Source organism: Tiliqua scincoides, chromosome 2 (genome assembly GCF_035046505.1).
Source record: "Tiliqua scincoides isolate rTilSci1 chromosome 2, rTilSci1.hap2, whole genome shotgun sequence".
NCBI lineage: Eukaryota > Metazoa > Chordata > Lepidosauria > Squamata > Scincidae > Tiliqua > Tiliqua scincoides.
Window position 1 is genome coordinate 129,791,373 of NC_089822.1, and position 279,782 is coordinate 130,071,154.

A 279,782-nucleotide genomic window follows, 5' to 3' on the forward strand; every position below is an offset into this window, starting at 1 on the left:
CCAGGAATCTACTGTAGAAAAATGGTTAGCAGCTCAGAGGTTTCATTTGCCATAACAAAGCTAAACAATGAACACTATCAGCTGTGGAAGTGTAAAGTGGAAATGCTACTTTCCAAAAATTATCTCTGGGAATAGAGATAACAGAGAATAGAGATAAATTGGCTGATAACCCTGCAGAATGGGATAGAAAAAAAAATAGGCAGGCAAAAGCACCTACAGTATAGCTTTGCTACTGGAAGATCAACAGCTAATTCAAGTGAGAAAGTGAGAAAGTGAAAAACAGCTAATTCAAGTTCATAATTTTGAAATTATGGAACAGCTGCATGGGCTTAGAAAAAAAAAAAGAAATATAACCATGTAGGAGCACAACTACTGTGTCGTCTCCCAGAGTCCTGCAAAGACTATAAAAGAGCTTGTAAAGCAGAATCTGACTGAGGACCTGAAGATTTCATCATGTCTCACAACCATGAAATGCACATATTGCATATGAGCAAAAGCTGCACGTGCACCATTTTCACAGAACAGTCAGAACAAGACCACTCAACTCTTGGAGATCATCTACGGTGACCAATGAATATGGGCCAATGAATACACTTACCCCAAGTGAGAAGAAATCCCTGCATTTCCTCAAAGATTCCTTGAGAAACACCATCACCCAGTCTTCTGAAACAGAAAAATGAAACACTTGGCAAACTGCTAGAGTACATGGTAGCAGCTGGCAACAAGTTCCAGAGAAAACTGCAGACACTCTGCACAGAAAATGGCAGTGAATATATGGGGAAGGAAGTTATGTCATGAACTAATTGTGAACCTGTTTGAAGGAACAAGGCATTGAGCAGCAGACAACTGTGTCATACACACCCAAACAAAACTGAGTATTAGAGAGGAAGAACCATACTTCAGTCTAGATCAGTGCTTCTCAATTTTTGTCCTCCACTGTACCACTTCACATGGTTCACCAATCTGAAGTACCACCAGAAGTAACTGGTGATGACATCAGGTTGGGATGTCAGATGCGACACAACAAAGACCAGTAAGAGGCTCAGGGTGGCTATTTTGAGTGTGTAAAAGCATGTTTTGGAGCTCTGCCTGCCGAGCTAAGCCTCCTACCACTGTTTGTTGTGTTGCATTCCTGGTCTTCTCACTGTAGGTGTGAAGGGGTCCCATGAGTACCACTGGACACCATCTCAAGTACCACTGGTAGTACCCGTACCACTGGTTGAAAACACACTGGTCTAGATGACCAGGTGTTACTAGACACTGGGCTATCTCATACTGGGGTGAAGGCATAATGACAACAACCCACATGCAGAACAGATTGCCATTGAAAGCAATTGACAGTAGTTCTTTCAAACTGTGGCATGGATCCAGACCAAGCATGAGGCACCTTTGAATGTTCAGATGTGGAGCTTATACCTACGTTCTAAATGAGAAACAGTTCAAGTTGGAGAACAGAGCCACCAATGGCATATTTGTGGGACCAGTGTAAGTGTAAGGGATCTTTTTTCCCAAACAGACAAGGTTCCAATAAGCAGGACTGTATACTTTGACAAAACCCCAACACCAAACGCCATGCAACCTCACACCACTCAAGGGAATCCTCCCACAAATGAAACCACAGATGAAACTAGGGTGGAGCTCAGTGCTCACCTACCTGAGATAGGCCAGGCAGAGCAAAGTGCTAAAAATCAGATGCTCAACTCATGTAAACTGCCTCAATGGCTACCCTACATCATCAGGGGACAGAGTATTCCTGAACTTTCATCCGGGAAGGACATCTCAAAACTGCCTGACAGGAAAGCCAAAAAATGGAAAGAGGCAACAGGGGAACTGATCCAGTGACTTCACAAGACCAAGACTTGGACACTCACCAAATTGCCACGTGGGCAGAAAACAGTAGGAAGCAAACCAATTTGGTGGACAAGCATCCAGGGCAGGCCATCAAGAAGGGGTGTTGGAAGAGTGACAAACATGTGAGCTAGCTCTGTACAGTAGCAGTTGTGGATATGTATGTGTTCATCCCCACCAGTAGTGGAGCTTTTACAGATTCAGTTCCTAGTTTAAAACCTTGTGGGTTGCTCTTTCCAACATTTTAAGACTGTGTTTGTTTCTCAATTAGAAAATACTAGGAAGTGACCTCACTAGCATGCCTCTAGCATGCTTCTAGCTCGATTAAAAAACAAAACAACAAAAATGGCCGCAAATTCAAAAGTATATGGGGATTTTACCATAGAGATCCAGTGGCTAAAGCAGCACCATCCTGTCCCCCATACAGAATCATTACAATGGAGGTGGCCATTTATTCTAGCCTTGAGCTCACAGGACAGATCGCTAGCATGACAAGCGTGCTAGAAGGTGACAAATGAATGTGACCCTAGTGTGCTGTAAGATGAAATAAAACAGCTCTCTAACCCTGGAAGCTGAAAAATGAATGCAGCCTAGATTTCTCAGTTTCTTTTCCTCTGCTGATGTCATAAGATTCATTTCCCAAACAGTCAATGACCGGCTACTTCTCTTGTCTTACTTTGCACTATAAAATGCTTTGTGCAACTCAATTACCCTGTGGAAATTCATTCCCCACAACACATTCCCCGTTTTCCCCCCCACAACTCTGCTAACACTTGTATCTTGCTCTACCTCACAGGGTTGGGAGGGGGGGGAACTGTGTGCACTGCTCCTGAGCTACTTAGATGAAGAGCAGAAATATAACAAATATGTGAAAAGTGCATTAATATTAATGTACAGTATACAGATTTTTCTACATGGTATACATGCAACGGAAGGCCACTGTTCATTGCAACTGGCCCCTCCCTGCTAATGAATGGATTAATCATGCATAATGATCTACACTCAGATTTCACATTAATTCCTACCAATGTCTTCAATGTAGAAATTGTGTAACTAGTGAAATGGACCTTAGTGTCCTACTTATCACAACACTTGCAAATATTCAGCAATTTTCCTTCACATCCGCATGGCTGATAATGAAGTTATTACTAGCCTGAGTTACTGGGGAGAGGGAGTTGATTGATGGTGTGCCTGATGCCTTCTGCAGTTAGCTTCTTGCTTTTTGCTTGAGTGACCAGAAAGTATTTCCTGGCCTTGTCTTCCTGAGAGGCATTTGCTCTCTGCTTGAGCAGGCTGCAGTCTTGATTGTGTAGGTAGAAGGCTATGTTTGGAGCTTTATGGGTTCTGTATGTTGGGTAGAAGCTATACCTAGAAAGCCATGATTTGGTCCTTTCATCTGTTATGATTGTGTAATTCGGGTCGTCCAAGTTTGCAGTCCTAAGCTTTTCTTCAAGGAAGCAAGCCCCATTCAGCCTAGTGAGTCTTCCTTCTAACTGAACATGGTTTCTTGTGCTGAGACTAACCAGGTATTCAGGGTTTCATCAAACTTTTCTTTGATGATGGAGACAGTGTTCAAACATGCAACCCTCACCTGGGAGGGCTGTACTATATGTTATTTCTGAATGTGTACTTTGGCGCTTATTTCTTGACATTTACATATGCATAGCCCCTGCTAGGCAAAGACACATCTTTTAAGCAGTGATTCTCATATATTTAGCAGGAAGAGATGAACTATTCCTATTCATCCCAGCCCAGTGCCTTCTCCAGTGGCTGTGTACTGGTGTCTCTTCTGCATTTCTTTAAAGGCCTTTTGAGACAGGGCATCCTCTTTTCATTTGACTTGCCAAGTAAACTGCTTTTGACGTTTTTCATTGCAAAGCGGTAAATTCTAAATAATTCATCATAATATGAGCCAATTGTATGCAATCGATGTGGGGCCAGAGGTCAGTGACAGAGCACATGCTTTGCATGCAGGTCCCTAGTTCAAACTATCATCTCCAGAGAAAGTCGCCAGAGCCTGAAAAACCCAGAGTATCACTTCCAGTCAGAGCAGGCATTATTGAGCTGAATGGACCAATAGTCTGATTCAGTATAAGGCAGTTTCCTATGTCCATATAATTAAGGCACTGATTCTTGCCTGGCTCTTGATGGTCCTAAGGAGTGCTATACACTTTGTAATAATTTCTCCATATCTGAATATCAGCACTGTGGTCCCATTCTGTCTTTGCTTCCCTGGGCATGTGCAGTTCCTGCCGTCTTTTATCATGCACCTTATTTGCCGTGCCTCTTTGATCGTCCACATTATTACATAAAAGTACAGTTTCCATCGATCCAGCCAAATAATTTTTCTTCTGGGGATTCAGCAGCTGGTAGTGACTACTGCAGCATGTTGGGCTAACTGTTTCAAAGGGATCTGCACCAGAGTTCTGTTGTTAACCTGGTTTCTCTCTGATGGAGATGAACTCACCCCTACGGGTTTTAACAAAATTAGTTACAAATGTTTTGAGACGTTTCCTGATTCTATATGGGAAAACACAAGAAAAGGCCCGACATTTACCATTTTCGCTTAATGCAATCAACTAAGTGGGGGAAGAGAAAGGGCTTAAAACCAGTAGTTCCCAAACTTTTTCGACTGGTGGCTCCTTGACCTACTGGGCTACAATCCTATATATTGTATAAGGTGGTGGATTTTTTGCAAGGATTCTATGGCTCCCCAAGCTGGTTTCCATGGCTCCTTGAGGAGCCCTGGCTCACAGTTTGGGAACCACTGGTTTAAAACAAAGCAAAGAAGTAATTTTCTAGTGGAACACACTCCAACCGCATGTGTGTTCAATAACAGAAATGAGGGGCTTTCCAAGGGGGCCCACAAACATATGAAAGACAAGAAGACAAGCAGCTAGTGACTACAGTGTCAGGTGGCTGCAATCTATTTTTGGAGATCCAATTTCCATAAATGGAAATGAGTAACAAGATTGGGAGATCTCGAACAGTTGGCAGTCCATCCTGTTGGGTGGATTATTCAGTCCATGCCTCCAATTGAGCCATCCTGTTGTTCATCCTAAGTGAATTGAAATGATGGATTGCTACATAATTATCTCAGCTAGGATCCCAAGAAGTCTTATTTTTCCTCAAACAGTAGCCCCTCTCATGCCACTGGGGGATGTTTCAGAAGTAATTTGTGATATGACAGGAGGGCCAGCTGTTCAGAGAAAAGAAGTCAAAAATCCCACCGAGCCAACACAAGCCCCTACACACTGACCAAAGTAGCTCTTTGGAACCCAGCCGGGTTCATCCTTCATTTGATGAGACATTTCTGTGTACTTGATGGACTGACTCTACTGGAAAGCTGTTTGTTGAGCAAAGCAATATGCAAGTACTGTTTCTGATGTGATACCTGCAATGCTGCATTTTCACATGCAATACATCACTTAAGTGCAGGCATCAAGTGTGGAACAAATATGTGTGAAGCTGCCTTTGGTCTTCCTCTGGTCCAGATCAGTAGCTACTGTTTTTGAATGCCTAACAAGCGTAGACTGGCAGTTCCCCCCTTTCTCTCAGTGCATCTTCTCATTCACCTTCCTTTTGATTTCTTTGAGGTGGAAAGCTTGAGGCTGTTTAGGAGGTCAGAGGTCAAAACGCAGGTGTGAGTCTATTCTTCTCACCCTATACCCTATCGTATACACATCTCCCTTTGATCTTTCTAGTTAATTTCCCAGTACAAAGATTCCAAGGAATTCCCCAAAGAGCAGTGATACTACCCATTCATGCCAAGATTTTACAAGCTGTATACTAGGAGGTTTCTTAACTCACAGGTCACAAAAATGAGTCAACAGGATGTGAAAAGGATGACAGCAGTTGGATTTTGTTTCCTCTACTGTGATAATTCAGTGTGTTTTCTTTATGGTCCCTGAACATTTTAAAGCAAAGATCAGCTAGAATTGGTATCGTTTCTAGAGCAATTTAATGATGGTACAGTTAGGGTAACTCTCTAGTATGTCAGACAAACCAATCCAAACCAGCGCTGGTATAGTGGGGCCACTTGGCCCATGCTATAGCCTGGGAAAAGCTCTCTTTGGGGTGAGGGGACAGGCTGCACAATGGGGCTACTCAGATCCATGCCTGCCAAGTGGGAGCAAATCCAAGAAACCCTGTGTCAAGCATTCAGGCATGGGAGGAGGGATAGGATTCAGCATGCACCAGTGCCGCTGATCCTGCCCCACTCTGGGCCCAAACTGTTTCTGTCTCTGCCATCTTCTGGCCCATTACATCCCTCTCTGCCCTTTATGGCATATTTGCAACAGTCTACGCTCGTCCAGTGGTCACTGCACTGGCATACACGTAACTGTGCATAGGATTGTAGTCTAGGTCTCAAAGTCAACATCGTAGGGCACTAACATCATAGGGCATTAAAGTCTAGCAGATTGTTTGGCCTTTTCTGTGTTTGGCTGAATTCTGTGCTGAGAAGCTATTGAGGCTGGGTGATGCCAACATTACTGATAAGGCTGGGAGGGATCCTCTGGCTTTTGATCAGCTTGATGGGGAAGAATCTTGCTTAGAAGTTAGTCATTCCTGAGCCGCTTCACATTGGACATTTTTCCTATAAAGAAACCATTCTCGTGTTAGAAAAAATGTGTGCACAATCATATGTGACATTTGCCAAAAACATATTGTATAGGATGGGAAGCCAATGCACTTGGAATCTAAAGGATTTAAAATACAACCCATTAAAAATTATATACTATATATATAGATTGCAGGACTTGGGGTGGAGTTGTGGTGCCATTATTTGTGTCACAGGTTTGTGTTGTGTCACAGATTTCTGTTGGCTATTACTTGTGATAGCTGCAGAGGCAATGTAGAGAGTTTACACCTCAGACTGGATAGAGTTTTAATTCAACACTTAGATTTTATCTCTGTTTAAAGACAGGAAATAAGATGTCGACAGGCAGTATCCATGGTCCCTGTAGTGCCCTGTCTGCCGAAACAAAACAAAACAAAAACAAAAACCTTCTGAATGGAATAGAATAATAAATCAAATGATTAGTTGAAATTGTCCTTGCACATCCCAGAGCAACTATTGTCTTAGGCTTGACCTTTGACCTTGGTAGGCCTGACATTGCACAAAGTAGTTTAGCTTTCATCAAAGATGTCAGCATTAATATTTGGAACAACCTGTATCAAATTCCACCACAGCCAGGTACACAGTACAGTGTATCCTATGCTGAAACTGGGAAATGCAATGTTCCCGTAACAGCAGCGGAGAGGAAGGGCATCTGGATATAAATAACAACACTGCTGCCCTAAAGTCCCAAGGAATGTTAATGTAAGTCCTGGTAAAGTCCCAAGAAATTTTCATGTAAGAGTTTCCTGTACCGAAAGCTGATTCAGGAGTTTTGCTCTACCGGAATACAGCGATACCTTGCACTTTCAACTGGTTAGGGACCAGAGCATGGATGAAAGTAAAAAATGGATGATTGGATGTCAAAGCATAACCTTATTTAGCTTGCAAATTTATTTTGGCCAGCAAAAAACATAAATAACTATATAACACATGCAAATGCAACATACATAAATGGAAATAAAATAAAATTAAACATAAGAACATTGACGAATCTCATGGAAGGTTGGATGAAACTGGAGACAAGAGGAAGGCACATGGACATAATTTGAAATGCAGTTAGAACTGAAAGCGGTTGCAAGAGCAAAGTGATGAAAGTCAAGTGGATGAAAGTCAAAGTATGCCTGTAGTAAGGAACAGAGACCGTGGCTCAGAGACTAGACTTACATGCTCTGCATGTAAAGGCCCTGAGCAACTTCCTTGTCACCTCTAGTGGAACGCAATGGGAAAGACTTCGGCAGAAGACTCACTGCAAGTCAGGGTAAATGGCTTTTGGTTAGCTGGAGCAATGGTTGATCTCAGACAGAATCTTATCTGTAGGACCTGAAAAGGCAGGTACCATAATGCTGAACATTCCTTCAAGTTTGCTATTTCACTGGTCTGCTACTAGACTTAGGATGGGGGTGAGATCAGTATGGTTCCTGGTGGCTTGGATATTATGAATCACAACTGAACCTCCATTAAAATCTCTGTGAGGGAATGTCCACTCCAATGCAAGTTACCTGCCTTCATTCTACTATAATGTTAGCTTCCATTGCTTAACAGAATATCTGCCTTTGGTTGCCTGATGCCTCACCTGCTGCATGCTTTTCTTCCTTGTGTTTACAAAGCACACTGCAGGAACTTTTCCATCCCTAAGGGCATATGACCTTTCTTTCCTTTAGATAAGCTTTCAGATGATACCACTGTTGCACTGAAACAGTGCATCTGTGACAAATTCCTACTGCACTTAGATGCAGTGTACACAAAAAGTGTGACCAAATGTCTTCCCCCACCCCCAAACAGAGTGGAAAATAGGCTTACTTTACTCCCTCATTTGTGCTGAGGGAGCTGAGAAACAGTGGGGAGAAAGTAAGAAGAGCTTGAAATTGATGGATGCCAGGCAGGTTCTTATTTGGAGGGGAGGGTACTTTCCAAACTGGATTTTTCATCTCACACTTATCTGATGGATTGCATGCATGACAGAGAAACTATGCATTACTGCTTCTCATTTTCTTTTGCCCACTGGCTCCTCCCTTTAGGTAGCAGTGCAGGTTTTGTTTTAAACCCCTAACGGCCTTTACAGATTATCTTTTCACAACACTGTGACAAAACGCTTTCTGAGTTTCATTATAGCCTGATATTTGTTGTGTTATACTAAATAGAATGTTAGATTTCCTCTGTAACTCAGATATGAAAAGTTCCTGACCACACAGAGAGGTCCCTACATGCGCATAGGCTTCCTTCAAGCACTTAAATGAATGCCTGTGGATCACATGTGCCACTTCCCCCTTGCCCATTCATTTTGCCCACCTTAAATGCTTATAAGGGGCTGCGGTCTTGGCCCCAAAGACATGTCCCACTCCTCTTTGCAATGCTAGGAGATTTTTTTGATCATCTGAGTAAACATCCTTTTAGATAATATCTGAGCTAGGCAATATGACTCCAAGGCAGCGATGGCTCAGATTGCTCCAGCAGTGGTGCGCTCTGCTCACCATCACAGGGACTATTATGACAGTGGGATGCTGTCCCACTGTCATAAAGAAGAGCATAGGCTTGGGCTATAAGTCTCCTTTCTGAAAGTTCCCCATTGAGCCAGGCAACAGGGCATCTCTTAATTGGATGCTGGGAATTCTTCATATGCAGTGTAGATACACGGGCAGCCCAATCCTTCCTAAATCCCTGCACAGCAATTCAGTGGTATTGACACAGCTTCCACTGCATCCTGCAGAGAATTTTCAGCAGCTGGAGATCTCCTCAGAGTAAGGGGACATTGTGCAACTTTGTTCCCTTACCCCAGAATAAGCCTCAGCAGCCACTATGGAACAACTCAGACCTGCATCAGTAAAATTGCAGGTGCAAATCCGTGTTGCTGCATGCAGGTAGATCAGGCCTGGGAAGGAGCTTTAAATTTGGCATGCACTGCTACTGCCAAACCAGCTCCATTCTGGGCCCGATGCATCCATCCCCTGCCCTCCCCCCACTCTGTTCCACCCCCTGCACTGGACTTACCTGCTTTGGTGGGCCTCCCAATGTCCACCAGTATGCGTGGGAAGGCTCTGGCCTTCCAGCCAGCATACCAGCTGCTGGTGCTGCCACAAAGCACTTTGTGACTGCTTTGCAGCAGAATGCGCGTTCCACCAGTGCTAGCGCTAGTTAGGATTGGACTTTTGTTCATGTTTCCACAATTTTAGGCCCAAGTTGGACTTGAATCTTGCTATTCTAACAAACCTGAGCACTGCTTTGTATGAACAGCCAAGTCTCTTGTTATGTCTTTCTTGATTTCTGCCTCTCCTCATACTGAAAAGGATACAGTGACTCCCTTTGCCTGTCACCTTGCCCAGCCCAACAGGCAGTAAGGTGGTGGCCAACCACCATCCCAAAAGCCAGATTCACCCTCTCTCCAGCTCCACTGGCTTGTCTGTGATCCGAAACGGCCTGTGTTTGTGCTGCAAAGCCAGCAAGAATCTCCCGTCTGTTTCAGCAGGCCACATTTGGCTCAAAAAATTAGATTCTGGGAGCGTAGGGGAAGAATGTTTGTACAGAATCCCAAGACAACAACAACAAAGCCATCAAACTGCCCTGCCAAACTTGTGGCACCAGGCTTGTGCAAAGAAGCCTGGCACTAAACTGACAAGAAGGTCATGTCCCAGGAGAGTCTGTAGCCAACCCAACTTTATTGATCTTGTCTGTGGTTGAAGCAAATGGACACTAATTTCCCCCCAAAGTCCTGTCTCTGCTTGCTGGTGATCTTGAGTCTGGGATGGGCTTGCTGTCTCCTCTGTTAGCTGTCTCAGAGTCCAGGAATGTCTTCGGGACACAGCAAAAACCCACAAACTGAAACCGACTAACAAAAGTGAAAGTGACCCTGTAAGTCCTGTAGCTAGTTCTGTCTACTGCTTTGGTTTTCAAAGGAGGGCCTAAGGCCTCCCTAAAGAAGCAGAGACTGTCATCAGGTATGTCATTACCCCACCCCCAGTGCCTCTGTAACTCAACTTGATTGGTCCAGGAGACAATCAGTCTTTATTTAATGCATATCAATTTTATATAACGCTATCATTACAATGGCACCAGAAGCCTTATGCAATAGAAGCAACAAAACCAACGTAATAAAATCACTTCAAAACTTATGTCAAAACAAATCACAGCCTAATTCAAACAAGAGACCCAAATATATCAGCACAAGTCCCAACAGAAAACCCAGCTCCAGCAGCTATTAGCCAGACAAACAACACCTTCTGAAAAGCCATGTTGTGACTAAGTGTCAAAAAGCCGGGCAGACATGCTTCCATTGGCAGCTCATTCCTCAGTTTGGGCACTGCTGTGGAGAAGGCATGGCTCTGTGCCTTCACAGTTCTCACTTCCATTAGAGACAGGAGAGAAAGCAGCACCTTTCCCTGTAGATCTGAACAAGGAGGGAAGTGCATATGGGGAAAGACATTCCCTAAAAGACCCAGGATCTAAAGGTCAACCTCAGTATTGAGAATTGGGCTTGGAAGCTAATAGGAAGCCAAGGTAGCTGGAACAGAAGAAATTCTGCAGTCGCTGATACCTCTGAACCATCTTCAAAGGCAGCCTTATGCAGAATGTGTTACATTACCAAAGCCTGAATGAAGGACAACTTAATTCAGGGTAGGTAAATCTGACATCCCTGCAGGCCTAGACAGACTGCGCTTGCTCCCAGTGTGGAAGGGATTGTCACTCCTGAATTGGCCTTTTCAGCCACACTAGACGCTGTTCCAGAACCACCTTTCAGTCTTTCGAGACTGAAGGTTGCCAACACACAGCAGGCCTAGGCTGTGCTCTCTGATTTCATTGCTTTATTGTATTCATTTTTCACATTTTTATACTGCCCTTTCTCCAAGGAGCCCAGGGCGGTATATATGGTTCTTTCCTTCCTTTTGTCCTCACAACAACCCTGTGAGGTAGGTTAGGCTGAGAGACAGTGACTGGCCCAAAGTCCCCCAGGAAATTTCATGGCTGAGTGGGGATTTGAACCTGGATCTTCCAGGTTGAAGCCCAACACCGGAACTACTACAATGTCCTAGCTCTCTGATCCTTGTCTGAGAGAAGAGATTGAAAATTACACCATCTCTCAGCCTCACCCACCTCACTGGGCTGTTGTGAGGATAAAATTGTAAGAGGGAGGAGAACTTTGTACATCATCCAAAGTTCTTTGGAAGAAGGGTGGGATAGAAATGTATCCCAGTTCTCTCCAACTTTCCAGCACTGATGCAGCTGCAATGCAGTCCTGAGGTAAAGGAGCAAATGTTCCGTTACCTTGAGGGGGCCTCTGTGACTGCTCCCATCACCACAGAATGCAGCACATGCCCTGTTGGCTTTGGAAAATTTAATAGGATTGGGCCATAATAATAAAGGTCAGCATTTCAACAAAATCTAAGCCTGGATGTTAATTTGAACCAAGATTCCCCCAGGTGCATTTAATGACCATGCTCACTCTGGAATATGTGAAATAATAATTAAGATGGGAGTATTCTCTGAATAGGTGCAAAATGCATATCTTTCAAAGAGTAAGCACATCCAGTCACCCTCTTACAGTCTGAACTGAAGAAGGCTTCCAGGTCATAGGATGAGGCATGATTTTTCCAGTCTTGGCATCCAAGACACACCACTAGTTGTTCAGAGAAGTGGATAAAGGAGAGCACATGACTGCTTTCAGCACATATTCAGCTCTCCACTCACCCCATATTTATGTGTTTCTAGCAAAGCCTCACTGAAGATGATAAACCTGTGGCTGGGTTGCCACACTTTTCAAGTTTAAGGTGGGAAACTTACACAAGCACCTCTTTATCCTCCTCAGAAATCCCTTCTAAAAAATTAGATAGCAAAGAGAAGGGTTCAAGTGTTATTTTCTCTTGTCATGTGCTCATTTTTTTTTCATTTAGACAACCTTTCATACAGAGAAGCATTGGAACATCTGAGCTTGTCCCCACCCACAAGTTGTGTCAACCAACCCAGTCACAGGTTTCTCACCTCAGTGGGGACTAGTGCTCAGCCGCTGAAAGCTATACATATAGAATCTGTTGTATCATTGCTTAACCACTTGCCAAAACCTGCATTCACATTGCACTTGAATGTTAATGAATGCTCTTTGCGGACTTCAGCACAGAGTCCGTATACAAAGACATAACACGGTGTTCAGAAAAAGGATCAGATACTTTCTGAATGTGTGGGCCTTTACGCCTCGCTGGACTGTTAGTTTCTTGTAACATGTTCTCACCCACATCCGTCCCCAAATACAGTAACACTAGCATGTAGAGATGTTTTTAAAAAATCATACCTGCGATCTTAGTTACAATAAGTAGAGATCCTCATGCGGTCCCTGAATGGGAAACATTGCTTATTCACATCTCTTAAGTACTAATAGTGAACTCAGATGGTTGAGTTCCTATCAGAAAGAATGCAAAATCGGCCCACCCAAAATTAAAGTAGTGCTGTCTATGTACTCTGGGAACTTCCCTAGGTATGCAGAAGCAAATAAGTTTGTAAGCTTGGAAACAAAAACAAAGGGAACTCCCCAACCCCATAAAGCAGCCTGATGATGTGGACTGCCACCAAAGCCACCAAATATTAAAAATGTCCAGTTGAGAAAACAACAACAACAACACAACAGCAGAACACGGATGGGAGGAATTATAGCTGCCTGCTCTTGTTTATAGCATCCTGGAGGTGGGCAAGATGCAAAGGCTGGAGAGGTACATGATTTTGTTGGAGGACCCACTTACATGAAATAAAAGATCACCAATCTTCCTGAAGGTAGTTCTTTTTTGGGGTCACTTTCTATTAGGTTATATTCACTTAGTTGACTCATAATTGCAAAGATAATACTGTATATGATTTTTTCCTATTGGCATGTCCCTGTGTTGCGAGAGGGAAGCTTAAGTGATAAGGTCTCATCTTATTAGAGTTGTCTCATCCATAAACTGCTCGCATCCACCAAATGTTTCAAGACACAGTTTAGACACACACACAAAAAGAGCACATGTACTACTAGTTTACCGCGGGCCTTGTTGACTTGTTATGCTTGGAAAATACATCACATACTGTCAGCATGACCGGAATCCTCATAAAAACAGCCCCAATGCAGAGAAATAAAAAGAGAGAAAGAGTGATGGTAGAAACCGCAAACAGTGAAATATGAAACATATTTTTTTTAAAAAAGCTAAGATAACAATCTTTTTTTCAGTAGCAAACAAATTCAGAGCCAACTACACAATAAGCAGGAACAGAAATCACAGACCACTGCTCCAACTGGGTAGAAATCTACAACTTGACCTCAGGGGGACTTGCTGGCTAGCTGACTTTTGCAATATAAGACTTATGACTCAATGCTGGGGTTGCCAGAATGTGAGCCAGAGAACCCAGTTGTCTCTTTAAAAGTCCTGAGGCAGTGGGAGAGTTTGCCTTCTGCCTGCTTGCCGTCCTGAGTCCTGTTGCTCACCAGGCTCCCTCATCTGCCATAGACGTTCAGGCCCGTGGATGGGCAGAGACAGCATTTCATAGGACACCCATCACTCAGTTCCCTCTAGTTTTTGAGGCTTTCATGTACCAACCCTCGTTTCCATCCAATTGTGCAGTGGAAAAAAATTGAAAATTTTGCTCCTCAAATGCTGAATGTGAAACATTTACCTCAGAATTCAAAATCGGAATGCTGTTGACTCGTCAGCATCTCTTGGCTCTTCTGCTTTTGGCAGACCTCAGATATTAAGTGATATAAGCTGCTAGTTGACTACATAAGTAACCTCAGGTCAACATGAGTGGATTGAAAGCCTGTCAACAGCCTTCTAAAGATTGTGGGTTCTTGTCTTCCACTAGCATTCTGGAATTAGTGACATGCAGCACAGTCCTAACTTGCGCTGGAACTGGCAGACTGGCAGGCCTGCGCTGTATCCAGCGCAAGTTATGGGTTGGCTGAGGCTCAGCCCGAGGGAAGGGGAAACGTTTCCCTTACCCCAGGGAGAGCTGCAGCAGCCCCAATGGGGCTATTCGGATCTGCACCACCTAAATCAGTGGCACAAATCCGAGCGGCTCTGAGCTGCCCCAGGCTGCCTGAGAATGGGGTTAGGATCCAGCATAAGTGCCAGATCCTGGCCCCACCTCCCGCTCCCCATCCGCCTGCCCCCAGGAACACCTGCTGCCCACCCTCCCCTGCCCCAAAACGCCTCCCTCCCATCTCCTCCCTGCCCTCCCCACCCACCCCCCAGACCCCTGCACCGGCCAAGCTCAGCTGCCACAACCATACCAGGCTCTGGGGCTCGCATCAGCACCGGCACACTCTATCCTGAGAGTGGTATGAAAGTGCTTTACGGCACTTTTGTGACACTCTTTGGCTGGTGTAAGGGACTTATGCCGGCTGAAGGGGCACTCTGGACTGCAACCTCAAATTCCTGGTGCAGACTGCACATGACACACACATATCCCACTATGCAGGGCCTCTTATGGCGTAGCCACCGGAGAGTGTGGCCTGTGGACATGCAGCTCGTGGGTATGTTGGCATTGGGACTCATGGCCAATTCCAATCTCACAGGTCCCACTGACCATTGCAGGCGGGTCACATGCATACCCACATATAAGGGCATAGAACACTTGGTATAAGAAACATGTGATAACTGTACAAGGATATTTATTTGTACTGTACAAGGAGCCCTTTACGGCTCGGGCCCGGGGTATTTGAGGGACCGCCTCCTTCCTTACAATCCTGCCCGTGCTCTTAGATCATCTGGGGGGGCCCTTTTGACTGTGCCGCCACCAAGAGATGTGAGAGGGGCGGCGGCCAGGAAGAGGGCCTTCTCGGTGGTGGCCCCCGAACTTTGGAATACCCTCCTCTTAGAATTGAGAACTGCTCCCTCTTTGCTAATATTTCGGCGTGGACTGAAGACATTTGTATTTCAAAAAGCTTTTAACTGTTGACAGGCTGGCTGGCTTTCTTTCTCCTTTTATATTAGAATCCACGGGGATTGTTTTAGATTTTTAATTATTTGAAAACTGTTTTAATTATTGTTTTTAATTGTTAATTTTGTATTTTTCAATTGTTGTAGGCTGCCTTGTGTGCCCATGGGGCAAAAAGGTGGGATATAAATCAATAAATAATAATAATATTAATAATAATTTATTGCAATTTATTTCATGCTTATGTTTCCCATTCTCTTCACAGTAGTATTAATATATTCAGGAAAGGTGGAGGTGAGGAAACAAAATTCTGAGGGATAGCAATAACAGTTCAGAAAAGCACAGCGACCGACACATTTAGTGGATATATCCTCTTTCTCTGTATAATGAGCATTTTGCCTACACTCTGATTTCGTGCGCTTATTGTCTCTGACAAACATTCAATATCATTTTAGCTGTAAAAAAAAAAAAAGAAACACTACCTCCCTCTGTAGTGTGTAGCACAACTGACTCCATGTCCTGATGGGTTTCCACTGAACATTTCTCTAACCTGCCAGTCCAAGTGGGACACTTATGGCCCAATCTCTCAGGCTGCCAATGAGTCTCCTTGGACACAGGCCACCCATTGTGATTATATATGTCTGAAGGGAGAAAAGGGATAAGAAAGTTTTAAAAGGATGGAATAAGATCTGGTGTGTGTGGCTGCCACTGGATACACCCCTTCCCTCCCCAAGTTCCTCCCCTGAAATGCCCTGTTCCTCTCTCTCCCTGCCCACAGTCTGCCCCTGCTGCTGACTTACCAGCACCAGGGGATCTGGAAGGCTGCTGCAGTGTGGCTGGTGTCACTCACAGTTTCTGGCAGCAGTCGAATGGCTTGTGACAGTGCAGCGTGTTCTGCAATGCTGCAAGTCGAGCTGCACTGCTGGAATGTGAGTTCTGGCAGTGCAGCCTAATGAGAGGATCTGGCCATGCTCCTCTTAACTTATAGGTAGTAAATATACAAGAGGGTAAATAATTCTTGATGGTCTGGGAAGGAATGTAAATTGAATCTGATGCCCTCTTTGGAATCCGATGCAAATTGAATCCAATGCTCTTCCATCAGTGGAATGTTTTAAATCTAAGAAAAAAGGGACTTATTGTATTCATAGCAGTCTTCAACACAAGCTATGGTGACAAGATAGGTGAACCACAAGCAGGCACACTCTAGGCCCTGTAGTGATTAGCTGGGAACAGAATGCGTTTGTCTTTTTTTTGTTTTGTTTTGTTTAAATCCAGCACTGCATGTCAGAATTGGTGAACCCAATGCTCCTAGAGTGCCAGATTAAAAGCATAAAGGGAGAAAATGAAGAGGAAATTGTTCAGGGAAGGGAAGGAGTGGGATTTAAAATGCCACAATGTAATTCAATTAAAAAGTCCATTTAAAAAAAAAATATATGCACCAAAAAGAGATTGGAAACAGGAGTTGCTCCAAAGCCACAAAGAGCTTCTGCTTACAGTGTTCCAGCCATTAAGAGATGCAAAATAATGAGATGCTCAAAAGCAAGCTTTGGATGGGGGTAAAGGGTTAAGTGATCAAGCTACATTCCCCTTGTCGTGCCAGCACAGAAGAGTTTGTATGTGTGTCTATGAGACAAACTGAGGGAAAATTCCTCAGTAGGAAATAAGTTGTACTGTACCTTTCAACTTCTGCTGTAGGAGTTAGTCCAGCTTTATATTGCACAGAGCTATTCATCAGAATTACTAGCGCGATAACCAAGTTGAGATGCAATCCTATATACACACTTACCTGGCAGTAGGTTCCTTTAAATTTTGAATAAATATGTCACAGCAAAAACAGTAAATGTGCCTTTAAGGCTATTCATTCATGACAGCACAATCCTGTGCATGGTTACTCAGAGGTGAGTTCCAATATGTCCAACTGGATTTACTCCCAGGTAAATGTGCAGCTTTGGACCACTATTTGGAGTAATTGAGGTCCATAAGAAGAGTCCTACTGGAACAGACCATGTAGTGTAGCTTTCTGGAGCTCACAGTGGCCATCAGATGCCTCTGGGAGCTCCCAAGACAACACAATATCTGTATCCTGTTGCCACTCCATTGTATCTAGCATTCAGACAGAGATGAAACCTGGTGGTTGCATACAGTCATAATGACTTGTCATAATAACCTATGATGGTCCTCCATAGATCTGTCCAATCCCCTTCTAAAGGCATCTAGGCCAGATGCCATCATGCCCAGATGAGAAAGTACTTACCAGAGTGCAACCCAGGGATTTGCACTGTTGCATTTAAATCAGCAATCAGGCAGGTGCTACCACAGCTGCAACCAAGGCTGGGGTCTGGGGTTGCTGGGAAGCTGCCAAGGCTCACTGCTGATTTCTGAGACCACCTTATAGCCTTCATATGGAGCAACTCTCCTGGGGCTCATCCAGGTCAGAGTGGATCCATGGAGGACAGTTTGCTGAGGGTCCCTTGAAACTGGATGCTAGACCTAGTTGTCTGCTTTTGTCTGAATAGCAAAATAGCTTTTGCTATTCCTGTTTATTTTATCCATCCCCCTTCTTCACCTGCTGCGCTAAGAGCTGACTTAACAAGAACCATTGTGTTGCTTATTTTATGTCCTTTGTACTCTCAATTATCAATACGATGATTGTACACTACCAAGCTACCATGTAAACAGTGGTTGTCCTGATTAGTTCTCCAACATTATCTAGGTTTTGTTTTGCATCTACCACTTTGCACTGAACTTCTTTAATTGAGAATTTTCTTAACATTAAATAGATGCATATGTTGCCCTCCATAAATCAAGGCCCGGATTTCAAAAGGTTAATATGAACCAGTTGGTGGGGATTATTACAGGAATCTTGTGGGAGGGTCACAAAGCTGCCAGTCACAGGTGAAAAGATGTCAGGGTCAACCGAGTATGAGTGAGTATCTGGATATGGGGGTTGGACAAACCAGGTGGGTTGTGAAAAAGTTAGCATCATGTTGCCTGGTTCCATATGTAAAATAGTGATCTAAAAAAGATTGTCCCTTCTTGAACCAGCGATATCACCATGGTTTTGAGGGTTCTGATGTGGATGAACGTCCCACAAAACATGCAAAGCATGTCTTAGTACTGCTTTTTACAAAACATGACATTATTGCACATGTCCAGTTTATGAAAATGCATCCGATTCATAGAATTATTAGAAACTGACGCAAAATCAAAAAGGAGATAAATACAATTTGGCCACATTTGGACAAAGACATTTGGAGACATGGAGAAGTTTGGTAAGCAAAAGGAAAACTGGGGGGGGGGGGTAAGGACATTAGTCTCCATTTTCACTTTCTGCCCAGCCCACAGGCGTGTACGCATTTGATCCCTGTTGCGAATATGCAACGTTTCGCAGAAATGTCTTTTTGAAAAAACACAGATTAAATAAAATATATTTTGCAGACTAAAACTAAAAGTTGTGTCAAAACCCCATGGAGAATAGAAAAATAAATCAAATCAGGTGTAGAGGACAAGGTACAAAAAAAAGGTAAGAATAGATAATTGGTTAATCTAAATGCATTGAATATCAATGCATGGGAAAAACCAAAATAATTAGTGAAGAAATCACAAAGAAGAAAAAAAGCATCCAGGAAAAAAAATCTGTGCTCCAAGGACCATGAAATGTATTATTTTACACCTAGAGAAGTGTATAGAAACCGTAAGAACTACAAAAAATAAAATAAATTTCTGTTTTCAGTAATCAGGAAAGAAAGGGTTGCTGTGCAAGCAACATTTTTAGAGAGAGTGAATGAAGGCAAAAAATAAGCAACAAGAGCACTATTATAAAAAAAGTCACGATCCTCTTGAATCCAAGAGTATTCCACTTATAATGCAAAAAAAGGAAGCAGAAGCAGTAGAATAATGTAACAGTGGTTTGAAAAGTTATGAATGAAGGGTTAAAGGAAGAAATTAAAAAATAAAATTCAGCACAGGAGAATTAGGGCTTTTGAAAATGTAAGGAAAAGTATCAATTAAAAAATAAGGAAAAAAGAGGTAATACATCCAAGGAAAAAGGAAAATAACTATTTGGCAAGTGCAATCAAGTAATATGTTTTAAATTATATATAGTAATAAATTCCTTTTTATTTGGATATACAAAATAAGAAGCAATACATCCATTTATTTATGCTGCTTACTTTAGAAGAAAAAAGTTCTGGCAAGTTCTATATACCAAAAATTAACTTTCCAGGATTTTTTTTTTCTCCAGAGAAACCAACATAAATAAAAGTTGAAAAGAAATTTCAAACATTAAAAGAACATTGTATTTAATTTATAGTTTAGGGTGAGGGGGAAATGGTACAAGCAGAAAGCTAAGACTGTATAAACTGCCACTCATATTTGTGGCTCCTTCTACACTTGTTTCTTCTATAAGGTCCTACCTGGATGTGATGCAGGAGATCAGGAGACCTGTAACTAGGATCAAAGAACATGAGCCCTGCTGGATCAGGCCAAAGGTCCATCTAGTGCAGCTTTCTATGCCTCATAGTGGTCTATTAGATGCCTCAGGGAGCACTCAAAACAAAAAGATACCCGTACCATGTTGCCACTTTGCTTCTGGTAATAAGTGATAGCCTGCTTCCAAAACCCAGAGGTTGCATATAATCATCATGGCTTGAAACCTGTGATGGGACTTTTCCTCCATAAATCTGTCCAATCAATCCCCTTTTAAAGGCATCTAGGTGCCAGCACACTGTCAGCTTGAGTTCTGAGTGATGCAGAACCACAGCTTACATGTTGGTTCAGGGAGCAGGTGCAGAACAATGATTCAGCAGAATCAGCAAGCACCTGGGACAGGCACACCCTGGGTGTGACCAAGCCAAATACTGATTGGCTGAGCTGACTATATGAGGGTAGTCAGAAGGAGCCTCAAGTGCAGCAGTAGGGGAGTTAATGAAGTAACTGAAGAGGCTGGATACTGTATGTATGTGATATTACTGACTTATGGACTGAACCTTTGACTGTGTATTATTGGAACTGATTTGGATTTGTTATACTGGAACTGACTGCTCTCCGTGCTGACTCTTGGACTGTTAAATGACTACTCTATATGTGATATCCCTTGACCAGTACAACTGCTGAAAGTACTCTGCTGTAGTTGAAGTGTTGTTCTTGCAACCTGCTCATATTGGGACAAGACTGGGAACCTACACCAATCCTCTTATAATTTTATACAAGCCCCCCTTAAACCCCAACACACACATCCTGTTGCAAGGAGTTCCACAGATTAATTATATGCTGGGTAAAGAGAAATTTTCCTTCTTTTCAGGAACTCCCATGTGGATCTCCCACATTTTTGTTCTACTTATAGTAATTCAGTGACAGAAGTGACTGCTCTGACGTTTGGGAAAATGATGCTCTAGGAGAGGGTTTTAATACCTTCCTCCCTTGCTTTTTCCCTAATGTAAGTTCTTGACCCTGCCAGAAGCTGCTACAACATCCGTGCGGGGAAAAGATCACTGGGATTCTGACTGTAGATCTCCCATTTCTAGTACTGTAGTTAGTGTACAATGCAAACAGCCTACAGTTTTTTATTTATGTCCAGTGGTTGCATGAACTTCCTAGGGCCCTTGGGGAAAAGGCTTGCATTGCATCATCATGGGGTTCCTACTCACTCCCTAGTGGCATGGTGCTGCTGCTGCTGCTGCAGCCACCAATACTGAGGGATCAGAGTCAGCCTTTTCAGATGGGCCCTTTACTGGACACAAGCCTTTAATCTGTTCCTACGCGATTCATCTCCTGTCACTTTCTCTCCCCCAGACATTTACATCAATGAGGGAGGTGTCCTTGGAAATTTGGAACCCCAGTTGATTGCTTGTTTGCCTCTGTACTTGGGCTGGCTCAGACAGGAAGTCCATTTCAGCTCCCAGCTTGATTCTACTGAGTGCAAACCACACATGTTCATGAGACATAGCAACTTGGGTTAGTTTGAAACTAGATGCAGAAAGTTCTAAAACTAGTGGAGTGTCAAGCTTTAATGGTTTTAATTGGTAAACTAACTAAAGCTTTAGATCAGGGGTGCCCAAACCCCAGCCCTGGGGCCGCATGCGGCCCTCGAGGCCTCTCAATGTGGCCCTCAGGGAGCCCCCAGTCTCCAATGAGCCTCTGGCCCTCTGGAGATTTGTTGGAGCCCTCACTGGTCTGATGCAACTGCTCTCAGCGTGAGGGCGACTGACCTCTCATGTGAGCTGTGGGATGAGGGCTTCCTCCACTGCTTGCTGTTTCAGGTCTGTGATGCAGTAGTGGCAGCAAAGGAAAGGCCAGCTTTGCATTGTGCAAGGCCTTTATAGGCCTTGAGCTATTTTCAAGACCTTCGTTCATTCATATAAGTTCATCTTTAATATATTCATTTATGTAAACTTATGTAAATTTATTCAAATTTTAAATTTAATTCTTTTTTTCCTGGGCCCCCAACACAGTGTCAGAGAGATGATGTGGCCCTCCTGCCAAAAAGTTTGGACACCCCTGCTTTAGATGATCAATTGTGGTCAGGGCATTAATGTAAGAGCAAATTTTAACTGGCGAGCCAATCCAAGACACACTTGCCTGTATTTTGAGGTTGTTTGTGTTCTGGTGTATTACTGCAGTAGGAAAAAATTAAAGGTAGCCATTCCTTCTAACAAAAAAAAAGAAGGAAAAAAAAGCTTTGTTTATTAAAACCTTAGTACCTTAAAAATACACCTATATGGGTGTTCTGATTTTTTAAAAATCCTAGGCTGGTCTACTCAAAAGTAAGCCCCATTGCATTTTGTTGGGTTTACATGCAAGAAAGTGTGCATAGGATTGGAGCCTCAATCAATCAATTGTATAAAAGGCAGATGATTAATCTGCTACAGCTTCCTTAATCAGCTGTGCCCAAGAAAGTAGAATAAAACATGGTCATACAATCTCTCCTTTCTACCATACAGTGGGAGTCTCCTTGGCTCCTAAGGGCCTGATCCAATTGACCCAGTGTTGGCCCTCCACTGGCTCTGAGTCTCACAAACCGTGCCATAAGGCATGCCTGTGACACTCACTGCTGAGCTGGTGCTGCCAGTCAGGTAACTGTTGACCACCAAAACATCAGCAAACTGAGTATTAGCAGAGTCACAGCTCCCCTGTGCGCTAGCTGCCATTCTCCCTTGCTCCTGCCTCTATCGGCTGTGGTTTCACCTGCCACATTCCCAGGCTTTGTCGATTTGCCTGCCTCTTGGGCAGTTTGTGAAAGGAGCTGGCAGATATACTGCAGTCATAACAAAGAATCTCTCTTTCTTTCTCTGTGGTTTCTCCAACCTCTGCACCAAAGGCGGGGTGGGGTTCAGCACACATGAAATAGGACGAGCAAGCCATTGGCTAGGCTGACTGGCAGCTATCCTACGCTTTGTCCGTTCCATCAAACCGCTCTATACAACAGGTAGATTCTCTGACATTCTTGACATAAAATCAAAGAGGTCCATGGAATAATGGATTAAGCACACCATGCCAAACTCCACACTTACAAAGCACAACCATGAGTCCCCCGAAGACCCAGCACTCTGTAATTCTCCAAGCACGTTTCAATGCACACAGCTATGTGCAATACTTCCTCCTTTTAGAAAACAAATGTTGAAATACCTTCAGGGCCCAATCCTATGCAGCTTTGCAGTACTGATACAGCTGCAGTGCAGTCCCGGGACCCATTATTTCTAGCATGTTTGGAAGCATGGAATAATTTTCCTTTGTTCACTTTCTTCATGCTATCCATTATTTACAGGTGTCTGCCACTCATTTGACAGGTTAGGGACCAGAGCAGTGGTGAAAAGCAGAAATGGCTGAAAAGTGGAACTGTCAATAAAGGTTTACTGAACTGAACTGAACAATGGAACTCAGTGTTTTTTCAGTTTACAAATGGCGCTTCCAATGCTTTTTGAGTTAGCAAATGCCTTTTTTATCTTGCAAATTCCTGCTGTCACACAAAGATTTCTGCAAATGGACTCTCATTAATGCCTTCTGGAATGGGAACAGACCCAGAGCTAAAGTTGACACACACACTCTCTCTCTCATTCAGAGACACACAGATACCAAAACAGTTTGAATCACCATGTCATATGAAAATCAACTTGGGGGAGGGCAATTTAGTCTTTAGAGCAGCAGAGAGAGTTGGAAGAGCAGAGTATGATTTAAATGAATGACTTCAGGGTATAATTGAAATGTGTTGAAAGAGCAGATCATAGCCATCAGAAAGCGGGCAATACCTGTATTTAGTTTGCCCCACTGCTCAGCTTCCATTCGTTCTCCTAAGCTGTAAAGCCACAGTTGCTTTACATCATACACCAGTGAAGGCAACAGCAGTTCAGCTGGTTGAAACTAATTTTAGCTTAAAGATGGGACAATGTTTTAATGGTGATGAATATGAGGTAGATTCTGTCTTAGTGGGGTCAGACTGAAAACTCTGAGGTATATTCCAGATCTACAACTCAACATATTTTAAAGAACTTGAGTCATGCCATTGGCCACAGACTCCTCTTCAGCATACAGAAGTCAAAGAGGTCATGTCTATATATTGCTATAAGTCTCTATAATGGTAATTTTCCTTGATTTTAGAGAAAGAGTGTAGATTTCACCTCTGGCTGTGATGCCACTAGGTGTGATTTGTGAAACAGTCAGAATAAAATGCAAAGCTACTTGAATTTCAAGTATTTTCACATTTTGTTCTGTGCTGAGAAAATTCCATAGTGTAGTACATGAATTTTTCCAGTCAACCAAAAGGGCACATCTTTCCCTACCACATTAATAATACCTAGGCACCATTCATAGATCAGGGGTGTCAAACCCATACAGAGGGCCAAAGTTAGCATTCATGCTGAGAGTGACGTGACATCATTAAGCAGATGATGGCCAGAAATAAGGACTTTGTTCTCACATAGAAACCTATTAGCTGCAAATGGCAGAAGAGAAAATGTGCAAATCTTGTTCATACTTTCTAGATATGAGAGAGCCCAATTTTCACACTGGGAGAGCCCATTTATAACAGGGGGCAAATAAATTGGGGCTGCATTTGTCCCATGGGCCTGATGTTTAACACCCCTGATAAAGATGCTTCCAACCAGATGATTTGTCTCTAACAGCACAATCCTATACACGTCTCTGGGACTCACTCCCACGTAGGTATGAGTAGGATTGCAGCCTAAGTGAAACTGGATGGCTGGATGGGCGTGAAGGGTGGTAAGCGATAACATGGGAGGATCAGCTTCTCAAAGAGTGCCTCTTCTTGTATACCCTCCTCATATTTAAGATCAAGGTATCTTCTGGATAGATGTTCCCATAATTTTTTATAGGAAGATTCTTATTATTCCTAGTATCTTTACATGGGAGCAGTGAGCAGAAGGGTTCTTTGGCTTCCAATGACAAGGTGGTCCATTGTTTTCCCCAAGGAATAGCCCTACTGTGACTTCCCTGTAATCCCCCACTCCAACCCCCATTTATCATAAATCCATACTATCCATTCAATGTCACTTTATCAATTTTTGCTTTTTCCCTCTCTGTTCTTTTTCTGCACATCTAGAAAGAAGCTCATGATGGCTCCAGTCCAATGGCTGTGCTGATTGGCACCTGCAATAAAGCTGAAAGATTTAGCCCAGCCCAGGATTCATCCCCCTTCCACAAAAGCTGAGAACACACCTTATCTTTTGAAAGTGGAGTCCTTTGCTCCCAAACTCTGGAGCACTGAAGGCATGGGAGATTCCTACACAGCCACTTTTCCCAATGGGAACGGACTGATGTCTCCCTCAGCCAGTCCTCAAGCTTCCACCACTTACAGCAATGACTATAGCCCGTTCTCACACTCCTTTCCAGCCTCCCCCACATCTCAAGATCCATCGTCTCTACTGGTGTCCAAGGGGCACCCATCCCCTGACTGTCTCCCCAGTGTCTACACCTCCTTGGACATGGCACATCCTTATGGTTCTTGGTACAAAGCTGGAATTCATCCAGGCATCTCTACGAGCTCCAGCAGTCCCACTGCTTCCTGGTGGGACATGCATTCCAATAGTAACTGGCTGAGCAGTCAGCCCCAGTCCGATGGACTCCAAAACTCCTTGCAATCCATGCCCAGCCAGGCTCCCATCAGTCCTCAGCTGCCCAGTTACACCTCCGAGTTCACCACTTTGAATCCCGCTCCATACCCTACTGTGGGCATCACTTCCTCCTCACACCTCCTCCCTTCAGGCCAGCACGTGCTTTCTCAGGAGATGTACAAGCCCAAGCCAGTGACCAACAACTCCCTGATGGAAGGTGGGATTGGACTGAAGTCCGGAAGAGGTGGCTCCTTTGGGAGCACAGCAGGCAGGTCAACCTGTGACTGCCCCAACTGCCAAGAGCTCGAGCGACTTGGGGCCTCAGCAGCCAGTCTGAGGAAGAAGCCCATCCACAGCTGCCATATTCCAGGCTGCGGGAAGGTCTATGGGAAGGCCTCCCACCTCAAGGCCCACCTGAGGTGGCACACCGGGGAGCGCCCCTTTGTCTGCAACTGGCTGTTCTGTGGCAAGCGCTTCACTCGCTCGGACGAGCTGGAACGCCACGTCCGCACCCACACCCGGGAGAAGAAGTTCACCTGCTTGCTGTGCAATAAGCGCTTCACTCGCAGTGACCACCTCAGCAAGCACCAGAAGACCCACAGTGAGATGGGGGTGGGCAAACCCCCTGAAGGCGAAGCTGAGCGGGAGGAGGCTGCTCCGGTGACCGGCTCTCCTAATGCCACTATGCAGGATGGCCTACCTGGAGAGGAGAAGGACACCACCAGCCCAGAGCAGAGCAATCTGCTGGAGATTTAGGCTGGGCCTTGAGTCTTTGCTCCACTTTCCTTACTTCACACCAGCATCATTACCACCTTTGTGTAATGCCTCTCAACAAAATAATTTATTTCCTGGGGAAAGCACAGGCACAGTGGCTGTTTGTTTTTCCTTCAGACAAGATCCGAGGCCTTGCGTCAAACGTCCCTTCTTATCCAATCGTTTGCAGAAAACTTAGCCGAGACACTAGAAAGTTCATGGCCAAAGTCACCAGTATCAAAGTCTGAATCCAAGCTAAGTCTCTGATCACTCTCTGTATTGTAAGAACCAAAGTCTTGGTATCCGTTGGCTGTAATCTCTTAGGAGGATGGACAAGAAATACAGTACAAAGAGATACTGCATGCGCATTTGGGGTGAACCAGCTAGCAGGCAGGTGCAGGACTGAAGTGGGTTTTTCTCAGGGTTATGTATAGAAATCACTATCCATGCAGTGTAACCCACTGAGCACAGTTCTGAGCACCTCTCCTAACCCCTTGCAGAGAGGAGAAGGTCAGCTCCGCTCAGCGGTGAATGCAAAGAGGCTGAGAGGCTTGGGCTGCTTCAAGACTAAGCAGGGCATACCTGCATCCACAAGCCATGCCCTTGCTACAGAAGTCATAAAAGAGCATATGTGTTCTCTAGCTCAGGGCATGACAAACAGGTTTTCTGGTCCAGATTCTGAAGGGGCTTCTGGGTCTTTAAGAGTTGCAAGAAAGAGCGAATTCCATCAGGAGTGGCTTTTGGTGAACATCACAGCACTGATAAGGAAAGCTACAACTGGCCAAACCTTGCTGGCTGTGAGGCTCTTAAAGGTACAGAAGCCCTTTCAGAGTTGGTGCATGGCGATCCCAAGGTGAGGATAACAGGAAGTGAGTGAAAGACAGACAGATGGATGAAAAAATGAAGTTGTTTGTTTGTTTTTTAAAAAAAACAACCTCCATTGACAAGTCTTTATAGAAGCCTGGGGATCGGTGTTCTGGAATTAATGCATCTGTGCAAGTAGTGGAAGCTTTGCAAAGAGAACACCACTTCATTTAATATAAAACATGTTAGTTAGTATGGGACACTAGCAGATGTAGAGGCTAGATCAGAGGACAGCTTTGAAGGGAATATTCAATTGCAGAACCACCCCAAGCTCCACACGCAACAGGGACTCCATGCTGCACCAGTCCCTCTTGGTCCTTGTCTGTCAATGCACGACCGGTAAGGGTCTCACATTCTGGGTGGTGGAGCCGTGGTAGAACATCACCCCAAAGAAGGTATCAGTCACGGGCAGGTGCCAGCTATGCCCCTGTTCCCAATTTAGTATGCATGCACCAAGCCAAGAGCATAGGAATGAAGCTGCCACATAGATACGACATAATCAGAGTAATGGGGGACATGGCCCCATAGGGTTAAATAGGACTGTTATTCCACTGAAATCGTGAACACACAGACATTCTTCTAATGTATTTGGCTACCCAGAGGTAAAGAGGACTGAGGGAAACCAAGGCCAACTACTCCGCAGGAGTCAAGAAGGGGCTGCAAGCTGCCCCCTTAAGGTGCTACAGGACTCTTGGATCTTCCTCTCCCCATGTATGTAATCTAGAACTATATTTATGCCTTAAGTTATGATGACAAATTAACAGAGGGAAGGAGGCAATTTGGTTCTCCAAGAGGCCTCTTTGAAGTGAGGCATCTATTAACTAATCAGGGTTGTCTCTCTGTTAATTGGGGGACTTTCTCCATGCACATCAGCATGATCTACAATGTGCTCTGTGCCCTCTTTTTTTTTTTTTTTGCTTCATATGGTGAAAAAAAATGGAATATTTATAATCTTGAAATGCTTTTTGTTTAAGTTTTTTTAATTATCCATTAGGATCTGAAAACCCTTGTTAATATCAGGAGAACAGAGTCAGGTTGGCAATTGCTGAGCGCTTCAACTTCTGGATGAGATTCACTTTGGTTTGGGAAATATTTGACCATAGGCTTAATGATCAATAATGGGAGCCATTGGCAGAGTCCACTATTGCTTGGGGGCATATTATGCTTCCCAGAGGTAAATTATCTACAGTATAGGCCTCTGCAATTTAAACTCCTTCCATTTTTCATTGATCCACTTGTTCTAATATCCAGCCTGGTCAAGTCTAGTAGATTTAGGGAAGAACTACACATTATGATTGACAAGAGAATGCCGCTGAAAATGGCATCTCTGTACTGAGCCCCAGCCCCATAACCTTTAGGCACATTTCTCCCGTTGTGACATCATGTTTGTCCCCGTCATTCATTGGCTGTCACTGGTGGAAGCAAGTTAACATGCAATGTAATGATGTCACAGTTTCGAGAAGCAGGGCCGGCTCATCCATGAGGCCAACTGAAGCAGTCACCTCAGGCAGCTTATTAGTGAGGAGCACCCATCTCTGTCTTCCTACTTGCCTCTACTGCCCCTCCTTCCCTTTCCACTCCTGGTGTAGAAAAGGAAGTTGGGACACAGAAGAAATGTGGAGGGGAGGGGAGTGCTGAACTAGAACATTGGAGAGTGGGAGGAGCAGAGGCTGGCATAGCATTGGGTAAGGGAGGTGGCATTTGGCATGCCTCCTCAGACATCAGGAGGTCTTAGGGCCCAATCCTATTCAATTTTCCAGTGCTGGTGCTGCTGTGCCAATGGGCTATGCACTGCTTCCTGGGATGGAGACGCACTCACAGAGGCCTACTCAAGGTATGCAAACATTTATTCCTTTACCTGCCTTGAGGTTGCACAAGTGCTGGAAAGTGGGATAGGATTAGGCCCTTAGGCCCCTACAGAGAAGTGTGCCTGGATGTTGTCAGAACATGGGATAAATGCTGTTATTAAGCAGTAAAGCCCAGTATAGTTTAATCCTAAACGTTGCCTTCTGAGTGCCACAACTCAAATGGAAATCCTTTTTTCTTTTTTTAACAGTTTGAATTTTGCTTGTTTTTAATTTAACTAAGAATAAAATATAAGCTACGTTGGGGGGAAAAGTGCTCAAAGCAACTCTGTTTTTATGTTTGGAGGAAAGCACAGTCTGGTGCTACTGTACCACAATTCAAATAAAATTGCACTCATACTGCCTGAACTGTAGCGGTTTCTACTCACTGGCTTCACCAGTACTAAGGGCTATATTTATTCATTAAAAATAACTTCTGAGCATCCGAATGGCACTCTACAGTTTAACACGCCATTCAAAATCACTGAATGAATCAAATGGAAAACAGGATCAAACAGGAGGAAAGGAAATCAATACAAAGGATGTTGACTGCTACTGATCTGTATCAACAATGCGCAGCTACAAAAGACTGAGGAAGGGTGAGTTTCTAGGACAGGGGAGGGCAGAAAGTGGTCCATTGGTTGATGAATGAAGCTGCTGCCTTCTGCTGAATCACACCGTTGGTCCCTCTAAGTCAGGGGTGCCCAAACCCCAGCCCTGGGGCCACTTGTGGCCCTCAAGGACTCTCAATGTGGCCCTCAGAGAGCCCACAGACTCCAATGAGCCTTTGGCCCTCCAAGTTTTGTTGGAGCCCACACTGGCAACTGCTGTCAATGTGAGGGCAACTGTTTGACCTCTCCTGTGAGCTGTGGGATGAGGGCTCCCTCCACTGCTTGCTGTTTCACGTCTGTGATGCAGTAGTAGCAGCAAAGGAAAGGCCAGCCTTGCTTTGTGCAAGGCTTTACAAGACCTTCATTCATTCATATAAGTTCATCTTTAATATATTCATTTATGTAAACTTATGTAAATTTATTCAAATTTTAAATGTAAATTAATTCTTTTTTTCTCCTGGGCCCCGAGACAGAGAAATGATGTGGCCCTCCTGCCAAAACCTTTGGACAACCCTGATCTAAGTCAATAATGTCTGCACAGGTCCCAGACAGGGGTCTTTCCCAGGCCTAAAGAAAGATGCCACAGATTGAACTGAGAGCCCTCTGCATAAAAAGACCCTGCACATACACTCTTACTTTGTACATTTAACACACATTGGTGGACAACAGGGACTGAGGTGTGTATAGGTGTGTGTAAAGCACATGTGAAGTAATGTGGGTAAGCACATTACAGTAAACCAATGAGGAAGTTATTGGGGCATGAAATAACTGTGACTGTTGCTCGATGCCTGTGGTGGGAAGCTGTTGTGGCTCCAAGTCAGTATCACAGCATCACATCCTGATCCACAAAGATGGAACAGGAGGATCCCAGGGGAAGTCCCTCATAGTCACTCACCATCAGTGAGTGGCTATGAGCCATCTAACTTCTGTGCTTCCCCTTTCTCCGAGAAGCTCAGAGCAGCATACAGGGGGGCTAGCCCACCTAGATCCCATGGAAAAGAGGACAGGGCACCTGTACCTTCAACAACGATGAGGGCATTTGAATAGATGCAGCTGTGCTGGCTGGAATTGCCCCTTACCGATTGCCCAAGATTCAAGACTCACTGTCCTTTGCGTCTGGGAGTCCTGTGTGGGGATTTCCTAAGGTCCTCTCCAATGATGCAGTTACTGGGGTACACATGAAGCTATCTTATACAGAGGTCCACCAGGCCCAGGATCATCTGACTGAGTGGCTCTCCAGCAGAGGCCTTTCTCCTCGCCTGCTACTAGATCCACTGAAACTAGAACCTTTGGCAGATAGAGCAGGTGCTCTACCATTGCAGTGGGACCCCTCCCCAAATGTTGCTGCTGGTATGTTGAACTTTACCTTGCTGGGGCAGGTGTTTTTTCCCCTATGGAGGTAGATGTGCTGCAGAATTGGCCCCAATCAATCAGCTGCAGGTGATTCTAGTGAGCAAGAGGCAGGCATAATTTCTAGAAGTCAAGGAGGGGGCATGTGGGATTCCCTTGCATTTGGTTCCCATGGCAGGAAAGGAATTGCACTCCCGCAGGGCAATCATCACAAGCCCCTGAGCTGTTGTTCGGGAAATGGTGACAACCAGAGCTCCCAGCCCCCCACAAGCCCCCTTGGAACAAAAGGCTTCTGTCAGCAAGGCTTTCGCAAGGGCACAATGGACCTTTGTGAAGAGACAAGCTCCCATCAGAAGGAGTGGCAATTACAGCTGACACCAGCCGGCCTGCACTTTAACTCCTTGGGATGCACAATATTGCCCTGGCCCAGCCTCCAGGGAATGAGATCCCCAGGAGGTACTCCTCCCCCATCTTAACTGCAGGCACATGGCTTCAAGATGCCTGGCAATGACCTCTGGAGCGCCTGATGGGGAGCAGGAGAGGCTCTCCTACGGAAAGAAAAGAAGATACCTTCTCTCTTGGAATATCACTGCACTGAGTGCAAGAAAACCACCACCTTCAGGTGCAACATACCTCTGTGTATCAGGTGTAGTGGGGAGGCCAGGGACAGACAACACAGGGGAAGGCTGTTTCCTTCATTCTCTGTGAGCTCCCTTGAGACATTCACGAGGCTGCTGTTGGCAAAAGGCTTTTGGGCTAGTGGCCCTTCTTACACAAGCAGGTACATCTTAACTTACTCATGCAGGGTATGGGCAGAGACGGCTACTTATTTTAATGGATATTTGCCATGAAATCCTACACGTCAGAGGTAAGCCGTATTGAGTTCAGTGGGACTTACTTCCAGGTAAGTGTGTATAGAACTATGCCTTAAGTATGTACAGGACTACTATATACCACACCAGGTCTGGGTAAGAATATAGCATTTTGTTCATTACCTCAGTAATTCTTTTGTAGCAACCAAGTAGGTCACATCTACACTACAAGCTAACCTCGGTTTACAGCCAGTGTCACTATCACGGCTTCCACCAAAGAATTGTGGGAATTGTACTTTAGTGAGGTTAGAGAGAATTTTCTGTTAGTTTTCCCTCACAGAATTATAGTTCCCACACTTCCTATACTGGTGATGCAGAGGGGGCAAGGCTAGTAGCTTTCCTGTTGCCACCTGGCAGTTTTGTGGTTGAGCTGAGATTTGAACTCAGGACTTTCCAGCTCACCGTCTACAGTCTTGGACATTACATTACCAGCTCTAGAACAGAAATACCTTCCATAAAGAGTACAGTGCTGGCTCACTTTCAGCTCCACCTACTCCACAGTTCTCCTGATGAGAACCAATTCATTGAGAGGGTTGCAAACTGACTAGATAACCTGGCAGGCTCTGCTCCTGTGCTTTTAACAGCAGCTTGATGTGCAAGAATCTGTTTGTGAAATATTTTGACAGCACAGGCATAAGCATGATCTCCTGTTAAAATCTACGCTTCATACTGCTGCTAAAGGCATGGGAGCTGGGGGTGAATGAAACAGCTGGCAAACCTAGGCATGGAAAGGTGTAAAGTACTGTACAGGGCATTGAAACACCACCCCCTAGAGTACAAGCTTTCTCAAATGTATTTTTTTTCTGTGATGTGAAGATTGCATCAGGCATTGCCCACACATTTTCATACTATTAACCAATTAAGCCCAGTGGCTCCTCACTGGCTGAAGACAGCGAGAATCCTCTTCCTCCCTTGACTGCTTGCCTATGCAACAAACCACATGGCCCTTGCTTAGACTCCCAGAGATCATGTCCACATGGACAATTACTTTGGTTTAAGAGATCAATGGAATTCTCATTTCTTCTTCAGGTTTTCAGTGGAGAGGACTAATATTATACACACCCATCAGTAAAGCGTGAACAGATAAATGCCAAGCAAGCAATATGAGCAGGAGCAAGTCCTTTCAAACAGGGGCCTTGCAATGTCTGCAAGAAGACCTTGGGATTTTTTTTTATGTACCTCTTTCTGCCTTCCTTCAAAACTGACTTGACCCAAGAGCTGCAGGTGAACATGGCCCTCATGCTGCTTTCCAGACGATGGTGGAAAACAAGAGCATGATGGCTGGCTCTGGGTGTTATGCTGAACCATTCAACCGGGATCCTGAAGGATGGGAAAAATGGGTTCAGAGGATGCTGGCATATCCTCAGGTGTGCATCACCTGATGTTGCCTGCATAGGATCCTTTAAACTCCGAGAGAGAATTGTCACTAATGGAAGCTTTTTTCCATGGCAGAGTTCTTCTGTTCATCTCCTGTTCTCTGCCACAGTCCCAATTTGGCTGCTGTTGACTGGGAGAGGCCATGCTGCACAGCCTGCCTCCAAGCAGGATGCTGTCACCTTGTAACAACACTTATTAAGTGACATATAAAGGGTGGTCACTTAATAAGCATTATAACTGTAAATCTTATATAATCAGATATATAATCTGATTACTCACTAATACGAATTAGTGGCAGATTTGATTCCTGACAAATAACAGAGGTGGAAGTCTACTGAAGAATTCAATGAAAACTAAACTGGATGATCAGTAGCCAGTCACAGAATCTTCATCAGGAGTCAAATTAGAAGTGAGCAGATATCAACTCTCCATATCTTGACTATATTGGAAGCACAAATAGGCAGTTTCCCAGGAACCAGAAAACCAGTTAGTTCTGAAAAACTGTTCTACAGAATGCTTATGCACCCAGCCCTTGGGTGGGTCAAGGACTATGCTGATATTTTAGCTCATATATAAATGCTCTTACAACTCTAGATTTTGGATAGTGGCTACCTAAAAGAGCTTTATTTCATTACCAGCACTGAGAAATTGCATTATTTCACTTTAATTACATGCCTCATCTTGACTGCTGAAGGTAACTTATAACTTGGATCCTGATGAAGATTTTGTGGAACAGGTTCAGAGATTGGCTACCTATCAGCCTTCATTGGGTTTAGTCTTCATTGGAGCCTTCTTGGACCAAGCCAAGGATCCAGCATCATGTTTCAAACAACAACCAATCAGATGCTTCTGGATAGCACACAAACAGGATGAACAGAGCAGACATTCCATGTTGTTTACTTCCCATCAACTGGTATTGAGAGGCACACTGCTTCTGAACATGGAGGCTTTGCTTAGCAGTCAGGGCTAATGAGCATTGATAGATCTCTCTATTACTGATCCATGTTACTGGGTGACCCCTAGTTTACTGTATTCCATGGCCTTCCAACTCCATTTGCTTTTTAGTAGAAATTGATAAGCAGGGTTTTTCATATAGATCGTTGGTGACTGGGTGCTACAATTCACATATAGGAATAAAAGCAGAAAACACAGGTCATGGTTCAGGATGTGGACTCACCTCCCTGCATTACAATCTCTGCACATGAACTGGAGGTTGTCCATGACTTTGTGTACCTTGACTCAACGATCTCTGACACTCTTTCTCTCGATACCGAACTAAACAAACGCATCGGTAAAGCAGCTACCACGTTTTCCAGACTCACAAAGAGAGTCTGGTCCAACAAGAAGCTGACGGAACATACCAAGATCCAGGTCTACAGAGCTTGCATCCTGAGTACACTTCTGTACTGCAGCGAGTCATGGACTCTTCGCTCACAACAGGAGAGGAAACTGAACGCTTTCCACATGCGCTGCCTCCGACGCATTCTCGGCATCACCTGGCAGGACAAAGTTCCTAACAACACAGTCCTGGAACGTGCTGGAATCCCTAGCATGTATGCACTGCTGAAACAGGGATGCCTGCATTGGCTCGGTCATGTCGTGAGAATGGATGATGGCCGGATCCCAAAGGATCTCCTCTATGGAGAACTCATGCAAGGAAAGCGCCCTACAGGTAGACCACAGCTGCGATACAAGGACATCTGCAAGAGGGATCTGAAGGCCTTAGGAGTGGACCTCAACAAGTAGGAAACCCTGGCCTCTGAGTGGCCCGCTTGGAGGCAGGCTGTGCAGCATGGCCTTTCCCAGTTTGAAGAGACACTTGGCCAACAGTCTGAGGCAAAGAAGGAAGGCCCATAGCCAGGGAGACAGACCAGGGACAGACTGCACTTGCTCCCGTTGTGGAAGGGATTGTCACTCCCGAATTGGCCTTTTCAGCCACACTAGACGATGTTCCAAAACCACCTTTCAGAGCGCGATACCATAGTCTCTCGAGACTGAAGGTTGCCAACATATATGCTTTTTAGTAGAAATTGATAAGCAGGGTTTTTCATATAGATCGTTGGTGACTGGGTGCTACAATTCACATATAGGAATAAAAGCAGAAGCATTTTTCCTGGTACAGAAGGGGGGGGGTAAGTAAACTGCTTACTGCCAAGTTGCTGTTAGAGGCACAGGAGCAGGGCCAGAAAAAGGTGGCAACCCTGCTACTTTTCTAACCACAATATTAAAAACATCTGCAATCGCTTCCTCAAGATTGTATAAATGTTCCCCCAGGTGGTGAAACCAAGAATTGCAAGTACTGTTCAGACATTATCAGGGGTTAGGAAAAAAAAGTGTGTGTATGTTAAATTCTTCCTTTCTTTAAAGGTTCCCTCAATCCACTGGAAGGATGCAACCTTACCTAAGATGGTTGCATCAATAGAACCATCTTTTGAAGAGGCAAGGTGAAAAAGAAAGAAAAGGGAAGTGATGGGGATGGGCCATTGCTCAGTAGGTTTTGCACCTGCTTTGCATGCAGAAGATCCAAGTTCAAGCCTAGCATCTCCTGGATTTCCAGTCAGAGCAGACAATACTGAGCTAGATCAGGGGTGTCCAAACTTTTTGGCAGGAGGGCCACATCATCTCTCTGACCCTGTGTTGGGGCCAGGGAAAAATAATTAATTTACATATAAAATTTGAATAAATTTACATAAATGAATATATTAGAGGTGGAACTTATATGAATGAATGAAAGGCACACAATAGCTCAAGGCCTACAAGAGGCCTTGCACAAAGCAAGGCCGGCCTTTCCTTCACTGCCACTGCTGCTTCACAGGTGTGAAACAACAAGCAGTGGAGGGAGCTCTCCGCCTGCAGATCACACAAGAGGGTAAGCATCGGGCCAGCACGGGCTCCAGAAAGTCTCTGGAGGGCCAGAGGCTCATTGGAGAGAGGGGGCTCCCCACAGGCCAGATTGGGAGTCCCTGAAGGCTGCAAATGGCTCCTGGGCCGCGGTTTGGGCACCCCGGTCTAGAGAAAAGCCCTGCGTTGGGCACCCTCCACTTGCTTCCCTATAATGCATGGAGTGCTAACACTTCTGATTAGGAGTCAGGCTGGCAAGTGGGTGATGGGCACAGGCCCATGGCCACTGTCCAACCTAGCTAATCTTTGATGCCACTACAGCCCATGGAAATCATAAGACACTATCTGTGCTTTTGAAAAAGCAGGCTTCAAATCCAAAGTAGAGAATACATATTCCATTCAAAGTGTCTCCAATACCTTTTTTTTTTTAGACAAAATGTGACAAATTGCTCACGTCAACAATAGAACAATCCTGCTCCTCTACCTTTATATTAAGTTAAAGGCTCAAATTCCACAGCCTGAAGTACAGACATTTAGCAGTGAAGCATTTGCAACATTTTATCACCATGCCGGGAAAACTTTTGCCTGCTAAATTTCTGCTGCAGCAGTTGTGAGCCCTTTAAGGTTAGAAATGTTAGTATTCAGACAAACTGTTGTTGGCTGCTCTGAGACCAGGGGATAGAGTGGGATTTAAATTTAAACAACCAATAATGAATAACTATAGCTTTTAACAACTTAAAGGATAGGAACTGAGAAAGTAAAAAAGCTGGCAACCTTTATAAGATTGCTACACATTGCAACAAAGAAATCGCAGGGAAGTTATGGACTTAGATATAGGAGCAATAGGACCAGACTGACAACCTTATAAAGCAACAGTGGAAAAGACTACATCTGCCAGACTATCAGGCAGCAAAGAGCTGGAGGGTAGAGTGGAAAGGAATAAAAAACAATCCACCCTACCTCTCCTAAAATCCAGGGATGATAAATCCTTCCCCAGGAACCTCTGAAAATAAGTTTAAGGCACCACTGCTTCCAAGCACTAGGGGGCCACAGACTTACCTTCTGGGTGAAGCCTCCCATGGCAACTTGGGTTCCGGCAGCGTTCAAAGCGTTCACCAGAACGACCTCTGTGGACCACACACCGTCAATGTACAGTAGCCAGGCCCAGCTGGGAGCACATCTGTTCCCTCTTTGCCTTATGCAAACACATCTGGCCACGTGCAGCCCTTGTCTCTAACCCCGTAGAAGCCTTGGGCTGGAAGGAAATCAGTGCATCGTGTAGTTCAATCCATTGCCTTAAGACAGGATATCCTAGATCTAAAGTGTTCCTGACAGATGCCTGTCTGATTCCTCTCGCCACCCCACCCCCCAAAAGACTCCTCCAATAAAGGAACTCCATGACCTTCCTAAGCAGATTCCATTGCTGAGATGTATACACTTGAGCTGTTTTTGCTAATGCTCACCCAAAACTAATACTAAAGCTGCATTGAAATGTTTTGCAAAACTCCCCCCCCCCCCCCCAAAAAAAGAGGGCATATTTTGGTGATCGTTCAGGGGCACACTTGAACAGGGTGAAAACATTTATCTCCTTTAAGCCATTTCTGCTCAACATTGCATATACACAACAGGGATCAAATGTGTACACCTGTGGACTAGGCAGAAATGGGTTTAAATGGTTGTGTCACTGTTATCCTGCACATGCCCGATTTCATCTGATCTTGGAAACTAAGCAGGGTCAGGCCTGGTTAGTACTTGGATGGGAGACCGCCTGGGAATACCGGGTGCTGTAGGCTTATACCATAGTCTTTCGAGACTGAAGGTTGCCAACCAACCAACCATTCACTATCAAAGAGGTAATCCACAGTACAGCCCAAGGCATTATCTCTCCCCTTCTCTTTGCCACTCCATCTTGCTGTGTATTTTACTGCTTTGGATCACCCCTTCCAAAGTGACAGCAGCCCCCTTCAGGAAGACGAGCCATCCTATGATGTCCAGTACAGTCCTTCTCACTCTCTTGGTCAGCGCTTTGCCAAAAGGACAGTGATTTTGCAGCAAAAGGCAATTCTTGTCCTAGGAGACTGCTGGTCTTTTGGAGAAAATGTTGCATCCTTCTAAAATGGCAACTTGCACTGGGAAACAAAGGATCCCATGAACATTTGAGATCCCTAAATTCTACCTTCCTATATTTTATTCCTTCTTATCTGATCCAAAATACATAAGAACAGCCCCTCTGGATCAGGCCATAGGCCTATCTAGTAAACTATTATGACTCTTCATTCCAGTATCTTTTTAAAAATTCAGAGTCTGTAATATTCCCCTCATTTTCCCCAAATCCACTCCTACTCTTTGTACCTCCAGAAGCCCTACTCCATGTGTTATGACAACAAAAGCTTAGGTTTGCAGCTATGAGGAAATTTCCCAATGTTTCTTCTTAATTTTACAGTATTTTACTCCCTCTTTATCTGATTCTTGGTGGACATAAGGTGGACTATATTTTTCCGCCTTTGTTCTGCCATCTTTTAAAAACCTATGAACTCTGTGTCAGCATATTCAACTCCAAGTCATCTTCTTGGAGAGTCCTGCTCTGCCTGCCACAACTGTCAAAGGTTTTGTCAATGACTAGACGGAGCAGGGCCTTTTTGGAATAACACCTCCTTTATGGAAGTTCCCCATGATGTGGAACTTTGTGAAGCTTCCTCTTCCTTTTAACAAAAAAACCCTGGAAGCAATATAATATGGTTTTTAGCTGGTGCCATTTATGCATTCAAAGACTGTTTAAATGCATTTAATGGGTATTTTATTAGTTTATGCTTGAATTTTTAAGTGAAGTTATAACCCGCATTGGGCCTATTTTATGGGAAAAGGTGTGCTATAAGGAGAGTAAATAATAAACAGTTTTCTTGAGGACAAATTTATCCAGTTTGTGGCTTTTCCTCACAATATTTGATTGCAAAGTCACATAATCCACTAAATCCACAAAACATTTTGAGGCTACAGGAAGGCACAGACTTCTTCTGAAATAAATGCATTCAGAATATGGACCCATAAAGCATAGTCAGGATCAGAGTAACTATCTGTACAGAAGCATTTGTGGATTTATTTTGCTTTTGAAGAAAGTTACTACGTTCCTTTTAGAAGTACAGCCATGTCCCATTCCTATCGACCTGTACCCCACCCAAATGAACTCTGGCCTTTCCACCTCTCACAAATGTTGAAATAAATTACAGGATTCATTGCCACATAGTGTCATCGCTGAAGACTTTAACCAAGTATTTGACAAATTCATGAAAGATAGGTCTACTAACAGCTATTCACCCTAACTGCAAAAAAAATAAAATTACCACATTCAGAGGCAGTAGTGTGCATGCCAGTTTCTAAGAAAACAACCACAAGAGAAGCCCCCCACCTTTATGCCCTGCTTGTGGGTTTCCCAGCATTATCTGCTTAGCCACTGTTTGGGTCAGCTGGACAAGACTGGTCTTCAATTGGTATTGAGGCAGGCAGTAGAGGTTACTAGAATGTCTGCCCCTTTTGCCCTACTAAAGTCAGGATAACATCAGCGTTTGGCCAGACAAGGAATGGACTGTGGGCCTGCACACCTCACAGGGCACATCAGGCATGGTTGACCTCTGAACTCTTAGTACTGGTGGCAGTGGTGGGGCACAATGTGCTATCACCATGGGAGAGCCAGTGCAAGGCTTTGTTCAGTGCCCCCAGTGGCCTGGTATCAACAGTGACTAAGGGCTTTGCTTCATAGTTCATTCAGTCACGTTATAAAGTGTGAAGGGATGCCACCATGGCACACAAGGTGGATCCCCAACATTGTGATAAGGACCTTATGTTTATCAGTTTTGGGCTAAGAGATTGATCGGTGAATCTGGAAATTCCACTAATTTACACTGAACCTACTCTCCTGGACTCATTTGGTGACCTGTAGTAAACCACTGTCTCTCAGATTTAACCTCTCACCTCTAAGGTTGCCAAGTTGCTATTCCTGGAGACACCCCCCACACACACACACACACACACACGATGTAATGTCACTGAGCAAGAGAGATCCTATTACAGTCTCCAGAAGTCACTTGGAGATGGATGCCAATTCCTGGAAAAGTCAAGCCAAACCTGGTGGGTTGGCAACCCTCCCTACCTGCAATTCAAGAAGATCATTGACCTCCGTTGCAGGGTAGTTGTAAGGATCCAAAGGAAGGTTCTAAAGTGCTATATAAAGGGTAAGCATTGTCAGCAGATGCTGAGGCACGATGGAGCAGACCATGCACTGGGGTGCAACTATGCAACGTCTCCAGCAAGTCGCCACGGTGACTTGTTCTCCCCTTCCCCATGCCTGGCTGAGGCTTCAGAGGCCTCCTCCAAAGTCAAGCTTGTGGTGCTGGGTGGCTCCACAGGGCTGAGCTGTGCCAAGCGTAGCTTGCCGCAGGCCAGCTCTTCAGAGCGCCTTGGGCTCCAGCCAGCCCTTTGATCTCTGGGAGTTTCAGTTGGGGCTTTTTTGGTTTTTGAAAGATTAAAAAAAGAGGCCTTCAATTCATCAGCATCTCTTTCTTCCAGAACAAACACAGGAGGGGGAGGCGGCAGGGGCTGGGAGGGGGCTGGGAGCAGCAGCAGTGTTTGCAGCCCTGGCGAAGCTGCAGAAGGACACGTGCAAATGGTTACAGGGCTCTAGAGGAAGAGAATCTTAGCAACTGGGCTATCCCTCTTAGGAAATGCCCTCTGCTGAAGGCACCATCCCCACATCGAGTTATTCCCCCCTTTGCTTGCCGTGTCAAGTCATCATGATGTTCTGTTTTGCCCCTGCCCCCCACCCATGGGAGATGTGTGGTAGGGCAAAGCAACGTGCATTGTGATGGTGCCAAGATACACCAGGCTCTGTTCTTGTGGCATTTACCCACAGTGAGTAAATGCACGTACACCCCCCCCCCCGCTGACACACATTTTGTGGAATATCTGTATGGTATATATGTGCATAGATCTGTATGTGCATAGGGTTGTGCATTAGATCCCAGGAAAAGCAGGGTTCCCAGACACAGGAGCCCTATGTGCAGTTGTGCACATGTACAACCATTGCCCCTATGTTCCTTCACTCATCATAGGCATGTTGTGAAAACAGGCCTAAGGTATCATCATCACCATCAAATAGTTATACCATTTTCCAACAAAAAACGTTCGCAAAGCAGTTCACAGAGAAAATCAAATAACCATAAGAATCAGGCCATAGGCCCATCTAGTCCAGCTTCCTGTATCTCACAGCAGCCCACCAAATGCCCCAGGGAGCACACCAGATAACAAGAGACCTCATCCTGGTGCCCTCCCTTGCATCTGGCATTCTGACATAGCCCATTTGTAAAATCAGGAGGTTGCACATACGCATCATGGCTTGTAACCCGTAATGGATTTTTCCTCCAGAAACTTGTCCAATCCCCTTTTAAAGGCATCCAGGCCAGATGACATCACCACATCCTGTGGCAAGGAGTTCCAAAGACCAATCACACTGAGTAAAGAAATATTTTCTTTACTCCGTCCTAACTCTCCCAACACTCAATTTTAGTGGCTGTCCCCTGGCCCTGGTGTTATGTGAGAGTGTAAAGAGCATCTCTCTATCCACTTTATCCTTCCCATGCATAGTTTTGTATGTCTCAATCATGCCCCCCCCTCAAGCGGCCAAGCATAGAATTGGCCTTCTTCACTGCCGCAGCACATTGGGTCGACACTTTCATCGACCTGTCCATCACCACCCCAAGATCTCTCTCCTGATCTGTCACAGACAGCTCAGAACCCATCAGCCTATATGTGAAGTTTCGATTTTTTGCCCCAATGTGCATGACTTTACACTTACTGACACTGAAGCACATCTGCCATTTTGCTGCCCATTCTGCCAGTCTGGAGAGATCCTTCTGGAGCTCCTCACAATCACTTCTGGTATTCACCACTCGGGAAAGTTTGGTGTCGTCTGCAAACTTAGCCACCTCCAAATGGCTCCCTGTCCCAAAAAGGCTTACAATTTTAAAAAATGCAGACGAGACACCAACAAACAGCCACTGGAAAATACACTGTGCTGGGATGAACAGGGACATTACTCTCCCAGTGATAGATTTAAGAAGAGCACTGCCTGAGGGGAAAAAAAGTCTCTTTGCCCAATTAGCAGATTAAACAGATATATGCAGGAGGACCCAGCATGGGATGCCATTTTTGGCAGGCAGCACATGCCAGGCATAATATTCCAACCATACTGTCAGGGTGCTTACTCAAGGATCTCTGAGCACTGGTTAACTCTTCAAACTCCATAACAGGTGGTTAAAGAATGCTGAAAGAGTGTTCTCTCCTTCCTTTTCAGTGCATGCTTAAGGATGAGCAGGGGATTCTAATCCATACCATGATTGTGAGCACTGCAGCAGGAGCAGTAGTTATTCTGAACTCCTGAACATGGAATATAAGGGTCAAATCTGATGTATGCGGCATCAGAGACAGTCTACGAGCTCAGGGGTGGCATCAGGCGTTGGCCAGGCGGAGACCTGGCCAGCGGCCCACACTCATTGAAGGGCTCATCTGGCCAACACCAACCCCCAAGACCTCAGGATTAGTAGTAGCATGGCGCCATGGGTGAGTAAAGTTTGCACATTGCCCTAGTGCTCTCAGTAACCTGGCACCAGCACTGTTAGAGCTGACAGGCCACAAGTGTTCTGATATCTTTTGTAGTCAGTTCTCTCAATATCTAACTAAAAAACATACCCAAACTGTGTCAGATATATAGGCATTTATAAGTTGCCACTTTAACAGAGCGTGGTTACAGGGGGTTATTTCACCACACAATTAATCACACTTTTGAGTCTGACATGTAGTAAAGTTTTTCCTGCCACTTGGCAGGATAATATTGATGTACTTCTAACATACATGTCTGTTTTCCCTACCAGGGACAATAGCAGCTGGGGGCATGTGATGGGGAGGCAATTGAGACCAGGAAAATACCGTGGGGGAAAAAGCTTTTCCAAAAATTTTCCACCAGCTCATAGTTCAAATGTGAACTAACAATGCTGCTTTTAAAAGACATGAAAAAAGATGGGAGCTGCACTCATGGATCTCCCAGTCCCACATCTTTTTTGGTTCGACCCTTGGCTACGCCAAGGTGAGAAATCTCAACCCAGGGTAGTTGGCTCATCAACACAGGCTAGTATAACATCTGCAAAGGCTCTCTTGCTTTGGGGTCAGAGAACATTTTGTATTGATGATTTCTTTTGGCTCTCCTGCTTACAAAAGCTATGAATAAGCTGCAGCTGGTGAGTTGAGGTGAACCAGAACCCAGAGAAAATCTGTAAAGCTCAGCTTCTCTCTCTCTGTTACAAATTCACCCTTCAGTTTTCTCTTATCATAAGGGACTTTGCCACTTCGAATGAGCAGCTTGTGCGGTGGGGGAAAGGCTGCCTGCCCAATTTATGTGGATGTTCTTCATGATTACTTTCTGGGAGGTCGTCCCTTAATCGGACCATTTGGTGTGTTTGATGGCATATAGACTCTGCTAGTAACCACACTCGCCTGAGTGGCTGTTGTGGGTGGCAGTCGGAGGAGAAGGGAGGCCTCTGCCCAAGGTCCAAGAGGGGCTGCCTATGAAGGGGTTCGCCTTCTCGCTTCATTCCTTGGGTTTTTGTGGTAGCCTGGCGGGGGAGGCCAGGAGAGGAGGGAGGAGTATGACCACCTATCTCAGAAGTGGGGATGTGTGTGGAATCTATGCCATTGCCTGTATTCGTTTACTTATACCTATTAGGACTGCAAATTACTCCTTAGATAAATCAAGTAAACCTTTGGCTGATCAGCGGTACATCAGTTTATTTTTTTGAGACTATTTTCATTCTAGTGTGACAGCAGAATGAGAAGCAATTGACGATGGACTGGTAGCTTTTGTTGGTGACACTAAGTTCTTCCCATACTCTTTTAGTATCTCAACAATCAAGAAATCCTATATTAAGGTCTGGAAAATATGCCAAATTATTTAAACGTAGTTTACTGATTGATGAGTTAAAAGGCACATTTATAGGCTGAACCCTAACAAATCGGTGATAACAAAATCAAAACACAACACTGTTTTCTGCACTTCTCCTTTTTGTAAAATAAATTTAAAAACTCTGAAAATCTATGACAAAATAAACAGGGAAATCTAAATAAATAAATAGCTGGAGGGGGTGCATGGGTAATTACTGTGACTATATCTGCTGACACCATGCCACTTATGTCACCTACCTTGTACTCCTTTAAAGTGATCATAATTATATTTTTCAAAAATGCATCCTTGGAATAAAAACACATAACACCACTGTTTGTACTTTGGGATAAAACAAAATCTGCAGGAAAAAATTAAAAACATTTAAGAACACCTCTTCTAATCCAGAATAAAGACATTTACTGGCATTTGTCAAAAATTTTGAGACTGTCATAGATGCTTTAATCCTTTGTGCACTTTTCATTTGCAGCACTATCTTTGTTGGGTTCGCCTATAAGACTCCTATCAGTTCTGGAGTTTTTGGTGGCTGAGAGAACGACTTGCCTGAGGCCACACAATAAGCAGAACTGAAATGGGAGCTTGAGGCCTCCTCAATCCAGCTTTCCATCTACTGCACTACCCTGTAGGCTGCTACATATGTAACTCTTGTGAGACAATACGATAATGTCTGTTTGTCCCACTAGGCTTATGTATCCTAATGGAGCTGGTATAGCATGGGACCTGCTCATGCAGAAATGGCAATCACACCCTAACGGTAACGTTATGAATTCATCATAAAGTTTCCTTAAACAGATGTTGGCTTCAAAGCGGGGAGAAAGATACTGAGAAGCCAGATGCTTTGCAAACTGAGGCAAGGGGTGAGTGGAAGCAAGTTGGCCTCAATTAGATAAAGTCATGGAAGGGGTCTTCAAGGTTTTCTAGTCCTTGCTAAGAGCAGGAAAATCCTCTCCAGAGCATCTCCAAAAGGTGCTTGTCAAGTCTCTGCTTGAAGGTCTCCAGTAAAGAACCCACTCACTGGTAATCAGTTTCATTGTCAAACTGTTCTTACCATTATTAACAGTATTATTATTAACAGTATTTATATACCGCTTTTCAACTAAAAGTTCACAAAGCGGTTTATGGAGAAAATCAAATATCTAATGGCTCCCTGTCCCAAAAGGGCTCACAATCTAAAAAATTTCTTATAAATTTCATTTATAAAATTTCAATTTTATTTCTTATAAATTTCTTCCTGATATCCAGGAACATCCAAAAATATGTTCCTGATGTCCAACCAAAATCTCCCATCCTAAGCTATTAAGAAGCCCAATTCTATCCTTCCCCCGCTGGTGCAAACGCACCAAAAACAGACATGCTGTATTCAGCAGGCGTGTGTGTGTGTGGATTTGGGAGGCTCTAGAAGCGAAAGGGGATTTAAATCTGCTTACACCTCTGTAACCCTCCAGATGTGTAACGGGTCTCCTTGGACCAGCGATAGTGATTTCACGGGTGCAAGTCTGAGGAAAGGGGGTGGGAAGCCAGTGAAAATGGGTTCGTTTCTCCCCCCCCCCCCGTCACTTCCCTCTCCCGGTTCCGGTTTCTCCTCTCCCTGCACTTGCTCTACCCTTCCCGCCCCCTCGCAGCTTTCCCACTGACTTACCTGCTCTGGCTGGCAGTGGGAAAGCCAACGATGCTGGCGGGAATGTGGTACCTTCCCACCAGTGTCCTGGCAGCACGCTACTCTGAGCACTTCTGGAAAGCGCTTTCCGGTGCTTTATCAGTAATGCCTGGCAGCGGAACAGGTGTTCTGCTATCAGCCAAAGCCCATAGGACCAGGACGTAGCTCTATAATGCCAATTCCTCCTCAGTTCTTTCCTCTCTGCTGCAGTGTTTTGATGACAAAAGAATTAAAAACAGTATCCAGTTATAAACTTATTAGAGAAGTTGACTTTGGTATGACTGAGTCATTGGTTCTGACATGTTACAATCCAGTAATTCTATATTGAGTTGTTAGGTGATTAGGGTTTTTAGTGCTTATTTATATTTTGATGAAATTGTTGCATTGGATTGTTTAAAATTTCTGTATCATTGCTTTTTTATGAATTGTTACTGCACTGTTCAGTATACTGTGTGATTAGTTAATTCATTTAGATGTTGGATTGTGGTTTAATTGATCTATTACTGTTTTGATGCGAACTGCTTTGAGCATTCTGTATGAAAAAGGGACCATATAGATTACATTTTGTTGAAACATATATATTGCTATTATAGCAATATTTATAAAAGGTATCTAAATATTGCCAATACATTGACATTGATATTTATATTTTCCAGAATGGCAGAGGGATGACAGCCAGACCTCAATGCTGTAGGCTCCCCACTGCGGGGAAATGAGATTTTAAAAACCTGACAAAAAAATTCCATACCTGTTTTTCATTACCTGGACAAGCAGTCATTCCAGGGTTGAAAAACCAGACAGCCCATTTAAGGAAAAAACCCCAACATACACAGACAGCTGCCATTCGGCATGGGCAGAGTTGGCAATTCTTTAAGGACCCAATCCTAGCCAACTTTCCAGCACTGATGCAACTGTGCCAGTAAGGCGTGTGCTGCATCCTGCGGTGGGAGGGCAATCATGGAGACCTTCCTCAAGATAAGGGAATGTTTGTTCCCTAACCACAGGCTGCATCAGTGCTGGAAAGATGGTTAGGACTGGGCCCTAAGTTAGGGGGAAGGTGAGTACAGAAGTGGAGCCTTAAAGGTTTGGATGGGTCTAGGGGTGAAGCGTAGTTGTTTACTCAACTGCACGGCTAAAGGAAAATGGCAGAGGGCATCAAAAATGACTTTGACCTTTACTTTTCTGGCAATCGGTCCAGAGTAAAAAACAAAGCCAGCCAGGTTGCTTGCTTGGGGGGGGGCAGGAGCAGTAGATAACACTAGCATGACACCATCACAGCATAATGAAGAGCATTGTGTAGATTGTGGGAGTCAATTCAGGTGCTCAGTGAAGTGTATCTTGTCAGCCTATAATGGCCAGGCTCTAGTGAACCTCTAGTGAACAGCAGCCAGTTTCTTAAGATCCAACTACATGTTACATACAAAAATAGGTGTCAGAGTCCTGACAGCTTTTTTAAGGAAACCAACATGAGATTGGAGTAATTTTTCATTCTGTACTACTTGTGAGTGCATTTTGTTGCTCTGATTCTAATTTGCAGGAAGGAGCCAATTTACAATGAAGTCCTACGCATGTCTGTTCAGGAGCAAGCCCCACTGAGTTTGGCAGCCTGGTAAGTGTATACAGAAGTCACACACACACACACACACACACACACACACACACACACACACACACACACACAGCGCGCACATATTTTACAACCTACATTAAGGACAACACTGCTTGTATGCTACATATAACCAATATGAATTTTTTTTTCCAAATGTCCTCTCAGATGGGGAATTCCATCTGCACATGCTCAGAAGTACTCTTTTCTTACGTCCCATTTAAAAGAACAACAAAATTGGTTCCCCTCAGTGAGGAAAACATTTAATATGCCATTGAAGAAACAATTTTGAGGATAAAAACTGGTCATATGAATCCTCAAACACTTCCAAATTAGCCCAGAAATGAGAGGGAGAGAGTGAAGGGTAGAGGCAGAATGGCTGGGTCTTGTTTGAGGAGAAAATGGAGGAGATATAAACCCTTTCCAGACCACCCACTTATTTAGGGATGGCCTTGTCACGTCTAGCCTAGTCTGTTGGCTCTTCGCATTTGAAGAAATTCTAAGGACCAAACTAGACATTACCATAAACATGTGGCTGATGATTAAAATGAGAACCATGCATCTAACTCCCTTTTCCCTTTCCATAGCTTCTACAGTAGTAGATGTGATGTCACAACAATATTCCGCTCTACATAATTGGCTGCTACTAGCTGGGAAGTATGGTACGTCCTGATTTCAGGACATGGGTAAGTTCTACTAGCTGCTACAGGGGAGGAGAAGCTAGACAAGGCTGCTGTTTTTGGCCCCTGCAATGCTGTTTAAGGTAACGTCTAGTAGTTTCATCCTAAATAGATGTGGCTTCTATCTGTCTGGTAGCTTTCTTCTAGCACTACTAAAGCTTTCCCTTGAATTGGAAAAGAGCCTGTCGTTTGCCAGGGCCAACACGTCTTCTGCTCCCTGTTGCACTAATGATTCTTTAACCTCTTCTGAAGTGTTTCCTGACAGAGATGATAAGCCCTCTGGAGTGAGATGCTGTCATTTCTATGTCCTGTACATAGACAGGATACACTGTTAGAGTGACATAACAGTTCGGTCCTAGTCTCCTGGCAGTACCCTCCGATTAGAAAATTGTGTAAAACCTACAGGCGGTTCCTTGTCTCTCTTCCCACCCATAATCAGGTCTCAGGAAGGCGCACACTGTGTGTTCTCATTGACTCTCCCCCTCCTTTTGCCTATGTTTGTGTCCAGACACCAGATTGCTCACGCCAGGCCTGTGGTGCCTCTGATGAGGCAAAGGCACCGTGAAAATCGCCGGCTCCTATCAGACCCTTCTCTCTCCCTCTTTCTCTGATGGGTCAGGAATGCAGGCCTTGAGGGCCCCCTCCCCCTGGCCACAGCGTTTATTTAATATCCTGAAAAAATTTAAAATAACTTCTGTGGCCGCTAGGAAAAACAAAGATAAATATAATAAAAGTGAGACGAAAATATAACCCCAGAGAGGGACTGGAAAGTTTCCTAACCAATGGCTGGGCTCTAGAAGGGGCGTGAATTTATAAGAGAACACACACACACACACACACACACACACACACACACACCCCCTATGCACATGGGTGGATGCACAAATGTGGTCTTGCACAAAGACACAAATATAAGAACATAAGAAGAGCCCCAATGGATCAGGCCAAAGGCCCATCTAATCCAGCTTCCTGTATCTCACAGTGGCCCACCAAATGCCCAGGGAGCACACAAGACAACAGGCACAACCTGCGTCCTGGTGCCCTCCCCTGCACCTGGCAATCAGAGGCAGCCTGCCTCTAAAACCAAGAGCTTGCACATACCTACTATGACTTGTAAACCGTAATGAACTTCTCCTCCAGAAATTTGTGCAACCCCCTCTTAAAGGCATCCAGGCAAGATGCCATAACTACTTCTTGTGGCAAAGAGTTCCACAAACCAACCACACGCTGGGTAAGAAATATTTTCTTCTGTCTGTCCTAACTCTCTCAACACTCAGCTTTTGTGGACGTCCCCTGGTTCTGGTGTTATGTGACAGGGAAAAGAGCATCTGTCCATCCCCTGCATGATTTTGTATGTCTCAATCATGTCCCCCCCTCAGACGCCTCTTTTCTAGACTGAAGAACCCCAAACATCTGCCCCAGGATGTGACACATCCCCTCTCAGGAAACCAGCACTTTCCCCAATGCTCTGGGGAAAGGGAACTTGACCCTGTATACACTAAAGCAGAGACTTCAGGCATATTGTTGCATCCCTGGAAGCCATGAGGGAACCCATAACTCACAAAAGAAGAGTCCTTAAGGCACTCCTCAGCAAATGCTGTGGAGAAAATGCAAAGCTTGGGCGCCAGGTTTCTTTTAAGTCTGCCTGACCCTCAGCATGCCAAGGCACAGACAGAGCATGTCAACAGGAGGTCTGCAAGCTCCTGAACCCTACACCTCGCTGCTTGAGATGTGAAGAGATAACAGTCCCAGCAGGATGTGGTGCCTCATCAGGGATGACTCAGTGGGCAGCCTCATGATGCAGATACAAATATCAAAGCATGGGCACACAAAAATCCTTTCATCAGTCCATGTTACCTGAAGTACACAGAATGGATGTGCTTACACAAGGACAAATACTGTATAGACATGTGGACCCAGATATGTAAGCATACACAGATATGAAGAACCCAAAACAGCAGACACCCCTCTGGAATCCCACAGCTAGATACATTCCAAGGCAAATTGAGCTGTGGAAGTTAAAAGGCACCGTGCCTAACAACTGACATGGCTTCCAGCCTGTCTTGTCCTGAACTGGGTTTAGCTGGGATGGTAAATTACGGCCACTACCAAGGAAAGGTCAAGGGAAACCAGAGAGAAAGAATCCCTTGAGCAAACCTCTCCTGCACAATCGTGGAGAGATCCCAAATCCCTTCAAGGATCCTCAGAATAGCTGGAAAGTAGCACAGTCCGGCAGATCCACAAGATGGGGGCAACCAGCTCCCACTCAAGTGAAGTGAGACCAGACCAGATAAAAAAGTAAGAATAATGTTTTATTGTATTGTATTAGAAGGATGGAAAACAGCAAAACAAAAGAAGCAGAAGGCAAAACAAAGGGTGCAATCCTAACCAACTTTCCAGCATTGAGGTAAGGGCAATGCAGCTCCAAGGTAAGGGAACAAACATTCCTTTACCTTGAGGAGGCGTCTGTGACTGCCACCCAACTGCAGAATGCAGCCCATGCCCCATTTGCACAGCTATGTCAGTGTGGGAGAGTTGGTTAGGATTTGGGACTAAGGCACTTAAAGAAACATGGAAAGACAAAGGAGGATTCAGGCAGTGGTTCCCAAACTCTGCACCATGGTACTCAAGGGCACCACAGTGAACTCAGTGGGGGGGGGGGTGCCACAGGATGTCCCCAATGGCCTCATCTTCCCAGGTCTCCCAAGTGCCACCATCTTGTCCAGGCTGAAATTACATGGGAGCTTGTGCAATTTTCACAAGATCTCACGTGATTCTGTGGTGTGGTGCCGCTGTAACAGGGCGCTGTGACTTTGGTAAGTTTAGGAACTGCTGGGTTAGGGTAAGCTTGTCACCTTAAAATGTTCACTGTTCGAAATAAAATAAAAATTTGAGTGTACAAACATAGATGTTCAAGCTATGGGATATGACACTTTTGTCATTGAGTTGTGCATGAGAAGGGAGACCAAAAGATGGGCACTAGAAATTGGCTCCTTTTATTAGTTACTGGAACACATTTTGTAGACCACATTTAATTCAAAGGAATTATTTTGCTTTAAGATATACTCCTGTTTTCCTCGTAAAGGACATAGCATGATCCATGCTTTCCTGCATGTGCAGTTTTACCCATGGGATTCTACTGAGGCCTCCTCCCTGCACCTTTTGACCGACATGCTGTCACTGGGCCATGTGGCACTCTGTAATGCACCAGGCCATTGCTCACCAAGGGAGGCACTTTCATAGCTTCCACTTGCTGAAGTGCCAGCCTAATTTCAGAGAGATGCTCCCCTGGTATCCCGCCTTTCTAAAGAAAACCCTGGCTCTCTCTTTCACTCTGGTTCAGCCTGTAATTTGCCTGTAATTGAGGCAGAAAGCCTAATGTTAGATGCTTCCTTTTACACATTGCTTCCATTCTTGGAATCATACACTCGCGCCATTAAAACTCACAAGGGCCAAACCAACTGATTTGACAGTGTTTCACCAGCTATGGCTATGTGGAGAGAGGGCTTCTCACCACAACTGCCGTGGGACGTGGCAAATGCTAATGGACTCGAAGGCTGGAACTACATATTCTGAGGCCAACACATGAACCCATTTTTACCTTGTGACGCTAATATGGGGATGGAGCATTTTAAATGGAGAACTGAAGTGTGTGTGTAAATCTCTTCCCCTTATCTGCCAATTTCCCCATGGGACCTTTCCCTCCAGTTGTTTTTTTCCAACTGAGCTCCATAACTAGAAATAAGCTTGGCTGGGGGGGAAAAAATTGCATTATAGAATTCATGTCTTTCTGACTGAAGCCAGGCCATATATAGTAAAGTAAAACATTATCCATAATGTTTAAATTAACAAATATAAACATCCAAAACAAATACTATGTTCACATTTTATTTCAATGTAAAACAGTCTGTAGTGGCAGACACTACTCAATGCTAAAACAGAATATTTTTGTATTTCTATTTTTTTTACTACCCATAACTGAACATGGAGAAGTGTACAATAACTTAACTTTACATCTTGTTATTCAGATTTTTGCCCCTATTCACCTATAGGGTTCTGTGCATGTTAGAAGGCTTTTGCCTGCTTGTCACCAGCTGGAAGAAAGCATACTTCCTAGGGAGTAAACTACATTTAAATCAGTGCCACTTCTGCATAAGCATCCTTTGATGCTATTGTACAAATGCAGGAGAAGCCTTGCCTCCATTGCACCTTATTTTCCTAATCCTGGCTCCAAATTTAAAATTAAGACTGCAATCCTACTTAGACGTAAGCCCCAATAAATTTAGAAGAACTTCTGCCTAAGTGTGCATACAATCATGGTATAACTCTGCAATCTTACATGCATGACTTGGGGGTAAGCACTATTGAATTCTTATACTGTATATCTTTGGTTCCCAACCTGGGGTACATGTACTCAACAGGGGTACTTGATGTGTACCCCCAGGGTAATTGGAAAAAAAAAATTGGACAATGGCAGAAAAAGACAGGTAGTGCCCCAGAATGCCTTGCAGGGCCAGTAAGGCAGGTAGCTGGCTGGCTAAGAAACCCCCACCAATAGCTAGTTTTGGGTCATCAATTCATGTATTAATCAGTGATTGAAAACCAGCACACAAAAAAGCTGAAACATTATGGAAAGTGATCAGTCATCAAGAATTTCTCAGGTCATGTCTTGTGCAAAACAGTGAAAAGGCACATTCTTCACATCTTCAAACAGGTAAAAAGAAAATACTGTGATGAATACACAAAGTGGGTTTTCATATATAGGAGATGAGTGCTTCTATTAATATTAATTACAAACGTTTTGCTAATACAAGGGGTACAGTTTATGGAAATGGGCTGCCAATGGGTACGCAAGTGAAAAAAGGCTGGGAACCACTGCTGTCTGTGAAATTCTCCAGCAGTGGTTCTCAAACCTTTTACCACCAGGACCCACTTATTATGACGACAATCTGTTGGGACCCACCAGCAGTGATGTCATTAACCTAGAAGTGATGTCATTGCTGGAAGAGGCATTATCAGGCAGGAAAACTTTTCGCAATCCTAGGCTGCAATCCTTCCCACACTTCCCCAGGAGTAAGTCCCATTTAGTATCATTGTTCAAAGCATATACATAGTAGCCTGTTATATACATACCCCAATCCTAGCCACACTTTCCTAGGAGTAAGCCCTATTGACTCCAATGGGACTTACTTCTGAGTAGACCTGTATAGGATTGGGCTGTAAAAGTGCAGGTCTGTCACATTTCCCCAAATGCAGTCACATCCCATGGCAGCATCAAGTCCAATACATATTAAAAATAAAATATTGAAATGAATGGGGACCCACCTGAAATGGGGTCACGACCCACAGTTTGAGAAACACTTGATCTACGGTAGAATCTACAGCACTGTGTATGAACCTCTTCAATTGAAATGGGGTCTCTTCCCCTTTAAGAAATCACCTCACTCCAAAGCAGAGGAACGTTCGCATTATGCCCGAGCACCGCTAGGAGGCGCTCCATGGCCGACAGGACGCTCTCGCGTTCTTGGAGTGCGAGTTGAGGCTGCGCGTCGTGGTCAGTCAAGGCGTTCGCGTATTGGAGCGTTTTGGTCCCCGTCGGCGTCCGTCGTCGCTCTGTGAACGGTGCCCGGGAAAAGCCAAAGTTGAACGAAACGAGTTGTGCTTCTCCACCGCTGGAGCAGAGGCTGCTGAGCCACTGGCGGGAGGGGCGCGACGGGGGGTGAGTGAGGAGGAAGAGGGGGGAGATGTTGGCCTGAGTCATGGCAGTGGGCCGGCTGGGCTGTGGAGGCGAGCTGCCTTTGGCTGCAGTCCTCTCCGCACTTACCTAGGAGTAAGCCCCATTGACTCTAATGGGACTTACTTCTGAGTAGACAGGCAATAGGGTTGGGCTCTCAGGCTGCAACCCTGTCCACACTTATCTGGGAGTAAGCCCCATTGACTGTAAAGGGACTTACTTCTGAGTAGACTTGGGCTCTGAGGCTGCAGTCCTGTCCACACTTACCTGGAAGTAAGGCCCATTGACTCTAATGGGACTGACTTCTGAGTAGACATGCATAGAGTGGGCTCTGACTCTTCCCTGCCACCCAGCTTTTCTCAGCTCCCTTTAGGGGAGCTACCAAGAGGGTTTTGTTTTATTCTGACATTTTGGCCCCCCCTTCCCTTCCCAGAGGGGGAGGCCCGATGCTGCCTGAAAATGCTTACTCACAAGTAACCCTGAAGAGTTCTGTGAGAACTTACAACCCAATCCTATGCATGCCTACTCAGAAGCAAGTCTCATTCTAGTCAATGGAGCTTCCTCCCAGGAAAGGGTGCATAGGTTGGCAACCTCAGTCCTAAGTCACTTACAGCGCAATCCTTTGCATCACTCTTGAAAGCAAGCCCCACAGAGTTGAATGGGCTTTCTCCTGGGCAAGCATGTATAGGATTGCAGCCTCACTTCTCAAAGGCCTACAAGAACTTTCTTTTTAAGTTGCCAAGGATGTCTGAACTAATTTAGGATACATGGGGGGTGCTGAATCCCAAAATGGCATTGGTTTTGCCATATTCTAGTTCTGGGGGTAGGGCATAGCCACCTTATATGCTGATTCAAGCAGCTTCCTCATGAGGAAGCCAACACCATGGATTCTTCACAAGGAAGCTGCTTGAATCAGCATATATTGCAACTGTGCCTTATCCCCAGAACTAGAGCCAGTCGGGCACAACCAATGCCATTTTTTGATCCAGCACCCCAAATATACCCAGCAATAGGCCTAACTTTTAAGACAACAAAATGGCTTGTATAATCAGTGAGGTGCCTTACTCCTGAGGAAGTGCACAGAACATAATATGCTGCCAGCAATCTGGATTTATGTAACAAAAGGATTTGTTGGCTGCTCAGCTTTTCTTTGTTGGAACCTATTTTTAATGAATGAATTTTCTCTTGGGGATTAAACTTTTGTTTTTCAATTTTAAATAGAGAAGTTTATCAGCCCTCTCTTGTTTCTGAAATGTCAAAAGCTGGTCTTGCTCTGGTCAGCCCATTGGCAATGGCATCAGGCACAAGTCTGAATTAATCCCATACCCCTGAGGAGATCAGTACTGTTATGTTTTAGTAAAAAGGCACTTGAATCTCACTGACTGTTGCAAGGGGATACTCAGGGATGCTGATGCTGAAATTGTTAGGGTATCTCCTGACAAACAAGAGTCTTGTAATATATGTGCATACAGTAGTCTGCAGCACCTCCTGCTAGAAAAACCTGAAAACAAGATATTTGCATCTCACACACATGCTCACACTCACACAAAAGAGAGGGTTCAAAATGGACCACGAAATGACTAAGAGCCCAATCCTTTACATATGTACCCCGAAGTAAGTTCCATTATTGTCAATGGTGCTTATTCCCAGTAAAGTGTGGATAGGATTGTTACCTAAGGCATGTGCTGACTGCTCTGAAAACTGACATTTGGTAGGCACCTCATCCAGAACATATAGATTACTTTAAAAGAAAAATATAACTGCATAATGTGCAAAAAGTGTCCCAAACAGTCAGAATGTGGGACATAGAAGTGTACTTAACAAAGGTCAGCATTCATTGTAGTGTGATCCAAAAATCACTCATGGGATGGAATTTTGGGGAATCCTGGTATGTCTCCTGTATCCCCATTGCTTCTATTATGATGACTAGCAGTGATGGTAGAGCTTTGCATGCAGCTTCCATGTTCTGCTGAATACAAACTCTTCCTTCCTCCCCCTTCTGAATCCCTCAGGAGAATGTGTTCCTTAGCCCTCTTCCCACCTCCACCTCCTCCCGGAGACATCACTCTCTACGAATTTAACAATGCACTGGTTTCTGGGCACAGCTATGACAAGGTCCCACTTCCTTTCAAAGGACAGGTAAGTGACAGCTTTCATCCACAGGAAGCCTTCAAGGGCCCCACTCCTGCTGCCAGCAGCTAGCCTTTTGACATTCCACTTTTTACTTGGCAGTATTTTCAGGGCAACTGTAAGGAAATCAGAGAATGAACTTGGTGGGCAGCAGGCCGGAGGGGGCAGTTGGCATAGGAAAACTCCCCCCACCTTAATGCTCAAAGTGAGCTTTTCAGTTGGTGTCATGCGTAGGCCAGCTCTGTGCTAATCTATACATATTGTGCCTTAAAAATATGTGTCAAAGTTCCACACCAAGAAAGCCTGAGCGCTGCCATTTTTATATAACATGTAAATTTTATCCTATGCTTCCTTTTCATAATTTCTTCTATTTCTGCCAGGCATGGGAAATGATAAAGAGCTATGCAGAGCATAAAATTCCATGCCTTTAATAAGAGAAATCCTGCTCAGCCCCATCTCTAGCTTTTAACATTTCATCACATGTTACCCATGGACTCTCAACCCCATATTTGCAGCCTGAAGAGCTAAAGATTTGCTCCTTTAAAATAAAAGGGAGGGGGAGTGATATCTTCCATATTCTGAATTTACCACCTCTATACCCAGTACTTCTTGCGAAATATTACATGGACCCTTATTCGTGTGCTATCTCAGAACCAAAACATTGAGATGCCCTTTGCTTCCGGTGATTGTATGCCTCCCAGTTGGTTTGCTTTCCCAGTTTTAGTTGAAGCTTTTCACAAATTGGATTTCTGGATGTTTTCTACAGCTGGAGGATCTGCCTGTCTTGACCATCCCAAAAGAAACTCTGAAAGCGCACAGCCGGCTGGAGCACTGCACCAAGCCTGCTTTCATTCATCACCGTGAGTCACTCTGGAAGAGGTGTATTAATGCCTGGTGAGTCTGGACTAAACTGAACATGACAGTGGCAAGTCTGTATTTAAACATAAGTTTGCCTCAGTTACATAGGCAAAGGAAGGTGGGTCTGTGGGACTCTCTTCCTTTCTGCTTATTTTCCAAGATCCCTTCTGCAAACATTTTCTCTGCACTAAAGTCACTTCCAGTATCAGAGGTTAGCTAAGGACAAAGGCACTTATTGGATGGCAGTCTGCAGGGAGCAAATGTATAGTCACTAGGACTCAGCTACTCTACTTCAGCATATTCCTGCATGTGCTTATTTAGAAATAAGCCTTTTTTTACATTCAGTGAGGCTTAAGAGCAAGTATATAGCCTTAGTCCCTGCCCTTGTGTTGCATCTTCACATGAGGTCAGAGGCAATTCCTTCAATGGGAAGGGGGGCACTTAAACCCAGTGCAATTATGGTGATAATCCCTCCTCCTCTCCTGAGATGACAAGCTGCACCTGCTGAAATTCCTTCTTTTATACAATTAGTTAAAGTTCCAGGATCCATAAAGTTGAAAGTTCGCCCATCCCTGGCCTAGACTCTAGGTCAGGGGTGTCCACAGTTTTTGTCAGGAGGGCCACATTGTCTCTCAGACACTGTGTCGGGGCCAGGGAAAAAAAGAATTAATTTACATTTAAAATTTGAATAAATTTACATAAGTTTACATAAATGAATATATTAAAGAGGAACTTATATGAATGAATGAAGGTCTTGCAATAGCTCAAGGCCTATAAAAGGCCTTGCACAAAGCAAGGCTGGCCTGTCCTTTGCTGCCACTACTGCATCACAGACATGAAACAACAAGCAGTGGAGGGAGCCCTCATCCCACAGCTCACGTGAGAGGTCAAACAGTCTCCCTCAAGCTGAGAGCAACTGCATTGGGCCAGTGTGGGCTCCAACAAATCTCCAGAGGGCCAAAGGCTCATTGGAGTCTGGGGGCTCCCTGAGGGCCGCATTGAGAGACCTTGAGGGCCACAAGTGGCCCCATGGCCAGGGTTTGGGCACCCCTGCTCTAGGTTCATAAGAGAACCTATGCCCACTTTAAGCTAATTAGCTCCCCTTTGTTTCCCAACATGGCCTTAGTTCTGCACCGCTGGACCCCACCACCAAGGTAGCTCACCTGTTCAACCTGCAAAGGTTCTCCTTGCTCCCCTCTCCTGCCAGCAGCTTCTCCAGCCACCACAGCAACACCTTGGTCCTCAGTAGGTCTTGGGCATGGCAGCCATACACCAGTCTCCAGCAGTCTGTTCCAGTAGCCTCCAGCAGTCCTCATAAGAACATAAGAACATAAGAACAGCCCCACTGGATCAGGCCATAGGCCCATCTAGTCCAGCTTCCTGTATCTCACAGCGGCCCACCAAATGCCCCAGGGAGCACACCAGATAACAAGAGACCTCATCCTGGTGCTCTCCCCTACATCTGGCATTCTGACTTAACCCATTCCTAAAATCAGGAGGTTGCGCATACACATCATGGCTTGTACCCCATAATGGATTTTTCCTCCAGAAACTCGTCCAATCCCCTTTTAAAGGCGTCTAGGCTAGACGCCAGCACCACATCCTGTGGCAAGGAGTTCCACAGACCGACCACGCGCTGAGTAAAGAAATATTTTCTTTTGTCTGTCCTAACCCGCCCAACACTCAATTTTAGTGGATGTCCCCTGGTTCTGGTATTATGTGAGAGTGTAAAGAGCATCTCCCTATCCACTCTGTCCATCCCCTGCATAATTTTGTATGTCTCAATCATGTCCCCCCTCAAGCGTCTCTTTTCTAGGCTGAAGAGGCCCAAACGCCGTAGCCTTTCCTCATAAGGAAGGTGCCCCAGCCCCGTAATCATCTTAGTCGCTCTCTTTTGCACCTTTTCCATTTCCACTATGTCTTTTTTGAGATGCGGCGACCAGAACTGGACACAATACTCCAGGTGTGGCCTTACCATAGATTTGTACAACGGCATTATAATACTAGCTGTTTTGTTCTCAATACCCTTCCTAATGATCCCAAGCATAGAATTGGCCTTCTTCACTGCCGCCGCACATTGGGTCGACACTTTCATCGACCTGTCCACCACCACCCCAAGATCTCTCTCCTGATCTGTCACAGACAGCTCAGAACCCATCAGCCTATATCTAAAGTTTTGATTTTTTGCCCCAATGTGCATGACTTTACACTTACTGACATTGAAGCGCATCTGCCATTTTGCTGCCCATTCTGCCAGTCTGGAGAGATCCTTCTGGAGCTCCTCACAATCACTTCTGGTCTTTACCACTCGGAAAAGTTTGGTGTCGTCTGCAAACTTAGCCACTTCACTGCTCAACCCTGTCTCCAGGTCATTTATGAAGAGGTTGAAAAGCACCGGTCCCAGGACAGATCCTTGGGGCACACCGCTTTTCACCTCTCTCCATTGTGAAAATTGCCCATTGACACCCACTCTCTGCTTCCTGGCCTCCAACCAGTTCTCAATCCACGAGAGGACCTGTCCTCTAATTCCCTGACTGTGGAGTTTTTTCAGTAGCCTTTGGTGAGGGACCGTGTCAAACGCCTTCTGAAAGTCCAGATATATAATGTCCACGGGTTCTCCCGCATCCACATGCCTGTTGACCTTTTCAAAGAATTCTATAAGGTTTGTGAGGCAAGACTTACCCTTACAGAAGCCATGCTGACTCTCCCTCAGCAAGGCCTGTTCGTCTATGTGTTTTAAGATCCTATCTTTGATGAGGCATTCCACCATCTTACCCGGTATAGATCCATTCACCCATCTGTCAGTCAGTCCATTGGTCAGTCAGCAGGTCCAGTATCAGCTAGTCCGTCAAGTCAGTCCTCTCTCTCCTCTAAGCTCCTTCCTTCTACACTCAAACCCTTTTCCTTCCTCCAGGTGCTTCTTTTACCCCTGAGGATCTTGTTGCCTCCAAATGACTGCAGCTGTGCAGCACACCTACTGCAATCTAAGGCCCTGGTGTTTAAGCCCATGCTTCCCAGACCTGTCACAGAAGGGGGGCACTGTATAACTTGTGCATTTCTATTACAGAGTAGCAAATGGAACTGTGAACCCCTGTCAGGGGAGAAAGCTGTGGTTGGGAGGAAGGTTCTGTGATCCTCATCTGCATCCCACTTAAAACAAGCCTCACCTCACTCATTCTGTGTGATTGGGGCAGAGCTGTGTTTGGTCTAGTAGTCCAACTTTATAGAAAGGAAATGGGTGATTGGTGGTTGCCCCTTCTATTTGATATATTTTAACTGATGGCTTTGTACCCATCTGAAACATCTCTGACAGCAGGCAGTGCAATTCCCAGAAGAGTTGTCTGTGATGCTAGATATGGACTCTATTCTACACTTCAGTCTGGGTGCAGGGTAGGGAGTAATGTAAACCAAATCCATAGATATTGTGCATATGTCCCACTCCATTCCTTTAGCTGATGCAGCTTAGGTTAGCCTTGCACCTCTATTTAAGTAATGGTCACCCACACTGTTCCCCCCCCCAACTCTTTGCTGCTGTAATATGGCACTAGCTGGATATGTCATAACATTAACCGTCTTTCCCCTCCCCCATGTTTCTGGCATTAATCTCAGGGGAAGGAAGAGAAAGAAAGGGATAGGTGGCAACTGTGTCTGAGGTTCTCTCTGTTGGCATGAAAGATGAACTGGGATACTGAAGCATGGTGCTATCTTCTTCCAGCCCAGGAAACAGCACAGCTTGGGATGGTGGGTGGTGGGGGTTAGGCTGGTACAGTTTTCCAGTGCTGCTTCCTGCGAGTAGGCAACTGTATGCTGTTTGTCCAAATGATTTTGCTTGTAAGACTTACCTGTAAGTAGTTCCAAGAGCATCCTTTTGGTGAAACAAAGGGGAATTGTGGTTAAGTGCCTTGTGGTGGGGCTTATCCTAACTACTGGTGAATATGGATGCATAAAATATGTGTAGCCCTTCCTTTTTGTCATGTGAGAGATTTCATAGGTTGTTCTGCCCCTAGGCGTGACATTGGAGTAGCTGGAGTGCTGGAAGAGCTTGCAAATGCAGAGGAGGATGGTGACTCAAATCAGGGGATGAATGATCAGTCTTGGATGGAATCTGCCAAGGAACTAGGTACCATAGCTTTGGTCATAGTGAGACATCTTGGATCTTAGCTTCTCAAACTTTTCATTGCACAAAGGCCTCCTATTTATGTTGCAGAGCTGTTGCGCTTGCTGTTTTCGGAGGACATTTCAGCCCTGTTCTGGGGCATTGCACTTCTTCAGCCCATGATTCAAATTTCCTGCTGTGCCTGCCCCAACACAGGCAAAGTGAAGCAGCTATACTGCTTACCTTGGTACTATTTGTAACCTGTTTTCCCCAGCAATCCCATGCTACTGTTCAGCAAGGTAGCTCTGCTGGCAAGGCTCCCAGTATTTGAGAATCCACACAGTTGTAAACAGAATTGCTGCACTCTTGTTGTGTGCGGAGACTCTTGTAAGAGTAGCCAAGCATAAAGAAGTGCTCCTGTCACTAAGAGGTGCCCAAGCTGATCTTACAAACACTTACTTATAAGTAAATCCCTGTGAGTTCATTGGTTTGTAGCCATTATGAGATACATATGTTAGAGCCTCGCTATAGATACTCAATCTCTGCTCGCTACAACTACTATAAAGCTTCACATACAGAATTGAGCCAAAAAATTTGTGAAATAAGACTTGACTGGGTAAATTTGTGGCCTGCCTTGCATCTACCCTGATGCCTTTTCAATGCCAAAACCTCTTTATTTGCCCAGACTTTTAAAAACCACATCAACTGAATTTGACTTTGATTTTATTATGCTCCATTGCTGCATATTGTTATATGATTTCTGCATTTTTAATTACATTGGTGTATTTAGCTTTGCACTTTTTATCTTTAATTGCCTTGGAAGCATGTTGCTGAAACGCAGGATATGCACTTTTAAATAAATAAAGTATGGTACCATGTACCAGTCCCTGAGGATGGAACTAGATGTTATAAAAGACATGGGCTGTCACTGAGAATGGCATCCCTATGTTGAGTTCTCTCCCACAGCTTCTGTAACACATAGCAGAGTTTTATCTCCTGGAGTTGCCATCTGTTTGGGCAGGGAAATTTGCAGTGTGATGACTCCAATCATTGCTGTTAATCAGTGTTCACATATGTTACAGAGGTTGGAGCGGAAGAACTGAGCACATGGATGCTATTTTTGGTGGCAGCCCAGCATCTTTCATAATGTCCAGTTCTGTCTTTATCTGCGTCCTAGTCTGTGGCCTGAGTTTCAACAGATACATACATTGGCGTTATGCTAGGAGATTATGAGGTGCTCATTTGATTTTTCTTGAAAAGCATGGGTGATGTGTGTGGGTAAATGGATAGCACATACTGCAGAATCTATCAGTCTGGTGCAGAACTTCGTTTGGAAAACTTTTTTTTCTTTCAAGTAAAGTGGTATGTTCAGCCTGTTCTCTCCTCTGTTGCAGCTCTCCGATGGATGAAAACAGGATCCTGCTGTACAATAGCCTTCTGTCGTTGGGTCTCTTCTCTCCACAGCTCCCTTTTTCCTCATTTGTCGGTGAGATTTGTGCAAAGAGAAGGACAAGAGTGGTTGGTAGCAGGAGGGTGTCACAAGTGGGAGTGGGACTCTGGCAGCTAAGCACTAATTCCAATTATTTGTTTTTTAACAGAGGAAATCTTTTCCTCCTCAGTCAAACATTGCGCTCACAACATATCCCTTGGGCTGAATTCACTACATAGCTTAGTTCAGCTCCAGTTTTAAGCCTAGGTCAGACCATGAGTGACTACCACTGAAGCACTGTTTCTTTTTCTGTCTACCTTTTGTCCAAAGCTGGAAAGTGAAGACATGATAGCAAAATTCTCCCAGGCTGTAGATTGGTAAGTCCCGTATGTGTGCATCTTGGAATGTGTGTAGCATTCTGTTTAGTTGCCCTATTGCTGTAGGATCTCAACCCTCAGTTTGGGCAGTACAGACATAAACTGCTCACTCTTGAGTAGCCCCTACAGGAATTCTTAATTTTTAATTATAGACTTAATTTGATTACTTGGGGCTATTAACTTTGAATAACTATCACTCATTTGTTCTGTGTTCAGTTAGGTGTTTCACTTACAGACATGCATTGAAATATTGGGGGGTTGGGAATCACCCTTTTACCATTGTTCAGTCATCTGGAATAGGAATACCAGCTGGTTACAGTGTGTTCAGGAGTGGCTAATTTTGTATTGAGTTTTCTCAAATGTGTCGCCTTGGCCCCACCCACTCCTCTTTGCCTAGCTTTTGTCTTTTAGCTGCCATTTAACTTTTTTGCAAAATATGATGAGCTAAGAATCTCTGGTTCTTCCAGGACTGGCTGCTCTATCCGAGCGTTTGCTTGGCATCCCCATACCAGCAAATTTGCAGTGGCCTTGCTAGATGACTCCATCCGTGTTTACAATGCTAACAGGTAAGGGGCGTGGTTTCCTGGTGTCGCCCTGAGCTGAGAAGCTTCTGTTAGAGATATGGAAAGGCTAGGCTTAGCTCTGTGTTCACAGTTAACTTTGAACAAGCAGGGATTTTGGTAGCTTCAGTTCTCTGGCAGATGTGTAAAATTCTGTTGTCTAAGGGCCCAATCCTATCCAATTTTCCAGTGCCGTTGCAACCATGCCAATGAGGCATGTGCTGCATCCTGTGGTGGGAAGACAGTCACAGGGGTCTCCTCAAGTTATGGGAACATTTGTTCCTTTACATTGGGGTTGCATTGTGGCTGCACCAGTGCTGGAAAGTTAGATCGGATTGGGCCCTTAATAAGTCTTGTTAAGTCAAGAAAAATAAATGGATTATTAAAAAAAAAATTAATTGGTTAGGAAAGTACAGTCCTTGTGTGGAATGATAGGACCAGGTAGGTGGGGAGGGACGGTCAACCGGAGGGAGAAGCAGCCATGTTTTAAGTTCTCAGGGAAGGTACTCTCTAACAGGTGAGTTGTTAGAGCTCTTGCATAACTCATATGTAGTTTTGCTTTTTATTTTCCTAGAAAATAAAAAATTCCCCTGTGGCCCACCATTATGTTTTAAATTAACAAAAAAACCCTGCACATGCCCGATCTCGTCTGATCTTATTGGGAAGATTTCTGCCTGTGTGTCTTCAGTGACAGCCTCTATCCTGCTTCTCTTCTCTAGTGCCACAGTCCCAATCCTGAAACATCGCTTGCAGAGGAGTGTGGCATCAATGGCATGGAAGCCACTGTGCGCATCAATCCTCGCCGTCGCTTGTCGCAGCTGTGTGCTGGTTTGGCATCTGGACCCCACTTCCCTGTCCACCAGGTAACCAGCCAGTTGTTACAGGACCACGTGCAATTTATTCAGTGGCAGTGGCCCACAATGGGCAGCAGATGCAGTTGTTTATTGTCGCAACTTGATGTTTAAGGAAACCGATCAGATTTTGAATGCTTGAGCTTGTGAGAGACTTTCTTTAAAGGATATCCTTTGGTTCTTGTCTGTTCCCAGTTCTCCCAATCCTACCTCTCCAATCTCAATCTCTTTCCTCCTCAAAGGCCTACCGTATCCCCATGCTCTTGAATGTACATTTTGTATAACTTTTTCAGCTTTCATCCAGCCGGCAGGGGAGAGAAGCAGTCCTGCAGTCAATTCCAACCCCTAGGAGTGCTGTTCAATCAACTCTAGGTCCTGATATTTCACCAGACACTGAATTTTTTGTCTATTTCTGTAGACACAAGTTCTAGAAACCTGTTTGTATTGGATGAAAGTTGGCATTCTCAGAGTGGTGAATTCTGCACAGAGGAATAGCTGCAGTTTTGGGTGTGTGGAACAATGGTATCTTGTTTCAGAGTTTACATTCCTCCTGTTCTTAGAGACAGTATTTTTCTTCCGTCTTTTGTCCCTGCAGGCCTTCATCAGGCTGTGCCCAGGTGCTCAGCCACCCTGGTCATAGCCCTGTCACCAGTCTGGCTTGGGCACCCAGTGGAGGGTTGCTCCTGTCAGCATCACCTGTTGATACTACCATGCTTGTGAGTATTGATTGCAGAGCTGTTCTGACCTATTTCAAGTTACAAACAGGTTTCAAGTTATGAACAGGTTTCCTAACCTCTCTATAAGTAGAGGATTTAGGGCGCAATCCTAACCAACTTTTGCTCTACTGAGGTAAGGGCAATGCAACTCTGAGGTAAGGGGCAAAAAGTGTTGAGGAGGCCTCTGTGACTGTCCCCCACCTGCAGGATGCAGCATATGCCCCACTGGCACAGTTATGCCAGTGCTGGAAAGTTGGTTAGGACTGTGCCCTTATCCCTCACCTCCCTCCCACAGCCTTGTGAAGTAGGTTAGGCTGAAAAATGTTCTAGTTCCAGTGAGCATCATGGTTGAATGAGGAGTGAAATCCAGTTTTCTTTCCACTGTACAACACTGGGCACAATCCTAACCCACTTTCCAGCACCAACATAAGTGCAATGCAACTCCAAGGGAAGGGAACAAACTTTGCCTTACCTTGAGGAGGCCTCCATGACTCTCCCCTAACTGCAGGATGCAGCACATGTTCCACTGCCACAGCTATGCCAGTGCTGGAAAGTGGGTTAGGATTGCGCTCACTGTCTCTTAAAGGGAGCTGTGCGCAGAGGGGGTGACATTAAGCTGTGGGCAGAGGGGGTGACATTAAGGCCTCTGATCTCCTGGTGTCTTTGTTGGCATATCCCCTTTGCTAAAGGATCAGGTAAGTCGGAATGAAGTGGTAGCTTTAACAACTGCAGACCTTTAGAGTGCATTTGGAGACATGTTTTGATATGTGGCAATGTTTTGATACAGGGGCCTCAGGCAGGTCTTGCACCAGTCTGAAAGCAGTGGATGTGCAGTTTCCTCTTTGGTTGTTGAAGAAGATACTGGAAAGGCACCCGTGGTTTCCTTCTGAACCCAATTTCTCTTTTTGGCCTTGTGGTTATTAGGTGTGGGATGTATCCACGGAGAACTGTATTGAGTTGCAGTGGTTTGGAGGAGGTGGGGTCACCTACCTAGCTTGGTCCCCTGATGGCAGCAAAGTACTGGCAGCCACACCTTCAGCAGTCTTTAGGTGAGTAGAGAGGGCCTAGTTGCCTGCAGTGCTGGATTGACCCTCACTGACTCCTTTAGCACAAGGCCATCATGGAAGAGTTATAGTGGAAAATCCTTAACAGCCAACACTGCTACCCCAGATGTTGTTCCACAAAATTATCTTATTTCTTTCTACCATTTGTGCTTTTTTTTGGCAGGGTCTGGGAGGTGCAAATGTGGACTTGTGAGAAGTGGCCAACCATCAAAGGGCCCTGTCAGGTATGCTGGGAAGCAGCATGGAATAGGCTTTTTGGAGCAATGGGAAGTGGGCTGGAACCATGTGTCGGCTGAAGCAAAAACAGCTGGAAAATCAGACTGTCTCATATTTCCACTGCCTTCTGATTAGGTGTGTCTGCAGCCTACTATAACCTAGTCGCACACACCACAGGGCGGGTTAAATTGATTGATCTTGGTCATCCTTGGAAGAATTGATGGTGATTACTTGCATATTCGGGGAGGGGGGAAGAATTGAGGCTGAGAAGGCTTGTGATTTCCTCAGGCTTGCTCAGTGAGTCTGTGACTTAGCTTGTATTTGAACAGAAGTCCTTCAGGCATAAGACCATCCATTTTTATACTGCTGAACCACATTGTTTTCTCCCTACATCTAGCACCTCATTCATCCTGGTCTCATTGTACCAGACTCCTGCCCTGTCTTCCATACATACATGTCAGTCTCATCCCCACCCCCATCCCAGGCTCATGTCTGAATCTCAGTCTTGGCAGGACACATTTGCAGAATGTGGTTTTTTTGTACCTTGGAAGGGATTGTGTTTAACATTAGACTTAAAAATGCCCCTGTAATCTTTTGTTTTTCCACTCCCAGACTGGTTGCTGGAGTCCTGATGGCAGTCGTTTGCTTTTCACAGTTCAGGGGGAGTCTGTGATATATTCCTTGTCTTTCTTGGAGTACAGTGGTGAGTGTAAGAGGCGTGACTCCCTGAGCATGTGAGAAGAGAGCGAAACCTCTCCTCCTCTATATTTCACTTTGCTCCATTATGTAAAGCAGGAGATCAAAGTGGCAGATGAGTTCTGCTCTCCTCCCCTATGCACTCCTTTTCATATACAGCTCACGACACAAACCTGCTTTATGCGTGAACAGGCTCCTGGATCACATAACTGTGCCCCATTATGTCTACTTTTCAGAGAGCCTTGCCCAAGGGCCCTCCAAAACCTTGAAGCCAGCATTGCTCTCCCATATTTTATTATTAGGTAAGGGGCCAGAGAACCTGAACATGGGGAGTAGACTTGGTGACTTTCTGGTCTCTTGAAGCCTTCTTTAAAATTCTTTGTTTTACTTTCTGACCATGTTTGTATCTCACCATTCCTCCAAGGAGCTTAGGCCAGCATGTGCGTCATGTTTTATCCTTGTAACAACCACGTAAGATGTGTGAGGCTGAGGGAAAATTGGTTCTTGGTCGGTTATCCAGTGAGCTTTGTGGCTGAGCTGGGACTTGAGGCATTATCTCCTCAGATTCTTTCTTGCAGTTGTCAAGTTCTCCCTACCAAGCACTTAACACAAATAGGTTCCTCTTCCCTTTTGGTCAAAGGTCTCCTTGGTTTTTGTATCCTGGCCTCGTTCCATTGCTAATCATCGGTTTGTACTGTCACTTTCTGTGATTAAAAGCTTTCTTCTGTCTATATTCACATTCCCCTCCTTTTGCCCTCCCAGTTCCTTCTACTATTGGCTTGTTTCCCTTATTAACTTCGTAATGGTCCTTCCACTATCATGTATTTCAGGTGAGCAGCAGGGACAAGTTGGTGGATCAAAAACAGCTTCCATCGTAGCAGATCTGTCAGAGACCACCTTTGAGACTCTGTATGGAGAAGAGAGGTAAGAGAAAGCAGTCGGCAAAGCTGTTGGGATGTCATTTCAGTGAAGCACAAGTGGGGTATTGAGTGTTAGGCACCTGAAAGCCCAATCTTGAGCTCGGCGCTCCGGCTTTCAACCGGAGCGCGCTATCACAAACTATCATAAGGCACTATCGTAAGGCATGTCTGCAAGGCTTACTGCCAGGCAAGCACCTGTGCTAGCCCAGCGCTGGCCTGGCTGGCACTGGGCTAGTGCTGGGCTGGCGCCCGTCCTCCGCTGCTTGGTGGTCTCATGGACCACCGAGCTGCAGCACGGTAATTGGGGGTGGGGAGGAGGTGTGGCGGGGAGGCGGGAGGAGGAGAAAGGTGAGAGGCATGCCAGGGGGAGGGAGGGAGGCGGGTCCCGTGGAGCAGAGCTCCACCGGATGCAACGCGTTTGTGTGCAGCTCAGTGCTCTACACAAATGCCTTTACCTTACCGCCGACCTTTTGGTCGGTGGTAAAGTGAGTAGCCACATTGCCCTTACCTAGGCGCTTAGGTGCTGCCTGCGGCAGGCTGAGGCACACAGGATGCAGCGATGGTCGGTGGTAAAGTGAGTAGCCACATTGCCCTTACTTAGGCGCTGAGACGCTGCCTGCGGCAGGCTGAGGCACACAGGATGCAGCAAAAGCCGTTCTTGGCGTCAGGCAGCTCAGGACTGGGCTGTAAATCATGATTGTGAAGGCGTCAACATTTGTTTATTTTTTTGTTAAGAAAGTCAGAATTCTACCCCTTAAGACTGCAAGCATAGTTGTGATAACATGGGTTGTGGTTGGTAGGGCTGAATTCTATCCAACTTTCTACTGCCAATGCAGCCATGCCAATGGGGCAGTCAAGGTGACAAAGCATTTGTTCTTTTACCCTGGGGTTGCATCAGCGCTAGAAAGTTGGATTGGATTAGGCCCTTAGTGAATGTGAAGCTTGGGTGGGTTGTCAGTCTTCCTGACCAGGATTTCCAGTGTTCAGAAAGCTATTGTCTCTTCACATTATAAGCAGAAACTGATGAGATACTCTTTTCTTTTTTTAGAGAGAGAACACTTTTTGGAGCAAGTGATTACTTGTTAGAGGCTCTTCATGTGAATATTTATTACTTTAAAATGTCCACACAGGTGGTTGTTTTGCATCACTGTGTTTCTGCCTATCACACGAAGGAGCAAAACGTTATGTGCAGTGTCAAAACCTCAGACCCTGATTACTAGTATCATACTTAGTTTTTCTGTGATATGTAAGATTTTTGCCAGGCATTGCCCTTATGCTTTCCTGCCTCTCTGTGCAGTCTTAAGGGCTAGAAACTTGTTAATGAGAAGTTTACAGGATGTTAAATTCTGTACCTATTACTGAAATATGAATAAGGGTTTGTTTTAAGCATTTTTTAGATGTCTCGCTTTTTAGATATATAATCCTTAATCTAAGCAGTGTTTTTATATTATGATATTCCTGCCATGGTATATGTTTCCAGAGGGGTCATCTGTTTCCCATTCCAGGTGCCCCTTCTGCTCTTCTCTTGTGGCTGCATTTTGAGCAGAGGTCTTTCTGGTTCACCTTAAATGATTCTCTAATGCCCTGCATTAGCTCTCACACAGAGTGTCCTTGTGTTCCAGGATTGGCGGGGAAGTGCATTCCATGGTTTGGGACCCAAGCGGTGAACGGCTTGCAGTTGTTATCAAAGGTACAGTCTTGCATCTTTAAAACTATGACAGGACTGGTGGCGATGGATGGGTCTGTATGAGTATAGCTCATAATTTAGCATTCTGAGAACCCCACCCTTAAATTAGAAAAGAAAAAGTTGTCTTCTAATGTCTAGAAGACCTGATGACTGGAGTGCTAAGTTGAGTGAGCAGCTCTTGGTGAAATCTTGGAAGCCAGAGAGGAGATCAAGAACAGAGACTTTGGTTCTGTCCCATTTCCAGCAAGATGAATTATGCAAAATGAGACGAATTTTGCTCAGCTTTTAATTTTATGCTCTGGCTGCAAAGTTCACTCTTTCTTGATGCAACATGCAATTATTTTCAGTGCAGAATGCGGATATTTTAAGCACAGCTGTGTAAGTGGGGTTAAACAAAGCATCGTGGTGAGCGTTTTTCTTATGGTTCCTTCTCTCTGCACAGCCCCCAATTTTAGGGCCTATCTCATTTCATTTCTTGTATTCATACTATTCAAACCCCACATCATATCAGTGTGCATTTTTCTGTGCTTTTCCTTTGAAATGCCCACAAGCAGCAACTGGCAGAGCATCAAGCCATCGCTAGTGTGCATTTGAAAAGAGGGTAAACCTGAAAAAAAATACACACCTCACTTGACAAGGGTCATGGATGCATTGTGTGGAAGAGTATGTATCCCTACTTCAAAAAGTGAAATGAGAACTGGCCCTTTGTTTCACCCTATTCTATTAGGAGATGGCAAGCACACCATGCATGAGCTTCCGAGCATTGTGGTGCTTAAAATAACTCTTCTCTAATCTGCATTTCAAAGCCTTCTGTGGCACTCTTTATAGCGGGGACTTCAGACTGAGAGGTTGAGCCTGCAGTGTTGTTGGTTAAAATTTCTAAAACGGGACTCCCAATCGGGCAGTTCTTCTCTAAACACTGAGCCTTTGAGAGAGCATGAGAGTGACTGATGGGCTAAGGCTGTGAGGCTGGGAAAAAATGCTGTGTAATACTGGGAGGTGGGGGTTGAGAGAATTCAGATAGTGCTGCATTTGCCTTCCTCTCTCCAAATAATTACATCTGATGGTGCTTTCTGTGGCTGTGCTGTGCTGTCGCCCCCCCCCCACTCCGCACACACTGTAGTTCCTTTCCATTTATTTCAAATTGGAAGGAATTAAGAGGTTGAGTTCATCCCTGTCAACATATGGCAGGACTGTCTGTCCAGCTGAGCGCTTTCCCTGCTCCCAGCTCAGACCGAGTCATGCTATAATCAAAGAGCAAATGTTGCTGTACTGTATCCTGTCCTATCCCAAAAGCTCACGATAAATATGAAACCCAAAAACATAGAAGGGAAATCTATTGCTATAAAAATGAGCACTATATTACTGTATTTGATCATATGAGCCATCAATTAATCTAGTAAATTTTTAATCACAGATTGAAATGTCTTCTCTCTCTTCCCACAATTAATGGGGTGTGTGTGTACACAGACAAGACGCAAGGACTCCAATATTCTTAGGACTTTACCACTTTGCAAGTACACCAGCTTCTTCCCCTTTGATAAGGGTCTCCTATTTGATAAGAATATTTTTCTTCTAACTACTCGTAGTTTGCCCTTTGAGGTGAAACCACTATGGTTATTGTTCTGGTGTGCGAGCCTCTGTTTTTAGCAACGTGCATTTCTGGGGATGCCAAAAATAGTCTCTGTGGGATCAGGATGAAGTTGGATAAATGCATTAAGAATGCCTTGCCATTTATATTCAGATGCCTGTGCCCCATCTGGGCAGGAAGAATTGACCCCTCTTTTTCTTTGGGCTTCTTTCTTTTCTGCCCTCAGTCTCTCTCAATGTGCATCATTCCACTTCCTCATTTTTAGTTCTTGCTTTGGCAGGAAACTGTGATACCCCCATCTGCAGGACCATCATTGCTGTGTTTCGGACCCGCAACAGCCCTGTGTTTGAGCTCCTCCCGTGGTATGTATTGATGCATTTGGGTTGATGGGTTGCCCTTAAACTGGAAATGGATGTCTTTCTCATCCTGGTACTCTAGGTGATGTGTTGCACTTAGCAGTGTGTTGAATTTGAATGGGGAAACCTTTTGTTCAGTTTCATCCAGCTACAGAGTCAGCAATGACTTGCTTAGGATTGTTTTGCCTGAGACACACTTACTAGGCAGAGGTATTATTTCTGACCCTTATTGGCCATCATATGTGAATAATGGCCTTTTGTGTTGATGTGTGTGGTTTTTTGGCTCTGCTTTTCTCATTCCTGTCTTCAGCTGCTGCATTAATATGTATGTTTATGTCCACCTCTAATATACTGTTTTTAATATGTATCTCTAAATGCTGCTGCTTTTTATTGATGAATCTCTTTCGTTACTGTTGCTATATTTGTTGCTATTTGTTTTTATTATTTTGGTTTTAGAAATGTTTGATTTTCTCCTATAGTAGCTGTCTTGGATATTCACTTTGTGAAAGAAATTTGGGATATAAATAAATGCAAATTTATTTTCCTCTTGCCTATACGTGATATGGGAAGCTCTAGTTGGCTACAGGTGTGCAGATATATGTACATGTATGTATATATATGGGACGTGAATGTAGCTTACTATTATTTATTTATTCGATTTGCATTCCACCTTTCTCCCCAAAGGGCACCCAAGGCAGCTATGTGAAAAGCGATATGTGTGCTGGTGATATAAGTCATGTGCCCAGTTGCCTTTAGTTGATCACATGAGGGTTTTGTGAAGGTAAATCCAGTAAGAATTGCAAAGCACTTCTTTGCTCTGATAATGCAATAGATGGGGCAGTCTGTATGTGGCACTTAAAAAGAAAAAAAACAACATTTTATGCCATGCATCTCAGATTCTGTACCAAAGACCCCTGTATTTTTTGGGCAGTATAAATTATGTAAATTATAACCACTTGAATGTATTTTGCATAATTGGAAGGAGAAGCAAAGCAGCTCTGACCACTAACAATCTGGTTCAACCCTTTTCCCCCACCCCTCCTGAGATTTTACCAGGCTTTTAAGCTTATCTGCTAGTCAGAATGCTCTATATACAGGTCCAGCCTATTTATACACGGATTTCTTATACACGGATTTGACTCAACACGAATGGCCCTTGCAAATGAGAAAGAATGTGCTGATCCCTGGAGAAGGGGAAAATGCATCCCTTTAAAATCAGTTTTAAAAACTGAACAGTCCATTAACAACAGTCCTCTGAGTGGCCCACTTGGAAGCAGGCTGTGCAGCATGGCCTCTTCCAGTTTGAAGAGACACTTGGCCAACAGTCTGAGGCAAAGAGGCAAAGAAGGAAGGCCCATAGCCAGGGAGACAGACCAGGGACAGACTGCACTTGCTCCTGGTGTGGAAGGGATTGTCACTCCCGAATTGGCCTTTTCAGCCACACTAGACGCTGTTCCAGAACCACCTTTCAGAGCGCGATACCATAGTCTTTCGAGACTGAAGGTTGCCAACAACCAACATAATGAGATAGAGAGAGAGGGCAGCAGGCTAACAATCCATCAGTCCTTCTCTCTCCTTCCGACCCCTCCTTTCCCCCAGCAGGTGAAAGAAAAGTGATCATTTTGCATTGGTGAAGGGAGGGGCTGAGTGAAGTGCTGATGGATTGTCTTATCTTACAGTCAGAAGGTCAGCAAGGCTGTTTTTCAATCACTGGAGCAAAGAAACTTTGTTTTTTAAATTGATTTGCTATAGTGTGTTTTTTTTTTTAATCCACATGAGTGCTTGGAACCCATGCGAATAATTAGTCTCAGCCTGAATAATTTTTGAGATTTCATGCTTATAAACCTTCAGCTAGTGTCACAAATCAGTGGTAGAGAACAAGCCTTAAATACAGAGTGTTCCACATGCAGTCCTAAGCATTGTCAGTTAAAGGGCCTTGCTAGCAAAGCTAGGAAAGAGTTTGAGAAATCATCTACTAGCCAAAAGAGACAATTCTGTCGCCCAGTGGCCTGAATTGTTAAGGGAAGCAAAGGGCTAGCTAATTGAGGCACAGTGCCTTGTGGTTGGCGACTCCCTACTTTACACTTGCTGGGCAAACTGGGGCAAAGGGATAGTTGAGTAGCTGCCATCATCTAAAGTCTGGGAGTCCAGACAAGTTTTTCCATGGCAACCACTTGTCTTTCTCCCAGGTGAACAAGAAGTCCCCACATCCGGGGGATTTCCCTTAAAAAGGCAACAGTAAACAGCAAGTGTGGACAGTTGGAGAGCCATAGTGGTCTCCTGTCTTTCCTGAATACATGTGGACCAAGCTGAAGAATCGGTAAAAATATAAGAAGTTTATTAACTATAGTTTCATTTAGGGAACAATCCTAACCATCTTTCCAACACTGACAAAGATGTGCCAATATGTGCATTTCATTGTGCAGCAGGGAGGCAGTCAAGGGGGCCTCCTCAAGGTAATGTCATGTTTGTTACCTTACCTTGGGGCTGCATTGCGGCTAGGTCAGTGCTGGAAAGTTGGTTAGGACTGCACCCATAATCATTTAAAACAGATACAGTAAACTGATGGAGATCGCTTCAATTATATGCTTGAGATTTGCTTGCAACATCTCAAAATCACTTCATATAGCATCTAAAACACTTGTAAAACCATATCAAAATCAATACCTGCCACAATAAAAATAGCAGCAGTAAATTAACCCCAGATCAAGTTCCTTTTCAAAAAACCGGGTCTAAAAAGAAGACTGAAGAGGAGGTCCTGATTTGGGAATGTCCCCATCTTCCACCCTGAAATAGGTTTGGAACCCTTATGCAAATTGACAATTTGGGGGGGAAAGGGTGATGCACATATAAATAGTCTTTGTCATTTTGATTCTTGGGAGTTATTGATTATTGGTTTAAATTTTAGATTTTCATTCTGCCCCATCCCACTTGAGGTGGTGATGCAGCTGAATTGATAATCTTAGTTTAAGTGTAGCAATCTTAACAGTCCCTACATTATTATTTTACTTACTTGCCTCCTAGTGTTTCTCCTAGTGTTACAATTCCCACAGCTAATTGTAAACTGTATTACACCATCAGCATACAGGGCATTGTTCTCTATAGAGTAAGCAGAAAGGCCCTAGGATCCTCCCTGAAAGGTTAGAATCCTTGGAAAAGTGGGATCAGAATGTTTTAATTAAATCAACAAAATCTACATAGGATATTAAGGAGGGAGAGAGGAGAGTAATGAGGAAAGATTGTGAACCTATATCAGGGGTGTCCAAACTTTTTGGCAAGAGGGCCACATTATCTCTCTCACACTGTGCAGGGGGTGGGGGGGAATTAATTTACATTTCAAATTTGAATAAATTTACATAAATGAATATATTAGAGATGGAACTTACATGAAAGAATAAAGATCTTGCAATAGCTCAAGGCCTATAAAAGGCCTAGCACAAAGCAAGGCCAGCCTTTCTTTTGTGGCCGCTGCTGCATCACAAATGTGAAACAGCAAGCAGTGGAGGGAACCCTTGTCCCACAGCTCATGCAAGAGGTCAAACAGTTGGCCATCATGCTGAGAGCAGTTGCATCAGGCCAGTGAGGGCTCCAGCAAGTCTCTGGAGGGCCAGAGGCTCATTGGAGACCGGGGGTTCCCTGAGAGCTGGATTGGATGTCCTTGAGGGCTGCAAGTGGCCCCAGAGCCAGGGTTTGGGCACCCCTGCCCTATACGATTGCATTTGGTTTTGGTGGGGATACAAACGAGGGGTATTACAAATGAAGGGGTAAAGTCAAAGGCTTCGTGAGCTGTGAAGGAAGTGGGAGAGGTAGCATCATTTTTTTTTAGGACCAACTAAACTGAACATATTGCAGTGTTCTGAAAGGGTGTTCCAGGCATAAAGAAGGCAGCATGGGGGAAGCTGTTTAAGAAACCTCTTCCTGTGAGTGATGAAATGGGAACCCAGCCCAGATTAATTACTAGCACCATTACAGCAGCCCCACCACTTGCAATAATGATCTGTGTCTTTATTCTCTTCTACCTTCGTTCAGTGGTTTTTTACAGGGTGAAGACGATGCACAACCACAGTTGCTTGCTTTCCACCCTTGCTTCAAGAAGGGAGCTCTTCTTACGGTGGTGAGTCCAGGCTCCAACTGCTGAAGATTTGGTGGCAGAAGCAATCTGGGCGGGTCTGCTTGGCAGGTCCTTTTCTCAGGCCACACTATGGTCTGTATTACACAGTGTGTGTATATACCAGTGATTATCAACCTTTTTCATCTCACAGCACACTGACAAGGCATTAAAATTGTCAAGGCACACCATCAGGTTTTTGACAATTGACAAGGCACACTATGCTGCCAGTGGAGGCTCACATCCTCCATTGGCCCTACGAATAAATGACCTTCCCCCAAATTCCTGTGGCACACCTGTGGACCACTCATGGCACACCAGTGTGCCACGGCACAGTGGTTGAAAATGGCTGGTATATACACTATGCCCCGAGTCTGCCCCAGACTGGGCACAGAATTCAGCAGCCAGAGAATCTCAAGTGCTGGTATTGTTGATGTTGTGCTTTAAATGAAGCTTCTAGCTCTCAAGGCACAGTTTGCCAAACTTCTGATAGCCAAGTTGTGACTTTTCTCAGAATTAAAAATAGAAGAAGCATTATGTTGCTGATCTGGGCATACAGACATTAGGTGGCCACTGACATTTCCGAAGAGAGGTCAGGAGTGTGGGGCTCCTTGCAGCTATCAGGAGCAGTTTACATTGTGAAAAGGGCACAGCAGGGAATCTTCATAATTTTTCAGCTGGCAAAATTTAGCTTTTCTTTGCACAGAATTCTTAATGTGGGATATACATTGTCCCTCCCTTGCAGTAGGAGCTGGACAGAATGGTGTATGATGATCAACCCCACTCTGTGGTCTCATCCTGTGAGTTCCCAGTGGCATGCCGGAATCTGCCTATTGAGGAGGCTGGCTGTTGGCTAGTGGTGACTCTCTGTTTATAAGAACATAAGAACAGCCCCACTGGATCAGGCCATAGGCCCATCTAGTCCAGCTTCCTGTATCTCACAGCAGCCCACCAAATGCCCCAAGGAGCACACCAGATAAAAAGAGACCTGCATCCTGGTGTCCTCCCTTGCATCTGGCATTCTGACATAACCCATTTCTAAAATCAGGAGGTTGCGCATACACATCATGGCTTGTACCCCGTAATGGATTTTTCCTCCAGAAACTTGTCCAATCCCCTTTTAAAGGCGGTCCAGGCCAGTCGCCATCACCACCTCCTGTGCCAAAGAGTTCCACAGACCAACCACACGCTGAGTAAAGAAATATTTTCCTTTGTCTCTTCTACCTCTCCCAACACTCAATTTTAGTGGATGTCCCCTGGTTCTGGTGTTATGTGAGAGTGTAAAGAGCATCTCCCTATCCACTCTGTCCATCCCCTGCATAATTTTGTATGTCTCAATCATGTCCCCCCTCAGGCGTCTCTTTTCTAGGCTAAAGAGGCCCAAACACCGTAGCCTTTCCTCATATGGAAGGTGCCCCAGCCCCGTAATCATCTTAGTCATAATGCATTTATACTGCATTTTTTTTCTCTTTTTCAGTGCTGGTCAACTGGAAGGGTCAGCCACATCCCCTTCTTCTTTGTGAGTGCCCAGTTTCCTTCTTTCAGCTCTGGCCAAAGTCCCCTGGCACCTATGAGCAGTAGAAGCAGCACCCGGGAGCAGCCATTATTCTCGGAGCTCTGAGACTCACCCTGTAGGTCTTGCCTCAAGCCTGCTTGAGGCTCCTGTCCATCTGCAGCTGCTTTGAGTCACTTGAGTCAACCCTGCTTTGAGTCACTGGGGATGTTGGACTTACTGGAAAGGTGGCTTCTGTTCAAGTCTGACTTTGGAAGTGCATCTTCTTTCTGGCAGGTGCCAGTGGGCATGGATATTCTTACTCTGTAGAATATCCACAGGTAGTCTCTGGAGCCTGAAAAATTACCACCTTCTTACTTGACGTGGACAATTTTGTATTTGAGGCAGAAAATAAAAATGTCCTGTGCTCTTAAAAAGTGTTCCCTGCAAGCTCCTTGCTTCTTATTACTTCTAAAGCAAACCAGTCTCAAACTTCACGTGATCAGGATTCAGAGGTTATCATTTTTGGGAAGTTATTCAGAGTATACAACTGAACTGCACAAATACTTGACTGACTTGTGGATTTTCCTTCCCAGAGCCACCTTTGTTTACATTATTTTGTATGCTGGGGTGAAAAAGGGAATTTAAGTAGGATTTCTGACCTTTCTGTTAATTTGAAAGTAATAATTGAGGCTAAATAAAGATCACATTTTCTTGTCGCTCCAGAAAAGAGGAGCGGGTGGGAAGATTGTATGCAGCCTTTCCTCTCCCAATAGGGTTGGTGCTCAGGGTAGCTGGCAATTCATATAAAATCAATAATCTTAATTAGACAAAAGTAATTAAACAATCAAAACAATGGCAAGCAGCTAAGAAATCATAAGGCAGCAGAGAGAACATAGCAGTAATCAATAAACACCCAAAGCTAAGTGAATCTTCAGGGGCTGGCAGTGAAGAGGACAATCTGATCTCTTAATGACAGGAGTCTTGCCTAACTAACCAAACTCCCAACCGAATCTGACAGTAAGACGCTTTGCTGATGCCTAGTCTGGCCTTGAAAAACAACTTCATGGAGGACAGGTGTTTCAACAGTGACTTGCCATGGTAATGAAATGGAACCTCTCTGAATTCAAGATACTGGGAACAACCAATAGGAGAGGACCCTGTTACCCTTCCTATTTGCAGGATTCCTGGGGACACTAGATGGCTACTGTTGGAACAGAATACTGGACTAGACAAGAGGTACCTTTGATCCACTCTAGTAGGTTTCATATGGTCACTGTTGCAGCCTGAAGATACAGGAGTTGGCTGATAAGTCCCAGAGGACCTTGGCCTTTTGCTGCAATTCTTGTTATCTGAATATCACAGGTGGCTGTATTTGGTCTATTAGAAAATGTTTCAAAAGTCACAGAAGGGCAATATCTTTGTTAGGACCAACAGATATTCTTCAGACTGGATGTCTGGACAAGGGGCAAGAGAATAGACTAGGCAGACACAATGTCAAAGCCCTAAAGCCTGTAACAGTCTTAAGATGGTGTGCAGCATGTGTTTAGGTATAAGACCTCCTGTGTCCACTTACAGCAAGTGTGCATAGGAGCGCGGCCCTAGTCAGGTGGCCCTGTCCTATCCTGCAGTTCCAAAACAGATTTTGCTGAAGGCCCACGCAAGGACTGTAGCACCCAATTACTAAGATGCTCTAAGTGGAGCAGCCACAGTGCTGCCATAGTGGGGCAGCTTTAAGATTAAAAAGACAGCACCCAGTCTTCCAACTTGCAGCAGGAGGGAAACAAAGCCTGCACATTTTGCAATGACAATAGATTGAGTTAAATGCCCTGAAAGGCTAAGCCAATTAGCCGGACAAACTGAAGCAAGGGAATGAAATGAAATGATGTAATCAGAGGCCCTAAATTGGACACTGTCTTTGTCTTTTGTCAAAGATCCTAAAAGCTTATCTGGAAGAAAAGACCAAGTGGCATGTTATTGGGTTTCATGCATTTGCTTTATTTTAGGCTTTTAGGTTCCTGGCTCTCCAAAGACTCATGAAGGGCAGTTCCATTTTAGAACCAATTTTATAAAAAACAGTGAACATATTCCACATTAAAAGTAAATCTGCTTTAAAAAGATTGAATCTTGTGTAGCTATTTGGGGACTGTCTGTCTTGGATGTGCCTGAGCCCGGATGCTCCTTAGCCATTAGCTTTGCACAGTAATGACACAGTGCTCTCAGCCAAGCATTATTCCTTATTGCCACTTCTTTTGTTGCATCTGTACATGGGAGGTTGCTCCCAAAGGCCCTTGCATCATCACAGAGGGCACCTTGAGGATGGGTGGGTGGGGGTGTCTGGAAGAGGTGGTGATTACCTGAGATAATGGTTCTGTTGCTGCTCTATGCAAAAATGGGACATTGTCTGCTGTGGTTCTTCAGAAGGTGCTGCGGCCTCTTGGAAGAAAGTTACCATTTTCAGATGGAGTAGATAGCAGCAGAGAAGGTGCTAATGCAGCATGACTCTTCTGTGTGTTGAGGTGATGAACCTACTGAGGTGGTCAGAGTGAGGAGAAGGGGGTGTCATGGGGGAAAACATTGTTGCTGTCATCTATGGTGTCAGTGGGGGGAAAAATACATGTAATATCACCATGAATCTCAGGGGGACCCATCCAAACTGAACTCCCCTTCCCCAGCTCTGGCACCAGCCCTGCATACAATAATCTGAGGGGCACTGTTGCTTATAATTCTCTGGATTGCAAACTTGAGTTTTGTGGTCATGTAACGTGTGGGGATTCTGCACAGGAGTCAGGACCCAAAGCAGGCAGTAAAAACAGCTGAAAAGAAATTGGCTGTAGCTGAGCAGATGGGGCCTGAAACACTCTTGTAAAAAGAAGGGATTAAGTGATGGGGGTTTATGATTGTTTCATTGTTAATCCTCCAGCACTAAGCTGTAATAGCTCTGGCTAAATCCCTGACAAACAACAAGAGCGACTGATGCTGCAGAAGGACTCTCTTGCGAGGAGGGACCCAGTTTGATTGAGAGATGCTTTAGGTTTTAAACATAAGTATCCTCAAAAGGGGGAATTTATAATGGCCCTGAAGAGGTTGTTTAAGGAGACAGGGCTGGGAAAGACTCACTACTTGAGTTGTGAGAGAGCCTGTCTTTCTTGTGGTATTGTCACCTTTAAGGTTGATCATGCTCCACAACAATCATCATAAGCTCTCTCATTCCTTCTTCTACAGGTACAAGAGTCTGCTTAGCTCATTCCTTCTTCTACAGGTGGCTTGTACAAGGGTCTGCTTTCAAATTATGCCACATTTTGCCTCCTGTGGTTGATAACATTCTCACAAACGCCACTCGAGCAATGTGTTTGTATAAGTAGTCAGATGGGTGAAAGAGGACCATACTTCCCATTATTGTAGGATAATAATCCCAGGCAGTAATCCCAAGAAGTCATCCTAAACATACTCACCTTGGAGCAATTCCCACTGAATGCAGGAGAGTTTACTTCTGTGCATACATGCATAGGCTGGCTCCCCTCTGCTCTGACTGGTCAGATTTTGTAACAGTTCGCTTCCTGCTATCACATAAATGTATCAGCTACAGACCGATATTAGTACTCTTGCGGCAAATTTGTCCAATCACCCTTTCCTATATCAGTGATGCAAATAAAAGATAAAACTTGTTTGAAGTTCCCTGGTTTATTCTATAAAATGCCTGGTAGCAAATCCAAAGCAAAAATACTGACTAGGCAGGTAAAATACCTGATGATTGGCAACTCCAGATATGGCTTAGGCCAATGTTCATTCCAGGCAACATCAGACCTTTGCTTGTTGCAGGGAGACCCAGTGATATAGTCATTCTGGGTGGTTGGCTAGAAGGGGAAATCATGTAGTCATCATGGAGAATTGATGTGTGTTGGCTTAGAAGTCTCACAGCCCAATCCTATCCACACTTTCCTGGGAGTATCCCCATTGACTTTAATGAGACTTACTTCTGAGTAGGCATGCATAGGATCGGGCTGCCAACCAATAACATTCTAAATGGTAGCACCCCCAAGATGGCAGGTTGGGCAGCATAAGCTGCATTTTTGAATGTTTCCCAGTATCCATACAATCCATGCAAATAAAAAGCTAATCCATCAGGGAGAATGGTTCTAGCCTAGCTGACTTCCAACTGTGCTAGGAGTTTGGCCTGTCAGGAATTAAGATTTTTTTGTTTTTAAACACAAGGAAGTATTAAAAACATACCTTCCCACCTACAGTCAATTTGACTACCTTAGCACTACCTCATTTTGTTATATGGACCAGGTCCTAGGTACACAAGATTAGATAGTGCCGCAAGAGCTTGGTTAGGATTTAGCTGCATCGTAGGCTTGGGTTAAGAGAGCAGTGGCTGATTTTAAGAGGAACTCCATCCCAAGAAATTATGGAAGTTGTAGTCCTGTGCAAAGTACTCCAAAGTCCATGCAGGGAGTCACAGAGTTTTCACACAATTATACGTAGTCTGGTTTTCTTGAAATGGGGCAATGATGGCTTAAATGAGCTTCATTTTGCAGTGTCAACATTGACCTTGAGATGGTTGCCTGAATCAGCCCTCAGAGGATAGTGCTGAGCGTATCTTCCTCAACCTCCTCCTCCTCGGGGCTGAGCTGCTTGCTTGGCAGTGGTAAGGATTTGAGATACTCCAGGTGGCGTCGGGATTCGGCTTGATTTCGCCTCACATAATAAACAACATATGTGATTATGACCGTGAACCAACAGAACATGGTGAGTAGCATGGCCAGGTCAGTGTTCCTCTGCTGGCTAACACAGAAGTTGACCCCAGCACTGAGCAGATGGGCCAGGCTCTTGCCAGCATATTCCTCCCACATGGCTGTGGCACACACAAGATCTTCCACCGTCTCTGTATCCAAGGGAAGAGTTGTCATCAGCTCCTGCAGGGAGCAATCACAGTGCCAGGGATTGTCATAGAGCTCCAGCCTGACCCATGCCAGTGCCACGAAGGGAGCAGCCTCTATTCTCTGGAGCTGGTTGCCTGAGAGGTCCAGCAGCCTCAGCCCCCCACCCAGTCCGCGGAAGGCCCCAGGAGCAATGCTCTGAATGAGGTTGTCTGCCAGGTGGAGCTCACGGAGCTGCTTCAGTCCACGGAAGGCACCGTTGGGCACGTGAGTGATCCAGTTAGAGTCTAGATAAAGGACACGGGTGTCATGAGGAATGTCCAAAGGGATCACTACCAGGTCTCTCCGGTTGCACCACACCACCCCACTCCCGGGTGGGCAGTCACAGTCTTGTGGGCACGGGAGGCTACCATGCAGGCAGAGGATCAGGACCAAGAGGGAGGGCAATGCTGGCATCTCTGCATAGCTCTTTTCTTTCTCAGTGGGTTGGGAAGGTCCCAAGAGGAGGTAGAATCCTGGTCTGCAGGTCAAGAACTTTAACTGGAAAGGAAGCGGGAGAACAGATGAGTTGTGGAAGTGTCCCCTTAACGTGCTCCACCGGCTTGTTTCCACAGTATTGCCACACTGTCAAATGTTTGCATCAACTTTTTCTTGTAGGAAGTGGAGTGTTGAAGTTTGTGCAATAAACCTGCACAAGCATCCTGCACCCGAAGGGCGCAATATAGCTAGTGAGTGAAACAGAGGGAAATACAAGGGCTTCCCCTCAGAGTTTTCCAGTAAAGTTCTCTGTGGTATGCCTCCCTTTCTAGCTAGATACCAAGCAAATAAGACCTATTTCTTTTCTCTCCCCCAACCAAATATGGTGTTCTCATAAATCACGTATTCCCTTTTTTTTTAACAATCACATGCTTTGACATGATCCTCTTAGCAGAGGATCTTGCTTTACCTCTTAGCCCAGTTCACAGCTTTGGCAATCACATCTGTGCATCACCACATTCTCTTAAAAGATGTGTCCACCCCCATTTGTTTTACCCGATCTTACTTGTATAGATTGGGCCATTTCATCATCTGTTTTCAAGGCAACTTTTAAATACCCATTTCCAGATTTTTCATACCACTCTGGACTGAGTCATGTCCAAAAGCATGCTGAAATCCAGCTGTGGAAAAAATGGGCACCACTCAGAAAAGCACCATGAATCTTTGCCCACCAATGGAAAGAGCAGAAGGAAGCCTTATGCTGGATACAGTTCACAGACTCCCAAACATGCGGTATGGAATCAACAAGGAACAAATGAAGTGAAGCCTGAAGGAGTGCCATGGAGAGATACATAAGATGCTCTGTTTCTAGCATAGTACTGGACATGAATATTCTTTTTTTAATCTGAAAATCACAATGCATGCATTTCCCAGTTAGTTATCTTACAGGTGAAAGAGATGCTATAGATTTACAAAAGGAGGAAAATATTAAAGAAAATATTTCTTTACTCAGCGTGTAGTTAGTCTGTGGAACTCCTTGCCGCAGGATGTGGTCATGGCATCTGACTTAGATGCTTTTAAAAGGGAATCAGACAAATTTCTGGTGGAAAAGTCCATCACAGGTTACAAGCTGTGATGGGGGTATGTGCAACCTCCTGGTGCAGTGAAGACAAGGAGGCAGAGTCTGTGGGTACTCAATGGGTAAGTGCACTGTCTGGAGCAGCCATTTTCAACCACTGTGCCGTGGCACACTGGTGTGCCGTGAATGGTCCCCAGGTGTGCCGTGGGAATTTGGGAGAGGGGCATTTATTATTAGGGCCATTGGGAGATGTGAGCCCCCCATTGACAGCACAGTGTGCCGTGTCAATTGTGAAAAACTGATGGTGTGCCTTGACCATTTTAGTGCCTTACCAGTGTGCCATGAGATGAAAAAGGTTGAAAATCACTGGTCTGGAGTGTCAGGGAGACAGTCAGGGAGCACAGGTTCAAATCCCCTCTGGTGTTAGCAAATATATTTAGAAAAATAAAAAGAGGGATGGGTTGCACCAGGTAGGACCATGATGCAACGCAAAACTAATTTGAATGCAAAAACCTTACTGGGGAACCCCAGAAATCCCTTAAATAAACAAAAGAGGCAAGGACAGCCCTTCAGGGAAATCTCCTAAATTAAAGGCATGGGGAACTCTGAAGAAATCTGGGGAAGGGGAGAACCAGCCCATGCGGAGCTGGGGAGCAAGGAAAGGGTGAAGTGCTTCTCCTGAGAAAAAGGTTCCTGTTTAAAGGCTCCTGAGCCAGTGTGGAGCCTCCCTGCAAAGTGGAACCTGGGACAATTGACCCTTCTTAGCAACACCATTGAGGCAGATAGAGATTCCCCCCCCCCCATTACTGCCTGAGGTGATTGCTTCAATTGGCCTCATGGATGGGCTGGCTGCTCATACAGTCTTTCATGTACAAAGATCATAAGTATCTGGATAATCAGCAGCATACAAGAAAGCGTGGAGTTGGACCGTTCCTGCTTCCATACGTCTTCCATGGAACAGCTTGCTCCAAAAACATATGTTGGAAACCAAGAGGTCTTAGTAAGATCCAATGAGGGTTTCTTAAGTAATGGTCTTGCCTCAGCATTTTCCAGCGCAGATGGGACTTTGCCCTCCCTCAGCAAAGACCTACCACCTCAACCACCCATTTCAACCCTGGTCTCAGTAAGCAGCCAGGAAGGGCAATATTTGGCCACAACTCTTCAACCAATCTCTCCACATTCTCAAGCAAAATAAGTTGGAAGCTTAGCTCCATGGGAGACAATGAAGCACACAGGGCTGCAACAGGCACACTCTGCTGGGGTTCACAGAAGACTTTCATGTTTTAAACAGTACATTAACTATTATCTCAAGGCAAATCAATGTCCCACTTTGGAAAGATGTCTTATAGTTACCCCCCTTCACCCAACTCCCCAATATCCTGCTATCTGAACCAAAACACCAACTTCTAGTAAAAGCAAATACACAAGTGCACACCCCAAAATATTTCAGTGCTGGTATCACCTTTCTGACTTCTATGCATAGAGGTGTTTGAAAACAGTGTTATTTTACTCAGAAGTGTTTACTCAGAAGCTCATTGTGTTCAGTAAGACTTGCAGTCCAATCCTGTCTTGTGTTGAAACAGGCAGGCCAACTGGCCTGTGCTGTATGCAGAGCAGGACAGGAGGTAGATCCCACACAATTCAGACTAAGGGAATTTATTTCCCCTTACTTCGTGTCACATGGCAACCACCTCAATGAGGCTACTCAGATCTGCACCAGCTGAATTGCTGGCACAGATCTGAGCAGCCTGGTGTAATGCTGGACTACTAAGGAGAGGGGTTAGGATCTGGCCTAAGTGCTGAAGGCCATCCCACCCCCCTCCTGGACCTGGTCCACCTACGTCCACCCTCCCCCCACCCAAAAATGCTCTGTTCCGCCCTGTCGCCACCCTTGCTACCCTCCCCCCACGACAGCTTTTCTAGGGCAGCGCATACTCACCCATCACCAGCTGGGATCTGGCATGGAGAGGCCAGCACACATCCTCACTCTGGCCTCCCTGACTCCCGAGTCATCACAGATGTGCCTTATGGCATGTTTGTGACACAACCAGACAGGCGCAAGGGACTTGCGCCGGCCCATAGAGTGCTTTGGATTGCGCTCTTAGGTTGTGAACCTATCCTACTCACAGGAAACAAACACCTTTATTTGTTAGATCATTGAATAAGGATGACCTTTCCCCCAGAAGACATTTATCTATGAAAAGCTATTTTCTCTAGACATGACAGAGTAGCAAAATTAATCCACTGGTCGTTATGTAAAAAGTATAATTTGCCAGCATTAAAAAATGTTTTGGAACATCAGGTTGAGAAGGTGTTGGAGAATGAACAAGCCAAGATCCTGTGGGACTTTATAATTGAAATGGACTGATACCTTGAACATAATACACCTGATATAATGATAACAGAAAATCAAAACGTCTGGCTAGTTGATATTGCAATTCCTGGAGATGCCAGCATTGATGAAAAAGAACTAGAAAAAAATAATAAAATAAAGACCTGGCCATTGAAATCACACCATTATGGACAAAACATACCAAAATGTTCCCACTGTTATCAGGGCACTTGAAACAATCTCAAAGGGTTTTGTGAATCACTTTAGCTGACTGAAATAACACCATCAGATCTGCAGAAAGCACACTATTAGGAACTTTGTAGATACTTAGGTCTCATGTTGAGACTTGTATCAATTGCTTAACACCAGTTAACAACTGTGTTTCATGTAACAATAATAATAAACTAAATTGATATACTAACTTCTGCCCCCTGCAAAGGGTTGCAAAGTGGTTTACAGGAAAATACAGGAAAATAAAGCCTGCCCTAAAGAGTCACAAAACACTGACTGCAAGATAAAACCAAGAAAAACAATGAACCAAACTGAGCATGTTCTCCCATCAGTTCTCTAGTTTAGCCTTTCATTGTTGTGGAAAGGTACTCTTGCTTCCGAAACTACTCTAGCAAGTATCTTATGAAGTACCTGACAAATACCGTAGTAGATTTTGTGACAAACAGGGAATGACATATTAGAACCCCATTCATCTCTTCCCAGAAAGGAGTCACTTAGAGACACTGCCAAAACGAAAGGAAGGGGTCAGCATGTGGTCAGTCTGAAGTCCAACTGCTAATTGGGATTGTGCCAAAGAACTTAAGACTCTATCAGGATTGCCAACTTTTCCACTGATCTGTGTTAACTGCACCTTTAACCGCAACTCGACATGCTTACCTTAGCAGGTGATATTGTTTAGCTTCAGGCTGTGAAAAGCTTCAGGTGTTCTGATTTTACATCAGGCTGTTGGAAAAGGCAGAAGAGCAAACCAGGCTGTATGTTTTTCTGACCAGATGGGAATCCTAAAGTCAATGAACCTTCAGCAGAATTTTTCTGGCTACATGATCTACTTCTAGGCAAAATAAGACATTGTTCACAGTAACCACTTGTTCTTTTCAGTCCATTTTTACCTTGGGTTGCTCTACATCAGAACCCAGACAAATGATACTGCCCTTACCAGACCGCTCACATCTAAGGCTGCATTAGCTTTCCTAAGTCTAGTCGCTTTCCGGGTCACTGGTATCATACCTGGAGTAGCCATTTGTGGTTGTACCTTTTCTGGCCCCTTCTCCTGGGGCTGCAGGAGTATCTAGCCAGGCCCTGATTAGGGCAAAAGATGGGTACAGCTGCTCTAGTGGCTGCTGCTTTACTAGCACAGAATACCAGGTGTCAGACCTGGGCATTGATGGGCTTTAAATTGATACACTAAATTGATATTTAGTGATGTACTGGAGGTTTCCCTGCCAGGGTCCCAGCTCTACAGGGATCTTCTCTTCTGTCACATCTTGTTACTGGTGAGGCTCCTGCACTTTTAAGAACAGCGGTCCACGGGCATGCAGTCACTTACCAGCTGTTGCTGTTACAGACACAAGGCTAAGTGCTGAGAAAAAGATCATCATCACCACCAAATGTGTACAAGTCAAGTCGCTGTATAAGACACCAGAATATGGCTAGGCAAATGAAGCAAAAACTGGTGACAGTCAATCTTTGTCCACCCAGCATTCCCCTGCTGCTCCAAGGCAAACACACCTGTGCAAACTGTGCTCTTTGCACTGATGTGCCTTCTTCTCAGAAGTGGATCAGGCTGAGCAGCTCCAGGGACCATCTCCACTGGATCTGGGTCTCCACTGGGTCCAGGGACAATCTCCACTGGGGCTTCTCTGCCCAGCTTCCTCTGGGTAGCTGCAAGAGCCACAAGCTTCAGTTGCTAAACTGTCACAGTGCAGCTGCTTCTCATTTGGTTTCCCTGCCTGCTGCCCAACAGTGAAAGAGCTCGAGGCACACAGGGAGCTTTTGCCTGCACAGGACCAGTAACTGGGAGAGAGCCTGCCCCTGCTGGGCTGTAAGATGCATCACAGAGATGGAAAAAATATACATATATATATATATCCATCTCTTTTTTTCCATCTCTGCGATATATATATTTGACAAGGACATTGAGCAAAATAGTGCAGGGAAACCCCAACTTGGACCCAAGAAACTGCACCTCAGGAGCCATTACTAGTAATCTGACCTAAGGGTCAACTGACAGATATGGGCACAGATATGAAGCTACTCTTTAAAGATCCAGAGCCATCCATCTAGCAATCTTGTCATCTCTGAGGGGAACTCCAGTTTCTGGCAGTCTTTCTCCAGGCTCTGCTGCCCGAAAACCTTTAATCTGGATATGTTAGGGTTGAAACTGGTACCTTCTGCACACAGTGTCCGAGATCTGTCCCGGGCAACTACAGCAGCCTGCAACAGGTTGCTTCAAATTGCTTCACTGTCAGAGTCCAGAGCATCCAGAACTTCATTACACAATTGCATATATCCAAAAACAAAAAAAAATCCTCCCCAAATTTTTCCCAAGATCTGCAGTGGCATGGAGGAAAAGGTGTGATTCAAGTGATCAACAGCAACAAATAGTTTGCTCCATGGTCTCTGGCACCAAATTTAGTGATTTAAGCCAGTCTTTGTGAAGCCACTTCAACCATTAAATGGGACCTGCCCAATCTAAGGTGCTGGAGGAATGACAACTCAGCCTCAAATTTCACAAATAAGAGTTTATATGTGAAGCAAAACTCACCGACAGAGAAGTTACCCAAAATGATATTTTACAGGGTTTCACCCATCCCCCTATCCAATCTCTAATTATGGCAATCCCCAACAGCTGGGAGAACAGTCAATGCGAAAGAAAGGCTTTCAAAATTACAGATGGTTTAAAAGAACCATGCCAGTCCCAACCAGCAGGAAATGAATCAGACTCTGTACATATGGCATTCTTCCACAGGAGAAGCACAAAGATCTGCAATCCCCACTTAGGCAGTATCTGACCGGATCACATTGTCTTCATTTTGAAAGTGGCAAGGTTAGCCATAACTATCATTGGGTGATCTTTGTCAATACCTGATTTTAAACACACATTTGCTGTGACAAATCCAGATTTGCCCAGCCCCACATCCTGAACAATTCCTTTTGTCAATTGCACAGCTAAGGGCCAAGAAAGACTTTAACTTAGGACTCAGTGCTTCTGCCTTTTACTATGGAACTTCTGCAGCCATGCAAAAATATAACCTTCTTACCTATATTTGCAAGAGGAGGTACATGAAAACTATAATCCTTCTGCTGTTTTTATTTACTTGACCTCAAATCTATGTTATTTGGGCTTGTTACTAAGCCTAACTTCTTAGTCAAAGGATCTGAGGGGATTCTAACTGATCCTATCTCACCAGACCTTAATGTATTTGCCATCTTAGCCAAGTTACTAAAAAAAATTATCCTAACCTGGGAAAGCTGAGTAGTTAATGACTGGAAACTGGCAGTGTTTCAGTCATTACCCGTTAGATCTCTCCTGCACAACTTATTGCTCTTTAAACTATTAGGTGCTGGCAGCTCTTGCTATCAGTGTCTTAGGTTGGATTTAATCCGTGTAGTAAAGCTGGGGCAACTAGAACATTTAATTTAGGGCGCAATCCTAACCCCTTATGTCAGTGCTTTCCAGCAATGGCATAGCAGTGCCAATGGGACAGGTGCTGCATCCTGCAGTTGGGTGTCACTCAGGGAGGCCTCCTTACAGTAAGGGAATGTTTGTTCCCTTACCTCAGAGCTGCATTACCCTTATGGCAGTGCCGGAAAGCACTGACATAAGGTGTTAGGATTGTGCCCTTAGTTTATCAAATGACCTCCCTGGTCTGCCATGGTAAGGAGAGGCTAACGTATCTCCAAAGGGGTCCAGGAATGTCACTGTGGCACTGGGGGCATAACTCAGTTTTCATTTTATAAGAAAAGCAACAGACTTTAAGGTTATCCAGACAAGCTTGAAACAAGTAGGCAGTGTTGATGAAACACGAGGCTGGAGCTAAATAAAAACTGCTTGTGATTTTGTACCCAGCAGAGTTCCTTACTGTTCTCCATCACTAGCAAATCCAGAATGCACAAAGTTGTAATAATTACAAATTGTTTTTAAAAAACCAAAGTAATTACAGGTGGAGCCTTTTTATGCGCATGAGTTCCTTTCCCTGACCCGCCATAATTAGGAAAAAAAACACTTTGTGCTAAATCAGTTTTACACAAATTGCTAGAGTTATGCAAATACGCTGCAGCCTGACACTTGGGAATGGAAGGAAACTAAGGCAGCTGTTCTCAATCACCTCCCCCTCCCCACTCTGTACTCAGCCCTCCCTCCCTTGCCAACTGTCCCACTTCTTTCACAGGTGGGATGCTGAGCTTTTAAGAGTCCAGTCCTATGCATTTCTACTCAGAAGTAAGCCCCATTGTATTCAATGGGGCTTACTCCCAGGAAAGTGTGGAGAGGATTGCAACCTGAAAGCTCAGTCCTATGTCTGTCTACTCAAAAGTAAATCCCATTCTAGTCAATGGGGCTTTGTCCCAGGAAAGTGTGGAGAAGATTATAGCCTAAATCTCATGCTTTGGTTTGCTGGGAAGACTTGCTTGCTGGGCTGTTTTGTTGTGCAAGCTGGAGCATGGAGAGCCTGCACCACTCAGCTTGAAGGGGGGATTGGGCAAACACTCCCGGGGCTTTTTAAAGCAATCCCCTCTGTTACTACTGCACCTGTCCCTGTCCGTGAGAGAGAGAGCCCTCCACCTTGCTGCATGTGTTCTGGCTACAGAGGTTCTCCCCCCCCCTTCCCCTCTTCAGCTTCTTTGCTGGCTCAGGGGCTCCAGGAGTCTTACTATTCCTTCACAAGGGGAACTTCTTCCATGGCTCCAGGGCTATTTCCCTGCCTGTGCAAGGCAGAGCCTTTTTGCAGTGTTTTGGGCTGCCTTGAAACGGAGGGAGACACCATAGCAAAGGAGGTGAAGGTGTGTGTGACTCTGAATTCCCCCACCAGATTTTTGTTGAGATAAATCAGCAGATAAAAAATCTGTGGATAAATACGTTGCACCTGTACTGTACATAAGAAAAATTCTGCTGGAACAGGTCAAATGCCCATCTAGTCCAGCATCTTTTTTTTCACCATGGCCCACCGGGCTGCCTCTAGGAAGCTTAGAAGCACAAGAGAAAGGCACACCTCTCTCATCATTGCTTCCCAGCACAGAGTCATCACAACCAGTAGCAATTGATAGACCTGTCCAATCCCCTTTTAAAGCTATCCAACCTACTGGACCTTGTGGCATCACCACACCTTGTGGCAATGAACTCCACACACTATGTGAGGTGTGCAGATGAGTCTCCTTTTGTTCACCCTACATCTCCCACAATTTTATTTCATTGGATGACCTGGTTCTAGTACAGGGAAAGAGAAACCGCTCTCTATCCCACCCTCTACAACACACACAAGTTTATAAGCCTGCATCACACCACCCTCGGTCAGCTTTTTTCAAGCTCAAAAAGCTCCAAGTGTTGTAACCTTTCCTCAAAAGAAGGTGCTCCAGCCCTTTGATTATTTTGGTTGCTTTTTTGGCACCTTTTCTAGCTCTACAATAGCCTATTTAAGGTAGGCTTGTGGGTAGCAACCAGAATTGTACAGAGTTTTCCATACATTTATATAGGAGTATTATGACACTAGCAGTTTGATTCTCAAGCTCTTTCTTAATGACTCCTAGCACCAACATTGCCTTCCTTGCCACTTCTCATAGACTGAGTCAATTTTTTTTTTTAAACTGAGGTATCCAGCATGAGTCTGCATCATTCATTTGGATTACTTGGGTAAAAATTTTTAATTTTGTTAGCATGAAGTATACATCTCCTTCATTGTTATCTTTCACAAATTTACTCCAAATGGACCTCAGGCATAGTGGCTTCCACGAAGATATCATGTCAGTCTTCTCTGTGTGCGTATTTGCTTCCAATCTGCTCATGTCTAAGGCACGTGATCAGCTCCTAAGCCCTTTGCAAAGGATTCTGGGAAAAGCAGTCAAAGTTTTTAAACCCACTCCTATTGTTCTTTGTTTGTTGCCATGGCCAACTTTGAAGGTTTTCCTCCACCTTAATGTCTAATAGTCTGTCTCACAAATACACACACATAGAGGTTGAGAAACTAAAGAAACTCCCTCTCTCCCCCACAGGTCCAGCTGAGTTTCTCAGGAGCTGCATGTGCTGCTTTCAGTATGCTGAGCCAATGTCTTGCGTGCCATTTCCAGGGCACCTTCCTTAGTGTGGTTTCCCCCAATGAAGCCGCTGGAGTGTACAAAGATGCAGCCAGGGATGCCGCTGACTCGGGAGAGCTCCTCATCACGCAGACCCCGCCATTCCTCCAGAAGTGACAATCTACAGGGGAGGGGGGCAGAAGGATTGAGAGAAGAGAAGAGAGTGACAGGTCCTTAGCCTTGCTTGGGAGGAAAATGCCAGGAATAATGTCCCACCAGAAAATTTAAGGAGATTATGGCTCTATTGCGACACACCAGTACATCCTCCCTCAGAACCCTGGAGATTTCTTTTTTATATTATCTAGGCCTTAACGTGGAAGAGCATTCTTGGCAGATAACAGAACATTCTTTAAGATGCTACAGGATCCTTTGCTGCTTTTAAATAAATATGAGAACAACAGGAGAAATGGCATTCAGGATGCAGGACGACTAATTCACAGTGATTGGACACAAGAAGAAAGATGTCTGGGATCCTAGGCTCACCGGTTCTGAAAGGTGCGTAGCCCAGCAGGGACACACTGCACTCGCCACTGGCCACCCAGATCAGTGTACAAGATAAATTTGAGAGGCTTCTTCACATCCAGCACTTGCTCAAGGCTGAAGAGATGCTCCTTCCATGGGCAGCCACCCTGCGCCAGCACTAGGATCTCACCACTGGGATCAACCTGCTCAAGAAAGAGATGCATAGAGTTCATGGCCATCAACTGCACTGTGAGAACATCATGGATTAGGGAGAGCTATTATAAGCGGGTCTAGAGAGCTTTAAGTCTATAGTGCAGATTTCCAAGTCTTTTAAGGTAGAATGCAAGAGCTCTGCTGGACTAGACCAGCATTCTGTTTCTCACAGTGGCAGAACATATGCTTCTGAAAAGTCCACAAACATGACATGTAAGCAAACAGCCTGCTGTTGCTTCCCTACAACTGGTATTCAGTAACATGCAGTCTCTAAGCCTGAAGGTTCTGTATAGCCATGTGCTGCTTCCATGTTCAGAGGCAGAATATCATGAAATACCAGTTCCTAGACTCCCTCAAATCTCTACAGCAGTGGTGGCCAAACCTGCCACTGCCGTGCAACAGAAAAGTGGTCCCTGTTCAGACTGCATCTTTCGGTTCTGCCCGGGTGCTGGGTTTTGTCCTCCACAATCAGGGGACAGGGATGCTCTGGGCAGTCGCATCTGTTTCCTGGCGTCCCAGAAGGCTGCACTACAGGGCGTCTGGGCAGACGCAACTGCCCAGAGCTTCCCTGTCCCCTGAATGTGGAAGACTACACACGGCGCCTGGACAGCATGGTAAGGTCTGCTCACCAAGTGGACGGACTCATCCAAACCCCGGATCTGGTCCCTGGGCCAGGGTTCAAGCAGCCCTGCTCTTGGGCTGTTCAAGCTAATTGAATCATCTGATTCCTGGAAGTCTGCCTTTCCTTTCTTTTTTTAATGTTTAAGTTTCTAGCATTCATGGTTACATGGAGGAAAGGATGAAGACGTGCTGTCTGCTAAGAGTTCTAGAACTGAAGGGGATGCCAATAGAACATTCACCAATGTGAATTGGAGGAGCATGTTCCTTCTGCACAGCAATTTGTCATTTTCATCCTTCTCCTCCCAACTGTTCCACCACCATGACATGGCAGGACATTTACATGTACACTCATCACATATGACCAATCACCTTTCTTTTACAAAGGAATCTCTGTACATAAGAGATTCCAGCTTGTGTGAAGGAGATACATACTGAAAGCAGGCATCTGAAGCACCTTAGAAAGGTTTTGCATATTCACATGCAAAGCCTTTCTAAGGTGCTTCAGACTCCGGCTTTCAGTATGTATCTCCTTCACACAAGCTGGAATCTCTTATGTACAGACCCACACTGCCCTTTATGAAGTCAGCTGGGGGAAGGGCACATCATCAGTGGTACCTGGAAGCGCTGCTGGATGGCCTCCTCCACAAGAGTGCGTGCAGGCATCCATGCACGGTAGTAGTAATCTAGTCGGTCCAAGAATTCAGTGCCCACCAGTTCCATGGCCTTCTGGAAGCCAGCCTGGGAAGAAAGCATTGAACAGGCCACTGAATTCAGAAACCAAGGCTCAAAAGTAGAGCACAGCCTTTGCATGCCCTTGCCTCTGAGAGTCTCAGGTTCCAATCTTGCAGCTAAGTGCAATTGCTCCCCTGGGGCATACAGCCTGTCCTGCCTAGGTGGGTCTTTGCCACTAGTCTATTTGGAGCACAGGAGGTGGAGATGCCAGCTGACTCCTTTTTGAACTGCTCAACAGGCCAATTTTAAACAAAGGGGGGATTTTTATTTTTAAATAAAAATAACCTTGCAGCCTCTTTGCTCTTTATCAGCTGAGATTTGTTCCAGGCAGCCAGGAAAGCAACACAGAAATTGCTTCCTAGCCAACGATCCTTAGGCAAACAGACACCTGGGTATGGACGACACAAGCAGTCCTGATTTCTACAAAACAGATTAGGGTACCAAGGCATGGCGCCAGGCTCTTAATACAGCAACTTCAGCCAGACCAGAGCTGGAGTAATGCTGGCAATGACTGGATGTGAGAGGCCCTTGTGGAAACTTGAAGATCAGGACTGAAGTTCTAGTACAAATTGCTGGCCACTTTCAGCCTTCATGAATGCTTGATCAATGTCAGAGACACCCTCACGGAACACCCGGAGGCCCTGCAATTCCAACTGCCTCATGCAGGTCAGAAGAGCCACTACTGCAGCTGATATGAACTGCCCAACAGATCTCCAGAATTAACTGCCTAGGTCCCACAAAGGAGAAAGAGTTAGTGCAAGTCAACTGTGCCTAAGACAAGCAGTGACTGTGTTCCACTATTAGGAATAGTGGAATAGTGTACGTATCATTTTTCCTTAAAAAGTTCTCAAACCCATTTACATTGCAAAGGCCTTAAGAAGATGACTGCTTTTTCCAAAGAGGCTCACAACCAAAACAAAGATGAAAGACAAGTCACCAGCACCAGAGGGCAAAGATACTCTGCAGGGGTGAACAGGGATAGCTGATCTTCCCACTTGCTAACTCTAAAGAGGCCCACCACTGAAAAAGTGTCACTGTAAGTTTCAGGCTAGCAGAGGCAAACCATCATTCTTGAGAATGCAGCCTGTTCACTCAGATGTCACACAACCAACCCAGAATAGCAACTCCTTCAGCAATGTAAGAAATAGGACTATTCTTTTTATGCCAGAGCCTAAGTTCATGTCTGTTCTATAAACCTTTATTTCCCAACTGGGACACAGAGAGCTGGAGAGTCACAAAAGTGTTTGACAATAGCCACTGGTATGAGAAGAGTATCTGATAGAATGGTGTTAGGGAGGACAAAAACACTGTGGAAGCCAACAAGCTGTCCAAAGGTTGTTGATCCAAACCCTCAATGGAGAAAAAATGAGATGAGGATTCTTCCCAAGAGAAAGGGTAAGATCCTTTCTCTTTAAACAACACACCCACACCATCAGCCCACCTATTCACCCACCACTGTTCAAGCTTTCATATTCCTACCTCAGTGTCTTGATCCTTGTCATTCCAGCGGGGGTTCAGATACCCCACCCTGGCGCTCACATTAGTGGTCATGGCGTAATGGGGCTCCCCATCCCACTGGGAGATGCCATTGTCTATTGCGTCAATCTCCTCCACAAAGTTCTCGTACAGCTACAGGGGCAAGAAAGCATCCATTCAGTGTGAGACCCTTGAGACTTGGCTTTTGTTGTATGTAGACACCTTAGTGCTCCTGACATACTGATCCTCCCCACTTACTGCCAGCTTACAGCAGTTTCAGGTTTGCCCCAGAAGGATCCTTTAAGGCATAAACCCCATTCATGCATACTCTGAATGGCTTCAGAATTGCTTCCCCATGGTATAATCCATTGTCATCAGAACACAAACAAGTAGTTAAAAAGAGGCACACACAACTGGCCCCATTAATGTGGTTCTGCTGTTCACATGCACATTGCAACAGGGTAGGATCACGAGTAACCCTTCTGTCATTATAGGCATGTGTGAATGAAGTCACAATCAGAGCCATAGCAACAAAACCCACAACTAGCCCCAAACTCATTTAGTGGCAATGACAGGTGTGCCTGACTCCTGGTCTAATCAGATATCCTGGACTGAACATATTTAATGCGAGGGTTGCCACTCTGACACGTGCAGGCTCAGGGAAAAAGTACAGCATGAGCAGACTCAACGTAAAGAAGTAAAAGATCAAGGAGCCTGACAATTTTGGAGGTAGGAACTTAGGATTTGGGAGATTGGGAGACCTCAGTCTTCTCTCTAAGGTGGGTATAATGGCAGCCTGTTTCACATGATTGCTCTGAAGTCAAGAAAAATGCTGTAAAACACTCTGAATGTTAAAACCATCACATCCACTGTATAGTCTAACAATATAAATCTAGTATTGACTTACGAATGCTAACAATTCTCAGAGTGAGAAAAAGATAAACATTTACAGTCAGCTAATAAAAACGCATGATAATAGAACAGTGGCTTTAAATGTGCATTGCAAGGAATATGGGCAGGGCAATCCTCAACTTGCACTGGAACAGGCAGGCCAGGAGGCCTGTGCTGTATCCAGTGCATTTGGGGCTGGCTGAGACACAGTCCAAGGCAAGGGGAAAAAATTCCCTTACCCGGTTAGAGCCACAATGGCCCCAATGGGTGTACTTGGACCTGCGCCACCTAAAGAGGTGGTGCAGATCTAAGCAGAAGGAGCAGCCTGGAGTTGTTCCGCACTGCCCAGGAACAGGGCAAGGATTTGTCATAACCGCTGGGTCCTGGCCTCATCTCCCGCCTGTCTGCCCACAGGCCTGCCTGCCACCCGCCCCGAAACTTACTAATGGGAGTTACTTCTGAGTAGGCATGCATAAGATTGGGCTCTAAGTTACTCAAGCTTCTGCCACTGGCTCCCATAATGGCAACTACAAAATTATTCCTTTCACAGTGAATACATACAATAATCATAAAAGGTCAACTGAATCAGCATTCTGTGAAAAGCTCATTCATTCTGCACAGCTCCTAGCAGGGTCAAGATGTGGGTTTATTCATATCTCCCGTTATTATGGGTCCTCTTGAGGTTAGGAGGGGAATCTCACACACAGACTGTTACCTTGTCATAAAGCATGTGCACAACAGGATCCTCCTCCTTGAGGCCCAGCCGGGTGGCTAGAATCTGGGTGCCAAAGTGAAAGTACACCAGCCCTGCGCTGCTCAGCTTGGTCAGCCAAGGCTTCTCAGGCTTGAGGCTGTGCATGGATTCCCCAAATGACCTGTAGCGACAAGAATGTTTCCAATCACAAAACCTCTCCAATTAAACCATTTCTGCCCAAGTTGCATATATGCAAAAGGGACCAAATGTGTATACCAGTGAGCAAAACAGAAATGGGTTAAGACCATCTCTCAAAGAGGTGGGAGAAGAGTGGACCCAGGAGCCACAACTGCCTTTTCTCCTTCTACTTTGAGACATTTAAAGGAGCGACCCTAACGCCAAAGCAGGCAGGAGTGGGAGGAAATGCTAAAGGATTTATCAGTACCTCTGGTGATGGTCATAGCGATGCTTCTGAGGGTCATACTCGCCTCCAACGTCCACCACTACATCACACCCTGACAGCAGCTGGGGATCCCGTGTCCTGATGATCTCTGCATCCTGGGGGAGCACAACAAGCAAGTAACAACTATAAGCAGGTTCTATAGCAGAAACAAATGTGTCTTGATGCAATTCTTGCCAGCTCTGATCTAATAATTAGTCATTGCCATGGCAGTCCTCAAAGAGGACAAAATGCAATCTTTATTGAACCTATTTTGTGTTGGGGCTTCTATATGCACATTTTGGAGTTACAGAGAACTCCTCCTTAGGCAGTATGTGCACTGATAATAAAATATTCTGTTACCTGAATGTTTGCATTGTCAGTTGCTTACAGAAAGTGTTCTAATAACATAGGCCTACAAAATTGAGGGTCAAAGTTTTCCCAAACTTTATGGTGGTTTGATACGAATTTGGGGTGCCAATTCTAAAAATGGCATCTGTTTTGCCTTATCACGTCTAGTTTTGGAGACACAGCATAGCCTCTTTAGTGAATGGTTCAAGCAGCTTCCTCATGAGGAAGCCATGTAGGCTGGTTTTGTACTCTGAAACCCCACAGGGATCAGGCTGAAAAACTGTTAGGGTTTGTCAGGGGGCAGGTAGGATGTCATCACCACCATCATCCCTGTTGCACTCAGGGGATACAAGAACCCTTATGGGTCACACAGGGAATTAATCCTATTCCTCATGAGATCACTCCAGACGCAGGGTGACAAACCATAGGTCCATTGGCTAAAGGCTTTCCACAGCTCCTCTCCCTCAACTGAAAAAGAAGCACTTGTGGAAAACACAACAGCATACAGCTGTTTGTACTGTCCATGGCATTTGACAGTACTTTATTCTTGAAGAATTCTTGTGTGTGTGTGTGTGTGTGAGAGAGAGAAGTGCAATTTTGTATGTATGTGAATGAGTGAAATACAATTCTCTGTGCAAGGTGTAATTTTGTGAGTGTGTGTGTGTGTGTGTGAAGTGCAATTCTGTGGGTGTGAGGTGCAATTCTGTGGGTGTGAGGTGCAATTGAGTGTGTGTGAGAGTGAGGTGCAGTTTTGTGTGTATGTGTGTGAGTGAAGTGCAGTTGTGGGTGAGTGTGAAATGCAATTCTGTGTGTGAGTGTGAAGTGCAACTGAGTGTGTGTGAGAGTGAGGTGCGGTTTTGTGTGTGAGTGTGAAGTGCAATTGAGTGTGTGTGTGAGGTGCAATTCTGTATGTATGTGTGTGTGTGAGTGAAGTGCACTTGTGTGGGTGAGTGTGAAGTGCACTTGTGTGTGTGCGTGAGAGTGAGGTGCAGTTTTGCATATATGTGCGTGAGTGAAGTGCAGCTGTGTGTGAAGTGCAACTGAGTGTGTGTGAAAGCGTGAAGCACAATTGTGTGTGTGTGTCTGTGGTGCAATTTTGTGCGTGTGAGGCGAAGGCACCCTGCGACAGGAATGGAGGGCTGCAGTGCTGCAGCCGCTCCCCGCTCTGAGAAGAGCAGGGCCAGTGCCAGCACGCGGAGCCTGCATTCCCCCTTCACGAAGCGTGCTACAGCAACAGATCCGGGGCAGGCGGGGCTGCAGACTGCACCCTGCGCGGAGCCTGGCGGGCGCGTGAGGCGAGGGCGACACGTGCGCCCGCCCCCCTCCGCCACGTGCTTCCTGGAGGGAGCAGTCGCGCCGGGGCCGGGCCCGCGGACCTCTCGTACCTGGTAAGCAGGAAGCAGCCTCAGGAGGAAGCAGGCGAGCGCCTCGTCGCAGTGGAAGGTGCCGCTGTGCGTGCCGACGCGGGCCGGCCGGGGGCGCTTGGGGTCGGGCATGAGGCCGCCGCTCAGGCTCCGAACGCGCAGCAAGGTTCGCAGCATACGTCGAGCGAGGAGTGGCTGCGTTCCCGCGGCGGCCGTACTTCCTCGACGTGGCGCGCACACGCTTCTTACCGTATACCCGGGACGTCGAGCGCAGGCGGAACGAGCCTGTATCGCAGACCCCTTCCGTGGTCGCCCAGTGTTGCCTCCAAGGTCAGTGAGGGTGAGCGGGTGGCAGAACCGCAAAAAGAGGACCAGGCGCCCCAAAGTGTAGGGCATCCAAGAAAAATGTAGGACAGGAGGACATCAAAGTGTCTAATTTAAAAGTATGTTGCTTATTATTAAATTTAAAACTGTATTGCATATAGTTTATTAATTGCAATTAATTAATTAACTGTGTTGCCCTCTCACAGGGAAAAGGAGGACATTTAAGTTCTTTTCCAGGACATGAGGCTAAGAAAGAGGACATGCCCTGGACAAAGAGGACATCTGTCACCCTGTCCAAAGTGCACATGTAAGAGTTTAATTTTCTGGAAGGAAAAAAAATCCTGACCACATTGTAGATCCTGTTTTTAAAAAAATGGGGGGGGGGGGGGAGGATCAGCAAAACCTTCAACCCACCTGTTCACAGGTAAGGGACAACTTACCTGTTCAAACACCCTTTCCAGTGCAAATAAGGTGAGTAGCGAAGACATGACTGGCGTGAGAAAGATGCTGAGTCAGAACAACAACAATGCCCTCTGCAGGTGAGCCTGCAAAATTGTATGCAGCCAGCTGTTGTGCACACAAACATCAGGGCAGTGTAACAGCTGGAACACGCTCTTAATAAATGACATGGATGCAAAAGGGGGGGGGATGTATTGAAGGCACACAGGGCCAGCTCAAGACCGCAAGCTGCTCAGGCAGCCTACCAAATGCTGGCTGTGTTCTTTTTTTACCTAGGAAAAATGTAGAAGTGATGTTTTCAGCATGCTGCTACCATGTTTCTAGCACGATTGTTTAAAAAAATGGCAGAATGGTATCTCCACAATGAAATCACTTGTATGGAGGTCGCTGTGTTGTTCCGATACAGGGGCTGCCATGTTTTTAACAGGTGTCTCTGTTTTTTAGATAGGAAAATAGGCAGAAGTGACATTATGCATGGTGATGGCCATCTTTTCTAGCTCCGAGTTCGCTCAGAGAAAATCTAGCGTGGCTAGCACTCTGGAACCTAAAAAAATAATGCAACCCAAGCGTGCTGGAACCTAAAAAAAGGAACCCAGCTCTCTAGTGCTTCTTAGTGCTAGAAGTTAAAATAAGAACACAGCTGCTGTCTTCCCTTAAGAACATAAGAACATAAGAACAGCCCCACTGGATCAGGCCATAGGCCCATCTAGTCCAGCTTCCTGTATCTCACAGCGGCCCACCAAATGCCCAGGGAGCACACCAGATAACAAGAGACCTCATCCTGGTGCCCTCCCCTACATCTGGCATTCTGACTTAACCCATTCCTAAAATCAGGAGGTTGCGCATATTCATCATGGCTTGTACCCCATAATGGATTTTTCCTCCAGAAACTCGTCCAATCCCCTTTTAAAGGCGTCTAGGCTAGACGCCAGCACCACATCCTGTGGCAAGGAGTTCCACAGACCGATCACACGCTGAGTAAAGAAATATTTTCTTTTGTCTGTCCTAACCCGCCCAACACTCAATTTTAGTGGATGTCCCCTGGTTCTGGTATTATGTGAGAGTGTAAAGAGCATCCCCCTATCCACTCTGTCCATCCCCTGCATAATTTTGTATGTCTCAATCATGTCCCCCCTCAAGCGTCTCTTTTCTAGGCTGAAGAGGCCCAAACGCTGTAGCCTTTCCTCATAAGGAAGGTGCCCCAGCCCCGTAATCATCTTAGTCGCTCTCTTTTGCACCTTTTCCATTTCCACTATGTCTTTTTTGAGATGCGGCGACCAGAACTGGACACAATACTCCAGGTGTGGCCTTACCATCGATTTGTAAAACGGCATTATAATACTAACCGTTTTGTTCTCAATACCCTTCCTAATGATCCCAAGCATAGAATTGGCCTTCTTCACTGCCACCGCACATTGGGTCGACACTTTCATCGACCTGTCCACCACCACCCGAAGATCTCTCTCCTGATCTGTCACAGACAGCTCAGAACCCATCAGCCTATATCTAAAGTTTTGATTTTTTGCCCCAATGTGCATGACTTTACACTTACTGACATTGAAGCGCATCTGCCATTTTGCTGCCCATTCTGCCAGTCTGGAGAGATCCTTCTGGAGCTCCTCACAATCACTTCTGGTCTTTACCACTCGGAAAAGTTTGGTGTCGTCTGCAAACTTAGCCACTTCACTGCTCAACCCTGTCTCCAGGTCATTTATGAAGAGGTTGAAAAGCACCGGTCCCAGGACAGATCCTTGGGGCACACCGCTTTTCACCTCTCTCCATTGTGAAAATTGCCGATTGACACCCACTCTCTGCTTCCTGGCCTCCAACCAGTTCTCAATCCACGAGAGGACCTGTCCTCTAATTCCCTGACTGTGGAGTTTTTTCAGTAGCCTTTGGTGAGGGACCGTGTCAAACGCCTTCTGAAAGTCCAGATATATAATGTCCACGGGTTCTCCCGCATCCACATGCCTGTTGACCTTTTCAAAGAATTCTATAAGGTTCGTGAGGCAAGACTTACCCTTACAGAAGCCATGCTGACTCTCCCTCAGCAAGGCCTGTTCGTCTATGTGTTTTAAGATCCTATCTTTGATGAGGCATTCCACCATCTTACCCGGTATGGATGTTAGGCTGACCGGCCTATAGTTTCCCGGGTCCCCCCTATAGTTTCCCGGGTCCCCCCTATAGTTTCCCGGGTCCCCCCTTTATCTGGGATGTGGCAGCCTCTACTCCTCCCATGCCCTACTGGAAAAGGAAGAGCAGGATGGAAGGGAAGAGAGGGTCTCCAACAATAAATGGTCAGTATCTTTCCTTCCACACTTCCTGTTACCTGCACATGCCCAATCTTGTCTGACCTTGGAAGCTAAGCAGGCGCCTGGTTAGTACTTGTATGGGAGACCGAGTGGGAATACCAGGTGCTGTAGGCTTATACCAGGGTTGCCCAAACCCCGGCCCTGAGGCCACCTGTGGCCCTCGAGGCCTCTCAATGCGGCCCTTAGGGAGTCCCCAATCTCCAATGAGCCTCTGGTCCTCTGGAGATTTGTTGGAGCCCACACTGGCCCAACACAATTGCTATCAGCGTGAGGGCAACTGTTTGACCTATTTCATGAGCTGTGGGATGAGGGCTCGCTCCACTGCTTGTTGTTTCACATCTGTGATGCAGTAGCAGCAGTAAAGGAAAGGCCAGCCTTGCTTTGTGCAAGACCTTTTATAGGCCTTGAGCTATTGCAAGACCGTCATTCATTCATATAAGTTCATCTTTAATATATTCATTTATGTAAACTTATGTAAATGTATTCAAATTTTAAATGTAAATTAATTCTTTTTTCAGAGAGACTATGTGGCCCTCCTGCCAAAAACTTTGGACACCCGTGGCTTATACCATAGTCTTTCAAGACTGAAGGTTGCCAACCACACTTCCTCTTCAGCTCTCTGCCCCAGTGGCACAGTTAAGGCATCTGCTACCTGGGGTCAAAGAAGGTTATGTAGCCCCACTCCATGACAAAATAAAATTTAATTAAATAAGTAAATAAATAAAAAGTATGCCCCTTATTGGTTAGAGATAACTATGCTGGGGTGAAGAGGGACAGTTATTCTCTCCCTGCTAAATATAAGAGAAGCACCACTAGAAAAAGCACCTCTTTACCCAGTTAGCAGAGGTTAACTGTATTATGATACATGGAAACGAGAGCTGACTCATATTAACACCTTATTGGTTCCCTGCTGTATTATAATTGGTTCTCAGAAAAATCAGTCCCATTGGTCAGTTTTGAGTTAAGGAAATCCAGTTTTCGTTACATAAAGCAATTGTGTTTTTAATTTTATGGTTATTTGGCTATAACTTTTGATAAAATAGAGACATTTTGACACAGTTTGATTTACTGCATTCTGCATTAAATTCCACTTCAAATGGTATATAACATGATGGTGTTATTCAAAAATACCAAGGTTTTCACAATTTTGGCCACTAGTGTAAAGTTCAGGTGGTTGTCCCCTAAAGCTTGTTGCCTGGTGTTACCCCCTGCACCCTCTTAGCTTTGCCACTGCCATGCCACTCTTCTGTTTTCAGTCCAGAGAGTAGAAGGAAGGAGAAGCAGTAAAGTGATCGGGCAGAAATGGTAGGCCCCCCCCCCCCACTTGCCAGTTAGTTGCTTTGCAGCCTCATGGATATGCCAGTCCTGGAGATACACAAGAACAATGACCTGAAATCATTCCACTATTATGCTTTCATTAACCCTTCCCAGTGAGAACCCATCCAAGGGTGGTGATTTGAAAGCTTGTCATTGTGCAAAAAACAGTGGGATATATTAGATACACAACATTTTTGAATTGACGTGCACGCAGTATTACAATTTTATTAATCCTTTCCCAGCCAAAATACATTTTAAACAAATATTAGATTGGAATGACTGGTCCTAAGACATTAAAAAAAACAAAAACAACTTACACATAAGAGCAGACTAAGGGCCCAGTCCTATGCTTCTCTAGCACCCAGGGCTACTATGGTGCTAAAATGGCTACCACCGTATCCTATAGAGCCAGGGAAGAAGCCATAGATCTTCTCTGAGTAAGGGAACACATTACCCCATGTCAAGCAATGGCGGCCCCAGGGGGTCTCCTTGGATCTGTTCAAAAACTGCAAATAGTGCAGAACTTAGTGGCATATGTAGTTGTGGGGGCTAGGCAGTTTGACTCTGCAAGGCTGCTAGTGTGTTTCCAGGCATGATTCATGGTGCTGGTTTTTAGCTTTAAAACTCTTCACAGCTTGGGACCAGGGTGTCAGAAGTACTGCTTTCTCCCATATGAGACAACCCACCCCTGGACAAAGTCAAACTGCCTAGCCTGGGCAAGGAGGATTTCAGAACCTCAACATATCTAGGCTGAATTGGACCATATAACACAAACTCTTTGGAAAAACTGATATTCTGATCAGAAGATCAACGCAACCCAGGTGGCAGAATGTTTCACAGGCAATTGAACAATTTGATTCAAGGATAAAAGTTTTCATCCCAAAGAATGTAACTAACGGCATAGGTAGGATTCTGCAGAAGACAAATTTGAGACCAATCTTTAAGACCACTCAGAAAATACAGTAGAAATTCCATTCAGCAAAAGACGCAAAGGACCCCCACTCCTTGTCAGGGATTTCTAGAACCCCATGTAGTTGTGGTCAAGTGTACATAGGTGTGATGCAAAGGAGCATGAATATCAGGGTAAAAATATGAGAGGCACTGTTGGTTGCTACAGGTTGACAAACCAGCAATGGCTGAACACGTGGCAAAGATAGGCCATAGGATGGATTTCCAACGTGCACAAGTATTGTCTCCAACTATCCAATACCACATTTGAAATTACAGGGAAGTGATAGAGATACAAAAGCACCATAACAATTTGAACAGGAAAGAGGAGACTGGGCATCAGCAATGCTTGGTTACCAGCTCTTAGAAATCCTAGGATCCAGGAATTTGGAACAGGAAAGGAACTGGGTTGCAGAAAGAAAGTGCATAGTTCTTTAAGGAACATACAGTGAACAAAATCTGTGGAGTTATTGTCAGTTGCTCTGGGGTGAGATGAACAGTCTGTGGTTAGTCCTTTGAAAATGCCCACCATAGTCATGGGTGAAATGTTAGGAAATGAAAATCTTCATAGACCATGACCAAAAAGCCTGAATAGTTCTTACTGCAACACTAATATTGTTGTTAGCTACTTTGGGTGTTTTATTGCAAAAGAGAAAGGCAGGATACCAGTGAGTTAAAATAAACTTCCAGGAAACCGGACCAATCAACTTCATGTTCTATTGGACTAACTGGGAGTGAAATAGCAGGCTAAAAAGTCCCCAGATCTCTTGTTCCTAACTCCCCTTGGAGGACGAAGAGTGGTTTACTGGGGGAAAAAATGGGGACAGAACACCAGCTCCTGAGTTCGACAGAACAACCAAAACCAAATTTGACTACTTGGGGATTATACAGGAGCCCAAAAATATCCCAAAATTCCTTATTTTGCCAGTATCCATACTGAATTATAAATAGCAATCTCATAACAAGCTGCCAAACCTCCCTTATTTTGGTATTCTCATACCTGTTCCTGGCTCTACATGGTTTTTGGGGGGGAGGGGATGGAATACTAACTTCTCAAAGAGGAATCTGGAGAAGCTTCCTGGCACATTTCATCACTCCCACTGAATCGGACTTTGAGTGATGCCTGAGGACCACACATTCCTATCTACTGTTTGCTAAAAATGCATTTTTGACTGGGAAGGGGATAATAACATTCTAATATTGCATGTATGTCATTTTCAAAATACTGTTCTTGTGTCTCTAATACAGCCTGCTGCTTTTTTGCATGTTATCAAATGTCCATTCCAAATGGGTTCTGATGGGAAAGGGGCTAATAAAAACACAATATTGGACTGGTTTCAGGTCATCCATCTCCAACACATTCCCCTGTTCTTTGCATCTATTTCATTTATTAAGGGCCCATTCTGTTTGTTTTTACACTTCCCCAAAGATCTGTATAGGAGGGCACTAATCCAAAAATGGCATTAGAAAGAGGATTAGAACTAATCAAACAAGTTAATGTGTTTAAGCGTTGATCTGGTTAGAATGTCTGATCACTGGATGATGTTGGACAGTCATTCTCTTGAGCCTAACCTATCTGACAAGGTAGTTGTGAGGATAAAATGAGGAATTACATATGCTACCCCAAGCCCTTTCAAGGAAGGATTATTATTAACAGTATTTATATACCGATTTTCAATGGTGGGATGGGATATTTAAAAAACTCTTTCTGGTCCCAACATTTTTGCCTGGCCCACAGGTGTACACATTTGATCCCTGTTGCATATATGAAAACCTAAAGAGTTGGCACAGACCCAAACAGCCCAAAGCTGCCTCAGGGTGCCCAAGAATGGGGTCAGGATCTGCTATAACTGCCAGGTCCTGGCCCCATGCCCTGTTCTCCCACCACCTGATTTCTCTCAGGCTGCAATCCTTTCCACACTTTCCTGGGAATAAGCCCCATTGACTACAATGGGGCTTACTTCTGAGTAGAAATGCATAGGACTGGACTCTTAAAAGCTCAGCATCCCACCTGTGACAGAAGTGGGGACAGTTGGCAAGGGGGAGGGCTGAGTATGGGGGGAGGGGAAGAGGGAGGCAATTGAGAACAGCTGCCTTTGTTTCCTTCCATCCCCAAGTGTCAGGCTGCAGAGTATTTGCATAACTCTATGCAATTTAGCATAACGCATTTTTTCTTAATGGAACTCATGCACATAAATAGGCTGCACCTGTACTGTACAAATTGTGTAACACTGCGGGGAGTCTCACCCAGATATCAGGAGAACTGTTCAGAGACAACTCTTCAGATATCCATAATTTGTTACAATGCCCTGTATTATGTACAAATAACCTGCTGGAATCTTGAAAAGACACAAATTCAGTTATATAAGATTTGGACAGCTGTTGAAATAGAAAGTAAATTTTTAGACAAATCCAAATAGGATATAATTTATTGTAATTCTGGTTTTTAGATAAGGTATGTTAGAAATCTACCAAATTAAAAATCAGCATGTAACCAATAAGACAGCTCTGGGATTTAATCCCTAAATTCAGATTTTCTTTGGGATAAATGAACCTAGAATTAATAATATGCAACATATTCCTTGAAGTAGAGGCTTTGATCTCCTAAATGTAATATAGTATAGAATCGTTTGAGTTGATTCTCCATTTTTGATCATTTTTAATCCAATAAACCAGTGCAAGGAGGAGGACCAACAGTGAATTGTCCATAGCTTACTAGAAAGCATCATGACAGAAGATGGATCTTGCCAACCCTCCCTGGTTATGAACAGTTAGACTTAATCCCAGAGACACTAAACAAGTCATTCAAAAGAAAGGAGTTTTTTCACAAAGCGTACATTTTTAATAAGGTAACAGCATATTTTACTTACAACTATTAAAACAGTATTCAATCATTCTTTATCATATCAATAAGGCTCTGGAATAATTTTTTTTATTAGATCTCTTTAGAAAAAAGCCCAAATGTGTACAGAGGAATAAAAAGATAGCACTCGCCTCTAAGTCTTCGTCATTATCACCATCACTATAATTAAAATATAGATTTGTCTCTTTAAATCATTCTATTGATTTGTATAAAGTGCATTGCATGACAATTTAAATTACACAAGGCAACAAATGAGAGATGATCTGTGTTTCACATTTGGAAAGAAATTAGTCCTCTCTTACTGTACAGGTTTGGCTTTCACATGCAAAATTGGAAAAGAAAAAAAATAAATCCCAGCATCTCTCAAGAAGAGCAGCTTTGATTCAAATATAATTGTTCTTAAAATATCTAAATCCATTTTACTTTTTACAACAGACCATTACCAACCTATATTAAATAGCTATTTACACATTCAATTATGCCATAAAATTGGATGCAAATTGTTCAGCCTAGACATCACTAATGGATTCAGCAGAGGTTTGAGGGTCCAAACCTCTCACCCAAACTGATCTGGACAATATAGTGGCCAGGGTTACTCTCTTCAATAACTCACTTATTCAGATTTATAGTCAGCTCTGTATGCATGACTCAGGGCAGATCACCAAAGATGAAACAAAATTATTATTCCCAATAAAGGGAAAAAAGGGTTGTGGTAGGAAAAGGGCAGTGGAAAAACAGAGAAAGCTCTTTGACTTTGAGAGATGAATGGTAGGGTTTTTTCCCCACATGGAAACCAGTTTTTAAAAAATAACTCATGTACAGCTAACCCAGGTAGCAGTTTGATCCAGCTGCATACAGCATTATTTAAAAATATTACTCTGCAAAAGCAAGCATTAGAGTATTGGGAGCATGGCTGATTCTACTCCACTTCTCCTTGAGAAAACAGTATGTGTAGCAAATCATTTAGAATCCACAGCCATGCACCCCTTTAACCTTTGAGATTATTCCCTGAGATGGGAGTCACTGGATCTGAATTTTACTTTCATTTTACTGTGTTTCTGATATCTGTCATACTTTTAAGTAAGGTTTCTGTTTCTTTCCCAGAAAAAAAAGAATGACAAAGGACTGATAATTTCTCATTACAAATAATCTAACAGTAAAGTTAAGAAACAAACTGAAGGTTAGCCTGGCATGGTCTACAATGCCTTCAACTTTTATGTGGCAGGGAGATTTACAGTGCGGCCACTGTGTGCCCAGCATTGAACACTACTGTTGGAAAAGGAGTCAGATGCCTTTAAAAGACTTGGGGGGGGGGGGACTTATACTGGGGAGCTATCACTGGTTATGACTCTGGTATGTATGTCCACTGTGTTTGCAGACAAGCATCTTCCTTTCACATTTTATGAGATGCATGATATAAACATGAGGTGGACACCCTGTAAGCCTATCTGCCATACAAAACGATGGCCTGATACGCAGACATTTTGCAAGTACACTATAGCATCCTAAATAAAGCTATTTAAGTTGCTTATACATTTGGTATGTCTTACTGTAGTAGTTGAAGAAGTTAATATTTGCTCCTGCAACTCAAGTGGCAGAGCTGTGAAAAGGAGAGATCTGCAAGTTGCAGGTACAAACATGTATAAGGAGACTTGTGGCAAATAGGAGCTCTCTTTTCCTCACTGCATGGATTTGGTATGGTTGTACTGTTTGGGGAGAGGGAGAAATCTGCACTTAGCACAGTGATTTATTCCAAGTGGGTGGTCTGCCCTTGTGCCAACTCCCAAGTTAAGTACATAAGGAAGTTAAGACTTTGATGAATGCTTCCAATCCTAGTAATTTAGACTAATTTAAGAGTAAAATAATCCACTCATAACTCTGGGGAAGATTCATGGCTCTAACTTAGAGCTGAAGGCCCTTTTCTCCATATAAGAACTGCTTTCTATCATACTGTCCTACTGACACCTAGTGACCAAAAGGGAGATCTTAATCCAAAGAGGATACTCTTACCTCCACCTTGTTATACAGTCATATATGCAAGTTCTACCCATTTTCCGGATTTGCTAAGCTAACTAGCAAAATGCATGCTTCTTGTATTCATGGAACTTACAGCCCAATCTTTACTGACTTTCTAGTGCCAATGCAGCTGTGCCAACTGGGTGCACACTCCATTCTGTGGTGATAGGGGCAGTCATGGAGGCCACCTCAAGGTAATGGAACAAATGTTAGGTGACTGCATTGCGACTGCATCACTGCTGGAAAGTTGGTTAGGATTGAGCTATTAATTTATTAGGCGATAGTCTGTGGCTGAAAACAGCTCGAGAGCTGCAGCTGTCACAGTGAACCAACAATAAATATAGTAGTGTGCTGGTAAATGTGTTTGCAATGAATACAAGTTTTACAAGTAGGTCACCAACTATCTGAAATGATTAGGGGAGAACTTTCATTTATAATCAGCTTTGCTCTCTCTTCAGCAATTAGCTTTCTTTTCTGTATGATTAACAGTGCTCTCTCACCCAAAAGCTTGCATATTCCTACAAAAAGAAGTTGGACTAATAAAAAACATCATTTTGAATTCCCTGGGACCAGTGTGGCAACAGCTATTTATATGAATTGATTCCCCACATAGACAATAACTAATGTTGATGAAATATTACTTTGCTTGTTAGCAGACACTAACACTGGTGTCAAATCACCATTTGCTTGATTTTTCCAGAGGTTTGCAAACTCACAGTGAGCATCTTATAAATGGCAAAAATAAGTTAGTTTCAGTATCCCTGAGTGTGACTAAGGATTGAATCAAAAGGTTATGGCCCCTCAACATGGAGGAACCTGGAAATTGCTTTTGCATGCTAGTGCTTCAATGTGGGGGCTCTCACCTTTGGAAGCTGTTTTGCATGCGTTTTGACTTAATGGCAATCAGTCTCTCCACATGAGTTTACTAAATCATTACCCTGAACAAACACCAACCTCTCAGACAGATTAGAAGTTAGCTTAATACCACTGGTTCATTTGAAATCTCATCTTGGCAGCTGGTAGTGTTTGAAACTGTACAAGGACAGAAGTTGCAACAAGGGCATAGATTTTACTGGGATCATTTTTCCACATTGCTTCACAAGAGGACAATACTGAGATCTTGACAAGGGCTTGAATATTCTCTCAAGACCTCTAACAACATTTCTACTGTGTGGAGCTGGCTCAAATCTCCTCCTCCAATAATGTATTTATTTAGTGTCAAGTGCATGCCAGACATACCCAGGCACACTAGACAAATTGGTGTTTTCTCTTTTTCCTTTCTGAAAACAGAAAGTTGACCCCCATAATTTATTCCAGTAAACAATAACTTTCCTATTCATTCTTAAGCTAATAAATATTTTCATAGTTCTGAACAGCTTTTCCATTTGACAGAAAAAGATGGGGGGGGGGGTTGGAGTGCACATGTTACACTAATCAGCCATTTCTGCATGCTATAGCAATTCTAGACCTAAAGCGCTTAGCATGGTAAGGCAAGAATATCTATGTCCAGTCTCTCTCCCAGTTAGGCCTTTGATTCCATCACTAATGTGGAAGCTCTTACTCAACCATGACCTTCCTTCACACACAATACAGAAGTTTCTGCTGCTGGTTTTAAAAGCTCAACATTGATGAAAACAACAAGCAGTTTCATCATGGCGAAGCAGCAAATGAAAAAAGCTATTCAGTTTCAATTGGCAAGGGCAGGGCCAAGCTGGTGGGTTGCTGCTCAGCAGCAATGCAAAGTCTGAGACTGAAGATGTACAAACTATGCAGTCCCTCTGGTAGTGTGGGGGAAAAATTATAACTCTTGCTGATAGAATATACAAAACTTCACTTGGGTCAAAGCTCTTGGCTTGCCACCCGTGGGAAACCAGGCTGACTCCTTCCTTTACTTCAATGATGTTTCATCCCTAATCATGCCATCAGGAGATTTCATTGCCAAAGACCTCAAGAACAAGTGGAGTGAGTTGCATGCTGTGCTCAGGCTGGAAGGAGAGGCAGCGATATTGCTTGGAATGCTCCTCATTCAGGCTCCTGAGGTCTGCAAGTTTCTGGATCATCTTGGGGTACAGCAATCGGTTGCCTGGAGGTGGGTGCCGGCAGAGAATATACGTCTGCAGGATTTCTGAGAGCTGATCTTGGATGGACTCCACAAGAGCATTGTCTTGCACACCAGGGCGGTCTAGGAAACAGAGCACACACAATTCTAGAGACTGAGGTGTACACAAGGGCAAAAGACAGGATCCAGGTATTGCTTCAGCATGCTCCACTGTCTAACAAGATGTGCAGAGGGAACACACCAGTGAAAAATTTGCAGTATAGGTTGAGCCTACTTACCCGCGGATGTGGCTTAAAGTGGGTCCTCTGGACCCTTACTGAGCCATTTCAGCGCAACCTGAAGCCTCTGGAGGTGACCGGAGCTCTGCTCTGCACAGCCTCCAAGGGCCTCGGAATGGCCTCCGGAGGTCCTAGAAGGGCACTTCTGGTTTTTGGTGAAACTTGAAGTGGCCTTCTGACACTTTCTGAGGCCTTTCTGTGGCCTATGGAGGCCGTGCACATTCTCCACAGACCTCAGAAAGACCTCTGGAGGTCCTAGAAGGGTACTTCCAGTTTTTGGCCAAAAAAAAAACTGTGCAGCTTCCATGGGCCTCAGAACGGCTCCGGTCATGTTTGGAGCTTGGTGGTGTCTGAAATTTGTGTGACTTGGTTTCATGCGGAATTTGGTATCCATGAGGGGGGCAGAAACAGAACCTTGCGGATAACGGGTCCATGCGGATAACGACAGGAAGGGTTAACCTGTAGTTAACTGCAGTGTAACTACCTGAATGCTGTATGTTAGGATTCTGAATCATTAACAGATACAAACATATAGACACTCCTCTATGACCAAGAAAGTGCTCCTACATCACAGATTCCACTTATTGACCAAGAGAAAAGAGTAGCTTTGTCATGAAGTGACCCCAATAATTCCATGTTTTTCTTATGCATGTTAACCTCAGTGTGTATGCAGCACTTGTACAACATTTGTACATATGGGGTACACACCTGTGTGTGTGATTTCCTTTTTTATTTTTTGTTTTATTAAATACAAATACAGAACATTAAAAAATAAAGATATTACAAATTGTGTGCCAAGTGCGGAGATCTCAAACTACATTTCTTTGCTCTACTACAAAATCATAAAAAATTAGTTATCTTAAACAATGTACACTTATTAAAAAGTACATTTTCAACACAAAAAGAAAAATGAGAAAAACATAAAAGTTAAATCCCTTATCTACTCATCGAATCCATAGCTTATTTGGCACTTTTTCCCTTCAATGCACAGGAAGACCATGAATGGTTTCCAATTGCCCATAAAAGTTTTTACTGACTTATCTTTAAGAAGAATTGTAGGTTTATCAATTTCTGCCAAATCCAATACCTTTAGACACCATTCTTCCAGTACAGGTATCTCTGAAACTTATGTTCCTTCTTGTTTTTTACACTTCCAACATCTATATGGTGTATTTTCATACATTTTTGCCTATTTACCTGGAGTCAAATACCCATGTACAAATACAAATGTGTGTGTTATTTCCTATGCAGAGATTATTACCACATAGGAAACCTATCATGAAAAAATGGCTAACAAATGCCACCAGTCTCTGAGGGCCAGTCATTGAAAAATGAGATGATAAGAGTGTCTCTTACCCGGAGAAAGGATGCAGATGGCCATCAAGAGAACATGCTCTTCTTCATGCAAATTCAGTTTCTTCAGGTTAATTTGAAATTTAACAAGGGGCTCAAGCAATTCCAGGTTGTGGCCAGCTGAAATAGAAAAACAGTCCTTTTGAGATGCAAGTAATACATTTTTCCTAAGCTAGCCAGAAGCAGAGCAAGGAACAAATTTAATAAACGTTCAGGTCAATCAACTTTACACAAAGGGGTTGGTCAAAGAACGTAAAAACAAAGAGTCTTATGGCACTTGAAAACCAACAGATCCATTGTAACTTTTAGGTGCCACAAAATTATTTGTTAATGCTGTTGCAACAGATTATCATGACTATCCTCTCTAGATGCTGTCAACCAACATACAAAATCCTGCCTATCACAAAAGAAATGAACTAATCAATGCTGTGTTTGTGTTGCCAGAACACGCCTAGCTGTTTGTTGCCATTTTCAGGCAAGCGAGACTGTCACACAAGATTGGGGCTAGTGCCAAGATTGGGGCTAGTGTAAGCCTGGGAAGAGAGAAAGTCACACATGGCACTTTTTTACATTTTGCTGTAAGAAGACTTAACCAGTCAGGTGGCTAGTGGTCCTGGGACAAGAACCATCTGAATGGGCCATCCTACCTCACTCTCAAGCAAGCATATCAACTTCCAAATCCCCGATTAACTGGCATCCATGAAGACTTGTCTTTTTGCATTCATTCCAAAACTTGTGAATTCAAGTGTCACTTGCTCCTTCTGTCCCATCCCCCCATCTTAAAGTTCCCATAGCATCACACAGAAGCATAGCCATCATTTTTCTAGGACTTCGGAGTCACGTCCATTCTAGTTTCTACTTAGATAAGTTTAGGGATGCCTTATTGGTTACATTAGTTTACATACTGCTTAGACATTTATCTTTCTAGTAACTTCAAGCCAGGAGCCCCAGTTGGCAGTTCCTAATTAGATTATTAGGCAGACAACTCCTAGGCGCACCCTTTTAACTATCACCTGAGATAAAAGCATCACTAAAGTCTTGCCTTTTGTCCACCACTAGCCTCTATACCAAGCATATCCTGATTTTAATTTTGTTTGAATTCATTTACCTGCATTTGCAATGTCAGAGTTAGTATCTCTTCTGAGAGAAACATATCCTGTCCAGTTTCCCAATCGAGATGCCTGGAATCAGATGGGAAAATCTAGCTTGGTGTGACTCAAGTCAAGAGTCTCCACCCCCCACAACTCGAAAATGAGTCAAAACGGGGGCACTTGCCAAATTGCCCTTTCGCAACTCGATAGAACTCGTGTTGAGTCGCCCCCTTTAAAAACCCAGCCGCGGGGAAAAAATGGGGCTGCTGCCAAGGGGTGTGTGTGAGTATGGGAGTTCTCCTTTAATATTACCCTGTTGTCCTGTTCCACTGTAAACAGGGCAGGAGGGGGTGGGGCGGACTGCGTGACAGTGGGGACAGAAATTGCAAGAAGGAGGAGGATCACATGCAGCAGCTATAAGGCTTACCAGGATGACCCTATCTTTGGCAGTTCTATTCAGAAGTAGACCCACTGCATTTGGTTATTCAATGAAGGTTCCTCTGCCCAAGTAACAAAGGAGCCAAAAAGAGCCATTTGCTCAGAAAGCATGATAGCTCTAAACCGCCTTCTGCCCGACAAGTGACTCCTCCTCCTGCCTCCCTCACCCAAAGAAAATATCAGAACACCCATCCTGTGTCCAGTGATCATTGGTTCCTTCCTTCCTATCAGAGATGGGCAAAAGAGCTCATTCCCGTCTCCTGCCCTATGCAAAAAGAAAACATTAACCCTTCACTGCCTTCTGGCTGGAACTTCCATGCTGCTCTCCCGGTGTGAACGATGACCCCACAAGGTTTTTCATGCTACGAGAACGGTAAGCAAGTACACCCAGATATAGATAGACTTGAGTCTGCATTTGTGAGGACGAGTGCCGAATCAAGGGGCCCTTGACTCAAGTGTTTTTCCGAGTCTTCCATGTGTCCAACTCACGAGTCCGCAAATCAGCAAAAATGCACATTTTCACGACTCAAGTTCAAGTCACCTGACTCGAGTTCCCATTCCTGCCTGGAACCAAGTGTGCCGTCAGCTACACATACTGAAGAGAAGCCCAGCTCCACTGAAATTGCCACGTGGAAAAGGTTTGGAAAGCCCTTGCTTGGAAGCCTGAACCCTGAGCACTTTCTAGATTCTTCTGGGACCTCAGAGAACCTGTCTGGCATCACAACTGCATGGAAGCTTGCTCCAGTTCCAGAGCTCCCCTCTGAGGTTATGTTTCAGCAGAGGTATAATTTCCCTCTTCTGTCTCCCTTTTGGCTCCACTGGAAGTCATTCTCTGCTTTCATGCTCCTAATACAGGCTTCACAACACATTCCCCTATGCCTGGGCCATTTATTCTCTCTCTTTCATATCAAGTCTGGCCTTTTTATAGTGACATGCAGCTAGTCCAGAACAATAGTTTGTTATGCATACTTGTATATTTGGCTTAGACAAATTCCCCAATATTTGTGTTGGTGTCCCTCTCCTGGACATGCAATTTCAATGCTCGTGTATGGGCAAGTGTTTGAGCAAATGTAGTAACATCAGCATGGTGCTGAAACTAGTAATCACTGAGCACCATACACAGAAAGGAGATGTTCCAATCTTGAAGACCACATGTGGTCATCGCAAAGTCATTCACATCTGAAACGACTATACCTTGAGTGACATCACTGATTTTGTATTTGTAGTCATTGCTACCGCAGGTCCAAGACATATCCTCCAGTGAAAACGACTGATTTGAACGGAGCATGATTACTTCAATGGCACTAGACTTCAAGAGAGCAATCTGGTCCTCTGCTGTTAGATCTCTGCATTTTGGAAAGGAAGAAAATATATTTGAGATGTCAAATTATCCATCATCGCAGTACAGTACTCCACACTGTACTAATATAACCCCTGGATTAAAATCTCCATCATCTCTGAACAACCAAAGGCAACAACCTGCTACCTGGATTTTGATTTTGTTTGTAAATAAAACAATCACAAAAATGCCATAATAGGGAAAGTATGAGTGGAGGCAAACAGCACACATTCCTGCCAGGCAGCTGATCCACTAGCCATATCAAATCCCCAGAGAGAGGTACCCTGCACCACAAGTTGCAATCATCCAATTCTCAGCATGTGCTCTCTCTGCTTCTAATACATCTGTTCCAAAATTGGCTTCTCTTCTCTCCTTCATCATACTCTTCATACATCAGCCCCCTTAGCTGAAGTGTGATAGGAGAGTATGTCACCTTCCATGCTCTAATCACCCAGTGTCATTTCAAATGCAATCCTTTTCAGCTGAGACAATCCACGCATATGACTGAGAATCCAATGCTGAGTCATCTCTGTCCAATTCAAAAGCTTCAAACGTCTTTCTCAAATTAACAGTGTTTATATTTCAGTGAAAAGTCCCAAGGAATGAATGTAGTGTAAACTATCTGCATAATCTGGATTCATGTCCAAGCTCAACAATAAGTCATGACTTGCCCACACATATCCCTCAGCATGTCACCAGGTGAGAACTGAGTGAATCCTTATTCAACTCAGCCACGTGACAGAGAGATCATGTGATGGCTCCAGGAATACTCAGTTCGTGATCTAATCTGTAAAAAGCTCACTTCATTGCAAGCTAAATGGGTGAATCTGGTGAGTAGTACTTGACTCACTTTGGCTCACAGCCAAATTGAATAATTTGCTCCAGCTGCATCTGACTATTAGAGGAGGGATGTGAGAATTTGCCCTCATTTTCCAGTCCATAACAGGCCTACTTCACAGGACTGCTGTAGGGATAAATGCAACAAGGCAACAGATAATTTCTTAGGCTAAATACTTTTGTTTGGAAATTATCATAATCAGTTAAAAATGTATATTCTCTTCAGTGTTTACCATGTGCTTAGATTAACAGTCCTGGTGGAAACTTATGCGCTAATGGAGTTGTAGTTCGCATATTGATAGAAAACTGTTCTCGAACTGGCAGAGTGTATACTAAAATTGGAACAACAGAAAAAGTTCATGACTGAGTATAATCTAGTGCTGTGGTTTTCAGATGGTGGGATAAGTCCCTGGGGGAAGGCCAAATACACCTGGAAAGAGACATGAAAACAGCAGGCAGGGCCTGAGACACTTTGCTCCTAGAAGGAAAGGAGCAGCTCTGTAGCAACCAGACAATTAAAACAATGAAAAACTGCAGAGAGGCAGGGGATGTGAAAAAACTTCTGGTTGTCACAGCTCCTTTTCTGGCTGGTGGGTTTTGGAAGAAGTCCAAGATACCATGATGTAGCTCTTTTCCCATGCCAAAGTCGAATGAGTGCTATAGTCCACAGACTCTTATGCACACTGCAGTGGTCTGCATTCATGCAGCTGTGTGTAAAGATGCTGTGCAGAAAAGAGATGGCTGCTGATGGGCTACAGGACTAAAAAAAACCAGTGTGGGTACTGAGGAAATGCTTTAATGGATTTTTTTGTCTCAGATATGAATGTTAATATGCTTTATTAATAACTGTTTTTATTATGTTGTGGTCTACCCCAAGGTCCTTGGAGGTAAGTGGTGGGATATACATTCTCAAATAAATGCACGCAAGCCCTCCCACCCACCCAAGCAAACAAGCAAAGAAAAGGCACACAAACATTTTGAAGTCAAGTTCATCCTTACTTGAATCCTGGAATCATTTTTGCAAATCCAATCACTTTCTGGATACTGTAGCTAACAAGGTCAGCTACGTGAGGCAGCATGGAGAGGTGTGAGAAGTCAAGGGCCGTGGATGCACTTTCATCACTATCCTCGTTCAGTTCCAGATTTGAGAACATCCTGGAATCTTCAGGGTGGAAGGGGTAGAGGGGGAAGAGGGAGAAAAAACCAATATAGATTTCTATTTATTTGATGATGATGGCTGCTGAGGTTTTTCTGTGTGCATTTTTAAACAAAAGGTAAATTTAAAAATCACACTATTTTTCAAATCTGTGTGTTAGCACAGATTGAAATAGCTCTGTGAGGTGCTTTAGGATTATTCATCCTTATTGATTTATTTGTTTTTAATGTTTTCACTTTTTAGTTTCTATTGTGCACTGCTTTACTTATTTTTCAGTGGTGACTTGAAGGAGACAGGAGACTTTGAGAACATGCAGGGTGCAAGTCTTTGAAGGTTAATATAGCAGTTCCAGTCTTGTGAATGACTTAACACACAAGTTGGTCATGGATGAGCACATCAGTCTTGATGGTTGAGTTGTGTTCAAAACCTAATGGCTGATGATGAAAGAAAATATATATTTGTTCATATGGCTAATTCAGAACTCCTTACAGAAAGGGAACCGGTTGTGAGAACCTATGCAAGGGCAACACAGTTCCTGCAGTGAGTTACCCAGGAACTCAAAGAGTGCCTGAATACCTGATAGACTAATGTGAGCTGAATGGGGTGGGGACTCTGAATGCCTCTTAAGGCACAATAACAGACTGTAAAGGCATGGCATGCTAAGTTATTGTGTATTACATCTCTCAATCAATATCACTGACTACTGTGGGAAAGTGCATAACACTGTGAAGTCAGAACATTGTTCATGATACTACATCTTGCAGAGGGGGATTACTCAACACAGGGTAAGTGTTTTCAGCAGCTGCTATACATTTCCTGAAGCATGCACTTCCACAATCCTTCACTGACTGAAATCAGACAAATAAAGCCAGTCTGGGGAGGGAGCATTGGTTTTACAACTGAGCTACAGGTTAAGAAGAGGGTTACAAATCCTCTGAAGGCCAAACATCTAAGAGGACAGGAATCTGAACTGGCAAAATGACAAAATATATCCATTGCTGGATATTAACTTTCCTGTTTAATGTGGATGAAGATGTTATTCTGCAACCTGCATAGGGCCAGCCCTGCTGAGACCACTGGTCCATGATAGCACATGGTGGGTGGGGGAGTGGCAGGCTTGTTTTATGAGCCACCATTGTTCGCAGCTAGGAAAAAAGAGCAAGAAGGTCCCCAGTCTGCAAGGTGTCTTGAAAAAACAGCATCAGAATGGTAGAAGCGGCCAGCTAGGGATGGAGAGTGTGCAAATGTGGAGATTTCAAACTACATTTCTTATTCTGCTACAAAATCATACAAAATTATCAAACTTTAACAATCTACACCTATTATAAAATATCTTTTCCACCCAAATTTAAAAATAAAAACATACAAGTTAACTCCTATTTACTCATCAAATCCATAGATCACTTGGCCCACTTTCTAGAGCAATGTTTCTCAACCACTGGTACTCAAGGTAGTGTCCAGTGGTACATGCAAGACCCCCAGGCCGCTACAGCCTGGCAGCAAGACCAGTAATGAAACGCGACAATCAGTAGTAGGAGGCTTGGCGGGCATAGCTCCAGCATGTGCTTTTTACACATTCGAAAAAGCCCTCCTGGCTGCCCTGAGCCTCTTATAGGTATTTCTCACATCATGTCTGGCCTCCCAATCCAGAAGTAACTGGTGATGACATCATCACCAGTTACTTCTGGTGGTACTTCCAATAGATAGACCATGTGAAATGGTACAGTAGGGGACAAATGTTGAGAAACACTGGGCTATAGCCATCAGTGTCAGCCCCTAGAGTGGCCACAGCAGCTTGAGCCAGTCACTAGTAGAAAAGTAGTGGAGGGGGGAAAGCTGCAGTCATTCTCAGGGCTGTGGATTGGGGGGGGGGAGAAGCCTAGGAGAACTTTGGAAGCAACAAGCATTGCGCACCAAGGCGAAGGGAAGAAATTGGGAGTGTAAGCATAAAACACTCAGAGCGCTGGAGGATAGCACTGGTCTCAAGCACCAGTCAAGCAGGCCACACCTGACTCTGCACATTACCTGGAGAGGAGTTGAAAGTATCTAAGGAGTCTTCTGAGGAGCTGAAACCCTGTGTTATAATGGAGTTTGATCTACTTGTACTTCTTCTGTCTGATTCATCTCTTACAGGAGGCTGAAATAGAAAGGATAACATTACAACTGGTAATAGTTCATTTTTTCTCCCTTTATCTTATGTCTCTGATCACCATCTTCCCTCTGCCCTAAGCTAGGCGGCTGTTTGTGCAACAAGAGTGACACCTTGTGAAAAGAATCGCTTCAGGTTTTCCATGCATGCTTGATGTTGGCTCTTCCACCAATGAACTCATAATTGGGAATACAGCCAGCCTGATACTAAGCACTGTTGCAAATCTTCACCACAACCTTTTCCCTTCTATTATGTTTTGCCCAATTAAATTTATTCTATTAACATATTTACCATAATAAGTGCTCTTAAAATTTAAAAAAGAATTCTTCCCTACCATGATTTGCCTTAACATGATTAATTTCTACAGATTTAGAAAAAATTCAAAGAGAGCATGCTACAAACCAAAGCTTATTACCAGTAGGATCACATCATTTACATACAAACTTTGCAATATACCTGCAAATGCCTATCCATATCAGGGAGACATGTTCACTTGGTTGTCACATTTGGTCAATATTTAGGGTGAAGTTTAGAGTGGCAAAATGCAATGGAGGCTACCACCTCAAAATTGAGATACTGATTTCATTCAGAACAAATGAATTTGTGACGGAGGGAGGAGGGGTGTTGGAAAGTATTCCAAGAGCAAAAACAAGTGGTATAAAACCCAAGTTTTCAAAACTATGAGTCCATTCTCTCTCCTCCACTTCGACCCTGCCTCAGTTCTCCCTAGCCTTGTGTGCGTCAACCTCACAGCTGGGCTCCAGTTTCTGACTGCGCTGCCTGTTACGACAACAGGAAGCACTTGTGGTTGCCTCAATCACAAAAGTGCTTCTGCCTCCTGATTGTTCTTTCCCCAGAAAAATGAAAAAGTTGTTCAGCAACTTAAGCGCTATTGAGGCAGGGTCCTGCTGAACCAAGAGGCTAAGCTGCACCTCTGGGAGTCTGGCATTCTTATTATCTAGACCATCCAATGTGATAGCCAACTCTGCAATCACGTATTTTTAAAAAAAGGGGGAGGGAGAGAATGTACTCAGAAATCATGAGATTTCAAAAAAAGAAAAGAAAAATGTTCCTGTAATTTTGTTCTGTGTTTGAGACTGCAGCATAGATTGCTATCAAATCACATTGATTCAACACGCATGTGGAATTTGATTTGGTATGTAGTTATTTTCCTAGTACCTTTTAAGCCATATCACTTTAAAATGGTTTTTTTATCTTGGCTCAATTTCACATCCAGTTAAATAGGCAATGAGTTTCTATTAGAGGCACACATCTAATGTAAAGAAATATAAACCAGTTTCCACACAGCCAGCATCATGCAGGTATACCTAATGCTTCTGTTTGCAGCTGGCAGGCTGCAACCACTTTTTCAAGACAGAAAATCTTGTTTCTGAAGAGTCATGGTGCTGAAAAAACATTCACTACCTACTCCTTTAGTTCACTTGCTGGAACTTGTTACACCAGCAGGTGTCATCCTAGACACAGTTGAAGTGAGCCCAAAGCAAAAGCAAGGCCTGGAACTTACCCTGAACTGGCCAAAGTCAGAGTAAGTGTGATCGTAAGTTTTGCGGTGGGCCTCAAGGAGGATCTCAATGACTCGTTGTTGTTCCTCCAACAACTTGGGCTTTAAGCTCTCTTTAAGAGCTTCTTCTTCTTTTCTCTTCATTATCATCTCTCTTTTCCTCTGAACCTCTTCATCTGTCAGAATAACTGTTCATAGAGGGAGAGATATTATGTTAACACCTATTATGTGTTATGTTAAGATATGTTATGTTAAGAGATATTATGTTAAGATCAAATTTTTGGAACTGTAATACAACACAGGTCAGAAATACTACATACATTTTCTGGAGGCTGTTTCTTCTGGAAACATGGAACGATTAGTATAAATTACAACAGTGTCTGAAAAGAAATGCAATTGTCTTTCCTGAATGGACAAGGCACTTGGCTAGATCTCATCATATGCATGAGCTCAAACTGCAGGAAAAGACTCACAGTTCATAAGTCTGGCTGACAGCTATGTTTCTGGATTACACATTGGATGAGAGGTTGCATAATTCCTTGAATGTTTGTATCTTTCAATTGAAGCTGTTCCAGTCAAATATCACACTTATGACTGCAGCTCATGGAGGTTAAAAGAACAGAAAACAAATGGTATTTTTTTCCTAGTATGATTATGTACAATCCAACATTGCAGTCATTTATTTGGAAGTATACACAATGGAAGTGGTAGCGCAATTAATTAACAAACTGAACGGCTGTGGATATGTGCAGTCATTCGTATTCTGGCATCAGGCCCTGAATGCCAACAGGTTTAGTGTCGCAAGAGGAGCTTCAGAGAACAATATGCCAAATTGCCTTGTAAAAGTTCAAGGGGTGCAGACTACAAAGGTACTATACTGTAGGCCTTCCTTACCCATGGACTGCATCCGCTGATTTGAGCCCTTGGTTGGAGGGCCTCAGAGGACTGTCCAGATGTGATTAGAAGGCTCTTCCGGTTCATACTGGCAAACTGGAAGCGCCTTCCAGTCATGTCTGGAGGTACTCTGACGCACGGCCTCCCCACACCTCAGAAAACTTTCCAGACGCAACAGGAAGGCACTTACAGTTTGCCAACGCGAATCAGAAGTGCCTTCCTGACGCATCCAGGAGGCTTCTTAGGAGGCCAGGCATAGCCCCCAGGTAATTAAGCCATTTCTGCCCAACACTGCATATACGCAACAGGGACAAAATGTTTACACTCGTGGGCTGGGCAGAAATGGGTTAATTATGGTGCCGCACAGCCCCACCATTTCATTATCCAAGGAATTCAGTATTCATGGTGGGTCTTGAAATGGATACTCCATGAATACCAAGGACCTACAGTAGTTATTGCCATGTGAGTCACCTACAGACCATCATAGTTTATTTGATTTAATGTTAATCATCACGGTAGATAGCCACTGCTATGGACACACTACTGAACGTCATTGCCATTGTTGAATCAAGAGGGGCTGCTGCAGACATCTACACAGGTGCATCACAGTGAAAGGCTACTAGCCATACTTTTCATCTAAAGCGTACTGAGGCTGCAAATAGAAAACTAAAGGCAGAAACAAAACTAACTCCAAACAAGCTGGAGAAATATGCAACTAGCATGGAAAGAACTGGTCATTGCATAAAAGTGAGTGGGAAAAACTATGCCTTTCCTTAGGCTACATAGTCTGGATCTATATGCATAACACAGCACATGAGCCCTGTATACACAGAGCCATAACTTAGTGGTGAGCACCTACTTTACACATAGAAGGTTCCAGGTAGGCTTGAAAAAGACCCCTCAGCCTGAGACCTTTTAGAGCTGCTGCCAGTCAATGTGAACCACTGGGCTAAGTTATATGACCACTGGGCTAAGTTCCATTCTGCAGAAGGCAAATTACTATGTTCATATACATGGAACATGTCTGTTTTTCCAGCACACTTTATCCCTAAGTTTTTTTAATACAAACTGCATGCAAGTGTTAAGAATCAACACCGGATCACTGCACCCTTGTACATAATAATACACAATTGTGGGTATCTTATTTAGGGAAAAACAATATGTTTAACAAAATAAAATACCATGTGGGAGTGCACATGCAAGATAGCAAAATGTGTCAGAACTGTGTCAGAACTCTCAGTGGTTCCAATTCTGATCATGCACACCCCTGTGAGCTATTTTAATTAGAAAAGAAGATTGCATTGAAAGTAATGGAAGCTTAAAAAATATTTTAAAAGTTCAGGGGATGCAACAGGGTTCAGAACCATCAGAACCATGGCTGGTGAAAAGTACTAACTCTGCCATTGCAGTGTTGAACTGTTTTTGCATCTCCCCAAGTGCTGTTAACAAAATAAAATTCTAAAAACTACAGAAAAGCTACTGAAGTAATGTGCCACTTGGCCTTTAGCTGCAGTTAGGAATAAATAGGAAAAGAATGCACAGGAGATCAAAAGTTTTGGGCTTTAGTCACACTCAAAACATAGTCTAGGACAAAATAAAAGCAGTCCACACTGGAAAGAATGTTGGACTTTAAACCTGGGAAATGGAAATTCATATCTCAACTCAGCTACTGGTGGCCTTGAACACCCTGCCTGGAAATTGAAAAACAGAATGACCTGTAACTCAGATGGGAGTGTTAATGAGATAAAAGATTATAAAGCACTTTGCACGCTAAAACTGTTATAAGGGTTGCCTTGCAATGTGCTATGTATAGGAAGGATAAATCATTAAGTAAGGTTCTATCATGCAAGTTAGTCTGTATGCGTGTTACAACTGCAGGGCTCTTGCCTTCTTATCTTAGGAAGCAGGTATGGGGTAGTCAAAAAAGAATGTCAGAATGGGATGAATACGGTTGGTTGTACCTGAAGCAAGCGATCAGATCCAATAACTACTATCTTAATGCTGGTAGGATTCCTGCAACAAGGATGCTTTTTTTTCTTTTAAAAGAAGAAAGTATAGTACACAAAGACCTGACAGTGTGACCTGAGTGGCATGATTCTTTGTAAGAGTTGGATATATACACCCCGATCCACTTCACATTGACAGCCTTTACATTTTGAACACAGTTGTGTTTCCTATGTTATAATAAACAGAGCCAGATCCGAAATTGGGAACTGGAGCTGAGTGGGTCGGTGAGGTAAAAACACTTTAAGCAATTGGCTTCAAGGGCAGATTCCACAAGGACAATGGCTTTTCCTCTCCACTTCACCACCCAAAATTAGCAAATGTCCACAGAATATAACATAGGAGTACTACTCAGATTCTTCAATTACACTGCAAAATATCTAAAGCAAGCACTAGTGGCTAAAGTATATTCCTCTCTTCAAGACTCTTTCCTTCAACCCCATCATTATAGCAGCTAATTTGATTTTCCCCTGCTGGTTTAGGGATAAGCTATAGCTGAGTGGAAAAGCATCTACTTAGCATACAGAAGGTTTCAGGTTTAATCCTCAGCACTTCCAGGCTAGGCAGGGAAAAAGTTTTGGTTTAAAACCTTGGAGAGCTGCTGCCCGTCCCTGTCAACAACACTGAACTAGATGGACCAACAGCCTGAATCAGTAAAAGGCAGCTTGTACAAGTATGAGTTTATTGCACCATCAACAAATCCAGTAAAACCCCAGATTTGTGATTAACGTAACCTCATGCATTACTTTACATAGTATGTATTCAAGAGAAAGGGCAGTGTGTGAAAGGGCACAGTCTCTGCAACTTGTTTTAAGGACTTTGAATCACAAAGGAAACCAAAGAACCTAAGGAGGTCTTGTCAGGAGGTTGTTTACCATAGAGCTCTGAATCAGATATTAGTTATGGAAAACTTTCACAATACTTTCATGATGCAGACAGCAGTATGTCCACAGCAAAGAGAACAGAAGCTGAAACAGGCTGCAAATCAATGCCACACCCTGGATCGGTTATACCAGGGGTGTCAAAGATCTGGACCGTGGGCCAGATCTGGCCCGCAGAGCCATTTGGGGCAGCCCCTGTGATCTGCGGGAGTTTTGGGGTTGCCCCACCCCTGCTCACCGGTCATGGCCGGAGGAAGGTTCTGAGGGCTGGGAACACCGCATGCAGCATCGCCAACCCTCAGAATGACGTAAGCGCTGTGTGCGGCGCCCCCAGCCCTGCAACTCCCCCTGGTCGTGGCCGGAGCTTGCCTGGGCTCCGGTTGTGGCCAGAGGGGGTCTGAGGGCAGGAGGCACTGTGGGGTGGTGGGGGAAGCAGGGGGTGCTTCATGGTAGAATGGGGTGTGGGGTGGGGGGGGAGACAGGGGGTGCTTTGTGATAGAATGGGGTGGGGGAGGTAGCAGAGAAAGGGGGAAGCCTCAGCTTTTTAAAGAAACAGGAAGTATTGTCACAAGTGGCATCACTTCCTGTGTTCAGGTCACTTCTGGGTGCCACATTTGGAGTTTGGCCCTCAGCAGGTGCCATAAATCCAATGTGGCCACCAGGATGAAATGAGTTTGACACCCCTGGGTTATACTGTATTTACAATGCAAGTCTTTCCACAGACTCTTCCCCTACCCCTTGTCATTTACACACATTGTACATCTAATGAAGCTGTACAGTCGATCAGTTCAGTAGAGAACCCACAAAAGGTAAACATTCTTCAGTCTGTTTAAAGAACACACTGCCAGCTTGCTAAAATGGCAGCTTTAATAATCAGTACCAAGATTTTAAGGAGCCTGTGCATCTGTCTCCAGTGCCAGAGACAGAATATCCAGCAGGGAGTCTCAACTATTATTTTGCAAGATGGTTGTAGTGCTCATATGGAATTCACCTTTAGGAAGTTGTTAGACCATAGCACTTTGTGAAAGTCGCTCCCCACAGGAATTGAGACCTGGGTTCTGCGTGCTCCATAAAGTACAGCATGGATTATTTCAAAATACGTAACTATGAATGGGTTCCAAAGACAGAGGGTAATTTTTGAGGAGAAGAAGCACCATTTCAACCTCGTGGAAAGACTAGGGGGGAAAAAGATTCTTATTCATCCATGTAAATCTCAGTGAGTCTCAGTTGAGTTTAATTAGGAGTTGTCTTTGGGTTTAATTGCAAGATTGGGTTTAATTGTATTATAGGATTGTTATAAATTGCGCTGGCCTCTGGCAGGGTGTAGGAGGCTAGCAGCCCCTTCTGTAGACATCCTCGCTGCTGAAAACAGCTCTTCTCAGAAATTGTAACCCAATTCTGGTTTTGCAAAACACTTTTGGCAATCTGGAAGTGGGTCACAATCACCGAGAAGAGCCATTTTCAGCAATTAGGAAGGCCCACAGAGATGCCTCCGAGTCTCCAGCATCCGGTTGGAGGCCAGTACACACACACCCGAAAGGTGTAAAGGCCCCTTGGTCCTGATGGTGGCACAACAGCTGCAGTGCCATTGCTACCCCGGCCAAAACTTATCATGGTCCCAAAGTCCAATTAGAACCTTGGAAACTGCTGGGCTAATACATTGTGGTGCCAAACCAAGTTGTTTTCCACTAGCACATGCGTAAGAATTCACAGAAAAGCACTATTACACTTTTTCCTTTTGCTTATAAAAATGAATTCATAAGAGTTCCCTAATGAACACCGGGCCCTGATGGCATCCACCCAAGAGTTATTAAGGAATTGAAGAATGAAGTTGCAGACCTCTTGACTAAGGTATGCAACTTGTCCCTCAAAACGGCCACGGTGCCAGAAGATTGGAGGATAGCAAATGTCACGCCTATTTTTAAAAAGGGAAAGAGGGGGGACCCGGGAAACTATAGGCCGGTCAGCCTAACATCCATACTGGGTAAGATGGTGGAATGCCTCATCAATGATAGGATCTCAAAACACATAGACGAATGGGCCTTGCTGGGGGAGAGTCAGCATGGCTTCTGTAGGGGTAAGTCTTGCCTCACAAAACTTATAGAATTCTTTGAAAAGGTCAACAGGCATGCGGATGTGGGAGAACCCGTGGACATTATATATCTGGACTTTCAGAAGGCGTTTGACACGGTCCCTCACCAAAGACTACTGAAAAAACTCCACAGTCAGGGAATTAGAGGACAGGTCCTCTCGTGGATTGAGAACTGGTTGGAGGCCAGGAAGCAGAGAGTGGGTGTCAATGGGCCATTTTCACAATGGAGAGAGGTGAAAAGCGGTGTGCCCCAAGGATCTGTCCTGGGACCGGTGCTTTTCAACCTCTTCATAAATGACCTGGAGACAGGGTTGAGCAGTGAAGTGGCTAAGTTTGCAGACGACACCAAACTTTTCTGAGTGGTGAAGACCAGAAGTGATTGCGAGGAGCTCCAGAAGGATCTCTCCAGACTGGCAGAATGGGCAGCAAAGTGGCAGATGCGCTTCAATGTCAGTAAGTGTAAAGTCATGCACATTGGGGCAAAAAATCAAAACTTTAGATATAGGCTGATGGGTTCTGAGCTGTCTGTGACAGATCAGGAGAGAGATCTTGGGGTGGTGGTGGACAGGTCGATGAAAGTGTCGACCCAATGTGCGGCGGCTGTGAAGAAGGCCAATTCTATGTTTGGGATCATTAGGAAGGGTATTGAGAACAAAACGGCTAGTATTATAATGCCGTTGTACAATCAAAAAGCCACACCTGGAGTATTGTGTCCAGTTCTGGTTGCCACATCTCAAAAAAGACATAGTGGAAATGGAAAAGGTGCAAAAGAGAGCGGCTAAGATTATTAGAGGCTGGGGCACCTTCCTTATGAGGAAAGGCTGCGGTGTTTGGGCCTCTTCAGCCTAGAAAAGAGATGCCTGAGGGGGGACATGATTGAGACATACAAAATTATGCAGGGGATGGACAGAGTGGATAGGGAGATGCTCTTTACACTCTCACATAATACCAGAACCAGGGGACATCCACTAAAATTGAGTGTTGGGCGGGTTAGGACAGACAAAAGAAAATATTTCTTTACTCAGCGTGTGGTCGGTCTGTGGAACTCCTTGCCACAGTATGTGGTGATGGCGTCTAGCCTAGATGCCTTTAAAAGGGGATTGGACGAGTTTCTGGAGGAAAAATCCATTATGGGGTACAAGCCATGATGTGTATGCGCAACCTCCTGATTTTAGAAATGGGTTATGTCAGAATGCCAGATGCAAGGGAGGGCACCAGGATGAGGTCTCTTGTTATCTGGTGTGCTCCCTGGGGCATTTGGTGGGCCGCTGTGAGATACAGGAAGCTGGACTAGATGGGCCTATGGCCTGATCCAGTGGGGCTGTTCTTATGTTCTTATGTTCATTGCAAGTCACTTAGCTTCAGAAACAAGAGGTTCCCAGAAGATAAACATTTAATGTAGAATTTTTCTTCCAGGACTACACTGAAGGTTATAGCCAAACATTGGTTCTGAAAGGCCTTTGAAATGCAACTATAAAAATCAGCAACATCTCAGAAAAAAAATATTACAGCCAGCAGTTTTTCTTTTGTCAGGACACTGGCAAATTCTGAAAAAAACAGGTAATTAACAAATCACAAGGGAACATTCATCGTATGACTGGGGGCTTTTGCAGACACCAGGCAGAAGGAACATTTTATGGTTAAGGTGGAGTTTGGAATGAGAAGTCTGGCAAGAAAAATAGAAGCTAAGTCATTTGTTCTAGCAGCATACACAGGCGATGCAAAGCAAGTAGCTGTGCTATGCAGCCTGCAGCTACTTAAGCTGGGGGTTAGTTAGCCGTTAATATTTTTCCAATACAAAAGTTGCACAACCCTGTGCATGCCTGAAAGTGATCTAAAGATCAAGGTGGTATCCAACTGTGAGTTTCCATGCTACGAGGTGGCTAGAATACTACATTCATTTAGGGATGTAATTAGTTTGCTTTTAATTGTGTTAGCATTTTTTAAGGCTTACCTACAAAATTTACTTGGGTAAGTCATTCACATAACAAGTGAATCCCTTAAACATTATGAAGGAAAATATAAGGGCTCAACTATACATTATGCTAAATATGTAATTAACATGAATGTACTTAGTTTTTCTTTACTAAATAGCAGTTGGGGGGTGAAGAGAGGGAATCTGGATCTGGACTGGAGTTTAAGGGAGAAGAAATGAACACTTTGTCCCTTCTGTAGTCTCAATGCAGATTGGGTCCCTGAATCTGCTATTTGAGCCAAGTGGGAAGCTTCCATTCATGCCAATGGGAGTTTCCCACCTAGGGCAAACAGTAGGTGCTGGGCAGGGGGAAATGGGACTCTTCATTAGGATCATAGTGTGGGGGAGGGGCTTTAATCCTTCATCCCTGTTGCACTCCTGATTCCCCCTCAAAGGTGTTGGGGCCAATGATGGGACTAACAATGGGTAGTTTGGGCCTGAGAGGGGAAAAAAATTAAACATGGTCTCTACAGAAAATATTGCAAAGACTGGTATTTTACATATGCCAGTTAACTGGTATAGTCTGCTTTTTGATTGAAAGCAATGCATTGACCAATATGCATTTGACTGAAAGAACTTTCCCTGTCAATTACTTAAGGCTACAAGAAAGCCAACCTGCAAAGCTGAGCAGATTTGAGACTGATATTGCTACAGTATCTTAACCTGGTCTTAAAGGAATCCCTATATTGCAGGTTCTCTTAATTGATTTGGGTGCTGCTTTAACCGCAATATAAATACTAAGGCTTTCATGGCCAGCATTTGTGTCACGGAAATTAACAATGTTGGGGTTGATAGGCCGCAGTAAAGCTGTTCTCACCACATCGCCTAGTCAGCACATTCAAAAACCACTGCTTTGACTTTAAAATCATAAACCTTTTAAAAACACCACTCAAATTATGCTATAAACTGTGTTTTAAATTTTTATCATTTTAAAGTCAAAGCAGTGATTTTTTAACATACTGTACTGAGCTGGCAATGTTTGCAAATTCTTTCCTGGAAGGTATAGGAATGAGACTGTATAGGTTGCCATTACATCACATGCTCATCAGGAGGTGCTCAGGCAGCTTGTTAACAGAAACGCTAGATTTGTTTTGGAGACTCTTGTGACTTCTCAGAAGTGATCAGCTGCCTGTTTACTACTAGACTTGGCACTGAGGAGCTTTGTTTAAACGTTTCAAATTGAAAAAGTTGCCCTTTTAAACATACAGGTCATAAAGAATTAATTTTAATTGTAGCCAAGGGACAAACAACTTTTTTTCAGTATTCCCATCTGCACAAGGCTGAACAGCAAGAGAGTTTCAGTGTTTTGCTTCAGCTGAAGGAGACATGCTGACAAATTCACACTCCATATTTAACCTCCTTTTACAACCCCACCCCTTCACTATTCAAAACAATGAAGAAACAAGCTTCTTAATAGGTCCACCACTGAATTACTTGTCTTAAATATTTGGCAGGATCAAATTAGTTGATCTAGTGAAAATCCACAACAAATCTCTCAGTGACAAACATTTATTCTTATTTATTTGCTAGTGGCCTATTTAATTCTATGGGCTCAAAGGAACTGGGATTTCCATAATTTCCTTCCTCCACAATGTCATGTTTGGGAACCAGAATCAAAAGTGATGCTGCTTCTAAATTTCTGGATACAGTTTCAAGATATGATAAAACATTAAGCACATATATCAACATAACCAGGTGGCAGACAGGTAAGGACAATCATTTATGCCATGAAATCAGTCTTAAAAGCTGAGGGAAGGGCCAAGCCTAAATTTACATTACAACTCCATGATTCAGCTAATCTCTGAAGGGGGGCTTCTTCTCCAGTACCTCTAAGTACTATATATGGTTACATCCAAGGTTCATGTTGCATTGGCAACAATAATTTCTGTAACTGGGCAAAGAGGCAACCTTTAATGACACATATATAGCAGAGGAAGAGCAGCTAGGCCTAATCCAGCCAGCATAGATCTTGCTCAGTGGCTGTCGAAGTCTCCCTTATGTTTTTTTTTTTTAAAGATTGTGAGTCCCTTCAATACAACACACCATCTTCTTATTCCTCAGCACGCGGGTTCATCTTCTCATTCCAAAAGCCATGAACTTTTGCTTCTTCAAAAGAGGTTTAAAAAAAAAAAGTATGCTTTTGCTACAAATTCAAGCTTTTGCTACAAATTCAACTTTTAATGTTCTTCGTCTCATGGTCCAACTGCCAATTATTCTCACTTACTGTGGCTTAAATGACCACTTTAGAGAATGTTAAACAAAAAGCGTTTTTCATCCTAAGCAGTAAGATGCTCCAGCTTCAAGAGATGCTTCAAGATGCTTATTCCATAACCCCAAATGTGCAAAGATTCACAAGAAAACATTCCCACAAGAGTTTATTTGGACTATTTGCAAAGAAAAAGGAAGTCCTGGGACACTTAAAAAACTTTAATAAAGATAAACATTTTGAACAGTGCTGGAAAGCCTGTCGCAACAGCTTGCGTGTAGACACAATGTAGGAAATGAATCATGCAGCTTCCCATGCAGGGGTATATTGAGAAAGATGAAATATTGCTGTGAAACACTTTCAGATCTGTGGAAGCAGTAAAACGGAATCACAGCAGTATTTCATCTTTTAACAGCCCTCAGTGCTTACAACATTGGCACTAGACCACGCCACACTGCTACCCTGTAGCTAGCATAACAGCACCCTACATTAGCATACTGTGTGTAACTGCCTCCCAACATGGCATAAACAGCTGTTAAGACCAAATCAAACACTGGTACTCTTGTCAAGGCCAGGTCTGCTTGTGCCACTCCAGCCACTGTAACAGGATAGGACCAAGGTTCATGAGAACATTCCAAAAGAGCATGCTGCATGCATCAGGTCATTCTCGTAGCAGGCAGGGATATTGAAAACTCTTTCATGCAATGATATTGCACCATTCCCAAGAGAGGGAGCTCCTTGGCACACTTTTTAATACACTTGATTAGTGATCAAATCAATCTTAGGGATGCAAATATTCCACAGTACTACATAAGCAAAAGTTAACTCAGTGAACTTTTCAGAAGCCTTAGGAGCCAGATTGCTGGATCTGATTAGTAAAATATCAGGCAAAGGAGAAACCATAAGCACATTGTGATAGTTTGTGCATCATATCTCATCTAAGGTACTTTATGAGAAATGATTCTCAGCGCCATTTCCTCCCCACCCTCATTATCTGAGATTATATGATAACTGTGAGCAGCTAGTTTGCTTTGTAAAATCTGCCAGTGGCCTTCACTTTTCCAACTCTACCAGTCTTAAACATCCTATTGTCTCCTGCTCCCCCAAACAACTTTGTCCTTTCTTTCTTGCTGCCTGCAGGATGCTCCCTCCCTCACTACCTTCAAAGTACATGGTGCTTATTAAATAAAAACAGTAGTGAGTTCCACTAAAGGGATAAGCACTAATCCAGTAAATGCGATTAACATGGATGTATGCAAAAGCAACTAATGCCAGAAGTATTACCACTTTAATATTAACGTGTTAATATGTTGTAGCTGAAATAAAGGCCACAATCCTACATCATATGAAAGGGGAGTGGTGTAGTCCCATCATTTCAGCATTACACCCTTCTTTCCAACAACGTCATTGTTGTTTCAGGCATGGTGGAATTAGCCAAACCATTGATATAGGTATTCCCATAGCTCACATTTGAGGATCTGGGGAAGAATGAGCACCAGAAGCTCAAAGGTGGGTCACAAGAAGGCTCTGCCTCGAAGTCAGAGACCTGACCAATTTGCTGTGTTCCTGGAGTAACAGCAGTGTGATAGGAGAGGGGAGGGTTATACCAGATGTGAACTGATCCACACCTTATTCTTTTTCTATGCAGAGTATGGACTATAACCAAATCAAGTCCCATGACACCTTCATGATTATTTAGGTTACCACAATATGGGTTTCAAAGGTAAGTGTGTACTTCACTAAGACTACAATCCTGTACACACTTTCTTGAGCTGAAGGCCCACTAAACTCAGTTTTCCAAGTAGACAAGCTGAGGTTGTACTGTAAATACAGGAGTTAAACTGAAAGATGATGTATTGTCTTTTTGTAAGCAGTAGGTCATAAAACTGCCATTAAGATTTACAGCATTTTTGTGAAACACAGATTGACAGATTCCTAGAAGTGTAAGGTTACAGACTGCAGGTTAAAGACCATATTCCACATTTCACAACACACAGGTCCTGGATTTTGGGAAGGTAATAACAACAACCACTAGTCCTTCACTCAAAGATAAGAGCCAGAAGACTTTTCTATAGAATACAATAGATGTAACTGCACAGCACAGTACACAACAGAACTTGCAAAGATCCATAGCAGGCTCAATATTCCTCAAAATCATGGGGCAACTGAAAAAGAAAAAGTGGGTATAATTTAAGTGTCTTTATTTGAACTGAACACCAATGACGACATACTATGTTGCAAGTTCCAGAAGGAATACAATTGGTTTTTCCCTGTTGTTCCAAGTTAATCAATCCAGAACATGGAATAAATTGTTTCAAAGATAATGAAAAGAATAGTTATTCAGTGATACACCATTAAGCAAGTATCCACTAGGACGCTATTGAGAAATTGTCAGCATGCTGACCCAGTATGGATTACAAACAGCTGCGTCACACTGTCTCAGATGCTGGTTCTCCAACAAGGCCATTTACAACATCACCATAGGACAATATGTACTTCGTGCTTACTGGGGTTTTCTTTTCCATAGTAGTACATGAATAGGAACTAAAACCATCCCTTAAGACAGGGTTTTTCAAACTGGGGCATCACGACGCCCCAGCCTGTGGGCCCTGGCCACTTTCACCTTAGGGGAGGGGGAAGCTTGGAGGCAGGGAGGAGACAGCGACAAGATCCCCAAGATCGCACCACTCAGTGGGGCTGCAGGGTCTTGGGTCCACTTACCTGAGCCTCCTGCAGTCTACGGGGGTGTGGGGAGCCCTGCGTGACCTTCTGCAGGGCTCCCTGTAGCTTTCAAAGCAAAAGTGGAGCGATCACGCCCTGCCTCTGCTAAAGTGGAGCGCAATAACTCCACTTTCGCTTCTGAAGCTGCAGGGAGCCCTGCAGAAGGTCACACAGGGCTTCCCGCACCCCCAGGAGGCCTGGGTAAGTGGACCCAACCCCTGCAGCCCCCGAGTTATGAGATCCTGGGGATTGTGCCACTGCCTTCCCCCTGCCCCCGCTGTCTCCCCCCACCCCTGCAAGAACTTAGAGCGGCTCAAACTCTCCCCGAGAGTTTGAAAACCGCTGCCTTAAAAGATTACCTAGTCCTAATCTGACCCCAGCGCACAATCTCGCAGGGTAGTTCAGACTGCAATAGTTTGGTCCAGTTCTTCATGTATTTTGATGCAACAACTCCTTAAATGTAGGACAGCACTCTCAGCCTTCAGAACCATAAATTTAGATACCTGTTGATCCACCAGGGGAGTGCTATCAAATGGTACTTTTCCTGGGAAAGTTGTACAGCGATATCATCAGATAACGTTGCAGTTGCATTCAGCAGTCTGATGCAAAGCTCAACTGACTGAGCAGTTGCTGCCTGTACTGACAGCACCAGGTTATTCATCAAAACTTCTTAGCATGTGTAGTGTAACACTTAGTGTAACAGACAGTTTTATCCCAGTCCATTTTCTATTGCTGCTATGCATTATTTTACTATTTATAATAATGCTTTTTTATTTTTGGTCTAAGCCACATCAGGGTTTTAAAAAAAAATCTAAAAAGCATTGTATACATGCTTATAAATTAATGTTGCAATAAATAGATATTTTCAGCAGAACTTACCAACCCTACCCTCTACATGAGCTTGCGGATAGCTCGGTTTTAGGCCTACTTCAGTGGGAAAGGATGTGGAGGAGACAGAACTGCAGCCAGTGTCCTGATGTGGCCCATACAATAGGGTGAGGGTTCTGGCTTGCCTAGCCTTATAAGGCAGTCCACCCTTGAGGCAGTTTCCAACAGCACAGCAATCCTCTCTGGAGGTGCAGTCTGGAACTAGCTGATCACCATGGGATGAATCAGGAATCTTTTGTGCTCCTTCTCAAGTTGGCCAAGAAGATAATTTTGCCACTCCAAGCCACCTGAATTAATAGTGCCAATATGAATATTTTCAACTTAACTGCTGCAGATCAGCAACTTGGCGGGTTCAGTTCAGCTCTGATTAATGGTATTCACAAACAAGAAATTTTATTACTAGCAATTATGTCTTGTATTTTAAAAGATGGAAATGCTGGCATACACAGTTTTTCAATTGCTTGATGCCCAAATTTACTGCTCCAAAACCATACTTTTTACTTCACTGACATGCTACCATATAACCCAGTGGTTTTTAAACCCTCTGAGAGAGTCTGAGCTACTCGAAGTCCTAGCAGGGGCGGGGGGAAGGGGGCTGCAGGGGCTTGGCTGTACTTACTTACCAGAGCCTGCTGCAGCCTCCCAAAGGTGTGGGGAGCCCTGAGCGAGCATCTGTAGGGCTCCCTAAAACTTAAGAAAGTGGAGCGATTGAGCTCCAGTTTTGGTTTTGCAGAGGCGTGGCTCGATTTCTCAAAATCAAATTCAAGATAACATTTTGATGCCCATCCTCAGATTAACTGGCATTAATTGATACTGAGGTGGAAAAGTAAGGTGATGAGGTTCTAATACTGTGTACAATGCAATGGTTAATAACTTTATTCAATTATGACTAAGGGCACAATCCTAACCCATTTTCCAGCACCAACATAATGGTAATGCAACTTTGAGGTAAGGGAACAAACATTTGCTATACCTTGAGAAGGCCTCTGTGCCTGCCTATGCCAGTGCTGGAAAGTGGGTTAGGATTGCACCCTAAGAAGCCACAGAAAGTACTCTTGCATGACATGAAAGTACTCCTTGCATGGGCAGGAGGTCTGGTCTAGAGGATTGAGCCTCCATTTGCCTGAAGATAACATCTGAAGGTTGCCAGTTCGAGGCCATCGGCACCGTGGGACCTTGAAGCAGCTGACAAGCTGAGCTGAGCTATTCCATCTGCTCTGAGCGTGGGAGGATGGAGGCCAGAATGTGCAACCAGATCAAGAAAGAAACATCTGAATGTTGTGGTTTCTTGAAAGATAGAAACCTTCTTTCAAATTGTAAAAATCCCTACGGGGATTTAAATTGAAAGCCTATGTAAACAGCCTTGAATAAAGTCTAAGGAGAAATCTGAGGACCAAGAAAGGCGGAATAAAAACACCTGTATTATTATTATTATTATTATTATTATTATTATGACATGATTAGCCGTGTGGACAGAATTGCATATAGGGCAGGAGGTGTGGTCTGGAGCTGTCTGGAGGTGTGAGCTGTTGCCTTGCCTGAAAAGCTAATCAGGATCGGTTGCTTGGATGTGAGACAGAGAGAAGCCGCTGGCGTGTCGGCAGAGAAGTCAGTTGGTCAAAAAAAATGGGTGATATCCATGAGAAGCCCGTCTGAAGCTTGGTTGCAGCTGCCTGCAAGGACTTGGAAAGTACAAGAGCCAACAGCCAAGCTGATGACTACACTATGAAGGGTAACACCTGCAGAAATGGAGTTTCTCTGTGAGATTATCTCATGGAATAATACTTGTAAAAATCTCATTTGAAAAAAAAATTGATGTATGTTCAGTTTGCCTATCTTAAGCTCCTTCAGTGTTTGAGAAAGGCATTAAATAAGCATCATAATAACAAACAAAACCAGCCTAAAAGGTCAATTTTCAAGAATATTCGTGGCAAAGTTTTGAGCCAGATTCTGTTTCTGGATCAACTGCTATTTCCCCAGAGAAGAAGCTCCCATTCTCACTGGCAAAAGCGAGTAGGAAATAATATACAGGTTGAGCCTCATTATTCGCGTGGGTTCAGTTCCAAGCACTCATGTGGATGGCAAAAAACGCACTATAGCAAATCCATTTAAAAAACAGTTTCTTTGCTCTGATTTAAAAACAGCCTTGCTGACCTTTGTGATGTAAGATAAGAGTCATTAAGAAGACAATCCATCAATCAGTCGTCCTCTAAGAGCTTAGAAAGGAGCTTCACTCAGCCCCTCCCTTCACCAATGCAAAGTGATCACCCTTCTTTCAAGTGCTAGGGGGGAAGGGAGGGATCATCTGGAGAGAGAAGGATTGATGGATTGTCAACCAGCTGCCCCCCCCCTCTCTAATTAAGGAGGCTATTAAAGGACTGTTCAGTTTTTTAAACTGATTTTAAAGGGATGCATTTTTCCCTTTCTCCAGGGATCAGCACATTCCTTCTCATTTGCAGGAGCCATTCCTGTTGAGTCAAATCTGTGTATAAAAAATATGTGTATAAATAGGCTAGACCTGTATACTCTTTACAGAATCACAGGTGTCCCTGTTATTATATTGCCTCTCAGTGGCGTCACTAGGGTTCGTGTCACCCGGTGCAGGATGCCAGCGCATCACCCCCCATGCAGTGGGAGGGGCAACACCCCAGGTGGTAGGCATGGTGATGTACCATCACTCCGTCCCCACTGGTTTTTTGGCTGTACCTTTTGATAGAACAAAGATAGAACACATTCTGCATGAAATGACGCATTGATTGATATATAACATGATGGTGTTATTCTTCCAAATTATGATTTTAGTGATTTTGGTCACTAGTGGTGTCACACCGCCCCCCCCCGGGTGTCAACTTACTAACACCTTATTGCAGCAGTTCTCAAACTTTTAGCACCAGGACCCACTTCTTAGAATGACAATCTGTCCAAGACCCACCAGAAGTGATGTCATGGTGGAAGTGACACCATAAGGCAAATTAAAATAAATAAGTAAAAATAATTAAAGTAAAACAAATAATTAAATAAGCAGAAGCCAGCCCTGTTCCACCAAGTGAATTTCCTCTGTAGCCTGCCTGCAATAACACCCCCCTCCAAAATCAGTAAGGTTTTCAGCCCTACCCAGTGCCCAGTTTAGTTTAAGAACTTCTGTTTAAACCAGATCACTGTCAGGATCCACCTGGCTTAGCAAGTCTCAAAAAGGTTCCCCTTATCAGCTGAATAATAATAATATAATATACAGTATTTATATACCGCCTTTCTTGGTCTTTATTCAAGACTTTATTCAATGCGGTTTACATAGGCAGGCTTATTAAATCCACGCAGGGATTTTTACAAATTGAAAGAAGGTTCTTTCTTTCAAGAACCACTACATTCAAGGTGTTACACTCCGATCTGGTTTAACATTCTGGCCTCCATCCTCCCACGCTCCAAGCAGATGGAACAGCTCAGCTGCAGCTTGCCAGCTGCTTCAAGGTCGCACGGTGCCAGTGGCCTCGAACTGGCGACCTTGTGGATGTTAATCTTCAGGCAAATGGAGGCTCTACCCTCTAGACCAGACCTCCTGCCCTCTGAAGCCTCTGTTTTGATCCTTTTTAGTGGGGGGGGGGGGGAGGCTGCCTTCTGGAGCACTTGTTTAGCTGCAGGTGCATAGGATCAGGACCATTCTGGTAGCCTTGCACTCTCCTTCATCTGATCTTCCACACCTGGCAAGGTATGTTTGCTTACTCATGAGTAAACGTGACTGTGAGGCTTGGTTTTGCTTTCCATAGGGCTCAATACATTCATCTGCTTGGAGGGAAGGACTTCCTTCTCAGGTGTTTTTGGGGGCTGCATTCATTGGATCAGGACCATTCTGGTGTCGTTGGATTCCTCTCAGCCTGCTCTTTCCGATGGACTAAAATATGTTTGCTTACTCACGAGTAAACACACGATACAGCTCACTTTCACTTTCCATAGGGATCTATGCATTTTTTGTTCTCTAGTTCTTTGGCCACAACTTTTGATAGAAAGGAGATATTTCACTCTGGTTTTTTGCATTGCATTCCGCTCGAATTTCCACACCCAACGGTATATAATATGATGGGGTTACACCTAACCACCGCAATTTTAGTGTGTCATCCCCCCGTGCGCATTACCCAGTGCAGCCCGCACCCCACGCACCCCCCTAGCGACGCCACTGTTGCTTCTCATGATACTTTCATGAATGAAGTCTTTCACCATTCCCTAGGGTACTTCTGTGTTGCAAACAGGGTTCAGTATTTCCTCCCTACGAAACAATTTTTTGCAAGGTTTGGATAAATTCTGTAATTAAAAGTTAAAGACTACACACAGAGAGAACACGTTCTGATATGGTCTCATATGGCTTCACTGATTTTATTGCAGAGAAAAAGTGGGATAAGTTTGCAGTCCCATAACCAAGCATGTAAACCATTGTTTCTCAAACTGTGGGTCAGGACCCACTAGCTGGGTTGTGAGCCAATTTCAGGTGGGTCCCCACTCATTTCAATATCTTATTTTTTAATATATTAGACTTGATGCTACCATGGTATGTGCCAGCATTTGGGGAAATGTTCCAGACCTGTACTTTTAACAGGCTATTATGTATATTCTTTTAACAATGGTAGTAAATGGAACTTACTCCTGGGTAAATGTGGGTAGGATTGCAGCCTAGGATTGTAAAAAATCTTCCTGCTTGATGATGTCACTTCCAGTCGTGACATCACTTCCAATGGGTCCTGACAGATTCTCATTCTAAAAAGTGGTCCCAGTGCTAAATGTGTGAGAACCATTGATGTAAACCATGAAGGAATGCACTCAACTCTTTATTCCTAAACGCTACATGAAGAACTAACTAACAGTGTCTGCCTTTGATCCCATTCATACAGTGGTGTCCAGCACCCCAAGACATTCCTCACCTTTTTCTTCCATGGCAGCTTCATTTAAGAATCAGACAAACAGTAGTCAGTACCAAACTAGAGTACAGGAACACTGGTCATATCCCAGTTGGAGAGTCAGCAAAAGTGTAGAGTTTTATCTGACACAGGAAATCTTACATACTCAACTGCTGGCTACTAATAAGTTTGGATATATCCTGTAACCCAGAAACTGCCAAGAACCATAGATTTATCTGACAGAGTTGCTTTGGTTAACTCATATCAGATATTTTGAGAAGCAAGTGCATAGCAGTCATGGGAAACTAGTTTTGACCATATTTGTATCATCTCCACACACAGCACTCTGCAATTGCTGTTTACACATGCTACCACCAGAACAGTACCCTCTCCAGTCATGCAGAACTATGCAGGTGTAAGTGACAGATATTGATATCGCTAACAATTATTCCTATACAATAATAGGGTTGGGACCCAAAATTCCCCATGTACTAATGGAAAGTTCTTCTACATATACAGGGTGTTGGCTTTTTTCCAGTTTTCCATTCTACCTGCATCCCTTCATAACACATGGTTTCCTAAATATTGTTAACAAACACAATACAACATTTAGGCAGAGTTAAAACAAAAATACACTTATTACACAGGTTCTTCTTCACTACCATTTAAAATTAGTTATTAACTTTTGCACATTTGCAAACAAAACAAAACAAAACAATTGCACATTTCATTGTGACAATATTCTGTATTTTATGCTTCAGATAATTAAAAACCACTATAGATCTATGCAAAACAGGGCAGATGACATTAGGGAAGCATTTCCTTATAGGACTGTTTTCACTCAATACTTCTCTGTCTGCTATTCCCACCCCCCAGAAGATTATGATGTTCCTCAATCTTTCTCGAAGTAATCATACAAAGCCTACAGTTTTCTTTTCTGCAAGCTCAGTGCACATTAAGATGGGTCTGCCATGCATTTGTGTGAGTGGCATAGCCAAATCTGCTCAAGCCATTTACAAGACTAACAGTCCAACCCAGGGGTGCCCAAACCCTAGCCCTGGAGCCACTTGCGGCCCTTGAGGCCTCTCAATGCGGCCCTCAGGGAGCCACCAGTCTCCAATGAGCCTCTGACCCTCCAGAGATTTGTTGGAGCCTGCACTGGCCCCATGCATCTGCTCTCAGCGTGAGGACGACTGTTTGACCTCTCATGTGAGCTGTGGGATGAGGGCTAACCCCACTGCTTGCTGTTTCACTCTGTGATGCAGTAGCAGCAGCAAAGGAAAGGCCAGCCTTGCTTTGTGCAAGGCCTTTTATAGGCCTTGAGCTATTGCAAGACCTTCATTCAGTAATATAAGTTCCACCTCTAGTATATTAATTTATGTAAACTTATGTAAATTTATTCAAATTTCAAATGTAAATTTCCACGGCCCCTGACACAGTGTCAGAGAGATGATGTGGCCCTCCTGCCGAAAACTTTGGACACCCCTGGTCCAACCCAAACCAATTTTCTAACACCGATGCAGCCACAATGCAGCCCAAAGGGAACAAACTTGCCCTTACCCTGGGCAGGCCTCCGTTACTGCCTCCCCACAGGATGCAGTGCACACCAAGTTGGCATGACTGCATTAGTGCTGAATAGTTAGGATTGGGCTGTAAAGCTCAATATGGAACTTTTCTGTGAACACTTGCTTAACCACAGGAAAAAGAGGACATGTAAAGCCAGTCACGCATGCTGCCTCCTGCTGTTTTATAAGGCATACATTCCTATAAGTAAATAGACCTCCTGCACCTATGTTTGATCACCTTTGCACTCTTTTTCCACTAACATGCTTATTCATCTTATCTCAAGCTGTTCTTGGAACTGCATTCACTCAGTTCTATCACTAGCTGTAGGATTCATTCCCCTTCATACTCATCTGTGATTTTGTGGCCCACTGCATCATCTGCATTCAGGCCGTTTCCCCCACACACATATGGCTTAAATTCATCTTTGAGACTTTTTACTAAATAGAAAAAAATATAAAATACATTCTAAGAACTAAAAAAGGCTTTATAAATAAAATGCAGCCCAGTACTGATTGTATATCACATGTTAACAAAAAAATTATCAAAGACATGCATTATATAGTTCTGTTTTATTAGTGAACAAAAAGTGGAGGCATACAGACTGTGAATGAAATGATAATGCAAGATGGACTGCAGAAGACAAATCAAAGCTAATGTTGTACCCAACGTAAGTTTTAGATTGGTGCCACAAACTTCATATCCCAACTTCCCCCACCACAACCTATTAGAAGCCTCTATAAGCTTCCAATCTATGCCCTACCATTATATGCAACTGTTCCCGAAGGTCTTGGCAAGAAGGAACCTTCCCTATAACTCTTCCAACAGTGCTTACCACCTTCTTGCATGATCTTTCTCCCATGTTCCTCCTCCATATGCTCTGTTTGAAATAAATTATTCCATCATTGACTCAAAATATTCTCTGAGAGGTCTTTTTCCTCTGCTCAGTTTTGAATATTTCAACTCAAACATGGTAGATTTTGAATCCTTCCATTACTTCCAACAAGACATTGTTGATGCATGGCAACCTGGTGGTCAAGGTGCAACACTGCAATGGGAAAGTAGTTAGGTGAACTTCAGTTAAGTATCATGCTTGAACAAACTAGTCTAAGCAGAGGCAAACCCTTGTGAATCTTAAGCTGAGAGTGATGCTGGCACAAGCCCACAGGAGGCCAGCTGTGATCAAAACAAGCAGAACTGATTATTATGCTAGCTTGCAAGGGCCTATCTTGTTTTCTACTTTAAAATAGGATGCTTTGAGAACTATTAGTTTTGAACTGAATAGGCTGTTCATCAGAAATAGCAAACTGATTAGGACCACTTGCAGCTAGATATCAATGGATGTAATTAGTTGATTGAGTATTGCATGACTAATGGGATTAGTAGATCAGACCAGGGCATACATGTATATTTTATTGTAATGGAAATGATTTGTGGAATCTGAGAGGAGTCCGTCCCTATCAACAGTACTGTATTTTTCTTGTATAAGACAAGGTTTTGCTAACTGTTTTGTAAATGCACCACAAGCAAAGGATTTGTTCTTGTGGCATCAGGTTTGGCATGGTGCCTGAACAAAGTCTGTCAGTGCAGGTTTCATGGAACCAGTCACAGAAACTATTAGTTTCAGAGAGCAAGTCTGCAATTATCAATGTTCTTCAGGACTTACTGTAACAACAAAACCATGAAGTAAAGTCCTAATCAGTGACTCCACCCAGGATGTAGTATGGATTGCAATATCCATTTCCAGGGGGAAAAAAACAGTTGGTACTGTAGACCCATCCTTAGAGAGCATGACCCCTTTTAGTAATTTGGCCTACAGTTCATTGAAGCACATTCTGTTCCCATTCATTTAACTAGCAGTCAGCTTGGAAAGGCTATTTTTAGCTATAGCCCGTTAAGGTTCCCTTTATCAAGTAACTATTTCACTAAAAGGATCATTTACAAGTCAACTGCTACACTGTACACATCCACCGGAACAAGCTTTGCTGTGGCTAAAAAATATCCCACCCCCCACTGCAGCTCCAGGAATTTGGTGCCTGCTCTCCTGAACTGGGTACAGTTCCACTGAAGCTGCCCTTTGCTCTTGCAAAAGGCCACAGAAACCAAAGTCCTCAGCTTTCTTAAAGGCTTGTTGTGTAAAGGTATTCCAAAGAAGCACAAAAGGCATTAACTCTATTTAAATGCTACCTGTCTAATGATTACAACAAGATGGGGGGGGGGGGCAGACAATCTGTGTTGCCACTAACAGATTCAAGCACAATATTCTGATTCTAATCTCCACTGATAACTTAACAATATTAATACTTTTCAACCATACAAGTGCTAAATCTGCATCATTTGATAAGCATTACTAACACTTATATTTGTTACCTTATTCTATTAAGATCAAGAGTCAAGCACCATCTACACATCACCTCACACTGTGCTTCCTTCAACCGAGTACAAATAGACATTTCTTTAACAGCCAGATGCATCTGAACCCAGACTTTTTCCAGTATCTCTAGCTGGCATCTTGGAAACCACACAGAGATGCAGATTTGTATACAGGCCCCCCCACCCCATATCCATGGATCGTGTATCCACAGATTCAGTTATCCATGGATCAGTTCTGGCCCCCCAATGTGCACACCCCCATATGAACACTCTGGAGGAGAGGGGGGCTGCATTCTCCTTACCTCCAGAGGGGCTTCTGAGCTCAGTAGAGGCGGGCAGCAGGAGATGCGTATTCTGGTGTGTTCAGGTAAACTCCAGATTGTTTTTATTTTTAAAAGGACTACAGACAAAACTGTTCATTTTACAACAGCCAAATGGTCAATGATTTGTCCTTTGGTCAATTGCTTAAAAAAATAGTGTTTATGTTTTCTTAATTGGTTCCAAACATTTAAATTTATATTACCTATGACTTCACTAGGACGTGTCTGCGCAACAGCCAGCTTAATCAAAGGACTGTCAGCTGAGCTTTACTCTTCCCTAGAGTAGAGGTGGGCATTATGATCACTACCATCAATCACTGTAACATGAGTCACAGTAGTAATTAATCTGTACATTTCATAAAAGCACAATTAACACAGTTTGCTAAAAAAAATACACATGCCCATACATATATATGGTCAATGCTAATCCACAAGTGGAAGCCATGTTGCAATTCTATAAAGTCCCATCACCATGTGCACTTTTGTATGGCATTCCATTTTCTAGAAACAATTCCTGGCACTATGAGAAGTTTGGCAAGGCCTACTCTTACCAACTAGGTATTCTGTCAGCCAGAGTAACTCCAAATGTTCAGATATGAAAGGGTAGAATGTGTTTTACATTTGCGTGTACTGTGCACCTAAGCTTTAGTTTATTCTCCTTTCAATTTGCGTCTCAGACATAACACCAGGCTAGAAACCCTTTAAAAAGAGGGAAAACAAAAAAGAGTTCACAGGCTGCACAAGTGCCACATTGTTGACAGACTGACCAAGAAGACTACTAAAATCTTCTGACTACTGCCAACTGACTAAAGTAGTCTTATGAAACAAGTAATAATAATAATAACAGGTATTTATAAACCACCTTTCTTGGTCTTTATTCAAGACTTTATTCAAGGCGGTTTACATAGGCAGGCTTTATTTAAATCCCTTATTAAATAGGGATTTTTACAATTGAAAGAAGGTTCTTTCTTTCAAGAACCACTACATTCAGGTGTTTCATTCCGATCTGGCTTCCACGCTCAGAGCAGATGGAATAGCTCGGCTTCAGCTTGTCAGCTGCTTCAAGGTCGCACGGTGCTGGTGGCCTCAAACCGGCGACCTTCAGATGTTATCTTCAGGCAGACGGAGGCCCTACCCTCTAGACCACCCTCTCCTGCATTCAGAAGTCACCCTCTTCTGAATGCCAAACCAAGCCAAAATAGCAAAAAAAGAAACAACACCTACATTCTATTACCTTATTTATATAATGTTATCTATGTACATGGCACTTTCCAGAGAATAAAAGGATAGCTCCCTGATTTAAGGAGCTTGGAATCTTACAAATTAGGTCAGTGGAATAAAATGGAACCTACAGCCTAACCTTAATTAACTTTCCAGTGCTAATGCAGCTGTGATAATGGGGTGCATGCTGCATCCTGTGGTGGTGATTGGGGGCAGTCATGGAGAAATCTTCAGGGTAGGGTCACAAATGTTCCCTTACCTCAGGGCTGCATCAGCATGGGGTAGCTGGTTAGAATTGGGCTGCTGGTTAAACTTGCACACATACACTTAAGTACAAAGGAAGTATAGCTCACATAATGATCAAAGACAGTACCACATACAGCTATGAAATATGTACTTCTTAGATAATTCATTATATTATTCTCACTTGGGGCAAAACCAATGTCCTAAACCTTCCTGCAAAAAGAAATATTCTGTATATTGGTGAGGAAACTACTGAGGCTGGCTAGCTTAGCTGCTCTACCCGTGGGCAACTGTTATACAACAACTGATGTTTAGCATATGACTTTGGTTTTATCCATATATGCAACCACCAGAGAAGCAAGATTGCAATAGCTTGGCAAGAATAGGTTTCCAACAGTAGTAACCATTTACACAAATCACTTGCATAGGAACATAAAAAGAATCCTGCTAATCAGACCAAAGTCTCATCTAGTTCAGCATCCTGTTTTCCTCAGTTCCCTCTTCCCCACCCCCAAGTTGGTAGCCCTTCATCTGCTTTTTCAGAGACAGCAAACTTCTGAATATCCAGTGGTATACTGTCTCTGAAAAAGGAAACCTAAATATAAGGAACTGCCTTATACTGTTCCATATAGGTTGGTATTATCTCTATATGATCGGCAGCAGCTCTCCAAAGTTACAAAGAGGATTGTTCTCAATTCCTGCCTGGAGATGTCAGGGCAGGGATTCCCAAATTTTTAACTCAATTCCTCAAACTTGCAAGTTAATAATCTACATCTCCTAGAAACAATTTTAAAAAACTAAAACTGCACTGCTTTGATGAACTCATTGTTTCTCATAAACTACGAAGACAAGAGAGGCCCAGTCCCAAATGAATTATGCTTCCTAAGAAGTGGAGCAATTCCAGCAAGCAACAGTATGAGACACAGAGAACACAAACACTTCTACTATCACACAACTATTCTAACTGCTAGTACAGCGAGTGGGAAGGGCATTTTCTCCAGAATAGGTGGTGAGAAAGAAATGTTGTTTTGATCTTGCCAAAGTGAGTGTAAGATTAGCACAATTACATGGACTCCTGTAATCTCCAGTTCCCAGGCAGTTTAGTAGATAGAATGTTAATTTTTTAAAGTACATTTTAGGGTTATGACTTCAAAAGTACAGTTGAGCACATGAAATTTCATAGTTTTATAAAGTTGAAAGCATAATTGGATAATTGCCTATCATAAATCAAACCAAAGTTGTTGCCTTCATGCTGCCACCCAAATCTGAACCAAAATAGTGCCAGAAGAACCAAGCATCTATGTAGTAGAGTGCCTGGAATGGTACAACCACTTGCAAGTTTATTTTATACAGACAAGATTATGAGGTGTTTCTGTCAGAATTCTAACCATACTTGATCTGAGAGAGAAAAGGCAGAGATTCAGCGTAAGCACCACTAGCATCCAAGTTTACACAACAGAAGAGAACTACAGCACCCCTGACACAATGCATTTTAACAGTAGTATGCCAAAGCTATTCATGCAATGATCCCTAAAAAAATAAGTAGGCCTAGTATGAGCAAAAAGTAACTCTACTATTATGTACTAAGTCAGTGGTATGCAAACCGGTGGGTTGTGACCCACCAGCTCTTGTAGAGCTTCCCCTGTCCCTCCCCAGGATCGCATCGCTAATGCATTCTTTCACATGCTCAGGGGGAAAGTAGGGGTCGCTTGCCTGGGAGTGAAGCTGTTTTAAGTGCCTGGAGAGAGAATGATTGATGGATTGTCTACTGGCTGCCCTCTCCCCCATAAACGAGGCTATTGTTAAACGACTTTTTTTCTTTGATTTAAAGGGCCCTTCTCATTGCATTGAGATAAAACTGCAAGTAAAAAAATATGTGGATGATTAGGTTATATCTGTGTTATAATTTCTCATCCCCTAGCCCAGGGCTTCTCAAACTAGGGCGTCGCAATGCCCCAGCTTGAGGGCCCTGGCTTCTGCTAACTTCAGGGGCAGGGGGGAGGCAATGACATGATCCCCCAGAATGGCGTTACTAAGGGGGGGCGCAGGGACTGGCTTTTACTTACCAGTCCCTGCTGCAGCCTCCCGGGGGTGCAGAAAGCTCTGCGCAACCCTCTGCAGGACTCCCTGAAGTTTAAAAAGTGAAAGCAGAGCGACCACGCTCCACTTCCGGTTTTGCAGAGACGGAGCACGATTGCTCCACTTTCACTTTCTAAGCTTCGGGGAGCCCTGCGGAGGGTCGCACAGAGCCCCTCACACCCCCAGGAGTCTGCGGCAGGGAATGGTATGTGCATGCCAGTCCTTGTGCCTCCCTTAGCAATGCAATCCTGGGGATTGCATCGCTGCCTCCCCCCCACCTCCGCAAGAACTCCCTGAGAGTTTGAGAACTTCTGCCTTAGCCTAAACTATTCTTAAATGTGTCATCGAAAGTGTTAAAGGGAGCATGCCCCTCTGTGGTCACTGCAAACACACATATGCACCTTTCCTCTGAGGCAGATATGTGCTTTTAATTTCTATATTAATTGAATTTTAAGCAAAGTTGTGAAACAAAGTTGTTTGACTCTGCCAAAATGGAACATGGTAAAAGCAGGGGAAAAGATGAGCTAACAAAAACCAACCTGGAAGCTGGAATTTTCACAATGGAGCTAAAGAAAAATGCATCAGCCTTTGACTATTGCAAAACTGCCAGTAACAGAAACAGGGCCATACGCTTACTCACACTCTTTCATCATGCCTATGTCAACGCACCGCTTCAGTCGGCACGCTTGGCAATGTCGCCGGTTATCTTTAGTGATTTTACAGTCGCTGTTGAATGGACATGTAAACATTGCTTTCCTTTTCATGCTCCTCCTGAAAGAGAACAAAACCCCAAATATTGTTACATTGGCTTACTCACCATTAGGAAAAAGCATACTTTGTGTTCTTTTGCATGGATACCGTTTTGAAAACAAACACAGTGTGGGAGATCTGCATACAAAACCAGCTGCCAACCAAGGCAGGTACTTACCAGACATAGGATAAATATCCCCTATGAGCTACTGTTCTGTCTCTAAAAAATCTATTTTTTTTCAAGTGTCTCGTTATTACACTATGACAATTGGCATGTCTTCATGGTTTTCTTTCTAAATACACTTAATAATTTAGGGACTGCCTGCAGAAAAACAGTTTCTTGTCAAACAGATACAGCTTGTACTATAAACAGGAAAACATTAACCACAGCTCAGATGGCTCAAATAGCCCTGTCTACACCTTGGAAACTATTTTGGAATTGGAGAGAGGAGGACAGAAAAACCAGAAATCAAGTACAGGCAACCAAGAAAATCAAGGTGTAGAACTGCATGATTTATACATATTTCTAATTTATACAAATCCCAGAAACATAGCTCATGGCTACAAGATAACAGACAGCTTTAATATTGGTTGAGACAGGCAAACAGATCAACATGGGTTGAATTGTGTCTAGCAATATATTCCAAAGCCTCCGATAGATCTTGTTTCAGCAGTGATAATAAGTGCAAAATGTTTTTTTGGCTACCTTGTATTTTCTAATGAAACAGTAGGGGCAGAACATCAAGTGGCCCAGGCTTGAGGAAGAAAAGGAACCATACAGCCTAGCTTGCTCACACCCAGGCAAAGACATCAATACTCCTAGTAATGGTTATCAAACATTGATGCGTTTGGTAGCATGATCACACACAATCAAATAGAAGTAAGGTGAGGAGATTTTGAGTTGGTGGCAGACTGCCTGCTCCTCCCTTAACTATCCATAGTTAGTGCGCATACGCTACCTTCAACTACCAGTACAGTCCTGGAAGTCTGAGGCTACCACTCATATACTAGTTGCAAACTGCTTAAGAGGGACGCTGGGGGCGGGGGATGAAGTGTCCCAAAGTGAACAGCCACTTTGATCTCCCTGGTCTGTTGATAGGTCAAAAAAAAAAAAAATCTCTGACATTGGTACCCAGCCTAAGAGCCAATTCACACTTTACACAGCAAGAACAGTTGCCACAAATATCTCTGCATTTGGAGCAGTACATATTGAAATGTATGACATCTAAATGCATGTTAGAAACAATGCAGAGAACACAGACTAGGGAGCTTTAATTGGTCACTGCTATTTAGCCCATATCAACTACATATTTACAAATGTGCATTTTTGTTTCATGCTTTGCTGCTCTGTCATATATGCAGCAAACACTTTTGCTGCATAAAGTGTGAATCAGACCTCATGTGACAAATTGCCTTGGTACTGCCAGCAAGCGTTGTCCAAAAGAAACACTGAACACACAATCACATCTGTGAATGCCAACTTAAAAAAAAAATTACTTTCAAAAACAAGATTGCCTTGAAAATGTGCTCTTAAGGATTAGGAAGTTAAAGATAATCTCTTTAATCCTGAGGACTACAGAGACTTTTTATGAAGCAAAACTATAATTGTCACCTGACATGTAAAGCTAACAAGAGTGATTTATTTTTTGACTAGGCAGCAAAGGACTGAAAACAAGGGGGCCACATGGACAGTGATTGAAAAGGCCGTGTCACATGTTCAGCAAAGTGAGTGGGCAGACTGAGTGATTCTCCATGTGCCCTACAAGATCCACTCACAAGTGGAACATTCTCTGGTACACTTCAATTGGTTCCATCCTTAACCAGGAAATTATTTTCCAGGGACATGATTCATTTCCATCCAGCCACTTGGTTGCACATGCTGCACAAGCTTGAGTATCTTTGCCTAAAGTCTTTTAAGACTTTCATATACAGTATTTACATCACCTTCTCCCCACCCATCCAACAGACTGCATGTTTTCCCCTTTGCAGAACAGGAATTTAATTAAGGTGATTTAACAGCCAACTTCATTTCATTTTAATAAAACTTTGACCAATATATAAATGCAAAAGGAAACCACCCCTACATAAATGGAGAACTCTGAGCCCATAGGGTGGGAAGGATAAGTTAAAGAGGCCACCAGGAAATCATGGACTCTGCTGATGTAAGGTACAGCAGAAAGTAGGGTTGCACTTTCCAGCTCCACAGTTGTGGCATTAAACCATTTCTGCCCAACACTGCATATACGTAACAGAGATCAAATGGGTACACCTGTGGGCTGGGTAGAAATGGGTTAAAAAGAAACCTTTTAATCTAGTTTGTAATTCCTAAAAATTAGAAATGGGTTCCTCTGCAGTCTAAACCAATCAGGGACAAGTTTCTCTGAAGTCTAAGCCTCACTGGAAGTTACATGCTCAAAATACTTTATCTCCACCTTCCTCAATTTCTATCATTTGCAAGGACTGAAACTCTATGGAGTTTATGAAGGAGAACTCTGAAATACTTAAACGCTGCATGCGGGGCTCCATACTTTTTGGCCAGCTATGGCAGACTGTCCAAGTTTGTGCTTGCCATTACAATGCTGCCCTAACTAGAGGGAGAGACAGGGAGAGGCTTTTTTGTTTTTATATCAAGCTGCTGCAGGACTGAGACTCTGCAAGCCTGCTTGATATGAGCTCCTGCACTCCTTCCTAGATCTGAGCTGAAGAGGATGGAGCTCATCTTTGTCATGTACAGCCTTCCCAGAAATTGGGAAAAAAAAAAGAAGTTTCACTATAGCTAGAAGTTTGCACAATTGAGGAAGAATCTCTGATCTTTAGGCTTACAAGGACAAAGGACTCTCCTTGATGCTGTACTCTCATACATTTTCATGCTAAAACATGCACTCACCAGAGCTGAGTGGGTGAATGCACTTGTGAACTCTTATCTACATGCAGACTACATATAAACTGAAAAATATTTAACATGCAGTCAAAATTTATACAAGACATATGTTAACTTAGCAGTAAAAACTAGTGTCAAAGGATGGTGGGTGGACACCTTCAACTATTTGTAGATTAAATACTGTATATTTCCCTATGGAAAAGCAGTAACTGCAAGGGTGGTATGAATGGTTTCTCTGATATAAATTCTAGAAAATGTTTGTGGAACTTTATTGAGGACCTAAGGGCCCAACCCTATCTAGCAGAGGAGCAGTGGTGTTAAACACCCACTGCTGTATCCTGTGCTGGAAACAAGCAGGCTGGAGGTCTCCTTGGAGGAAGGGAACTTTCGTTCCCTTAATCCAGGTAAGCCCCAGCCTGCACAATGGGCTTCTCAAGTCTGCGCCAGCTCAATCTCTTGAACAGATTCTAGAAGTCCCATGTTAGGCTTCCGTGCCCAACATGGGGATAAGATTTGGCAGAGGAGGCCTCCGCCGGCCCCATCCCCCTTCCCAGTCCTGTCCCTCCCCCTGTTCTGCCCTGTTTCCACTCTCCCCCACTCAGGAACACCTCCCACATGCCCTCCCTCCACCCTTGCAGTCCTTCACCAAAGCTTTCTTGAAAATGAAAGGAAGGGCAGGTGATTTGGTAGACTATCTGAATCACGATCAAGAGAGGAAAATGTCCAGAGGTGTAGATAGTTACATGACACACAGCTTTGATCCGGACATCTTGAATGTCCTACTTTGATATGAAGGTATCATTATTGCTGCTTTGCAACTAATAGTCTATTGTGGGATTCTCCTAGATACACTCTGAGTGACATTTAATCTTTTTTCAAGGCCAGATAATGTCACTGGATTTTCAGGTTTGACTCTGTGCATCATTCAGGCCACTGATGCTCCTGTAGCTACCAGTATGTCAAGTATACCAATTTGCATTTGCCTTTGACACACTTTTTTTTAAAAAGGATTTAGTGTTCGTCTGCAGTAAAGGAAACTTCAGCTACCTTGATAACTTATTCCTATAGTTAATCATCCTTACCTTTGGACCACAACCATATATAACAAGAAAAACAGAGCAGTCTCACCGTCTCTTTCACCTCTGTTCCTGGTTAACTCTAGTATCACACAACATAGCATGACATCATGCTTTACATTACATCATGAGTTTTCCTCTCCCTGCCCCATATCATTGGTGGATGTAACACACAGCATTGTGATGTCATGTCATACATTGCATTATACTGGTTAGCAAAAAAGAGGAAAAAGAATACTCCCAGATGACAACAAAGAAGCAATTAAAAAAGGCCAAAAGTTAAAGTTACAACAATGCTACCTATGTTCAGTGGTAGTTGTGCATTATCTAGTGTCTGTGTAAAAGTTCTAGATGTCTCCTACTGCCACCACTATATAACAAACAAACAAATAAAGAGAATAGTGAAATTATCAAAGTTTTCCCTCACCTTATTAGGGAGTCTGGGCAAGTCCTATGAAAAATCTATAAAGCTGCTGGGGATAGCAGGTTTATACGTACATAGTCACAAAAAATATCAAAGAGCACTTCTCCAACCCTGGTGAGACAACAGTACTGCCATCGGCTCACACCTGAAATGACTGGGTTGCAATGATGGTGGATGTTGTTTTGTTTACAAAAAGACAAATCAGCAGTTGAAAGAAACCAGAACAAGAAAGACACAGAAGTGCAGATGTCTTGAGTGAACATCACCTGCATTCTAAAAAATAAATGGGCAAATAGCATCAATACTGTAGAAAATGACTACCATGGAATGACCCAAGGAGACACATCCTGGCAGCAGTTCCATGTCTGGCAAAATCTAGCTTTGCTCTAGTTTGAGTCTGTTAAAGTTTACAGTGCTTTTTGATATGCTTCCTCTTTTGTTCATAAAACAAAATATGTACAGTGTATTCAGGCCCACTCCCAAATGTATTTCTGTACACAGAGTTGCTCTCAACCTTTTTTCCTGGGATAGTAGATTTAGATTTCTAACTCATCCCATTCCTGAAGCTTGGGGCAAGTAACAACAATTTTAAAATGCAGTAAAGTTAGCACTCTAACTTACTCAATTAAAAACTAAAACATAGGATTTCCTTCCATGCTTTTTCTAACTTAATTGTTCTTATCTTCTCTTCCCAACCTATTGCTCAGTTTGTCATGATCTATTTTCCAATTTCCCTCATCTTCCCCCATCTCATCCATCATTATGCTAGACCATAAGCCTTTGAGTAGGGGCTGCATTTACTTGACTACTTCTTCTATAGTGTCTAGCTGCCATATGTAATATTTATTTAATGAATTTATACACTGCCTTTCTCCTGGTAAGGGCACTTAATTATTCAAAAAATATAAATAATTGCCATAACTAATAAAATAGTATTTATTCACAACTGCCTAAGGGCCCAATCCTATCCAACTTTCCAGCACTGGTGCAGCTGCAATGCAGCCCGGAGTTTGTTCCCTTACCTTGAGGAGGCCTCTGTGACTGCCACCCCACCAAAAGATGCAGAGCATGCCCCACTGGCAACGCTGTACCAGCCCTGGAAAATTGGATAGGACTGGGCCCCAAGCCAGTTACAAAGAACTAAAATGTTTGCATGTGTGCCAAATATTTTGAAAATTAGTATGTTCAAGGTTAAGGGGAATATGAGAGAGAGAGAGAGAGAGAGAGAGAGAGAGAGAGAGTGTGTGTCCTGGAGCTATTTAAAGGAAAAGAATTAAGGAACTAGTTCTGTGGGTGGAAATTTATTCTTACAGGCAGGGGATCTGTCCCAGGCCCCTCTTGCGGATACAGAAACAGTGGATAAGAGGAGACTTTAAGTACAATGTTCCACACTCCCGGCACCCTCCCCATGCCAATTACCTTCCATTTTTCATTAGTAAGCAGGCATGATTCTTGCTTTTACAGAAGTTTGAACAGGAACATGACATGCAGGCAGGCAGCCTGCACATTAGAGGGACTCAGTAAGAACATTAACAGGAAGCTTCCCTCTAGCATGCAGGCTGCCTTCCTGTTCAAACCTCTGTAAAAGCATAAAACATGCCTGCAGGCTAGTGAAAAAAAATTGGAAGATAATGGGTGTGGGGGGGGCACATGGAGAACTGTGGATAACTGAAGAGACTGGATCTGCAGATATGGAGGGACTCCTGTAGTTGAATGGATTGATACTGCGAAATCTGAATAACACACAACCAAAAAGTTATAGGTAACATTCCAAAGAATCCTAAATAGCAAAATTTGAAAGTAAAGAAGTGTAATGTCCATAGCGGGCAAAGACCCCGCCCCTGGTGTGGGACTGAATCTGAGAGGCTTACCCTGTTGGATGACGGGCGGTTGTCAGCAGAGAGGAGGACGGGAGACAGATACGGTCGCTGTGCACAGGCGGTTTACTTGAGTCAGACGTTTAACATTCATGGGGCCTGTTACGTCACAGGCCCTTTTGGCTTACATAGACTTGTGCCTTCAGTGCACGTTAGGATCATTCCCTGACCCCTCCTAACCCCTCGAGGTTCCAGACGGAGCTCCCCGGCTGGTGCCTGGTGCCCCCGGATATGGGTTCCCCAGAGGTTGGTCGCCTGCAGCACTGGTGTTTGGGGTCAGCCCAGATGTCCTCAGGAGGGCCCCAGGTACCTCAGTGTTTGGACCTCGATCAGCTGGCCAGCGTTGGGGAGAGTTGGCTGAGAGTCTTCAGGACTGCGGGCCTTGCTTTTCCTGAGGTCACCCCAGGGATCCAGGAAGCCCAGGTGGGTCCTGGTTCTGGGGGCTCCCAGTCCTGGCCCACTCTTTCCTGGACCGGGGCAGTCAAGTTCCCTTTCAGGTCACGGACCGGCAGAATAAGGCCGGGGTTGCTACCCCCTCTGGCCTTCCCTCCAGCACTGCTGCTGCCTGGGGAGGAGCGACCTCCCCCTAGGCTGCCCAGGTTGCTTATGAAGCCTGTATCTGGCTTAGCCGGCCCCACCCTTTCCAGCCACATGGCTGTTGGATGCTTCCAGGAGGCTCTGGGCCTTACTCCTGGGGAGATGCCCTGCCTGGGGGCCCAGTCCTGGCAGTACTTGTGACTTACCCCCGAGGAGGCCTCTACCCGTGAGGAGACCCTGGCCACCGGGGCTGGGCCCAGGTGACAAGAAGGCAATTGAAAAGTTGTAGCATGATAATAAGCTTCTGAAGGGAAGCACAACTACCCTGGAAACTGTCTTTTGCCCATCCATTTCTTCAGTCTGCTGTAGGACAGAGTCCTGCCTGCTACTGCACACGTGAGATAAATGTGGACAAAGGGCTATGTGAGCAATGAAGGGTACCACAGTTCATACTCACTACTCTTAGAATTCTGAGTCAGGCAAAGTCCTTGGGTTAAGATCTCACTACCCTGAAAGGGTGACAGTGGGAGACAGTGACAGAATAAAAACATTGGGTTAAGATATAATCCTAATGTGAGGAGAAGAAAGTTCTAGCACAGGAATTTCCCTATCCTCTCCTCACCACAGCAGCTTCCCAAGCCTCCTGAAAACCCACTCCTGTTGGGCAGGGGACCCTGTGGATAAACACAGGATGTGGGAAAGGGGAAGGATGAGAAGATGTGAAAACAGCCCCCCTTGTGTGGGCAGAAATGCCTTTCATTTCATGAGGTTAGGACACAACTCAGAGTTGGCAATAAATAATAATAATAAGACAAATGCAACAGTCATTATGATTAATACTCTTGTGGGCCCCTCTGACACGCCCTTCTTTGAGAGCAAATAGTTTTGCTGGGTGCTAACACTGAGGGAGAATGAATTTGTAATCATACCCAAAGCATACATATGACGGAATGGTCTACCTCAGCAGAATCTCCTGCACAAATCATTGTTCTGGAAACATCTTCCAATATTTTTAGGCGTGAGTGTGCCTCCAGTTTTATTTCAGAGATATTATGCATGTCAGTTATCAGAATTTTGAGAAGAATGGTCTGTAGACTTGTATTCTGGGAAAGAAGACCTTCCTTGCTCAAATCTTTCAGCTTAATTTTCAGAATGCTCAGAATTACCCAAGAGATACTGAAAGTTAGACACTCAACCCTGCAAGTCTTTTCATCTTTCTTTTTATTACTTTCACAAGCTTCTTAACGGGTATTTCAGTCAATGCCCTACAAAGATGATGAATGGCCTTTGCTGACGTGCATCATGTCCAGGACATACTGTGTATGACTGATTAATCAAGAGCACACTAACGTTGTGTGTGGAAATACACATCTGAAAGATGAGTTACTCATTTAGGCAATAGTAATTGAGGAAATTGTTGCTGTTCTGGTTAGCCAGGTTGCACTGTAGCCCAAATGAAAATCAGGCTGCAAGGTCTATGGTATGTAAAACATCTCTGCCAACAAAATGGACATTTCTGCTACAAAGATACTAAGGCATTTGTATCAAGACAAAATCGTATTTTTGAAGCTCAACTTTACTCAGCGTTCATGCTAATCCTTTATCTTTGTTGTTTCTACCTTTGCATTACAGTATCAGATAGGTATTCCCTAATTAGTCACACAACATTAATCAATCTTTATGATAAACAGTTCCCAGGAAAACCTCCTATGTCATAATTAAAGATGTATATTTTAATATGGATCAATAGGTACCTCATTTATGAGAAATGTTGCTACTTCTTGGAACCTTTTAAAATAGCACAGATGTAACACTTGCTCTCTCCTATCTGCAGTTAAGAATTTGGAAGCTAGCAGCCTCTCTCCTCCCACTCACCATTCTCATTCACCACATCCAATTCCCACTAGCTACTCCCTTTTCAAAGGTATCTTGTTTATTTCACAAATCAGAGGTAGGGAATCACAAGGCAGGAGAAGAATAGAAGGGGCAAAAAAACTGATAATGTACATCCTCCAAGGGGTACAAGAGTGTCAAACTCATTTCATACAGTGGAACAAATAGCCTGTGGGGGGCTTAAAGTGACATTATTAAGAAGGAGGTGATGTCATTAAGCAAATGATGACCAGCACTTTGCTCAAGTAGGAACTACAGTTGCAAACTACAGAAGAGAAAACATGTCAATCTTGATCATATTTTCAAGATATGAGAGAGTCCAATTATCAATTTCAGCAGTTCCACTATAGTTCCACTACTTCACAGTTCAGCTGCTGAGAGGCGCTCTGTGAAATGATGCCTCAGCAGAAGTAGCACTGCTGAAAGGGCAGCCCGCATGATAATTAAGCTCTTCTAGGGTTTCAGCAGTCTCTCTCTCTCTCCCCCTCCCCTCTTGGTCTGCCACTTCCCCTGCAGCATTTCTTGCCTTCTGAGGCCTCCTTTCTTCTCTTCCTCCCAAAGCCTCAGCAGAAGTGGCACTGCTGAAGGGCAGAGCAGGGGAAACCCAATTATCACATGGGCCAGATAAAGAGCTTCCAAGGGGCATATTTGGCCTGTGAGCCTTATGATTGACACCCCTGGTCTATCAGCTGTGCAGTATGAAGTACAGGTGTGTTCCACTTAACAGTGGGGATATGGTCTCTGATACCTGTTGCTATGTGATTAGGTCATTAAGTGAACATTCAGCCTTTCTTTTGCCTTTCTATTGCCTTTCTTGTGTACACAGACACTCCCTGCCAGATATCTGGCTGCACAGGCTATTGGAGAAAGATTGCCTCTTCTTTGCATTAAGAGCCTCATATGTTCTTAAACACATTCTGCTGCAGGATATGGGAGACCTGACTGCCTCATTAAGAGTTTCTTTGTTGTGCTTTGATCGCCGTCGTATATGTGGTCCATTGTTAAGTGAACTGTTGTAATGTGGCGCACATCTGTATTTAAACCAACAGGAGTGTCACTCAGTTATCCTTTCCTTGGATATCCTTTCCTTGGATACGTGAACTCCATATCTAATGAATTCAAGAAAGAGTCCAAGCATCATTCCCACTATGTCATATTTAATATTGCTTTCTTGATTATGTAAACAACTGTTTGAGGGCAAGTCAAAATCTCCACAGAGTTTAACATCCATACATATGTGAAAGCTCAGATCACTTTCTCCAAACACCTAGTATCATCTTTAAAGACAACTTTTTGTGTTCTCTTCCTTGTATGTACTTTCCCTTTCTTAAGATTGCAAAACAAAGGCAGGGTTTGTTATTTTGAACTTTATTTTTGGACAGCGCTCTTGCTTTTAAGATATTTCTTCTTTACAATTACTACACTGCACAAATTTTAATGAGTAGTAAGACATTTTTCACTGGATCAGCTTTAGGTGGCAAGTGTAAGTTGCCAGACTAACAAAAGATTGCAAGATGCATGACAAAACTCTTAGTATACAACGATGAGTTAAAAGTAAGAAGTCACGTACCGAAAAAATCCTTTGCAGCCCTCACATGTCATAGCATTAAAGTGAAAGCCAGTAGCTTTGTCTCCGCAAACACCACAAATACGGGGAACATTCCTATCAAAGTCGTTGGCTGGATCAGGAAAGGATGGACAAGGTGGTGCCATGTTCTCCATTTCTATGACAGAAAAAGTAGACACGTTATTAACTTCCTACAACACTTTTCTGAGAAAATTCACAACTAGGTAGTGGAGACAGCAAAAGTCAGCACATTCTCTCCTACTGCTTTTCTCCTCAAGAATGTGTAGCAAAATTCCTTTCCCAAGACATAACAGGTGCTGACAAACATATTCCCAGTTTGTTGTGTCACACACAAAATTTATTCTGCTTAGTTTTTTCAACTTCATATGAACGGAGGAGTTACAGGTATCACAAAATATCTAATGGCTACATTGGATGTGCGTGCAAACACGCACTATTAAAGCATATATCTCACTAGAGAAAACTGCTGCTTCAATGGCACACTGCCACTTTAGGGGACCAATCGTCATTTTTGAAGCACTAAGGAGGGGAAGAGTGAACCTCACCTTCCCCATACCTCCTGGTTCTGACCAGGACCAATGCCTCTCCTCCCATTTGGTAGTTTTAACCATAGAAAGATAGCTTCTGGAGGAAGGCACACTTTAACAATGCTCATTGTGTACACACCTAGTCTGAACATAAGCTAAAGCCAAGATATTCCCATACTGTACTTTCTTGTCCTTTTTTTAATAGCTTGATAACGGGAAAAGCTGAACAAAATTACATTCTATCATTATATCAAACTCGGGTTGGGGGTATGTAACTCATCAAAATAAAGAAGAATTAAAATTTCCCCTATTTGTAACAAGAATGACTCAAGGATGCCCATTTCAAAAGATGAAGTAGAAAGCAATGCAAGATTTAGAACTATTTTCTAATTAGAGATTTAAGGAGGCTTAGTGGCTACAAGTCCAGCATTCTTGCTGTCTGCTTCCACTTCCAAAAAGCTTCCTCTGCTATCCACTTCCTGTTAGCAACATTTTGCGAACGAAGCATTTGCAAACAAAGAGAGGTGAGTCATGAGCGCGAATGAGGGAATTTGAGAACCGCTGATAACTGAAATTGTGGAAACAGAGTCAGCGGATATGGTGGGAGCTACCGTACATGTGATGGGAGCAGACCCAATTGTTTAAACCTGAATCATCTGCTATCACTGATAAAGTTCTTATTTTTAAAGCAGGTGAGGAAAGGTAAATTTTTCCCTCAACCCAACACTTATGTTCTCATAACCTCTCCCTCCCAGTGCTATTCGCCCAGCTCAGCTCAGTTCGGTACTGAAGTTTCACTGTGGAAAAAAGTGCCTAGGAGGCAAACTATGGAGTAGTAAGCTATGTGTGAGGGCAGGGCTATTGACAGCCTCCCTTGATAGGAGGAGCCACAACTGGCTTGCAGTGGTACTCAAACTTTTCCAGCCAGTGGCTCCCTTGACCCCTGTGGCTGTTGGCCATGACTCCCCATCATGTTCCGGAGGGCTGGACCATCATTAAACAGGAAGTGGTCGGAAATATTAACTGTATTAAATATATTAAATATAATATATTTATTATAATATAATATTAAATATATATTAACTATATTAATATTAATTATATTAATCATATCATTAATTAAATGCAGATCTTAAAAATATATTATTAATACACAGCAATATACATGCTTTATAAATGATCAGCTGCTGATCACTGTTAGAGACAGGATGCTAGAGTAGGTAGATTTTGTCTGGTCCAGGAAGACTAATTTTTTTTAACTTTGTAAGCATACCAATATAATTGTTTTATCAAATGAACTTTGTGAACAACCAGTCTGACCAACATTACACACACACACACCCCTGTGGACCCCAATCCAACTAGTCATTTCTCCCATTCTCCTTGGATAGGATTGAACCCTTCATTAATTTAATGAAATTCAATTTTTCCAGCAGCTGGTGGGGAAAACAAAAATAGATCATGAAAATATATCAGAGCCGATAAGGGTTTGGTTAGGAAGCTGATTTGTCTCCTATACTAGGAGATGCACAGCTCAAGCCTATGCATATCTACTCAGAAGTAAGTTCCATGAGAGTCAATGGGGCTTACTCCCAGGAAAGTGTGAATAGGATTGGGCTGGCAATCACTTCCTCAATGGCTGATAAGTATTCCCTTCAAATAGCAAGATTCATCACTTTAAAAATACAGCCTTTTCGCTTCAGTCAAACAACAAGATTAATAAATAACTTTCAAAACAGTACCCTTTTTCTGCTCCTGGCCAAGTAAAGTGTGTGCTTGTCCCGTCCCCCCCCCCCCCATTTGCCAACTGCCTGGAAGCGACTTTAAGAGTCCTGATGACTGGTAAAATAGGAAGCGTTTTATTTGGGGAGGGGGAAGAAAGCGGGAAGGTTTGGAGATTGAAAGGGGGGAGTGGAAGAGGGAGGGGGTTGAAAAGAGAGATTTCACTTTGATGAGAAGTGATCCCAGGCTAGGGACCAACCAGACAAGGCTCAGCAAGGGTTAAGGACTGCAAGCCGAGCATGCTCAGAAGAGGGCAGGGTGGCAGCAGCCACTCTTGCAGCTGAGCAACTCCTGTTTCTTCTGCTTTTAAAACAAAGCGCAGATGATGGGCAGAAGACCAGCTTGTATTCTGCCCAGGGGTGTGACTGTATCGCTGTGAGAGGACATCCCGCACCTCCCCTTTGAGTTCCTGGCGCCACCCTAAAGAACCGCGCCTCACAGTTTGAATAACACTGTGTTAGGGGATAGTTTGGTGCACCTCCTCTGCTCCAAAAATCAAGCTTCATCCCCTTACTTTATACAGCTGCTGGCTGCTTTATACAGCCAGTCCTCAATATCCGGTAGGGAAAGGTTCCTGGAAAACCTAGTGGATACTGAATTAGTGGATACTAAATCATTGAGCCTTTGGGAAAAATGTCGGTTCCAGAGGACCCTCTTTCTTCACCATATGCTCTATGAACTTTATGAACCTGAATCTTGAAGTCTATGTGGCTGAGTGATAGTGAGGGTTCATCAACATCTCCAACATCTAATACCTCCTCCTCTGTGCTGGGTATCCCTCAATGGTTGTGGTGATGGCAATTTCTCTGTGCTGGCTATCCCTCGACTCACTGAAGGTTGCTGGCCCAACAATGAGGGCTCTGCTGAACAATGAGTTCAGCAGTGGGAAGGGGGTTGCTTCACCCATCCTCCTCCTCCTCCACTTGTCTCTTGGCTCCTTCTCTGGGCTTGCCCCAGTGCCAGAGCAGCTCTCAGGCAGCCTTCCAAAGACCTCTCATTATCACCAGGGTTGGGAAGGTTCAGCTGGAGTCCCTGAGATAGTGCCTAAGATGGCAGGGCAAGTCTGGAAGAGGATACAAATGTGTCTGATGATTCTTCAGTACCAATGCCAGTTTGATGCAGAAAACTGACCTAATTCATACAGTATTAGTGGATAATGAGAACAGAGTCACAGATAACGAGAGGTAGGTTGCAATTCTGCCTCTTGTAGATAAGTGAATTCGCAGATAGCAAATGAGCTTTTAAAAAGAACTGACTGTACCTGATGGCAGCAAACCTTGATTTAGACAAGTTGGTCTGCTACAATCATATGCAGTTTGAGTCTAAGATGAGCAAAATCTAGTCTCAACTACTCCCTGCCCCCAGTATTGTACAACAGGGGAAGAAAAAGGTTCGATATCCCTGTTCTCAAGCCTTTTCTCCTCTCTCTCTCTTTTCATTGCATACAAAATTCCACTGAGAGAGAGAGAGAGAGAGAGAGAGAGAGTTTGCATGTGTGTGTGGTTCTTCTGCATTAACTGGGAATTTAGACTCATCCTTGACTATGGACTTAACCTGGATCTTCTGCAAGTAAGGTAAACATTGACAGTCTGCCTAAATGGGAAGTGCAATTATTCGTTACTATGTTAACTGCATGCCTACGTTTATACTATTAAATGATGGGCTATTAACTTTTGAATGCACAATTTCCATTTAAAACCTGTACCTGGTACCTGAAACAATATGTGGACAAGCTATAATACTCTCTTCATTCTTCATGAATGGAAATTCAGCAACATCCAAACAGTGCAGGTTAGCTGTCAGGCTTGTGGCTGAGAGGGGACTTTCCATAATGTGATGCTTATCACTTTATGCTTTCACTTATTAACCATGAATTCATTACCTTTGGCAATTAAACCAGAACTGCCAGACAGTATTTTTTAAGCTAGGCAAAAGTAATAATTTATTTAAAATCTTTTGCTTAATAAATGGAGGATGAACTACTAGAGATTTAAGGGGCTTGCCTCTGTGCATTGGCTGTATTCTCTATTCAGACAGCTGCCACTATCCCAATGAATGTTATAAAACTAGACAATACTTTTGAAAGACTCTCCTCAAGTACTGGAATGGCTCCCCCCAAAGGTACTTCTCATGGAAGCCATTCTTAACAATTGTTGGGACAAATTACATAACCCAGAAAAGAAGTTAAGGATTCCAAGTTGTGCTAGTTTTTGTTAATACATCAAAAAATGTGGCTCAACACTGATTAAGTTCTTTAAAACAGGCAGCAAAATACACAGGCAACCAACAGAACCTACAAAATGTATATTTGCAAATACTAAAAGAAAGATAAGGTGGCACCTTAGTATACCAGCACCTTGCAGGGTGCCAAATTATCACAGCTAATCTACACATGGCTACATAGAACATTAGGCAGACTAGAGAAAAGCTTACTCTCTGCCAAAGAGAGCTAAGTTGGTTACCAATATAGATGTTTACAGAGCAATCCTTAGTACTTATTCAGAAGTAAGTCTCGCTGTGTTTAATAGAGCACAGAATTGCACTTTTAGTCACTTCAGATTGGGTAGAAGCCAAAATGTCAAGTTTTTGAATACACTGATCAGCAGCAAGCTGTTGATTTGTCGTAATACTTAAAGTTCTTGGGGTCCTTAAAATACATCGGAACACTCTCCTGATCTTATGTATCTATTTAGGGGATAGTAAAATACCTCTATTGGTAACCAACATTGCAGTACACATCCAGAATTAGTCTGTGCTATCCCAACAGCTCAGAAGATACACAGTCGTTATGTAACAAACAAGATGGACCCTAACTCTGAAAGGTACACAATCTCAACTGTACATGAAGCAACAAAGAAAACACATGCTACACTCATAATTAAGCACTTGGTAATCGGCAGGTAGCAACTTTAAGAAATTGGGCCAACATCCAACCACCACTACAACTCACCACTACAACTTCCTCATCCTATTTCCTCAGAAGCAGGTTGCCCCCATCTAGCACTAGCACAATATGAAGCTCAAACTTTAGGTCCTCCCACCCCAAAAGTTCCATAGTCTAGTAAGAAAAAAACCTTAGAGATACCGCTTCACTAACAGTTATGAATCATATGCAACAATGTTCAGAATTTATTCAGTGCTTTAGAAAGTGTTCAAGCAGTTCAGCTACATCACGTATTTTGTATAAACCCTGCAGCAACACTGTAAGACAGGCTAGTATCATTTCCCCCATAATGAAGATGGGGGCTGAAGCTTCTGGCTTGTCTAAGGCGACTTGGTGAATTCATAGCAGAGATGATATTTGAACCAGGGGCATTCCAAATTGTTATACTTATATAAACAGAAGCCTCAAAAACACATAACTTTGGCAGTTTTTTTAAAAGAAAAGTTCAAAAACACAAGACTCCCTTTTCCCAGACTAGTGTAAGAGACAGCATAGAATATCACAGTATTATTTTATGATAAAATGAGATACTTTACCAATATCCAGGTCATGTGGTGCACTCTGCGGATACAATTCCCACGGACTCTGAAGCTGTGACATGGAGCCACCTGTGATCCTAGAATATCGAAAACAATGTAAGTTGCTAAACATACAGCTGTGTGAAGAGAGTTTGGTAATCTCAAGTTCTGCTTTCTGTTTGGGAATTTACCCTGGCTTTTAACTCTGTCTACTGACGTAAGCAACACATATTAAAGAGGCGTGGCACTCTGCAAATAATCCACCACACCCGGCAGGGACTCACAAAACACTAGGTATCAACTCAGTGCTGCTTCCCAAGATCTTATTAACATCACTTATTAGATGTCAGCGATAATGCTACCTCCACAGTACTATACTCTCAATGTCTCACGAAGCAAAGTTAGATAATTCTTAGACAAAATCCCTAAGAAGGAAATTACATTTGCTATCTACATGGGGGCTTTTGATGTGGCAAAAGATTTTTCCTTCCAAAAAATCAAACAAAACACTGCTGACTCAAGGCCCAGATAAATGGGAGGATCTTGTGCCAGTGAACCAAAGAATCTCTGTAGCTTAATTTATCTGACAAGTGTTTCTAACAGTAAAGTGCAGTGTTTTTCAACTATGGAACAGCAATAAAAGAAACCCATTAAACATAATCCAATGTAGCCCTACACAACCAATCAAATTTGTAAGAAATACTTATATTTCTTATATTAAACTTATATATTATATAAATATAAGAAATACTTATATTTCTTACAAATTTGATTGGTTGTATAGGGCTACACTGGATTATGTTTAATGGGTTTCTCTTATTGTGCAGCAAATTACTCAAGTTTACATCCTAGCCTGCTTTACATTTGCTGTATGCATCCCACAATGCCCATGGTTACATAGTTGTAGCAAGGGTGATGGTAGAAATTGACAATAATGATAAGGAATAGTCTGGCTGTACTGCCATACCCCATATGTAAAAGCCAACTCATTACCAAGGTTATTCCAAACACTTTAAACAAATTTAGATGAAATCTAAATCTTAGCCTCTATCCCATAATAAGACAATCAAAAATAAGAAAAATAGTACAAATACACAGGCTTGAACAATTCTTTCAATTCCTACATGCCTTTTTTTTAAACAGGTCTCACAAATTCTTTTCCCATTTTTGTTTTCTAGACATATCATTACAGAGACTCAAAGGAATGTCTACTCATTCTTTATCATCGGTTTAGGTCTACTCTTAAATCAGGTGGCCTGATGTAGGTTTGTCAGGAAGATGAGACTGCCACAACTAACTAATATAAGCATGCTTCAGTAATATACCTCAGTACTAGGACCAATTTGTAACATGCAAACATTGCTTTCTAAGAGTAACGGTTTTAATATGTTTTTAATATGTTTTTATTTGTTTTTAAATTGTTTTTAATATGTTATAAGCCGCCTTGAGTCCCTTCGGGGAGAAAGGCGGGGTAAAAATAAAGTTATTATTATTATTATTATTATTATTATTATTATTTTCAAAATGAGAAAATATATGGAAAATTTCTCTTTTCTTATGCATACCTACAAAAAGTGTATTACAGTGCGAACTGCTTCCAATACACTCTTGGAATCACTTCAGAGCTCAAGTTCTTGCTCACAGAGCAGCTTTGAGTCCACAAAGCCACAACCTTATTCCCCATACACTCCTACCTCTGTTTAAGTACTTTCACCACACAGATTTTCACTTCATACTACACATACCAAGATTTTCAAAGTAAGGCCTGAGAAAGGGGAGGAGGACCAAATCTCTCATAGACACAAGGTCTACCTCCCATTTTACCCAATGGGTACACCTCCCCTCTGCTTTGAGCTCCGGTGACAGAGACAGGGGCAAAGTTGTCTCATGTGCCCAAGAAGGAGTTCCAGGAGGTTGAATTGAATTTTGGATTTCTCCTCCTTGTAGAATAGAGGTCCAGATGGGCCCCCTTTCTCAGATGTGCTTCTGAGGGAGGCACTCTTCAGGACCACCAGAAGACCACGCGCTTTCTGTGCGGGATGCACTGCCTGTTAGGTAGCATGTCCCTATGATTTCATGACATGTGCATTACATGCTCCCTTTTACATTGTTTCTGTTTTTGTGCTATGTTTCTACAAATTACTGGGAATATGGGTCCTAAAGATGAAGAAAATAATGGTAAAAGTTGAAAAACCGATGAAATATAGGAGAGTGACTCAAAGTTTGCAGCTAAAGCTTGAGGTGGCAAAGCTCATAACGTGATGCTAGAACTTCTGAAACATTGCCATTGTCAGTTTTAACACTTTAATGATACTTTGTAAAGTTATTAAATATTATTTATGCCATTTTACTGTGTCAAGCAACCTCTTCCTTATAGTATTAGGCATTTAGACTGATTCCAAGTTGAACATAGAATGGCTTTGGAACGAGTTAGATCCCCCCCCCCCCCGAAACTATTTGATGCTACCATGGTATATGACTGCATTTGGGGACATGTTACAAACCTGTACTTTTAAGAAGCCACTATGTATATTCTTTTAACAATGATAGTAAATGGAACTTACTCCTTGGTAAATGTGGGTAGGATTGCAGCCTAGGATTGTTAAAAATTTTTCCTGCTTGATGATGTCACTTCCGTTCATGACATCATTTCCAGTGTGTCCTGACAGATTCTCATTCTAAAAAGTAGGTTCCGGTGAGAAATGTGTGAGGAACACTGGTATATTATATTACAGTTCCTGATGCAATTGGAAATGCACATCTACTCCTCTCCATGACTAGTACACTTTTATTACTAGAACATTTTTAAATATAGGGTGTAATATTCAAGTATCCCAAAGCACAATAATCCCTTACAACACTATCATGTATATTTAAAGTCACTTCTGAATTCAACATTTATAATGCTTCGTGCTCACTGAATCCTGGCAGGTACATTGCGTTCATGAAAACATTGACAGAGGAAATTTCAAGAAAATTTCTGAAAAATTATTGATAGAGGGAGTTCTCAAAATTTATTTGTCATCCCAGGACTAACATAAAACCCAGCATCTGAGTTAGTTAAAAGTGTCACAGAAACTCTCTAACATTTAAGTGATTGTATGCTTTTATGAACTGCACTACTAAGGGTCCAAACCTATCCAACTTTTCAGTGCCGATGCAGCTGCAATGCAGCCCCAAGATAAGGGAACAAACGTTCCCTTACCTTGAGGAGGCCTCTGTAACTACCCTCCATTGTAGGATGCAGCATATTCCCCACTGGCATGGCTGCATCAGTGCTGGAAAGTTAGATAGGATTGGGCCCTCAGTAAAAGCCGGCCAGGCCATTATAACACCATCTTTAATCATTTTAGTTATCAGAGCTTCCTCAGTGGCAGAGTCTTTACTTTGAGAGATTCAAACATTACTGTCTGAATGCACAAATGACTTCCATTTTTGATTAGCAACACTTCTTGATAATATATGAAGGGGAATAAGCAGTGGCAATGCATTTTAGGTCTACTCTTTGCAAACTCTCCCACATAGGATGCTTTGACTCTGAGATTTTGAAAGCCCACAACTTTCAAGACAGAATCCTAAGTTTATGGAAGACATTCTCTTCCATTTCACCAACAGCATTAATACAGTATCCCTTTTGATGCTGGCAACTGGGGGGGGGGTGCACATAGATTTTGCCTCTGTCGCAGACAAAATAACAACAATAACCAGTTTTGACCCTAATTAAATAAACTTCCCACCATTTTTTAAGCAATCTTATAAAACCTCCAACTGCCTCCACTAAAGGTTTCATTGCTTCTTTCCTTGCTATAGCTGAAATCTCTCCTTTCATTAACTAAAGTTTAATATCTTATGAACATAGCGATAATAAACCCTACATTAGACTGGGGAGTGAGAGAGAGTGCTGGAAGTCATGGATGGCTTCCAAAACACAAATTTCCACAGCACAGGTCTCTGCTTTGGAGGAGTATGTGTGTGAAGCTGCTGATTCCCCCATGAAACCTCTAAGTTCATATATATCCAGCTTCTGCAGTCTTTCTGCCTTCCCATCTAATAGCAGGCCAAGCCAGCAACTTTCCTGTCCTAAAGATTCAGGACAAAGATTCTGTTTCATCCCATCTCAGCCAACAACCTTAACCTTTATCTGTTCCCACAATAAAGTTACCTTGATAGTTCCCATGAGACATATATAAATGCTGAAGATGGAGAGGGCATATGGATTTTCCCTACACTACAATTATGACTAAGCAATGACTAATATAGCTTTCAGATGAAGTGTCTCAAAACTGAAGCAGCTACTTTGGCTGCATGTGACTTTATTGTCCCTTGGGAAATAGGCCACACAGTTTAATTATCACATCTCCCTTTTGCTGACTAAATATATAAATACATTTGATGTACCAATCCTTCAAATTTTACTCTTCAGGAAGATATACAAAAGAGTCTATCTGGAATGAAAATTCAGCATTTTCAAAGTTCTTGTTAAAAATGGGAAATCCAATTCCTTTTTAATACTTTATTCTTGAAATGTCATATTATGTGCAATTTAAACAACTTAATAGCATTCATACTTCCAAAATGGAGATAGAGTGAATGATTTTGCAAAGAAAGGAGTCATGTCCAATAAATTCTTGTTTTATATTTGGAAGGAGGCTGATGTTGGTGCATATCACTTAACAACCATTTCTCATTTAATCTTTATTAAGTAGCAGAAGAAGGGCAGCTATCATCCCCAAACCTCACCAGAACTATATATTCTTGCATGAGTAGACTATAAAATTGTAATAATGTCAGCTGATAATTAACAAGATCCTGACTGGATATACTCATGAAAATCAGGCAATCTTTGTTCCAGGTAGACAACTAAGGGATAATATTCAAACAGTTATTGCAACTGATAGAGAAAGCTTATAATGGCATGTAAGCAATACTCTCATTTGTTGCAGACAAGTGTGTCAACCTTTCATTACAATGGATATTCTTAAAGAAGCTTTGAAAGCATTTTGGAACTGTCAAAATCCTTTTTGTGTGCTGGAGCAACATGTAAACATCTAAAAGTAAAAACAGTTATAGATGGGGGATTGTATTTAGACAGTTATAGTGAGGAAAATAGCAAGGAAAAGTTGCTCTCCGTTAATCCTGTTATTTAATACTGTAAATTGTGGGTGGATAAGTGGTTATGTGTCCATCCATCCCCACTTAGGCAGTGTCTGCTTCCCATCAAGAGCAGCACCTGCTCTGAAGCACTCTCTCAGTATTTTCTAAGAGAAGGATCAGCAAAGACTGAGCAGGGCTAGGAAGAGCAGCAGGAAGACGTGCATACGAATTCAGCACTCATCTGAGGGTTTCTCAGAGGCTTGTCTGATAAGCTGAGTGGGCTACCATCAATCAACAGAGTTCTTGCTTTTTATCTATCTATGACTATAAGGCAGGAAGGAGTGAAGTCATGAACAAAAATTCATTGCAGGGAGACGAAATGATTTGTTAACTATTGCTCAGCTGCCTGGATTATTCATGCAGATCGTGAAGTTATGGCTTGCGAGAAAGCTACCTGAAATAAGAAATAGCACTTTTAATTAAGTCTTCTCAATTCTCAGGGTAAGCATCCAAAAAGGAAGAAGAGAGTGGGAGCAACTACGTCAGGCACAATTTCTCTCTCCTTCTAGCTGAGGATCACTCAGTGATAAGAGCACCTGCATTGCATGCATAAGGTCCCAGGTTCAATCTCTGGCCTCACCAGGCCAGAATGAAGGAATGAAAAAGAGTAAGTCCCTAGGTCAGAACCTCTAAAGAGCCACTGCCGGTCAGTGTCAATAATACTGAGCTACATGGAAGAATGGTTTGACTCAGTATAATACGACTTCCTGCATTCCTACGGTTTCTGACCTGAGGCACAGACAAAAGGGAAAGTCTCATGGTCAGCTCTCACTCTGTAGGACACAGAGTTAATATTAACAGTATTTATATACCGCTTTTCCACGAAAGTTCACAAGGTGGTTTACTGAGCAAATCAAATAACTAATGAGTAGAGACTAGGAAAAGGTAGGATGAAATGCAGAAATTAGTAATTTAGCCACAGCTGCTTTGCTGGACTCTTACAAAAAAACGTTTACTCAGAAGTATGTCCCACAGTGTTTGAAAGAAAAAAACTGTACTGAAAGGAAATTATAGAACTCTGCACTATGTCATGATGAAGTTTACAATCCTAGTTTTAAGGGCAAACTATGGTTTGTGGAAACCATTGTTCCCTAGGATTACACACAACAGCAAATTATCGCTTGTTGCTAGCAGCAACTGGAAGTTTATAGCACATGGAGAAAGGATGGAGTATTCAACACTGAACCTTATGGTTGCTCATGCACAAAAGGCTCAATGATGGTTTACTGGAATACCTGAAGGTCACTACCATCTCATAGCCCAATCCTGAGCTGCCTGGAACACGGGGCTGCCACGGTGGCAAAAACTGCTGCCATGGCATCCAGCACGCCCTGGGCAGCTGCCACCACTTCATCAGAAGAAGGGGGCATTTGTCCCCTTCCCCTAAGTAAAGGAAGTAGCACCACAATGGTGTTACTTGATTCTACCCCAGCACGCCTCCTCCCTGCCCTCTCCCCACTTACCTCTCCGCCGCCCGGCCATTCAGGCAACTGCCAAGCAGCAGAACACCGGCTTTCCACTGGCACTAGCCAGGTGCCGCAAATGTGCTTTACAGCACGTTTGTACCAGTGTGTGCTGGCGGTAAGCCAGTACACGCTGCTTAGGATTGGGCTCTCAGTATCTTCAGACAGACCTCCACAATCATTAGAGCCTTTAGCCTGCTTACTATGTAGATCACCATGTGAAGTCACAGGAAAGGAAATGTCCAGCTCTCAATTAGGATGGTTAATGATTTGTTTCATAGACAAAGTAATCTCACTACATCTATCAGTTTCCTGACAACATTCCTTGTTGATGTCTGCACTTGACGCTCTGACCTTGTTCCTTGAAAATCTGTGTCAGGCTCCTGACAAAAGCACATAGCAGGCCTTCCAGAGTTTGCACAATTTGGTCAAACAGAATCAGACAAAATCATTTCAGAGCTAGTCTTGTCCAGATGGCATTTTGTCAAGCTGGAAACAAATTCTGGTAAGACACAGCAATTATTCTTAGTACAAATGTCTCATTTCTATGAGAGGCTGTCATGTTTATATTTAGGCAGTAAATGCTTTGTAACAAGCAGGTCATAAATATGGTAAATCCAAATAATGCTTCTGTACTTCTGCTTGCTGAAACTGTATATTATTTTATTTTCTCTGTAAACCACTTTGCGAACTTTTTTGTTGAAAAGCAGCATATTAATATTCTTAATAATAGTGCCACACATTAAAAATTCAGCAAACTCTAAAGGTTACCTCAAAAGCCAACACACATTTTGCTTCCTTAAACGTTATACCAATTCCTGGGTATATTTGGGGTGCTGATTCAAAAAATGGCACCCGTTTTGTCCTATCCCGTCTAGTTTTGGAGACACAGCATAGCCTCTTTAGTGAATGGTTCAAGCAGCTTCCTCATGAGGAAGCCCACACCATGGCTTCCTCATGAGGAAGCTGCTTGAACCATTCACTAATGAGGTTATACTATATCTCCAAAACTAGACGTGATAGGACAAAACGGATGCCATTTTTGGAATCGGCACTCCAAATTCATATCAAACCACCATAAAGTTTGGGAAAAAACTTTTCTGACCCTCAATTTTGTAGGCCTGTGTTGTTATTGCAGTCCACAGTATGCTGGGGAGATAAGACTGGGAGATTGCAGAGACATTAACTGAGTTCTATGCATCTGTCTTTGTCGTAGAAGAGCTCGGGCAGATACTACTACTTGAACAATCCCTCCTGGGAAGCATGATCAAAAAATTATGTCAAATAGAGGTCCGAAGAGAGGATGTTTTAGAACTTATGGACGAATTAAAGATTAACCAGTCACTAGGCCCAGATGACATCCATGGAAGAGTTCTTAAAGAACTCGTGTAAAATTACTTACCTTCTTACTAAAATATGCAGTTTCTTCCTTAAAATGGCCAATGCACCAGAGGGCTGGAGGATAGTTAATGTCATGCCAATCTGTAAAAAAGGAGGACCTGGGAAACTACAGGCAGATCAGCCTAGCATTTGTTCCAGATAAGATGGTGGAAAGTCTAATCAAAGCTAATATCTTGGAGCATACAGAAGAATGAGCTTTGCTGAAGGAGAATCAGTCTGGCTTCTGTAAGAGCAAGGCTAAGTCTTGACTCATGAATCTTTTACAATCCTCTGAAAAGGTCAAAAAGCATGTGGACGAACATGTAAAAATTGTATATTTGGAGTTTCAGAATGACATAGTCCTCCACTAAACGCTCCTGAGAAAACTCCACAGACAGGGAATAAGAAGGCAAATCCTTTCATGGATTATGAACTGGTTGAAGAAAAGGAAGGAGTGGGTATAAATAGGGAATTTTTTGACATGCACATTTTGACGTGCATGTTCCGTTTTGATGTGCACGTTGGGGGAAGAATACCAGGCAAATCTCTAACAAAAACCCTTGACTTCCGACGGGCGGACTTCCCTCAAATGAGGAGGCTGGTTAGAAGGAGGTTGAAAGGGAGGGTAAAAAGAGTTCAGTCTCTCCAGAGTGCATGGAGGCTGCTTAAAACAACAGTAATAGAGGCCCAGCAGAGGTGTATACCGCAAAGAGAGAAGGATTCCACTAAATCCAGGAGGGTGCCCGCATGGCTAACCAGCCAAGTTAGAGAAGCTGTGAAGGGCAAGGAAGCTTCCTTCCGTAAATGGAAGTCTTGCCCTAATGAGGAGAATAAAAAGGAACATAAACTTTGGCAAAAGAAATGTAAGGAAGTGATATGGGAGGCCAAGTGAGACTATGAGGAACGCATGGCCAGCAACATTAAGGGGAATAATAAAAGCTTCTTCAAATATGTTAAAAGCAGGAAACCCGCCAGAGAAGCAGTTGGCCCACTGGATGGTGAGGGAGGGAAAGGGGAGATAAAAGGAGACTTAGAGATGGCAGAGAAATTAAATGAGTTCTTTGCATCAGTCTTCATGGCAGAAGACCTCGGGCAGATAACTCGGTTAGGAGTTAAGTCAGATAGAGGTTAAAAGAGAAGATGTTTCAGACCTCATTGATAAATTAAAGATCAATAAGTCAACCGGCCCTGATGGCATCCACCCAAGAGTTATTAAGGAATTGAAGAATGAAGTTGCAGATCTCTAGACTAAGGTATGCAACTTGTCCCTCAAAACGGCCATAGTGCCAGAAGATTGGAGGATAGCAAATGTCACGCCTATCTTTAAAAAGGGAAAGAGGGGGGACCCGGGAAACTATAGGCCGGTCAGCCTAACATCCATATCGGGTAAGATGGTGGAATGTCTCATCAAAGATAGGATCTCAAAACACATAGACGAACAGGCCTTGCTGAGGGAGAGTCAGCATGGCTTCTGTAAGGGTAAGTCTTGCCTCACGAACCTTATAGAATTCTTTGAAAAGGTCAACAGGCATGTGGATGTGGGAGAACCCGTGGACATTATATATCTGGACTTTCAGAAGGCATTCGACACGGTCCCTCACCAAAGGCTACTGAAAAAACTCCACAGTCAGGGAATTAGAGGACAGGTCCTCTCATGGATTGAGAACTGGTTGGAGGCCAGGAAGCAGAGAGTGGGTGTCAATGGGCAATTTTCACAATGGAGAGAGGTGAAAAGCGGTGTGCCCCAAGGATCTGTCCTGGGACCGGTGTTTTTCAACCTCTTCATAAATGACCTGGAGACAGGGGAGAGCAGTGAGGTGGCTAAGTTTGCAGATGACACCAAACTTTTCTGAGTGGTGAAGACCAGAAGTGATTGTGAGGAGCTCCAGAAAGATCTCTCCAGACTGGCAGAATGGGCAGCAAAATGGCAGATGCGCTTCAATGTCAGTAAGTGTAAAGTCATGCACATTGGGGCAAAAAATCAAAACTTTAGATATAGGCTGATGGGTTCTGAGCTGTCAGTGACAGATCAGGAGAGAGATCTTGGGGTGGTGGTGGACAGGTCGATGAAAGTGTCGACCCAATGTGCGGTGGCAGTGAAGAAGGCCAATTCTATGCTTGGGATCATTAGGAAGGGTATTGAGAACAAAACGGCTAATATTATAATGCCGTTGTACAAATCTATGGTAAGGCCACACCTGGAGTATTGTGTCCAGTTCTGGTCGCCGCATCTCAAAAAAGACATAGTGGTAATGGAAAAGGTGCAAAAGAGAGCGACTAAGATGATTACTGGGCTGGGGCACCTTCCTTATGAGGAAAGGCTACAGCGTTTGGGCCTCTTCAGCCTAGAAAAGAGATGCTTGAGGGGGAACATGATTGAGACATACAAAATTATGCAGGGGATGGACAGAGTGGATAGGAAAATTGCTCTTTACACTCTCACATAATACCAGAACCAGGGGACATTCACTAAAATTGAGTGTTGGGCGGGTTAGGACAGACAAAAGGAAATATTTCTTTACTCAGCGTGTGGTCGGTCTGTGGAACTCCTTGCCACAGGATGTGGTGATGGCGTCTAGCCTAGACGCCTTTAAAAGGGGATTGGACAAGTTTCTGGAGGAAAAATCCATTACGAGTTACAAGCCATGATGTGTATGTGCAACCTCCTGATTTTAGAAATGGGTTATGTCAGAATGCCAGATGCAAGGGAGGGCACCAAGATGAGGTCTCTTGCTGTCTTGTGTGCTCCCTGGGGCATTTGGTGGGCCACTGTGAGATACAGGAAGCTGGACTAGATGGGCCTATGGCCTGATCCAGCGGGGCTGTTCTTATGTTCTTAATTTTCACAATGCAGCATTGTGCAAAGAGGTGTGCCCCAAAGTTCAGTCTTTTCAGAATTTGGTCCTTACAAAGGACAAGCACTTTTCAATTTGTTCATAAATGTTCTGGAGTTGGGGATAAACAGCAAGGTGGCTAGGTGTCCAAAAGTGAAGACATTTTCAAAAATTATGAACTATAGCTAACTTCCTTTAACACTCAGTGCAGGAATATTGTATATATTATTTATTATTAATGAGAACATTTATATACCACTTTTCAACAAGAGTAGTTCACAAAGTGGATTATATAGCAAAATAATGGTTCCCAATTCCCAAAGGGCTCACAACAGAAAAAAAAATACAGAAGAGACACCAGCAACAGCCACTGGAAAAAGACTCTAAGCTGGAATGGACAGTTGTCTGAAGACAACATTATTTTGAATCAAATCTTAATTAAGAGACAGTTCAACAAGTAGAACAAAGCACGAGTAAATCTAGAAATGTTAGCCTACTATTCAGCAGGTCCAGCCTTAGGAGCTGCAGGGCCCAATGCAAAACATTTTAGCGTGGGAGGCATCCCTGCAGGCCCCACTACTCACCAGAATGAGCAGCAGTGACAAGGTACCCAGCAGCAATGTCACTGCCCACTGCTTCCAGGGGGTGTTATTTCAAGCCAATTGGACAAAGGGGTGGGTGGGAGGGAAGACCATTCAGTGGCATTGCTCTGCTCGCCCCGCTCTCCTTGCAACGCCTCATCATGGAAGATTCCATGCTGGAGCATTAGAAACAGAGCGAGATGCTGGCTGTGGGCACTCTCTCCCCATGCCAGTGTGGAACCCAATTCAATCAAATTGGTCAAATTGTCCTAAGGCCAGTCATAAGAACATAAGAACAGCCCCACTGGATCATGCCATAGGCCCATCTAAGTCCAGCTTCCTGTATCTCACAGCGGCCCACCAAATGCCCCAGGGAGCATTTATACCTGATAACAAGAGAGAGACCTGCATCCTGGTGCCCTCCTTTGCATCTGGCATTCTGCTACATAGCCCATTTCTAAAATCAGGAGGTTGCACATACGCATCATGGCTTGTAACCCATAATGGATTTTTCCTCCAGAAACTTGTCCAATCCCCTTTTAAAGGTGTCCAGGCCAGATGCCATCACCACATCCTGTGGCAAGGAGTTCCACAGACCAACCACACACTGAGTAAAGAAATATTTTCTTTTGTCTGTTCTAACTCTCCCAACACTCAATTTTAGTGGATGTCCCCTGATTCTGGTGTTGTGAGAGTGTAAAGAGCATCTCTCTATCCACTTTATCCTTCCCATGCATAATTTTGTATGTCTCAATCATGTTCCCCCTCAAGCGTCTCTTTTCTAGGCTGAAGAGGCCCAAACGCCGTAGCCTTTCCTCATAAGGAAAGTGCCCCAGCCCAGTAATCATCTTAGTCGCTCTCTTTTGCACCTTTTCCATTACCACTATGTCCTTTCTGAGATGTGGCAACCAGAACTGGATGCAATACTCCAGGTGTGGCCTGAAAATCTGAAAGCCACGCAAAGTCTATAGTGGTGTGGACCATTAGAGAGATGATAAGTAGGATGTCATGGGCTGGTTATTGCAGTTTTCATACTTCTGCACACATCTGATATAATGTAGCCACTGAATGCTGATGTTTCATAGTGTAAACTAATCTGTATTTGTGTACAAATCTTTGGAACAGCTCCTGAAATGTAAGGAAGGTTTTCTTGTATAAAACTCAATATGAAATTTAGTTGTAAGAGGTACACAGCCCCTTTAACAAAATACCATTTCCTGCTGTGTCTTTCTGCAATGCCACAATTTGTCTTATTTTTATGCAGACTGATTTTTTCAAAAGACATTTCTCAAACTCTGCTGTTTTACAGTCTTGGTATCTTTTCTTGTGGTCTACTTTAAACCACTTTCTAGACTCCTTATTCTCCATTAATATCTTACTCTACCTGTTCTCTCTTTCCCCCCCAGATCATCCAAGTGTGCTTATGCAGTTTTAGAATGTGGTTAATGTGGTTCAACCTTTTACCACTTTTTTTATTACCACTTTTTATTAAGCTGGACAAATATTAAGTATCCACTCTTCAATCATACCTCTTATGTGCACCTCATCTCAAACACGCTTTGCCAATTTTTCCTCGCAGCCCTCCACAGCCTGCTAGAGCCCATATGTTGCACCAGGAACAGTTGTGCTGTTGCTGCTCCTTAAAATATTATAAGGCAGTGTTTCTCAAACAGTGGGTCGCGACCCACTTGCTGGGTTGTGAACCGATTCCAGTGGGTTGCAGAAAGCAGTGCGCCGCCATCTTGGAAGCTGGCAACTGTGTGGGCGCCACCATCTGGGAAGCTGGCAGAAGCTTCCCACAAGGGGTAATGGCGCTGCAGCTATCTGCAAAAGGGTCCTGAGCGGCTTGCAGGCGGAGGGAGTGAGAGCGGCGGAGGTGGGGTGACTGCTGCCTCAAGGCGCCAGGAGCCCTAAGAGGAAAGGCTCCGGAGCAGCTTGGGGAGGAGAGTGGCAGGCAGGGGGAGATAAGAGGGACGGAGGGAGGGAGGGAGGGAGGAGGAGGTAGGGGGCTGCCCCCCAAGTGCCAGCAGCCGCCTGGAAGGGAGACTCTGGAGCGGCTTGTGGGAAGGGGTAGAGCTGTAGGGAGAGAGGAGGAGGTAGGGGGCTACCCCCCCAAGCGCCAGCAGCCACCGCCGCTGCCTGGAAGGGGGACTCCGGAGCGGCTTGTGGGGGGGGGGGAGCAGCAGGCAGACAGGCAGGCAGGGAGGGAGAGGGAGGGAGGAGGTGGTAGGGGGCTGCCCCCCCCAAGTGCCAGCAGCTGCCGCCACCTGGAAAGAAGGCTCCAGAGTGGCTCCAGAGGCGGGGAGGGAGGGAGAAGGAGGGAGGAGGAGGTAGGGGGCTGTCCCCCCAAGTGCCAGCAGCTGCTGCCGCCTAGAAGGGAGGCTCCAGAGAGGGCAGGTGATAAAGAGGACAGGATCGGGCCAGAGGCAGGGGGCTGCTGACCCAAAGTGCCGGGAGCTCCCTCCACCTTCTGAGAGAAGGAGGCTCCGAAGCAGTTTGAGGGGGGAAGGGAGGGGGAGGGAGAAGCAGGAGAGCCGCTGCCCCAAGTGCCTGGAGCAGCCTGGCTGGGGGCTCGGATGAGTTTGGGGTTTCCCTCGCTCATTGCTTCCCACCCCACTCAGTAGTTGCTCTTTTGGGGGAGGGGGTTGAGAATTTAGAAAGGGATGAGTTGGGCTACAGTCCTATCCACACTTTCCTGGGAGTAAGCCCCATTGACTATAAGGGCACTTACTTCAGAGTAGACATTATTATTATTATTATTATTAACAGTATTTATATACCGCTTTTCAACTAAAGTTCACAAAGCGGTTTACAGAGAAAAATCAAATAACTAAATGGCTCAAATAACTGGGCTTGGGCTCTCAGGCTGCAATCCTAGCTACACTTTCCTGGGAGTAAGCCCCATTGACTATAATGGGACTTATTTCTGAGTAGATATGCTTAGGATTTTGCTTTTGATCCATTATGGCAGCCACTTCCTGCTTGATGACATCACTTCTGGCACTGGCATCACAAAGATGTCACTTCCTGCTTCCGGCCATGACATCACTTCAGGTGGATCCCGGACAGATTGTCATTTTAAAAAGTGAGTCCCATGCTGAAAAGCCTGAGAACCACTGTTATAAGGCTATGTGCTATAAAGCACCAGAGAAGAAAAGCACAGAAGCCGTAAGAGGAAGCTAAGGGAGTCACTGCTTAGCAGAGAGCTCCCACCAGGTACAAAGAGTGTTCCCTTTCTTGTGCTCTAAAACTTGGTAATATAAAGATCTAAAAATATGCCAGAAAAAGGCAGTCACTGATGGGGGAAGGAAAGGAGTTGGTAAAGGTCATCATTCATGTGCCTGTGAGACTCATGCATCCCCATTCCATGTACTGGTCACAGCAGCAGTCACGAATTTTTCCCCTTAAGGAAACACTAATTGTTTCAACAATAATATACTACAGCCTAATGTCTGGAAAATGTCAGTGTCCCCACAAGAGACATTTAGTCCCCACAAGAGAAACACTGCGCAATTGCCCCTCTAGCAACTTTACCTGCTTTAAGAAGGGTCGCTGTGGTAATGTTACCAGAAAATCTTATTTTCAGAAGCAAACAAAAACCAGATTTTCAAATGTATGAAATGGAAATTATGCAGAACCATGTTTTTACAATGCGTAGCACTTGCCACAAAAGGCAGTTTCTAGTAACATGAAGAATGATGTCACTGAGAGTTTATCTTGTAGGGTAGTGTCTGACCTATTTACAAAAATCTACAGCTTAAATCTACAGGAGGTATTAAGAGTACACCTAAAGGCTCACACAACTGGGAATCAATGTAAGAAAACCCTCAAACACACTATAGTTTATCTGTTTAGAAAAAAGGTCCATGATTCTAGAAAAGTCATTCCTTATCCGGGGAACTTAAATTAAAATACAGAGGCACTTGTTCTATACAAGCAGCCCTTTGATGGTTCTAATTTAGAGGGAGATTATATCATGCTGTCCATCATTGTCAAATTATAGGTTGTGAGAACCAAGAGTTAGTCTGTATGGTGTTAAAATTTAACATGATGGAGAAGGGTTACTATTTATTAACTCTTTTAAAATTATTTTGTTCAACAGCCCCAACTGTAAGTTATACTATTTTTATATTGCACAGTACTAAGGTTCATAAGAAGCCCCATTATGCCTGTCTTGTGTGAACACAAGATGAAAGATTATAATCATTCGGAGGGCAATGTTCAGTATGGTGCATGTTAAGGTAAGGTGAGTTACAAATTTGCAATGCATTAGAAGGTTTCATTTGGATTAAAGAGGAAAATTAGGACACCAGTTGTTCTTAAACTTTGGTGAGCTGAGGACCACAATTCTTTGCTGAACACAACATTTCCCTGCTTTGCAGCCACCACATCAGGGGCCCTTGAAAGATCTGCAATGCAAACTCACTCCTCCAGCTTTTTAAAAAGTCTCTGAGCTACCAGTGATCAACATGTCTTGTGGCACCAAATACATGATTATTGTGATACTGAATGAAAAACAGGAATGCAAGAGCTATAATTTTACACTCCTGTTTCTGCTTTCAGTAAAATAAAAAATGGTGCTGTCGATCAAAATTTCAGAATTTATGTACCACTTCTAAGTGTTTAAAGAGTTATCACATGATTATCTTCATAATCCTTATAACAGCCCTGTAAGGTTGTACAAACCCATATTATAGGCAGGGAACTCAAAGCTGCAGGACTGTAGCCTGCCACCTCAACAAGTTCATGGTTGAGCTTTTAACTGAGAACTTCCCAGATTATTACTATTTTCTTAACTACCACATTATAGTAGCTCTTATTTTCTCCATCTTGCACAGTTCTTAGTTTAAATAATATTGTAACATTTTTTGGATTCTTCAAGAATCAGTGCAGTCAGACTTCCTAAGCCCCTACACTTGTGGCATCATGCTTATTGTCTGTCTTGGAGGGCAGAGAATGGAAAAAGGTTGGATTTGATCAACCAACCCAAAACTTACATTATAACTTGCTGTTTGACAGAGACCCCACCAGTACTAAGGATCATGCAATTCATTTCCCTAAAGGGACTGATGGACTCTGCCACCTTGCTATTTATCTCAGCACTCTTGAAGTCTCTGATGCTTGAATGATTATATAAGGTTCTATATTACATCAAAGGTCAGGTAGATAACAAGCTCTTTCTGGTGAGCCTCTGAAAAACATGGATCCATATGCCCATGGGGGAAAAAAATCTCCAAAGTCATGTTCTCCATGTAATTTCTTAAGCTAGTAATTTCCCTTTGATTCTAACAAAGGCTTACAAGATTAAATGCAATTTCTAAATATATATGGTGCTGTTGTTGGTAATCATTCCTGGATTACAGCTGACAAAAGGGCTCTGTTAACATCAGTAGAACACTGGCATGCCTCATTTAGAAAACACCAAGTACTCGTTCATACTTTCTGATCACTCACTCTGTTTTACTATTGGAAAAATCCCACCGTTTTGAATGGTGACCATATGCGCACCATTCACAACTGAGGGTAGGAGATGTGTACTTTGACATTTAAAAAAACTCTGAAACAAAAAGTGGTTCCCCCCCCCTTTTTTTTGTATCAGTGAATCAGTATCAGTTATCTGTTCCTTAAGTGAAAACAGTTGAGATACATAAGGGGCAATTAGACCACCACCATTATTGCCCTGGAATTTGACCACAAATTCTATTTTCTATCATCAATTATGGTTACTTTACATCTTGGGTGAAAACTGTTCAGTCCTTAGTTTTATTTGACTTTTGTGACTTGCTTTCACTCACTGAGAGTACAGAAACTTGTGCGTGAATAAAGAGGGGGAGGGGAGAGACTTCTCTCTTTTTGAAGCATAACATGTGTATTAAAGTTTGATCCCTTTGAGTGCAGTGTAATGGGTAGCATTTGCATAATTTCTAACTGACTTTGCATGCACCAGTTCCCAAATGCAGTCTGCTGGTATCGTGACCATAATGACAATCATGTTGTCCCTTGAAGCTCCCTTGAAGCCCCTTGGTGGCCAACCTGGAGAAGCAGAGGAAGGCAGAGGAGGACCATGGGGAGGCTTCCGGGGATGATCAGGCTTGGTCCCACCCTCAGGTGTGCAGCTCCTCAGTTGCCTGGGTGGGATGTCTTGGGGCTGGAGGACGTCATCCTGGAGAGGAGGGAAACAATCCTCTAGGGGGGACCCCTTCTCCAGGAGACGGGCCCGTATCCAAACGCACTCAGGATACTCCTCGGCGGGAGGGGGGAGGGGGCTTCTTGTATTGGGATATTCAATTATTAGAAACATAGAGAGGGGGATTTGTGATGGATGTGAGGACCACATGGTGACTTGCCTGCCTGGTGCGAAGGTTGTGGACATCACTTCTCGTCTAGACAGGTTAGTCGACAGTGCTGGGGAGGAGGTAGCGGCTGTGGTGCATGTCAGCGCCAACGACATGGGCAAGTGTAGCCGGGAGGTCCTGGAGGTCAAATTTAGGCTATTAGGTAGGAAGCTGAAAGCCAGGACCTCAAGGGTAGCGTTCTTTGAAGGGCTACCTGTTCCACACGCAGGGCCAGCTAGGCAGGCAGAGATCAGGGCTCTCAATGCATGGATGAGACGGTGGTGTAGGGAGGAGGGGTTTAGATTCGTTAGGCACTGGGGAATGTTTTGGGATAAGCGGGGCCTGTACAAGAGGGACGGGCTTCACTTGAACCAGAATGGAACCAGACTGCTGGCGCATAACATTAAAAAGGTGGCAGAGCAGCTTTTAAACTGATCCCTGGGGGAAGGCCGACAGGAGCCGAGGGGCATCTGGTTCGGGACTCCTCATCCCTGTGGGACGAGGATGGGGAGGTTAGAGAACAACATGGCAAAGGCAGAGTAGGAGAAGAAATTGGGAATGGTAGCATGATGGGATGTGACAGACGATTTGGCACAATGAGAGGCTGCAGGGATAAAGGAGCTAATAAGCAGCCCATCCTGGAGCATTCCATGTACAAATGCTTTTATGCAAATGCCCAAAGTCTCTGAGCAGAGATGGGAGAACTGGAATGTCTGGTGACTAGGGAAAACATGGACATAGTGGGCATAACGGAAACCTGGTGGAATGCAGAGAACCAGTGGTATACCACAATACCGGGCTATAAACTCTATAGGAGGGACAGGGAGGGGCGTGTTGGAGGTGGGGTGGCTGTTTATGTTAAGGAGGGGACAGAATCCAGCAAAGTAGAGATTGAAGGTGGGTCCGACTCCACCATAGAATCTCTGGGTTAAATTACCAGGCCTGAGGAGCGATGTAATACTGGGGGCATACTATCGTCCACCAGACCAGAAACTGGAAGGGGACCTTGAAATGAGGAAACAGATCATGGAGGTGTCAAGGAGGGACAGGGTTGTAATCATGGGGGACCAATTATCCTCATATTGACTGGGTCAATTTGTGTTCTGGTCACGAAAAGGAGACCGGATTCCTTGACATGCTAAATGACTGTGACTTAGAGCAGCTAGTCATGGAGCCCACCAGAGGACAGGTGACTCTGGATTTAATATCATGCAGTACTCAGGACATGGTTAGAGATGTCAATGTTACAGAGCCGTTGGGGAACAGTGATCATGCTGCGATCTGTTTCGACATGCATGTCGGGGGAAGAGCACCAGGCAAATCTCTCACAAAAACCCTTGACTTCCGATGAGTGGACTTCCCTCAAATGCGGAGGCTGGTTAGAAGGAGGTTGAAAGGAAAGGTAAAAAGAGTCCAATCTCTCCAGAGCACATGGAGGCTGCTTAAAACAACAGTAATAGAGGTTCAGCAGAAGTGTATACCACAAAGGAAGAAGGGCTTAACTAAGTCCAGGAGGGTGCCTGCATGACTAACCAGCCAAGTTAGAGAGGCTGTAAAGGGCAAGGAAGCTTCCTTCCATAGATGGAAGTTTGGCCCTAATGAGGAGAATAAAAAGGAACATAAACTGTGGCAAAAGAAATGTAAGAAGGTGATACTGGAGGCCAAGAAAGACTATGAGGAACACTTGGCCAGCAACATTCAGGTGAATAATAAAAGCTTCTTCAAATATGTTAGAAGCATGAAACCCACCAGAGAAGCAGTTGGCCCTCTGGATGGTGAGGGAGGGAAAGGGGAGATAAAAGGAGACTTAAGAGATGGCAGAGAAATTAAATGAGTTCTTTGCATCAGTCTTCATGGCAGAAGACCTTGGGCAGATACCGCTGCCCAAACAGCCCCTCCTGACCAAGGAATTAAATCAGATAGAGGTTAAAAGAGAAGATGTTTCAGACCTAATTGATAAGTTAAAGATCAATAAGTCAACCGGCCCTGATGGCATCCACCCAAGAGTTATTAAGGAATTGAAGAATGAAGTTGCTGAGCTCTTGACTAAAATATGCAACTTGTCCCTCAAAACGGCCACTGCGCCAGAAGATTGGAGGATAGCAAATGTGATGCTGATCTTTAAAAAGGGAAAGAGGGGGGACCCAGAAAACTATAGGCCCGTCAGCCTAACATCTATACCGGGTAAGATGGTGGAATGCCTCATCAAAGACAGAATCTCAAAACATATAGACGAACAAGCCTTGCTGAGGGAGAAACAGCATGGCTTCTGTAAGGGTAGGTCTTGCCTCACAAACCTTATAGAATTCTTTGAAAAGTTCAACAGGCATGCGGATGCAGGAGAACCCATGGACATTATATATCTGGACTTTCAGAAGGCGTTTGACACGGTCCCTCACCAAAGGCTACTGAAAAAAACTCCACAGTCAGGAAATTAGAGGACAGGTCCTCTATGGATTGAGAACTGGTTGAAGACCAGAAAGCAGAGAGTGGGTGTCAGTGGGCAATTTCACAATGGAGAGAGGTGAAAAGTGGTGTGTCCCAAGGATCTGTCCTGGGACTGGTGTTTTTCAACCTCTTCATAAATGACCTGGAGACAGGGGAGAACAGTGAGGTGGCTACATTTGCAGACAACACCAAACGTTTCTGAGTGGTGAAGACCAGAAGTGATTGTGAGGAGCTCCAGAATGATCTCTCCAAACTGGCAGAATGGGCAGCAAAATGGCAGATGCGTTTCAATGTAAGTAAGTGTAAAGTCATGCACATTGGGGCAAAAAATCAAAACTTTAGATATAGGCTGATGGGTTCTGAGCTGTCAGTGACAGATCAGGAGAGAGATCTTGGGGTGGTGGTGGACAGGTCGATGAAAGTGTCGACCCAATGTGCGGCGGCAGTGAAGAAAGCCAATTCTATGCTTGGGATCATTAGAAAAGGTATTGAGAACGAAAACAGCTAATATTATAATGCCGTTGTACCTGTATTGGCAACCTTCAGTCTTGAAAGACTATGGTATCGCGCTCTGAAAGGTGGTTCTGGCACAGCGTCTAGTGTGGCTGAAAAGGCCAATCCGGGAGTGACAATCCCTTCCACACTGGGAGCAAGTGCAGTCTGTCCCTGGTCTGTCTCCCTGGCTATGGGCCTTCCTTCTTTGCCTCTTAGCCTCAGACTGTTGGCAAGGTGTCTCTTCAAACTGGGAAAGGCCATGCTGCACAGCCTGCCTCCAAGCGGGCCGCTCAGAGGCCAGGGTTTCCCACTTGTTGAGGTCCATCCCTAAGGCCTTCAGATCCCTCTTGGCGATGTCCTTGTATCGCAGCTGTGGTCTACCTGTAGGGCGCTTTCCTTGCACGAGTTCTCCATAGAGGAAATCCTTTGGGATCCGGCCATTATCCATTCTCACAACATGACCGAGCCAACGCAGGCGTCTGTTTCAGCAGTGCATACATGCTAGGGATTCCAGCACGTTCCAGGACTGTGTTGTTTGGAACTTTGTCCTGCCAGCTGATGCCGAGGATGCGTCGGAGGCAGCGCATGTGGAAAGCGCTCAGTTTCCTCTCCTGTTGTGAGCGAAGAGTCCATGACTCGCTGCAGTACAGAAGTGTACTCAGGACGCAAGCTCTGTAGACCTGGATCTTGGTATGTTCCGTCAGCTTCTTGTTGTACCAGACTCTCTTTGGGAGTCTGGAAAATGTGGTAGCTGCTTTACCGATGCGCTTGTTTAGCTCAGTATCGAGAGAAAGAGTGTCAGAGATCGTTGAGCCAAGGTACACAAAGTCATGGACAACCTCCAGTTCATGCGCAGAGATTGTAATGCAGGGAGGTGAGTCCACATCCTGAACCATGACCTGTGTTTTCTTCAGGCTGATTGTCAGTCCAAAATCTTGGCAGGCCTTGCTAAAACGATCCATGAGCTGCTGGAGATCTTTGGCAGAGTGGGTAGTGACAGCTGCATCGTCGGCAAAGAGGAAGTCACGCAGACATTTCAGCTGGACTTTGGATTTTGCTCTCAGTCTGGAGAGGCTGAAGAGCTTTCCGTCTGATCTGGTCCGGAGATAGATGCCTTCTGTTGCAGTTCCAAAGGCATGCTTCAGCAGGACAGCGAAGAAAATCCCAAACAAGGTTGGCGCAAGAACACAGCCCTGCTTCACTCCGCTTCGGATGTCAAAAGGGTCTGATGTGGAGCCATCGAAGACAACAGTGCCCTTCATGTCCTTGTGGAAAGATCTGATGATGCTGAGGAGCCTGGGTGGACATCCGATCTTGGGGAGAATCTTGAAGAGGCCGTCTTTGCTGACCAGGTCGAAAGCCTTCGTGAGATCTATGAAGGGTATAAAGAGTGGCTGTCGTTGTTCCCTGCATTTCTCCTGCAGCTGTCTAAGGGAGAATACCATATCAGTGGTGGACCTGTTGGCTCGGAATCCACACTGCGATTCTGGATAGACGCTCTCTGCAAGTACCTGGAGCCTCTTTAGTGCAACTTGGGCAAACAGCTTTCCTACAACGCTAAGGAGAGAGATGCCGCGATAGTTGTTGCAGTCACCCCTGTCACCTTTGTTCTTGTACAGTGTGATGATGTTTGCATCCCTCACGTCTTGAGGTACTCCACCGTCTCTCCAGCAGAGAGAGAGGATTTCATGCAGCTCAGTGACGATGATCTCTTTGCAGCATTTTAGGACTTCAGCAGGGATGCTGTCTTTTCCAGGTGCCTTGCCGTTGTACAAATCGATGGTAATGGAGGAAAAATCCATTACAGGTTACAAGACACGATGCATACGTGCAACTTCCTGATTTTAGAAATGGGCTATGTCAGAATGCCAGATGCAAGAGAGGGCACCAGGATGCAGGTCTCTTGTTATCTGGTGTGCTCCCTGGGGCATTTGGTGAGCCGCTGTGAGATACAGGGAGCTGGACTAGATGGGCCTATGGCCTGATCTAGTGGGGCAGTTCTTATGTTAATATGCACTTCTTCAACTATGAGTAGTGAATATCCAAAGAAGAAATGTACCCTTTTTACCTCTGGACAACCACAGTCTGCTTTACAATGCATCACAAGAGAGACAACATAATGAAGAGAGGAAAAGCATGGTCCAACATGCTCTACCAGCCTTCCAGGTCCTACTCCACCTCTTGTGTCATAGAACAGCAAGCATAGGATAGTTGGAAGAGACCTACAAGACTGAGTTCAACCCTCTGCCAATGCAAGCTGCCCACAATTACAACTTCTCCAACAGATGGCTATCCAGCCTCTACTTAAAAGACTTCTACTGCTGAATAGAACACAAAACAGCAAAGTACACATAAGAGAATACCCACTAATACAGCCCTACGCACACTTAATTGGTAGTAAGTCCTATAAAATGTAGTGGAAATAGGAAAACATACATAGGATTCACCCGCAAGTGTTTCAGATTCCTCGGATACTTACTTTATTTTTTGGCCAATGCTAAGTTGCTCTGATCTTGCTTCTATAGCACCAGCTACAATGGTTTCTTTGCCTAAATAGGAAAATATCACATAAAAGCAAAAATTATAATTTGCTAATACCTTTTTTTTTTTTACTAAAAAGTACATATATACAAACATAATATACAAGCATAATCATGAAGAAACCCCCAATAACGTCATTGTATTAAATCACATGGAAAAGACACACAAAACAAAGGAAGCAACAAAAGTTTAGTACTGTATCAATAGAATAAAATGAGGATAAACATCCAAACATAATGAAGAGAAACACACATTCAATAATAAAATAGTCAATATATAACTCAATAGGAAGCACAACTGGTAAAACTACTAAATTAAACAAAAACTGACTAAACCTCTTCCAAGACCACTTAAAACATAAGTGACTGCCATGCTGTTTGGACTCCATTTAAATGATACTTTTGCTTCATGAATTCTACACATACATGCTGATAAAAAGAGGGAGTTTCCACTTCCCTTCTTAAACCAGATAATTTCTATGTCATCTCAGCTGCCTTCCATGTTTTAAGGAACCACTGCTTTAAAACTATGGCTGCAGGATCCCACCATTTCTGGGCAATAAGCATTTTGGTTTTCTTTTTCCCAATTCAACCTGGTCATCAACACACCTCAGAAACATCACTACTAATGGGTTCAGTGACGGTTTTAAAGAGGCCCTCACAGAAATGGAACAGATCCGTTTTTTCAAAGAACATTCGATTATTGGACACTTCCACCATATCCAAAAAAAAGTCTGTTTGCGGTTGCATGCATTATCAGCAACTATCATCATAATTATTACAATAAAACATGTATCCTTGTAACAGGGATAGAAGTTCTTTCTGTCTCTTCCCACCAAAGATTATAAACGAATACAGACAGTTTGCAACTCATAGAATCATTCTCAATATATGGGGAAATACTGCAACCACAAAAGGCAATTCCATTTAACTTATGACGTATATCAACCAACTGTAAACAGCTCTACTTAGCCAGTATTTTGTGTTTTTGCAGGAGGGTGCCTCTCCAGCAAAAGAAACTCTGTTCGTAAAGCAAACCAGGGTTCTTAAGTAACCAAAACCAGTTCTTAGCTACCATCAATACCTTGTAGAAAATCTAGATTAACAGTTTCCCTCAAGGAGAGAGATGTGAGCATCAGCTCCTGGACAGAGAGTGAATGAACAAGGACTGCACACACACCATGAAGAAGCATAGGGTTGTACCCAAAGAAAGTGAATCCTAAGAACCACTGTGTATCAAAAAAGCCATTTAAGGAGGCAAACAAGACTTTAAATTTACCTTGGTATCCAATGTCGAATTGTTTTAAAACAAAAACTGTCAACTCTACTTATCACTTTCTCAGTTTGTAACACCATACTACAAGGAAGCTAGTTACAGAATGAATGAGCATACATGCCTAGTAGAGGTACTGTTCAGCAGCAACCGCATATTTCATACAGAATTTAGCAGTGCTGCTGAGTAAAATAACACCATACAACTAGTGAGAATGCTATGTACAGCTACACACACTGGCAGTTATAGACACACGTACTGCTATTCATTCTATCTCTGGTTCCAAAATTCAGGTGGTGCAAAGTAACAGCCTATTTTTAGTTTGCTAGCCTATATGATGTCCCAAAGATGTCTGCTATCCCAAAGATGTCTACCAAAAGCTCAGCATTCAGACATACAACAGCACTCAACTAGTCTTCAAATGAGTAGGGAATGGGTCCTTAATAGTCTGTATCCTTCTCTTTGGCAAGTCTTTTCAGTCTCTTGCCCAAATGCTCAGGCTACTTACTTCTAGTGACCTTGCCCTTCCATTCCCCTTACCAAGTCTTACTCATGTCAGTCTTTTCACATTCCTCCCCAACATTGTTCGCACAATTTCTATACCAGAACTGTGCTATGTACACCTAAAATTTTATCACTTTCTTTCAAAGTCTGTGGATTGAGATTGTCTCACAAATAAATGATAATGTTTTGTGATATCCAAAAAGATGCCACAAGGGCATTGTGTCACATGTTACCAGAGTTTGAAACAGCCCTTATTTATTCCCATATGTTTAGCTTGTAGCTAACAGCTGGGTAGGACAAACTCTAACCCAAGTTATAGCTATGTGCAAGCTGCAACAACAAGTTCTGAGTCAGACATTCTCCAAAACTGTCAGGATTCTAAGTCTAGATAAAAGTGGTAGCAACAGAACATAGTTCTGTAGCATTTGAGAAACTCAGCCCCTGACACTGAGGCCTATCCCCTCCATATTCTCTTAATGCAGGGTCAGAACTAGACAATTCACAGCTATACTATCATTTCTTCTCCTTTGAAATCCAAACACACAATTCTTTTCTGAGGAAGCTCAAAGAACTGAGGTTTTTGTTTTATTTTTAAGAAAATAGGAGTCATTTCAATGTGTACATTTGTTTTCAAAAGGAAATCTGTGCATCACTAATTTGTTTTTTTTCTGTGTGATTATACTGACATTAAACAAGATTGGCTGTAGACACTAAAATAAGTCACCCATGTTAGAGGCCCAATACAGATAAAATAATGAAGAGATCCAATTACAGTTGCACAAAAATAGCAAGAAACATATTTGATTTCCACATCTTATCTAGAAGCATCATTTCTGCAAACTGCCTTTTTCCACTGAAAGACAGGCGGCTTTTCATTTGGTCATTATTGTTTCCACACTGACACCACTATCTACTTGCACTGCCACATCACTGCACCTTGTACCCCATTAGCATCCAATCTAAAACAAAACACAGTAAAGTAATACACTCTGTAACACTGCAGATTTGTTCCTGCAAATAGAGTACTGTGTGCAACAGTCCTATAGAGAAGGTTATTACAATGCTGTTCTAATGTAGGTGTGTTCACAGTATTGTATTCACAGTGCATTAGGCTGAAACCTATGTAACTGAGCACTGTCACACTCATTCCTCCTATATGGCAGCCATGGAAGATGAGGTAAAGAGCTGCTCCCAGAAGGATGAGCTAGGTTGTGACTTGGGAACTACAGGTTTCTCACTGAAGAAAGCATCTGGGGAAGACTGCCTTGCCTGCTATTTCCTCTACCAAATTATTCCCTGGTAGCAAATGACCAGCCCCATGCTAGCCATAATATAGGTAGTGCCTCGTTATCCACTGATGTTCCATTCCAGAACTCCCAGTGGATATTTAAAAAAAAAAAAATCAGTGGATACCAAATCAGTGGAAAAATAGTTTTAAAGACCCACTTCCAGGTTTCTTGTTCTTCCATTGCCACCCCAGAATGCATTGGCATATATATACCACATTCAGCCACTTGATGGGATGAACAATGAAATCTAATGGAATAAAGTTATAATTACAGGTGTGTGTCACTTAACAATGGGGATATGTTCTCAGATTCCATTGTTATGTGATTACGGTGTTAAGCAAACATTCAGCCCCATCTAGTGCCTTAGTTATGTACACAGACACTCCCTGCCAGACACTAGCTGACTACACAGGTTACTAGAGACAAACTGCCTCTTCTTTGCATTAAGAGCCTCTTTGTTGTGTTAACACACACTCTGCTACAACCTATGGGAGACCCATTAGCTTCATTAAGAACCTCTTTGTTGGGCTTTGACCACTGTCTTACATGCTGTCCGTCATTAAGCAGAAGGTCATTAAGCAGCGCACGCCTGTATTTAACAGGGCAAAGGTAGAATATGTGATTTTGGTGCTTTTTTCCTTGTTACAAAACATTTAAAGGTGGACCCCAGTATTAGTGGTGAGTCAATTCAGTGGATACTGAGGTACCAACCTTTACCTTACTCTTACTGGTGCAGCACTAGCCAGAATAAGCAGCTTTTGTTGGCTAAAAGCATAGTGCAGATAGTTGTACTTTGCTGCACCAAAATTATGAATGGTTTTATGGATATTAACCTTTTTCTTTTTCATAATACAGAGGTTCCCCTACTGACAAGCATGTTAAGCTCCAGGATTCTATTCATGTTTTGTTTGTCAGTGCCATAATGTCCCATCTCTTTTGCTGCAGTGTCGGTTTCAGTTGGGAAACTGTCAGTTTCACTGAGGACCAGGTTAAAGGAGGACAGGTGAAACTACAATGTCATGACCAACATTATCTGCAGGGGAATCTTTCTACTTATATATCTGGATGGCAGGGATTGTATGTTCATCTTTGTACTCTTCCCACTGAACTACAGGCCCATTTATATAAAAAGATGCAGTGTTTCTGAAATAATGTTCCTTGTCAGATTTCATGAAGCAAAAGAAACAGACATACTAATAATTAGTTCTCCCATAGGTGATTTCATCTTACAGCCAGCTCTCCATAAATTATCAGTTCATTTTTCTAATGTAAAATGAGATGGCCTTCACCGTGTCCCTTATTTCAAAGTCCCGACTGCCCCTTGTTTAGAGTGCTTCTGTTCATTATAAAATCTAAGGTTCAGGGGTATGGAGTTTACAATACAGTATCATGCTGTTCCCACAGTTCTCTTGGACTCATTTAGCTGTCAGCAGTAAGACCACCAGCAGTAAGACCACCATCTCCACAATATCTGTGGAGATATTGTGATTTAAAGTGACACTTCAACACTGTTGGATAATTATACTTTAACACACTTGATACCTTTTAGTACATAGTTTAATAAGTGATACAAGAACAGACTATTTCCTATTTTTCCAATGCATGGAGTAGCAATTCTAGCACATACTGGAAATTTTGAGTACAAAATCAAGAGGTAATGTGATTTTATATTAGACCAGATTAAGAATATGGCCTTCTTTCTAGATTAGTTCAGATAAAGAATATGGCTTTCTTGCTATAGTTAGTGATAACCAGGAAGAGTAGGAACAAACGACATAATAGAAGGCATACTCTAAGAGCAGAAAAGAAACTTGATTCCTAGCCAACTGTGAAAGTATCTGGGACAGAAAAGTCGCAGAAAATTAAGTTGATTGGTTTCAAATGCTGAATCAAACATTATTATTAACAGTATTTATATACCGCTTTTCAACTAAAAGTTCACAAAGCGGTTTACAGAGAAAAATCAAATAACTAAATGGCTCCCTGTCCCAAAAGGGCTCACAATCTTAAAAGATGCAAATGAATACCAGCAGACAGCCACTAGAACAGACAGTGCTGGGGGGAGGTGGGCCAGTTACTCTCCCTCTGCTAAAAAAAGGAGCACCCACTTGAAAAAGTGCCTCTTACCCAATTAGCAGGGGTTCTAATATATTTTTACACAAACATAGCACAAAAGAAAAACAAGAAATGTACTTAAGGAGCAACTGGAAGATATGGATAGGAAGACCAAGTAATTAAATCCATATTTAAAAGCCACTTCCAAAACACTTAAATGTTCTGTGTTTTTTCCTCTTCACCATGGTCAAGGCACTCAATAACAATATCTTCTGTTAAAAGTGACAAGGAACTTATGAAGAAAGGGCTGCATACAATGATAAAGTATGCTGTGTAACAGTATCTATGCATGTCTACTGATAAGTAAACTCCAATAAGTCAATGGGACTTACTCCAGGTAAGTGTGTATAGGAATGCAGTCTAAAGGCCCAATCCTATCCAATTTTCTAGTGCTGGTGCTGCTGTGCCAATGTAGTAGGCACTGCTTCCTGTGTTGGGGAGGCAGTCTCAGAGGCCTCCTCAAGGTATGGGAACATTTGTTCCCTTACCTTGGGGCTGCATAGCAGCTGCACGGGTGCAGTAAAGTTGGATAGGATTGGGCCCTAAGACAATAGTAATAGTAACAGTATTAAAGCACAGATCTACAGTTTATGGGGCAACTGTATTATCCCCATATACATGGAATGTCTCAGTGTACAAAGGGGAGAATAGTGTCTAAATGTGTCAGAACCTGCAGTGAACCTGTAGACAGGCTTTGTAATGAGGATTTTCCTCCTCGCTTCATACTCAGTCAAAAGATACTAATTACGATCATTTGAATTCCTAAATATTCAAATAATTTATCAGTAAGGGGGGTGGAGAATCAAGGCTGAGGCAGCTGTTTTCAGAATCAAAGTGGTGCTTGCCAATTAACACCTCCAATAAACTTGAATAATTTCAGTTTACTACTCATTAAACACTGTAGTATCCAACGCAGGCACTTGTGTATTTGTACTAATGCATTAATAGTATTGCTGAATTCCCTTACAGTTCACTTTCCTATATTTATGTTTCAAGAGAAAAAAAAGCTATTCTTTTAAATATTCATCTATGGAAAGAATGAGTGATGAATCCCATAACAGTGTTTCTATGACAGTTTAAAGAAAAAAAGATCTCTAACAGCTTCACATGCTGCGACAAGGTCAATCTAACAAAATTTTACATTGACCGATTAACAGATAAAGCAAAATTACTCCAAGTGGGGAGGGGGCAAGAAGTTGGCTACAAATTATCAGGGACTGAAAGAAAATAGACAAGAGACACAATGCAGTTGTTTGGCCTTTCTGCAGCAGGTAAATTTACAACAGGGAGACAGTCAAAAAGCATTTAGACTTGATGGTAATTTGAAAGAGGATAACTGCTATCCCTCTGAATACTCATTTCACTTTTGCCACCAATTTGTGACTGTTTGTTTAAATTCAGGGCTGCCCAATAACACCTGGTTATGCCCTGATTTTAAAAGCAAGACAGGTGTTTAAGTAAAGGAAGTTGAACCCTTCTACCTTTCCTGGCTTAACATTCACAGCAGCTCCCTCAGGTACTTTCTCTCAGCTAGGTTCATTTGCAATATCTCAGAGCTGCTTGGGGGGGGGGGAGGATTTGAGAGAGGGGTTGTAGGAAGATTAGGGGGAAAGGCTTCAGCTTACTTCACTGTATGCTCATTCTGCTCTTAAAATTCAGTTATGTGTTATCTGTCTGCCAGTTCCCAACTTTAGGCATTATCAGGGCAAACCTATATAACTGAAATTAATGGTCTGCCAATAACCCATGAAGTCTGAGCCTGGTAATAAAGTGCCCATATGGTTTCTAAAGCTTGCAAACCCCATTTGCCTAGAGGTGGCAGTGGGACAAAAGAAAAGTACTTCTCTAAAGAGCTACTATCAATCTCCAGCCTCAGCTGAAAGCATGTGCATGAGAAAATCAGACACACCAGGGAGTGAGAACCCAAGAAAGTCTTGGCTGAGTAAGTAGAGTGCCTTGCAGGACAGGAAGATACATTTCCATTCCCTGGTAGTGGGAACTCCTGGGAACTTGAACCAATAAAGGAACTTGCCAACAGTGTCTAGGGAACTATCCTAAGCAGGAGAAGGAACATTCTATTTTTATCTCCAATTGCGATCATGTCTCACTTATTTATAATCCCTTAAGAGATTAAGCATATTTGTCACATAACACCATACAAGGTTGTTCTGGGATATCTGGTTAGAAAAAGTCATCATGTATGAAATGGTCCTTAAATTGTAAGCCCTCTATACAAAGCCTGAAGCACAACTGTAGCAGTAAAAACATTATTTACAATGCACCTCAAAATGACAGATACTGTACAAAAAACTGCAAACACAGCAGACCCTGCTTTTACAGTCTAATAAACAAGGCAAAATGAGCCACAAAAGGGAAGAGAAGAGGGAAGCAAGGACTACAACCGCCAGTCCTGAAATCCTGGGCTCTTGCACAACACTATACCATGGCTGCTCTTGCCATCATAGTTAAGTCACAGGAATATAGCTTAACAGTTATGTTTCAGAAGTCTTCAAGTCAGCAAAACAGCAAATGGTTTTTACTCCTGACTATCACCTTAGAGCTGAAAACTATACAACATTAATTATTTCAGTTCAATACTATCTCAGATTTAAAATAACATCTACAGAAAATACAGGAATACATCAAGGATAGACATGGTCTTATTTGGAACTACCATCATGTAGCATTACACTATTTTAAACATAGTATTTTAAGCCACTCTTCAAAATACGGATATTTTTATCACTAACAAGTATCACCTACAACTTTATATTTACTCTATACATAATCTCCAAAACTTCAAAGCTACTTTGTTCTCTAGGAGTTTTGATTACTGGGTATCTATCATTTTTACAATGCTACATTTTATTCAAAACTTCAGCACATTTGTAGTGCAAACGGATTTCTCTGTTGCAATAATAAATTCTAATGAATGATTTGCATTTGATAACCTCCTTTAGAAATGTTAAAGCAATACTTTAAACAGTCTAGAAGCCTCACCCTCTCTAATGAGCAACATAAGGGCAAGAGGAAAAAAACTTTCTCGAAAGCAAGAGAACCCATACGCAAGGCATAAGAGAACCTACAGAGTTCAGGGGTCTCCCCCTCACACACAGATCCCTGACCTACATATAATCTTATAATGAAATGTGGTCCACATCTGCTAGAGATTTCTTAAGAGAGGGTCACTAGGCTTACTACAGCATGACAACATTCTCTCCGTTACCGTGCTGAAGCACACTCCTGCCATAAACTGGACCTGGTACAGCATACAAGGCATATTTTATTGCTCTGGAAGTAGCAATAGTTCTTCTAAATTGGTATCTGAGAGCTATGAAAGTTTAAATTGCTCTTTATAAAGACACAAATCACACATTTCATATACTGTATTCTTTCCTAGAAGCACAAACTGATGAGACTATATCAAGTTAGCTACAGTGTTAAAGACTATGCTAAATCACAGCTGTCAGGTTACTGAACTCTTTGCCAGCAAAATTTTGCAAGAGGTTTACAGTTGTACAGATTCATTTTCTCGAACATAGTTGCCTGTCTCAGATTAAGAGAAGAAATAGCAGGGAGTCAAGATGCATTTGTCTGTTTTGAACCGGAGATTACTAGGTCAAAGGTCTACAGAAAGACTATGTTAATTAACACCCATAAAAGGGATCAAGTTAATTGCTAGAACTATTAAACAGTAAATATTAGGGACAAGTAAAACAAGTCTGCAGTAACCTCTTTAAAAGCTGCATAAAGATTATTGCTTTTTGCCAGAGTCCAAAAACCAGCTGAACACATCGTGACTAATATGAAGTCAGCTGAGCTTCTGGTCAACTTTTAAGCATTTAGACTGAAGACTGGAAGCAAATCTAAGGATTAAGTCACTAAGGCAGAAATTAGACAGAATATTTACCTGTAGTACTTGTCTGCTTACAGCAGCTAGATAGAGGAGATCCCAGCTCTGAGTCAGTGCCTCTAAGCGAGTGACTGGTTGATTCAACTAGTGAACTGACAATTTAGACCCTTTCCTAGGGCTGCAGTCATGTGATCACAGGCACAGACGGAATATACCAACTTCCAATCGTGAACTCCTTTTCTAGGTGTACAGATAACTCTGAAAAAGTTAATCTGGTTTGATTACACTTAAAACCCTTGCTGAGAGAAGAATCCTGGGAATTTTATTCCTCAATAATAAGCATAATAGAGTGCTACCATTGTTGAGTACAAAGGAACCTGCAGCAATTGTACGTTTTACAGTCTGTTAGTGATAGAATCCAAGCTGAATCTGATTCTGATCATATGCAGGTACAGAGAATTTCCAAATGCAAGGGAAGAAAAAGTTTCCACAGAGTCTCCACTTTTGATGGCTACACTTAAAAAGCTTCTGCCTTCATTAACCATCAGGAGGAAAACATTCAAGGTGTTTTTCGACAGATTCCACCTATGCTTATGTAGAAGGATGTTCCACTGAGTTCAATGGTGCTTCATCCCAAGTGTGCATAGGATTTTAGCTCTAGTTGTACCTCCTTCATTTGAAGGCTAGAACTCACCCAACCCAGTCCTGCAGAATGTAGCCATTTCACAAACACCTGGATAACTTGATAACTTGATATCAGCTGTCAAAATTATACAAAAATAAGTATTTACTACCCTTCTCCCCAAAAAACTAATAAAATGTATTAGTCACTGGCAACTGCAAGTCAAGCTACAACCAGTTTGAACAAGTATATTTTGCAATGCAATGTTCTTTCTTTTATCTGTTTAATCACTTGCCAACATGAGAAGTTACTCTACTCATTCACATACCTCATCACCACCATAACTCCAAAATGCAGTCCAGAAACTCATCAGGCCATACCCGTTCAGCTGCAACTATGACCAACAACCCTAAGTGCCCAATCTGTAAACTGGCTTCAGCAGTTATTCCTATTCAAATCCTCAGAAACTCACCTCTCACTTAAGAAAAATTGGGCTTTGTGATCAAAAGAGGAAAAAATCTAAACAAAAAATAAACTCTGTTACTACTAAGCATAATTAACTCTCGCCATATTACTTCCTCCCATCTGGCCATGGCCATACACTTTTAGGCACATTAAACACATACAACCATTCTATGCTTCATTAGAGAGCTGCTGCCATGTTTGATTAGTTCAAATCAATATTCTTCTTTGTGGAACACTGGAAATTCCCTCTTGCATTTGCTCATATTGCCTCTTCTTCCTTCCAGTTGTTCTGGTGGCTGATTATGGTATCTGGGGTCAAGGAGGACTTACTTTTTCCAGTCAGATTTGTGAGGGCCTTTGGAGGGGATTTTTTTTCCTTTTGTATTCTCTTGGACTTGGCTCACTGCACATCAGCTGAAGCTATTTACCCTCCAAGCATCATTTTGCACTGTATCTGCTCTCTACGTGTAGCATATTGTGATCTGAATTGTGTTGTCCTGCTTGTGCTATAAGTGTTGACTTAAATAGTTTTCATTTTACTTTTTTAAAGGACACAGTTCCTGCTGTCTCTCTAGACCTTGTATAATGTTCTTCTAAGTAAAATTAACTTTTCACTTCCCACAGAACCAGCTGTTCACCAACATTCTATTGCTGACAGCTTGCCCTGCTCAGCCAGAATGTTCACAAACAATCCCATCACAGCAGTTCAGCAAATGGCAAAGAACAAAAAAGAACAAAACTAAAGCAGCCACAGGACACTGTGGTCTTCAATAGAGCACCAGTGAGTAGAAGAATCTACTTAATCTTTCTCCCTTAGTCTGCTGTTCCAAATTGCTCCACCTTAGGACTTTTCCCTTCAGAGTGGAGAAGACCTCCTCAGGAGAGGAAAAGGAACTGGGAAAGTGGGATGGGGGCATAACAGCCTGAGGGAAAGGGTTAAGCAGGTGAACAGACACATATGTGATCTTGATGCTCTGCTCAAAATCACAGTCCTCCACACCTGCTTTTCTGTGTGTGTTAAAGAGTAAGAGAAAAACTACAAGTGGGTTTAACATGTAATTTGAACCTCAGTTTCATACTCCCTAATCATTCAGACTTTGGGGTTTCTCCCAGCCTGCCCCACTTGTCTATGCCATCCTAACCCAACTTTACTTAACACTGAGCCAGAGGAGTTGTAGTTCTGAAGAACTCAAAAACTTGCTGAGCACTTTGTGATATTTAGTTCTTCCTAATTAAGGATAATGCATTAACATGCCTACCTATGATTTTTTATTTTAGAATGCCTATTCCATGATCCTCAAAACCAGGGACCTCCTGGCCCTCTATCTTTCCCCTGCCTACTGTCACACTTTTCAGGAAAATGACAAACTTCAGGGGATGCATAAATGTAAATTAAGTTGATATTTCTGATAGTTGATACTTCTGTCAAATATTGATAATTTAAAGCACTGATTTATTATACAGAGTTATGCAAAATAAAAAAATTATCTTCTAAAAGATTTCAATAATCACTCCCACAGATGTCACAGAACACTATGGAGGTTCCTCTTTCACATTCAGTAGCAGCCTGGATGTTTGGAACTGTAGATATCTTTACAAGAATTCTGGCACCTCACATCAACTGTTTGAGTATGTGCAGCTTCTTCTCAAAGAACTCATCCAAAAAAGAATGTCAGGACATAGTGTTCCTGAGCATGTACAAACCACCTTCTTTATGAAGGGAACAGCCTATATGACATATGTGGAATCCAGTGTCCTGGTACCTTGCCTTCAGTCTGCCCTGCCTAGTTTGGAAGTAGGCTCACAGGCAATTCTCTGACTGAGAAGACGCTTAGGGTGAGATAACAAGCAGTCAGAATACCTCATCTGTATGGCATCTGGGAGACCAACAAACACATGCTGTCTCACCAAGTGCACACTGCAAAATTTGGCAGCTACCTTCCTGGTACTCTTATTAAGGGGCAGGACTGTGTGGGAGCAGTACAGCACGCAAGCATTTGCACTCAAAGCACACGCTGAGTATAGTATAAATGCAGACACTGCTCAATGTCAAGTTCTGGCTGTCTTGCAATTGTAAATTCATTACATTCAAAGGGGAGTAGGATATCATCTTAATGAAGTCTTACTCACATCCCTGCTATTAACCAACACTGCCCACCATTTTAATTGTCAATGTTAGTTATATGGAGCTTTCAGCATAAATACAACACCCCTGTCTAAAGCCATAGTGAATCGTGACCAATCTAGCTACTAGAAAATCTCACTGGCTGCTAAAGCAAAAAAGGTTTCATCCCTGTCCATTAAGCCACTGTGAGAACTACATGCTTGCATACGATTCCAGTTCTGCCTGAATTTGTTCTGAGTTTCTTGCAGTTACACAAATGGTAAGTACGTAGGTTGAAGACGAACCACACTGAATTGGGGAAAAAAGAAGGCAGAATATGGAGAGTTAAGGCAGCAGGTGCCTGCTCTTCAGGCTGACATTCTGTATGCAGCCCAGACTCTCACTGGACTGAGGAGCACTCTATGATTCAATAAGAAGCCAGGTTGCCACTTACTTAAGCACATCCTTATGTGTGTTGGCAACCTTCAGTCTCAAAAGACTATGGTATCGCGCTCTGAATGGTGGTTCTGGAACAGCGTCTAGTGTGGCTGAAAAGGCCGATTCGGGAGTGACAATCCCTTCCACACTGGGAGCAAGTGCAGTCTGTCCCTGGTCTGTCTCCCTGGCTATGGGCCTTCCTTCTTTGCCTCTTTGCCTCAGTCTGTTGGCCAAGTGTCTCTTCAAACTGGGAAAGACCATGCTGCACAGCCTGCCTCCAAGTGGGCCGCTCAGAGGCCAAGGTTTCCCACTTGTTGAGGTCCACTCCTAAGGCCTTCAGATCCTTCTTGCAGATGTCCTTGTATCACAGCTGTGGTCTACCTTAAGTGGGACATCCTTAAATTCAGGGAATATTTGACTACAGTCAATTGACAATATCTGACTGATCAACTGACCAGTGCTCCCATCCTGTTATAAATAATTGCACAAAAATCTGTAAGGAAGCATCAAATATGGGAACCATATAAAGGATAGTTCTTGGGTCAGTAGGGAACAAAATGCAGTCAAAAGTGCTCATCTCAATGAGTCCTTTTTCTTCGGGTATTTAACCACATGCTGGCTCTTCTTAATTTGCTTTTTCTTTTCCCTGTTTTAAAAGTGATTTCAAAAGAGTGTTTAAAAAAAATGAATTTTCTTGAATTCTCTATTCTAAAGCTCCTATCTACTGATACTAAAAGCTTATTTTGCTATTTTTTTCCAAGGCTGTTCATATATCCAAACCAGGACAAAATTCTGTGTCTCATCAGAAACAAATAAAACCCATCTGAAATGTTTGGGAAGGAAAAATGGTGTAATGTCAAGAATATTTGGAGCACTTTAACATGCAAATTCTAGTGGTTTGTAAGCAGTGCTACTATTTGTTGATGCCCAAGGACAAAGTGGAATATCAATCTAATGCAGCAGGTCCCAAAAATCTCAGCGTAGCAATCCACCTCTGTTGGCTTGTAACGCTGCTGGCCAGATTGGTTTACCAGGAAGGAACCACAGCCCTCTTCTGAATTGCGCCAGGCTGGCAACCTATTCTATTGCCCTCTGCAGGCCTCAGAATAGCCCATGGAAGCCTCCAAAACCTACTTCTGGAAAAACCAGAAGTCACCTCTAAAAACCAGAAGAAGCTTTGAGAGGCTTCTGCAGGCCATTCTGAGGCCCACAGAAGCCAACAGAATGGGTTGCCAGCCTTGCATAACCTGACAGAGGGTTCTGGAGGCTCCCTGATAAGTAATTTACACCCTCCCCTTCCAGAATGGCTTCAATTTGGCACCAAACAGTCTCGGGGCAGGCAGGAGGGCCCAGCTCATAACCCACTGCACATTGGCTTGGGCACTACTGGTGGGTCATGACCCACACTTTTGGAAGCCCTGATTGAATGGTATGGGAGTCAAAGTGCTCCATGGATATGAACTCTTAAGAACAAGGTTGACACACTTGAAGAGCAAACATGAAAAACGGGAGTTTAGAGACAGGTGAAATTATTTGTTACCACAAAAACTGGGTTTTGATTCAAGGCCTATTCAGAAATTGTATCCCATGACTAGTGAGGCTATCCAATACAATCTTTATTTAAATTCATTTATATACATATAATAAAATGAAGGCAGATAATGTAAAATAAAAATAAATCTTATCTCAGGTGAACAACTGAAACTTAGCATAATTACAGTCCAAACTACAAGGTATGCTATTTTTAGTAATCAGTAGATATAAATGGCTTTTTCACTTGTATTACAGGCCAAACAATTGCCCAGAAAGCAGCTATACTTACCACTGTGCAGATAACGAGAATGTAAAAAGATACACTAATAACTTGTTTATAATCTCACGGTTCTGCACATCATGTAAGGTCACAGTGCTGCATTGTGCAACAGTCGTCGACATATACATTCCTTTGTGAATACTTCAATACAGAATTGAATAGCACAATGATACTTTACTCCGGGCTACTAAGGAGGAACCTCATAGCCAACTACCAGTCATAGACCTGGTCCATCCATTCAGGGAGGTCACTGAAGGGGGAGGTTCCCTGACACATTCTACAACCTTCCTGATTCTGCATTTCAGCCAACAACAGTAACACAATCATATCCATGAAATCCAAAATTCCACAGGAATCCCTAGAATCACCTGCATATACACATGTTTGCATTGTCACAATGGCCCTGGCCAGGCACATATTTCTTTGGTATCACTCATAAAGCTGTCACCCGTCACAGTGGTCTTATATGATAAGTGGCTAGAAGTGGGTTTGGATGTTTGAATCCCAAGTACACTTCCAGTTAGTCAAGAAACCAGGGGCTAATTTCTCATTTTAAGAATATAATAAAATAAGATAATCTCATATTGTTGGAATTCCTTAGAAGAAAGATCAAATATAAAGGTGACAACATCAATAAAACCTTGGGCTTTACAGCTGATACTAAGAACAATAGGAATTTGATTTTGAATTCCCAGGTCCATGAGTAATCTATGTAAAGGTAAACAGAAAATACTGGCTACATACCACTGGATTTCATAAGTATGAAATTACCTAGCAGTTCTGGAGGCTTTCAAGGGATAGGCAGATAGCACCTGATCCTTCTACTGTTTTAATTTTGAAAGCGAGCTGCTTTGGAGGCCATTGGTTGCGTTTAAATCTTTTAGATAAATACAATTAAAACAGAATAACTGCAAGACATTAAGCAAATCAGTTGTTCCAAGAAACTCAATGTGTCTCTAAATAAGACTCATTTTCTTGTACCAGTTACAGGCCAAAGAACACTGGCCTGCAATTTTACTTTGCTCAATCAATATTAAAAGGTCACAAGTAAATTACACAAACACTGATTTGCACGCCTATGCCTGAGTCAAAGAACCTTAAACAGAACCAGGGTCGTGAAAGTTCCTTTAGAGAGTTGTATGAAAAAGCCCCAAATGGAACAAAGTTGAGGCTATTATGCACAGCTAAAAAGGCAAGAGGATAAAAAGTTCAAAGAAAACTCAAAACACATTTTGAAAAGTGCAGCACTGTTTAAAAAGATTTTAAAAAGCTTCTCACCAATATTCTCTTGAAGTATCTCAAAGAAGAGACACAGTCAGTTTCTTCAGTAGGTATTCGTCTAAGCTAGTGTTATCCAAGGCAGGCAAACTCTAGAATCAAGACAGATGAATCAGGCATGCATTTTGTCATGGTTTTCATATTGCATTTGCTATTAGCTGGAGTAGAGAGCTTATTCACAGGTGGACAGGTAACATTAACAATAAACAAGAAAAAAAATCAACACTAGACAAATGTAACACCTTTTTTACTTTTTTAAAAACCATGTGACTTACAGCCCAATTCTATGCTTCCCAGTGCCCAGGGCTGCAGTGGCACTGAAATAACTACCACTGTATCCAGCTGGGCTGGGAAGTAGTGCCAGGCCTAGACGGGTAAAGAAGTTTATGCTCCCTTACCCTGTGTAAGCCCCAGGCGGCCCCGATGGGTCACCTCGGATCTGCGCCCTCTATCATGCAGGTCAGATTCAAGAGACAAAAGTTGGGTCTCCCAGGCCAGGAGGGGGGTTAGGCAGGGTCTGCTGCCATCTCCACCCCGTCCCAGTCCCTCCCCCGCCACACCTTCCCCCGGCCTCCCCCCACCCATACTTACCTCTCCACCACCTGGTGCTCACCTGGAGCTCCGGGTGGTGGCCTGCCATTCTTGGTCCAGTGTTGGCTCAGCGCAGGCTTGCGGTGGGCCTGTTCCAGTGCTGGACTGGCGTAGACTGTCACAGGCATGCCTTATGTTACGCATTGGATCAGTCCCTGTAGCTAACGTGGAATTCAAGAATTCCCCAGAACACAGTTTAACTACTACATTAAACTGTAAACTGCATTAACGCTGCATTAGGATAATTAAATTAAAAGATGTCCCAACACTGAAGCTGAACTAAAAGTCACAGAAAGAAACAGAGCACTGACCAACTAACAGTTAAAAACAATATCTGGGGGGCAACAAAATTACAATGTGAAGTGATTAGATGAAGTGAAGCATGGTGTGCCTTGTCAAATGTCAAAAAACTGATGATGTGCCTTGACAATTTTAGCGCCAGTGTGCGTCGTAAGATAAAAAGGGCTGAAAATTGCTGCTGTAGTCACATAGTAAATCAATACATTTTCAGACTATCAAAAAGTGCAAATTTGAGGTCAGACCCTACTCCAATAAAATAAGTATGCAAAGTCCAGAGCACCTGAGCTCTTTGTTTTAAACCCCTTGGATGCATTTCTTCCTATATCTTTTCCTCAAGAATCAAGCACCACACATACACTTCTACATGAATACCTAATCAGATTCAAAACACTAATCACATCAGCAACATTTTCTATCATTTGTTCTTATCCGTGGTTATAATCCAGGATACCCAGACAGTAGCGTTAAATTTTTGGAACTTCTAAATTATTTAAATTTAAAGGTTTAAATTATGTTCAAGGAATGAGATCATGGCTTATATCTGGAATAGCCAAGATCTGTATTATGGAAACTACTCTGTTCTCCAGTCAGCACTCCAGGGGCCAGAAACGTATTCTACCACATAAGCTTATTCCCTTACCATATGGTCAGATGCCCTAACTAATGTTATTGCCATCTAGTAGTGGCTTGACTAGAAAACTGTTTCTATGAACAAAGATTGGCAGTGAATGTTATGTTTTTTAAAAACTAGCAGAAAGTTGTTGTTTCTAGAATCAAACAACATAAGGAACTTTTAAAAACACAATGAATATATAATGTGGGCAAAGTCAGAGATCAAGCCTAGTCCAATTACAGTCCATCATAGACAAAGTATAACAGTGTGAAACTCAAAATGAACATGATATACAGTAGTTTGCATCACCCAACTTCCTGGTTCCCCAAGAAGTCATTTTCAAATGCATTCCTAACCCAAACGCTAACAATGCTTACAAACGGACCCAGAGAATTCAGAGAACCTTTAATTGCAAACAAATGCATAACCAGCATCTATTCCTGGTCATTGTGCAAATCACAAAACTACTGGTATTTCAGATTAGAATTATGCATCAAAGGGGTTTTAAAACCCATAGCAGTCTTTGCCCTGCCTTATCTGGTTGGACTTTTGTTCCCTCTCTATCTTGCCATTTATATTCCTTATAATCAAGATGAATAGTTCCCTTCTTCATTCCTACAAGTACAGACAGTTCCCAGGTCTACTGATAACAACAAGCTTATTGACATTACAATAACAAGTCCACCTGAAATGAGACAATATTGATAGTCAAGATGTTTTGCAGCCAATAAAGCAGACTACAAAAACAAGTAATTGAATTTCACTATATCAGAAGAACACAAATGAACATATGAGGCTAGTTTATGTAGAAAGAGGTCATTGGTCAATCCAAACCGGAGTTGTCAACTCTGTCTGGCACTGACTTTTCAGTGTTTCCTAACCCTGCTATCAAGGATTCTTTAACTGGAGATGCCAGGGTCTTGGGAATGTATGCATGAAAAGCATGCTTTATCATAGAGCTTCAAGTTCTCCCTTGTGATAAAATAAATCAAGTCAAACACATCATCTGATGTTCTCCTAGAGGAAAACTTGGTGAGGAAGTATTAGCTGTGAGTGCGGGGTATTGGAACCCAGGATACACATGCTCAAATTCAGTATTAATTAGTAGACCAGAATATTAGTTACATTTACAGTCCTGTCTAGAGGTTCTTAAGGTTCTTGGATCCCTGGTGCACAGGTGTACATGATATACAGTTTTGTATCACAAGCAAGAAATCTGGTCTTCCATCAGTCTCACCAAAAACATTTGGGCAAGCAGAGTACTCTGGTTTATTTGCTACAGTTACTGAGGGTTAAATATAAGTTACCAAATATATTATTTCTAACTGATATCTCCAAGCAACCTTTGAGAAGGTTATTAGCATTTACTCCTAAGCCAACTTTCAATACTAAAGCCCACATAGCATTACAGTATTACTGGGACAAACAGTGAATCAAAAGTAGGATTCTGCAAAACATGGCCAACTGAGTATGCATATTACACATAAAAACTGTGTGCAACTGACAAAAACTGTATGCAACTCTGAAGGTCACACAGTCATGTGCACAAAGCATCAAAGATTGTCTGAGGCTCCATGCCATGTGTTCAGTGTGTAAAGCAACCTTAACAAGGACAATCTTATTACTGCAAAATGTTAAAAGCTTCTGCAGTATCTTAAGTCCTGTACAATTTTTAAAAGACAAATGTTTCTCATACTATGTAAAATGACAAGGTGGACTCTAAGGTTTGCAAAAAACTGAGATACTCTACATTGTTCTATTCTACTTTACTCTCTGTGAAGTACATCTGGGTTTGGGTTATTCGTATTGCAGGCCCACAACTTACATAAGGGTTCCATTCCAGAAAACCTTACGTAAGTTGATTCTTACATAATCACATGCAGTACTGTACAGTACAGTGCTAGAGAGAGCATGGACTAGCAAAGTGACAATGCTATGCCTTACACCTGCATTTCTCAACCAGTGGGACTTCAGGAGGTGTCCAGTGGCACATGAGGGATTGCCAGACCCCTACCACCTGGCAGTGAGACCAGCAATGCAATGTGACAAGCAGTGGTAGGAGGCTCAGTGGGCTGAGCTCTAGCATGCACTTGGAAAACCATTCACTCTGGGCCTCTTACTGGTTTTTGTTGCATCGCATTGGGTCTCCCAATCTGGAAGTAAATGGCGATGACATCCTCACCAGTTACTTGTTCTTCCAAAAGGTGGACTATGCGAAGTGGTACAGTGGGGGACAAATGTTGAGAAGCACTGCACTGCACTGATCAAGAAACATATCTGTGTAAACTACCACAGATTCAACCTACCCACAACTGATTAGAAAGTGAAGCATAGAGGAGAAAGGACACTGAGCATACTGAACACATTTACCCAGCAAATACCAGAATTGAAGACTCTCCCTCAAAGAACTACTGCTGGATCAAGATTTCCACGTATGCTCACTGGATTGTAGAAACAGCATGTCAGAGATGAGTTTTGTGCTTTTCAGGTTTACTGGTTATAAATTTCAGCATGTAGGAAAATACTATTGCCGTCATCAACCAACTACAGCAGTGGTTCTCAAACTCTCTGGAAGAGTTTGAGAGCCACAAAGTACTTGCGTGGGCAGGGGGAGAGGCAGCGGGGCCAGGGGGAAGGCAGTGGCACGATCCCCAGGATCGCGCCGCCCAGGGGGGCTGCAGGGGCTTGGGTGCACTTACCCAAGCCTCCTGCAGCCTCCCCAGGCTGCGGGGAGCCCGGCGCGACCTGCAGCAGGGCTCACCACAGCAGTGAAAGTAAATGCGGAGCAATCGCGCCCCGCCTCCGCTAAAGCGGAAGTGGAGCGCGATCACTCCGCATTTACTTTCACTGCTGCGGGGAGCCCTGCTGCAGGTCGCGCCGGGCTCCCCGCAGCCTGGGGAGGCTGGGGTAAGTGCACCCAAGCCCCTGCAGCCCCCCTGGGCGGTGCGATCCTGGGGATCGCGCCGCTGCCTCCTCCCTGCCTCCAGGATGCCCCTGCCCCTTAAGGGGGCAGAGGCCAGGGCTCACAGGCTGGGGCGTCGCAACACCCCAGTTTGAAAAGCCCTGAAATACAGGATGGCCACTTTGAGGATGGACCCACGCCCTCCACCTTGGCAAATTACCAGCCTTTTCACAGCTGCCCCTCTTTCAACACACCCTATGAGAACACAAAGGTTGTTTCACACAAGGAATAATGGCATGGTTATTTCTGTTAAAAACTTCACAGCTGCAATTTATAAGAACTATGTCAGTTCATAGTTTGGAACTTACACATGAATTCTGTCAGTTTGGGGCTCTTCAGTCCAGAAAGAAGGTACCTGAGGATGGACATGATTGAGGGCCCAACCCTATCCAACTTTCCAGTGCCAAATGCAGCCCCACTACACAACTTTCCAGCAACCAAAATGCAGCCCCAAGGTATAGGAACAAACCTCGAAGTGGTTCCCAAACCTTGAAGAGGCCTCCATGACTCCCCACCATGATTGCAGGATGCAGTGCTTGCCCGCATTGGCACTGGAAAGTTGGATAGGATTGGGCCCTGAAACTATTGGTCTCTAAAAATAATGCATGGGTTGGACGGGATAGAGGGAAGTTCTTTTCCCTCTCATGCAATACCACAGCAAGTGGTCATTCATTAAAATTGACTGATGGGAGAGTCAGAACAAAGGGAAAGGGAAATAATTCATGTAATTAAACTGTGAAACTCCTTGACACAAGATGTTGGGATGGTACCTGGCCTTCAGCACAGTCCTAACTTGCACTGGAACAGGCATGCCGGTGGGCCAGTGCTGTATCCAGAGCAAGTTTCGGGCTGTCTGACGCTTGGCCCAAGGTAAAAGGAAACTTTTCCCCCTTACCACAGGGAAAGCCACAGCAGCCCCAACGGGGCTATGTGGATCTGCACCACCTAAATCGGTGGCACAAATCTGAGCAGCCTGGAACTGCTCCAGGATCAGGGCTAGGATCTGGCATAAGTTCTGGATCCTGGCCCCACCTCCCACTGCCCACCTGCAAGAAGGCCCGCCGCCCGCCCTCCCTTGGCCCCAAATACCTCCCTCCCACCCCCACCCCCCAGACCTCAGCGCCAGCTGAGCTCGACCAGTGCAACCTTACCGGGCTCTGGGGCTTGCATGTCCATGTGCCAGCCTATCTACTCCGAAAGTGGGGCAAAAGTGCTTTACAGCACTTTTGTGACACTCTTCGGCCAGCCCAAGGGACTTCTGCCAACCGAAGGGGCACTCTGGATTGCGTTCCTGGGTGGCTATAAAAGGGATTGGTCACATTTATAGAGGACAAGTCCATCACAGGTTATAAGTCATGATGATGGTACACAACCTCATACAGATGCAAGGAAGCAGCAACAGGATACAGGTATCTTGTTGTCCTGTTTGCTCCCAGCGATATGGTGGGCCATTGTGAGATACAGAAGCTGGATTAGATGGGTCCTTAGACTGTTCTTATGTACTTAGGTAGACGGTTAGGGGCCAAGACAATCAATTGCACTTAAACATATGACCAGATACGCCCTAACCAAGATATGGGACTGTGTTAGAAGTGTTTCTCAAAGTTTCTGGGTTAATCTGCAACATCTTTCCAGTTCTTGTTTAATATAGTTGAAATTCCTAAGAGCTAGACATACACAGAGCTGAAAGCAGTGTCAAAATTTCCAGGTGTCAGCATACAATTTTAAGTGATGGATAGCCCAACTCTGAGCGGCTTGGCGTGTGGACCTGCCATGGCACCAAAATGGCTGCCATGGCATTCTGAGTGTAACCAGGCAGTCGGCAACTCCTCAGGGGAAGGGGACAAGGGAAGGGACAAGGGGACAAGGGCTGGGTAAGGGAAGTAGCCCTGCAATGGGCCTACTCGATCCTATGGCAGCTCTGGAACTCCACCAGTCCCACCCACTGCCTCCCTGCTCCCTCCCCCCACCACTGCTTCCCACCGACCTCCCCCAACCCTGGAATGCCTCCTCTCTGCCTCCCCCAACACCCCAACTCATCACTCCGCTGCCAGGCAGCCTGGGCAATCGCCGGGCAGCAGAACACAGGCCCAGCACGGGGGCTGACCCAGTGCGGGTTCACACTGGGCCCAGAGTAAATGCTCACAAACATGACTTACGGCACGTTTGCAACAGCGCACACCAGCAGTGAGCTGGTGCACAGGGCTCTGGATCTGGCCCTTAAGCAGTAAGGCACTTGGTATTTTTCAACCTTGAGTTAGTTATGTTTAGAGAGAGGCCAGGCTGAGTTGACATGCATGCTGGACTTCAGTGACAGTTTCATGTGTGCTGTGGGCAGCAGTATTCCAGAATTTTGAAAAAACTCCAAAATAAAGATGAACTCTTAAAAAAGAATTCTCTTTCAGAAGGAAATGAAGATTTCTCTGAACAAGCTACTGTTGCAACTAATTCTGTAAAGGAAGATGAGTCAATATAACTAGTGTGGGAGGAGAACATGCCACGCCATGGGACTGCTTCTATCCAGCTGTTTCTACAGAATTTTAGTGTTGTCTATACAGTCTCTTAAAATGACAGTACTTACAAAGAATAGAAAGAGGTCTAATGACAAAGAAGGTGAGAAGAAACACAACACCTCTTTTCCAATCTGTTTTCCTCCTAAGTGGCTTTCTGTCTGCTCACAGAACCTTTCAGGGAGTTTCCCTCCTCCCATTACTCCATCTGGTGCCAAAAAACCACAGAGATGCCTCACCCTTTTTTACTCACGTCCCAGACAGCAGTATGAAAGGATACATAGTAACCACCTCCTCTGTCCACAGGAAAAGGCTAATCTGTCCTTCCTATTTGACGCTAAAGGCTCACACCTCCTCCACCACCCACTTACACTTTTAAAAGAGGAAGACAAATATATCCTGGCTATTACAAGATCTTTAACTAAAATATCCCTTTTTAAAACCTAAAGGACATCTCAGCTATAGAATAAAAGGACTGAGAGCTGGTGTGGCACAGCAGCTAAAAGACTGAGCTATGGCTCAGAAAACCCCAGTCTGGAATCTTACCTCTGTCATCAGCTCCATAGGTGGCTTTGGGAAAAACACTAAGGTGCAATCCTAACCCCTTATGTCAGTGCTTTCCGGCGTTGGCATAGTGGTGCCAATGTGCTGCACCCTGCAGTTGGGTGTCACTCGTGAAGGCCTCCTCAAAGTAAGGGAATGTTTGTTCCCTTACCTCAGAGCTGCATTGCCCTTACGTCAGTGCTGGAAAGCACTGACATAAGAGGTTACGATTTCGCCCTAAGTCAGGCTCCCCTGGTAATGTGTCTAGAAAGAAGGGGCTATTCAACGAAGACCAACTTGCTATGCATGCATGAGTCCTCCTACACGCATTAAGAAGACCACAAGGTTTGGTCAATATATCAGACATAAAAACAAGTTTATCTGTCATTGAGATGCATATACTGTTAAAAGATTGGGTTTACTTTTCTCTGAACTAAAATGTACTGTATATTATTTTGCCATATTTAAAGTCATTAACATAACTGATCCTCCTGCAAACTTTGAGGAATATTTAAGAGAACTGTAATAGTCCAATGCCATCCAAAAGGTTTATGGTAGATCAGCAATTTGGTACTCACTAGTCTAGGCAAGTTTTCAGAACTGTTATTATTTTGACAACCACAAAGAATATAGCAAGAATATGAAAGTGTGTTTTGTTCATGTATACATGAAAATAAAGTACTCCACATACATTTTAAAACAAAACACTGACCTTCTCACTACACAATACACTCAAAACTCCCAAGCCCAAGCCTGCTGCCTAAGGAGCTGGCCAGTGGCATTTGCTAAACCAAATTAAATCTTGCTACTAAATATTTTTCCCCTAACCAGGCTCAGATTTTAAATAAGCCCAGCTTGGAGAGTCTGGGTAGACCCAGCTACCAGTCTGGGTAGAGCAGCTGCAGAAAAGAATAAGCCGTAAGGGAGAGTTAAGCAACACTCACTATGTCCCTTATCTCCACATTTTTTCCAGAGGGGTAGCTGCAAGGGTGTGTTTCAATTAGAAAAAGAACCTTAAAGATTAATGAACATTTCAACACAAGTTTTCAGGCACTAGAGTTTCCTTCATACATTTGATGAAGCATTATCCTCAGTTGACAAGATACACTTATACTTGCCAACTGAGCATAACATTTCATGCAATTGATAATGGGGGCTTTCATATGCAGTTCAGAGATGCCACTTTGAACCTAAACTGCTTAGAAGCACAGTATTTGGCACAACCACATCCCTCCATATGAAAATGCCCTCATTTGGAGATCAATTGAGATAGTCTTCTTGTGTATTTTTCCATCTCGGGTCCAAGGTTGGCTCCAACTGTTCCAATAGCCACTGACAACATTTTTGATCAGTTAACCTTTGGGGTGGGAACCACCAGAGCTTAAGTTTAGGGGAGCAGAGGGGGTTGCTCTGCCTCCTTCTTGCACTCCTACAAAACCATCAGAACAGGATTGTTCTAGCTTCTTCAACTGCTTGTAGCAGTAATGCTGGAGAAAAAAGTGAATTGCCACTGGCCTAAACCTCACTCACTCTCAACAAGTGAGAAGGAGATCAGAGCACAGCATGAAGTAGGCTGATGGAGGCAGACATGGGGGGCTAGGTACCCTGCACCAGCTCACTACCTCCTCCAGGCCTCTGCTTGAAGCAGCCATTTCAGGCTGTGTCTTGGCTGCACTGACCTTGTCTGGTCCATCTCCTCTTACAAAGTTTGACACTATTTATTGCTAATATTGAACTTAATATTGTGTTCTTTTAATATGCTGTTGCCTTCTTTGATTAAATCTATTTGGGTAGGGGAAAGGTGGGATATAGACATTTGAAAAACAAAAGTAGACAGTAACTGGAAATTTCTGTTCTCAATTATGCTGACAAAGAATTAGAATGGTAGGATTAAAGATTTTATGATGCAACAAAATTTAGGTGATAGTGTTTCTTTTAAGGTGACATTCTTCATGACATTCTTCTGCCCACAAAACAAGTCCAACAGAAAGAAAAAAAAGCCAGTCAGCCAATTGGTTTTTACTGGGGCAAGGAAAGCAACAGTCAGAATGACGAGGTGTTACTATGCAAGTAATCTCTAGTCGACACTCGTGCAAGACAATTCTGTTCCTGCAAATCGTCAGATAGTTATGGAGAAAAACTCTAAAACAACTCTTTGTTTAGGCATTAGAGTGGTAGGTAAGTTAGGACAGCATCTCTACAGGCCAACAATGATGGATCCACAGCCTGTGTTCCTTATCTGGTACGTCAAAAGAGTATTTTCCCCAGTTGCATCACTTTAGGCCTCACAGTACTAAACAAGGCCTAAGCAAAAAAAGAGAGAGACTGTACTACAGCGTCAACACCATAGACCAGGTCTTCACAATCTTTGGTGACCTGCAATACACCATATGCTAAAAATGCAGCGCAAAGCTGCCGAAGTCACTGATGAGGACATCATTGCCAGTTACTTCCAGGCTTGGAGAGTATACAGGATGCTACGAACAGAGTTAAGAGACTCAGAATGAACAAGAGGGTCTTTCCCAGTGCACAAAAACCATACGCAGGAGCTCAGCCCACTGGGTTGAGCCTCCTACTACCACTTGTAGCATGCCATGTGGTCTCACTGCCAGCCAGCTTGGTGGCCTGCGATGTCCCAGGGAGTGTCTCACAACGCCCCAGGGCATCATGATGCAGTTTGGGATACCCTGCCATAGACAGTAGGAAAGAAAATAGAACAATGCCAGTGTAGGAAAGGAACAGGAACACTTTTGAAAAGTTGGTAACAGAAAAGCCCTGGATTCAGAGTAAGTGTTAACCCTATAAAACAGTGATTTTTCATCCACACATTGGTGTGTTGGGAATGTAGGTGTGTTGCAAGAGTTTGGAGGATGGTCATTTATAGTAGGGCCATTGGGGGATGTGAGCTTCCCACTGGCAGCATGGTGTGCCTTGTCAACTGTCAAAAAACTGACTGTGTGCTTTGACAATTTTAGCACCTTGTCAGTGTGCCATAAGATGAAAATGGTTGAAAATCACCGCTACAGAACAGTTGAATAGAAATAAGAACACTTTCCAGGTCTACCTTCACCTATCCACATAGCCACAGCTTTTGAGGGAGAAGGGAAGCAAGACAGAGGACCATAGCCACTCTCTGTTCCTAGCACAGCATACTAAAGATTCCTAAAGAGAATTGCGCAGACCTGCCAAGGGGAAGGCAACTATTTGCCCCAGGTCACCATAAAGCATAGAGTCCCTTGTATTGACTTTGTGTGCATTCCTCAGGGCCCCTACTCCACTGCTCACCAGAATGATTGGCATTTTGTCTAAAGCTTTTATTGAGAGAGAAAGAGGGAGGGGGAAATTTCGTATTAGAGCATACAAGGATGCTGAATCTCAACATGCAATTGTGACATAATGGGATCCACTTGTATGAGGATCCTACTTGTCCTGGGAACAACAGTTCTTGCATAAGATGCCCTGGTTTTGTAAACAGACTTCTCTTGTAGGGGGCTGTGGCAGATTCCCCCCCCCCCCCATACACAGACACACCTCAAACCTGCTTCAGGTCCCTTAAACCTAATCAGTGGCCCTGCCATTATTACCAAAGACAGACAGATTAAAAAGACAGAAGGAAGGCACTGCAATACTATTGCCCATAGATGCAATATCCCATAGATGTGAAACTCAGAGTCAATTCAAGGAACAAAAGTTACAGTCACACACAAAGACTGTGCAAACAAAACCCTCAACTCATTTTCATGTCAACCATCCACACGCTTGATTAAAAGAGGCTTGCGTCAATGCGTCCACCCCTACATCCTTTCTGCCAATTTCACAAGTGCTGTAAGTGTGAAGCACTTAACAGTATTCATAACCTGTGACAGTACTTGCCTAGTTTAACATACTACCCTATTTATTTGGCATGATAGCCCACCTCATCGACAGCAGGTCACAAAGTCTACAGCAGGGCTGCTCAATAGGTGGATCGCAATCTACCGGTAGATCGCAAGGCAAAATGAGTAGATCGCGGAGTGCCGACACCCCCCTTCAGGTGCCTCTGGGAGGAAACGCCAGGAGTAAGGCCCATTGTACTCAATGGGGCTTACTCCCAGGTAAGTGTGGCTAGGATTGCAGCCTCACAGCCTAATCCTAGGCATGTCTACTCAGGGGTAAGTCCTGTTATACTCAGTGGGGCTCAAGGTACCCCAACATACATTGTACAAATAAATGTTATGTTATGATGGCGCGAACATTGTAAAAAAAACTCTGGTAGATCTCCGGGCCTTGCTGGGTTTCAAAGTAGCTCTCGAGCCAAAAAAGTGTGAGCACCCCTGGTCTACAGGCTTACATTCTCAGAAGTTAGGATGGCCAAGAGCTTTTCAATGACATCCGGAAAAGGGACAGGATCTCCATAAGTTAAAAACCACAGCTTTTGGAGAGAACCAGTCTTTTCAAGACCCTCTTCTCAGACTTTTTCCAGGAACCACTCCTCATTCCCACTGTCCTAAGCATACAGGTATTTTAAAATTAGGAAGGCTGGTAATGGGCTACAGTGGTTACAATTCTATCTTCATTTAATGACATTACTTAAAAATCTGTCATAGAAGTTGAGACTAAAGTAGTAATTATGTAGAAAAAAAACCTCCACATGGTTATTCCTTTCAAGTATTTGCAGCTGGTTGCTTCAGTCCTTGATTTAACTCAGGACTATTAACTTCACATTACTTATTTAGAGCCCACTCCTCTGCATGTCTCCTCAGAAGGAAGTCCCATCAGAGTGAACGGGGCTTACTCCCAGGGAAGTGTGGCTAGGACTGCAGCCCCAGAGCCCACTCCTCTGCATGTCTACCTCTGCTGCGCTTCCTCCCCCCACGCAGCGCTCCTGCAACCAGCTGTGGACACTGCCTCGTGCCCCCTTCGCCGCTCCCGTCCCTCGCGGCTGGGGGGTCGCCAGGGAGACCTCCCCACGCGCGCCTCCACCACTGCCACTTGTCTCTCTCTCGCGCGCGCGCGAGCCCCCTCCCCGGCCACGTACCCTCCTCCGTGCGCTGCCTCCGCTCCCCGACCCGGCTCGTTGGGCACCCTCCCCCCGCCCCCTGCCGCAACCGCCTTTTGACTGGAAACTCCCGTCGGCTGGACCCCGCCCCTCCCTCCTCCTCGCTCAGAATTCCCCAGCCCCGCCCCGCCCAAGAAAGGAGCGGGTTCTCCCTCACCGCAGACCAATCCGCTCCCGCTCGCCTCTTCCCCCGCCCCCCTCGCCTGGGGACAAGCAGGGCGCGTGGGGCGCTGAAGGCGCCTGCTGGCAAGTCTTCGTGGGAGGGGGCGCGTGACCCGCCACCCCGGCCAGCCGCGCGGCTGGTGGGCTTCCAGGCAGAGGAGCGGCGCCAGCCTGCCCTCCTTGTCTAGTGTTGCTCGGGAGTAAGTTCCCTTTACCGCCTTCAGTCACAACCCACGCTATGCGTGTCTACTCAGAAGTAAATCCCGTTAGAGTCAGTGGGGCTTACTCCTGGGTAAGTTTGGATAGGATTGCAGCCTAAGAGCCCACTCCTATGCATTAGAGTCCATGGGGCTTCCTCCCAGGTGAGTGTGGTCGGGACTGCAGCCTTACAGCCCAAGCCTACTCAGAAGTAAATCCCATTAGAGTCCATGGGGCTTACTCCTGGGTAAGTGTGGATAGGATTGAAGCCTTAGAGCTCAAGCCTATGCATGTCTAATCAGAAGTCCCATTAGAGTCAATGATGCTTACTCCCAGGTGAGTGGATTGGATTGCAGCCTTAGAGCTGAAGCCTATGCATGTCTACTCAGAAGTAAGTCCTATTAGAGTCAATGGGGCTTACTCCTGGGTAACTGTTGATAGGATTGCAGCCTGAGCGCTATTCATGCCTACTCAGAAGGAAATCCCCTTATAGTCAATGGGGTTTACACCCAGGTGAGTGTGGATTGGATTGCAGCTTTAGACTGGCTCCCACGCACATAATGGCAATGCAGCCTTAGAGCCCAATCCTATGCATGTCTACTCAGAAGTAATTCACATTATATTCAATGGAGCTTACTCCTAGGTAAGTGTTGATAGGATTGTAGCCTGAGAGCTCAATCATATGCATTTCTGCTCAGAAGTAAGTTCTATTACAGTCAGTGGGGCTTACTCCCAATGTGGATAGGATTGCAGCCACAGTTACTACTAGCCCACAGTAAAGTAATCACTTACAATGTAAGCCTAGGCCTGTCTACTCAGAACTAAGCCCTATGTTGTTCAATGGAACTTGCACCCACATAAGTGTAGGATTCCAACCTTATGAGGGCATCCTCCAGTTTACCTTAGGGTGCATCCTAACCAACTTTTCAGCACCAAGGTAAGGGCAGTGCAGCTCTGAGATAAGGGAACAAACATTCCCTTGAGGAGGCCTGATGACTGCCCCCCAACTGCAGGATGTGGCACATGCCCCATTGGCTCAGCTATGTCAGTGCTCGAAAATTGGTTAGGATTTGGTCCTTAGTTTCCTTACAAATAATCTTGGTAATCTTGGAGCATATCTGCCCATTTGGTTTATAAAGTTTCCCTCTTGCCAGAGAATCCTGGAAACAGTACATGTTTATGGAGGGGATGTGTGTGCTAAGGGCCTCTTAACATAACTCTTAGCCCCCTCATCCACTTATAAAATCTCAGGATTCCTTGAGGAAAGTCTTACAGCAAAACTGGTATAAAACCAACGCAGATTGTTGAGTGCCTGTATCAAGTAAAACTCTAATCTGAAGCAAAATTAAAACCAGTTTGAAACCTTTGCTTTTTCTGTGAGATAAGAAAGGAACCTGAGCCTCAATATTTCTGATAAGACTGCATTAGGATTGTGTCTATAAAGCAACTAACAAAACCCCAACAGATAATAGGTTATCTGTTCAGAATAAGAAATTAAGCATCTGGAAGCATAGATTGTGGTGCAGTGTGCTGAGGTGTAAGATTAACATATTTGGGGAGGGCAAATCAATGCTGATGAAAAATTTATCCATGATTAACACTGATTTATTTGGTATTGGAACCATATTGTGCCTAATGGAAAATATTAGAGAAGAGTTATCTCTGATCTCATTAATTACCCTTTGCACTGCATTTCATTCATGTGGGTGTATGATTGTATAATCACATATGATTTAAATATTTTATGTAATGCATATCTAAGAACAGCCCTGTTGAATCAGGCCCAGGGCCCATCTAGTCCAGCTTCCTGTATCTCACAGCAGCCCACTGGATACCTCAGGGCCCAGTCCTATCCAACTTTCCAGTGCTGATGCAGCTGCAATGCAGCCTTGAGGCAAAGGAACAAGTGTTCCCTCACCTTGTGGAAACCTCCATAACTATATTCCCACCACAAGATGCAGCATACACCCCGTCAGCACAGCTACACCAGGACTGGAAAGTTAGATAGGATTTGGCCCTCAAGGAGCACACACAAGTCCACAAGATACCTGCATCTTTCTGCCACCTCCCTGAGGTGCCATTTTTAAAAATGGATATGATTACCTTTTTAATAACTTTTCCCATTTTCTAATATGTGAACTTTTTTCTGTTGTGTATGTTTTGCATTTTTTTAACAGTCTCATTTGATTCCTCTTGTTCTCCAAGGAACTTAGGGCAACACCTTGGAAGTTTGTCTTAATTATCCCTGCTTTGAGATAGGTTGGGCTGAGAGAGAACAAGACTTGCCCAAGGGCACTGACAGCACAATCTTATGTGTGTCTACTCAGAAGGAAGTCTCATTGAGTTCAGTGGGACTTATTCTCAGGTGTGTATAGGACTGCACCTTGAAAGTCACTTTGCTTTTATATGGCAATTATAGTACACAGGTGCTTCCAAAATAAATAAAAACTATGAAGGGGAAATACATGTATCCAACTGTATAGTGGACAAACAACTGGGAGGTATGGTAAAATTTCAGTATCTGGATTGCTGCAAAAAGTATGACGCAGCACTAAGGGCCCAATCCAATCCTACTTTCCAGCACCGATGCAGCCTCAATGCAGTCTTGAGATAAGGGAACACACATTCTCTTTCCTTGAGGAGGCCTCCGTGACTGTACCCCCACCACAGGATGCAGTGAATGCCCTGATGGCATGACTGCATCAATGTTGGAAAGTTGGATAGGATTGAGCCCTCAGTGAACTTCATTGCTGAGCATGGGTTTGAACCCCTGACCTTTTCTTTTCAAGCCCAACATCTATTCACTACCTATACTACAGTATGAAATCTTGTATGGGGGATGGAGAATGAAGTGTCTTATGGTGGGAAGGGCATATCTGATTATCTTCAAGCTCACACCAGCTCTGTTTCTATAAAAGGACAAAACACTCAGATACATTAAACCATGATCAGGCAATCCGTGAGGGTGACTAACAGCAAAATCCTGAGCTGCCCGGCACATGCAGCTGCATTGGCACTGAAAATGGCTGCTGCTGCTGCATCCAGAACACCCCTGGTAGCCGCCATTGCCTCCTTGGACTTTATCCCCTTCCCCCAGGTAAGGTGAGTAGCCCCGCAATGGGGCTACTTGATTCCATGGCAATCCAAGGGTCAGCGTAGAATAAAGTGCCTCCATTTCGGGTGGGTGGCCTGACACAGAAGCTCAGGATCCAGTAGAGCTTTGCTCCACTGGTCCTGCCTCCCTCCTGCCCCGCTCCCTCTCCTGGCATGCCCCTTCTTCCTCTGCCTCCCTCCACCCTGGAATGCCTCCTTCCCGCCTCCCCTCACCCCTTACCTACCTCTCCATTGCCTGGTGGTCCACGCAACTGCCAAGCGGCAGAGCTCTGGTGCTGCACCAGTTCTGGGCTAGCACCAGTGCTCCACCGATACTGAGGGCCACAAACATACCTTACACCATGTTTCTGACAGGGCATGCCGGCTCTGAGCCGGCACATACTGCATTGAATTTCATTCTACGGCAGTTACTGCATGCAAGAGACTTGTGGAGGGGCTGCCAACTTGCCTCCATTTCTCCCACTCCCTGGGTTGGAAAAAGAAGAGGGGTATGGAAGAGAAGGGAATGGTGGGCTACAGTGTCTTCAGTGCTCTAACCAACCATTATCCTCCTCATTTCTTCTTCCTCTCTGTTCCCCCACTTCCTTTTTTAGTCCAGGTAGTGGGAAGAGCAGAGACTGGATCATTAGAGGGGCGGGGGGGGGGTAGGACTTGACACTGCTTCAGGTACCAGGAGGCTTTGGGCTAGCCCTGCATAAGGCATATGTTGCATCTTCCCATTTTCCTATTCCTCTGAATGATTTTGAACAACCAAGGCCAACCTTTACCTTAACCAGGGATAATAAATTTCCATGAAGAAGAGCTAATAAGGAGAATAAAAGCGACATATGCTGGAATGATGTAGCCCCCATCAAAGCATACTCACCAGACCTTGAGATTTATGTGGATATGAACACCCCCCCCCCAAGCACCTTCCTTTCTGTGTCCACCTGTGCTGACACTTTCTTTTTTCAGACTGAAAGCACATGATACTTATATGGAAATGGACAGGATAGTGAGGTAAGCAAGCCACCCACTTGCATGCCTTTTTGTCAGAAGGAAACAATGTGTCAGCATACAGTGTGCATTGAACAGAATTGCAAAGTATTTTACCAAAATAAAAGGCAAATGGTTGTTTACTTTTGCGCAGTTCAGACATTGTTAATGGCATGTGGTTAAGAAAAAAGAGAAAGATATTGGTGAGTCAAGGCTCAAAGTCTTTAAAAAACAAATCAGCCATGGGATCTGTTTCCTTTCTGAGTTCATTCTTTCCTTGCAAATAGTTTCCTTTTATTTATATATATATATAAATATATATAAATATGCTAGTTGGCAACCTTCAGTCTCGAAAGACTATGGTATCGCGCTCTGAAAGGTGGTTCTGGAACAGCGTCTAGTGTGGCTGAAAAGGCCGATTCGGGAGTGACAATCCCTTCCACACTGGGAGCAAGTGCAGTCCGTCCCTGGCCTGTCTCCTTGGCTATGGGCCTTCCTTCTTTGCCTCTTAGCCTCAGACTGTTGGCCAAGTGTCTCTTCAAACTGGGAAAGGCCATGTTGCACAGCCTGCCTCCAAGCGGACCGCTCAGAGGCCAGGGTTTCCCACTTGTTGAGGTCCACTCCTAAGGCCTTCAGATCCCTCTTGCAGATGTCCTTGTATCGCAGCTGTGGTCTACCTGTAGGGCGCTTTCCTTGCACGAGTTCTCCATAGAGGAGATCCTTTGGGATCCGGCCATCATCCATTCTCACGACATGACCGAGCCAACGCAGGCGTCTCTGTTTCAGTAGTGCATACATGCTAGGGATTCCAGCACGTTCCAGGACTGTGTTGTTTGAAACTTTGTCCTGCCAGGTGATGCCGAGAATACATCGGAGGCAGCGCATGTGGAAAGCATTCAGTTTCCTCTTCTGTTGTGAGTGAAGAGTCCATGACTCGCTGCAGTACAGAAGTGTACTCAGGACGCAAGCTCTGTAGACCTGGATCTTGGTATGTTCCGTCAGCTTCTTGTTGGACCAGACTCTTTGTGAGTCTGGAAAACGTGGTAGCTGCTTTACCGATGCGTTTGTTTAGCTCGGTATCGAGAGAAAGAGTGTCGGAGATCGTTGAGCCAAGGTACACAAAGTCATGGACAACCTCCAGTTCATGCGCAGAGATTGTAATGCAGGGAGGTAAGTCCACATCCTGATTGGATGTCCACCCAGGCTCCTCAGCATCATCAGATCCTTCCACAAGGACATGAAGGGCACTGTTGTCTTTGATGGCTCCACATCACACCCCTTTGACATCCGAAGCGGCGTGAAGCAGGGCTGTGTTCTTGCACCAACCTTGTTTGGGATCTTCTTCACTGTCCTGCTGAAGCAGGCCTTTGGAACTACAACAGAAGGCATCTATCTCCGGACCAGATCAGATGGAAAGCTCTTCAACCTCTCCAGACTGAGAGCAAAGTCCAAAGTCCAGCTGAAATGTCTGCGTGACTTCCTCTTTGCCGACGATGCAGCTATCACTACCCACTCTGCCAAAGATCTCCAGCAGCTCATGGATCGTTTTAGCAAGGCCTGCCAAGATTTTGGACTGACAATCAGCCTGAAGAAAACACAGGTCATGGTTCAGGATATAAATATATATATTTTAAAAATATATAAATATATATTAGCTTAAAAAGAACATTCACTCACACCCCATACATGTGGTGTTTATCAGGACCATGACTCTCAAAGCAGTGAATATGCAAGCTTCTCTGTAACCATTATTTCTGTAATACCCACTATCCCACTATTTCAAGCTTGGAGTGGCTTACACTGGGCTCTTTACGGTCTCCCACCCAGCCACTCATCAAGGCCACACCACCTTCGAATTTACACACCATAACTTAGAACATTGATCAGCAACTAGTTTTCCTGGAGGACCAATCTAAAAAGCAAGTGGGGCAGTGACCAGCACTTTAACCCCTAGCTCTGAAAGTTCCTTGCCTGCAAATTCTGTTGCCACAGACACCAACTTGCCACAGACATCAGCGCAATCCTAACTTTTGCTGGAACAGGCAGGCCGGTGGGCCTGTGCTGTTTCCAGTGCAAGTTTGGGACTGGCTGAGGCTTGGCCTGAGGCAAGGGGAAACTTTTCCCTTTACCCCGGGGAGAGCCGCAGCAGCCCCAGTGGGTCTACTCTGATCTGCGTCACCTGACAAGGTGGTGCAGAATGGAGCAGCCAGGAGCTGCTCCACACTGCCTGGGAATGGGGGCTAGGATCTGGCATAACTGCCAGGTCCTGGCCGTGCCTCCTGCTCCCAGCCCACGGGCCCACCCTCCCCCCACCCTGAAACGCCTCCTCTCTGGCCACGCTCTTCAGACCCCTGCACCAGCTGAGCTCAGCCATCATGATGTCACCTGCTGCTGCTACCACAGAGACTGGATCTGGCCTCTGCGGGCCAGTGTACCTCTGTGTGCTCCTACAGCTTACTCAGAGGGAGGCACAAAGGTGCTTTATGGCACATTTGCGACCCTTCCAGGCCGGCGCAAGGGACTTGCACCAGCCCAGGGTGCACTTAGTATTGCGCCCTCAGTCACATTTACATCTAAGTTAGCAGTAGGAGGTGGGTGGCAATGTTGCACTATAGCTCAATAGTAGAGCCCATATTTGCATGTGAAGTTTAAATTACTGAGGAGACTTGGCCTCACTCAGCTATCATGTTTAGAAGATGGGGGACCATGATTTGGTTCAGATTTGAGAGAATTGGGGTGGAGCTTTTGAATTTCATTGAGTCCCCCCACCTCTTCCTCCATAATTTGGGCACTGGAAAGTTTCCAGATTCAGTCCCTATCCAGCCCCAAAGACCCCAGGTTTCAAAACTGAGAAAGGCTCTCTCTCAAACCCCCCAAAATCTTTGTTATTTTGAGGAGAGAGCCCTGGGCTAGAGAGGACAATAGTCTGGCTTAGTGTAAGGCAACTTCATGCATTCAGGGACTAGATTTGGCCCAGGGGGCTCCAGTTATCCATCCTTGCTCTAAAAATAGGAAGTCTCAGATAACTCACTGAGGGCCCAGTCCTATCCAACTTTCCAGTACCAAGGTAATGGAACCTTAATGCAACCACGAGGTAAGGGAACAAATGTTTCCATACCTTGAGAAGGCTTCTGTGCCTGCCGCCCATCACAGGAAGCAGTACATACCCCATTGGCACAGCAGCACCGGCACTGAAAAATTAAGTAGGATTAGGCCCTGAATCCTTTACCATCCATCAACCCCATCTACTCTGCTGGGTGCCCCAAGAAAGAGGGGCAGCCAGCAGAAAACAACAATAACAATCCTTCCCCCCAACCCATGGTAGGCCCCAGTTGCACTCCAAAGTAGCAAAGTCTGCTGAAAGAAGAGCTGTGCTGCTTCCCTTCCTCTGAATGATGTCACCTTCCCAAGGAAAGGAAAGTAGAGGCCATCATTTCATGAAACTGCAAAAAACAGACTTAGGGCAAAATCCTAACCCACTTTCCAGCACTGACATAAAGGCAATGCAGCTCCAAGGTAAGGGAATGTTTGCCTTGAGGAGGCCTCCGTGAGTACCATCCAACTGCAGGATGCAGCACACATCCCATTGGCCCAGCTATGCCAGTATGGGAAAGTTGGTTAGGATTTGGGCCTTAGTTACAGTTCTTTTGATGAGGCAAGAGCTGTTTTTTCTTGGCTTATAGGAAGTTGCAGTAGTCATGCTCTACATCTCTACTAGCACATGACAGATGAGATCCTCACATACTGTGCTGAACAGCAAGTCCACATCAGTGGCCAGGCCATATAATGCCCTTTTGTTTAGCATGTTTTGCTTGAACATCCATGGTTTTTCACTGCCTACCAATTTAGTTTTTCTGCAAATTCAGCCCCCTCTTTTGCAGCGTTTGGGTCTGTCAGTGTTTCTTGGTGAACACATTAATCTTCATCCTTTCCTTCCCCACCCACCTTTTTATAAGGAAACTAACCTTTTTTTACATCTCTAGCAGAATTAGTTATATGTCCATGGATCCATATATTAGACACTATTTTAGTTCAGACCAAGACCCATTTCTAGCTTTCACTGTGGCATTACTATGCTATTTCAGGCTCCCTGTTTTCCTGGAATAAAGTTTCAGGATCATCTTCTTACAACACCAGTTTTCTAACCTCACTGAGTCTCAGGGGTAAAAGGAGAAATAAAATACAGTCCCTGTCTTTTTATCCTATAGGAGGCTAGTAGCAGCTACTGGGTAAAAAATGTTTGATTGGGGAAACTGGTAGGGTTAAACCACCTCCCAGCTCCATCAGTTCAGCCAATTCCTTTTGTGCACAGCTACTTTTATGTTTTGAAAAGGTCATCAAGAGATCTGATCATAGATCTCCTGAATTACAGCTGGTTTGGCCCTTTAAGCCATAGTCCAGCACAGAGTTAAGTTTACTAAGTCCATTGAAATCAATCATTTTAATTAAACATACTTAACTTTTCATTGGATTGTAGCTGTGAAAGAATATTAGCATGGTAAATATATAAGTGGTCTGTTGTATATGTGGAAATTGAGCACTGGAGAACAGCATGTCTACTCAGAAATTAAGGCTGCAACACTAACCACACTTTCCTGAGAGTAAGCCCCATTGAACAAATTAGGACTTATTTCTGAGTAGACCTGGTTAGGATTGTGCCCGAAGCCTCATTGAATTCTGTGGGACTTATTCCAAGTAAGTGTGCATAGGATTACAGCCTCAGACTGATAGTGGTTGAAACAGCATAAGAGACTCTGTGTATCAATGGAAGGGCTGCTTCTGTGGGCCACCATCTTAAGGCCCAATTCTATCCAACTTTCCAGTGCTGATGCAGCCTCGATGCAGCCCTGAGGTAAGTGAACAAATGTTCCCATGCCTTGAGGAGGTCTCTACGACTGTACCCCCATGACAGAATGCAGCACTTACCCCACTGGCACAGCTACATCCGTGCTGGAAAGTTGGATAGGATATGGCTCTTAGTCATTGGCCAACCTCTGGTTCCACCTCAGCCCCTTCTGTCTCCAACCAGCAAGGAACCTGAGCTTGGTGATCAACTGTGAGGAAGTAGAAGAGATGCCATATGCCTATCATCAGCAGCAGCACATATTGCTATTATAGTTGTGTCTTTGAATTTTGTAAGCCACTTTGGAAACTAATTCTGGCTGAAAAGTAGGATATCAACATAAATATATATTTTCTTGTAAAGCAATTAGAATGCTCTTAAAGCTCCTTCTTGTGAGTCTGCTTCAAACAAGACATCAGTCTTCTATCTCTTTTGGAAGCCACATTCCAAGTATTAAACTTTTTCTCTCTAACCCCCCACCCAGACTAATGGGCTGTATTCGTACAATAGTCAGCTACCAGCCAGCAAAGTCATCAGTGTTTTTTAAGTAGGAATCACCTGTCAGGGAACCATTTTTTATCAATTAGCTATACAAAAGCCTAGAAAAGCTTTTTTGGCATGTGGCTCTCTTAAGCAACTCCTTATTAGGGCTACAATCCTATATATTATATAGGGTGACAGGTTTTTTGTGAGTATTCCATGGCTCACCTGATTGGCTTCCGTAGCTCCCCAGGGAACCACAGCTCACATTTTGGGAACCACTGGCCTAGAACAAAAAAAAAAAAAATCATCTGCCCATAACAGTAGTTTTGAGTCTTTTTGAATAGATGGTTACCATGATGCCTTCATTGAGTCTAAACATACACTGTACACTAGTACATAAGAACAGTCCCACTGGATCAGGCCATAGGCCCATCTAATCCAGCTTCCTGTATCTCACAGCGGCCCACCAAATGCCCCAGGGAGCATACCAGATAACAAGAGACCTGCATCCTGGTACCCTCCCTTGCATTGGCATTCTGACATAGCCAATTTCTATAATCAGGAGGCTGCACATACATATCATGTCTTGTAATCCATAATGGATTTTTCCTCCAGAAACTTGTCCAAGCCCCTTGTCCAATCCTCCAGAAACTTGTCCAATCCAGGCCAGATGCCATCACCACATCCTGTGGCAAGGAGTTCCACAGACCAACCACACGCTGAGTAAAGAAATATTTTCTTTTGTCTGTCCTAACTCTCCCAACACTCAATTTTAGTGGCAGTCCCCTGGTTCTGGTGTTATGTGAGAGTGTAAAGAGCATCTCTCTATCCACTTTATCCTTCCCATGCATAATTTCGTAAGTCTCAATCATGTCCCCCCTCAGGTGCCTCTTTTCTAGGCTGAAGAAGCCCAAACACTTTACCTTATGAGCCTTTTCTCATAAGGAAGGTGCCATAGCCCAGTAAACATCTTAGTCGCTCTCTTTTGCACCTTTTGCATTTCCACGATGTCCTTTTTGAGATGTGGTGACCAGAACTAGACACGATACTCCAAGTGTGGCCTTACCATCCATTTGTACAATGGCATTATAATATTAGCTGTTTTGTTCTCAATACCTTTTCTAATAATCCCAAGCATAGAATTGGCCTTCTTCACTGCCGCCGCACATTGGGTTGAGACTTTCATTGAGCTGTCCACCACCACCCCAAGATCTCTCTCCTGATCTGTCAAAGACAGCTCAGAACCCTTTAGCCTTATGGCTCTAATGAGCCATTAGTATTTGGCACAATATTGCCTGGCTACCATGGAACCATAAATCACTTAATGTACTTACATTCAATTACTTATGTACCTCAGTATGCAGCTTTAGTATAAGCATAGCCAGTTCCTTCAGCTTCTTCATATGTTGCACAGCTCAGATCATGTATGAGAAAATGACATGTTTTAGGTGTGGTTTATCCATCCCATCTATTTGACTCAGCCCATTTTCACACCTGTCATGTCTTTTACATCATAACTGTCAACTTGCTTGTCAGAGACAAAGGGCAGTGTTGCATCATGATCCTGTGACCTTTGGCCCTTTGACTATTGTCAGTATCAAAGATCTAGCTACCTTCAAGAGGAAAAGTATTGGAAAGTTGCCATGAAAGCACCACATGGGCTCAAAATCATAAAGCAGCAAAAGTGGGTAAGTTGAACACAAGTTTTTTGAATATTCGGGATCACACACAAACCAAACGCTTCAAACATTATTTCACAGTTCAACTACAGTGTTCTCCAATTTGTTAAGAAAAAAATAGCTTCAAACCCAGGAATGTATATGTTTGATGTATTCAATCTGTGCATCCCACCCCCTTGGAAGGCGTGGCTGGCCGACAGGGGCATCTGGGGAGAGAGGTGGCAGCAGCTGATTCTGCAGAGCTCTGCTATGCTCAGCTGCACCTGCTGCCTTGCTGCTTTTCTTCAGCTGTGAAAGAGGTGGATGGGGCAGTGTGAGGCTGGGAGGGTGTGTGAAACATGGTGGGGGGAGGTGGGAGAGAAGGCTGGCTGGGCAGGCAGAGGTGCCGCATCTCATCATGGAGTTCTCTCCATGTGCAACCTTGCCCCAGGGACTACATTTCCCAGTGAATGAATGAAGGTCTTCCAGTCTCTCAAGGCCTATAAAAAGCCTTGCACAAAGCAAAGCCAGCCTTTCCTTCGCTGCACTGCTGCATCACAGACATGAAACAGCAAGTAGTGGAGAGGGCCCTCGTCCCACAGCTCAGGTGAGAGGTCAAACAGTCGTCCTCTTGCTGAGAACAGTTGCGTCGGGCCAGCACGGGCTCCAGCAAGTCTCTGGAGAGCCAGAGGCTCATTGGAGACTGGGGGCTCCCTGAGGGCCTGATTGGCAGCCTCCAAGGGCCACAAGTGGCCCCCGGGCTGGGGTTTGGGCACCCCTGCTCTAGATCACCTGTCCCTGCCAACTTGGTACTTTGTGAGCAGGCAACTGAGTGAGAAGAGATGATTTGAAGCTGTGGCAGCTTTTTCTCTTCCTCCAGCAATACTGGAGGTAAAAGGGGGTGCTGCTGTCATGATTCTCTTCCAGCTTACTCTCAATAAGCTAGAAGAGGGTTGGAATGGCAGACTGGAGAGGATGGCAGACAGATGGGTTGGAGGCTTGTCAGTTCTTCACCTCTGCTATTCTATGTGATGTTGCTTCATGGCCAAGCAGGTCTTGATTTCAGTGTTGCTTAATTGCTTAAATCAGCACGCATGCAGGCATGCTGGTTCAGGTTCCTGAAAATGGCATCATTGAGCATCATCTGCAGAGGAAATTAATTCATCCAAATTAATGTTGCATACAGCAGATAACAAGCTTGGCTTTTTTGCTTATGTAGTTAATTGGGCAAAACCACTAAAGTGGTAGCACTTACACACAAACTAAATTGGTCTCATTGAGGTCAATGGGATGTACTGCTTTAATCTTCAGTGTGCTCAGGTTCATACAACACTGAAATAAACAGAACTTGTACTGGTGCCAGAGCTTGAAAATTGCAGTCTATGGCTGCAATTCTGGGAGCAAGTCTCATTGAACTCAGTGGGGTTTACATCCGAGGAGATATGCATAAGCTTGCATTGCAAGTCATTTAAGTACCTGTGTCTGGTGGTGTGGCTTATGGATCACAGCCTAATGATTTAGCTCTGAAGTTCCTAGTTTAGGCTTTGTAGCAGTAAACCTGCATTTATTTCCATCAGGTGTTTCCAGTGTTGTTCCCCTGCTTTTCTCAATTAATTATCCTTTATTAAGAGATTGCTCACAACCATCTTTTAAGTTTATCCCACTGAAGTTTCCTCCAGAAGCCCCTTGGCGTTGGAAGCTGCAGTGAAAACATGTTGCTGCCTGTTAAACTACAATAGGAACCTAAATTGTCTTTTGGCATAATGTCTGAAAAGATGAATAATACTAATAGATCTAATTTATTGCTTGATTCCGAACAGTTATTGCCCTGCAGACTAATTGAAGTTTTCACAGCAATCTAGGGCAGTATACATGGGAATGTCTCCAGTTCTGTAATAGCACCAGGTAGGCTGCCATCCCTGGTGGGGGAAAGCAACTTACTCTCAAATCGGGAAGATTTCGTGTGCTATTTTCTTAGGCTCACATAAGTCAAATAAAGTGGATTCCAAAACTGAAACTCCTTCCTGGGATAGGAATGTTTGTGTTGCAATTAAGATGACTTGACAAGACAAGAAAAGTAGAGCAAGATATGTGCTTAGTTACTCACTTTAACTGCATGTATGAACTAGGAAACTTTCTTCTACTGATCTTAGTTTTTACATTCTGGAGCAGCCTGCTGCCATGCTGCAACTCCCAACAGGCTTTCTCAAACAAAGATTGTATACTGAGATAAATGGGGGCATCTGCCCAGAGAGATGAATTTTACCATCCACAATGGTGGATTGAAGGGCAAAGGGACCTATGTTATGTTGAACCATATTCTGACCCCTTCACGCCTGTAACCATCAGCATTGCTTTCATTTCTCTAACATTTACATACAGAGACAACCCCACACAAACAGCTATATTCCTCTCTGGTCATTGCATTCAGTCCTTCCCCTGAATTTTTTTTTTTTTTTTGGGGGGGGGGGCATTGCAGTCATCATATGTCTGTAGTACAAACATCATACATATGCATTACAGACGTGCAGCGCAATCCTGAGCAGCACATGGGCCGGCACAAGTCCCTTGTGCCGGCCCAGGAGGGTCACAAACATGCCATAAGGCACGTCTGCAGCTCCTTGAGAGTCGGCAGGGCTGGTGCGCAGAGGTGCGCCGGCCTGTAGAAGCTGGCAGAAGTCTCCATGCTGATGGAGGGAGAGAGCCTTGCATCAGCCCAGGTGGGCTGACACAAGCCCAGGTGGGTGGCCTCTGGCTGAGCCAATTCTGGCCTGTATCGTGCGCTGGATACAGCACAAGCCTCTTGGCTTGCCTGTTCCAGTGTAGAATGGGATTGCACCCTTAATGGCGTAGCCATTCAGATGAATTTGTTCTGGTTGCATATTCTGTATTGACAGCTCAGTATGAAGGATCTGGTATGCAGAATACAAGCAGCAACTGAGGTGTATTCCTTGTGCTGTTTTTACATGACCCCAAATCAATTTTGGCAGTTCTCATGCTGAACCAATTTCATTATGTGGGAAAGTACATTTTGGTTTATATGGCTCTGATTTTTTTTTTTTGTCCTATTGGAAGGAACATTGAAAAGCAAAACTGAAGTCTGTTCTCATTTCCTCCAAGGCATCTTCTAGTCTCATTATAAAGCTACTTCCTCTTATCTCGTCCCTGTAATTTTCGCAAATTCCATTGCCAAAGTGCAGGACTCAAAAAGGTTCAGTGAAATGTCATAGGATTCCCAGTGTTTCTATCTTGTTGGCATCCTTCAGTCTCGGAAGACTATGGTATCACACTCTGAATAGTGTTCTGGAACAGAGTGTCCTCTCCAGTGTGCGAAGCCTGGGTAAAGTAGGTATGGAGGATAGGCTGTTACCCATGCAGCAAATCCCTCCTCTCCACATCGCTGAAATGGTCCAATGGAAAGGCAGAAGCCAATACAGTTGGTTCCAGCGGCGTCGCAGGAGTTGCCAGAACGTGACTGTGTTCAGCCATGAACTGCCTCAGGGACTCCGGTTCTGGATTTTGCCTCGAGGTTGACTCCTGAAGCCTTTTCCATAACTGGATGTAGCCACAAGGCAGTGGAGGTTTGGGATCAGAGTTTTCCTTCTCTCAGATGAGCTGCCGTCCCAGGCTAACGAGTCCCATCTACCCGGTGGCTGTTTAGTCGCCTCTTAGGACAAGTACAGCCAAACTGAGGGCCTATTCTTATCCCCAGCCCTCAGGGGCAAGTGTTTCTATCAGCCTACAAGAAAATCACCTGTTTTTAATATAGTGATCAGTGCTAGGATGAGTGCTTAACTGTTTGTGGCACTGGCCATGCTCCTGCCACTATAGGTTCATGCTTGGCTAGTGACCATAACACTGCAAAGTGCTGCAGTGGCAGCAGCGGATTCAAGCTGCTTTGAACTACACCTTTCTGAACACTTGCCACCCTGTGCTACAAGTTTTAAAAGAATTTGGGGAGGCATGTAGTGGCAGCCATTGGTAAATCAGCACCTTTGCCCTACTAAGAGCACTGGCATCCTAGTCCTGAAAGTGATTAAATGGTGTGGAATGTACTAGACCTCCAGTGCCTTTACTGCCTTCTACTGGAAGCAAAACCTACTGTACTGTAGATACCTTAGGGACTGAATGAGGCTCCAGGGAATTATGTCTGATTGCCCTGATGTAGCAGCTTTGGAGCAGAGAGTAATAGCTTCAGTCCTTTTGGATCAAAATTGTCAGGCAAAGAATGTTCTTTTCAAAGCATCCTCTGCGTGTAGAGGAAGAAAGGCATTTCCAGGGCTTTCTGATCAGGCAGGGAACAGAGCAAAGAGGCTCACCAGGAGTTTAATTTACCCTGAAGTGACACTGGACAATCTGTACAAGAGTCCTATAATGAATGCCTCTGCTACATTCTGGAAGATAGTTTATTCAGTGAACAAAACCTCAAAGCAGATCACAATTGTGATAAAATCGCTTACAGTGCAGTCCTAACTTGTGCTGGAATGGAGAGGCCAGCATGCCTGCCCTGTGTCCAGCGTAAGTTTGGGGCTGACTTTGAATTTGGTGTCATGGGGGTGAGAGAGAGAGAGAGAGAGAGAGAGAGAGAGAGAGAGCTGGTTGTCATGCTGCACCAAAATCCAGGATAACTTCTCCCAGTAGTTTGATGAAGACAGCATGTTTATACTCTCAACATCTATCTTCTTTTCCAGGCAGAGTAGTATCTTCTGGCACCATATCTGCAAGAGAAATTTTCTCCAGCTGCTCTTAAAAAACATTTTAGGAGATAGTGAACCCAAAGGAAAAGTAAACACTAAAATAGATGTAAGAAGAGACAACAACAAGACTGAGACAACAACTGGTCTCCTTGATGAACAATTGGCAGTAGGCTCAATGACGTCAATTTGCTTGGGGAAAAATGTTTCTAAATTGACTTAATAGGTGCAGATCAGAAAAAAGAAATCGTTATGAAATTGAGATCTCTATTTCAAGTAATTTAAGCAAGTGTTGAACTCTGCAGTCAGCTGGGGTGAAGAATACTTATGAGTGTGAGATATAGGCTTATTAGGGAGCCTTCCTGATAATATTAGGAGGCAGACCCAGAGTCAACCTTCCTGGTTGGATGGCACTTGCATAAGAAAATGTTATGGAAAGGATGGTTCTTTCATGCTGGTTCTGAAGTTACCAGACTGCAAACTGGAGAACCAACTTCATATAGCCTTAGGAAGCTGAAGACAAAGTCTGACCCCCATCATCAAGTGGAAGAGGGAACCAGTGGAAGAACATAGTGGGTAAGACATTCTCTCTCACTGCCATAGAAGACTGTGATCAGGGAGTTCTTCATGAAGCGTTATTTTCTTATGCTCCCTTGCTCCCTTACTATTATTACTATTATCATTATTTTATTATTAATAATGAAACATAATTATTATCCCAGTTTTTGCTCTGGGGAACCCTCAAAACAACTTCCAAACAAGTGCAAAACATGCAATGAAACTACATGCAAAAATAAAATACTAGAAAAACAGGCAGGTTGTCCTATAGATCTGTCATTGCCCACGGCATGCATGTTCATCTTTTCTTTTCCATCATGGTCTCTCATCAGACAGGTTCTGCAGGATTCTGAATCATTTCAAGCAGTTCCCAGGAAAAGAAAAAACCAGCGCCCAGAAACATAGGCAACAACAGACAGACATTCTGATGTGACTCATGGGCCACAAGGAATAATATAGACCAGTGGTTCTCACACATTTAGCACCGGGATCCACTTTATAGAATAAGAATCTGTCAGGACCCACCGGAAGTGATATCATGATTGGAAGTGACATCATCAAGCAGGAAAATTTTTAACAATCCTAGGCTGCAATTCGATTCACATTTACTCAGGAGTAAGTCCCATTTACTATCATTGTTAGAAGCATTTACAGAGTAACCTGTTCAAAGGACAGATCTGTAACATTTCTCCAAATGTAGTCACATACCATGGTAGCATCAAGTGGAATATATTAAAAATAAAATATTGAAATGAATGGGGACCCACCTGAAATTGGCTCGTGACCCACCTGGTGGGTCCCGACTCACAGTTTGGGAAACACTGATATAGACACATTATGCCCAGATCAGATGAGGAAGCATTTTAATTTTTAATGTAATTAAAAGAAATGAGTACCTCTCACTCACTTTCAGCTATCTCCATTCAAAAACCTTCTTCTGTTCCAGCCTCAAATTGGCTAAACCCCAAACTGCTTCAGAATTGGACTGATCAATTTCATCATTCCTTTTACATGTATGGGGCAAATTGGCTGTAGTTAGGAATTAGCATAGAACAGTGATTTTCAATCTTTTTCGTCTCATGGCACACTGACAAGGCACTAAAATTGTCAATGTACACCATTGGTTTTTTCACAATTGACACCATGCTGTTGGTGGGGGACTCCCATCCCTCAATGGCCCTACTACTAAATGACCCTCCCCTAAACTCCTGCAGCACACCTGCAGACTATTTGTGGCACGCCAGTGTGCCATGGCAAAGTGGCTGAAAACGGCTGGCATAAAAATCAATCATTTCCCCCTGCAGCAATAATTTTTACAGTTCTCAAATATCTCACCCCGCCCTGCCCCCATCCATCAGAGACAATCAGCCTGAAGAAAACACAGGTCATGGTTCAGGATGTGGACTCACCCCCCCCTCCCCACAGCAGTGTAATTCTGCTTCTTTGTGTCACGTTAGCAGATTTCTGAGGTATATCAACTTCAAAAAACTACTTTTTATTATTTTCTTAGCTGCTACTTTTTGGTGAGTCATGGTGGCAGAAGTGACCTCAAAGACCACATTAATAATCTGAGGAACAGTTTGTTCTTTCTTTACCAATAGAGAGTATATTCAAGTACTGTAAACTAAGGGGGTTGGGTTGGGTTGCAGTTTGCTATTAGCAAAGGGTCTGGGACAACACTGGTGACATACTTGCCAAGAACACACATACAGAAGCAACAGGATAATGCAACAATTAGTCTGTGCAAGTTGCACAATTAGTTTTAAAAAAAAAAATTTAACATGCAAATTAGGGAAAGATTTGCATCATATGCAAATTAGACTGCCCAAACAAATGAGCCTGTTCAGACAAAAGCACTTACACAGAAACTGATTTCAGTAGTCCAGACAACAAATCAGCCTCAAGCCATGAGTTGCCTGGTTTAAGACCACCTTCTCCAGATAATGAAGATATTTTATCAACATAAAGCTTCTTGCCTTCATGATTCATGTACTGAATGGGAGCAGGAGGTTTTATTAGACCAGGCTCTTGGATTATTTCTGATACGATCAATTTCATTTCTGAATAACAGATCAGGGTCGGTTTTACTCATGTTTTACAACTGAGTGCACCTCTAAAGCAAAACTGACACAAAACAGGACACTGCCTATCCCAAAGTGATATCGGCACAGATTAGAAAACTGGCCACTTTAACCCTCTTGATAAAACGTAAAGTCTGAAGTGCTCTTCATGTAGTTCCAAGGCTTGCCCCTCCTGACCCACAGCTCACTTGCTCCATGCATGGGGCGAGCCACAAACTGCTCTCTCCCACATGAGATGTGCAACAGCCTGACAGCCTTCCACAAATTTTAGGAGTGCTGAAAGTAATCCATGTTGCAGGTGGACCCCCCCCCCCCGGCCCAGAAGCCCCTGAGCCAGCCAAGAGACTGATAGGCTTGGGGGTGCCCGGGGGCCTACCACCTGCCCCACACCTTGCCCACCTCCAACCCTGGACTATAGACCAACTGAGCAACTTTGCACCTGCGGTCAGAGAAGGACTGACATCATTTTTTTGCTTTATTCTCTCCCCCTTCACCCCACCTATGATATTGTTTTGTATGTCACCTTCTGCTCTGATTTTGTGCCTCAATGCTGTAATGCATGCCTAGAACAAACCCATCTAGAAGCTAGACATGCCAGTGACAACCGTGGAGACCATCCACAGAGGAACCTCTGGACCCAGGATTCCCAACCAGAGGCTGCCATCTGCGGAAGAAGCCTGGCCTGGCACAGCTGGCCACGTCCTGCTCTCTAGCCTTGGACATAGGGTACAATCCTAACTTGCGCTGGAAACAGGCAGGCCAGTGGGCCTACTCTGTATCCAGTGCAAGTTGAGGCTGGTTGAGGCAAGTTGAGGCTCAGACGAGGCAAGGGGAAACTTTTCTCCTTAACTCATGTTGCGCTGCAGTAGCCCCAATGGGTCTCCTTGGATCTGCACCACCTGATGAGTTGGCGCAAATCCGAGCAGCCCAAGGCTCGGGAATGGGCTCAGGATCTGGCATAACAGCTGGCTCCTGGCCTTGCCTCCCGCTCCCAGCCCACCCCAGGAATGTCTGCTGCCCACCCTCCCCTGCCCCAAAATGCCTCCTCCCCACCCTCCCCCCACACCCCCAGACCTCTGTGCCAGCCAAGCTTGGTTGATGCAACTCACTTTTGCCCCGGGGTCCACATTGGCATGGTGAGGCCAGCACTGTCCATGCGCTAGCCTATATCCCCTCATAGTGGTGCAAAAGCGCTTTATGGCACTTTTGTGACACTCCTGGGCTGCCACAAGGAATTTGCATCAGCCCAAGGACCTGTTAGGATCGGACCCTTATGGACTTTAAACCCACCACTTGTTACCCTTGAAATGGCCTGAATGCTCTGTGCTTGTGATCACCAACATCTTCCCAATGTATGTAACCGTGTTTCGGGACCTCATATTTGCTACTTGGTTGTTTTTCTCTGTAAATGTGAAACATTAACAAAAAGTTGATCTGGCTTGCTCATAAGGGGCATGAAATGAAGCCCTGGTTTCAGCACTTTTTGTGATGTCATCTACACCTTTTGATTTACAGCACATTCCAATGCATTTCTACTCAGATGTAAGTGAGAATAGGTTTGCAGCCTAATAAAACTTGATTTAACCTCATCTAGAAGATCTAGAAATAGCATGTGGGGGAAGGGTGCAATTCCAATTAAAACCATAGTGGAAAGGGGAACCTATTAAAGCCTCCCTACACCCTGCCACAGTGTGCCCTCATGCTATTTTTAAGTAAAAGTAAAAAAAAAAAAAAACACACATACACAAAGTGGCCGATGCACATGTCTTGCAATGTTTAGTTTGGCCTTCAGCTGTCTTGTTAGGTTCCTGGGGCATCACCAGGCATCTGAGGTTATCTGAATGTTCAAAACAGGTGAAAAAATAGGTAAATGGGAAGGGGGTCAGAGAATTTCACCACATCAAGGGACTAAGGCAAGTGCCCTGCCTCAGGTGCCCTGCAGCACCAGTGATAGTATCTTAATGAATTTTCCATAGCCTCTTTGCTTTCTCTCCTCTAGTTTCCCACACTGAAAGAGCCAGTGTGGTATTGAAGCTACAGTGTTGGCATCAAGAGCAGGAAGGTCCAGCTTCCAATTCCTACTCAATCACTAAGCTTGCTTGATGCTTCTGGACCAGCCATGCCCTCTCAGCCTAGTCTACCTCATAAGGCTGTTGGGAGAGTTGTGTATGTGTCCCTGAGCTCATTAGAGCAGTGTTTCTCAAACTATGGGTCCGAAACCACTAGGTGGGTTGCGAGCCAATTTCAGGTGGGTCCCCATTCATTTCAATATTTTATTTTTAATTTATTAGACTTGATGCTACCATGGGATGTTGACTGCATTTGGGCAAATGTTACAGAGGTGTACTTTTAACCAGCTACTTTGTATATGCTTTTATCAATGATAGTAAATGGGACTTACTTCTGGGTAAGTGTGGCTAGGATTGCAGCCTAGGATTGTTAAAAATTTTCCTGCTTGATGATGTCACTTCTGGTCACTTCAATAACCTTTATTGGCATATTGGGAGTCCACAAACAATAATAAATATAACATAACAAATAAATACAACTTCACAAGGTATTAGCTTCTGACCTTTGCCTTAGAAACTACCGCTAAAAATCCCGCCACCAAATTGGTGATGGAAGGGGAGTAATCACTAAGGAGAATTGGGAATGGATTCACTTCTGGTCATGACATCACCTATGGTGGGTTCTGACAGATTCTCATTCTGAAAAATGGAACCCCATTGCTAAAAGTTTGAGAACCACTGCATTAGAGGGATATTAGCATTGTTTATACATAAATTTTAAAAAACAACACCACATGCTTTGGACACAGATTTACAATCTAAACCAGTGGTCTTCAACCATTTTAATGTCACTATAAGAACATAAGAACATAAGAACAGCCCCACTGGATCAGGCCATAGGTCCATCTAGTCCAGCTTCCTGTATCTCACAGCGGCCCACCAAAAGCCCCAGGGAGCACACCAGATAACAAGAGACCTCATCCTGGTGCCCTCCCTTGCATCTGGCATTCTGACATAACCCATTTCTAAAATCAGGAGGTTGCGCATACACATCATGGTTTGTACCCCGTAATGGATTTTTCCTCCAGAAACTTGTCCAATCCCCTTTTAAAGGCGTCTAGGGTAGATGCCATCACCACATCCTGTGGCAAGGAGTTCCACAGACCAACCACACGCTGAGTAAAGAAATATTTTCTTTTGTCCTAACCCGCCCAACACTCAATTTTAGTGGATGTCCCCTGGTTCTGGTATTATGTGAGAATGTAAAGAGCATCTCCCTATCCACTCTGTCCATCCCCTGCATAATTTTGTATGTCTCAATCATGTCCGCCCTCAGGCGTCTCTTTTCTAGGCTGAAGAGGCCCAAATGCCGTAGCCTTTCCTCATAAGGAAGGTGCCCCAGCCCCGTAATCAGCTTAGTTGCTTTCTTTTGCACCTTTTCCATTTCCACTATGTCTTTTTTGAGATGCGGCGACCAGAACTGGACACAATACTCCAGGTGTGGCCTTACCATCGATTTGTACAACGGCATTATAATACTAGCCGTTTTGTTCTCAATACCCTTCCTAATGATCCCAAGCATAGAATTGGCCTTCTTCACTGCCGTCGCACATTGGGTCAACACTTTCATCGACCTGTCCACCACCACCCCAAGATCTCTCTCCTGATCTGTCACAGACAGCTCAGAACCCATCAGCCTATATCTAAAGTTTTGATTTTTTGCCTCAATGTGCATGACTTTACACTTACTGACATTGAAGCGCATCTGCCACTTTGCTGCCCATTCTGCCAGTCTGGAGAGATCCTTCTGGAGCTCCTCACAATCACTTCTGGTCTTCACCACTTGGAAAAGTTTGGTGTCGTCTGCAAACTTAGCCACTTCACTGCTCACCCCTGTCTCCAGGTCATTTATGAAGAGGTTGAAAAGCACCGGTCCCAGGACAGATCCTTGGGGCACACCGCTTTTCACCTCTCTCCATTGTGAAAATTGCCCATTGACACCCACTTTCTGCTTCCTGACCTCCAACCAGTTCTCAATCCATGAGAGGACCTGTCCTCTAATTCCCTGACTGTGGAGTTTTTTCAGTAGCCTTTGGTGAGAGATCGTGTCAAACGCCTTCTGAAAGTCCAGATATATAATGTCCACGGGTTCTCCCAAATCCACATGCCTATTGACCTTTTCAAAGAATTCTATAAGGTTCGTGAGGCAAGACTTACCCTTACAGAAGCCATGCTGACTCTCCCTCTGCAAGGCCTGTTCATCTATGTGTTTTGAGATCCTATCTTTGATGAGGCATTCCACCATCTTACCCGGTATGGATGTTAGGCTGACTGGCCTATAGTTTCCCGGGTCCCCCCTCTTTCCCTTTTTAAAAATAGGCGTGACATTTGCTATCCTCCAATCTTCTGGCACCGTGGCCGTTTTGAGGGACAAGTTGCATACCTTAGTCAAGAGATCTGCAACTTCATTCTTCAATTCCTTAATAACTCTTGGGTGGATGCCATCAGGGCCCGGTGACTTATTGATCTTTAATTTATCAATGAGGTCTGAAACATCTTCTCTTTTAACCTCTATCTGACTTAACTCCTCGGTTAGGAGGGGCTGTTTGGGCAGCGGTATCTGCCCGAGGTCTTCTGCCATGAAGACTGATGCAAAGAACTCATTTAATTTCTGTGCCATCTCTAAGTCTCCTTTTATCTCCCCTTTCCCTCCCTCACCATTCAGAGGGCCAACCGCTTCTCTGGCAGGTTTCCTGCTTCTAAGCTTTTGAAGAAGCTTTTATTATTCCCCTGAATGTTGCTGGCCATGCGTTCCTCATAGTCTCGCTTGGCCTCCCGTATCACCTTCTTACATTTCTTTTGCCACAGTTTATGTTCCTTTTTATTCTCCTCATTAGGGCAAAACTTCCATTTACGGAAGGAAGCTTCCTTGCCCTTCACAGCCTCTCTAACTTGGCTGGTTAGCCATGCGGGCACTCTCCTGGATTTAGTGGAACCCTTCTTTCTTTGCAGTATACACCTCTGCTGTGCCTCTATTACTGTTGTTTTATGCAGCCTCCATGCACTCTGGAGAGATTGGACTCTTTTTACCCTCCCTTTCAACCTCCTTCTAACCAGCCTCCTCATTTGGGCGAAGTCTGCCCGTCGGAAGTCAAGGGTTTTTGTTAGAGATTTGCCTGGTATTCTTCCCCCAACATGCAAGTCAAAACGGATCACAGCATGATCACTGTTCCCCAATGGCTCAGTAACGTTTACATCTCTAACCAGGTCCTGCATACCGCACAATATTAAATCCAGAGTCACCTGTCCTCTGGTGGGCTCCGTGACTAGCTGCTCTAAGCCACAGTCATTTAGCACGTCAAGAAATCCGGTTTCCTTATCATGATCAGAACACAAATTGACCCAGTCAATATGAGGATAATTGAAGTCCCCCATGATTACAACCCTGTCCCTCCTTGTCACCTCCCTGATCTGTTTCCTCATTTCAAGGTCCCCATCCGATTTCTGGTCTGGAGGACGATAGCATGCCCCCAGTATTACATCGCTGCACAAGCCTGGTAATTTAACCCACAGAGATTCTACAGTGGAGTCGGACCCACCTTCAATCTCTACTTTGCTGGATTCTATCCCTTCCTTAACATAAACGGCCACCCCACCTCCAACACGCCCCTGCCTGTCCCTATCAATCAATCAATCAATCAATCAATCAATCAATCAATCAATCAATCAATCAAGGTTACAGCAACTGTTACCCTGCACATGTCTCGTCTGTACACAGTCTCATCTGATCTCGGAAGCTAAGCAGGTTCAGGCCTGTTAGTACTTGGATGGGAGACCGCCTGGGAATACCGGGTGCTGTAGGCTTATACCATAGTCTTTCAAGACTGAAGGTTGCCAACCAACCAATCAATCAATCATGGGACTGGGGACCCATTGCTGATCTCGCTCCCTCCTGGAATCCAATCTGCCAGCCCCTGTCCCCATTTCCCCCTACCCCTTGCGTCTTCACAACAACCTTGTGAGGTAGCAGCCTGAGTAGAGCTGGCCTTAAGAGCCACAGTACAAGACTGAGGCTGTGCAAGATTATATCAAGAACTCAGTTTTGGTAAGGCAGTACCATTATTGGATTGATCCTTTCTTGTATAGGATTTGAAATGTTGCTATGACCCCCCCCCCCCCAAATGAAGCTTTGTGACCCCATTGGGGTCCCAACTCACAGGTTAAAGACCACTTAAACCATGATAAAACAGGGATGGAAAGGGAAGAGAGCAATTAGGTCCCTAACATTCAAGTTACCTAAAGAGTAGATGGGACCTCTAAGGGAGACAGTTCTGGGAACCAAAGGAACCAAATGGCATCTCTTTCTACCATGTTGATGGAGTGGGTCATGCCAGCAAACATCTCCTTTGGCTGCTTCTAGATAAAAATGTAACAAAAATAAAACAACTCATCCTGGTCATTTGTTTGCCATCCTGTGATGAATACCCCAGCCATTTTTCTGTGTTTTTGGACATTTAATTCCCCAGAAGCTCCTGCACAATTTCAGCAGCCTAAAAAGCTTCTGGGGGATCCTTTGCAAGCAGCCTTTATCCTTTTGCTTGGAAATCCATTATTCCCCAAATATCTGCAGTTTGTGGATTTGGTTTCTCTTCCAGTCTGGAATGGTCACTCCCCCCTCCCAAAAAAAAATAATTAACATGTGCTTGGCAATTGGACAGCCAACCTATACATCCAGGTCAGGGGGTTGGGATGGTGGGTTCCTCTCCTCCAATCAGGTAATTTGATTAAAAGCAAGCTTTCATATTTCCCAGCCCACAGGAAGTGTTGGTTGTTCTCTGCCAATTGCCCAAGTGACCTATTCTTAGGGAGCTCAGAGAAGAGCACATATTTGTTCACCTGCAAGTGCAAGGACTGGGAATTCATTAAGCAATGTAAGTACCTTAAGCTAGGGACCATCTAACTAGATCAGGGACTTTGTTTGGATCGGGGACTTTTTGTTGCTTTGTCCACTAAGTGACTTGCGCTGGCATGCTAGGTGCTCAGCTTGTGGGCTGAGAATTTTGAGTAGCATCCCATCTCTATCTGCTGGAAATGAACTGTTACTGCATTCATTTGGTGAAAACTTCATTGTACTTTCCAGCCAAGCTCAGGCATTTTTCATCAGCCTGCTTGTACTTCTCATATTATTTAACTCCTTTTTTGTTTAGACTTTGTCTGCCTGTTCCATGTTCATGGGTAATTAAGTGGATTGTCAGGTCTCTTTGCTCTGCAGACATAATTGTGGTTTAATTTTAATAAGCACCCATGGGGTTCAGTGCTCTTCTGAGAGCGTTTTTTTTTTTTTCTGGACAGCTCCCTTTGCTTGGACTCTGGAGTCTGGGATGATGGCAGTGGATATAAACTACTTTTTCCTATGGTCCAGTAAAGGGAAAATAGGGAACAGGAAGGGGTGCATGTGCACTAACAACTAGGTGCTGTTCCCCTTGGTCAGCTGGCCTTCTCTGGGGAATCCCTTTCTCTGACACCTGTGGAAGTTAATTTTGCCTCAGCTCTTTCTTTTTTGTATCAGAGTGAGCCACCATTGTTCTTATAGTCTACCTTGGCTTTCATGTAGAGCTTTCTTTGCTTTTGGGGTCCCAAGTCTGTCAGTATTTATCAGTACTTATCAGTATTTATATCATCTGCAATCCTGAAAAAAGCATGATGGGAATTTACAATTAGCTGCACACTGGAAAACAAGTTTTTCCATAACCATCTGGAAATCTCAAGAGTTTGGGATCAGCTTTTGTCTTAAAGTGACCTTTAAGCACTCACGAAGAAACTACAGGTCCAGCCTATTTATACACGGATTTGACTCAACCTGAATGGCCACTGCAAAAGAAGGAATGTGTTGATCCCTGGAGAAGGGGGAAAATGCACCCCTTTAAAATGCTTTTCTTACTGTTGTGGAGATTTTTATCTCAATGCTATGAGAAGGGCCCTTTAAATTAAAGGAAACAGTCCTTTACAATAGTTAGAGAGAGGGCAGCCAGCTGACAATCCTTCAGTCATTCTCTCTCCACCTGACCCCCTCTCTTCTCCCTGAATAGGTTAAAGATAATCCTTTCTAAGCACCTAGAGAGACTGATTGTTGTCTTAATGACGCTATCTTAACATCAAAAAGGTAAGCAAGGCTGTTCTTAAAACACCAGAGCAAAGGGACTTTGTTTTTTAAATTGATTTGCTATAGTGCCATTTTTGCCATCCAAAAATCTGTTCTGGGAACGGAACCCAGCGAATAATGAGACTCAACCTGTATTTTTTTCGGGGAAGACTAAGCATTCTGAAGCCTGCAACCAGATGATACTGGAAGTTGTGCTTCTTCCACGGTATTTGATGCTACTGCTTAGTGCTTCTGTTCCAGTTTTCCTTCTTTGAGTTGTTTGGGATAATATTGCTTGTTATGTGGGTGGGTGACGGTTGCTGTGCAATGTTTGGTAATGATCCTATAGCAATACAACCACCATCATTGAAATGGCTTTGGGGAAAGCATAGCAGTTAATTGTAGAAGTTCTGAAGAGGAGTTATTCTGCCCACTCCAGGAATTCAGGGGGTGAAAGGGGGCAGCGCACCAGGATTCCAAATGAATAGGGGGGCCACCTCTACAGTGTTGATGAACTCACTCCCACTTGATGCCATATCAGTTTAACTCTCAGGGGGAAGACAGACATCACGTTTTAAGTGTGACAGTGGGGGTAAAAATGCACCCATGCCTTAACATGACATGCACATTCTTCTGGTCTGGAGCAAACTCTGGAAAAGAAAGTTCTTCAGGTTTTCAACATATAGTGGGGGCAGGATATTGTGATGTCTGTTGGCTAGTAACTATAACATCGCTGACATTCTTCTCAGCCCTGCATGCCCAAATAAGCTTTGTGATTGTTCTTGAAGAGTTTGTGATATTTTTCATGGGGGATGAAGAATGATTGTTTACATGCATAAACACGTAATTGCAGCTCAAAATGTTTTAAAAAGGACAAAAAAACAAAACCCAGGAAACCCATAGAGCATCTTGCCTGGAGTATAGGAAAGGGCTAGACAGGCCCAAAGCAAATGTGCAGCTATTCCATAGAAAAATGCATGTATGAGTCACATCCATGAGTTTCATCTCACATGGGATTTGCAACCACAAGTTCAGTACAATTAGGGGCCTCTTTGCAACAGAGGCCATGCCAGTCCTACCTCCCACGCTGCCAGTTATCCTTTGGTAGACATCCTGTGTCTATATGTATCCCAGCAGCACTTGTCAGCTGAAATCCTCCCCCTGAGGATTTGCCCTTCTGAGGGCAGTAAATGTCCTGCTCTTTGCCAGGATTATAACAGGATTCATGTGCTGTCTGTCTTCTGTCCCAGTGCGCACAAGGCTGACTTACTCATGCGGGAGAAAGCTGCTGCCACTCCTTGGGACTTCCAAGTAAGCAGGCAGAGATCATGCCCCAAGGCAGGCATCCTCCCCACGCCCACACTCAGAGACGAAGGCAAATACAATTCAGTTTTATCCTCCCCTGCATCACTCTTGGTTGTGCACAGCAATCTTCGATTTAGGCTGCAATCCTATACACCCCAGGGAATAAACAGCCCCCTCTTCCAAGATCAATGTGCTGTTGGCTGTCCTGAAGGAAGCTTCCCCTCATTCTCCCCCACTCCCTCAATCCCAAGCAGATAGAACAAAACATAAAACAAAAGCCACGCTCACTGCTGCTGTCTCTCCTACTTGTCACAAGTGATGGGGACAGATACTTTGGGTCCCTTTGGGGAGGAAGGTGAGGCAAAAATGCTGCAGATAAATAAAGCAGAAAGCAAGGCAAAGAAGGGCTCTGCCGGCAGCCAGTCTAGGCTGTTATCTAGGCTGTTATCTGTCACCTACCACAGATATTGAGAACCACATGGGTTTTGCAACGATGTTTTCAAGAACCCATGTGGAAGAACTTGAACTCATGGATTAGGAGGGCATCAAGTGGCAAAGAGATATTTGGATATTTCCCTGGCACAAAACACATGGGATAAGGAAATGCACATGAGTTTTGCATCCTAAAATGCACTTACTCTGTGGATGAAGCCCATTATCATGTGGATTTCTGAACATGGGATTTGGGCCTTGGAGTTGATCCAGGATTCAACCTTGAGGACTTTTTTATGTGGCAAATGCAAATCCAGAGGGTTCATACCATCCACGGAGGACTCACTGTAATCACTCTTCCACTAGTCTTTACCCTAAAATGGGATAAGGATGTGCAATACATGAACTGCTTCATATGGTTGTTGTGAGGACAAAACGAGAGGAAGAACCATGTACACTACCCTGAACTCCTTGAAGGAAGGGTGGTATAAAAATGGGAAAATTAATAAATAAAAATAGTTTCCGCTCACAGTGCACACACATTTGTACCCACACACACCCCCAAAAATATCAGTCAAGGATAATCCAATTACTCTGCTTTACTATCATGATATGTGTTGCATAGTGAACATTCAAGGATATTTTAGATTTCAGAGCATGGACTAGACCAGGTGTCTCCAAACCCCAGCCTGGGGGCAGATGCGGCCTGCGAAGTGCCTCTATCCGACCTGCGGCCAGCCTCTGATCCCCTGAGAACCTCTGGCTCAGTTGACCAAACACAACAGAGTTGTGCTTGTGGGGTGAGGGAATGGGGGTCCATTTAAGTGTGTGTGCTTTATTTCTTGGGCGATGTTGGCGCTTGGAGAAATCCTGGACATTTGAGCCATTCATTCATTCATTTCAGTCATTCATCTAAGTTCCATCTCTAATGCATTTATTTAAATTTTATATTTAATTTTTTTTCCCGGCCCACAACACCGGGCTGGATATTTGATGTGGCCCTTTGGCCGAAAAGTTTAGAGCCCCCTGGACTAGATTGAGCAAGGACCAAGAAGCACTCTTGAAACCAGAGAGTTAGCAAGTGTTTTGATAATTTTCTTTTGCATATTTCTTAAGAACTGTATCAAAGGCTTGGTATGGAGACCTCGTAGAATGGTGTCAGGTCACAGCCTGGAGAGTGTGTATATAGCCTTACATAACTGGAGATGAAGCAGCTGTAGTTTCTCCTACCCATCCCTTTCCCAGCTCTTTCACCTTCTCCTCTCCCCTCTTTGTTGTGTGGCGAGACACCTGGGGTCTTGATCGTCACTGCAGGCAGAAGGGGGCATATGACAGCACAGGAAGAGGAATGGGGTGGAAAAGCTGTGGCTGTTTTTTTCCTACTGGATCAGGGAATTTAAAAAAATGTTCTCCAGGCTGTGACTTGGCTCTGTGTAGTAGAGCTGATTAACCACCTACCTTCGAACGGATAATTTAAAAATATTATTATGGTTGCACCATCCATGCCAATAGTATATTACAGGACATAAGAGGCCATGTCTCTGCCTTGAGGAGCTTACAGTCTAAAATTCAACCTGGGGAGGAAGGGAAAGGAAGTGAAGGCAGGGATAAACATGCTGGGTGGTTAGTGAGCAAATTTATGGAGTGACCAATGTGGGTTCTAAACCTTCTTCCCTCTCTTCTTTTGTCCCTGCATGGGTGTTTGCACCTCATGCAAAAGATTAGTGCCTTTCTGGCAAGGGCAAATCCTTTGGCCGGGTTCAAACCCGTCTCACTGGGCTCCCAGCCTGTGCCTTTCTGCAGTGAGCTGCCAGCACTTTGTTTTGCCTACATGCTGCTGAAGCTCCCCTTGTGACTCATCCCAGTCCCTCCCCTGGCAAAAGGATTCCTTCAGCTTGCAGATGATCCCACTAGAACTCAAACCCTTTCCAGGGAGAGGATTGTGTACTTCTTTCACTTGGCTGTTCTCTTCTTTGTACTGTTGCTCTGCTCAAAAAGTATTCTTTGGCTGGGTGTGTTGGTATGGATGGGATGAAAGGACTTGAACCCTGGGGGCAGGGATTCCTAGCAGTTCTTTTGATCCTTTGCTACTGAGGCCATTGTGACTCCTGTGGTGTTTGTGTGCAGTGTTCTTAGAGTATCTCCCCACAGTTAAAATTGTGCCTGTGGCTGTGTCATTCATTCCTAGAGACTGGCAGGGTGGTGCCCCCCACCCAGCATTGACCTTTCTTTGGGCCTATGCCTGGCCTCACCCCGTTTCCTTCACCCTGGCAGTGCTTCTCTGTGTTGGGGCTGATGGGATGCAGTGATTGGATCCAGGTTTGGCCCCTGATGTTCCCTGCTGCATACAAAAGATAATGAAATTCCAATTGGTTTAATTTATTTTTTAAAAATCCAGGTGAACTGTTTGTATAGGATGTTCAATGTAAGTACATTCTGTCACTTTTCATTTTCAGTTTTGAATATAAATACGCTTGCGCACCCAAGGGTTTTGGATGTTGCCCAGGCTATTTGGATAAACAAGTTACAACATACGTTCAGCAGATATCTGAACCAGGTAATGCTCTTGCTGTACTCTTGGTTCAAAATGCTCTTGGCAGTGGGCTTATATCTCGTATTCCAATTATTACACGAGAAATACACTCACACACAATACACATTAAAAACCAGGCAGTGGGAGTAGCCCTCTGGCCAACGGATGTGAATGCACCGAAGCACTTTTGGCCTGCAGCATGGGGAATTAGCTCAAATGGTAGAGCGCTCGCTTAGCATGCGAGAGGTAGCAGGATCGATGCCTGCATTCTCCAGCGTCAGAGCGGCTGCTTTCCTTTTCTGGCTGCCAGACAGTCCTGGGACTCTCACCTTGCCTCCTTCAGAGTGTCCTCTGTAGCTTGCCTCCCACCGCAGGGAAATGACGGTGTGCTCACTTCACATACTATACACTGGTATCAAAGGCCATATTCTCCATACCCAGAGTTGCCTCTGGCAACCTTCAAAAAGCCACAAGAGGCATAACAGCCCTGTCACAGACGTGCTCTTGTGCCTGCTTGAGACTGCTCTGTTTTGCGAGCTGTGGTTTCAAGCGCCACACTGGCCAGGAGCACTGAAAGGTATCTATGGCAAGGCTGGTGTGGCATTTTTTAGTTTGCCTTAGGTCAGCGATTTTCAACCTTTTTCATCTCATGGCACACTGGCAAGGCATGAAAATTGTCAAGGCACACCATCAGTTTTTTGACAATTGACAAGGCACACCACATGTTGGGGGGGCTCATATCCCCCAATGGCACTACTATTAAATAACCCTCCCCCAAACTCCAGCGGCACACCAGCTGACCATTCATGGCACACCAATGTGCCACGGCATACTGGTTGAAAATCGCTGCCTTAGGTCATTGGTTCCCAAACTGTGGGTCAGGACCCACCAGTGGGCCGCTACCCAATTTTTAGTGGGTCAGTGACTGACAAGCTGATAGCTGACAAGGAAAATGTATTGAGCCCTATGGAAAACAAAATGGAGCAGCATGTGTGTGTTTACTCCCAAGTAGGTGACTGCCTCAGCTCTTCTCAAAGTCCAGGTGAAGGGGAATGCCACTAGAATGGTCCTGATCCATTGAACATGGAGTTCAACAATGCTTGAGAAGGTGCTCACCCCCTCCCACCATAGTAAAAAGGATAAAATCAGAGGCTTAAGTGGCTGGTAAAGTGAAACTTTTTTTTTAGTCTCGTAAAGCTAGGTGGGTCCCAACAGGGTGTCATTTTAAAAAGTGGGTCTTGGTGCATGTAACTACAGCAGAACTTAATTTGGAAAATGGATACAGCCCACCCAGCAGGTGTAAAGAACACCAAAGTCTTTGATGCCATATGAAGAAAAGGGTTTGCACCGCATTAAGTGAAGTCTCCCACCTCAGTGGATGGAAGCAGCCCTCATCTGCACTGTGAAGACATTTATTTTATTTACAAATGTATACCCCGCTTTATCTCCCTCACAGCATTCAAAGCATTTGAAGTACCCTAGTTTGTCAAAATATCTCTCAAGTGACATAAAACCTGAAAGCTTCAGAAGTTCTTTTGTGCCAGGCCAAAGCTTGCAGAGCAACCCCTGACTGTGGCAGGGGCAGGACTGCAGAGAGTCCCTGACAACATTCCATCAGCTAAACTCATTAGCTGGCAGGCAGCCATGGTATGCATCCAGCATTAGATCAGCATCTGAATAGCACTGAGGATCCTGGGTGGACCATTGGATGTCAGCCCCAAGGAAGCACAGGATAAAAAGCCGTCCTACATTGTTGCTCCAGGACTAGTCAGAAGCCTACTGGTGGATTTGATTCTGCTGCAGAGATGGACATGTACTTGAGGTATTTTTGGCTCAGTCTCCAGCTTGCTGAACTCCATAAGTGAGGGGCAATGAAAAACTGTCATTGATACCACTAAGAAATTAGTAGAGAGATAAAAGTAGCCTGGCATTAAAGGAAGAGTCAGGCAGATCTTCAAAGTCCCACCAGATAGACCATGGAGGGAGATGACTCAACTGAGGGATTAGGGGAGAAGCTGGAATCATCCCACACCCAGGGTCCTTCTGCCTAGCATCTCTCTTCCCTCTGGCTTTGAATTCTTATAACCTAGCACCAGAACCAGGGGACATCCACTAAAATTGAGTGTTGGGAGGGTTAGGACAGACAAAAGAAAATATTTCTTTACTCAGCGTGTGGTTGGTCTGTGGAACTCCTTGCCACAGGATGTGGTGACAGCATCTGGCCTGGATGCCTTTAAAAGGGGATTGGACAAGTTTCTGGAGGAAAAATCCATTATGGGTTACAAGCCATTTTAGAAATGGGCTATGTCATATGCAAGGGAGGGCACAAGGATACAGGTCTCTTGTTATCAGGTGTGCTCCCTGGGGCATTTGGTGGGGCCGCTGTGAGATACAGGAAGCTGGACTAGATGGGCCTATGGCCTGATCCAGTGGGGCTGTTCTTATGTTCTTAGCATACAACTTAATAAGCCTGGTTGCTTTATTTGAATGACCCATAATTCATGACTGACAGGGCTTGGAAAGACCTCTATCCACTGCAACCTGGGAAGGTTGCTGCCACTCAGTGTAGACAAGGGTGAGCTGGGTGAGCCAAGGGCTGGACTCCACAGGAGGCAGCTTCAAGGTTCTTTATATGGCCCTAGCCACATCATCAGCTTTCGGCACAGTGGCCTAAGAGCTCAATAAAGGCACTTCCCCAGTTAAGGAGTAAAGAACCCTGAACTCAAACAAACCTATAAATGAGACTGACAATTTACTGGAGTCACATTTTGAAACTAGCGCATGAAGAGATTGCAGTAATAACATCTGCAAAATAAACATCTTGATTAGAGCTCTGCGTGGGAGGGTAAACCCACTGAATAAAATGGCTATGACGGAAATTACTGACGATTAAGAGAGGCAGCAGTTCAGAAACTGCTACGTGCGTGCATGGTGCGTGTGTGGAGAGACAAGACAACCGATCGTAACCACAAGCCGACAAAGCAATCATGAAAAGTGAGCTGCAAATCCTATAAAAAAATGGAAACATTGCACCTGTTGATAATGTAGTAGAACCACACCAAGAAGTCCATAAAAGTGTCTATGCCACCATATATGTCAAGTAGGTCACCTGCCCACACATACCATACATGTTAGTCATTTGTGGCACATCAACAACTTGAAAGAGCATGGGAATAAGTGACTTGCTTCCAGTGTACTCAAGTTCCCTCAGCCAGGTCACAATTATGGTAGTCTCCCACACCCCATGGCTCAGCAGTGCTGGGCCCAAGGCTATGGCCCATGTGGCAGCAGGGTGCCCACTGATCTCTGCTTGCTTTGCCTCCTCCCTCTTGTAGTCCAAGTTTATAGGGCCAGAAGAAAAAGGCCAACAAGTGGGTGACGCAAGGAAGAGATAGGCATGCTTTGCCGAAAATGTGGAGCCACCATTAAGTCTGAGGGCTTCTGAGCAGCCACTGATCACTGGGGAGATCACTGCAAAAACTTGGGGTGTGGGATGAAGTCAGTGTGTGGACTGGTGGGTATCCAGCTTGAGTTCAGAATAAAGGGGGTCTCTGCTCTCAGAAGTGTGGGCAGGACTGCCCTACAGGCTAGATCAGACTATTGCAATTCTTTTAGGATCCAGGTAGCCTCACATAGCTGATTTATACTGAGTCAGGCAGTTGGCCTACCCAAGCCTGTATTATCTACTTGACTGGCAGTAGCTCCTTCTTCTGCTCCCAGGGTTGGAAAAGGAAGGTGGGGAGGGGGGAGAGTGGAAGAGGAAGTGTGGAGGAGAGGAGAATACTGTGTTCAAAACAGAGGCCAGCAGCACATCATTAGTTAAGAAGCGGCATTTGACATGGCAGGTGTCAGGAAGTCTTGGGAAAGGGAGGCTTTCCCAAGGTACCCTCTTTCTGTCTAGGCTTTCTAGCTTGAGTGGGGGCAAGGAAACGACCTTTCTTCATTCCAATCCCAGTCAGCCAGAGTGAAAGTAGGGAGGTGAGTGCTGTCACAAACTGCTAGGTACTGTACCCATTTTACTGTCTGTCTCCCCTTATGATGCCCATAAGTAATAAACGACAAGAGCAAGACAGGGAAGAACCAGCATTTTCAAAGAACTTTGTAAAGTTACAGTGGACCATCCAAGGCAGGGGTGTCAAACTCATTTCATACCGCAGGCCAAACAGCATTCATGATGCCTGCTGAGGGCCAGAGGTGATGTCGTTAGGCAGGAGGTGATATCATTAAACAGGTCACAACCAAAAATAAGCACTTTGTCTCACCTAGAAACTCATTAGCTGCAAATGGCAGAAGAGAAAATATGCAAATCTTGATCATATTTCAAGATATGGCAGAGCCAAATTTTCATGTGGGCTACCCTTTCAGCAGTAACGCCTCGGCACTGCTCAGCAGCTGAGAGCCTAAGGGTTAGATAAAAAGCTTCCGCGGGCCACATCTGGCCCCTGGGCCTTATGTTTGACACCCCTGATCTGAGGTTTGAAGATGGATTAATGAACAGATTTAAGCACACATCAGGACTTAATCTGAAACTAGGGCACTGCAAGACTCAGCTTTCATGTCTGTTTCAAATGCCAAAGCTCAGCCTTCAAGCAAGAAGAACAGCACATTGAACATGTGCTGAGTCTTCCATACCACTGACAGCAGAAAGTTTCCACATTAAAAGGAGTGTGGTATCTTTTTAATGCTAGACATTGATGTCTCCCCCCCCCCTCTGAACTTTCCAGTACTATATCTAATCTGCTTTGCAACTTATTACTGCTATGTATGTGTATGTGTGCTGACTGCTGAAAGAGACAGCACCTACCTCCCACGTATTAAGAACTAATAGATTTCCCAGAAAACTCATTATAGGGGATTCAGGGATAGCAAAGCTGTAGAATGAAGCAGCTGAAACCAATAACCTCTTGAGTGACTAGTAACTCACCCACTTTGCAATTTCGTTAATAGCCTTCTTCATCTAGGTATATAGTGTGGGCAGCCTGTTTGCAAATGGCTTTGAAACAGTTCTATTCTGCCGGGAATACAGATGCACAGAATTGCACTGGTTGATTTCTGAAGTTGGGAGATACTGCCATGTCAGGGTTCAAGCCTGCTGAGACATAATTTTCCTTGACTGAGAAGATCCTGCTCAATCCCATATGTCTAAGGACTGAGGGCCCAATCCTGTCCAACTTTCCAGTGCTGATGTAGCCATGCCAATGGGGTGTGCAGTGCATCCTGCAGTGGGGAAACAGTCATGGAGGCCTCCTCATTTGTTCCCTTACCTTGGGGCTGCATTGTGGCTGCATCAGCACAGAAAAGTTGGATAGGATTGGGCCCTGAGTATGGTTACTTAATGGTGAGGTGGACAGAGGCACTCTCATACACTCCAGATACCGTTATTTACCAGGGACAATCCCAATTTTCTGGTACCTGTTCCCAGTAAATCATTATAGTATTGCTGCAGTATTTTGTTTTGAGGGATACCATGTTGAAATGTTCAGGGTGCTGCTCCTTCTGCATAGTCTCTAGGGTTCAAAAGACACATTACTGTAAGCAAGTACTTAATGCTGTTTCCTTAATGTAGCTGGATTGAACCCCCTGGGGGTCAGGACTTGGCTACAAGGGAGAGGGGCTTAGACCCTAAATGATAAAGCCATGGTTCTGATCTGTATCCTTCCACCCCTGCAGCTATTTGCCATGGGGGGGAAGGGCTTCTATTTGCATCAAAAAGAGTTTTTCTCCTGGGGCAAATAGCAGTGTGTGTGTGTGTGTGTGTGTGTGTGTGTGTGTGTGTGTGTGAGAGAGAGAGAGAGAGAGAGAGAGATCTGGACTGGGGCAGCAGCAGTGATGGGATAGGGTTAATCCCCACACACACTTTATGGTTTTGATCTGGCTGCTATTGAGATTAAAAGAAACAAGCACATCAGCACTAAACATGTTCTAAATGTAATGTGCACATTCACTCTTAGAAATTGTATTTTGGAGTGGCGCACAGATTAATTTTGTCCCTAGTGTACATATGCAAGCTCATTAATTCTGTGGTGCACAGCCTGCCATTTCACATGTTACAGCCGCTGGGGTACACATACTGTATTTTGAACTATTGATTTTGCAAGACAATTACATTTTTTAACTGTCTTGAGCCAAAAGTATAGCCACCCCCATTTACTTTTAGATCAGTGGAGGAAAGTCTTTGCAGAGAAAATGAATACAACATTCAACAGATGGAGCAGAGCCCTTTACTGGGAAGTTGGGGGGGGGGGGAGGCTTGGCAGCAACCCTTGGCATGAAAACAGGGATGCTACAAGCGTGTCCCTATTTTCCTGTGTGAAATATTGGAGGGTGTGAATGCTTTTCTTGCTTCATATGTTCTGGGAAAGAGCCTTAGCTCAGATTAAGCTATGATTGGCTGGAAGCTTTACATAAATAACTCTTTGAATTATAGCAGTATGTGTTATTCCCCAATCCCTGGGCAAATTTAACCCATGGGAGGCAAAGATGGATGGTGGCATTGTGGTCTTCACATTATTTTATTGAATGCTGCCTGTTCTGTTTTAAATCCCAAGTGACATGCAGTAAAGATTCCCATAAACTTACACATAATAAACAAAGACATTATGACACATTGAGTTATGACACAGTAATTTAAGTCTGAAAGTAAAAATTCCAGAACTGGGAAAATTTTTACATTTTTTGAAGTAAAAATAGCTTGCAGTGTCTTGCAGATTTCAACCGTGGCCAGAATTGCATTTTGCCATCAGCATGTAGTCTGGCTGTGTGACTTTTTAGAACTTCTCTGCTTGACCAGTGCAATATGCTCTACATGGGACTGCTCTTGAAGAGTGTCTGGATACTGTGGCCCACCTTCAGGCAAGGAATGAATATCAGTAACATAAAACCAGTAACATAAAACCAATATCAGTAACATAAAACCAAGGAAGGGCACCAGGATGCAGGTCTCTTGTTATCTGGTGTGCGCCCCGGGGCATTTGGTGGGCTGCTGTGAGATACAGGAAGCTGGACTAGATGGGCCTATGGCCTGATCCAGCAGGGCTCTTCTTATGTTCTTAACCTCAGTTATGGGGGGGATCTACATTCTGAGCTGAATTCAACTTGGTTCAGCTTACCTGATGGAAAAGCTCCATCCATACAAACCCTCTTTCCAGTTAAGAACTGAATGGTCCTATTACGAATCCCAGGGCATGCCAAGGGTCATCTAGTGAGGCAGAGCCTTGGATGTGGCTGACCCAAACTTTTTTAATTACTGCCCCAGTGACTCTCACAGATGCCCAAGTAGGAGGGGCAGCTGTAGCAGTGGAGGCCAGTAGACAGATGAAGGTAGGCGTATCCTGCAGTCTGTGCCTGAGGTGACTACCTCAGTAGGCCTCAATCTGGTCCCCTGTAATTGGAGTGCTGTTTAGGGACTTCACTGTCCAGAAATGAATTTTACCTACCTAATTGAACTGTAGTGGCAAAGAATCATGAACATCTTATCTTAGGGGACAGTTATATTCTAGCCAATGATACTTATTTTTCACATTTTGATACCGCCCTTTCTCCAAGGAGCTCACGGTGTACATGGTTCCATCCCTCTGTTTGTCCTCAAACAACCCTGGGAGGTAAGTGAGGCTGACTGTGACTGGCCCAAGGTCACGCACGAAGCTTCATTACTGAGTTTGGATATGAACCTGGATCTTCCAGATTTAAGTCCAGTTCCATGCAGGTACACCTGGGCAGACTCAGGGGACACTCAGGTGTTCACCATACTTGCAATACCTGTGATGTGACTACATGTGAAAATCATCCACATGATCATGTCACATGTTGCATTGTACATGTGCTGAGAGTATACACTTGTCCATGTTTTACTACCAAATCTGGAGGTACTGCTTAGGAAACCATGAGTTGGGGGATGCAGAGGGATGGCTGAACCTTTGAAAACCCCCCTCCCCTCCAAGAAATATTTTAGCAACCTCACTAGAGTCTTCCTTCTGGAAATGAGTTCAGAATAGATTGTATGGGTCACCGAGTTTGTAGCTGACATTCAATAAATTTGCATTATATTTAATAGGAAAAGGGTTTTTCTTTGTCACTAAATTGCCCTTGGCATTTTTAGCAGGTGCATAATGTAAATGAGCAGCCAAGGTGGATAAACCATGGAAATATAGGTGCAAGAAACAATGACCAGTGAGACACTTCTGTGCACCCATGTCAGGTGCTTCAGAGTTCTGAGTTTACATGGAAAGCAGTTTGTGTAACTGAATATTCTTTGGGCACCAGATAAGGCTGCCCATGTGTGATTTAGCCAAATTGGTTTACTGGGTTCACACTGATTTTTCTAGTCCTGAGATTGCATTTCTGCAATCTGAAGCATTTCTGAAGCACAACTATGTTGACTCCAGGGTTCTGTAGAAACACCTGCATCTAAGGAAGTAGGCCAAGGCACTTGGAAGATCCTGCCACATTAAACCACACAACACCTTCTCTGTTACGAGCTGCTGGAGTGCGGACGACGTTCATGCAGCTGGCTGCTGCCCGGCTTGCTATCTTGGGTTTGCCTATCTCCCAAGGTCGGAGCGTACAGACTCCCGGCGACAAAGATGACACAAGGCAGAAGTCCTCCACCAAACGCCTTTTTACTATGTACAAGCTATTTACAAGACAACAGTCCAAACTGTACAAATGGTACACGAATCACTGATCTCACTGACGTAGCCTTTGGCTCAAATCCACCCTGCATCTCCCACACCTTTGCTTGGCCCTGCAGGAACTTATACTCATGACAGCCAATCAGCATGAGGGAAATTCTGCACAGTCATGCTGACTTGGCATGTGCTGCCACACACACACACACACACACACACACAGAGCAGTCACCTGATGTACATCACCCGATATTGCATCAGCTTAGTTCCCAGGGTGCTGTGCTGGCTATGTCTGGCCAAGGCTTCAGGCCTGCTGCTATTCAGCCAGTAAATTACCTAGCAGTCCCAGGGATGAACCCTTGACATTCTCCCTGTGTAATGTCCTCTAGTCCAACCCTGCCATAGGGCAAGCCTGTCAATACTCCACCCAGAGATGGCACTGAAAGTGGCCGTGTGATCCTGCCCAGCAGAGGACTCACACAGCCAGACTGACCCCTGAACCTTCAGTACCAGTTATAGCACCCATTGCACCACTGGAGTGGTTGGGGGCAGCATGGGGGTCACAGTGCAGGGTTTTGCCCCATGGGCCCTTGTAATCTGGCCTTAGTAATCTGGCACCAGCACCGATTCCACCCACCAATCATCTAGATACCAGCTACAGGGGAGCAAAGGTGGGTGAAAAGCATGCCTTCTGCATGTGAATTTGGCTTCCTGGATGCAGCTGATAGTGGGCCACTGTGGGAACCGGGATGCTGACTAGATGGGCCTCTGGCCTGATCCAGTAGGGCTTTTCTTTTTTATGTTTTATGTATATACACGCAGTGTTTCTCAAATTGTGGGGCAGGACCTACTAGGTGGGTCGCGAGCCAATTTCAGGTGTGTCTCCATTCATTTCAATATTTTATTTTTAATGTTGGACTTGATGCTACTATGGTATGTGACTGCATTTGGGAAATGTGACAGATCTGTACTAACAGGTTACTATTTATATGCTTTTAACAATGACAGTAAATGGGACTTACTCTTGGGTAAGTGTGGGTATGATTGCAGCATAGGATTTAAAAAAATTTTTCCTGCTTGATTATGTCACTTCTAGTCATGACATCACTTCTGGTGGGTCCTGACAGATTCTCATTCTAAAAAGTGAGTCCTGGTGCTAAAGGTTTGAGAAACACTGACAGTATTACACATAATTCAAGCAATAGGTCACAAGCAGGGTGTGCACCAGGTGTCAGAGCCAAATTATAAGCACTCATGGAACAGAAGCTGGGATCGAAGAATCGGAGCAGGATGGGCCAGTAGATTGAACTGGAGAAAACGAAGACTGTTGCTGCCTAGCCAAAGTCCCAGCCTGAAATGGATGACTTTGGAGCCTTTCCTGTGGAGGAGAGGCAATGGTGAGCCCAGGTGGGTAAAGTCATCCCAATGCCCAGAATCCCTTTGCTGCTTAAGGGGACACTCCAATCTGTCCATCTGGAGGCTCATCCTGCTGGTAGCTGTGGGCAGAACTGGTTGGTGTCCCAGGGCAGCCTTGTGCAGAGTCCCAGCAACTTCTGTCTCAGCCAAAAGGGGGAAAAAAGCCAGGGAGAGGGAGGCACCAATTACAATGTGACTTTTCTTTGCGCACAGTTTCACTTGTATAATTTTTCTTAGATTTTCAAGTTGCCATCCTATCCACTTTTACTTGGGTGTAGGCCACATTGAACTCATTTGAACTTTTGAGTAGATACGCATAGGATTGAGCGGAGAGTGAACTTTGGTAGGGCTCCTTAGAGCACAACAAAAGAGCTCCCCCGATGGCCAGCCCTCGTGTAGGAAAGAAGATGCTTTCAGGCTCCCGTCAGCCCACCCCAAGACCATTAGCTAATCTGATCTCATTCTTGAGGCAGCACAAGGCTCCCAGTGCTGGGGAGTCACAGCAGGGGAGCGCTATTGCCTTCGGATCCTGCTGGTGAATTTCTTAGCAGCATCTGGGGGCCAAATTCAGCATGAGTCAATCAGTTGCAGCAGTCCCTTCCACCTTATCAGATACTTGGAACAGCTAGCTGCTCCTTGTGCTCCCATCAAGGACCGTATTGGGGGGGGGAGGAAGAGAAAATTTCCTGCACTTTACATTACAGAACAACGTGACTCATGACCAATATTATAGGTGCAAAGGAAGAACAAAAGATCCGCTTCACTTCCCACTTCTGATATACTGCAGCCGATTCTGAATTGCAGGTGAGGCGGTTGGCACTGAGGTAGCTCAGGTCAGGGCGCACCAAGGAAGGCAAACATGAAAGGTTGTGCCTCCCGTGTGGTGCGGCTGGTCCCTGCTATTTTGATTCTAGTTATTTACATTCCATTCCCAGAAAGGGCACAAAGAGATGCTTTTAAAACTCAGATGAGGCCTCATGACTGAGGAGGAACCAGGTGCCTGATGTAAAACCGAACTCCTGTTTGTGTTGACAAGGACAGGGAGGCTGTTGTTAGCCGCTGTTGTCGGAGCACTCCAAGAACAAGTACAAAAACCTCGCTTCCAAATTACAGACCCTGCAAGGAACATTCCATTCTGCCCAGAATCTCATTGTTCTGACCTCATTGTAAGTAATTACACATGGCCTAAACACTGCTGTACTTGTTTGAAACCTGGGGCCAATATTGTTTTTCGGTAGATGGTCACCTACATACCTCTGGAGCAGGGGTGCCCACACCCTGGCCTGGGGGCCACTTGTGGCCCTCGGGGGCTCACAATCTGGCCCACGGGGAGTCCCCAGTCTCCAATGAGCCTCTGGCCCTACGGAGACCTGCTGGAGCCCGCACTGGCCCAACGCAACTGCTCTTAGCGTGAGGACAACTGTTCAGCCTCTCACCTGAGCTGTGGGACGAGAGCTCCCTCTACTACTTGCTGTTTCACATCTGTAATGCAGCAAAATGGTGGCAGGTGTTTCTTAAAGCTAAAAAGTGAATTGAATTCAAAAATCAAAGTTGCCAAATTTTATATCCCAGAATTTTATATCAGTAGGCTTTCTAGGAAACTGCATTGGTGTTCAGGTTGCACATTCCTGCTCTCACAGTTACAAAGGAGCATCAGTCTTGGTCATTGCTTTGGAAAATTGCTTGTTATTTGTCAGAAATACACATATAGGAAAAAGAGTCTTTGGATGTACAGCCCAGAACAAACTTTGCCCCCCCCCCCGTCATATACCCACACAACTGGAAGACTGCTCTAGACTCCTGCCCAGCCCAATGCTTTATTTTGGCATAAGTCACTCTCAATACCCTACACCATAGGTCACCAAACCTCAGCCTGCTGGTTGCTTCTGACACTCCAGAATAATGGTGGCAAAGCCTTGCCATTCCACCCTTCCTCCAGCAGTTTACGTACCTGAACGTTGCTGATCCTAGCATTGGGGAGTTGCTTCCATGGGAAATTGGTGTGCAGAGCCTTCAGGGGCGATTTCCTAGGGAAGTGGCTTCCTGGCACTAGTATCAGCAATGTTCGGGCATGAAAAATGCTGGTAGTATGGTGGAACGGTAAAGTTTCGCCACCACCGTGCCACACCTGGAATCATTATGCTGGTGCACCTCAGCCATGGTTTGGTGGCCCCTGCCCTACACCAGTAGTTGCCAGTAGTGTATACATGAAATGAATAAGGAATTGAATGTGCAGACCTCAGAATAAGTTTTGGAACCCCCCAAATCATGTATCCGTTCTACAGTGTGATGGTACCCTATGAGATGCCCTAGCATTGTGTCTAGCCCAAGGCTTCATGTATGTATATATCATGCTCATGTGTGCTGCCCCCCATCAGTAGTTACCTATATATTGTTGTTGGCAACCTTCAGTCTCGAAAGATTATGGTATCGCGCTCTGAATGGTGGTTCTGGAACAGTGTCTAGTGTGGCTGAAAAGGCCGATTCGGGAGTGACAATCCCTTCCACACTGGGAGCAAGTGCAGTCTGTCCCTGGTCTGTCTCCCTGACTATGGGCCTTCCTTCTTTGCCTCTTAGCCTCAGACTGTTGGCCAAGTGTCTCTTCAAACTGGGAAAGGCCATGCTGCACAGCCTGCCTCCAAGCGGGCCGCTCAGAGGCCAGGGTTTCCCACTTGTTGAGGTCCACTCCTAAGGCCTTCAGATCCCTCTTGCAGATGTCCTTGTATCGCAGCTGTGGTCTACCTGTAGGGCGCTTTCCTTGCACGAGTTCTCCATAGAGGAGATCCTTTGGGATCCGGCCATCATCCATTCTCACAGCATGACTGAGCCAACGCAGGCGTCTCTGTTGCAGCAGTGTATACATGCTGGGGATTCCAGCTCGTTCCAGGACTGTGTTGTTTGGAACTTTGTCCTGCCAGGTGATGCCAAGGATGTGTTGGAGGCAGCACATGTGGAAAGCGTTCAGTTTCCTCTCCTGTTGTGAGCGAAAAGTCCATCACTCACTGCAGTACAGAAGTGACCTCAGGACGCAAGCTCTGTAGACCTGGATCTTGGTATGTTCCGTCAGCTTCTTGTGGTGTGGAGCCTGAATTTCATAACAGATGGGATTTCATAAGCTGTCTTGTCTGTGGATAACACAAGGGAGAGAGGCCTATGCATCCCCTTTGGAATTTCTGAGGTCAGGAGGAAAGGTGCTTCTAGTATAATCTTTATACATATAGTATAGTATAAAGCCCTTTGGGATGTAGTGCGCAGAGGGAGATGGCGGTAGAAGAGTAAAATGGAATTCTTGTTTTGGCTTTTTGTGAACTGGATCCAGTTCAATAAATAACCAGTAGGGTTTGGGAGAGGGCCAGTCAGCTGCACAACCTTAGTTTACCTGAAGAGAAAGACACCCATGTTTTTGTGGGCAGTAGCAAATGAGGCCACCAAGAGCTGGCAGTTGGGTAGGAGGTACTTTATTCTGAGAACAACGAAGTAAATATTTCCCAGAAATAGAAACACACAGTAGGCTTTCTAGGAAACTGCACTGGTGTTCAGATTGCTCATTCCTGCCCTCACAATTACAAAGGAACATCAGAACAAAGGAATAGCATGGCTGGAGCAGCTTGAGGTCCACTAATAACCCAACTTCCTGATTTCCATAATGCCCACAAAGATGCCTCTGGGAAGCTCACAAGCAAGACAGGAAAGCACCAGCCCCCCCCTCCCCCCAACTGATATTCAGAAATAAACCTTTTTTCAATCCAGCAAGGAATTTCTTTTGTTAACTCAGCTTTTACGTTAATAATTTGGTGATGCTGAACTGTTTCTATGAACTATCAGACCTCATTCTGAGTAATCCTAAATGGCTCCAGGAAAAAGGCAGCCCCTTTCCAGCTGTACTCTATGTGGGGCTGCCCTTGAAAGTGGTTTGGGGGCTTCAGCTGGTACAGAATGCAGCCTTACGTTGGTTGATTGGAGGAACTCGCAAATAGCGTGTGAAACTGGCTGGTTGCTTCCTGGCCTAGTTCAAGGTGCTGGTTCTCTCTTGTAGGATCCTCGGAGACCTGGGACTTGCATTCTTCAAGGAGAGTGTCTTCCCATATGCTCCAAATTGCCTGCGGCTCTGCAGAGGAAGCTCAACTCTGTGTGCCATTTATTAAGGCAGTAAAGCTCTCTGTAATGTATTAAAACACGTTCATTTAAATAATGTGGCTATCTTAAGTGTTCCCAAAGACATGTCCATGCTTTTTTGAGAGAGAGAGAGAGAGAGAGAGAGAGAGAGAGAGAGAGAGAGAGAGAGAGATCAGCAAGCAATAGAAAGGTGAACATGTGACTCTTCCTGGTCCTTGCAAGTTGATGCCAGGAAAGTGGCACCTGTTTAAGAATTTCTGCCTAGCCTGCAGTTGTTCAAGGTGCAGATTCTCTGTCAGGAAAAAAGGGCATCAATCTCAGTGATAAATCAGGGCTGAGCCAGCTGCAGGCTGAAACAGTCATGCAGATGCTTGAATGCCTGCCAATCGTGTAAGTTTACTCACACGCACACTCCATAACCAGTCTTACCGGCAGCCAGACGCCAACGCTGAATCTGAGCCAAATGAATAGTACTGTATATGCCATAGTAATCTGGTCAAACTCTGGTTCCCTCAGTCCCAGCATTACTCAGCTCTTCTAACTGAAGAAATGAGATTTCTCCATGTATAACAGCCAAATCCTAAGTGGGTTACCTGTACAGTGGTCACCACTGTAGAAACGGCCACCACTCTATCCTACATGGGCAGTGAGGCAGCTGGAGGTCTCTTCAAAGTAAGATAACATTTGTTCCCTTACACTGTGTTGAGCCCAGCAGCCTCTATGGGTCTACTCAGAGCTGTGCCAGCTAAATTGCTGATGCAGAACCAAGTACCCCTGTGTAGGGCTTTCAGGGCCGGGACAGGGGTAGGATGTGGTGGAGCATCCCTGCCCCCCACCGGGCCTGAACTACCCTCCCCCACCATGAAAGACCCCCTCCCTACCCCTGTTCTCCCCTCCCCCTCCTTCCCTGCCGCCCGGCATAGTGGGCATTCTCCATTCAGTTGGCGCTCTTCCAATGCTGGTGGAGGCCTACTAGTGCAGTCCTCTCTGCCAGTGGTACTAGTCATCACTGGGTCAATATGTGCTTTATGGCATGTTTGTGACCATACACACAGAGTGCATACCTGTCCCACCAGCAAAAGTTGGTTTAGGATTGGGCTGTAAAATGTGTGTATATCCCACTGTGACGCTAAATATCCCTTTTATAAGGCTTGGCTGACAATGGAAGTGTGAGGTTGCTATATAACATCTCAAGATAAAGAACTTGCAATGCTAACCGTTCTACAAACTGAAGAAATTTACCAGGTCTTCAGTACTCTTCCAAAGAGAGTATGAGGCACTGAGACAATCCCATAAAATCTACTGATTCCAATAGAGGTCCCAAGCTGTTAGCCACCATATATATCTCCTTCCCTTTCAACACCTTTTGTTTCTCTTCTTGCTGGAGAATTCCAGCACAGCTGTCTGCCGCTTAGATCACACAAACCAACACACATTTTACTTCCTGGGTATATTTGGTATACACCAATTCCAGGGTATATTTGGGGTGCTGATTCCAAAAATGGCATCCATTTTGCCCTATCACGTCTAGTTTTGGAGACACCATGGCTTCCTCATGAGGAAGCTGCTTGAACCATTCACTCATGAGGCTATACTATATCTCCAAACTAGACGTGATAGGGCAAAACGGATGCCATTTTTTGAATCGGCACCCCAAATTCATATCAAACCACCATAAAGTTTGGGAAAAACTTTTCTGACCCTCAATTTTGTAGGCCTGGGTCATGCAAAGGAATCAACTGTAACCACAGGCAAGGAATCCCCAAGGGAGAGGCTCTCCTTCTGCTGCGAAATCTTTCTGCTGGGGCTGGCTGATGAGTTGGTCTCTTACAGTTAATAATATGAAAATGGTTCATGTGCTCACTGCGCATGCTCCACAAACTCCTTGCTTACTGGTGCAAACTGACTAGAACCATCTCCTCCCCAAACCCTGTTTTAAAAAATGTCTGATAAACAATTTTAAACAGACAATAATGTTTGCAATGCCAGCAGTTTCAGTCTAACTGAGCGAAACCCAGTTCCTTATGTTGTAGGAGAAATATATTTCTACCAGTAATTGGTCTTCAACAGGTGGTTCAAGACTTGGTCCCAAAATCAGTAGCATCACCATGTTTTTATTTTGTTTAAGGTTTTTTTTTCATTAAAGGGAAGAAATGACATAATCACAAAACTAAGCCAGGATTCCCCAAAATGAAGGGATGGAGACTTTAGTACTTCCACAAAGAGTAGATGTTCCCTGTAACTACAGGGTTACAAGCACAGCAGGGATATCCCCCAAAGAGAAAAGAAAATGCTACAGGCTGAGTCCCTGTGTAAACATGCCCTGAATATTTTTGGATTAGAGGATTTGTTTGAGCACTGGGCATGTGGATTACTAAACCACACAAGAACCATGCTGTTTCTATTGCCGATTCCTGATTTGCTAAACTGCAGTTTGGGGAAGTGGCAAAGGTTGCTCAGAGGAAGATTAGCAAGCTAGAGATGGCTCAGAGATTGTACTTTGCAAATGCAGAAATCAGCACTGCACATAGAATTCAGGATTCTGAGTTTACTTTAAAAAAAATTGAAGCATTTAGCTTTAGAAGTGTGAAGCTACTTACAGGTATATCTGGTAAAAATCTCTGAAGCCAGTGAGGGCACAATCCTAACCCCTTATGTCAGTGCTTTCCAGCACTGACATAAGAGCAATGCAGCTCCAAGGTAAGAGAACAAACATTCCCTTACTTTGAGGAGGCCTCCGTGAGTGACACCCAACTGCAGGACACAAAACATGCTTCACAGGCACTGCTATGCCAGTGCTGGAAAGCACTGCCACAAGGGGTTAGGATTGCATCCTGAGAGGTACAGTTGCCAAATCTGACTGAAGCTGGTCTTGGAGGATTTCCCCCTCCCCAGCTTGATATAATGTCATTAAATTAAGGGTGTTAAAATATCCAGGTTTGCTTTCAAGCACCTGGAGATTGGTGCAGATTCCTGATGGAGAGTCCAGGCCAATCCTGGAGGGTTAGTAACTCCAGTGGGTGAGCTGAGGAGTAGATACAGAGAAGGGCTTAGCCCCTCTATAGGATCAACAGAAGCAGATTAGATTATGGAATACTTTCACATATGTGTAATTCACACAGATCAAAGATTTGGTGCAGAGTTTTGGTTCTTCCCCTTAGAGTACCCTGAGAACTATAGTTCTAGGAGTTACCTGGAGGATATGGTTCTTTAAGAACAGCGCTCTCACTCAACTACAATTTGCTGGATTATTCGGGGGATTCGGTGACAGTTAAATGGGTATGCACTTGATGCAATCTGTACTCCCACATCAGCACAGATTGTCTTTGCTCCTTTCTTCAGATTCCAGCTCAGGCCAATGCAGCAGAGCTTTGTCCACAGACCAGGCACTGCCCTTAAATCCCAGAGTCATTAACTACAGTGGAAAAGGGACACACTGTTAGAAAGAGATAAGAAAACATCTACAGTATCGTGTTTGGCATTTTACCTTCAGGAAGGAGAAAGCTAATGAGGTAGAAAGTTTCCATCAATGATTTGCCATTCCAATGGGAAAGGCGGATTCATATTTAAAAAAAGCAAACACATCAGACTTCAAAGATGTCCCTGTGCATGTGAGAGGGTTATACAAGTATTTTCTTGTAATAAACGGAAGGTTTTATAGTTTTGGCAAAGAAGGTAGAGCGAATAGGAGAAAAGGAGGGGTCGGTGGTACTGCAAGAATCCACGTTCCTGCTACATTTGCAGTTGCTAAACACCCACTTTTTCATGTAGGCTGTTTTGCCCTCAAACGTGATGAAATTATGAAATCTTCAGCAAATGTTTCCAGGAAATGTTTGTAATTTCTGCTATGTGACACACTGAGGCTTTTTTTCTTTTTCTTTTTTTAAAGAGATACTTGAATGATGGGGCGGCCACATACTATAAACCTCATTGTGGCTGGGAAAGTCAGAAAATAGCTCATGGAAACCAAAAACGCCCATGTGACGTTGGTAACAGCAGGGCCCAGCCTTGGTGGCAAATATGCCAGACAGAGAGAGTGGTCAGCCCCTTCTCTTAGCTGATGGGTTTTCTGATTTCTGGTTGGAACCTCTCCTGGAGAACATAGGACCAAGAGGTGAATCAATCCAATGCAACATGAACTTCTGGAATCCCCAGATCTCCTCAAAGTGCGCTTCTTGCAGAGAAATTGACATAGACAGCTTCCACATGAGCCCTTTTTTCTGGAATCACTTTCATTCACTAATTTATTACGAAACTTCCAAGGATGCTGTTCTCATATCAATACAATGCAGTGTTTTCTGTGTTATTCTCTGTGTTTTGCAGACTCTTTTGGTTGTGCCATTAAAAAAAAAAATTAAACACAGCTGTCGCACCAGCCTGCCAGTGTGAATAGTCAGTGCTCTATTAGAGCTTTTCCGGGCAATTCTGCCTTTAAATTAAACACTTTTTTTGCAGGGTCAACCCATGCAATTGCTTCCTATTGACCTCAGCTGCAGAATAGTAATGAATTGCCCCTTTAAGAGCCTCTATACCAGGGATGTGCAATGTGGGGGAAGCAGGTAAGGCCGAAGTGCCCCATCAGAGTCCTTCAAAAAGCACTGCCACTATTGTGTGAGGGGTGCAAACATAACCCATGTGCTCTGAACAGTGGCTGGAGCACATGAGTTGTGAGTACTTGCAAGCTCAGAGCTGTGGCAGTGCTTTTCAAAGGACTCTGATGCAGCGGTTCTGCCACACCTGCCCACATGCTGTATGACCGTGCTCTATACCCCTGTTTAAATGTAATCAAGCCATGGAAAACTGTGGGGTTCCAAATTGTGTGACTGTTCTGTCCCCAAGAGAGTATTTGCTTTTTCAAACACTCTTCCCAATAGTGTTGGGGGGGGGCAGAGCAGTGAGGGGAGCAAGAAGTTTTAGTTTGTTGATGCATTCGAGGATATTGTCTAACTGTGGAAAGTCTCCGAAAGTAGGTGGTGTTCAAATAGGTGGTCTTCTAGTATGTGTTTCCCAGCTGGATGATTTACTTACTGATTTCCTCTCATTCTTTTCTTTCTAGAGCAAAATAGTGTTAGGGCCCGATCCTATCCAACTTTCCAGTGCCAATGCAGCCCCAAGATATCGTGCGATCTTCTCCAATAATGCCTTTCTCCATGTCCAAGATTCTCCATTCCATTCATCCAAGACCCCAGACGACTTCCATAAAAAATTTACTGCTTGCAGGTTCAGCCAGTTCTGTTGTCTTTTACTAGAGTGGTTTGTGATGAATTGAACCTGAACAGACCATTTGAGTTGCCCCAATTTCAGTCTTCCCAAGGGAAGGCTTTAATTGCTGATGTCCTTCCATTTTTTTTTTTTTTTTTTAAAGAGTAAGGGCCCAATCCTATCCAACTTTCCAGGGCTGATGTAGCTGTGCCAACAGGGCATGTCTGCATCCTGTGGTGGGGGGCAGTGACAGATGCCTCCTCAAGGTTAAGGGAACAGTTTTTCCCTGATCTTATTGCCATGTAGAACTTTCATTTTAATTCTAATTCCAACTAATTGCAGAAAAGGTATGCCTCAGTAATGCTAAGGGGCTCTAGTGTAAATGTGCAATTATAATGTTGAGAGTCACCTGGGGATTGGAAGCTTCAATACTTAAGGACAAAGAGGACTCACCAAGCCACAGAACATGTATAATAGTGGCATCTTTGAGGATATACCTTTGTCAGTCTTGGTGCAGTCAAGGATCTGGACAACCATTCTATTCACCTTCTAAGGGATGCCCTGGAATTCAGAGCATAGATCCCCAAACCTTGAGTTTAGCCTTTGCATATGTGAAATAACAGTGTCTACAAGTACAGGCAGATAGTCTTTCACATCTGAGCAATCAAAATTAGACTCTGCACATTTGAGAATAAGCCGAAGGGGAGGTTGGAGGTATTCTAGGCCAAAGTGTGTAGTTTTCAGCTGCCCAGTTAAATGACTTAACATATGCTGATGAGTAAAATCTACTTAACTCTGCTCAGTGGAGAAAACATGCTTCGATTCCTCTTCTGTTCAGTCAGGTCAGAGAGACAGTGAACCACATCTAGGACTTTTTTTGTATGTCCGAGATCAAGGCTGACCGAGGCTTAAGACCTCTTAAGCCTTAAGAGACATGCCAAATGTTACTTGATGATGTGCCAGCCTCTGCCACTCTTCAGTATTCTTGCTCAGCCCTCCCCTCCCCTCCCCATTTTCTCTTCCTTTCGATATCCCTCTTTCCAATCCAGGGAACAGAAAAGGAACAGTGGGAGCAAGTAGGTAGACAGAGATGCCTTCCCCTCACCAATATGCTGCCTGAGGCATTGACTTCAGTTGGCCTCAAGGATGGGTCAGTCCTGGCCTGGTGGTAGAGAATGCTGCCAACTCCATGAGTTTCTGGTCATACACTCGCTAGCATTAGCCATGGTACATTAAATTATTGAGATTGATCAGGATACTACTGGCATTTTCTTGTTTTCATTTGTAAGAATATAAGAACAGCCCCACTGGATCAGGCCATAGGCCCATCTAGTCCAGCTTCCTGTATCTCACAGCAGCCCACCAAATGCCCCAGGGAGCACACCAGATAAGTGCCTGTCACTTCCTTTGCAACTGTGCCCTGGGAAATGGGGAGGATGGACAGGGAGATTCCTGTCCCTTGGAATGCTGGTGATATCACCCAGCCCATCAGTTGCTAGAGAGCCTTTCTGTGTTCCTCCAAGACTGCAGATCCCATCTCTCCCTCCCCCCAAAAATATTTCAAGGGAAGCACCCTTGGAATCTTGGCACCCCAATCTGTTCCCTTGTTTGTCTCAGTAGTTGAGCCAACCCTGGAGACTGCTAGAAGAGAGAACAGTACCCAGACCTTCTCTTGGAAGCTGTATGGGATCAAGCTGCCTGCTAGGAAATAGGCCGGTGGTCATCCTATGGGAGTCTTTATCTTCTAGCACAGTGATTTTCAACCTTTTTCATCTCATGGCACACTGGCAAGGTACTAAAATGGTCAAGGCACACCATCGGTTTTTTGACAATTGACAAGGCACACTGTGCTGTCACATCCCCCAACGGTCCTACTAATAAATGATCCTCTCCCAAATTCCTGTGGCACACCTGGGGACCAGTTGTGGCACACCAGTGTGCCACAGCACAGTGGTTGAAAATGGCTATTCTAAGAAATGGGATGAAAATGGGGGGGGGGGAGGCTAACAGGCAATATTCTCTCCAATGGCTAGAATTTACATTGCTATGGAATAAACCAGTGTTTTGGGTACCACCAGTAATACTTGAGGTGGTGTCTAGTGGTACTTGCGGGACTCCTGGGGCACCTGAGACCAGGAACATGACACAACAAACAGTGGTAGGAAGCTTGGCTTGGCAAGAAGAGCTCCAAAGTATGCTTTTCCACGCTTGAAAAAGCTCTCCCATCCACCCTGAATCTCTTACTGGTGTTTGTCATATTGCATCTAGCCTCCCAACCCAGAAGTAACTGGTGATGATGTCATAGCCAGTTACTTCCAGTGGTACTTCAAAAAGGTGGACCATATGAGGTGGTCCAGTGGAGAACAAACATTGAGGAACACTGGAATAAACACAAGCTTTCATGAGGGGACACTACATAGAAAGCTGCATTTTGCTAGTTCAGACTTTGGTCCATCTAGCCTAGTATTAGCCCTTCTGACAATTGCTCTCTGAAATCTCAGGCAGAAGTATCTTCCCACCCTCCTGCTACCCAAAATTCTTGCACTGGAGATGCTAAAGAGCTTACATTCAAACCGTATTTTGTTGTGACTTTCTTCGGTCTCCTGTTTGGAGAATCTGGGGCAAAGGCTCACCCCTCATGACTAGTAAGGATGACTGAGGATGGGGAAAGACCTGGGAAGCCCCTTCAGCTGTCATCAGGCTTGCACAGTTGAATTCATGGCGTGCTTTTAAGATCTCAGCTGACCTTCCAGCTGTGGAACTTGAGCAGAGAAAGCCAACAGTTTCTCATAGAAGAAGAAAACAAAGTGTGAGTACAGCATGAATGATTTTGTGGCTTTCCTGATTCAAGCAGTAACACCCTTGCAAAGCGCTGCTGCTCACCCAGTCTTTGTTGCTGGTTTATCAGCCTTTTTTTACATGAGGTCTGGAAAAAAAAAAAGTTATTGCTTCATCACCATGGTGACATGTACACAATGCTCTGACGTTTGGGGCTTTATGGAAATAGATTGACGATGGTCGAAGTAACCAACAAAACATGTTTACTCTAAAACCTTATCGTGGCAACAAAGGAGGCTCAGTTGGATTCAGGACTGTGGGCTCACAACACTGTCGTTCTAGACCCTATTTTTTATTTATTTATTTTTATTAACACACACAAACATACAAACATATAACATACATTTAGGAGTGCTAAATACCATATACCATTACTAATTAATCAGACTATATCTCCTAATCTACTTACTCATCTGTTTCTACCTCTTATTGATTTATCCATTTATTTATATAATATACAATAAATTTTCCCTAATGCCCTATACTATATTTTCTAAATATTCACTTTCTACTAAGCGTAAACTAACTTTAATTGCTCATTAATATTAAAATAATCTAATTACCAAAATTATCACCTCTGCTATTTCAACTCCAATCTAATTCTCCAATCTAATTACCCTTTTTTATTTGACATAATAACCACATATAAAACAATTCTTCCACACGTTTACATTTCCAGCTATTTTTTTAATACATTCTAATTCATATTTATCAATTTCATATGTATTCTTTTTTTTTTCTTCAAATAAATTTGGACCATTGTTATTAGCTGAATAAATCCTCCAATTTTCTTTAACCCTCAGATTACCCCTCAGGGTTCTTCTTCTTTCTTACTTTCCATTTTTTCTCCAGCAATATCTTGAATAATTTATCTTTATAACAGAATCTGATAAATCCACACTTTCTTATATAGGGTGTGTTCATTCTTCCAGTTAACTGGGATATATTTTCTCCTTCTTGTTCCAACAAATTTTGTGATTCGTGCACTCCTGTTACTCTGTCCATCTTATCTTTCTTAATCTCCATCAGCGCCTCTTCTTCGTCCTGCTGATCATCCTTTTGATTTTCCTCCTTATCTGCTTTTTCACTCCCTTGTTTATCTTCTGCATGTTTCTTCACATCTTCCAATTGTTCCTTACAGACATCTATCTGTTGGGAAAGAGTCTCCAGACTGGCTTGAATCTGCGAGGATCAATTCAACTGTTGTTGCTCCATAACAAGCAATATCTCCATATTAATCAAGACTTTCTGTATCCACATTTCTGGAAAAGAGTCCATTTTGCAATTTCTCTCTAATCCACTAGATGTCCACAACATATTATTCTCCTCACTTCCACCATGTCATTACTACTCTGCCATCCGTATTCCTTACATACCTCTTGCAGATAACAGTCCAGTGCGGTTAAGGGAGAGAAAAACAAAATGAAAGAAAACAGTTTCACTGTCTCTGGTGCAGAGAAAACAAAGCTCTTTCAAATCTAATGAGAATTATATTTATATCCAATTATGTCCAAGAATAATTCTGGATTTTAGTTCACACCCAAGTTATAGTTGTAATTATAATCCACCACCAATTTGTTCCACAACAGAGAAAAAGAGCACTTTCAACCTCCTTAAAAAGTCTCTCGTTAACGCCTCAAATATATCCAGGGCTTTTAGCCAAATCAGTCAATCAGAGCTGGGGACAATGTTAACACTTGCTTATCTTAAATTTCCAGCTTAAACTTTACACTTCACGCTTTTCTTTCTTCCTCCATATGGCATCTCAGCACAGAGCCAGCAGCTTGATTGCAGATCACTGAACCTCCCCCAATACTGTCACAATACTCTAGATTCCTCTGAGAAGAAAGCTGCCCCCCCCTTTCAGTTTCCCAGATACCTGCACCAATGAAGATCTTGTCTCTCCTAACAAAGATCTTCAGGTCGTCTTCAGACCTGCAGTATTTGGGGGAAAACAAACTGTCTCCCAGGAGCTCCTGGGGACATGTCTATTCGTCCACTATTGGCTCCTCCTCCTCCGCTCTAGACCCTATTTTTAATGGCACTGCTCTCAGGTACAGGGTCATAGGCAAGAGGTGAGAATTGCTGAACCTGCATGGTGGATCTTTCTCACATCACAGAATGACCACAGCCAGCTCACTTGCTAATTGGGATTTTTGAGGGTAGTGGTGACGTAATTCCTGTTGAGCAATACAATTGCTCAAGCAGTGCCAAATTCCACTGCAAGAACAATTATATAATGTAATTTAAAGTTGATCGTATTAATTACATTTTTATCTTACCCTAAATCCAAGGATCTCAGGGCAGCATAGATCTGTCCCTCCTCCCATTTTGTCCTCACAACAAGCCTGTGAGGTAGGTTAGGGTCTCTTGTACAAGTCTGATACTATCCTCTACAGTACACCATATTTGTTCAAGGTGGTGAATTACAACCATGCTAACTTGTGCAGCATAAGAACATAAGAACAGCCCCACTGGATCAGGCCATAGGCCCATCTAGTCCAGCTTCCTGTATCTCACAGCGGCCCACCAAATGCCCCAGGGAGCACACCAGATAACAAGAGACCTGCATCCTGGCACCCTCCCTTTCATTGGCATTCTGACATAGCCCATTTCTAAAATCAGGAGGTTGCACATGCGCATCATGGTTTGTAACCCATAATGGATTTTTCCTCCAGAAACTTGTCCAATCCCCTTTTAAAGGCATCCAGACCAGATGCTGTCACCACATCCTGCAGCAAGGAGTCTGGTCTTCACCACTCGGAAAAGTTTGGTGTCATCTGCAAACTTAGCCACCTCACTGCTCACCCCGGTCTCCAGGGTGATTTATGAAGAGGTTGAAAAGCACCGGTCCCAGGACAGATCCATGGGGCACACCGCTTTTCACCTCTCTCCATTGCGAAAACTGCCCATTGACACTGTTGTCAATTTTTGATGTTTAATCCATTTAGCAAACGCTAATGGAAATGGAAAAGGTGCAAAAGAGAGCAACTAAGATGATTATGGGGCTGGGGCATCTTCCTTATGAGGAAAGGCTACGGTGTTTGGGCCTCTTCAGCCTAGAAAAGAGATGCCTGAGGGGGGAAATGATTGAGACATACAAAATTATGCAGGGGATGGACAGAGTGGATAGGGAGATGCTCTTTACACTCTCACATAACACCAGAACCAGGGGACATCCACTAAAAGTTCACATCCATTGAGTTGGGAGAGTTAGGACAGACAAAAGAAAATACTTCTTTACTCAGCATGTGGTTGGTCTGTGGAACTCCTTGCCACAGGATGTGGTGATGGCGTCTGGCCTGGATGCCTTTAAAAGGGGATTGGACAAGTTTCTGGAGGAAAAATCCATTACGGGTTACAAGCCATGATGTGCATGTACAACCTCCTGATTTTAGAAATGGGCTATGTATCAGAATGCCAGATGCAAGGGGGGGGGCGCCAGGATGAGGTCTCTTGTTACCTGGTGTGCTCCCTGGGGTATTTGGTGGGCCGCTCTGAGATACAGGAAGCTGGACTAGATGGGCCTATGGCCTGATCCAGTGGGGCTGTTCTTATGTTCCTTTCCTGTCCCACTCCAGAAGGTTTACATTTGGTCAATCCAAGTCTCTCAGGCAGGTCAGCTGTGCCACAGGGTCAACCTAACTGTGATCTCCCATATATGGGCCTTCTGGATTGCCAGTGTCTCCTTAAGTGCCCCTCTTGCTCCCCTTTCTGTAGCCCTGTTAATTATCCCTCATCAGCACTTAGCGAGAGGCAGCCAAAGCATGAGTCAAGGTAAATCTGACTGGTTTTATTGTGTCATGCACGCTGTCAGTCTAATCAAACTCAGGAGAACCGATTGACAAGAAAAAAACTAATGCCTTCAGCAGCAGCTTTTTCCACAGTAATGAACAGGGGAAGCCATTCATAGCAGGGAAGGAAAAATGATCAGCTGCTAATGTCTGTCTATCCATCTACAGTTAAAGTAGGAGCAGGTGCCAACAAGATGTAGCAACTTTAGAATTCAATAAGATTTCCTTCCTATACACAAGCATGTATAGGACTGGCCTGCAAAAGTGATAGAGTAAGAGACACATCTAAACCAAGGGGCACTCTCCACTGGAACTTTCTCTAGGGCAATGTTTCTCAACATTAGTCCTGCCATACTGCTTTGCATGGTTCATTTATTGGAAGTACCACCAAAAGCAACTGGCAATGATGTCATCGCCAGATACTTCTGGATTGGGAGACCAGACACAATGCAGCAAATACTGGTATGAGGCAAAAGGCAGCTGGGAGGCCTTTTCTGAGCATGCAAAAAGTGTATGCCAGAGCTCTGTCCGCCGAGTCGAGCCTCCTATTGCTGCTTGTGGTGTTACGTTGCTGGTCTCGCTGCCAGCTGGTGGGGACTGGAGGTCCTGCATGTACCAACGGACATCATCTCAAGTACCACCGGTTGTACGAGTACCACTGATTTAGAAATGCTGCTCTAAGGCAACCCCCCAATTAAATGAATAGTGGTTAGATTTGTTTATTTTGCTTCGATCAACATGAATGAAGGTTATGAGGGGGGGGGAAACTTAGTTTTTTTAGTTAGTTAACTTGGGGGAGGTGTATTACATTTTGGTGCCAGATGAAGAAGATGCAGTATTTCTTGGACTGACCCTATGCTTAGCTATAAATTATATTGCTGCCACATGCCAGCAAGGAGTGATTCACATCCATCCATCCAAACAATGGAAGTTTTGGTATCAGCATGTGGATTTCATCCTAATAACTTGTAAAAAAAATTTTTTTTTTGCGAAAACACAGTATCCTCAATGTAGCCATCAGAAACAGAGGCGTTGCTGCATTTTATTGCCAACAGAAGGGGCCAATTTAAACGTTTGCCCATCGGCTCAATGAGAACGTTCCAGCAGTAAAAAATGAGGCTCAGAAGCAATAAAAGAAAGAGGGGAAAAGATCAGGTAATCTTACACAGGCCTTCCCAGGCTGCATATATTCAAGCTATTGAACATCAAGTCAGTACAACGAACAAAGGTACTGGCAGCTGACTCCTAGACAGAGCAAACATTGGGCACAATCCCACCCTGCACTGGATCTGGCAAACCAAGAGGCTTGCGCTGTATCCAGTGCAGGATAGGGGCCCGAGGTGGCTCAACCAGAGGCAAGGGGAAACTTTTCCCCTTACCTCCGGGTAAGGCGCCTTTGCCCCTATAGGACTCCTTGGACTTGCGCCACCTCCTGAGGTGGCACAAGTCTGAGGAAAGCGGAGTGGCTTCAAGCCACTCCGAACTCCCTGGGAATGACGGTTGGGATCCAGCATAAGTGCTGGATCCAGCCCCGCCTCCCGCTCCCCCCCTGCCCACTCCCGGGGCAGCCCACCACCCACCCAGGAACACCTCCCACCCACCCAGGAATGCCTCCTCCCCGCCCACCCCAGAGCCTTGTGTCGGCCCAGACGGGCTGACGCAAGACTCACCAAGAAAGCTGGCACGGAGGCTTGTATCAGTCTCCTCAGGCTGGTGCACCTCTGAGCACCGGCCCAGCATCCTCCTGAGGAGGTGCATGGCCCTGCACCTGGAACATGGCCCATGGGCGCCTCTGGATTGCACCCATTGTCATGTTTCTCCCCGCTTAGGGGTTGTCAGACTGTGTGTTAGTTTTGAGAATCAGACAAGACGATCTGAACAATGCATATTGGCCTTAGAAACAATCATACATGAGGAATTCATTTCTGATATGGTAGTTATTAAAGAATGAGCAAGATTTCTGTTTCAGATCCTACCTCAGTTAGGAATTTGCTGGGTGGCATTACACAAGTCATTCTCAGCCACCCATTTATGGCAAAGCTTCTTTTTCTACTGTAACTGAATTTAAAAAGGTGTAGCCAGTGGTATCATTACGGTTTGTGCCGCCTGGTGTGAGAGCTCAATATGCCACCCCCATGATGAACCTCATTCCATACCAATGTATACAGAATAAATAGCAGTATCAGATGCACAACCCAAATGCTGTGGCATCACTAGGATTGGTGTCACCCCATTAACTTTATTTCTTTTAATATGTAACAGGTCACCCAACAAATCAGTAACCAACCAACTTGATGACACACAACTGAATAAGAGTTCTAGTGTAAGCTCTGATACAGGAAAATGAGAGCTGACATACTAACATCTTATTGGTTCCCTGCTGTGTCATAACAACACTTCATTGGCTCTTGGAACGAATCAGTCTCATTGATCAGTTTTGAGTTAAGGAAATCCACTTTTTGTTACATAAGGCAATTGTTACGTAAGGGAGTTTTGTTACATAAGGCAGTTTTTCTTTTCTCGTTAATTGGTCATAGCATTTGACAGAATACTAATATTTCAATGTGGTTTGTTTCATTGCATTCTGCATTAAATAGTGCGTTGAATCATGTATAACGTGATGGTATGAAATACCAAGATTTTCACAGTTTTGGCCAGGTGTTACCTGGTGCGGTCCACACCCCCGCACTCTCTAGTGATGCCACTGTGTGTAGCTGCAATAATTGCATATTCTCCCCTGCCCCTGGCTTACTCCTGCCTCTAGTTCCCTCCCCTTTTCTTTGTGTTTATTGAGATTGTAAAGGGCCCTGAGGCAGGGATCTGTCCTCTCATTCTCTGTAAAGCACCCTGTATGTTGATAGTGCAATATAAATAACAATTGTCATCCTCATCAGTGAATACTAGCCTGTCTTATACAGTTGCTAAGAGAATATCCAGGAAGCACTTAGGAGAAATAAGTATTTTCATAGTACTTTATTTCCTCTGTCAGAGGGCTTGTTAGGCGTCCTTGTAAGTTTGTCTCATCATGTTATTCATTCTGTATGTGTGCTGCATGACAGTTATAATTACAGCTCTGGGTAGAAGAGGGAATGTTTATATTTGGTGGATTGTTCCCTCTGCGGAAAAGTCACTGACAACTTTGGGAAAACTGTACCAAAGTATAGTGGAAGTATATGGTAGGCTTTGTGGAAGCACCACGTTCTCAGTGGTGGTGTGTTGGCACGTTCTCTCTCCTTGCAGGAAAGCAAATTCCCTGGGAGGGCTTAATCTGGCCTTGTGTGAGAGGTGGCAGGGTGACAAAATTCCTCTGCATTTTTCAGCTATATCAACAAGGGAAAAAGAACTTAATCAATTTTGCATCTTCACAGGAACACAAGGAAGATTGTGGGATTGTGGGTGGCTGCCAATTATCTTCCTCTGTATTTACATCTAGGCAGAAAGGGGTTTTTGCATTCCACAATATGGAGTAGGACTAACGTCAGCTTGTGTGCCCCTGTCTTGGGGGATTCCAACTGACTTCCTAACTGTACAACATAACATTTATCTATATTAAATCAAAAGTAAATCAAGACTAAACACAAGAGTAACTTACGTGTAACAAGTGTTACAGGCGGCTTTTGTGGATCAGGGCTTCTGAATAACTCAGGACATAACAAGGAAATGTTTAAATATAAGATTTACTTAGGAAAAAAATTAGATATGAAAGAAACATAATGTGCAGGCTCACTTATGTACTGTTCTGATTTAGTCTTCAGGATCTTCTTTTGGTAAGTCACCACAAGCCAATTCAGTCGGATGGGGTACAGATGGTTTAATAAAGAATGAATACATTGCCATGACTACCCTTTCTTTACACTCAGAGGAGCAGCGAGTCAAGAATCAGTCAACATTATTCTTATGCATACTTTCTTGGTACTCAGATGTAGCTTTCTTATCCACTGCCATTACATGATCCAGTATGTCCACTTAGCATAGTTCTGTGGATGCAGCGAGACCATTAAACAATGAGTATGGAGGAAAGAAGAAATCCTCAATGAAACATTAAACAGTGTTCTAAGTATTATATCATCACTGGATCATTGATAGGAGCAGGGTTCCTGCCCTGAAGATTACAGAACCAAATGTACCTAGATCATTTTTAGAGAGCAAACAAACAACCACATTTTGCCCGACTTTGTGGAATATCTCAATCAAGATTGCCTTGAGTTACACAGTACTACTTCCTTAGGAAGAATTTCTTTGATTGAGAGTGGTAGCACACACCACTTCAGCACTGAACTATCTGTAGATTTGTTTGGTCCTCATTTGCAGTGGATATTTACATATTATTTTGTAAGACTCCTGTGAATATAATTATTAGATGGCATTTCCATTATGAGCAACTCAAATCATTCTGACAGGAAAGCTGTGATTGAGAGAAAAGCGAAATGAGAGAAAATAAGGGAAATCCTTATATACATTCAGAAGCAAAGGACAGCATAGGCCAGTGGTTCCCAAACTGTGGGTCGCAACCCACCATTGAGCTTGTAAACTGGGCCATTCCCCCCCTGATGGCACCGCAGTGATTGCAGTGCCACGGGGTCCCAGTAATATGTGAGCGTACCTGGGGGGCTGCTGTGGCATCCACGAGGATCCTGGAGGCTCACAGCCCCCTCCATGTGGCTGCACAGAGCTCCGATTACAGAATGGAGCTCACTCGCACAAACTGGACTTATGAGGTTCCCTACTCCCTGGTAGGAGTTTGAGAACCTCTGGCATCGGCTGGACAGCACATTTGAAGTCATGCAGCTTTCACAAAAGAGCTGCATATGAACAGCTTGAGAGCTGCATGTGTGTCATGAGTCAATTAACTAACCCTAACTGCTTTTTATTTTGTTGTTGTGGTTGTTGAAGAGCAGTAAAGGTGGGGCCTTCATAGCCATAGGGGATCCATTCCCAGACCCCCTAGGGATACCAAAAATTGCAGATAATCAAATCTGCAATTTTCTTCCCATCCGGGCTACAAACTCAACCAAAGCCTTGCTCCGGTTGCGCTTGGAGCCCTTCTGAGCCTCGGAGAGGATACGTGCCACTGCAAGTGGCCTCTCTGAGGCTCAGAATGCTGCCCAGCACCTTTAGACAGCGTTTTCTGGTTTTCAGGAAAAACCAGAAGTTGCTTTAAAATGGTTCCAGGCAGCATTTTGAACCTCAGAGAGGCCACGTGCAGCTTCTCCAAGGCTCAGTAAGCTGCATGGAATCTTGGGAATGCGACTTGCAGTTTTCACCAGAAGTCGCGTTCTAAAGGTTCCGGGTGGCATTTTGAGCCTCGGAGAGGCTCCACCCAGACACAGCCAGACTGAGGTTCCAGTCACATCTGGGAGATCTGCTGGTGGGGCGATCCATGGGTCTAGCATCCGCTGTAAGGATGCCAAACCCATGGATAAAGAAGCTCCACCACTATGTAAGTGTTATTAGGGAGGAGGAGGAGGAAGTCACCCATGTCTGCTTATTTCTCATTCAGAAGAACGAGAGTTGGAAACAGTATAATTTCTTTCTGTTTTTTTATTACCATTCATCTTTGCTCAGATCCTCTGATTTGACAAAGCCGACACAGCTTGCAGTGATAGTGGCTGTGGTGGGTCTTTGCCTGATCAGCAGAGAAGCACAAAGTAACGGAACTGACCTTGATCTGCCCTCATCACAACCAAGTTTACAGTCCTTTCCCCTTTCCCATTCTGTGCTGCCGCCTCTTGTGGGGGAGGAAAGAGTATTTTGGAGTGTCTGCTGTGGTTGGCAACCTTCAGACTCGAAAGACTCTGGTATAAGCCTACAGCACCTGGTATTCCTGGGCGGTCTCCCATCCAAGTACTAACCAGGCCTGACCCTGCTTAGCTTCCAAGATCAGATGAGTTCAGGCATGCGCAAGGGTAACAGTGTCTGCTGTGCCCCTTGGGAAATATCTATGGCTTTAGCCTCCCCCTTGTGGGGAGTGTAGGTGGAATCATTGTTTGCTGTTGTAAACAGAGCTTTAAATCATGTAAAAGCAAAAACTCAAACAATAAACACTGAACCACAGTCTGACAGCGGTTTACCTTAGGAAACACACTGTGTACTCCCAAGTTAAGAGATGAGGCTGGGATCTGTAAATACTATTGTGGATTAGACCTTTGGGTTGTATTTCCTTCCAGTAAACTGTCATGGAAGGAAATGCAAGTCATTTCTCTGGGCTTGTTCGATCAGGTTGCATGGGGAGCTCTTATACCAGTGCTGCTGGCCCCTAGTGGTGCTGCTGGTGTGGACAATGAGTGCGCACACCTGGCTGATATACACGTGAAGCTGATTTATTTTAAACATGATTGCGACAGTGCAAAGGTCCTGTGCTTACACAGAAGTCGTTTCCAG

General features: G+C 44.1%; 5 protein-coding genes, 1 non-coding gene and 1 pseudogene across 8 annotated transcripts; 4 read left to right on the forward strand and 3 right to left on the reverse strand.

The window, feature by feature from the left end:
- Positions 1-25,080: 25,080 nt before the first annotated feature.
- Positions 25,081-26,178, forward strand: SP7 (Sp7 transcription factor). The gene has a single exon (XM_066617626.1). The coding sequence runs from the start codon at positions 25,081-25,083 to the stop codon at positions 26,176-26,178; it is 1,098 nt and encodes a 365-aa protein (XP_066473723.1).
- Positions 26,179-37,608: 11,430 nt separating this feature from the next.
- On the forward strand, positions 37,609-37,727 carry LOC136643424 (5S ribosomal RNA; annotated as a pseudogene).
- Positions 37,728-53,519: 15,792 nt separating this feature from the next.
- AAAS (aladin WD repeat nucleoporin) lies at positions 53,520-77,186 on the forward strand. The gene is made up of 17 exons (XM_066616085.1): positions 53,520-53,601; positions 55,629-55,755; positions 56,513-56,640; positions 60,612-60,724; positions 62,095-62,186; positions 62,460-62,506; positions 62,974-63,072; positions 63,786-63,929; positions 64,513-64,633; positions 65,558-65,682; positions 65,861-65,921; positions 66,526-66,616; positions 67,440-67,533; positions 69,152-69,219; positions 71,088-71,169; positions 75,193-75,277; positions 76,749-77,186. The coding sequence occupies exons 2-17, from the start codon at positions 55,633-55,635 to the stop codon at positions 76,890-76,892; spliced, it is 1,617 nt and encodes a 538-aa protein (XP_066472182.1). The 5' UTR covers positions 53,520-53,601; positions 55,629-55,632; the 3' UTR covers positions 76,893-77,186.
- A 4,157-nt stretch (positions 77,187-81,343) lies between these two features.
- LOC136641986 (leucine-rich repeat-containing protein 3-like) lies at positions 81,344-82,102 on the reverse strand. The gene has a single exon (XM_066618134.1). The coding sequence runs from the start codon at positions 82,100-82,102 to the stop codon at positions 81,344-81,346; it is 759 nt and encodes a 252-aa protein (XP_066474231.1).
- Positions 82,103-91,620: 9,518 nt separating this feature from the next.
- MYG1 (MYG1 exonuclease) lies at positions 91,621-99,325 on the reverse strand. Its single transcript, XM_066616098.1, has 7 exons — positions 99,098-99,325; positions 97,368-97,480; positions 96,944-97,103; positions 95,341-95,490; positions 93,745-93,867; positions 92,317-92,498; positions 91,621-91,954 (listed from the first exon to the last, which is right to left on the reverse strand). Exons 1-7 carry the CDS (start codon positions 99,251-99,253, stop codon positions 91,768-91,770), a joined length of 1,071 nt encoding a protein of 356 aa, XP_066472195.1. The 5' UTR covers positions 99,254-99,325; the 3' UTR covers positions 91,621-91,767.
- Positions 99,326-107,255: 7,930 nt separating this feature from the next.
- Positions 107,256-216,254, reverse strand: VDR (vitamin D receptor). Of its 3 annotated transcripts, XM_066615283.1 has the most exons (12): positions 216,201-216,254; positions 203,665-203,756; positions 187,850-187,919; positions 164,699-164,778; positions 158,892-159,045; positions 148,524-148,654; positions 121,541-121,725; positions 119,892-120,003; positions 117,710-117,872; positions 115,729-115,880; positions 113,009-113,125; positions 107,256-111,497 (listed from the first exon to the last, which is right to left on the reverse strand). In XM_066615283.1, the coding sequence occupies exons 4-12, from the start codon at positions 164,760-164,762 to the stop codon at positions 111,238-111,240; spliced, it is 1,338 nt and encodes a 445-aa protein (XP_066471380.1). In that variant the 5' UTR covers positions 164,763-164,778; positions 187,850-187,919; positions 203,665-203,756; positions 216,201-216,254; the 3' UTR covers positions 107,256-111,237. The 3 variants fall into 3 exon arrangements, with proteins under 3 accessions (XP_066471380.1, XP_066471383.1, XP_066471382.1); XM_066615286.1 differs by lacking the exon at positions 203,665-203,756 and having other exon boundaries at positions 216,201-216,236; XM_066615285.1 differs by lacking the exons at positions 203,665-203,756; positions 216,201-216,254 and adding an exon at positions 197,002-197,080.
- A 31,355-nt stretch (positions 216,255-247,609) lies between these two features.
- On the forward strand, positions 247,610-247,682 carry TRNAA-AGC (transfer RNA alanine (anticodon AGC)). Its single transcript has one exon. It is a non-coding gene; the product is annotated as a tRNA-Ala (tRNA).
- Positions 247,683-279,782: the final 32,100 nt, after the last annotated feature.

Excerpts from the sequence above, each read along its gene's own strand:
- SP7 (XM_066617626.1), top strand. The coding sequence starts at position 25,081 with ATGGGAGATTCCTACACAGCCACTTTTCCCAATGGGAACGGACTGATG.
- AAAS (XM_066616085.1), top strand. The coding sequence starts at position 55,633 with ATGTGTTCCTTAGCCCTCTTCCCACCTCCACCTCCTCCCGGAGACATC. Across the intron at positions 60,725-62,094 it reads GGAATCTGCCAAGGAACTAG|CTCTCCGATGGATGAAAACA; the intron begins GTACCATAGCTT and ends CCTCTGTTGCAG. Across the intron at positions 64,634-65,557 it reads CTGTTGATACTACCATGCTT|GTGTGGGATGTATCCACGGA; the intron begins GTGAGTATTGAT and ends TGTGGTTATTAG.
- LOC136641986 (XM_066618134.1), bottom strand. The coding sequence starts at position 82,102 with ATGCCAGCATTGCCCTCCCTCTTGGTCCTGATCCTCTGCCTGCATGGT.
- MYG1 (XM_066616098.1), bottom strand. The coding sequence starts at position 99,253 with ATGCTGCGAACCTTGCTGCGCGTTCGGAGCCTGAGCGGCGGCCTCATG. Across the intron at positions 95,491-96,943 it reads TGCACATGCTTTATGACAAG|CTGTACGAGAACTTTGTGGA; the intron begins GTAACAGTCTGT and ends TTGCCCCTGTAG. Across the intron at positions 93,868-95,340 it reads ACAAGGATCAAGACACTGAG|GCTGGCTTCCAGAAGGCCAT; the intron begins GTAGGAATATGA and ends CTTTCTTCCCAG.
- VDR (XM_066615283.1), bottom strand. The coding sequence starts at position 164,762 with ATGTCACAGCTTCAGAGTCCGTGGGAATTGTATCCGCAGAGTGCACCA. Across the intron at positions 117,873-119,891 it reads TACTTTCAACTCCTCTCCAG|ATTCCAGGATGTTCTCAAAT; the intron begins GTAATGTGCAGA and ends TCCACCCTGAAG. Across the intron at positions 115,881-117,709 it reads AAAATGATTCCAGGATTCAA|AGATCTAACAGCAGAGGACC; the intron begins GTAAGGATGAAC and ends TCCAAAATGCAG.